Raw genomic sequence first — 288,358 nt, 5'->3', positions numbered from 1 at the left:
CGGTTAATGAATTACTTTTGCTAATTTTTCTTTAGGTCCGGACTGGGAACATGGTTTTGATAATATTTTACACATTTTTTGTTCTGCATCTGAAATTTAAACTTAGGCATTCATGTGGTAATTATAATTGTAATATAGTAGAGTCTTTTCATGACATATCATAACTAAAATAAAAGAGCGTATTCATTTGCCTTTAATTTATTTATTTATAAATCTCATTAAAGATATAAATTTCCTGCAGCTTAAATAGACCTAAGTTTTTTCATAATATTCCTCTACTGTGCACATGTCATAGCACACATGAATAATAAATTTAGCAGTTTTATTCAGAAAATAGATTTCGTATTCTAGATTTTTTTCTACTTTATCAAGTACCTCTCTGTAGCGAAATAAATTGTTGGTAGACAATATTATGATGCATACCCGAGCTGCATGGCCCCTGTTGACATCTTAATTAATCACCGCAGATTAAATGTAAAATACGACCGCCGATAGCAAGATACTTTTACTTTTTATAATTAAATGAATTATTTACCCTAGACATTTGTTTTGTTAAAGAAGCAATGTCATTGTTTTATATTGCGTTTGCAATGTGATTGTAGGAAAGCTTATATTAATCATGTTACTCTAATTTTTAATTTCCTGCATGTAATTTAAATCATAATAATATCTAGTATTAAATTTAACTTCATGTTTAAAAAATATTTTATATTTAAATCCATACTTAAGCACAGAATTCCTATTACATACCTAATCGAACCTAACAGAATTAAAGAGAATCCTTATAATAAGTCTCTTTCCAAACTAAGTGATTTTTAAACTAATATCATCTACCTATCTAAAAATCTCTATAAATTATGCAAAGAAAACAAAGTGTAACCTGGCTCGTATAGCCTAAAGGCTAAAACTCTTGGCCTGAAATATTAACAGACACAAGAAGTTCTAATGAGCAGCATCAATCATGAGCATACGGATGACGAGAGATTCATCCCCCGTGGCGTCCCGCTGCCAACTGAGGAGCATTCGGGTAGGCGGGGCGTATTTATACGTGGCCCCGCCCACACGAAGCCACGCCTCTGCTGGATGAAAAACCTGACAGGTGGGAGGAGCGTCCCTCTAAAGTATCGTCGCTATGGACACTTTATCAAGTAATTTGTTAACTTCAATGTCGATTAAAATTTATTCCAAACGTTAATTTCAGAAGGATGAATTATTTTAACGTTTAACTTTTATTTAATAAAATTAGGTAATGTGGTGTTTTGGAGAAGGTATTATAAAAAATAAATACGGGTAAAAAAAATGTTTTGAAAAGATTTAATCTTCATAATACTCACGTGAATGATTCTTAACATTTCGAGCGTTCATTATGAATACTGGCAAATGTATAAAAGATTGCTAAGAAATAAGTTTTATTTCGAATATAAAAAAGTTAAAATGGTCTTCACTATTCACACACCAAATATAAATGTTATTTAAAACATGCAACTCTTTTTGTACTCCTTTCTAAAGATGTTAAAAGTTTTATTGTTATCAAAGCAGTTCCCGACTGAGATGTTACAAGAATGTCTTTGAGCAAATCGCTGGCATAGTCGCGCCAAGCATACTTTACGTCAGGTATTTAACTCAAATAATTAAGGGTAAATCTTTACAATTAATTAATCCTGAGATTGTCAACGAGGGTACAGCATGCATAGGAATCCTTTGAAAATGAAGACGACGCTTGAGGAATTTATTAGCACAACGTTTTAAATCTTAAGGGGTTGCATTTTGTTTGTCTTACCTACGAAATAATTATAACAACATTTTAATTCACTTTTAAGAAATAAATTCCAAATTTTAAATTGTTTGTCTATTAGTATATTTCGAAGTGAATTAATAACTCACCTAGTTATTCCACTCGTACATGCCATAATAATACCTATATAAAACCTGATCCCCACATATTTGAAGAAAAAATTTTTTTTGGTTATGAAATGAAAACATGGAAAGTGAATTGTAATATTTTTTTAATTTCTTGAAAATTCATAAGGCACCTAAAGTAAGCAAAAAATCTTTATAATATAAAAGAGGGAAAACAAAGTCTCCAGGTTTACCATTTTTAAGTATTTAGTAAAAAAATAAATATAAACTAACGGACCCGACGGTTGCCTGGAAGAAATGGCTTATAGCCATAAGGCCGCCCTCTGTATGCCGATTGTATCTTTTATTTTGTGTCGTCTTAATCTTGTATTTCCTATACAGTGAAGCATAAATAAATATAAATAAATAAATAAACTTTCATATGTACCTATGTTTATAAATATTTTTAGGGTGCCGAGCCACAAATGAAAGAAAACTGAATCTTCATACTCACTCTGTTGATCACTTTAGAACACCTTGTTGTCCGTCTGTCTATCTGTCTGTCTGTCAAGACCCTTTTTCTCAGGAACACATTGAGGTGAAATGTATATCAAATACTCAGGTCCACAAAAATCAAACTTCCAACGCATTTAAACTTCAAAAGATACAGCAGTTTATACTGATTATTTTTCCGACCCAAATATCGACCAATAGAATTGCACCATTCGACGTCACGTGGTACAACCTACATGGTATTATACTGATAATTTTTTGAAAATTTTCTCTGGTCGTTGACGTCAAACTGACAGGTTGAATTCAATTGTGAAATTATTGACCGACATTTGGGACGGAAAAATAATCCCCCGAATACCACAAGAGCTTCAAAATTATCTGGCATTTCCGTCAAGGTTCCCTGCAAACAAATAAAGTCGTCAAGTTTTTCAAAACCAACACCCGTCAGTTTTTTTGAGTATCAAAACCAACTTTACTTTCCGTCAACACTCAACATAGAATCTTAAAAGATGCGAAGCAACGCTTTATATCTCAGATAAAGAAATAAATTCTGAAAAGCAGATCATATTTAAAGTATGCTTATATAATAAAAAACAAGTTTGTACAGAACCCTCGGTGCGCGATTCCGACATGCACTTGGCCGGTTTTATTTTATTTAAGGATCAATAGATCCTAGCCAAATTAAATAAAGATGTAAGAGTACTGATGTCGGATATTTACGTCGTCATAACAATGTCGAGAAAAAAAATTATAAACGAAAAAAACGCTCTTCCGCATATTACGGTGCAATTAGACCAAACGAAAGTTTAGAGCTAGAGCTAGAGCAAGAGCATTATTTCGTGATTTTTTAGTGTTAACGAAAACTATTAACGTATTAGCATATTGCATAGAATCTTTTCGAATGCAGTAAGAACAACGAAAAATGCTCAGCGCCTGTTTGTACACTAAAATAATTTGACATGGTGGGGTTTGAATGAGCATTCGCTCGTTTGATCTAAATGCACCGTTAGAAGTAGTAGGTAGGTACTTACCTATTGACTGAAAGTTTTTTTTTATTCTTTCATTTATGTATCCCAAACATACGAAATATTGCAGCACACAATTAAATGAACATTGACCACCCATCTCCTGAACTACTGAGAATTTTATCTCAAGAAATGGGGTATTTGCACCTATAGATATCTGTTTATTCTGTATTTTCTAGTTATAAGGAACCTACATACAATAAATAAAAGTAACCTTATTAAACTCTAAAAAAAAATTATGTTCTCTTCTCACATAATACAATTATTCTAGAACTTATTTCACATAAAAATACTCTCCAAGTCACTCAACACTGGTCATAATAGACCTACTAAGATGTTAGCTGCATCTGTTATCAGCTTAGTAAGCTAATTGTACGCTAATCAGTCGTTAATTATATCGTGCGAGTCGCGCGTGACGTCATTATGCGAATCCGTGCACAATCTGCACTGCACTGTCATGTCCCACTTAATGTAATTTGTCATGTCGTTGTAATTGTCGCATCTAGTTTGATCAGCCATTCGACTATTGTCTTGTTTCATCATCGATAACTAGAGAATTTGTAGCGCCGTGAGTAACATGCCGATTTACCATTGCAATATCGATCTTGGAATACTGACACTATTTCTAAATATGTAAATATTTGTACATATTATTGTACTACTTTATAATATTAAAGTATAGATAGATAGTATCCCCACGGTTTCACCCTTATTGCTCCACTCCTGTTGGTCTTAGCGTGATGATATTAATCGGAACAGTAGTTCCTGAGGTTAGCGCGTTCAAACAAACAAACTCTTCAGCTTTATAATATTAAAGTAGGTATAGATTAGGTGTATTGCTTTGTGTATATTGTAATAAATAATGTTAATGAAGGGGAAAATGTACCACCAGTTCACCACTAATGTTTTCAATATGCAACCCATTGAATCAACAAATATATCAAACTCTCACGCATCTCACCGAATAAAATCCTAAAAACTCCACCCATTGCTCGCTCAAACTAGTTTAATGTAACATAAAAGCTGAAAATCGAAATCAATTAGAAGACATCGAATTGAACTGACAATCGGATAGTGTTATGAGCACTAATTCATTAGCGGGCGTCATTCGGTAACCCGATAGCGCGTCATTTGTGAGCGCCGTCAATCGCGTGTGATTAGCGTGATGTGATCGCGCATTAATCGTTCAGTACTGCAAATCCGAACTGGGATTATAATATACCGATATATTTCCCCTTTACACATTTCCCGTCATTATCACTGGACTTTTATATACAGTTACAGATATATCTAGACTTTCCTGCTATTGTCACTTCGTAATAGGGTTGTTAAATTAATAATAGGTAGGTACATACCATTAAAATTGGTCGAGTATATTGGTAGCGTTGGTTGTATGCGTTGATAAGTTTGCTCTTTATAAATTAAAATACTTATTATATTGAAGTATGATAAGCGATACGATTACATTTTTACATTTTTTCATAACATATTTATTTTATCACAGGAAATTATGTATAGTATTAAAAATATTATATCCACCGTAATAAAAGCGTGTTTTATGTCACTCCATATCAAAACAGCTAATATTGTTCCTTTAGGTGTTTATACCAATCGAAAAGCCATTCTCCCTTAACCCTATCAAACTATGAACTATTGGGACCATAAAAAATCGTCATAAAGCCAGTAAGCGAAGCGCAACCTGCAAATAAACGCAGCGTTTGATCGTAAAACTGTCGGATTGAATTGTTTCAGGTGACCGGGCTACGGATCGGCTCCCTGTAAACGACGGCCATATCGTCGTCGAAAGGGATTTCGAGATTTAATTAATTCTACACTACTGTTTAATGAAACTGTGATACACTGTAAATGTGTAGGTACACGCATTAATTTTGCATTCACACATTTTTAGGAAATGTTCTAGAACTGACATAGTAAGAATCCTGTTTAAATATAATATTGCCAGAATATTGACGCCAAAAGTGAATTGAAAAATGTTCTTTTTTCAGTTGAAAAACAATTTTTTTTATTTTTTGGTTATAAACCAAGTAAAAATCGTACGCAGTTTTTCAGGAGCAGTTAAATGGGTAATCCTATTAAAAAAATTATGTGTTGTATTTAATTTACTGACCATAACCCGGTTTTATGCTTTATACATGCGGAAATTGCAAAACCATCTAAGAATAATTATTCTGTTCATACTCATATTGATATTCCCTCGGTTGTGAACGTGCTTGAAAATACCGATTTCTCCTCTGTCTTAGATTCTACTGATCCAGATGAGTCAGCAACCAACCTAGTTAACACCTTATCCTCTATAATTACTTCTCATAGCCGCACAATCCCTTGTAGAAAACGCATAATAAAACCCTGGATTACACCCGGTCTTCTGAAATGTATTCGCCACAGAGATAAACTTTATCGCAAATTTAAGAAACACCCAGAAAATATTCTCAACAAATTAATATTCATCCGTTACCGTACTTTCTGTAATAAGCTTTTAAAGAAAATTAAACGAGAATACGAACAAAGTAGGTTCCAGAAAATCAGAAAGAACCCCAGGGCTGCGTGGAATGTCATAAAGGAAATATCCGGACAAAAAAGGAAGGATTCTAATGCAAGTGATTTATTAAATTCGTGTAGTTGTCCCAGTCTATCCGTCAATTCAGTCAATAATTACTTTGCGAATGTGGGTAAGGATATGGCTCATAAAATTATTGAAAATTCTCGATCGGCTACTTCAAATAATTATAATAACCCAAACATCTTTCCACAAATCTCTTTAAATACTCCTGTAAATTCAATGGTACTTCTGAACATTGAAAACGAAGAAATCCTTACAATTATTAACAACCTTAAAGACAAATGTGCAGTTGGCTGGGATGGTATTCCCGCGTCCGTCATTAAATCTGCAAGACAAGTTCTCGCCCCTATTATCTGTTATGTCCTAAACCTCTGCATATCAAAAGGCGTGTTTCCAATTGTTTTCAAAAGAGCTGTTGTCCATCCGATTTATAAGAGTGGAAATAGAGATAGTGTCGCAAATTATCGTCCGATATCTGTGCTTACAGCTTTATCCAAAATCTTTGAAAAAGTCCTAAATAACAGACTTCTTGCATTTCTTAATTCTAATAATGTCTTTTCAAAAAACCAGTTTGGCTTTAGACGGGGCCTATCTACAGAAGATGCATTACTGTCATTAACTAATTGCATTATTAACAATTTTGAGCATCAACTGAAAACTGTAGCTCTCTTTCTGGACCTCTCTAAAGCATTCGACACTGTCTCTATTCCTATTCTTCTATCCAAATTGGAACGTTGTGGTATCAGAGGCTCTGTTCTGGATATATTTAGCAGTTACCTTTCTGACCGTACACAATGTGTCGTTATTAATAACATCAAGAGTGAGTATGTTTCAGTTTCATTCGGCGTTCCTCAAGGCAGTGTCTTAGGACCTACCCTGTTTTTACTCTACATTAATGATTTATGTGACCTCTCTCTCAATAATTGTAAAATAATTTCGTATGCTGACGATACTACTCTGATTCTTTATGCTCAGACATGGAATGAGGTACGTAGTGTTGCTGAAAACGCCTTAAAACTTGTCCAATATTGGCTGCAACAAAATCTTCTTACCCTCAATATTGCGAAAAGTAAATTTATAACTTTTGCGCCCAAAATTTCGTCCATGCCCCCACTAACATTCACCATTTGCGCCCATGACTGTCTCAAAACTGACCCTTTTGTTCAATGTAGTTGTACACATCTGGAGAGAGCCACTAGTTTAAAATATTTGGGAGTTTCAATAGATCCAACATTCTCGTGGAAGCAACAGATCGATACCGTTTGTTCTAAAGTCAGAAAATTAACATATGTTTTCAAATGCCTTAGAGGAGTGATAGACTTCCGTTATTTAAAAACGGTCTATTACGCACTGATTCAGTCTGTTACTTCTTACTGTCTAACCTCCTGGGGAGGTTGTGTTAAATCTCTGATGATTCGCTTGGAACGAGCCCAACGGGCTGTACTTAAGACAATCACCAACAAACCTCTCCGCTTTCCAACTAGCGAATTGTATGCCCTATGCCAAGTGCCGTCGGTACGTCAATTATATATTCTAAAAATTGTTATGAGAAAACACTTGGATACTTCTTATGACCCCAACCTTATAAATTCCAGGCGTAGATTTGACAGGGTGTGTACTATTGAACGTCGCAGAACCGCGGTAGCTGGTCGCCACTATCCATTTATTAGTTCCTTAATCTATAATAAAATCAATCAGGTTTTAAATATCTACCCACTCTGTAATTTTAAACTTAAAAATATAGTCCTTGATTGGCTTTTGTCCCGTTCGTATGAAGAAACTGAAGAAATTATTAAATTTACAGTCTAAAATTTGGAAAAACCCATACACACTGGCACATACTCACACACACACACACTCACATACTCACACACTCATATACTCATACACTCACGAATACACATCTTCAGTCTCACAAACACACCTGCTGTCTAGAATTTTGTACTACTTTTTTTCTATTTTTAACTGACTTAATTTGCATATTATTGTTAAACTTGTTACTTTATTAAGATGGAACATATTTTATGTATGGAGGTGGGCGTTGGCATCCGTGCCACAGCTCTTATGCTTTTACGGATGTCATCGTAATTTAAGTTTATGTACAATTTGTTATTATGTTCCAAATAAAGAATTTTGAATTTTGAATTGAATTGAATTTGTATCATATAAGTTCATAAAACATTAAGTGGTTGTATATACATGTTACACAGTTACAGGTTACAGGTTATTGGTTGGTACTTGTATATTCAATTACATAATTGTTTAGTTCTTTCAAAATTTTATTTACAATAAAACAAAATAATATTTTTAAACTATATAACGCATAAAACAACTTATCCACCAATTTTACGGCGATCGTTTAAACAGCGCATCAATTGCTAGCCCAAAAATAACATAAAACAAAGGGGCTTACGGCATATATGAATTCAGGTGCAGGTAGGGTTCATGTGGGCATTAATAATGATAAATTTGAGTCATTAATTCGTGAGGATTAGTCGCGCAAGCGAGTGCGCGCCGCCGATAACCAAATATTAACTCAATTACTAACGAGACGCCCGCTCGCCATTCAAATGTCTGCTAATCCCTTCGTTGTAAAGCCGCCTGGCATTAGCAATGGTCACTCCTCTTAGGGGATTCTATCTTTGTCTTTTTCTGCACATTTTTGCGTTCCATTTCGTTGTAAGACTTAAAAACTTTTTTGAAATGGTCTGAAATTTGTGTTTAACGACATAAAATTAACAAGAAGATATTTGAATGTAATAATGGATATATTATTTATGTATTTATTACTTGAAAATAAAATTAAGGAGAGGAATGTCATCTTAACATCTAAAAAACAAAAATTAATGATATGGCTCTACAAATAACTTTCTTCGATAAAATATCTTAGATATAAAATAGCATTTGTTTGTAAATTCTCATAATATTAAGAGACAAAATTAAAAGAGATAAAGCTTTCTATCTTATGTATCGCTGACTGTTAAATTAAGTAGGCGATATTAATCAAATCACGACGTAATATATTCTATTGAGCTGAATTATAAATGTTTAATTATGTATACTAATAATTTATTTGCAAGTGGCTTATCCATTAGCGATATCGATACACAATCAACCACAGTGGTACTCATATTATCCATTACTCGTAATATGTAATTGTTAATTAACTAATTCAATTAATTGCATCCAATCACAGGGACAAATGCTTTGTTAGCTGTGACAGATTAGTCTACGAATAACGATCTAATACTGGATAAGCATAATCTGATGTTATTACATGACAACATTTAAGTAAACAGTGCCTATTTTGTACAATAAAGAGATAAATCGCGATTATGTTAAACATTACAGAAGAAACATTTTTTTTTCTGCGATGATAGCATCTCTTTTGGTCGATGATTATTGTTAAATAGCAATAGATTCTTCACTTCAATAATTCGAATTCGCGCCTTTCGCTGTATCGCGATCGTAGCGACTCCGTAGTCCGTAGACCCTAAGCTACCCATGATCTAGAAAATTCGAATATAATTAAATAATAATACTTTCTAACTCTACTAATCTAATTCCTATGAATGTATGTATATTTAAAGCGCATATTAGTTTACTAAGTATGTAAAGGCCAAAAAAGATAAGTATTTTTGTAGGTACCTACACAAACTTCTTATGCTCTTGCGCACCCAGCTAGTGTTATTAGCGCTATTGTTAGTAATATTGTGTTTACTGGTTAGTATATTAATTTAGATAATCAGGAAATGCATATTTAGAGTTTCAAAACAAAACATAAAAATCTAGAAGTTGTATGACTTGAAAAATATAACATCTCTGCTACAATTAAATTGAAAATTTTTAAGCATAATTTAATAATGGGTGAGTTAAATGAAAACCGTGTGTTATTACATAAAGATGTGGTTTCCTAATGGTTTTTTATTGAATTTAAATGAGGGAACTTATTATTTTTTTATTATATAAAAGAATGAAGGATATTAAAATTTAACACTAATTATTCACTCTATTTTCTTATCCATACTAATATTATAAATGCGAAAGTAACTCTGTCTGTCTGTTACTCAATCACGCCTTAACTATTGAACCAATTTGCATGAAATTTGGTATAGAGATATTTTGATATCCGAGAGAGGACATAGGCTACTTTTTATCCCGGGAAATAGGATAGGTTTTATCCCGGAAATCCCACGGGAACGGGAACTATGCGGGTTTTTCTTTGACGGGTGGAAAGCTAGGTCCTTATAAAAACTGTGTCTTATTCATACACAATAAAAAGCAGCACTATCCATTAGGATAATTCATTACCAGTTACAGGTATTTGCAGCTGACAGCTGACGAGACAACCACTGTGCACTGTGACGGGCATCTATCATCGTAATTACCTATTGGATATTAATTACCGACGGAGTAATACGTATAACGGTTATCATTTTAGTTCGAATATATATTGTTATGGAATAGAGAATAAGATTAAAAGTAACTTTAAATTATAAGAGCAAAAAAAATAAAAGAGAAAATACTTATCAAAGAGTAAATACTTCTAATAACGTGTAGGTATCATGAAATATACGCAAACAAATAAAGTGATACTTCTTCATAACACGAATATATTTGAATGTCCCTTGATTCGTAAGCCTTTAACAATCGGCTAATTTCGCCTTTATTCATTAAACAAACGTACCCGACCGAAAGCAAACTTAATCCAATCCGCGAATGAAACGAAAGTAAGACGTTGACTCAAACAAATTATTTGACATAATGTCGTTAATTAGAAACCCTCCTTTGTAACCGAGGGTAGGGTAATTAGGTTCGGATGCTCTGAATGGGCCCTTTTTCTGCTCGTTACGGCTAAAACAAAGGAGCAAAGAAGTAAACAGACCTTATTCAGGCAAGAATTTGCATTGGAAGTTGATAATGAATGGAATTGAATGTATTCTAGTTGCTAAACAACTGAAACAGACTTTATGGTTGTAGTAAATTTTATATGTATGTATATGCTTCATATTATCTCCTTTAGCAGATGATGATATTAAAAATAGATCCTGTTTTCGTGAGATTTCTGAGTTCAAAAGCCTATGTTCATTGTTCATTGCTGCACCACCTATTGTTTTCACCTCTTTCTTATAATTAAAAATCCTACCCATAGGTTGCCTGGTAGAAATCGCTTAGTAGCGATAAGGCCGCCTTTTTAGCTTTATAACATATTGTCTGTTTCTTTTTTTTACGTGTATTTACTTGGTGCTGAATAAAGTGTATTTATTTATTATTATTTATTTATTTTATGTGTTATTCTGGGTCTTTAGTTACTTACATTCCCATTGTAATCGGTTCAGTATAGTACTTGCGTGAAAGAGTAACAAACATCCATACATACGCACAACCTTTCGCATTTATAATATTAGTATGATATTCCCCTTCGATTATAAGATGCAGTTTACAGGTATAAAGATTGTCATTTCGAAGTAAAAGTAATTTATCTTGCACAATTGATGATCTACTGCGATGTAATTCATCAAGAAACCATAATGAAACCTCAGAAATTAAAACATTTAATGTGGCGAAAATTTTTTCATTCAAGGAAAACCGACGTAATTGTAACGTCATGTTGATTCATATCTTTCCGAAGTTCAGTGAAGAAAAATATTGGCTCTTGGCGTCGGTTACGAGTCTCCCCTCTAGGTTTAATTGCACCACCATTGTTCTGCTTGATTTGATTGTGTATCTCTCTTTAGGGTACAATCATAATAACAAGCTTAAAGCCAAACTTGAATGTGCATTCGAAAGAACCAGGGAAATAATTGTAATTAAATTTTCAAAAGTTATTTTACAACGAATGAGATTCACGTGTTTTAGAAACCATTGAAATTAAACGTCCGTTTCAAATTACGTCAAACCTTGGTTATGAGCGTTTAAGCAATAATACAATGAATAAAAATTTAAGATCTTGTAATAATAACGTTGTTTACATTATATTATATGTATTACGTTTTACATACATATAAAATGTGATAACCAAAATTCTGAAGAAAACAAATTTTGCATCATTCAAAATTCGGTGACTATAAGCTGTGCTATATTAAGCTACTTTTCGATTTTGCGTAAAAAGCAAGCTTCCGAGTATCGGTAAACAATGATGCAGCTAAGTGTCACTTTGTTCCTAAAACTCAAATAAAATGTATTTTATTTTGGATATTTCTAGCAGTATATTATATATATATATAGGTAATCCATTAATACTTGCATCTAAAAATACATTGAAGATATTAATTAATATTGTATTGTAGACCCAAAACATACAAAACTTAGGCATATAGAGTGGCATGTCATGTACACTCTTTCCTTGACAATTTCAACAAACAACAACTTGCTCCTAATTGTGTTTGCGATTCCTTTAGAAATCTCTTTTGACTCGCCTACAATAATTGCGAAAACTCGTTTTGAAACGACGTTAAATACGACCGAATTTCAGATAATTAACTCAGATTACGGTCTCAGCGTATAATTCGCTTTTGTTGCAGAAAATTTGAAGAAAGACAATTTAACACAATATTCATGGAAATATACACGAGGCAATGTAAATACATTTGTCCCATTGTAAAATTATATTATAGAACGAGAGGTTTTTGTCATCAAAACATTCTATTAATTCCTCAAATTTTAAGTTCCTTTATATATATAATTGCGTAAGAATTCAAATCGTAGGTATGCACGTCATTGCAAATTGCATTAATTAATTTTTATTTTAAAACAGATACACAAAGTAAATTTCAATTTGTTTTCAGGATATTAAATGTTGTGAAAACAATAGTTCAACCACCGTGAAAAAATTCAATATCGGGTAACTTAAAGCCCATGCAAATTCAGAAAAATCTATTATAATCTGCATCGCACACTGCTGGACGCTCTTTTCATTCGATGCCTTTTGTTGGCGGATTCAATTAAGTTTACATCGGCGCCGAGGTCAGTTAATAAAAACCGAAGCCTACAAAAATTGGCGCGTAAATCAAATTCAATAAAGTGCGGCACACAATAGTGTGGGACAGAGCATCGGAAAATGACGCCGTCAAACAATGACTACCTGCCAAGCGAGCCTATCAACTTTATGTTGCGAACTACATGTTTATTTCATTTGAGAAAAATATTGTCGTGTATTTAATTATAGGAATTCTCTTTGTTCGAAATACGTGTAACATTTTGTTTCTCAACCAGTTATTTTTATATTATTTATAACATTACTGTTTCATCGTATGGAATATCAAACGAAAACGAACAGATCTATTTATCAAATCAGTACCACATCTTGAAGTCTATACGCATTAGCTATTTGCCATAACTACACTGATTGGAATGAGAGTCACCCTTTCACATTAAGAATTCCCGTCTACCTTTCCACGTTCCCGAATTAATCGCCCGAGAGCCTCTGTCTATTAAAGTTTCTTCGCAAGTTGTTTAAGAGGCTCAACTCCCTTAAAACTCTGCAGATAATGTTAAACATTCATTTAAGTGCGCAGGGTCCGCCCAACTTCCGAATCGTCGTATAAATCTTCTAATTCTTCAACCGTTTAATATTCATATCACCTTCGCGTCGTAGCTATACTGTATGATAAAGAAAACTTTCAGTGAACTCGCTAAAATTCCCCTTTGAATCTTTTATTGCTGTAGAGTTAAATGCCTTCATGATCGTCGCTTCGAAGGTAGAAATGTTCATCTTAATGTTACATAGTAGACGTGTACTATGTAATAGGTATCAGCTGTCCCCGCGACTTCAACTTCGACTTTAATTATTTAAAAAAGTTTCGTAAAATCTGTAAACATAAAATAGTCTCCTACAATTTAATCGTATGACGATTTTATTATAGTACGTACGTATAATAATTAATTGAAGTGTCGATAAACATGAGGCTACATAATATAGGTAAAGAACGAAAGTCTTTTTGTTTTTATAAGTCATTCACTTTTTTGTCTGTTCACAATATAGGTAACTTACCGAAAATTAGAGTTAAAAAATAAAATTATTCTTTACTTTACGATTTAGATCCTCTAAAAAAGAGTCGAAAATATTCGCTAAATGTTTTATGCATTTACCCAATTTCAAAACAGAAAAGACGTGGAGCCGGCATGTAGAATTGCGCCCGCCCAAGTCGTGTTCGCAGTCTTTTAAAATAAACGGCTCTTTTTACATTCTTAGCATATTTTTCAAACGGCGACGGCACTCAGAGCGTATTAATACGCGTCCTTAAACACCCCTACATGAATAATTAGATGTTTTAGGGATTCATCCTCCATCTTATCTGTAAAACACGCGTTTAAATTTGCAAACTCATTCTTTTTGCGTTATAGAGGATAATACGTCTTAGCTCGGTTACGATTCTGATTAATGTCTTCGGCTGGAGTCGCGGCAACTTTGTTAGAGATAGCGGTGAATAAAGAGAAGTGATTCGGCTAATTTGATTTTTATGCCAAGGTATAAAACAAGGATAGGACCTTTAGGATAACCTATCCTATGTCCTTTCTCGGGTATCAAAATATCTCTATACCAAATTTCATGCAAATTGGTTCAGTAGCTAAGGCGTGATTGAGTAACAGGCAGACAGACAGAGTTACTTTCGCATTTATAATATTAGTATGGATTACATATTACATAAATTAGGAAAGAAGTATTTAATGCAATTTTAAACGTAATTTTCTTAAAAACATTAAGGAGACAATTATATTCTTCTTTCAAAATATATGTTGACAGTTATCGTGTGCCAAAAAAGACATGGTGAATTTTCTGAATAAATTCTGATCCTGAATATAAATATGCGTAAAAGTTTGGTATTCTTATTGTCTGGTAAGATTAAGTTTCTCAATTCATGTCTTATTTTGTTATTACATAAATCACAGATGTGTTTTTAATTTTCAGCATTGTTGGTGCAAAATGTGGTTTCGGAAGGTGAAATTGAAATCAAACGAGGGACATATCCCTATATGGTAATATCACTAATGTCTTCTTGAAAATTAGAGGAAATTATTAAGCATGCCTATAATATGTCTATGTTATTCTAGGCGTTCATATACTATCCGGATGACTCCGTAGTAGACAAGAATGGAGATCGAATTACTCGTGCTGGTATCTTGGTGAAACCAGATTGGTTAATAACATCATCGTTGGAGACCGATGTTCCTCTAGCCTTTCCAAAGAAAACTCTTGTTGCTAGACTTGGAAGTGTGGCTATTGACAAACATTTCACTATTAACGAAGATGAGGATGAACAGGAGAGCGAAGTATTAACAAAAATATTTATACTACTACTGTTAAATTTTAATTGAATGCTATGCTAAACTCGACTTTATTTACAGGTAATACAGATCATCCGACCCTACAACTTTAGTGCCATTGAATGGTGGTATAGTGACATATCCTTATTAAAAACCCTAGTACCATTTAACATTACTACTTCAGTTGCAATAACGTCAATTTCACCGAAACGGACATTTTCTGAGAAAGAATGTGTTATACTTGTATATGCGGTAAAATCTATTTATTTGAAACAATATTTTATGATATTCAAATCATGTATTTAATATTTAAACTACTTTTTAGAGAAAGAATACAAATATAACGGAAGATAGGTTCCTTATCCAAATTCCTGTTGACATCGTTCCGCCGACATTAGAACATTGTGGAAGTCATTTTCGACAGAGTACGATGATTTGTGCTATGGACATTGACGATAAGAAGAATACGTCCTATGCAACGAATTTCTGTCGTGTAAGTTACATCTTATTGAAAAAAAAAAATAAGAAAAAAGGCATTTGGTTGCAAATTTAATCTATTTTCTCTTTAATTTTAGGGTAACAGTGGTGGACCACTTCTATGTGACAGTGATGTATATGGGTTGCAAACGTACAGTGATGGTTGTCAAGAGCCACATCTATATCAACTATTTTCTGGTTGGACTGATTTTATATCATGTGGTATACAAGACATTTGCGGAGAGAAACAATGCGCTAAAGTGTGCACAGTTATAAACAAGGATACTGAAAAATATGCGCAAAACATTGTATCTACTACTTCTGAAAAAGCTAAGTCAGAATCTACTACAGTGGTAGTGACTAGACCGTACGAAGCCGAAGACAATATTATTTTGTCGGAAGAAAGTAGTCCTGCCAGGCCCACAACAACAACAACAAAGGATGACGAGATAACTACTTCAACGCATTCTAGTACTAAAGATTTAACCGTTGAAAGCTCAACTACCTTATCGACATCTGCACCTGATAAGAGCAATGATGATGAAGACGCGAGACGGTCCAATGTGGAAGCTCAGCAAGAACCAGTAAAGAAAACTAAAAGTTCATCCACTACTATCATACCATTTTCAGTCTTTCACACTTTGCCGTTCATCTGGACGATAATGATGTTTATTTAAGTTTTCAATATCGATCAATTAATATAATTTTATTTTCAGGAAGTAATGTTTAACTTTTTGTTTGTGAAAGCACATGCATATGGAAAATAAACATATTTTATAATAAATCGATATTTTATTTCACAGGAAATTGTGATAACTATTTCATGGAACCTTAAATGAGTACAATATGTAGGAGTATTTTCTCAATACGGTCTGGAAACTTGATAATGCTATTAGAGCAAACTGCGGAGGCGTTAAGCCTGCAACCTTACTTAATTCTACTTATTCGCAAAACTTTGACGCTACAGCCAGACCGGAACATCTTGCTCCAAATATTACCGCTTGAATTTCCTTGTTCTTAGTTTATACATATTTTTTAATTGCGATCAATTTAAAAATATTTTTAACTAAAATAGCAATAATCGGAAAATTTCGAATTACATTATTGTAGGTGTCTATAATAACATTGTAACGAATATATAATTTATTTCGTTTTCTTGATTTTATTTTAGATAAATATTTAATAAGTACCTCATTAATTATGTCTTATAATTAGACTAGCGACCCGCCCCGGCTTCGCACGGGTGCAATGCTGATACTTAATATATGTACTACAGAAAAACTGTGAGCGTTGTATATAAAAACATAGCGGCCCGCTCCGGCTTCGCACGGGTATAATATATAGCCGGGCGGCCGGCCGGTACCGCCGCAAACGCTACGTCCCGCAATTTTTAAATCTGTAATATCTTCGAAAATATTCACTTAAATCATACGGTGTATAGGGCCATATAGATCTATATTAAATGAACAATGTATTCAAGGTATTTAATTCTATGATTTAATTGGTTAAGGATTAATGCTGTATTGGTTAAAATCGCTTTTAAAATTAGCCATTATTTTTCGTAAAAAGTAAATGACAAAAACAAATTATTGTGGGTTATCCATAAGAGATAGACATATACCATCACAGACTTTTCTGTAGAACTTTTCAATGTGTATAATACTTAGTACATTATTTTGATAAAACTCGTAGGGTTCAGCCTGCGTTTGCAATGTAAGCGGAAAACATGTAATTTTTTACGACATCACATTAGAAACCTCAAAAATAGCAGTACTTCCCTACTATTTAATTGATGTTATTATACATATAAACCTTCCCCTTGAATCACTATATCTATTAAAAAAAACCGCATCAAAATCCGTTGCGTAGTTTCAAAGATTTAAAGGCTTTGTCAGACAGGACGCGTACTTAGCGCGCGTCAGAGCGTTAAGTTGACGCCGCGATATGACGCTAAGATGTGTTCTACTACCATCGTAGAATACCGTCAAACAGAGCGCCGGCGCTAGCAGTACGCAACGCTCTGTCGCGGCGTTAGGACGCTTTAACGTCGGGTGTTGTATTTTTTTACAAATTTTATTTTAGCGTCGGCGTTAATAGGCGTAAAATAATAATGAAATACTGCATAATGACCGAAAATTTGATAGAATTGGTTAGAAAATATCCATGCTTATATAATACGAAGGATAGTTCATATAAACTATAAAGATATATCAATGAAGGCAAAATTGTGGGCACAAATCGGAGAAGAAATTAATGAAACTGGTAAGTAAAAAATTCTTCCGACTCCGGAGTTAATATCGCTGTACCTTGTTTTGTTCGTAAGTAATAATTATGTAAACAACATGCAGCTTTAATAATATCAATAAAATTATTGTGTCCTAACGCGCGCTAAAGCGTTCTGTTTGACGAAGCCTCGCGCGACGTTAAAACAGGACGCTGCAGCGCTACTACGCAGCGCTAAAATACGCGTCCTATCTGACAAAGCCTTTAAGCGTATAAAGGGACATAGGGACAGAGAAAGCGACTTTGTTTTATACTATGTAGTGATGATGCAGTGTATAGTGCTTATAAGTAGCTTTTTGTCCAAATTATAATGTACCAAAATCTCCAGATGTTTATATCCTATGGTTCTAACTTCTAACGCTGAATTCTTTCCGAAAACGAGTATTTTCTTATTGAAATTTTTAAAATGTTCCGTCGAAATGTATCTTAATACGATTCGATGCGTTTAAATTCCGAAAGAAGCTCGCATTGGGAACTGTTATGCATATTTTAAAGCCAAATTTACTTACGGCAAACTCAACGTACCGAATGAAAATTCAACTTGAATATTTCTGTAAGAACTTTCAAATGTTTTTATGTTCGACACAAGATAAAATTGATCAACGATATATTCTGAAATGAATATATTATGTGTTTTAGAACCAGGTATTTTAATGTTTCATGTTAAATCTAAATATAAAATATAAATATTTAGTTATCTCTAACCTACTTATTATCTAAAAACTGTTTTTATTATAACATCACATTTCGTACCCATATCATAAATTATAACTTGCAAATGCATTACATATAAACTTAGTGTATTAGCCACCCACAATAAAACATTACTCACACGAAAACTAAAGCGCCTGTTTTGCTTCCTGAGCAATTTTCTTTATACCATACTTTGTCCATAAATTTCTAAGCTGAACAAAATTTAAGCAATCTACTTAATGTAATGAGTTAACAAACAAAAGAAATTAATTCAACAATCTCATAAAAAGGAATAAGCAGTTCATAAAACTTTTAATAATTAAAACTCGAATAAAAATAAGAGATGCCGACCAGATAATACCATTTCCGCGAAGCTTTTGTACTCTTTCAGTTTCGCTGTATACGCAGAGGACGAAATGTGATTTCATTCTTTGTTAGGGGTCTTTTTTAATTGGTCACGACGCGGAACCATTTCCAAGGATAAATCCCTAACTGGAGGCAGGAGGGTGAATAACTGAAAACTGTCGTTAACTCATCTTGTCTGGACATTAACTGTAAATGCTAAACAAGATATTAAAATAATGATTGTGGCTCTTTTGGGAGTTCCCCAGTTTTTCTGTTTATGTATCTGTGCATATAATAATTACCTTTTAGCTTTGCCCAGTCGTTTGTGGCATGGACAGAACTACGGGCAAAAACTTTTATTAGGTACCTAGGTACTTATTTTAGCATAACAGTCAGACAAAGTATCACGTTTATAATAAATCGCATGGATTTACAAATGTTGTAAATGGAGAGACAAGAAATTGGTTAAGCTTACTGCGTAGAAGATGTTATGTTATAATAGATATATTATTATTTAGTGCACAAATATACACGTAAACAAAATCAATTTCATGTAATTGTCAAATTATAAATGGATTTTGCCATTGTACCGCTAAAACCACAAAAACTTTAAATAAGTAGTTATAAAGATGACTATCGACAGAAGAAATAGTAATAAGCTAATGATTTAACAGAGGTGAGTAGATTGTTGCATTATTTATAGCTCATATTAAGCTTCTTTAACATTTTGACATAAAATAGTAACTACAACAACGTTAAAACGTAACTCGTTTTGAAGAAATACTAGTGTTGATCATGACCCAGCAGATACAAACCAAGTACAAATCTCTCAGTATGATGTACCTACTTTTTAATTTTTTTACGAATTTATGTAAAAATTTGATACCAAAAATAAATAATACAGATATACTAAAATGACAAAGAGCATGTATATACATTAGATCACCGACTTTCCTAAGTCATCATCATATTTGACATCTCTCTACATAGATGATGATTACAAAAATATTTTACATGGTTATTTCTAGTAGTTTTAATGATTTTTATGTCAATTAGGGACAAAATTAATTGATTATTCATAAGTCTGAGGTAAAAGGTAAATTACTTTAATTAAGATTATTTCAAATTAAAAAGGCCGCAAACCAATCAGTATAAGTAGAGCGTTATATTAGAAATTGATTAGCTGTAGGTAATGTGCAGGAAAACTAGGCCATAATTATAGCAAAATACAACAATAAATTCGATCAAATAATAACGGAATCGTCAAATCTGTTGCGTCTATAGGCAATTTTCAATCTCTTTCCCATTTATGGCAGTAATAAAGCGACCGGGAAAAGTCAACAATCAATTTTGTATTTCAATTTATTCCCAACCATCTAAGTTGGTGCGGTGATAAGAAAAAGAAAAACGCGTTCATTGAAAACGGAAATTATTGCAAGAAGCCATCAGTGGTGTGCGCTCGGCTTCCTACGTTGTTTATTTGTATATTTCCACTTTTTGTGTCATAAGGTTTCAAATTTTTAATTGTGCCGTGTCGGCCCATACCATTTCCATGCACCTCATTGTACAGTTCATGGTTGAGGAAGCAGTGTTCGAGAAATTAGTCAAGCGTCTCGATTTTATTTGATTACTCATTCGACAACCCTTGGGCTTGGACTATACTTGGACGGCATTTAACGATCAAACGTGTCTTTGTATGTCATGTTATTTAATTTTTATATTTTAAAATGCAAAAATAATTGAACAAATTATATTTATAATTGATGAATACATATTATATTTTTGCCTTTAATAAATATTGTATTAGATAATGATTCAATTGGTCAATTGGAAAGGGCAATGATTAAGGCAAAAATAAATAACACATGAAAACAATTAAAATATGAAACATAAAATATAGATAGTAATAAAGCATGTATTTTACAGTTTCTCAGAAGTCAGAAGTGAAGAGCTTTTTCCAGTTACTATTGCTTTGTTTACCGTCGAAATTAAAGATGGTATCGATAACAATTCTATCAGAGTGCGTTAGGCCGACATAGAGGGCCGGGTGAAAGGAAATTGGGGTGATTTTTCTCTTCTTTTCACCTCACTCGTGGCCACCAATATTCACTGGTGAATATTCACTGTTATATATGTCGCAGTCATCTGGTTGAATTTGCTATTTGATTGAATGACTAGCGATTTCATTGAATTTTTCAGATGACGGCGAATATCTAATATTGATTATTTTAGATACAAATTAACTAAGATGGCTTCTTAATAGGATTGTGTTCAATGTAAAATTTAATAAGTATCCCACGAAGAATTACTTCAGTCACGAACACAAGGTTCTATTTGAGAAAGGTAAGGCAGCTTCTATAAAAATTCGGGAAAATACCTAATTTTCTTTGAAATTATCCTAATATTCTTATATACAAATGAAACAAAATTATAGTTTGAACAAAATTTTTATTCATCTACGTCTTTGGTCATATCATTGGTTAGGAGCCTGACATGTTCATTATTCACACAAGATAGTAACATCTCTTATTTAATTAGGAATGCATTATATTCACCTAATTAAATGCGGAAAATATCGCTAAGTAACTAATTTGAACTATTTAGAATAATTATGAATTTTAAATTTTATCAACATGTACCATTTTTCTATGATTTAATATTACATATTATACACCAATTCATTATTATAAATTACAATAATCTACTTAGCATAGGAATATTATTTACATAAATAATACAAACATTATAACAATGTTTAGTAAACTTAACAGTTAATATACAATTATAATTACAAAAAATAACAATGTTGCTAGCGGGTAAGGCATAAAATAAATTTTATAATATGGCCAGGCCAAAAATAAAAAAAATATAAACAATAAAAACAATTTCATGTTGATGGCATTAGGATAGGGAAAACTCTATTGCGGTCTTAGCGCAAAAAATTTGAAAATTCCTTCAATACTAGGATTTCTCTCTAGCCTGGGACAAGTTGAAACTGATGTTAACAATCCTGATACTTTAAAAACAGCAGGGAATAAAATGTATTACTAAAGCTAAGGTTTTCTGGTAAATTGTGCCATCGTAACTGTGTATTTGCACTATAAGTTAGTGCTTTAATAAACAACGATTTGATGGTGTGATTTGACCCTATAATGCGGTCTATAGAATATTAACATTTGAGGTATAAGGGCACCCTACTTACGAAAACCCAAGCTTAACAGCCTTATTAATTACAAATTTTATGGATTACTTTAGTAGAAAATTTACACATATAGTTTTAATAAGTAACATAGTCTTTCACCCGCTGTTCATCTACACTTTACATGTAACATTTATTTTATTCTAATACAATTGCCTTATGAGATCACCTTAATAAACAGACTAAATACATTTCAATATAACCAATAATCTATCTAATATAATATATTGGCGAATTAAAAATGAATATAAGTTTTGGCATTTTGCTCTTTGTTCTATAACACGAAAGTTTCGATAAGTGCGTAAAACGCGAGTATGTCACTACACAGAGTTTACAGCACGAAAGTTTTTTTAATATGCATTGCTGCTTCCAAAGTGAAATGCAGAATTACGGTTGATACTTGGCATACATGGGTAGGCCTCACACGCGATAATCTCAGCTGGACGCAGAGAGCCCCAGGGGCTTGAGGTGCGGGGGAGCGGCGAAGGGGGCCGGGGACGACCCCGACATGTTGTTGTTAAGATCACCAGATCGACTGGACCCGTTCATCAGTCCACTCATTGCACTGCTTGTCTGTTAAAAAATAAAAAAAAAATAACAATAAGTAAATATTGTATCAAAATCCAAATCATTCGGCGTTCTGCTCTCTCATAGCTAACGAAACGAAACAAAATTAAACGAAATAACTTTTCTTACACCGCAGTTGATTTGTGCTAAATATATTAGATGTTGCTTATAATAATAATAATATCTAAACAAGATATATTTATTATTTATCGATAAAAAATTCTGAATAAATACTTTTACAATTCATTTTACAGTCTGTAATGTATTCAATGCGAAAATGTTGTAAGTTAGATAAACAATATGCTTACCGGTGGTGGAGGCAAGTGTGTCGTCTGTCGCTTGAGATGCGCCAGCGGCGGCGGGTTATAGGCCATGTTTGCGAACACTAACCTCTCTTCATAGTCGTATTCGCAAAGGATCTTATTCTCGCAGAGGTAGAATCTGTCACCCACGCAAAATCTACGACAAAATAATTACTTGTTAGAAAAAGGCGTACTTATTACGTGGGTTTTCATATTGCAGTCTCTTATTAAACATTTATATGAACACTTTGAGCCCCGAACGGCCAGATCCGACCGCGACACAATAGATTTTCTATTGTCTGTGATTCCGGGGCCTGAGGGATTAAACCATATTTTTATCCACGGTTTTCCGAATACAAAATATGTACAACAATCCAATTTATTAATTCCAGAAATCTCTTTAACTGTTCGAATAAAACTCATTGAAATCCTTTCCAGGAATTCGAAACATATGAAACCTTTTTCGTAAAATTAGCATCAGAGTACATGCATAATTACAAACAGAATAACCAGTATGCTTTAATATAATTAAACAGTTAATGTGTTCATAAAAAACTGTAACTATGATACTAAATTTTATATTTAATATATTATGTTACGAGCTTTTCTCATATTTTTAAACATGAAAACGCTTCTTAATTAATTGTTCATTACGTATATTTTAATATAAGATAACTACTACGAAAAAAGATTACTGCACTATTTTACAAATATAGGTATCATACCCACTTTCTTTCAGGCATTGATTCAATATGGTACAATTTAACTATAGGGTAGGTATAAACGATACAACGACTAAGCTTGTAAAAACCATTAAGATGATATCGCGGGTTTATCATTGTTTTACGGGGTGCCAGAAACCCACCTAAACGTCTTGGAAATAAAATTTACCGTTACCGTAGGAAAGGTCAACGCGAAGGAGGTACGATAACGTCACGCGAGCGCATCCCTCAATGTGGCAAACAAAGGCATCCTTCGAGTCGGCAGTCGCCAGTGGCCGTCCGGAACCGCCGGTGATAACACCAAACCTTATCTCCCTTCCCACCCCTCCCCGCGTCTTTCCGCACCCCGCAGTGCCGACCACCCTGCCAACTCTTTTGTTTCACTTGTCACAAAAATTAAGCGCAATAGCTCGGCTACAAATGTCTCTTTTTTAAGGGGCCAATTTCCACCGCAACTCAGTCGATTTCGCCGCTCTTAATTAACTTTATTTCCTGTTCTCTCCGTTCCCGACTTTTGTTTTTGGGGGTTGTCCTTTTTATTTTGCTATTTTTTGTCTGCAGTCGCGTAATGGAAAAGATGTAGAACGAAATTTTAATGACTGGGCGCAAGTTAGGCTTTGTGTATCGCGCCATTGTGTCGCGGCAGCTTTGGTAATTGACGATTTATCTAATCGGACGTAACTTAAATTAAGTTAATTATTTTTCTGTTATGAACGCATCGAAGAACATAATCATGTTATTAAGTACAGTCCTACGTACCTACAATATTGTACAACACGAAATGATCAGACTTGTTAAATCTGAATTAGAAGAGTCCAAAGAAGATTACACAGCAAAGGTTACCCATTAATAATTTTAGAAACAAGAACTGTTAATCCTAAAAAAAGCTAACCCAAATCGTATGTAAACATTTGATTAAAATAAGCTAAAGTTGTGATATTGATAAACGTCACGTCCTCGTCAGAAGGATGCGACGCAGTAGCGGCAGCGGCGCGATAGCCGGGCTCCGGCCGCGGGCGCGCCGTCAGATTGCTACTAAATTATTTAACCGTTTAGCGATATTCGCCGTGATACCTGCCGGCCTCGCTGCAATCGGACAGCCCGCAAATTGGATTCAGATTTCTGTCGGCCGTGGAAATAGATTTGTATGTGATATTTAATACCCGTTGCTCCATATTGTTAGGTAAACACGTGCAGATATTAAAGTGTACGCGCGTATGTCTAAATTTTTCCAATAGTTTGAATGAAAGGCTTTTACAAAGAATTACGTTTTGACGAAATAAATGGGCACGTGCGTTTCATGTTTAATTTTCTATTCAAAATGGATTTGTGATTCTAGATAAAATGCAAATGAAATTTTTCAAATTTATTTATAGCCATAAACGTAATCCTAAATAATTTTATTTCTTTAATCTTCTAAACTGACCGACTCTCATTTCAATGTACAGCAAAAAATCAAAAGATACCTGGCAGAATTTTTAAAAAATTACAAAATTACATTATGTTAATAAGTTACTGAAAAAAATAATTATTAGAATTTATTGTTTGAATGATACTTTATATCCATAAGACTCTACATTACATATTCCCACTCATCTTTATCAAAAAGTTAGTACCTATAGTGTATTTCAAAGACAATAGACGTCTCCTAAAACATGCGCAATATTGTTTCGTACTAAAACCATTAAAATGCATATACAATTTGGGAAAGATGTCACTCGAGATCTACAAACACGGGAAAGGTCCACCAGTGACGTATAAACCATTCAGAGAAGCTCCAATCTTCGCGACCTTTCTATTATTTAAGCGAACAGACCGGCGAAGATTGCTCTTCTTCTAAAACCTTATTCAAAATTCAATCTTACACGTATTGCAAAGTAAAAGACAATGTACTGAAAGTTCTAGTTGTGTTGGATTATAATATTTCAGTAATTTTAATACAAGGTTAAAAAAAGATTTCATTACTACATTATTCATATAAAATACGTTAAATTAGTCCCCCCATTTCCAATTAGTCGGTATTGCAAATCAATAAAACTTTAATCTCTTTGCTTAATATTAATAACTGTAACTCTAACATATTTAATATCAAGCCATAGATACCGATTTATAATCTGTCATAGCTCCACAATATTACAGACTACCTATCATTTGATCTGTATCAATTACAGCTTATATCCATTAGACGTAGTCTAGTTTAATAAATGTGCATACGTTCCCAACAAACATTAGTATACCTGCAAGGGAATATTAAGCCGTCGTTTATTGCATCACACTAGACTCGTATCGATAACTTCATCAATAAGTTCGCTCTTTGAGCTAGACAGATCATCGCTCACCGTTTGATAACCGAGTTGAGAGCGCCGGGGAAATCAAAGAGTTTATCTTTGTTTACCAATACTGACTATAATTTCTGTTTTATATACCTAGCGACGGAATAACGGTGAATAAAACAATGTGTCTATCAAAGTAACTATATATCTACATTTAATCTTATTGCGACTATAGAACTGTATTATGAATCTGAAAAAGGATTTTAAATCTTTGCTTTGCTATAATCTAATATCTTTATTAACTCGTACATAAACTCTACCAACATAAAATTGTTTCCTCAACCAAAATGATTTACGCCGTGCACATAAACAATCGCAAGTCTTTAAAAAGCGTTTCTTTATTCCGTGTAGCTTTCTTATGTAGCGGAAAATTTAATCGCGCTCTTTGTTTGGTGTCCGTGAGTTGAATAAACCATACAAAGTTTTCGCTCAACAATATACCTGTCCCTTTCGTTCATCACATTATTCTGAATATTTTATCTCGCTTATAAAAGAAGTCTCATAGTGGACTTGTGTTCAATATAGAGTCCCCGTTCAATTTTCAGGAGCGCAATCGCTTTTGACAGGTGAGAAAATTAAGTGAGTGTGCTCCGTAAGGCTTCTGCTAGGACAATAGGCTTAGATGCTCCGATAGTTTTTAATAACGTGTCCCGTGGAAATTGTGAAGATATTGTCTTAGGTGGAGTCAATAGGCTACTTTATCCTAATATCATAATAATATGTGATGTTCCAATTTTAAAGAATAACATTGTATCTGATGGAACAGGACACAACGTGAACGTAGAATTAAGAATTCTCTTGGCTGTATTTATTATTATTACATATCTATATCTATACATCATATCTATACATATATCGGGCAAAAAATATTTTAATCATACATAATATAATTACCTGTGATTGCATTGTTGACAAGCAAAGCATTCCAGATGATAGACATTGCTGCGCGCACGCATCACCATCTCGAACGCTGGGATCACTTTATTGCAAGCCGCGCAATAACCCGTGTTGCCGAATAACCTGGTGACAAAAATGTTTATTAAAATAATTTGTTTATGTAATTAAGTAAAGTAGGAATTTAATATCTTCTAAATTACAACCCTATATGTGACGTAAACGTAAACGTAATGCTTAAATATATGTGAGATAGAGACTGACTGACAGAGTGTAAATCACAGATTTAGTAGTACATTCTAAAGTATCTAACAATAAAATAATTTTGCAAGAGCAAAATGTACACAGCCTTTTAAATAAACCGCCAAATCTGACAAAAAATATCAACTTTAATAATATTTTACACAATATAACAGAAATATTCTAAACGATTTACCTAATTCACTCCAAGATTGACAGTGTACATTTCTGACTTGACAATAGGTACATGTTTTGCGACAATTATCTCAAAATAAATCATAGTTTTGAAATAGTCAATTCCAAGTTGTAATATTCTTGACTACAACATTTAGCTCAAACCAAATACAGGTACGTAAAGCTGGCGATGAAAAATTAGCGAAATTAAAAAAAAACAACACCAGAATTTGTTGCTTATTTGTTGCTAATTAGTTGCTATAATGACGATTTTGTTGCTCAACCCGTTCGCTGAAAATCAGCAACAGTTCTAGCTTAACGTTAAGGTAGCGTGAAGAAATCGGAAAAAGGGATGGATCGTTGCAAAAATGCAGGTGAATTTGTTGCTAATTTGTTGCTGCATAAAAACAGTGAAAATTTTGAATTTTTTTCATTGGCGCCAAAAATAACACAGGCCAAGTCAACTTAATTGTCGATTTTCGGTAGTGAAACATAAAAAAAAATTTGTTGCTCCTCACATCATTCACTGGCACAGTGTACAGAGCCAGCAACAAAATAGAAACCGGAAGTAGAGTTAATTTTGAAACCGGTTTGCTAGAAAATCGTCCACGCCAGCTTAACTGTCGATTTTCGGTAGTGAAACCTAAAAAAAAAATTTGTTGCTCCTCACATCGTTCACTGGCACAGTGTACAGAGCCAGCAACAAATTAGAAACCGGAAGTAGAGTTAATTTTGAAACCGGTTTGCTAGAATATCGTCCACGCCAGCTTAACTGTCGATTTTCGGTAGTGAAACATAAAAAAAAAATTTGTTGCTCCTCACATCGTTCATTGGCACAGTGTACAGAGCCAGCAACAAAATAGAAACCGGAAGTAGAGTTAATTTTGAAACCGGTTTGCTAGAAAATCGTCCACGCCAGCTTAACTGTCGATTTTCGGTAGTGAAACATAAAAAAAAATTTGTTGCTCCTCACATCGTTCACTGGCACAGTGTACAGAGCCAGCAACAAAATAGAAACCGGAAGTAGAGTTAATTTTGAAATCGGTTTGCTAGAATATCGTCCACGCCAGCTTAACTGTCGATTTTCGGTAGTGAAACATAAAAAAAAATTGTTGCTCCTCACATCGTTCACTGGCACAGTGTACAGAGCCAACAACAAAATAGAAACCAGAAGTAGAGTTAATTTTGAAACCGGTTTGCTAGAAAATCGTCCACGCCAGCTTAACTGTCGATTTTCGGTAGTGAAACATAAAAAAAAAATTGTTGCTCCTCACATCGTTCACTGGCACAGTGTACAGAGCCAGCAAGAAAATAGAAACCGGAAGTAGACTTAATTTTGAAACCGGTTTGCTAGAAAATCATCCACGCCAGCTTAACTGTCGATTTTCGGTAGTGAAACTTAAAAAAAAAATTGTTGCTCCTCACATCGTTCACTGGCACAGTGTACAGAGCCAGAAACAAAATAAAAACCAGAAGTAGAGTTAATAAATTGACGAATTTCTAGCAAACCGGTTTCAAAATTAACTCTACTTCTGGTTTCTATTTTGTTGCTGGCTCTGTACACTGTGCCAGTGAACGATGTGAGGAGCATCAAATTTTTTTTTATGTTTCACTACCGAAAATCGACAGTTAAACTGGCGTGGACGATTTTCTAGCAAACCGGTTTCAAAATTAAGTCTACTTCCGGTTTCTATTTTGTTGCTGGCTCTGTACACTGTGCCAGTGAACGATGTGAGGAGCAACAATTTTTTTTTTATGTTTCACTACCGAAAATCGACAGTTAAGCTGGCGTGGACGATTTTCTAGCAAACCGGTTTCCAAATTAACTCTACTTCTGGTTTCTATTTTGTTGTTGGCTCTGTACACTGTGCCAGTGAACGATGTGAGGAGCAACATTTTTTTTTTTATGTTTCACTACCGAAAATCGACAGTTAAGCTGGCGTGGACGATATTCTAGCAAACCGATTTCAAAATTAACTCTACTTCCGGTTTCTATTATGTTGCTGGCTCTGTACACTGTGCCAGTGAACGATGTGAGGAGCAACAAATTTTTTTTTTATGTTTCACTACCGAAAATCGACAGTTAAGCTGTCGTGGACGATTTTCTAGCAAACCGGTTTCAAAATTAACTCTACTTCCAGTTTCTATTTTGTTGCTGGCTCTGTACACTGTGCCAATGAACGATGTGAGGAGCAACAAATTTTTTTTTTATGTTTCACTACCGAAAATCGACAGTTAAGCTGGCGTGGACGATATTCTAGCAAACCGGTTTCAAAATTAACTCTACTTCCGGTTTCTAATTTGTTGCTGGCTCTGTACACTGTGCCAGTGAACGATGTGAGGAGCAACAAATTTTTTTTTTATGTTTCACTACCGAAAATCGACAGTTAAGCTGGCGTGGACGATTTTCTAGCAAACCGGTTTCAAAATTAACTCTACTTCCGGTTTCTATTTTGTTGCTGGCTCTGTACACTGTGCCAGTGAATGATGTGAGGAGCAACAAATTTTTTTTTATGTTTCTCTACCGAAAATCGACAATTAAGTTGACTTGGCCTGTGTTATTTTTGGCGCCAATGAAAAAAATTCAAAATTTTCACTGTTTTTATGCAGCAACAAATTAGCAACAAATTCACCTGCATTTTTGCAACGATCCATCCCTTTTTCCGATTTCTTCACGCTACCTTAACGTTAAGCTAGAACTGTTGCTGATTTTCAGCGAACGGGTTGAGCAACAAAATCGTCATTATAGCAACTAATTAGCAACAAATAAGCAACAAATTCTGGTGTTGTTTTTTTTTAATTTCGCTAATTTTTCATCGCCAGCTTTACGTACCTACCAAATACAGCGATTTTGTTCGGTATCATAAAGTCAGTATGTCTTTCCATTCAATAATTTGCATATTATTTAAACCCTAAGCCAATTTTCGATTATCAACAAGAACAGTAGGTAAATAAGTATTTATTATCCTAATAAGTATTGACTTGTATCTGTGTTCTAATTTCTAGCCATGTTAAAGATACAAAATAACACAATATTTTAAAAAAAATATAAAAGAAAAATATCTTATCAATATTTCAATCCACCGCACAATTTAATTCAGTGTCAAAATCTGTCTCAAGCAGCAAATCATATTAAATTAATTGTAGGAAATAAGATTTACCTTAAATAATCCCGTTTGCACAAAATAAGGTTGGCACGAGTATACAGAGTGTGGCCGACTTCCCCAAGCCTACAGTCACAGCATCCACATTTCAGGCAATCCTCGTGCCACAGCTGATCCAGAGCCTTCAGCAGATATCTCTCTGTTATCACCTTACTGCATCCCGCACAGATCTATTTAAAAAAATAGATTAATTGAATATATTATACAAACCATAAATAAAGTAAGATATGAGATTTTACTGGAATTCTATTTTGAAGTTCAGAAGTGGTAATATTATATCTTTACATGCCTGAATTTATTTTATAAAGCTATATGCACATTAAACACACGTTCATAGTTCATACTCAAAGTCTAGCAGTCACGTTGAAACTAATTCAACCATCCTACTAATATTATAAATGCGAAAATTTGCAAGTGTGGATGTTTGTAACTCTTTCACGCAAAATCAACTGATCTTAGATATGAAATTTGGTACTCAAAGTCTCAAGCTGGTTTTGTATAAAGTTTACATATAAATTTTGTAATTTTTATTACCTGAGGCTGCGGTGGTTGAGCCGAAGCCCCGCTGCCCGACTGCGCGGTGGGCAGGGGCGACGCGCGGGCTTCCTTCGTCACGTCCATGGCGTATATCTGGTTGCCCAGCGATGGACTCCCGCCGCTCGACTGCTGCGGCGTCCGCCTTTCGGACTGTAAGAGAAATAGTAATTAAGACAAATGCTAAAATTGGTTTTAATTATTTAAAATATTTAAAGATTGGTCGTCCCAAATATACACGTTAGATTGAGGATGGAAATAATATTGATTGCTATTTTAAATAGTGTACATATAAATGTTGTATTTATAATTTATCATTTTCTCTTAATGTGAGTTATATTACAAAATGTATACAAAACATTTTGTGAATAGTATTAATATACATGATAAATGAGAGATCATAAATTATAATGTTATACCAAAGCAAATAATTCAATATTAATGTAACCAGTCAAGCGATTAATTATAACGCGAAACAAAAATCAACATTTTCGTGATAAATAAAATAGTTTAAAGGTATCGGATAAATGGCAAAAACTATAATTTAGAGCAGTCCAATGAAAAAACAGTCCCGTAGCAATAAAGTCAAGCACGGTTGCCGTCACGGTTAATTAACACTTTAAATACGAACATTTTTCAATTAAATTTCGGCGAACGACTGGACACAGGTGCAGTAAGTATTTATTTAATTATTACAACCCTTGCTATTTTGATTTCGTACATTTATATTCAAAATTGCTTATTACGCCCAAATAAGTGCCGTCAGCCAACATCATAAGCTTAAGTATAGTGTGTATTATTATGTGTTCGAATATAATAACCAATTACACTTTGGATAGATAAGACAACGATGAAGTTAATTATATGGGGCAAGGAATTTCTAACCTTTGCCAAAACATGTCTCTGAAACATTCGGTCACTTCCCGTTATTTCCATTAAATCGCTACGTAATAAATTAATCATCACTAATCATGACTCATATAGATAATAATTAATTAGATAATATCTTACATTTATTGTACATACATATTTTCAATAAAAGGCGTAATTACTATTTGTTTGCAATTTGTACAAGGCGATAGTAACAATTGCATTAATAATGCGCCCAAAATTGTCACAAATAACATTCGCTAATGATAGATTATTTAGAATTATTTTGTAATCGGCTTATGATTAAGTCATCAAACATAATAGCAATGGTAATCTAACATTTTAAACAATGGAATAGTTACGTAATTCTTGTTTCATTTCTAGTGCAGGCGGTAAGAACCCGCCAACACAATATGAAGCATTGTGTGTCCGTGACGAATGTTCGTAGCTTACCATTTTTGTATGTTTTTGAGAACGGATCGACGGGCGTAAATAATGGCCACGGATATTGGACGGAACCATGCCCGTTTACTTAAATCGTGTCAATGATTGTGTGATTGTTTCTCAGTACAGTTAATCGAGTGTATTGTGCATTGTTACTGCTAAATAGGATAAAGGGCTATTGACAATTTTATAAATTAAAGCGGAGTGTGTTAGAAAGTTCAGTTCGGTTGCTTTGTGTGTTATAATTTACCAGTACAATAACTGGATGGATTAAAAGTGATTTAAATTAAAACCCTTTGTAGTTGGTCGATTTTAAAACTATAATTTGCAAAAATTGTAATAACGTAAGCATAAAAAATATTAAACTTAATTATAACTTGATCACATTTTTATTTCCGTTCAACTGCACTCAAGTAACCTCGTGAAATGCAATGCAAGTAGTAGGTACACTAAATAAAACCATTAAAAAGTAGATAGACAAAAGAACAGTCGTGAATAATTACAAACAGTATAGTGACAGCGACATGCCATGGCACTTCGAAAACAACCCGTAGCTAACGCGGCCGGGCCAGATAAGGCACAAAAAAGCTCACGCCTTCCATTACCATTGACTTTCAAATGTCAATACGCACGAATTAGTATTTAACTCGCTGCCGTGAAAGAGAATAAAACTACTGCTTTGATTTCACATCACTGTCATTCGGCGAATTGAGTTAACTGAAATGTAGAAGCTTTTGACGATGCATTGAGCTGCGGCTAAATTGAAGGATGCTGCGCGGGCCACCGGGGAGCCGAGTGCCGGGAGCCCGAGCTCGTCCGCTCTAGTATTAATGATTAACACAGACGCGGTCCGAGACCAATTACGCGCCACCGCCACACTCCAAATTAGAAACTATTTTCGCCCATTACTGGCCAACTTCATAATCAATTATACGTTAAAATTTCACAACGCCGTTTTGGGAGCTCTCTGTTTGGATAATCGGAGTTTGTGGTCCCTCGGCGAGCTATTACGCGGCTGTACGGGTCATAAAGGTTTTTGTTTCGCTCTCGGAAAATTTTAATGCACGTTTCGAATGCAGTTAACTGCATTAAGGTAAAATGTTACGGTCTGATAAATAATACTTTCGAAATTACAATCGGGAGATATAAATATCGATGACAGGACGGGCGAGCTCGTAAATAGTAAAGGCTATAGAAGCGTTTTGTATATTTGTGAGACAAGACTAATAGGATTGAGTGCACTTCGCTAATCATAATTCATCAGCGAGATTAAAGAATAAGCGACGCGAGGAGGGGGAGTTCCGAGGGGCCCTCGGAAACAATATGATTGCCACACCTGCGGAAATAGCGAGAGTAACGAGACGAGCTAAATAATTCAAACAACTACCATTACCTTAAACTGTGCTCGACGTTATTTTTATGTTGCCCATAGTAATATCGCTAATGTCGTCCTTAGAAAAATACTAGGTCCTTTTTATTAATATTTTTTTTTTGTTTACCTCGGATATGGATAATGTTTTTGACACACGAAATTAAGTCATGTTCTTTAAATTTTTAGGATAATGTTTGTTTATCTAAGGCAGTCACATTTTTGTAATGAATACGAAAAGAACACCAAACTAACTAAAAAATGGTAATAACTCTTAAATTAACTTAAAAACAAAAATTATAAAAACATGTCTTCCAAATTGGTCTGGTACAATTCATAAGCCAACATAAAGTAATGAAGGACTGATTTGTTTTAAATGATATGAATAAAAAAAAATAACTCATTTCAAAAAGTACAGGTAGAGTATGCTTCAGTTGGAAATGGAGTAGAGTGGCACTTATTTAGCAGATTGCTTTCCTTTAAGTTGTTCTTTAATCTAGCGATGGGCCGAGCGTGTCGACCGAGGCTCCGTTTCGCACCCTCCGTCTCGACACAACATCCGCTCACTACTCTCCTACACATTATTGTTTGTTCGCCAACACGTGTATCAAAACATTACACATTACCATACAAATGAGGAATGACACTTCTTTTAATTTGAACACTTTCTACGAGCCATTGTCTTTCATATCTATTCTAAGTCATATGCATTTAATACGATCGGGAACGGCATTCGTTAATACCTTACCCCGCATATTGGATTACCGGCAGCGCCCGGCTAGCGTAGTAATATAACGAAATTCAAACATTAATAGGCTCAAACACAATCACGGATGGCCGCATAATCAAGTTAGCTGCTATTCGGTTAAACCCCTATCGCGTAATCTGCCCCATTGTCTGACAGTCGTTTCGCTGATCATGAGGGCCGATTATTGTGGCAATTTCGTGTTTATTGTTTTCAGGTGTCTCCTGTCACCCGGCGTCCTCAAGGAGTATACACTACAGTCTACACAATACCGGCCCGGCGAGCGCTATCTCTCAATAGAGACAATCCCGTAAAATCTTAGTGTAAACGTTTATTATTGTAAATTCAACTGAAACTACGCTGTTACTATTGTTTATATATCTCCAATCTTTACCTAGCCCTATAAAGTTGAAAACTGTAGAGTATTATAGTTTTGAAAATGCAATAAACAAAATCCCCTGACAACTAAAGTAAGTGATACTCACGGAGATAGTTCCAGAAGTTAGAACTTTCCACCTCGGTTAGATCCGAGTGAAGGAACAAATAAGTAGATAGAAGCAGTGTCAAAACTGCCAAAAACAAAACTATAAAGTTTGTTTTATAACTGGCGGATATCACTTTATCTATTGGATATGTCTTACTAACTCCGGATTTTAAAACTTTCCGTGTACATTATTTTAAACCAATAATAACTTTATTTCATTTCTTCATAAAAATAACACATAATTTATTTTTAATCTACAAAATAATCATTATGAGAAAGAATATTGAAGTATTCCATTTGCTTTAATTGTGTCCAATAAAAAAGGGCGAAATGACGGGGTATTAATTACTTGAGTGTATATTAGGTATCTATTAGTGTAATTGATACAACAAATAAATTGGTAACTTTATATTACATTTTTGTTTATGCTTTATGGCATATGGTACAAGCGAGAGAAATGTAAACTTTTATGATTAGGACTGGAAGATAAAACGCATGTTAACTTAATGTGCGCGTAACTGAAGGGATGCTTTAGCTATCAGATGTTCCCGATATTGCTGATATTTTATTACATTATAAAATGAACGTCTCAAATTAATTATGAAACTTACTACAGTCACCATCTCCATTGATCGTAAAGAATCTTTTGATGGCAGTTGTAAAATGTTCCAAATCGTCGTCATGATAATTTATGGAGCATGTTTATGGACGAATTTATGGAGATAAATAGGAACGCACATACAGTCTGAATGTAAGTAGGATCTGATGTACGGAGGATTACTCCCGACCGCTTCGATTAGCACGTTTTACAAGATGAGCACAAAGCCAAATTAGAAAACGAGTCGCGTGGCGAGGGGCAAAGTGAATTAAACCAACTCGGGGCCTATTACGTGAAGTGAGTTATAAAATAAAGCCGCGGCGAGTAAGTTCATACATTACAAGCCGATAACCAGACGAGACTTCTGAGACACAAACCAGTCCCTTTTAGTGAAATTGAAAACTTTTTCTGTTACTCATACCGCGACCACGACACCACTCCTTTTAAATCAATTGCCTTTTATAATTAACTTACTCCATTATTGGAGTGCACTCGCTCGTTACCTCAATTAAAATTCAATCGAGATGTAAATCTATCTATAATAGAACGAGTTTTTCTGGCAGAACTAATCTAATAAATTGTTTTCGAGATAAGTGCCACTAAGATTATAGCTTGGCTAAGGGATTCATTATGCCTATTTATAAATGCATCGTTAAGACGAGCTCGACGACTTCGATTTCAACTTTCTGTATACATAATTTCTAAATTAGATATGAAGCTATTTATTATTTTTCCATTAATCCACGTAATAAAGATAGAAGCTAGAATTTCATTAGGTATGTTTCCATTAAAGTGTATCGGTGTATTATTAGAGCCCTCGGCTCTGTCAATTCTGACATTATGCAGCCCTCACTAATACAATGAAGATCCCCACTTGCTATCCAGGGAGTGCCACTTTTACCTAATTCTTATTAAACATTTATTAGCTTAGACAATAGCTATCGGGAGGTATCGGATTCAATGTTTTATTTATGATCTCTTATGGGATTGCTATTTTCGCTGTATTCCAACAAATAATGTAACTAGTTTCTGGAAAGGCGAGATATATCCGAAGGTACGTGTTTGAACAAAAATATAGTTTGATTTATATTGAGAGTTGTAACTTTTAACACGAAGGTATCACATTGCTGATTAATCCGAAGTGTAGGCGTATTATTTAACGTAATTCAGGTTGCGAACGGATTAAGCGATCATATCAAAAATAGTTTAATCAAAGCTTCAGACTATCAATTAACTGATATTAACTGAGGGCTGGGCTGTAAGAAAATTGCTTTTATTTGTGGGAGTCATTCAATTACATTCATTCATTTGCGGCTCATCGAGTGACGTCTATTTCATTTAATTATAATTTACGCGCCTCTTTTAATGTGATAGCGTAGTAGTGCTTAAATTAATTAAAATTTTATTATTAACATTGCGGTTGGTGCCATACTGATGATAGCGCGATAGCTTTTCACTGTTTACTCAATGTTAATTTTTTTAAAGTCTATTGTCAGTTTAAACAAACGTTTATTTAAGTATGTTATGCCATTTTTGGGATCAAAGTTGACATTTAGTTGTGCCTTTTGTTGTGATTTACATGATTTTTTTTAATATCTCGATTTGTTTTCGTTATAAATGATCTCCTTTCTAATTCGTTTTATTATTTAATTAGGTATGTAAAATTTAACAATCAGTAAATTATAAAATGCCAGAAATTTATTGTAAAGAAATTTAAAAATAAGCAATATAAAATATCGCTTTCAATTATTGTAAGTAATTACAAACTTTTATTTATTTTACTGAATTTATTTTCTATCATAAAAACAAGCTTAATATTACATTTAGGTAATTTAAGAAATAAAAACTGATATTAGGATAAGAAAAATTAAGACATCTTACTTTTTACCAGCAACTTAACTTCAAAAAGATGACGTAGTATAAAAGCAACGTTGTATAGACGTATGACCAAATGACACAGCACTTTATTTAAATAATTAAAAACACGTGTTTACGATTCACGCTCCTTTTGAAAACTGAATGAAGTATGAATGAATGTGGACTATCGCCCGGTTTCCTGTGATAGCTTGTTTCCTTAATGAGCCCTCTGTACTTATTTGAAACTATAGTGACATTACATAAATTAATTATAATTACGTGTTTGTTAACTAAACAAGGATAATTATAATATTACGTTACTTGTTATGGATCTTTGATTGTGTAATTGTTTTATTTGTTGGGAATATCACAATAGCAATTATTATAAATTTTACAATATAATTCTATAAAAGCCCAGCAGGTTAAAATGCATTTTAAATTATTATTTAAAAAATATTTTGTACTTCGGTACAAAAGGCTTAATCATAGTAAAATCAATTATCCGTAAACATCCGAATATGACATAAGTTTTGAAAGGAAAAGAAAAATACTACCTATGCAAACGGTCAGCCCATTATGATGTGAATAGTGAAGGCGGCATTGTGAAGAAATGCATATTATCTTGCCGCATATAAATTATGATACACCATCAAATAGGCGTGGAAGGTGATAATCGATAGTGTAGTTGTTTCAAATTCTAATCCTGCGGCTGCCACGGCGGGAAAATGGCGGAAATTGAAAATAAACATTTCATCTGCGCCCCGGCACGCACTGCCCAAATTGACAATACAACCAATTTACCGCCGCGTACCGACCACCTTTGTATGGGAATTGAAAAATAATATTACTCTTTTTTCTACAACGTGCACGTGTGCAATCTCGAAAATAAACTACGATTCCTCTGCACTTCTCTTATGTAACAAATATTTTAATTCCGTTTTAGTAGTATTGGTAGAATCATTGCGATACATACTTCATATTTTTCGCTAAACATAAGCGTATGTCTACCTACCTTTATCAATATAAAAAAAAATCTTTACAATAAAACTTAAACGATTTTTTGTGAAATAGGGAAATAATTCTCGGTTCCTTAAAGTTATTATTAGGTTTTGTACCGGTATTTTACGATTGTAACCGAATCCATTATTATGTCAAAGAGACTAATTTATTACGGAGTACACATAAGATAACAATTAGTAAATATGTATAAACTAAACAATCATTCAATAATTGTTCACAATATTTAAATGTGTATTGTCACAGAATAATAACTAGAAACTTGGTATTGTGCAAGATATAAAATGCATATGTATACGTATCGAGTATCAAAATAATGCTTATTATTCATATTACATTATCGTCACCATTATTTGATGAATGTATTCATTAATTATGAGTAGTAATTAATATTACGTTATTTACAGAATAGAGCGTTTAAGATTTTAAAAAGAGCGTTACGTCTAGCTCGGTTATTATGTTTGGGAAAAAAGCGGAAATATCGCCAATTTAAACCAATCCTGTGATAAATTTAACCTCACGGAGGATACTGAAGCGCGAGAATCGGAGTTCACGAATCAAAGCGTATCAGTTAATTGCATGTAATCGTTGACAAGCGTGGTGCACGTTTTCAATTCAAGCCGCGACCTCTCGCGGCCGATCGCATAACTAATTCCAATTTATCTGTGTTCCAGACCGGTAATGACGAATCAGTTTGATACGCAAATTGGCATGTTTGATAGCGTACAATACTAAAAACTAATATCTGTAGTATCGCGCCAATTACTGCAGTAGTTTGGAAGGGTGAATCACTTTTTACAAGCATTTTGTTAAGTTTTAGCAAGTACGCTTTTGAAATGTATGACATGATTGTGCTCTCGTGCACATTGCCATATATTTTTCTGATTTCTCTATACAAACCAGGACAATTGACAGTTACAGAGTTCCTACCCAATGTCAGATCTATTTCTTGATCTCTCACCAGTTTTGTACAAGCACCTTGACCATATAAGTGATAAAGGAATAGGAGTTATGACAACGAAGAAGGCTAGTCTCCATAGAGATTACGGTAACATTCTGGCAATATGTTTAATTCGTACTTGTAAAATAACAGTCATGTACTTACAACTATTACCTTACACACGTCCATTTCCCACGCTCTTTGACACACGCTTATTACGTTAGAAGCTTAATTGCACCTCAAAGTATCCGTTGAGGACAGGAAACTAAAATATTAGCATATTTTATTATCCAATGTTTGCACGGAGCTTCCTTTGAAGATCGAGTCGGGACCGCTAGACGTATTACCGACGTAAAGAGTTATATCCGACTATTATCTTTAATCTATAGTCATCTATCATATTATCTGTTTACTTTTGACGCGTTATTGAATCTAGGAACGTATGGTCCTTGGATTTGTAAATGGGACACATGAGGTTTATTAAAAAATAACGTAGCTGTTGTCCAATAAAGACAAGGTATATAATTGCGATATAAACGTACTGATTAAAAAATATCGATAACCTGTAAGAAAAATATACTTCAATATTGAGAACTTGTTTCAAATCATAATTGTATTATTAAATCATTGTTAGTGGTAATTACATTATGTCATTGATGCATGTAAAACAAGTATAGGATTCATTGTAACATCATCGAAAGGAAAACAAATATAGGTACAAGTTTGCTGTGGTTTCCCCCTCATGCTTTCAATGTTATAAATATGATGATTCTGTATTACTAACCTTACCCTTTACAATTACGTACAAATACGTGACTTGAAGGAAAATTGATTCATAAGAAATTATTATTGTTTATAAAAAACGTTTTAAAGGTAAAACGTTTTACATAAATTTCGAGATATGATCAATCATCGAGTATTTAAAAGTGATTTATTTTCCAATAAATTATATTCTTAAATTTCATATAAACGATTAATTATGGCCAGTGATGAATTAAAGAGACATTTTTTCATGGAACGATAATTATTGGAAACAGTAGTTTTGTTCGTATACAAAATGTAGCTGGAAAATACAGGTTTGAAAAAATTAAACAGTTAAAAAAAAAAAGATTTGCTGGGCATAGAGGTATTCTAGAAACGCCAACTAACAAAGAGTTTTTGACGCAACGGAAATTTTATTAATAATAACATAAAAAAACTATTCTGCTGTAAGAATTATAATAAGGAACAAATATGTACTTTGAATTGGTATTGGAAAAGAAATAAGCAACAAAAATTAACATACAAGAAGCACGCCCTAGTTTTACGCTCTTAAGCCGGCCCTGTGCACACTTACTGCCTATAACATTATGCAACGCGCTATAATTTACTTGACATTCTATTTGAAAACGGATACCGATTATATGTCATTTTGTTTAAGCGGAAAACGGCATTCATTTTGTTTTCAAGCCAATAATCAGGCAATTTTGTCGACATTATCTTGACGTTTCTAAGTTGCATACATATTTAACATCCTCACAACACATGACGTCATTGTTAACCTTGTTTATTGCTACCTTATTAAATGATTTAACAAAGTTCAATCTAAAAATTACACGAAAGATATAAGCTCTATAACTATTCAGTAGGTAATTAAACGTTGCAATAATAAAATCCGTCTATATGCATACCCCAGCATAGATAGCAAATACCGGCGCGTTACAGGAATACCATTAGGACTGGCTCGCTTATTAACTCTCTCTTTAATTAAATTATTAGAAATCTCGAGCCATTAAAGAAGAATTTCAACATTTCGGTCCACCTATCGGGTATTAATTAAAATTGACAAAGCCGCGGGCGTACGAGAGCGCTCGCCAAATATCGCCTCTATTAATGAAATGATCACTTGAAACTAATTAAATTATGGAGGTAATGGTGCATGCATGTGATACCCGATGAGAGGGAATTTCAACTAGCACTATATGTAACACCTGCATCGCGGCCCGATATCATTATCCCTATTTTTACGTTTTTATTCTTCTCTTGTCAGATCACATTTACATTTTTAATTAAATTATAATAATTCATAAGCATTTTTGGGTGCTGTAAAATGTAAAAAAATATTTCTGAATTAGTTTCATTGCGAGATTAATTTGAGAAACAAAATAACTCTACCATGCTGACTCTCGGATTCAATTTTATTCACGGCTCACTTAGAATGAATTCTTTCCAAACAATAATTCCAAACAATTGTTGAATATCTTTATCAGTGTACTTACGAAAAGCATACATGGCCTATTAGATAAACTTTTGCCAGAAAACTTCCTTTGTCTTACAGAGTAACTGACAAAAAGCATGCTGCTGACGGGCTCACTCTCAAAATCAAAATATTTTAATATATGACTCTAATAACCATCATTACAGTAATTGTTAACATCGACAATACGACACGAGCAGAGGTGAAACAAAGTTTCAAATTAAAATGCTAAACGGCGCGCAGGAATTCAATTACTGAGCGCAGCATAGCCACGAAATTGTAGCCGACACACGACACGCGTTAGGCGCAGCTATATTAAAATGAGTAATTATAATAAAACTGATATGTCCTCATAATTAACTAAGCCTGATGAAGAGTGCTTTGAGGGAATGTACAACTTAACCGCTTGCAGCGCTTCAAACTGACTCTTGGATTTTTGTGCATAATAGATTTAATATGAACAGAGCGTGCTTATTTCAAAATTAGTAATTATTTTGTGGAGATTTTTTTTTAAGTTTTACATACACAGATGAATCACTCTTTAATATGGGTAATACCAAAATTTCAAGGTGTACCTATATAACAAGGATAAATAATTATTACGATATCGTTATTATAGCATGCCAACAAGTAATCTATTATCTTCTAAAGAGCTCTCGAAAGCGCTCAAAGCGCTTAAGGAGTATAAGGCAGCAGCACTAGCGCTAATTAGGCGGAGTGACAACCCACTCCTGCCATAAAGCGCTGCAGATTTATCGCCACAGATTATTTATATTATGTTTATTAGGCCCTGCCCTCCGCACCCTTCAAGCTTTCCAGCTAATTGAATTGCCGAGATTTTTATACGTTATAACACCTGAAAAGTTTATAACACGTATGGCGTATTGTGGAGGTATTTAATCATTTTATGCAGACGCATACATTTAATTAACGAATGCAATTTTGATTACGTAAACACAATCTTGTGATCTCTTTGAGTATGAGTCTGACTGTTGAGATATTTCTCCAACGACGATTAATTTTGGTACTTATACAGTAAATACATTATTTTATTTTAATTGCACGACAATCATTCAAATATGTCCGATCTTATACAGCTGTCTGCTACGGAGCATTGAAAGCACCAAAGATACACTCTCTCCGAAGTGGCAACCTTGAGCGTGACAAAGCTCATAAAGATTGTCAATTAGGCGTGACCTGAGCGACACCCAGTACATCGTAATTAACATACTAATATCATAAATCACACTAGAGCACGGGTTTTGGCAATCACTCCACTTATGATTAACGTCTCCCGCCCAGTACAATGATAAATTGACAACGAAAATAACCGTTATTTTATAAACGGCCCAATTTCAAGACATCGATGAGAACATACATCATACATATTGTTTCAAACGCCACGTGTCACGCAACGGCTAATTACTAATTAGTGCTCGCAAGTAAACAATGAACGCAAAGATAATTAAAGCGAATATTTTAATTTTACTTCTAATTTAATTAAACTCGTTGTAATATTATCCCATAAAAGTGCTTGAATGGTTTATTGCTTGCCCTATTAATTAGTATACCTAGTTGATAACTGTGAAATAAAAATAATACCAATTCTAATAAAATGAAACTTTTCATGGTTCCTTAGTACTTAGTCTTTGTCTATTTATAAACATAATACATCCATAATTTATAATTGAAATAATTATATTAAAACACTATACATCGTGAAAAAAACTGTACCTATATTATGTAAACATGTTTGATAAATTTATTTCTCATATCAAAATGTATTTTATTATGTATTAACCCACTCATAGAAACTTAATGATCAATACAACAAATGAGCAAATTGGAGCAAAAAGGTGTCTGAAATCCGGACCAATTGCGACTCTATTATAATTTATTTAGAATGATATTTATAACAATGCAACTCGTGTCCTTATCCACGGAGCCTTTATCCGAGGTTGTATCTTTCATCGATTTGTTGCTTTGCCCGTAGTGTTTTCTGAAGCTAATTAATTTTAATTGGATCGCAATGCATCTATTGTATGCACGACTTTTGACCCCTCGGGCTTTAGAATCGTAATTTTAGCTTGTTATGTTGTATTTAAATTAGTTTCATGCTAACAAATGCTAAGAGGCTACTTTTGTTTTAAACTATAAATTGCGTGAGATTTTAATAGGAGATAGTAGGTTATGCTATTTTACGGTTTCTAATATAAGAATTTATTTGCCGTTTCGAAATAAAAAATATTATACAATGAAAGAGCGAGGGACTTCTTTTTTTTAAATCATATAGGTATTTGTTGAAATCTCTATACTTAACAGCTGTCAGCTGTTAACGTAGGTATGTAGAGATTTTATTTTTATTTTCGTGATTTGCCTAATCTCAATAAAAAGCTCGACTTAGGGATTAGACGCCGCTACGTTGTGTCATAAACTTAAAATGCATTTATATTTTAACGTACTGTTATTCGATATTATACAAGACACAATATACCCAAAGGACGAATGTCACGAGCCACTTGACCTGAATGAAGTCAATATCACTTACGCGTGATAGAATATTATGCCCAGTTCTAATCCATGCATTATACCCCCGGGTTGCCACTCGCAATAAATTCAACACACTTGCAACAATCGTATTAATTTTACGCTCGTGCAACTCAGCTCCGAGTCACTCTTTCCATTTCAAATGCAAAGAAATCAATGTCAGATTATGACATAAAGATTATTCAATCAAATAAAGCCGCGTACACCAATCGAGTCGCCAGTGCTTTTTATGCCGCCGCCTTTCGACTTTAAGTTGCTTATTAATAAATCAAATTGGTTTCGTTTAAATCTCATATAATATGCACCATTTTAAAGAAAAACGTGTAAAGATAAGGAAATATTACTTTTCTGTAATAATAGATTACTGGATTAAACTAATCTAAAAAAATTGAAAAAATTGAATTTCTTTTACTCTATCTCGAAAAATGCTGTCATTCTACTACGCAGAGCTAAGAAGAGGGGCTATTATAGTCTACAATAAATATAAATCTTAAAGATTCTAGTATGTTATACAATACATAATATACAATATGATAAAATATGCATTACATACTATATTATGTTATATAATAAACTAAGGCTTTTTCCTAAAAACAATAAGCAAACATATAAAAGAACATTGCTATGCATTTACATTCAGTGCACCCATTTGCCAGCAATACGTTCCAACAAAATTCATCCAAGTATGAAAAATTGAGCAAATATTCAGTGCACTTATTTAATCTCATGAGTTGGCTAATTGTCCACGCAGTGACGATGACAGTCGCGAAGGGAGCACGTGACCCGTCACTCGCAGGGAAATTAAAACATACCGGTATTATTTTCAATTCACAGCCTACGTACCGCGGGCTATTGTGATTTGAATAATAACTTTTTGCTTCGTTACAAATATTGTTTGGGTAAGAATGTTTTATGGTCCTATCTTATAGGTATTATTATAAAACCGTGTTTTGAAAATGGATTAAATAAGAAAATTTGTAATTTATGAAATTAACCATTTTTTTTGGTACTGATATTTTTACTATTCTAAAATGCTAAATTATAATAGGTACTGAGTTAAAATTTTATTTCAAAAAATATTAACACATGGCTAAACGCCGCGCCGTATTTATTAATTTCTTATTTATGTCATGTTTGTGCTGTTTTGTTTATTATCTGTCCAATATGTGCAGTAGTAGTAATATCTAGATGGGCCCCACATCAAAGTAATATCGGCAACCGCCGCCGGCGTTGAAATTTTAATAATTAAAAATCACCCCAACCATGAAGGGCACACATTGTACCTTACGCGCTATCACTTTTAATTAAAATTTCTCATAGCAGCCTACATGGCTAAACGTCTTTTTGACTTTTTAATCAATTTCCTAAAACACATGTAGGTACATTCAAACATAGTCCGGTTGTATCTACATTGTACATGATATGAGAGTATTCCATTTCATTTAGCGGAATGTATAGGTAGATGAAACACACGGATATTGCAAAACCACATCACTTCATTAACATGTCCGCCAAGTTTATCCAATGCTTTGAACCGTTCCACTTATTACGTTAGCAATTTAATAAACGCATAGAAGCTTGCATTCAGTAAACAAACTATTTTTAATTTCCGCTTCATTTAAACGTGCGTTGAGGCAATATAGAAAAAATAGCAAACATTCATAGCGAATCCAATAGGCTAATCGTCAGTTATTAAACCCCTCGCGGGGACCCACCTGATCGCCTCCCGGCTATAATAGAAATACCAGGGACTTATTATTAAAATTGCTGCTAAATTGTTCCCCTCTCTCCCCTTAAATTTCGTAGGATGAAGGTGAATTATTGACGGCATATTGTACTAATGCAATAATATTAATCCGTCTCTATTGGCCTTTCATTTGATTGTATTACTGAATACATAGCCTCAATTATTCCTCTTTATTGATCTCAATAATCGAATGTAAAAAGACGTTGACGTGTATAATAATAATTAATGACGATGATCTTGGAAGTCATGGTTTGGTAAATTTGAACATAAATAATATGATACGATGCAACATGTTAATAATATAAATAGATCTATATTGTATAACGTTGCAGATGTTCACACCTCAATAATTCTATCATCGCGATAATCTTACGCGGTGTTCATTAGATCAGTTTGTTTGTGTGAGTAACTCAATCAGTGGCAGCCAGTGGTATTATAATAACAGCATTATTGTAGCCTTGGTTCTGGGACATTAATTAGGTAAGTACGTCGAACACGTCAGTCGGTGCGCTAATTAATTGAGCGTATTATTGGTGCAGTGCCTGACCGATGTGGTTTGATATAGCTGGATATTGTATATAGGTATATTCAGATACAGACTTTCATAGAATGTGATGATTGTATGGAAATATGGATAACGAAAATGTTTGTTGTCTTTTTTATTTCACAGTAAATAGAGTTTGTTTGATATTACTTGTTTAATGATAAAAAATATAAAATCGGTCCAAGAATACTCATTTAAATGCAGTTTGTATCTGATGGCTATGAGGCACTCTATATACAATTATAATTAAATATACTTTTCGATACTAGGAGAAGGAACACTATTTGGTATCAGTTGAAAGTTTATTAAACTTTCTTTAAATTAAAAACCTGCATTAAAAAATGTACAAATAGGTTTTCAACATGTGGTTAGAATGACATACTTCTGGCGAATTTAAATTTATTATGATGTAAACAAATACTGTAAACAAGCATTAACAAGAATAAAAATAGGAATAGGTATTACGATAACCACAAAGGAAAATGGTTTATTATTATTTTATACTCAATTTAAAAGTCTCTTGTAAAACCACAAACTATGAGTAATACAGGGTAAAAAATTAATAATATAGAACAGGATAACGATTCTTGGAAATAATGCGACTAAAATTCATTCATAAATTTACGCGACAACTATTTGTCATGAATCAACTTCATAATCTCAAATTAATTTTGAATACTGCAAATTAAAATACGCAAAAATATTTCCCACACTGAGATAGATTATTTAATTTAGTTAGTTTGGCAAACAACACGATAGAAATACAGTACAATTAAAACCAGATTATTATCTGTAGTTAATAAAATGTTCATAAAATACGAAAAAAACATTGTATAATTTGTATCAAGTGAATCTTTACCTTTTTATGTCACACGATCTTATAACTAGTTGATCCTGTTAAAGCGAAAGGGCTTCAAAGAAACCTAAAGAAATTTCTAGACTTACGCTAATCATTTTGTAATTTACAGCTCAAATAAAGGTTATATTCATTGTAATTATTTGTTTACATAATTAGGTATCTATACAATATAACCTCAAAAGGATAGTAGAATTTAATAAAACATTTAACTATCCTAATTTAAAAACTACCAAAAAAATGTAATAAAAAATCAGCCAACGTGCGTTCAAAAGTGCGTTTTCAACAACATCCATTTCTACATAGTCCGACAAAAATTTCGTAAAACTATTAAAAAATAGCGATTTCACAAAACGCATAGTAAATTGAGACCTAAATAAAGAGTTAACGCAAACGGGTGTATAATCACGTTTTCACATAATATTGCAATTAAACCACAATACACTTACAATATTGGACCACTGACGGACATTTGATTAAATCGATGCGTGCCACCGACCCATGAAGGTATGTAAACCGTTCTGATTCGATAGTGCCAATTAGTTACAAAATTAATTTGATTTCCTGTAATTAAAATTTAATTTCGCTGTGTATGTAATGTACATGAAGCCGGGAGCACTTAGCAGAATTATTTTACTATATTATGCAATAGCTGCATTGGTATTAATTTTATAATAAACGAGCTATCTGATTTTATTCCCATAAAATATCGTCGTTGGCCGATTCGTCTTTTGAAGACGATTCTTGTAGTAATATCTGAGCAATGTTTTTGTATTACAGTTCAATGCAAGAGCGGTAGGTATCCTCTTCCACAAGTTGGACAAAGAAAGTTGGCAGAAACATATTCTGAGAAGCCGATCACTTCATTTTAACTTTTATTTTAGCAAACAGTTTGAAGAATATTTGCATATTTATTTTTGGCCAAACAAGTTACATAAATAAATATATTAAATAATTGAATTTGTTCATTGATTGTGAAATCACGAATACATCAGCTACGATTTAAGAGGACAATACTATTAACAAATACCTCGACGCTTTAGATATGCCGTTGTGTGCTTCATTAAGAAGCATTCACACTGAGTCAACTTAATCAATCCACATTCAAGGCAACCCCCTAAGCGCCGATTCTGAACACTTCAATACGCGATCAGGATACGCGCAAAAAATCGCGAATATATTCTTAATTAAGTGTATTATATGTCTAATTTTCTTATTCATAAAGTTTATTAGTTATAAATAGCATTGAAATAACTAAATTCTCATAATACTTAGTTATTTCTACAAATCTGTCCAATAATAATTCAAGACCCTCCGATGAAAAACATTATATCATTTTATCAGTTACTAGCTTTCCGCCTGCGGCTTCGCCCGCGTTTTCAAAAAAAAACCCGCATAGTTCCCGTTCCCGTGGGATTTCCGGGATAAAACCTAGCCTATGTCACTCAGAAATGATGTAGCTTTCCAACAGTGAAAGAATTTTTCAAATCTGCCAAGTAGTTTCGGAGCCTATTCAATTCATACAAACAAACAAACAAACAAAAAATCAAACCTTTCCTCTTTATAATATTTGTATAGATGTATAGATTATTAAATTATAATAACATGTGTTTGTTAAAAGCTGATTAATAAATTTCAATCAAAATGTGGCATAAATATCATAAATTGAAATGAATCGTATGAGAGACGTAACAAAAGCCTGTAATAATTGAATAAGCAAAATAGTTCAGTTTGTCGAATTATTTTAATTAACTTATTAAGCTGATGTATCCGGCGGGTGAGAAGAATTGGTAAAATTTAATATAGCAGTTAGTTGGAATTATAAAATGTTCGAGTAAACGATCAATATTTGCGTGGATTTATATTGAGGAGTAATAATACTGAATTACTGAAATGTGTACGGTTTTAATGTGCCTATTCATTGTGACGTTAAAATAATTAGTATTTCCGTACATATTTACGGATTTCCTAATTGTATATCCCTTACAAAAGGCTCTTCGAAGCTGGGATTTCCTCTTAATCAGGGTCTCGAGCTGACGTATTGTTACCAACGTCACTTAAGCATATGAGCTCAGAGCGAAGTTGTGAAGTTGAGCATCTAGTTACAAAGCGGCCGCGTTCTTGGTAAGTGGATTAATTACGTGGATGATCTTCCATCTAAATTAGTTTCACAACCATATTCTATTACACACGGTGCTTCTGTAATTTGCGCCGGTAACTGCACGGATCAAATTTTAGTAATTAAAATATATTGTGCAGTTTTATTGGAGCAATTAACAGAACTGTGGTCCAAGCGTAAATTTAAATTTTCATAGTAATTTCCTAAGTTTTTACTAGTTCTTTTTTAATTGTGCTAGTTCAGAACGGTTTAGAGGGCGTGGTTTAATTGTTGTACTAAATCATTAACGACATTCACGACCCAGATATGTCTTTTAAGTCCCTGGGTTGCATATAGCAGATGCTCTTTTTCCCTTCTATTCCATTTTTCCACACATCAAATGGAAGTTATAACGACTTATTTTTAATGTTGAAAGTGGACGTGAATAAGTTTATAAAATCGATACAACGGGAGGGTATTATTAGCTCAGCTATTTTGTTAGACTACAACGCTTACTAGTTCAATAATTGTGATGCAGACCTGTCTAGTTGGCATTCATTTGTTTTGACGAAAAAATAAGTCTCCCTGTCTGACTTCCGTGCGATGTTTTGATATGGAACTAGTAAAAAGTTTATTTAAAAAATATTTCCATATTTAATATATATGTATTCTATTTTCTACTAATTTTAATAAAAAAAATCCCTTGTCTTTAAAATCACGTTAATTCTTTAATTATTCTCTACCTTTGAAACTTATTTTCTTGTGTAAAATAACACGATTACATAAATATATAACAAAACCATAAACTAATGAACTTAAATGTATGGATCGCTAGATATACAAGCAAATTTAGAATTGTGTAAACAATATTATTGAGTTGTGAGCGTTCACAAACAAATTAAACAAAACGCTATTCAATATATTCCTAAACAAATGACAGCTGTCTAAACATGGCGCGAACCAGCTGTATTTAAGTCCTAGTGAATATCAGTGGACCATATTCGTGGTCAATTAGGTGGAAATTGGTGAGAGACACAGAATCAATCCTATACTAATGCGTAAGAGTGAGTTTGTTTGATTGTTTAAATAAACAAGCTTAACTCAGGGGTAGAGTTGAAATGTTTGGGTTTTATAATCCAAAGAAAATGTTATGCACATTACTACCAATATATGCGCAGTGTCAAGAAAAATGAAAAAATAAGAAATAATATTATTTTGTGAGAACAGCATGGCATCTTGTTAGACGACCATCAGTCATAACTGTTCATAAATAAATTTTTCTACTATTCATTAATATATTTTTATTTTATTAATGAATCCTTTTACCACAATTGTTCTCAACACTATGTGTGATAATACCGTTTATTGCCACCCTTTGTACACTAATTTAAACCGCAACCGCATTGCTACCGTAATTCAATAACTAATTATGAATTTGAACGTACCAGCTAATAGTTTAGTACAAATTTAATGACACCCTACAAAACATTGGGAACGCCGTATTCTATTACCAAATCACAATAGCAACACGATCTAAATTGGCTACTAAATATTCAAAACCAATACTCCATACGAAACATACACGGGTAATTCCACAATGGAGGGCTAATTCAATTTGAATCACACACAATATTGTATTAATCGTGACGGACAGGTGTAATCAAGCACCGCGTTGTTATTGTCCTGCGCATGATGTCCCTGCGTTTGACGCGCGGCACCAACCGTGCACATTGGCTACATAGAATTCACATTTTTACTAGATATTATAAATAATTGTTACTAGCCTTAACAAATGGCCTTGCAAAAAAACTCGAAAATGTTTAAAACATCGCGTCATATAAATTAATGTAATTGACAGTCGTTCTAATTAATCACACAAATGTCGCTAATCGCTATGAAACAGAATCATTATATAACATTTCACTAATTAGGATATTTTAAACAATCGTTTATATAAAATACATCTACCTCAGCAACAGCTGTCACAAGCACCACTAATGAATAAATAATCCAAACAAACAGATAACAAGAGATGCCAATTAAACAATACACTAATTAATTCCAAACATTGGTGTTGTGGACTTAATTAGAGTAGGCATCATTATTAAACGGGAATGCACACAGGTACTGAACAATACGTAGGTAAGCGTATTGGATATTTCATACTTATTAAAAATATTTCGAGCGTATGCTGTTTATTTTTGAATAGGTTATTTGCGGTTAGTTAAAAGATATTTGTTTGGTTATTTATTTAAATTAATGTATAATTTATATGACACAATCCGCGAACTCTAGCAATTGTAGCACAGAAGCAATTCATCTACAACAATACTTGCCTGATTTGCTCAAATCTCAGTATAAAAACATGAATAGCTTCGAAACATAAATCTATTTACGGGCATCTCGTAAAGACGCCACACTGTATCGGCTGAGTCTTTTTAATATCAGAGGCGAGAGCCGCACTGTCCCACGAAACATTTTCCATTAATAAAACGCGAAAAAGGAATATTACATATGAAAAAGACATATATCCGTATCGCCGGACCCGCCGCTATCTCGTAGGAAGGTAATAACTTCTTTACAAGTCCAAAGTCCGAGGGATTGAAAAGCAATTTCAGCAGGACACCCCCGCCCTGCGCGGGGCCGGACTCACCATATTTCTTTTTCGCCGCCACTGTAATTCGCCTTTGATTTAATCTCGAGAAACAAATCTTAGAATGTGAAACAAGCGATAGGCATCAGTGAAACTAGTTTCGTTGATTGGATTCCATCCCGCTGCGGACCCGTCTGTTCCTACAATTTGAAACGGTCACTGCAGAAACTGAGCTATTTGTTTGATTTCGCTTTAAGATTGCATTTCTTATTTTCGAGCCGAGATTTTGTCTGATGCCGTGTATTACACGATTTAACCCTCAATCGACCGCTCCGTAAAACCTTAAACATTTTCGCTTGAATATATTATTTAAATAAATATTTAATATCTACATGCATAATTATCGGAACAGAACACTACATAGTGCACACTATTAATATCCTGACATCAGTATTTTATTGATGAACATTCAACTACGTGTAAAAGGGCTTATTGATCAATTATGCTTGTCATGTATAAATCCATAACCGCTGTAAAATATAAATAAACGAAAGTCCAGGGCGTACGGGCTTGATGATTTGATTAAAGCAAATATTCGAGAGTAATTAAATCACGGAGCCAATATCCGTATCGTGTGTCAACGGCTCCATTTGTAACGTATCAGTAAGCTGGATAGAAATGTAACTTTAACCCGTTTACCCGTGGGCGGCGACGCGTCTCCATATCGAGTTACCGCGATACCAAACCACAAACTATACTTTACATTTACCAAGAACTATCATGTCCACGGCTCCAATAACGCGACAACACAACCGTTTAAACAGGGACCTAAATTCCAGACATTGCTTTGTAATGAGAATATTATCAAATGAGACTTTCATTCGAGTTATCAAAATTTGAAAGGAGATAACAAATTATATGAATTCAGGCTACAATGTATGTAAAGCCCACTTAATATAAGTAGAAACGGTTTCATCCCGTCGTCCGTCCGCAGATTGCTATCGCCTAAACTCTTCCGCCCGCCTTATTTATGTAATATAACCATTTGTTAGGGACAAGCACCCTTTACGGTATTATTTCTTTTCTCAGTTACGAAAAATACATCTAGTTAGAGTAAAGTTTATTTTTAGGGATATGGATGGATTACTTATTACTACTTTGCGACATTCGGTTCGACTTATTCTTTTTCGCATTCAATCAGGAGTGAATAAATCCTATTTTTTACAGTGTTAAGTATGTTTTTGTTAACTTTCATTCTGCATCTGAATATCTGATCATCGCTTATTTATTTTCAGTTATTTTTCGTGCAATGGCTTTCATAAAACAAAAATCAAACTGGTATCCATGTTTTCGATATCACGGCCTTTTTTGTATATTAAATTAACTTTAACTCAATATCGAGGTTCCATCGGTTGCAAAATTGTAACAATTGTTTACCGATATAATTCGTAGGTCTGCGACGCGGGTCCCGTATGAAGCGCGCTCACGCGTCCCCCAACTATTTTCTGGCCGAACGAAACTCTATATTGAATACAACTGTAACAGAAACTTCATTCCACATTGCTTACGGGAAACAATAATACTTATAATTGAATTAGAATAAGAAGGACACTTATTTAATACCATTACTTATGGTTAATGTTGATGTCATGTTCTTTTAATGTTTATTTTTGTATACGGTTTTGCAATCATAATTTCTTGAAATAGAACAAATTGAATTATATTCTAAATTAAATTATTATTCAATAAAATCTAAACTGCGTATTACCGCTATGTTTGCATATAAGCATTTCGCAACTGCCCTACATATTCCAGCTATATCTGCGATACAATCATACGATTATAATTCGATATATTTACAAATGTACGTACGTTTCAATTATCCAAAACAGTGGGTTTTTATTAAACGGTAACCGTTGTGCCCTCTGCGAACCGCGGGCCATTTGGTACAGTTTTCAATTTGTCGTCGCAACCATACATCAGGAACGGCACGCAGCAGAAACTTTACGGACCCCAACTTTAATACACTTACGCTTGACATTTTTCCGCCCATTATGCATTCTCTTAAACCAATGCTTTCAATCAGTACTAGGAACTTGTAAAAGAAAAACAGACGTGCGTTCTTAGAAACGTATTGCACATTATATATATGAAGGTTAGTTTATATATTTGAAAAGGTTTAAGTAATTCTTAATACAAAATTTCTATTCTGTTCCCTACTTCCAAATACAAGTATAATTCTTGTATAATATTTTCAGCAAACTAGTGATATTTATGGGCGTTGTCACAAACCAGTTTTGTAGAGAAAAATCGTCGAATTAGGGGTCAGTACGCAATAGTTCTCAAACATTAGTCCTGGAAATAACAAGTCGACATCGTTTGTCAGCTTCGATGATAAATGCTCGCTTGTAATTGAATCGGGGAGTTTGCTCCGTTTCCATACGCGAAATTGCTACGGATTGACTTTTAATATTTTTATTTATGTTTTGCATTGAATGCGACGGCAGTACACTACTTTTCTATGTAAGCCTAAATCGATAAAACAGCAGTATATAATATTTGTTTTTTTTAAATGATGTTTAGTTATAATAAAAATTCTTGGAGATGTTTTAAGCCGCTTGAGAACTTTCGAGAAATGATGTTACTAAAGGTTCTGCATTACGTTAATACCTAGTATCTTGCGCTTGCACCCACGTATCATCTTATTTTATAGGAAAAATGAGATGTTACATTCAGCGAAATTAAAAACTGATTATCTGATCTATTTGTAACTTTCTTGGAAATTTCAATCATAATAAAATATTTATAAACATCAATGTATAAACAATGTTACTAATTTGTATCTACTTGAAACAACTGGGTGGCAAGCTTCCTATCGATGAGAGCAATACAGAAGTCTCAAATTAGTAGCTCTCGTCGCTCAGTTAAGCTGTTTAATTGGACCGTGAAGACTACATTTAGTGAATAAAACCTTAACGGCGGCAATTATAATTTATTGATTTTTTTATTTAAATTATGTTGGGAACGATTTTGACTATAAATTAATATTTATAATTCAAATCATATTTAAATACATATTTAGTTTGTGTAATGAATAAATTACGTTACATTTTGAACAGCAAACAAATACGACAAATATTAAGGAGTGAAAAAGAGAAACAACAAAACAGTTTGAATCTGATCTAATAATTGCTAGAGTCACTGTGACCGGATCAGCTTTCAATTTTGCGGAATTAATAACAACGCAAATATCACTCCTGTCGACCACACGCTAGCGTGAAACAGAGACATCATATTACAAATTGTGGTTGTAATATAAACTACGTATTTTCTTATTACAATACACATTCTCACTGTTATTTCTATAAGGTATAGGTTCAGCAAAATAAGTTTTTTATTCATTAATTAAACATACCAACGGGAATGTTGTGCTCTTATTTGCATACCCTCAGATAGCAATAGAGTCTATGATTTTTTATAAGGCATGCATTATTAATTATTTAATTACATTCGAATCACAATAGTCAGCAAAGCGTATGTGTAATTGTGAAGTATTCATCAGGCAGTGTGTATTACTAATTTCGAGGACTGTTGGTGCGCGCCGGGCCACTGAACGTTCAAATTGCCGTAGCGTTAGTCGCCATTGCCGTTCATTACGACCTGTGTTTGCTACTCCACGAATGAAGTACCAACAGAGGAAATGAGCGCTTTCTATCAAGAGGGTATTAACCCCATTGTGAATTTCATTGTTGATCGGTCAGTCGCGATCCGGAGGCGCAATTACTTCGATACTTGAAAATTTTGCCCCGTTATGAATTTCTCAAAGTATCAGGGTAAATTACGATTAAATTGATTAATTATTTACCACCATAATCATGTTATATTGAAAGAGAAATAAGAATCATGCGCATGCCTAACATAATTCTTACAGGCGCTTAAATTAACTTGGGCAGCAAATTAACTTGGCAGTTTTTCATGGAGGGCTATCAGAAAAAAGTATTTTTTTAACATTATGTTTCGACCAATTCTAAGAAAACTTTAAGGGCCGAAATATATAGGTACCTACTCACTTTGCTCTAGGTAGAGCAAAGTATTCAAAAACGAAAACAGTTTGTCCCCTACTTAATGAAAAGTTACAGAAATTTGCATAAAATCTGTCGAACAGAGGCATCGTTACAAACTTTGACTGTACTTTAAAAGCACTAAAATCGAAACGACCAATAAATGCCCGACCTCATTTTTAGTCTGACGCCTGTTTTCGTACCGTTTTGTACATAAAATTATTTCGTACAACTTATTAGGAAGGTTCAATCAAATCTTGTATTGCTACCTATATTATATAATGTTTCGAATATTTAAAAAATACTGACGTAGATATTTTTAATGACTAGTTTAAACAAAAAAAAGAAGACAAAATATGATATCTTTCATAAATTTTATTGAGTAATTACGTTATAAAATCATTTAACAGCACAACAAAGTTAATAAGCCTGCGTCAATTAATTAAATTCAATTACGAACGTCAAACCATAAAAGACTGACGTCTTTATGTTGTGATATGGATGATTATACAAAAATGGGGTAACTCGATGTCATCAGCCAATTTAAACAAAGTCTTATTATATTTTATTCAAATAACAATCTATTTTAAAACAATGAAGCGTCCTTTATTTGGTCACTCAATTTCACTTCTTTATTTAAAATACAAATGAATAAAAAAAATAAATTAATACCTCAAACGTCAGTACTTTGGCATGTCACAACTCCGAAAACCAACAATCAAGTGACTATCGTTTAAACATTATCATCGATTTAAGAAAACTTACTAATTCACTACAATCTTTGATGTACATAGTATTATATACTACAACTTTCATAACGCAATGTTTTCCATTTTATTTAAAAAATAAAATTAAACTTTGTCATCGTTTTCACTAGTCAGTCCGTTGTGTGTTTTTTAAATTTGAAATTCTCGCTAAATATCACCAAGTCGAGGTCAAATCCCTATCTAAGTATTAATGTTGGTAATGAAGTTACTTGTGCACCGCATATTTTGACGGCCGTCATAACTGTACCAGCGCTAGGGTTGTGTTTGTCCTCTAAAATCTTGCTGCGCCAGTCAACATTTCAGTCCTATGGTGAGTCGTTATTTTATTGTTAATCCGATTTTTATTTTCATTTATAAATGGTTAACTATGATTTGTAAAAATATAGTTTGTTGATATTAGAAATTAGGCAAAAAAACATAATTTGTGATTATAACCTCATATTAAGTCCCTTTTCATCAATCCGCTGGCATCAGTCCTTTGTCAGATATCGTGCCAGAGGACTGACGCGACCCCATGGTACTGATGATTCTGTCGTTTTTGAGAACTTTTATCTTGATTGCTATTGGTATAAGCATTTCTATTTCATATTTCAGTTTAAAACATCATGCGCCACGCTAAAAGAACCTGAATTTGACTAGGGAAGAAACATTTAAGAAAGAGTAGCAAAGAAAAGAGCTATTGAAACAAACTACTAATAATTTTATTAAAAAAGATCGTGTTTTATTTTAATTATTGATTTTGATGCTTTCAGGGCATAGCTTTTTATATTTATCAGATAAATACGTATACGTATATTACTGTGAAGTAAAATTACCTCAAAATAACATAAAAGTTAATTAATATACTTAATAACATTATAAAAATGTCAAGGGGCTCTTATGAAAACTCAGATGAGACTTTCATTCGAGACTTTGTTTTTTAATTTTACTATAATTAGTACTTTTAACATAAATATTGGTAGATTTTTAGGGCTCCGAACCTCAAAAGGAAAAAACAGAACCCTTATAGGATCACTTTGTTGTCCGTTTGTCTGTTAAGACGTTTTTTTTGGAACGCGTGGAGGTATCAATCTAAAATTTATATTGGATACTCAAGATTAAGAACCCTTGGGGCTGTATAAAAATCAAACTTATAACGCAACGCAATCAAAAGATACCTACATCCGTTAATACTGCAAATTTCCGCAAAATTCAATATTCGCAAGGGAATAAAAAAACACACAGGATGCTTGCCGTGTATACAGTCTACTATAAACTGCTATATAGTTTACTTCTACTTGGTAAATAGCAACGTCTTATAACACAGATAAGGAAAAATTGCTAAAAGTGTAAATTTTTAGTTACAAACATAATAAAAAATAGGTTTTTTAGGACTCCAACTCGCACTAGGCCGTTTTTTTGTTTCTGTTGTTTGTGAATTACTTGAAATATCAAGTAAAACTAAGTCAAAGTAGAAAAAGTTAAGTAAGAGGGTAAGAATATTCACGTAGCGTTAAATGTCAGAAGGCTGTTTTGAAACTTGAGACATTGTTTTTTCCCACTATCACATATTATTAATTATCATTTTTAAACGTAACTAAGTGATTTTAATACTTAAAAGACATGTGCCATTATTAAAACTGAGAGATTTGTAGTAATTTTCATTCAATTTCTTTAAGAATATTACAAAATTGTGTTTTTTATCAGTACCATGTTAGCCTCGTCAGTCCCCTGGAGGCCAATTCCAGAAAATTTAAAATATCTCACAATCTACTTAAAAAACTGGCTGGCCCGATTTGGAACAATATATTCATTAGATTAGCTATCATATACACCCTAATTTGTAACAATCTGATATAAAAAATATAGTAAACAAAATATCCTCAAAAGTTACCCCATTTTTGTATAATCACCCATATGTAAACTCCTAGTCCTAAGAATCCTTCAACTGATAATGGCATTAATGATGCTTCGACTTTTTCGACTTAATGAGGGTTATCTAAAGCGGGTCTCTAATAAAAAGCGATTGTTGCTGTCAACCGCTGTGATACGTTTCGTTCTTGACGTCAATAGTTCATTCTTAATTATAATAGATAACCCAAGGCGGGTCGCGACTTCCTACCATGTTGACAATGGTACTGTATTTCCGAACTTTTGTCGATTGTGTCACTTTTATATTAGTTTGTACATTTACTATAAACTCTTCACGTATTGTTAACCTATTACTGGATAACAAACAAATGCAGTCGACACATACTTTACGAGTAAGCTCATGCGAGACGAGAAAATGATTAAGTTAAGCCCATTAAAGAATAAACCAATATCCTACTACAGTTTCGCACTTCAAAGTCTTCTTTCATTAAAATAATTCTTGACAAAGAAAGTAATCCGATTATGCCACGCATAAGTATTAGAATGTATGCACAACGTCAATGTTTACATTGAAATGCACTAATTATGCTAGAATTAACTCAGTATTTTTAATTGGGCTATTTAGGTACATAGTCTTGATGTGAATAAATCTAATTGAGTTAATGAAGAGGAATTTCTTAATTAGTGGTGTTTGTACAAGCTATGGGCACACGTACTGTACCGAAACGGGTTAATTACGAACGATAACTCTTTAATTAACCTGCCTAATAACACAGTATTTGCATTCAAGTTGCTAACGTAGGAACACTAATTAGGGACTCGTCGGAAATAGAAAATAATGTATTTATGATAATTGTCGTCAATTTTAAAATTAAAATGAATTAATCTAAGTATACAATACTATATTAATTGTGAATAATACATGAATGGCTTTAATTTTAAACATATTTAAAATGTAATATGTAGGTATATTACATAACAATTTAATGAAGATCAGATCAATGATAATAAAATTTTAACGACACATAACATCGAGCAGCAAACAAAATTCATATAGGAAAAACAATATTGATGTTGATGCACGTAGGCAAAGACCCCTGTATACAAACAAACGTACTCGAACGCGCGTCATTAGTCACGCCACGAGAGGTTATCTGGTCAAACATAAACCAATGAGTGGTCTAAGACTTTCTAATTATGTATACGATGTTATTAAGATAACAGTTAACACACAGATAATATGTAAAACAATTGACTTCTGTGTACTTATAGAAACGTTTACCGAAGCGATAAGATACAAATTATTTTTAGAAATAACAACGCTTTCTCGCGTATCTGTTTTAATTAGATGATTTCAGCGTATCTTGAGTGATTTTGACTTAATTAGCTCTCCCAGATTTTACGTAGGTTGTTACAATATAATCCTCGATGGGAAACAATTACTTCCTTCCACGAGTAGGATTGTCGATAATTGCTTGTAAAATAAATAATCTTCTCGGGAAAAAGCTAACGAGTTTACCGATGATGGTATTTTTATATCATAAAAATGTAGAGTAAAAAACTTTGATGTAAACGTCTACAAAAACAAAGGTAGAATTATAACTAAAATTATTAAACGTATTCTGTCTTATGTCGTACAGTCTGTTCGACGAAGGCTTATTCAAGTAGGAGACAGCCGCCTGGTAATTAAATAAGTAACAAGAGGAAGCGCAACCGCCGCCACTGAAAAACAAGCCTCGACTACAACCTAATTACAAGTGACCTTCAGGGCTACCGATAACAATTAAAATTTACTTTTTATAGGGCACGGGCTATCTGGGTTAGTGACAACCGTTGCCCAGAAACATACGCAGTGTTAGTTATATATTTCCACTTGCCTTAAAATATAATATTAAGTAAATAGCATTCAAAAGCATTTCTGTAAATGTTAATGTCTCCTAAAAAATTAAAAAGACGAGTGGCTTTTCTTTCAAGCTGGATTGAAATGTTACTTGATATTTGATTTTGTTTCTATAATAGAAGCAATAGCTTCATTGTTAATATATAATTTTTCTTACAGATGTTTAAGGTATGAATCCGAAATTGAAATCATTTATGGTTTAATCTTACAATAAAAATGAAAAAATCTATTCCGAAATTTGTCCGATATTTCGCAATTTTGCCCAGCGATAACCCTAGTCAAGTGTTCCTCGTACTAATTTGTTTGCTATACAGGAAAGAGAAAACTGTGGAGCGGACCAATTAGCAAGCCCGGTGACCCCGTGTCACTGCAGGCAATCGCTAATGACAACCCTACCTTCGGCCGCGCGCCGCACATGTCACTTTCATTTATTAAAATATTATTAAATGAATGAATTAGGCTGTTTTTAAGGTTGAAATTCGAACAGCGAAGGCCTCCCACATTATCTAGTTAATAAACCTCTGCTTTCGCGAAGATGTTTTCCATATCGTCTTCTAGTCGTGAAAACAAATAGCATAAGTACACGTTTGATAAGTGTTTTGTAATAAATAATTATAATACGAGTATGTGATAATAAAACAAGTTATTTTAATTTCCAAGGCACGGTTGATAAAGGTGCCTACTGTGTCGTTAATTGTATAAATAGTATTACGTAATTAAATCATAAACATCATTTGAAATAAAATTATTGTTCAACGGCATAGTAACAAAATAAATAGGACGGTTAATAAGCGAAGAAGTGAACTTCAATTATTTTAGTAAAAATGGGTTTAAAATTACGGTCGCGTGATTAAGTTAATGTAACCTAAAGCTGGGTGAGGTCGAAACTCCAAGTGTTAAGTAAATTTTTTAATCAAACTGATTGAGAATTAGTTGAAATTAAATCCATTAAAACATATAAGCTCCGGTCGTACTCAACATGATTATTACGCGGTGGGGTTATTTTAGAAAATTACGGACAGATAGAAATGATATAATCCTATCTGTAATTAATATTAGAAACGCGGTCATTGTGAACGGACGAAGCACTGCTGATTAATTTATCCTAACAGCCTCGTTAATTAAAACGGGTTTATTAATTGGCTGAAATTAATTAATTTGCATGCACAAAATTTTATACAGGTAATGTAAAACTTTGTATTCAATAGACTAATTGGTAAACCGGGTTAGATATCTTTAACATCAATTACGTATATATTTTTACTGCAAATTTTTGTTATTCTTTGACTGTGTTTAGATTTAAATCACATCGTGGGAATTAGATCGGTAAGTAGGGTAAATTTATAATTTCCCTGGTATTACAATACTTGTAGAGATGCTATTGTATTGACTTAATAAATAAAAATGAAAGATTGCTCAATATTCAGATGTGAAAATTAAAAAAAGGACAAGCATATTTCTTATTTTTATAATTATTTAAATAACAAATGGAAATAAATTTTGTTATAGGTTTTAGAATCAGGCATACCTACCTACAATATTAATTAATAATTATACGTTAAAGCTTTATGGTGATCTTGCCCGCGAGACTCTGAATTAAATCAGATTTTATTATGCGCACCTGCGCACGAGCTTATGAACCACCGACCACGGGCTTTACATAGCGATCTTAACGAAGTTGGTTCTTGATTGTAGTACCTAAATAGTAAATGCGGGATAATTGTTTATATTAATTTGAAATAATATAGGTTTATAAAATCACATGGTATTTCTTTATGTTTATTTTCCCAGGAAAGTATTTTTGTTTTTGTTTTTTTTACATAAAGTACAAAAAAACGTGTAACTTTACATTTAAGAACGATCTACGTCTAAACTTATTCATAAATCACCAAAATAAAATACATGTGGAATCATAGTCATTATTTAAGAAGCGCAATAAAGCTTCCCTTAATTGTCATTAGTATTTATAAGAACCCAATGAGCAATGTTTATAATTAAAACGAATGAAGCATAGCACTCTCCTGGTCTAGTGATGTACCTCTAATGAGCCGCTTGCTAATTAGAGAATAAACAAGCAGGATACGCCATTCTAATTGGCTTTTGGTACAACCATGTCGCTTCGAGCTCAACGGAATTACACTTTTACAAAAATCTTCGTATATTTTTAACTTCAAACGCAATTCGTTATCTTTGTATTGTTATACAAAAATAGATAGAGTTAGAATTAGAACATTATATTTAGATTTTAGACAAAAGTGATAAGATTTTACTTTTAAGTGACAAAATATTATATTTATACCTGTGTCCTGTTTTGATTAATAGATCATACTCAGCTAGGTACCTATAGTAAGGTAGTTTTTAATAAATGATAAAAACTGCAGACTGCTCTCTTCAGTTAGTAGATATAACATTGAACTTCTTTTTATCATCAGTTATATCAATATTGATTGCTCCAATCAATTTATTTCTCGTCATTAATGTAAGTTTAAAAAATAATTGGTCCATATATTTAAAGATGCTTAATCGACCGCAACGCTTACAAACATCCGACTTGAGTAAATAAAAGAAATATTCTAAACGTAGGTATATCTACAAACAAATTAACAGGAAACATTATCTGTGAGAGCTCATTAGGGGAATAAAGAATTGCTACTGTACGCTTAATTGGCAATTTTAATAATGCTATTTTCAAAGGCGTTTTATTTATTCTTATTAGCTTATTAGTTTTTCATGGAACTCGGTGTATTTGTTGTGAGAAATACTCAGTTTACAGTTATGGGCTTCATTTTATAATATTTTGCGTAGTTATTTATTTTGTTTTATAAGAATAAATTGATTGAACAAATAGCTTTTAATAAAATATCCCAAAATAGTTAATCATGATTTTTTTTCTTGTGAAACATTTTATATATATGTTATAAACCTTCTTTGCCTAAAATTTATGTAAGTATTAAATAAATAATAAAATTATTTATTTTCCATGTTTATACTGCTAGTGATGTAACTTGCTGTAATATTATAAACAGTTTTCCGGATAATTTATTAGAATATTATTTATGTCGTACGTCACTTGCACAATTTGTACAAATAGACAGTTCTCAGAAAGAGAATTTACTGCCTATGATTCAGGAGCTTACTGACAACTTTAGCGGCAATATATTCACTCGTTACGTTCGCGTTTTCAACTCCAATTAGAATGCAAAAATAAACAATATATTTTACCCTGTAATTACTTGATTTTGAAAATAAAATAAAAACTCGCGAAAATTTTTTATTTTATTTTGTGTTAGAGAGGCTTTTTCATAATTAGGAAATGTTATAAATAAAGAGTTATATAAATTACTTTTGTTTTAAAGCTATTAAAATTACGAATGATAAATTCACTACATACAAAACTTTATAAACTTTTCACGATAAAGTTTGTAAATAGTTGACACCTCCTTATCACATAAAAGCAATTTAAAATACGTGTACCGGTATTGTTAAAAGCACCTCTTTATCGGTTAAAATAGTTAATTAACTGCAAGAAAGAATACAGGGAAGGGTGACGGCCTAAGGCTCAGTATTAATTATTCTGAAACCAGACACAATTCGTTATACACTATTTTCATTAGTTTTTCAAAGGCTACACAAGCAACCATGGAGATCATTAAGCGGACTCTTCAAAGCTGTCGCCGCATTACACTAATTGACGCAATTAGAGGGATTGCTGAACGGAAATAAAAGTCGGCTCACCTTCATGAAACGCCGGCCCCGCCAATTAGCCTAGCTCTTAATTAGCCTCTTCAGAACACTCCAGCCGCCGATCAGTCTCTTTTCACTTAGTTAAATTCACAGCACGAGAGAATCTTGTTCATATTCGAGTGCTTACAAGGATCGTTCGACACTGCACTGAAAAGTTTTTTCGCGATCGTCTTAGTACAATTCGCTCGAGTCGCGAAACGTGCGCTCGCTGCCACCGGCGGGAAGCGAATGAATGAGCCAACTATAGTACCCCAAAGCGGGGATGTGCCCTTTCCTTTTTCTGAACGCAAGCTCTACTGCAATAGAGCTTTTCGCTCGAAGCCGGCTACGCACTTACGACCTTCTACCCCTGAAACGACGCTTAGCACCGTAAGTGGGCAGATTGTGCGGTATTGCATTTAGGCCTAAATAAAAACGATACTGAATCAAATTACGATCGGACGATAGCTTTTAACTATTTTACGGTCTATACTCTACATTACTTGTCATTTAGAAACTGCAATTCAATATGGAGGTAACGAACACGTTGTTACGCGATAATATATTCAAATCTATTTTCAGCAATTAATGGTGTATTAATTTTCTTTTACAAAATTAAAACAGCCTTAATTGTTCATTAAAATGATAAAGTCCCGCATAATTCGTTTTCTATTAATTTAATGGACAATTAGTCTGTACTAATGCTTCACCATTTTTTTTTTGAAGTTTATTTTCCTATATTAGATAGGCGAGTACCGATAATGACGGATCATTAAAAGCAATGTAACTAGGTCCATTACAAAGTAAACAACATAATTATAACTATTTTAAGCTAGTTTTAGATGAATCTATGCGACTTTGAGGAGATTTAGCAATTTATTATTTTACCAGTTCGGGAATTAAAGAACGGCATTGTTTAAATATAATTTTTACATATTTATTTCAACAATTAGGTATAAAAATACTTGATAAAATTCATTTCTCTTAATAGTAAAGTTACATAGTATAAATTAAAAATAATTTTCATCATTTATACCTTATTCAAATGTTAAATGCAGTTACTAAAGATATAAGTGGTGCTCGTTGAAGACACCATCAATAAAACAGGTTGGCACCACGCCGCAAGTTACCGACACAGAAACAACCCTTACCCTTATTTATACCTACTAAACTATAATTTATTCTAGTGTGGTCGGGTCATTGACCCTTTATTCTATTATTAGATTCTTTTATTTAGTTAAAAAAAACAATCATAAATTATCGTCAAAATTTCTCTTCAGAATATGATATTAAATAATCTTTTATGTGGAAAAGGGATAAAGATGATAACATTATGAAACCATTGGCAAAGGCTGTCCGTCGGCGTCCACATTCTAAGGCAAATCATATATAAAATTTTAATTAATAATTTCAGTAGGCTTATGAGACCATTCTGACATGGTAGAAAATACATTATTATTAAAAAACAGGTCACTCGCGAGTTACTCACAAAAATTATATAATTTGACAATTTAGCCAAGTAAGTTTCCTTTTGAATAAATTTTATAATAAAAATTAGATAAATAAATTTTGTATCATTATCAACTAAATACTGATTGTAGAAATATTAAAAACCTATATTTATATGAAATTTTCATTAAATATGCTTATTTCAACAAAAATAATTTATATTTTATATTTAAAACAAATTCTTGCATCGTAACAACATATTTTGTTCCTATATTATACATGTTCCTTATGCTTCTTTACAATGCAACGATATTCAATCCCCGTAGATGTATATTACAAAATTGAATATGAATAAGAATGGATTACCTTTTGTCCGTCTTGTTATCCATCTTTCTTACAGCTCTACTCTGTATTAAATCAATTAAGCCGTACATGAGGGTTGTCATAAAATGATTTATTACTCCTTTATACTATTATATTATTATAACGAGTATTAGTGATACGTAATGTAAGTGATAACCGACGCTACAAAATTTTATAACAAGAAGATTAATTATTTTATTAGATATGAGTTTTATTAACCAATATCTTTCAAAAAGCTATTCAAAAATATTAGTCTATAAATATGTAAAACAATTCAAATTAGATTGTAACCACTTTTTTGTTTTTCTTTGTAAGATATCTTATTTGAGTTGATATGACTATTGCAACACAATAAATAGGTATCAAAATGGTAGAGCTGTTTTGAAGTGATATAATTAAACGACCACTTTTCATCTATTCAATATTCATACGTCTGTATAAGTAATAAGACAAAATTATATGAAACCCGTGTACAAAACGCTTATTAACATAGATATGACTCGAATATTGAATACCCAAAAACCTAAATAAATCGACACGAACGCCTTGCGTTCTGTATCAATTTGCGATCCATTCATAAACAGCCCCACTGCTAGGGATGTCATTGTTTACATGACATTATCGATAGATTACAAATCGATATTATTCAACACACTGTCCAAAGTCAAGTCGATGGAACATTTGTTGAAAGCTTTATTTCTCACATTATGGTGACTCAAAATGTTGAATTACTGTATAAGTTATATTTTTCTTTATTTGTATATTTATCTTGTATAATCAGGTAAACAAGAGAATGTTAAAAATATTCAAGCAAAATTCAAAAAATGTGAATGAAAATGTGTGTTTAATGAAACATAGAGCTCTAAGAGCAACTCATAATACTGAATGGGATATAATCAAGATGATTTTTAATAGATAAATCGATAAACATGCGCACATCACTAGAGACACGTCAACCCGGTTTACATTGACGCGTTTATTTCTTATACCCGCTAAATTTATTGCCGGGTAACTCGAAGCATGTAACCCAACTAATCATGACAACTTTTAACAATTTTCATCGCCTTTTTGTCAGTCAGACAGCTTTAGAAGGGTTCCGATACCCTAGAGGTTACAAGATGTAGCATATATTATATAAAATATATTTTTAAACATAACTTGTATGAACTAGATACTTACTTCAAATTGAACCTATTTAGTTTTTGGACAACAGAACGTCACATACGGGTTAATAATAGACAGGTAGGTTACGTATTAATGTAATAATGAAACAAAAACATCATCTTTAACAATAGATTTTCAAGAAAAAATTGCCTACGTTAAGCAAATTTTTCAACAAGATAAATAAGAAATGATATATTACAACGAATCTGAAATAAACGGAACAGATTAAAACTTATCCTTTACGTAAAAAATCGGCTCAGCGTTGCCGCTTTCATTGAAATCGACTTAAACCAATTAATCACTCTTATCTGCTTGTTTCCTTGAGTTTTTCGGAATGAGGGATAGACGGCTGACCATTGAGCCGGTGTTGTGGGGTAAACTGCCACTATTGTGTGCCGTTTTGGCCTATTGTGAATGGCCATTGTGTTGGAAACTGATGGTGTCGCCGACCGCGTAGTGTAAGCTCACGATTAGTCTTCGGATACGCTCAAGAAATACAATTATACGCCCGATAAAAAGGTTGCCTTCATTGACGTTTCGATTTACGAAAACGTTAGCTGATTTATGTGATATGCGACAAAAATTCTAAGCGCACATTGGCAACTAAAATCTGATAAATGACAATGAATAACATAAACTTTTCTTTATATTATTATATTCATTTAAAATGAATACTTGCCATTAAATATAACATACTTGCTATGAGGTAGGTACTATTCGTAGTTCTGAAAAGTGAAATCTCTTATTTATTTCAAGTTTAAAAATGTTTACTATCATAAAGACATTACATTCATACAATTGAATAAATCAAAACATTCGAATAATTCGCAAAGCGCTAATGAATTATACCTACTTGCAAATATTGATCACCAATGTGTTAAGTGAAGTCTGTGCATAATCCTCAAGTCGTTGTTAACGCGTCCCTTATTAAGTTCTAGCAAAGAAAACGAAATAGAAATTTACATAAATTAAACCTTTCGTCAGTTTACAAAGTGTGCTAATGACGGAGACGGCTTAAGGGCTCTCACGCGAACTGATATCGCGTGACGCTTTCTTACTACTTATTGTAATTTAAAGAAACATTTCGCGTAAAATATGAATTTATGATTTCTTTTTAAATTGAGTGACCAACAAGCACTGTTTAGTATTGAAGTATTTACTTTTGTTAAAACCGTTCAATGAAAATCTCGAATGATTACATTATTGATACAGAGTACGTAACTGTCATAAATTAAATAATATGTATATGTATTGCAGGATATTATGTAAATTGTACCTAATAATAAAAAAAATACATTTTTTCTGTTTCATTATTATTTTTTGCTAGTTGTATGTTTGTCTATGTCTACTATAATTCTACTTTAATGTCTATTTTAATATTAACAATTGTTAGTCAAAAAAAATCAAATAGTTACCAGTAAAATTATATTCTAAAAATATTTTAAAGTGGAATAATTTTGTATGCGCCGCCGCTAGTACGTAGCTTCACTGTTTTAGTAACGAAATAAACGTTATCAAGATTAGACGTGCGTTTTACTTAACCAAGTTTAACCAAGCAAAAGTGAACCTTATTGCCTGAACATATGGTCCATCGCCGGATAATTGACTGATATAATTGAATGATAATTACATCGAGAAACCGGTTTCTACGGAAGGATTCTAAGAGTGACAAGTTACAGATTATTGTTATTTACTTTACACGTTTATTCGTTACTCGTACAATATTGATAAAAGACTAAACATGAGTGGTGTCGAGCAGTTACTCGCCTTATTGGAGGATACGGCTTTATTATTACAAAAGGCGCAAACTAATTTAAAAAAGTGTCCAAAACAACGACTGACGAAGGGGTACGTGGAAGCCCGCTTACAAAGTATTGAGGAGTATTGGAACACTTTTAAAGAGGCTCACAATAGTTTAGTGAGAACAGTGCCTAAAGATAAGAAATGTGAAATATCATATTTTGTGAACGAAGATTTTTTTGTATTTGAAGATCTTTATTTATGCATCAAAGCCGATTTGAAAGATCTTTTAATAAACGCTAATAAGAGTCCCGCCTATGGAACAAGTTTGGAAGTTGCAAATAACGCGAACGAGCAGTTAAAGCTGCCTAAAATATTGCTACCGACGTTTTCGGGTTCATATGAAGATTGGCCCTCGTATAGAGATATGTTTCAGTCATTGGTGCATAATAACTCCGCGCTTGGGGATGTACAAAAATTATATTATTTAAAGAGTAGCTTAACTGGTGAAGCTGAAAATATATTAAAACATGTTCAAATAACACAAGCTAATTATGAGCAATCCTGGAATTTATTAAATAAACGATTTGGAAATAAAAAAATGATGGTTAATTCAATATTAAAAAGATTATTTAATCAAAAGAAAATGAGCTCACAAAATTATAAATTAATAAAAAACTTACTGGACACTACCACAGAGTGCCTTAATAGTTTAAAAAACATAAACATAATCACAGACTCTTGGGATCCTTTAATTATATTTCTGGTTGTACAGAAATTGGACCCAGAGTCACATAAGGATTGGGAAGAGTATGTCCAGACTGATACAGACAAATTACCAAGTTGGGAACAATTACAACAGTTTTTACAATTAAAATTTCGTACTTTGGAGTTATTAACGCCATCGACATCTAAAGAAAGGTCATTCCATATAGCGACGCCCGCAGTGCAATTTAAACCCTGTCCAAAATGTCAACTAGAACATGCTTTATGTCACTGTAAAGAATTTATATCACTTACACCACAACAAAAGAATGAGTTTGTGCGTTCCAATAATATTTGCTTTAATTGTTTGTGCAGTGGGCATATGGTGAGCAAATGTCGTTTGCGGGTTTCTTGTAAGGTATGTCAACGGCGTCATCATTCTTTGTTGCATCAGTCAATGGCCGTGGTCAAACCCAGCAACATAGAATCGCACTTTAATCAGGTGGAGGATGAGATAGACGAAGAACAGCAGGAGCAACACTTGGAGGAACAGGTTAACACTATCTCTTCTTTCGTAGCAACTAAACAAGGTTCTGCTCTGCTAGCTACCGCTCTTGTCCCTGTTACAGATGGCGCCGGCAGAGTAACTGTACTCCGCACGCTAATAGATCAAGGCTCACAAGCGAACTTTGTAAGTGAACGAGCTGCTCAACTGCTTAAAGTTAAACGTAAACCATTGGCTATAGATGTAAGTATTACGGGAATAGGATCTACACAAACTAAGGTAAAACACACGGTGGGATTAGAGCTTTTATCAAGATATGACGACAAGTTCCAACTGTTCATTGATGCATATGTCATTTCTACTACTCGTTTAACAAATGTGTTACCATCCAAACATTTGATAGACAGTGAAAATTCATGGTCACATCTTCAAGGTCTCGTATTAGCCGACCCTACATACAATATACCTGGACGGATTGATATGCTGCTGGGCGTAACCACATATGCACAAATAATCAAAGAACCTTTGATCAAGGGTCCTCCTGGTTCACCATGCGCCCAAGAAACAAGCTTGGGATGGATATTATTCGGTTCCGTGTTAGACAATACGGAAATTAAGTCTAATAATGAAATGCTAGTTATGCACCATCGTATAGACATGGATGAAATGTTACAAAGGTTGTGGGAGCTGGATCCTGAAACAAACAAAAAATTAAGCATAGAAGAAGAAACATGTGAACGAACATATAAAGATACATATACAAGAACAGCGGAAGGAAGATATGTTGTAAAATTACCTGTAAGACATGAACCCCCACGAGCAACACAAGGTGATACCCGTGATATTTCAATTCTCAGATTTAAACAATTAGAATCCAAATTTGTCAAATCCCCGGATTTAAAGAGAGAGTATATAAATGTGATTAATGAATATATAAAGTTAAACCACATGGAAGAAGTTCCAGAAAGCGAAATTAATAACCCATCAATTTACTTACCGCATCATGCAGTTATTAGAGAAGCAAGTGATACCACCAAGGTTAGAGTAGTTTTCAACGCGTCTGCAACAGGCAAAAATAATATATCGCTCAATGATGACTTACTTGTTGGTCCACTGCTGCAAGAAGATATGAGGTCCTTGATTATGAGATGGCGACTTCGGAAAATTGCCTTTGTCGCAGACATAGAAAAAATGTATAGGCAAATATTAATCACAACAGAGGACGCTGATTATCAAAGAATTGTATGGAGGAATAGCATTGATGAGCCTATAAAGGATTATCGTTTATTGACAGTTACTTTCGGCACAGCATCGGCACCTTATCTTGCTGTAAAAACTCTTCACCAAATTGCTAACGATGAAGGAGGAGGCTATCCTGCGGCTGCTAATGTAATAAAAAATGATTTTTTTATGGATGATTTACTATCCGGTCAGGATACGGTAGAGGAGGCTACAAAAATAGCGAAACAAATTTCAAATATACTAAGAAGAGGAGGAATGAAATTACAAAAATGGTCATCAAATAATAAGGATTTTTTGAAAACCTTTTCTTCCGGTGAACTAAGCTCTCGCCTGAGTATAGAATTTAAGTTTGAAGGAACAGTAAAGACGTTAGGGCTATCGTGGAATGTGGTCGATGATACTTTACATTATTATGCTGACTTACCTGCGTCACCGGCAACCATAACCAAAAGAACCATACTCTCGGAAATTCAACGCTTGTTTGATCCTCTCGGTTGGTTAACTCCGGTACTCCTGCCTGCAAAAATAATAATTCAAAAATTGTGGTTGATGAGAATTTCTTGGGATGAAGAAGTAGTACCTGAAATAAAAGAAGATTGGTTAAAGATTAAAGAAAGTTTAAGAAATATAAAAGATATAAAAATAAATAGATGGTTATACAGTCATACTCAAAATATGTCTGATGTTACAGTGCATGGATTTTGTGATGCTTCTTCCAAGGCATATGGCGCAGTAGCTTACCTGAGAGTCAAAGTAGAAAATAATTCATATGTTACAGGCATCATAGCTGCGAAGAGTCGCGTTGCACCGGTTAAACCTGTATCCCTGCCCCGTTTAGAACTATGTGGTGCAGTTTTACTTGCCAAATTATTAAAACAAATAAGTGACGCTACACATATACCAACCGATCGGATATATGGTTGGACAGATTCAACCGTAGTTTTATCCTGGCTTCAGGGAGATCTTTCTCGATGGCAAACTTTTGTACGGAATCGGGTTGCAACTATCTTAGAAACTATAGGAAATAAATGGTACCACGTACCTTCTGTAGAAAATCCTGCCGATGTTGCTTCACGTGGAATGTTATTACCTGAGCTTAAAAATTGTAAATTATGGTGGGAAGGTCCAAAATGGCTACGAGATGAACAGCTTTCTTTGAACAATTTAGTTTACGACACCAACCTAGAAAAAAGAAAAAAGATTATATCAAATACAAAAATAGTAGATGAGGCACATTGGTCAAATAAATTTAAAAATTTTAATAACTTATATGAATTACTGAGAGCAATAGTCTATTGCACGCGGTTTCTAAATGTAAGGAAAATTAAAGAAGTTAAGGCTATAACTACAAATGAGCTACACGACAGTTTAAACAAATGTGTAAGATTAGACCAAAGGGAAACTTTTACAGAAGAAATAGAAGATTTAAAACAAAAGAAAGAAATAAAAGGCAACAGTTGTATTAAAAATCTTAATCCTTACCTGGACGCTGAAAATATTCTCAGGGTGGGCGGCAGACTCAGGCATGCCCATCTTGTAGAAACGGAGAAACATCCCATGATTTTAAGCAATAAGAGCTGTTTAACTACTTTAATAATAGCTGATGCACACAAAAAGACGCTACACGGTGGTACACAATTGACTATAAATTATATAAGAAGCCGTTTTTGGATTATTAAAATTAAATCACTTGTTTCATCATATATAAATAAATGTTTTGTATGTGCGAGACTTAAAGCAAAACCCAGATTACAAATTATGGGAGACTTACCTGAGGTGAGGGTGACTCCGTCACGGCCATTTTTACACTCCGGTGTAGATTTCGCTGGTCCACTGCAAATTTTAACTTCAAGGGGTAGAGGGTCCAAAACCAATAAGGCATACATCTGCATATTTGTATGTATGTCTACCAAAGCAGTCCATTTGGAATTAGTTGGGGATTTAAGCACTGATTCTTTCTTAGGCGCGTTAAAACGTTTTGTAGCTCGAAGGGGAAGATGTAGCCACATTTGGAGCGATCAAGGCACTAATTTTGTAGGTGCCAACAAGGAATTGTTGGAGCTGTTCCAACAAGCTAATTTACAAATACCAGGCCATCTACCGGCTACTTTAGCAGAAGATGGCATACAATGGCACTTCAATCCACCTTACAGTCCAAATTTTGGAGGCTTATGGGAAGCGGGGGTGAAATCCATCAAATATCACTTAAGAAGAATTTTAGATAAGCATCTGACTTTCGAAGAGATGACAACATTGCTGTGCCAGATAGAAGCATGCTTAAATTCCAGACCATTGTGTCCAATCGACAATACAGATACCGATAATTTGAATATTCTTACACCTGGTCACTTTCTCATCGGTGAAGCCCCAATCAATATACCCGAACCAGATTTGAGAGACATAAACCTTAACAGACTTTCACGATGGCAGTATGCACAAAGGTTACTACAAGACTTTTGGAAGAGATGGCAAACAGAATATTTGTCACGTCTACAGCAACGACCCAAATGGCTAAAACGACAAGATGAATTCAAAGTGGGAGATGTGGTCCTGGTCGTGGAAGAACATTTACCTCCTGGTAAATGGGCTTTGGGTCGTATTCTAGAAAAACATTCGGGAGCGGACGGGATATGTCGTGTGTATTCTTTAAAATGCCGTGGAAAAGTAATGAAGCGATCAATTTCCAAATTATGCCCATTACCTATAAATAATGACTTGGATCTTTAAATATTAGTTGCCATATTTATTTAAATTATGTAAAAAAAATGTTAAATTACATAATTAATCTAAATGTACAATGTTTAGATAATAACAGTGACTGATTATTGATTTGTATAACTTCATTATAGAATAATTTTGTTTTTGTTTATTTGAAGAATGCATGTTTAAGTTAGATTCGATAGTATATTATGTAATGCAAAAAGTTTAACGAAAATGTTAATTAAGATAAAACCTACTTACCTATAGGTTTTGGTGGGCGGTATGTATGCGCCGCCGCTAGTACGTAGCTTCACTGTTTTAGTAACGAAATAAACGTTATCAAGATTAGACGTGCGTTTTACTTAACCAAGTTTAACCAAGCAAAAGTGAACCTTATTGCCTGAACAAATTTTAAACGTTCATCAACTGCTACAGAGGGTGTAATAATAAGCAAATGATGGCATGTAAAGCAGTCTGTGTAGCCAAGTTTGTTTTACTCATTTGAATTTTGTTTACTCCACTTGTTTTAATAACAGTCCTCCCGGCTGAGAATTAAGCTGGTTTTAATTCGCTGAATAAATTTACTTAAAAACTAAGCAATTTGCAAGCAACACCTCAAATTATTATAAGATTTCCAAATACTTGGACAGATTTAATAAGAATAACGCTTTTTCCATGCAATACGTAACCAAAAACAAAAAGTTTTAAGTAAAAAATAAGGTCAAAATAAAAAGAACAGAAATAACCTTAAGGTGATAATTCGGTCAGATTAATCGCAAAATGAATCTAATTTAAAATTGCGTTAGAAACAAAAAGTTGACTATAAATAGATTCTTCATTATTTAATTGTATAAAAAACTGGATTTCTTTTATATAAAAATAATTTATAGTTTGCAGTTTCTATCTGTGGCTAAATAGATTGTAATATAACTTCTGATTGATTTATAACTTTAGTTGATTATTTTTTGTTATTCCAACTGCATTATAAAGAATATACGATATCAAAATTTTTTCATTTCATTGTAAATTTGTACTCTGAAATAAAATTGTCAAGGTAGTATAGGTACGCGTATATTGCCAAAATCTTTAAAAAACCAGTCAATGAAAGTTATATTGAAAGCAGTTGCGTAAAAAATAACCGGATTACGCACATTTCGTTCTTTTTTCATCATTTCATAATATCGGACAATTTTACGCTACAATAGTTTACGCTGGCCTTGCTTTTTCTAACAATTGTGTAATTATTCGATATCAATGGAATATTAGTACTCTGATGTTTTCCTTAATACCTAGATAGCTATAGTTATCGATACTTAGACTTAAAATATAAGCATGCACATAGTTATTAGTAGTAATAATAAGGAATTAAACGTTTCCATTTATAATAATATGGTAAAAAACGTTTCAATTCACTATATATTGACCAATCGGTAATAGTCTTACATTCTATTTTAAATGTAGTTTCCATTAAAATAATTGTCTATTTACAATTATATATCACTAAACTTTGTTTGATCAATTACCCAGATAGTTGTAATCAATTAGTCCAAAATACATTTCGACTTAACTTTTACATTTCGTGCAAATCAAATTCGTCAAAACGTGACAAATCGCAATATTATCTACGGGGATTAAATTAATGAGATCAGTACCCTACCGTCGAACTGTGCTGCCATGGGAAAAGTAAATACAGGGGAAACCAGGATATTATGTTTATTCTGATCCATAATTAGCTAGCAAACATATGCACGTAAAAAGTATAATAAAAATCACTAACGGGGACATCGTTGAGGGAAATCTTATAATTAAAATAAGCTGGTCGAATGAGTTAAGTCGATTATGTAAATTTTATGTAAGTAATTTTATTTCAGAGAAACAATCAAGTTCATTAGCTAAATTATAAAATTATAATATAGCGCAGTCGATATAAAAACTTTCCCAATAATACTTATTTTCTCAAATCAAAGAATAACAAACTCATCTACAGATTACCACACTCTTATAAAACTATAAAAGCAAACAAACAACGAATTAATACAAAAAAAGAAAGCCCTCCGTCACCGTGGTCCAATCGGCCATTCAGCACGCGGCGAGGCCATAAAATTAAATAAACCCGTTATTTTTCAGGCTGAGGAATGTGCGGTCGGACGGACGGTCAATAGGGCGGTACGATAACGGCGCACATTTGTAAAGATTTTGCCCGGCCGACCAAGAATCTACCGTGGCCATACGTTTGCATAGAGCTACGAATGCTACGAGTGTAAAACTAAATAGAACTTTTAACGTATATTTTCATTCGTTCGTTCAAATACGTAAATTTCATGAGTACAGTCCCTACTCGTGGTATAAAAAAATTTCATGAATTATTTTCATCGAATTATTGTGCTGTTTCTTTATCACAACAATGTTATAGATGCATCAAACAGTTACGTTTAATAATAATATCAAATAACAAATAAATTGGTTCAGAAGAAACAATGAATATTTAAATAAAAAATGAAACTTTCAGAAAAGTAGTAGGCGAAATTGGCTAGCACCTTGACAATAATAATTTAGCTATTGAAAAGTAAACCATCCAAAGAGACACGCAACACCACCTATCGAGAGTTGCGCGAATAATTTAGATACCAGTAAACTACACACTAAGTATTTTTATTCTAAGATTTTTATCGATGAAGAGAATTCTGCCTATGAGCTTCGCTGTACCCAATCTTATTTTTTTAAATCATATATTAAAATCCAATATCATCACAATTATGATTGTATCAATGGTAGAGTTGGATTATGTATTTAAATAGCTCATTTATTTCTTTTGTTTTAATTTTGTAGGGTCTTGTTATATGCGGGTGTAATAAAAGATGAATAACTAACTAACACAAAGGTTATATTTCAATAACTACATATATTTATTCGTTGTCGTCGCTACAATTTCATCGAATAGAACTGTCTGCTCTATTTTTTTCATAACCACTGACGGTTTATTTCGGATAATCTGCGAATAAATGAAAATTGATTTTAAGATTGTGCCGCCCTGAGCCAGAACGTTGACAAATAATACGGCTCTATCCACCAACGTCCGTTCCACACCCTTATTATGTTTGTATTCTTTGTTCATTTGCAGTAAACGATACTTTATCCAGTTTACTTAAACCACAGATTTATTATTATATTGTTTCATGTAACAATTTATATATATGTATCTACCTGTCATATATCTAAAATTCATGAAACGAGCAAAATATAACTTAAAAATCGAACCTAAAATAGACAGCTAGCCTGTTACAAAAATTTGTTCACTAGAAAATAAAAAGTATAGAAAAATCAAGGGGGTGTAGGGTGTCAATTAGGCGCGGGGAGGCTACACGTGACGTTACTCATCTACATCACGAGTATCGCTGATGCATATTTAAATACAGTTTAAAATCTACTTTTTTGTAACGCTCAATTTTTTCGTAGCGGTCGCGGCTGGCAGATGTTTACTGTATATAATTATTAACTAACTACGCAAGATAAAACTAAAAAATAAATATTATACTTACCTATATTAAGTACTTTTATAAAGAAATCATGCGAAATTTATGCACACTTGTTCCATAGCACAGAATACCTATTTTGAAAACTGGAAACAATATCTTTTCTTGTTCCAAATTATATAGCCCTGAAATATATTTTAACAATTCTGAACTTTCTTTGTGCATGCATAAATCGTGAGCGGAATCGTTAATTATATTGAAGAGATAAATTAAATGCACATTACCCTTTGTAATGCGAACACCGCACCGTCGCATAAAGGCACATTATTCAATTATAAAAATTGAATGATAGAACTTAAAGCTCGCTGAATGGCGTAGGAATTATGCAGCGTGAACGAATAACTTCACGAAACTAATTGTGAAAATAAAAAGGATCCATAAAAAAAAGATTGAATTCGTGGGAATTTAACGGTGTTTAATGAGTTGTATAAAAAATATTTCAACTACACAATAATGTAAGAGGGACGTGATTAAGTTTGGGGCTTAATATCCGGCGGGAAGGCGCAAGACATAAAATACAGTTTGGCTTGTAAAATAGGGATGCCACTGCTAGGGTAACAGTTCATGACTTTAAGTCGGTATAAGAAAAACATCAAATGGTCAGATTATTTTAGGGACTTTTGGATTTAGTGTATTAATTAATTAATTATTGGTCAGACTTTTTATTTTATAAAATTCGCATACATGAAAATGTCTTTAAAAAACAAACGACCATAACATATTTTCTCATTAATCTTTTCTAGGAAAATATTTACAGGGAAACTTTAATGCAGTTATTGTTAATGAAGGTCCATTTTTCAGGTCAATTTTAAAAACTTGTGCGTGTCAACCCTACTAATTTGTCGCAACCAGTGGCTAGTAGCGTAGAGGACAACGTACAAGGGGCGCATCGTACGTATAGAAACACTATAAAATTACCGCACGCAAACCATTTTGCACCTTATATCTATACAAATCTCAGCACTCATGGAGGGAATTAAATCTTCTGTTTGTAAGGGGACGTGTGTATGACGTTATAAAATAAAATTGAAGCCGCAAGGGCGCACGGATCTAATTAAATGATAAGTATGATATAAGATTAATGTCCTGTACTAAAGAGATCACAGACTAGAATGCTTAATGTTTTGCGTTTACGATTTTGTAGAATTCATTACGATATGAATATGAACTGATTCTTTCAGTGAGGCAATACATCTAAATTCTATTTATTCTTTAAAAAAATACTTAAATGATATCTCATAAGCATACATACAGAAATTACAATTACCTAGTATAATGTTCAAGTTGAATTTATTTTATTTTTTTAATGTTATGTAATGACACTGCAGTTATTATCAGATTTATTTTAGTTTATACATCATAACAATATAATTACCATAATCCAGAGTTTATTCGACCGACTCTTTCTCACGACACTTATAATAATCTTTATTTATTTTGCGGTTCAATAGCAAAGCCAAAACTAATGGAGTGTAATCCCGATTGCGTATTAACACCAGAATAAAATTATAGGGGACAATAGAAGAATCAAATCGTAATGTGGTTACTGCAGATTGTGTGCGACATAGTAGGTATTTGATTATACAAAAGTATGTACCTACCTGATTAAACAATTAAGATTAAGGCTATACTATGTACACAACATATTTTGGAAAAATGTAGAGATAGAGAAATGTATAGGTAGATATAAAACTTACTGTCCGTTCTTTATTATCGATTTATTGATATAATGCGCAAATTGTTTTAAAATCACAACTTTTCTTGAGTTTATATATATAGATATGATATACTCCAGTATATCATATCTATAATAATAGCAATTCGTAGATATGACAATGTACGTGTTTATTTTTTTTTTTTGGTCTTTTCCTGAACGAAAGCAACACCGTAGAGGTAGCTAGATTACGAGCTTTATATATCTTAAATATCGTGATATTGCAACGTTTACCCAATAACAATATCACTGGTGTTCAGGATATCAAAACCATAAGTAACGAATGATTCCGGATTATACACATTAGAGGGTTGGCGAGTGGTGATTGTGACCGATCGTCGAGTGAGCTGACACGTGCTAATGAATCTCGTTCAATATTCGCGAGCACATCACTACCCCACGCGATGTTGTGGGCTTATGTGTACTGGATGAGACACTTTATTTAAATTAGTTGGTGATTTCTTAAATTTGGTGAGAAAGTTTAAATGCCCTGTAGATAGAGCTTTCACTAGAAATTCTCAAGTTGATATTAAAAAATACAGACAGATAAGGTTTTTATTGATTTAAAACAAAATTAAAACACTCTGATATTAAAGAAAAATTAAAAAGAAAAACAAAGTGTATAAAATAAGACTATTTTTCATCTCTACATTAACATAAATTTCTTTTAACTCTTTAAGATACCTACTTACTCACAAACAAATACACAATTACATAGAGAGTGCAAATCCTCATTTTTATCATCGATAAAGTTTGTATAAAAGGAGTATCGTGTACTCCATGCACTAACATTTTACAGACCGGTAGTCGAAATGCGCGCACGCGCCGCGCACACTCCTGCCCTTTATCTCATAGATCGCGAATGCAAGTGACGCAGCATTCAGGGATCTCTCTCATCGCGATATTTATGACTGTGCTCTTATTGTGAGAAACCGCAGGCCCATATGTAATGCCGTTTGCGTAGTGGGGTAATGGCCCGCAAGTTTTTAGGTTTTCAATATTGAAAAATAGCCCAACACTGTTCAACTCTTACATAGGTACCATGATTTACTTTTAATATAATTGTGTATAACGTCTGGAAATCGTTTTCATGCTCAAATACATATTGAACTTATAAAAACATTCATAAAAATGTTACTCTTAAATTTAACTTGGACGAAGTTTCGCTACTATGTTATTTACTGGAACAAAATAAGGAAATCACATTTACTTCGCGAGAAACCGTCCATAATGAAGAAACGGAAATAGTGCAGCAGACTAAACATTATTATATGCATCATATTACAGGCAGTTTCTGTAAAATTGGATGTTATGCTACCGCTAATTATTACGGGGATTTAATTACAGCGTACTCGCTTGCAACGGTAGCAATGCAGTTATTATCAATAATTACCCTAAATTGAATACTCCTTAATTTAAACTATGAAAAACGTTAGAGTAGGTATATTTTAATGTTCACACACGAGCGAACTTAATGTTTTATAGAAGTAAGCGCCTAATGGCTAACACTTAAAGTGTATAGGAAAATAGAAAAATATGTTTATGGAGCATTTTCTTTTAATCGAGATATAACAAGGAATAACTTCATATTTTCAGCTAGTAGAGAAATATTTTTCCAGGTTACGAATTACGATAGTCGATACTTATGTGCCTATATTATGTAAGAAACATATTTATAATATTTATAAAAAACAACAAAAAAGAAAAGAAAAAACATTTTAAAGTAGGTTCGTATCGAGGTAGGTAATTAATCTCTATAAACGCTGTTTGTTGAAATTCAAACTTAGCTTATTTACATCTACACGAACTCAAAATACCACTCCTTTTTGAAGACAAAACACTGGTCACAATAAGAATAAGAATGCATAATACAAAATAGGTTATAGAACCAACTCATAAGAATTATGATTTAAATACAATGTAATCTTTGACTGTGTCTTTGACTCACTACTAAGGCTTATCTAACAATTGCTTCACTTAGCAACCACATTCTATTTCTACCGAAGTATAACATGTATAATCTTATGATTATAGTAGATACGCAATGTATAACCGTTATAAATTAAGGGCAATTAGCGACGACTATAAATCGACATCAGACCAAAGGAGCCACTGTTGGTCAGCTCCCAGGGGTGTCATCGAAAACTAATTTATTGCTTTCTTACGAATTGATCTATGTATGTACTATCTACAGCTAAGTTTGCTTTCCAAGTATCACATATTTTCTTTAATCGTGTAACAATCATAATTCTTAGATCCTTATAATACTACGGAAAATTCCCGACTACTGGCAACAAAAACTAATTCGCTGAGTATTAGATATTTATTGTTAGATTACAGAGCCATAAATCTTTATATGGATTTCAAATATGTCAAAGAATACCGTGAAAACTTTTCAACACATGTTCGCTGCAAAAGAAAGTTTTAAGTACAGGAACGAGCGATCAATCACCAACAATGCTGGCGAGGTGCACCCTTGAGGAAAAAACTTGAACGGGTGTTACTGATTTATTGGCGTAGTTAGAATTATCGCCATTTGCAATTCTTGCCGTGGCGGGTTTAGCAAACAACTTATCCAGATAACGACTTGTGTGCGGGCGAGACGCTTTGAAACTCGCATTCTTTCGTAACTCCCGGGAATGCTACAATTGCCAGACGTTTGATTTCATTGTGTACGTTAGCTGCGATGGTGTATTGATGTATTTCATTTGTACATTGTAAATATAAACAATGTAAATGTACGTTGATTATTAATTTACCTACTAACTTTTTAAAAGTACCATCGCTTAAGATGCAAATACAACTAAGAAAACATTTTCGTTCCGCATTAACCATATATCGATTATCTTAGATATTATAATTAAATCACACACAACAAACACCTAATTGAAGGTTACATTACAGTCACAATCACAACATTGTACACCGAAACGGCCCCAAGACACTCGTCTAGTAAATGATCTTACCGACTCGTAATCACCCTTTACGAGTGTGAACACCAGAAGTTGGAACGGCGGTCGTCAAGACCTCAAGACATTAAAGTGGATGTAATGTCGCCGCGGACTCCTACTGGAGCCCGATTATCTTAAAGTTAACCCTGTCGTTACCAACCTTATTTGCGGTCGCGTTGCGCTCTACGTTTACGGTAAAACGCGTTCACACTGGTGACTGGGTACATTGTAAAACCATTAGGCTATACTTGTATGGGTAGCTAACTGTTATTGAAAAGTCTATTCGTAATCTCGTTATAATATTTTATCTTAACTACTATAATTATAAAAATTTTAAAAATATATCGCCCTTTCAGCTATGTCCATGATAATAATCTGAATATTTAATTTACTTGCGCTCATTACCTTTCCGAGAATTTTCTCCTATCCTTAAAAGCTAGGTATATAATATTATTAAAAGCATCTCGTAGACAATTGATCGGAAAAGCAATGTGATCACATCCCTTTATTGGATTAGTAGTGACCGAAGCATCGCAAAGGTAGTTACATAGTTTTCTGAATGGGAAGAGACTCCGATGGCCGCTTTGTGCCGCTACCGTGCTATTTGTTCGATATTGGTCGTTTATGTTCCACACACGTCAGCTTCAATTACTTCCAACATTGTTCTAAAGTGCTACGTATTTGTTTGTTTTTCAAGGGGCTTTAATTTAAAGATACATTAGGGTTTAAAAATATATTTAAAATACGAATATCGGTGCACATTTTAAATTCTGTAAAATATTACAAAACTGAGAAAAATACTTGATAAATATCTTAGTTTTTAACCTCTGCTATTACTCGAGCATATTCTTCCCCTCGAGCAACATCTTTGTTTATGTCCGTGACAGCGTTCCCAAGTATATGTTTTTCATACTCAGTCATATTAAAATTGGAATTGCACGTTTCAACGATACCGTAACAGCCGACTCTTGTCGGGCCAGAGAAAAATCTGGTTCCGTAGTGAGGGTTTGATGTATAGCTGTTTACTACAACGTAATCTCCATACATCGCCTGAAGAATATTATCGACGAATTCATTAATAGACCACGCCATAGCTAAAGTTGCTGAATCTATACCGAGTTTGTGGTTTATAACTTCCATACCGGCTTTTTTTACAAGCCTCGTTAATGTATCAGCTTGACATGGATCCACTTTATAATGGGAAGGAGTAATGTTTGAAAACAATGGTATAATGGTTTGATCAGAATGACCTCCGATAACTGGTATATGCAAATGCCGCGGGTTTACGTTCAATGCTTTAGAAGCAAAGGCTCTAGCTCTACATGTATCTATGTGAGTGATACCAAATATTTTGGCCGCATCGTAAGCACTGTATCTAAATAACAATGAACTTGCAAGTGGTATAATTGAATTAATAGGATTAGTTGAAATAGCTAAAAATGCATTTGGGTTTATATCAGCCATTGTTCTGCATAGTTTTTGAACGGAAGGTGCATTAACTTCCAGCATTTGATCCCTTGTATATCCGGGTCTTCTTGGTACTCTAGATACCATTATAATAAGGTGGGAGAAGCGAATCGAAGCAGGAAGAAAACTATTCCCGCTATAACTTGTTATTACAGGCCCTTTCGGGATTTCACTTAGTTCAGCACCAATACGTAATACCTTCTCATCATCATCGTATAGATTTAGTCGGGTTATATATCTGTTCTGTTTCAAAAGTAAGGCCAAATTTGAGCCAATTTCATTAGCTGCTCCGACAATGGACACTTGAGCATTTCTTTTCTGCTCCATATTTATAAAACATCTCTTCGATAAGAGACTCTTCAACGCAGCAGAACCACGACACCACATTGTAAAAATATATGCGTATAAAAAATATTTCACAGAATTTAATTTCTTACCGACATTGTTATTCTGTCAGGTGGTTCAACAAAAAGCATTATCAGTTTAGAATTTAACATAGAATAAAAATACCAGCAATAATAAGAAATGTTCTAACTTTTGTAATTTATGAAGTGTTCTACAATTAAAATGGTATTTTTATTATTATCTATGGCTTTCAAATAAACCTGTGAAATAAACACAATCCTGCCAATTCAAAGTCAAATTCATAGTTTTCCATCTAAATAATATCAAGAAATAAAAATAATACACGCAATGGCTCTAACCAAGCGGTTATTTAAATTAATAGCGAACAGAACATTGACTCGGAATTATCACGTTACAGTAGTAGGTGGTGCTAGTGATGTTGGACAAACTATTGGTCTACTTCTAAGAACTAATCCAAACATAAGAAAATTAGTTGTTCATGATACACTTGATAAAACGTCCGGAGTTGTTTTAGATCTCTCGCATGTACCAGTTCATTCAGCATTACAAGGTTACACGGGCGAGGATACCTTAGACAATGCCTTGAAAAATACAGACATTGTAATCGCAGCCAGTGGGTCCCCCGAGAAACATGGCATAACTGAAAAAGAGAGATTCAATCGAAATGCTGAATTTATCAGAAGATTGTGTCTGAAAATAGCTAAATTACGACCAATGCCATTCGTAGGAATAACAACTGAACCATTAAATACTCTCGTGCCTATGGCGTCCGAATTATTGAGAAACCACGGAGATTACAACCCGAAGAAACTATTCGGAATAACAGCCGTGGGTGCAATGCGAGCGCAAGCTTTATACGCTTCGGAAAACAATTTCAATCCAGATGAGTGTATTGTCCCAGTCATTGGTGGGCATTCTGAAAAAACGCTCCTGCCTTTAATCTCTCAATCAAAACCCCAATGTGAAATGGATGAAAAGAAAGTTCGGGAATTTGTCAATAAAGTTCGCAAAGTTGGTGAATTTAGCACGAACTCGAAGAAGGGTTGGTCACCTACACTTTCCGTCGCATACGGAGCTATGTTGTTCACGCAAGGAGTTCTAGATGCTTTAGATGGCAGATTGGCCAAAGTAAACGCGCTTGTTGAAAACAATGATTTTGGTACTTCTTTTTTCTCTGGTCTGGTCAACATCGATCAAAACGGATTTTGCGAAATGAAAAGATACACTAGTATCACGCAACTTGAATGTAACTTATTAGAACAAAGTATTATCGAATTAAGAAAAGACGTAACAAGGGGCAAAAAAATATTAGAACTTGCATAAATTTTCAATTTAGAAGTGTATCCAAATAAATAAAAATACAATATACCAACGTATACGTTTTATTGACGTAAAACCCTGGATTCACAAAAAGTAACATTAAAGGAAAACTTAATCATATCACAGAGAATTAATTACATTCATTAATTACCAAATCATTCACATTTTGTACTACACATAAGTCTACAAAGATATACAATAATAATACTTATTTCTAATTAGTTAAGAAATACTTGAACACTTTTTATACTTATTTAATTTTGGTTTATAATGTATTCTACCCTTAAATGTGATCCAAAAATAACATTCTGTATTGGATTTATGGAATAATTTGATTAACTAAAAATAAAGCCATTCTTAAGAAATTGGACATTTGTTCATTTGACCCTTTTGAATTTTTCTATAATATCATTTGAGAATATCCTATCATTTGATTTAACCAAAACAACATTATTTAATCACGATCCCAAGAACTATAAAAAAACAATATTCGAGACGATATGTTGCAATAAAATCAACTATAATACAAATTGGTTTATCAAAATAAGTACATATAAGTATAATAAACTGCTACACTCCATAACAAGACAATGACAAATCAACAACATTTAACACATCTTAAATTATATGTATACTGGCTAACTTTATTACCTGAAATAAATAGAAAAAAGAAGGATTATTATTTATTATTCACAATAATATAAATAAACACTCCAATTTTCGTCTTTAGTCTGCTCACGAGCACATATTCATTATTATTTTTATTGTGAGAAACATTATTATCAGCTATTTATGAAAATAATCCTTATAGCATTAGGACATCGTTTCGCGCAAAGTTTATTATCAGTACTAAAGTACCTTGTCGCTAGCATACGCGTCATGAAATAACTTGGAATAGAAATAATTAACGTAGAGGAACAAATAAATATTATTTAACTTACTTGAATAGAACTCAAGGCCAAATCTACTTAAATATAAATGTACCTAATTATATTTAGATTGTATATAAAATCCAAAAATCTACATAAAAACACCCACCTAAAAATCATTCTTCATTGCTTTTACTAACTTCACTCCCAGATTCGCTGGCGCTCGTTGAATGAACACTGATTGAGGTTTCCTTGAACTGGCTGATAAAGTCAAGAAGCTTCTGGAGGTTTCTTTGCGTTTTTATTTGGTCCGCCAACAGTTGCCGCTTCTCAGCATTGTGTTCGTCGAGATTCTCTTTCAAAGTTGCCGCTCGCGCTTCCAGCTTCCGTAACTCCACGCACAGTTCTATGTTTTTCTCTTGTAGTCGTTTACGCTCCGCTAATTTATCTGAAAAGATAATAGAGGATTCAAATAGGATATAATATAAAAAATACAAAAGTCGTTAAAATGACGCGCGTTAGGTCCTGCGTTTGTCAACAGCACGAGCGGCGCATACGTGACAAACTGGTTAGTTGACACACGGTGTATGCTTGTAGTAATGTAACGCGATCGGCGCGTAAGCTTTGCCTGTGTTGTTTTCTTTTATCTTGTGGTAGAGGTGCCCGTGAAGGATGTATAGTTCAACCGGCGTGCGCTCCTGCGCTCTACATCTATCTACTCTTATCAGTAAGTATAACAGTACGGATGGCGAATATGCAGCAGCACTGCAGCTACACGCTCTACACACCGCGCACTCCGCGCACGGCCCAGCGGCGCGGCACATACCAGTGTACAGGTGCGCGCTGGGTGCGGGCGCGGCGGCGCACGCGGGCTCGGGCAGCGGCGCGCGGCACGCGGCGCAGCGCCCCTCCGCGCCGCAGCCCGTGTGCTGCCACACCGCGCACTCCGCGCACGGCCCAGCGGCGCGGCACATACCAGTGTACAGGTGCGCGCTGGGTGCGGGCGCGGCGGCGCACGCGGGCTCGGGCAGCGGCGCGCGGCACGCGGCGCAGCGCCCCTCCGCGCCGCAGCCCGTGTGCTGCCACACCGCGCACTCCGCGCACGGCCCAGCGGCGCGGCACATACCAGTGTACAGGTGCGCGCTGGGTGCGGGCGCGGCGGCGCACGCGGGCTCGGGCAGCGGCGCGCGGCACGCGGCGCAGCGCCCCTCCGCGCCGCAGCCCGTGTGCTGCCACACCGCGCACTCCGCGCACGGCCCAGCGGCGCGGCACATACCAGTGTACAGGTGCGCGCTGGGTGCGGGCGCGGCGGCGCACGCGGGCTCGGGCAGCGGCGCGCGGCACGCGGCGCAGCGCCCCTCCGCGCCGCAGCCCGTGTGCTGCCACACCGCGCACTCCGCGCACGGCACCAGAAGCGAAGGCACGTCTGCAATACCAATAAACATATTAATGCCGTTGACAATAGCATATTATGTGTTCCGTTTGACGTCCGTAGTCCATTACGAGAGTACATCGCCTTTTTCCCCGTGAAGTCGCTAGATGGTGCTAGTTTTAAGCCCGTCACGTGGTACCGCCGCCAGCGCCGCGAGTGGTGGGGGCAAAACTCACCACAGTCCCAGCAAGCCACCAGAAATATTCTCATTGTTGCGTCGTTTTTCAAACCGTACGCAAGTCGTTAGATTATATGTAATTTTAAAATACTTTATTTTAAATTACATATATACATAATTTAAATTTAAATAATAATTTTATACGAACCTTCGAGATTGAAGTAGAAAGTTCAGTTTTTTCTTTTTAAATAGTTTTTATTTAAGTCCGTTACGTTTCATAGTGAAATGAATATTCAAGTGTTACCTGCGTTATCGTTATTTCAAACGAATAACGAAAATCGGATTTATTTGAAGTATAAATCTGCAACCACGAGCGTGGCATCGCGACCATAAGTCTATAGCGCAGGCCAAGGGCCTACCGAATCGTGTCGAGCGTCATAACAGCGCGTTTTCTACGTGTTCCGAGCTGAGTTCTTTTTGTTCGGGGTCCAGCGACGACGAGGAGCCGCCGCAGCGTGTATGGCGCCGCCAGCGCGCGTTCAGCCGCTCGTGTGCAGGTTTGAGATTTTGTCTCAACACGGTGAGTCATGTTATTAATACATTATACGTGATTTACGATGATTTCAATACAAATCTTTCAACGTTAATGGTTATTACTGGATGTTACGCCTTAGATAACCTATTTTCACAAATATCGGTTTTAAGATAGTTAGTATATTAATTGCCGAAAGCAGATTCGAAAAGTGTTTCGAACTTTTGATTTTATTCCTCCTTGAATCGTATTCGCTACGCGAACATTCTAAATGTATGTGAATTGTGCCTTCCTTTTCCGAATTGAGGGTAGATATCAAAAACGAATTCTTAATCTCGTTAGATTAGAAAATTCATCCGATACGAGTCGAATCAAGTAGAATGTATTTGCCTATATCTTGTAAGCACAATAGAAATAGGTAAATTATTACGAATTCTTACAAATATATTAATAATTTTTGCCTGACGCATTAAATTAGTCCGCGACTCTGTGCCTAATTACTGCTAAATTTAAATGCGACTTCTATTCTCTATACAAATAAAGTTAAGAATTAATAGAGATGCTTTGAAGGGGATTATTGATAAGTTTAAATTCATATAAAATTCCTCCCGCTGGGGAAAGAATTTTTAACTTTCCTACTAACATGATTAGTAGCATATGCAGATAGGCGGATTTGATAAGTTGGTTTAAAACTCGTCACAATCAGTTTTTACCAGTACATGCAATAACCGTTAAGATCGACTTTTTAAGTCGTTTCAAATCATTTCATGAATACTAAAGTTAGAATCAGGAAACACCAAAAGAATAAAAAAGGGGGGGGGGGAGATTTTCAACAAATAAAAGCTCAAATTAATCTCGTCACCCTCGAATACCATGTAATTCGAAAACCAGCCATAGTTTTCACTTAAGAGGTAATAATACTTATTTATTCTTTAACTCTTGACATCATACTTTATGTCTTTGAAGATTCAAGTCACTATTGAAAATCAGGGGTTCGTCAAACGAACACCATGACTATTGTTAATCACCCCTTTTCATAATTAAGAAAAGCAAGTTCTGCAAATACAGAGTAATTTTCAATTTCACACCCACTGTTAACTGTGACATGACATACTCAACATAAGATCATAAATTTTTGTATTTGCGAGGCTATCGACTACCCGTACGTATCGACGCCTCCTATATCTTTGTATCACTATTGTATACCATATCGATATTATAATTATAAATACATCATAAACGAAGGTCAATTACTTAAGATAACGTATCAGCCCTTCGGGCTAGCGTCAGCTCAAAGAATGTTTGCAACAGTCACAAACTGGACTGCTGAAGAACCAAGGGACTGTGGCCTTTACTTGGTGATCTACATGGGCAATGATTTGCGTTCACCAGAACAGCATGCACACCACATTGAAATGAAATGAAATGAAAGGATTTATTTTGCAAGAAATGTGAAAAATTTACATATGTTATATTGTTTCATTATTCCGCACAAATCGTCAATTGATTGGCTTGCAGAGACTTTGGAATTACAATTCAACTCAATTCAATTCGAAATGAAAGTTCGTCTCTAACCTACTTTGGAATATCAATCCGATAGAATCTATTCTGACACCCGAGCGTTGCTAAGATTTTCTACGAATGGTTTGGAGCACGGAAGCAAATTTGAAATTGGCGATGGAAATTAAATTGAAAGTGTCAGTGCCTTAAAACAGGCTTAATAGCAGGCAGTTGGTCCCTCAAGCAGGCATACCACCTCTTAGGGTTTCTCAACTTTGCAACCTTCATCACCCTCCGGGGAAGGATGCACTGCCGCATGCTATAGCGCCAAGGGAACGCCTCTCGGGGCTTATTACCTTTGCAACCTTCATCACCCTCCGGGGAAGGATGCACTGGCGCACGCTGCAGCGCTACAGAAACGCCTCACAGGCTTATCACTTTTGCAACCTCTATCACCCTCCGGGTAAGGATGCACTAGAGCACGCTGCAGCGCTACACGAACGCCCCACGGGCTTATTATTATTTTTGCAACCTCCATCACCCTCCGGGGATGGATGCAGTGGCGCAGCACGCTGCAGCGGTACAGGAACGCCTCTCAGGCCTTTTATTTGAAACCTTCATCACCCTCCGGGGATGGAAGCACTTACGCACGCTGCAGCGCCACAGGAACGCCTATCAAGGTTTGTCATCGTTGCAAATTTTATTACCCTCCGGGGAAGGATGTACTGACACACGCCATAGCGCTACAGGAACGCCTCTTAGGGCTAATCAACTTTGAAACCCTCCGGGGAAGAATGAACTGCCGCTCTTGTTAAAGATCTAGTTCAAAAACATCTTTTAAAAGCAAGTAAGTGAAAAAACAAGTATAATATCTACCAGCCGTATCCAATTCACAGGATAGTCTTGGCAGTGAAGGAAAGGACCTTGGACCCAGTGTCATTGAAATGTTTGCAGTAATAGCTTTCCTAATCTTGACTGTCGAGGTAGTAAGAAAAAATTTCAAAGGCAGAACGAAATCTCTTTGACAAGAGTTATTAGTTTGAACACTTCACAACCTTCTAGGGCTGTACAGCTAGGAAGCCGAATTCTCGCGCAATGGCACCGGCTCCTAATACAACGTGCTCGAACAGTCGACACAAACATTTCCATTCAGAGGGGAATTCTACAAATAAATTTTGATCACAGCTCAAACAGCTTACGTTATTTCAAGTAAGACAGTCTTAAACAACCGGCTCTATTGCCTCGAGTTCATTATAATAGTACCCAAGTGGAAGAAACCCTCTTTGCACCTAGACCGCAAGAGGCGTGCTACTATCAGGATAAGTCCTCTCAATCGTTCACTGACAAACACGCACAGGTTCAGCTCCAACGCAAATACAGAACCTACAGCTGAAAGTCTGGCTCATTTTGAATAGGTCAACCTGTTGTACACCTTGATGGACAGCTTAAAAAAAAAAAAAAACATACATAGACTGCTGGTGACCACTGACCAGGCTATAAAAGGATGCTAAATACTTAGCTAAATTATGTATAACTGACGGTTTAGTACACTATTCTTATACATAAAATCAGTCAGTTTGTATTAAAATAAAATTATATTAAAATTTCATTTGATCATTTAAGCAAATATTAATTACCTTAGGGTATTTCCTTAGCTAGAACAAATCTTTCAAAATTACAAATCCGGAAGGCAAGGAAGGTTATTCAAAAACTCTTATCGAGATATTTTTAAAATAAATCAGCATAATAAAAATAATTATTTGACTATGTGATTTATAAAATTAATAAAAAATTGTTTGCATTTATTAACGCGCAGCTACTATACTGTGATTACTGTTATTAGCTTTTGGACGTGTTCTCTATTTATTCCTGTTTACATTGCAATTCAAAACAATGGGTCGAGAGTGAAGACGCGTTTACCTCGCATTCCGCAAGTTAGCTAAATTATTGTCACATATTATGTAAATATGAATCCAGTTTCAAGCGCATTTTCCAATCCATAAGGCGCTGACTCCACGAGCGAGAGAATCGCGACGAGTCCGCCCTTATATCGTCGGATAATCTCCACGAACGAGCGATAATTCCGCCGCGTATCGTCGCGAGTTGTAACGGAATCGCAGCGTTTCCGCGGCGACTCTTAACGGTATAGTCACGTTTCCTTGAAGAGAACTACGAGAAGTTGAAGAATGACGCTGCGTTAGACAGCGCGCCCGCTGCGCGCTCGTCGCGAGTGCGAGGCGTGCCCGCTGCTGGTCGCGGCGGGCAAGCGACGATGTAATGACGTTTCGCGCGCTCATTGCCACTCGTCGCATCGCGGCGATAATATCGCCGTGTGGAGACGGTTCCATAGAGAGTGTATAGAAATACGTGGCACGACGATAATATCGCCGCGATTTTCTCGCTCGTGGAGTCAGCGCCTTAGAGGTTCTCTGACTAATCTGTTTATTACTACACAGCATCCGGTGAGACCAGCTACAGCGGCTATCATTGGTGGCAGGGTAAAGTGAGCTCTTTTAGAGTCGAGTTTGAAATCTGGGTAATGTTACATAGTTATATGTAGTAGCATCATCAATCTATTTGGAGAAATATCTAGTTATATCTAGCTATGTTTATAAACATTATTATTTACGTACATATTTTTAAAGAATATAATAAATTCGATCACAAGGTGGCATTCGAACCCCCGTCTTTCCGCCACATGGTGGAATTATTATTATATTATTGTCGTAGTGTATCTAATACTAATCAAAATAGAAGTCATTAGTAATCACTAGACATCGGATTATATGCATTTGCATATTTGCATATGCAAATGCATAAAACTCTCCAATTACGGCGTTAGTGCATATTTTAGCCTTTTTCCCCAATCGCGCATATTTCGTTAAGTAGCGGGAGTTTTGATTGGTCGACTAACCTTAATTAACCAATCAGAACGCTCAGCGAGTAAAAAAACCCTATTTTGGCATGGTAAAATAGCAAAAAATTACAAAATGGGCTCCATTTTAAGTAAATTATGAGCCATTCAAAATAGGGCTAGATTACCCTTTTGGGGCTAAAAACTTAAAACACGGGTTGAATTCCAAAAAAGGGCTAGATTTAGCCCGGAAAAGTCTAAAGTGGCAACACTGGGCTCGCGGGTGATAAACGTCACAAATTTGCGCTCGAAAATTTGGTAAAAATGCTTAATTGTATATTGGCACAAAAACTATGCTTAATTTCAAGAAAATTTCACTGTTTTTGTACAATCTTTGATTAAATATATAAAAATAATAAAGGTTTTTTGATTTTGTATTGTGCATATTTTAGGCATATCGGTCGTTTTTAGTGCATATTTCGGCCTTTTTTAGTGCATATTTGCATGCATATTTTGCCATTTTGTTAGTGCATATAATCCGATGTCTAGTAATCACAATCGAGATTTTTCAGCCTACTAAGGTTTAAGTGCATATTATACTGATTAAAATGTTGACAAGATATACTTGAAGTATATTTATGGATGTATTTTATGCATGGTATTGAGACAAATTTTCAATAATTATCAAAGTCATGATTTTATACATTATATACTTTGTTTATAGGATGTATATAAGCTTTTTGGGGCATTACTCTATCACATTGTTGCATCTTATTTATCAAGCCACCAGGAGATATCAAACAACTCTCTCATAATGGACTACGGACGTCAAACGGAACACATAATATATAAATTTTACCTTAAAATAAAATTTGTATTATGTTTCCTAAGACGTCCGTAGTCCAGATAAGGTCTTCCTGGTGTTATTTTTGCACCATTCATTCCGTATCATTTATGAGACGAACAATGAGAATATTTCTGGTGGCTTGCTGGGACTGTGGTGAGTTTTGCCCCCACCACTCGCGGCGCTGGCGGCGGTACCACGTGACGGGCTTAAAACTAGCACCATCTAGCGACTTCACGGGGAAAAAGGCGATGTACTCTCGTAATGGACTACGGACGTCTTAGGAAACATAATACAAATTTTATTTTAAGGTAAAATTTATATATTAAAAGCGCATCAAAAAATGTCCAAGCGTCGTTGAAAAGATTCATTCAAATTTATACCCTATTTTGTTGCAGTAATGCTCAAAATCGATTGCATGCGTTCCTTAGAAAAGTCTGCCTCATATGCTCATAGGCAGAGTTTTGCTGCCGACAGCCTAGATGTTTATTGTACGTTACGTCGTGTACATGATTTAGGCACAAATTATTCAGATTCTGTTCCAAATTGAAAATATTTTCTCGACGGAACTATGTGATTGAATTAATAATTTTTAAAATATATTATTACTGTATCCTTCTTCTGTTTACTAAACTTGAATAAAACTACAAAAATATAAAAAATATTCCATTTCAATTTTTTACGCACCGATATCTATCCTACTATTTAATTTTTAGTGCAAACTTTTTGATGTAAATTAAAATCTTACCATTTCTTCCGCAGCCATGACAAACTTTTTTAGTTGGTGAATAAACTGGCTCAACTGACAGACCAGCTGGTAGAGTTGCCATCCAGGCTGGTTTGTTTCCCCAACCTAGAATTAAAAAAAATAATAATTTAATCTGCTATTGTCAAAAATTATGCAATCAAGACATGAAAAAGTTATAGTGTACTTCTCAAAGTATAATACACAAATATTCCTAAAAATTTCACAACTCAAACAAAAAATATCAGTAATATGTAAGAAAAAATTATTATTTACCTTTATTATCTGTTGATGACCCTGATGGAGATCCTTCACGGGATGACTTATTCTGATTCTGTGAAACAATGTACGGACAATTTTACTAGCACAATAAAGTGGCCCATCATTATTATTTTACATTAAATGCAACAAATTTTAATTCAAAGTATGTATATTTTAATGATAACAAAATAACTTAATAAAGTAATCTCCAGTATACCTGCTTGCGAAGTTTGGCTGATCGCGTTTGTGGTGGATCACTATGGTTCTGTAGATATGGGTATTGGTTTAACTTCTTCCGTTTCTGAAATAGCACAAAAAATAATTATGCACTTTTTTTATCAAAATATCTACATATTATAATAAAACAAAAATATATTATATTTGGTATTAAAATTTGTGCTGAATCATTATTAGATATTCATCAAGTTAGGTTGAGAAAAAAAAATATTTTTCTTACAGGAACCATTTCATAATTGCCATAAACAAATTCATTTCTATTTGCGCCAGCAGCCCTTTTGCGGTTTTCGTTTATTCTTTTCTCCATTATTTCTTTTTGGATTGGTGTCACCAATCCAATAAGCCTGGAAATAAAAAACCCTTCAGTTAGATAATATTTAAAACTTCATAATGAATTGGTTCATTGAGAAAATGTAATAATAATCAATGATTATTAAATTTTTTATGCATGTTGTGAACAGAATACATCAATGCAATAATATAAAAATTAATGTCCCCCATATATGCGTGTAATATACTATGTAGTTTAATCTATAAATTACTCAATGTACAGACTATGTATAATATATGTTAAAGCGTGGTTGTATTACGTAATTAAATACTGATACAATATTTCTTAGACATCTTCACTCGAACAAAGTCGGTACGAGAATGACTCGCAGCAGCAAGGGTCTTCACACACGCGGCCTCCGTTAGGAGGCTGCGTGGGGGATGCTGTTCAGGACGATTCGTCCTCTGCAGCAGGTGTATGGCGCCGCCCGCTAATACGGGCGGGTTACTGGGAGGACGAATCGCCCTGTTTGGGAATAAAAGTGTTAGTTATTTGGGGCACAGTATAGGAGACTGTGCCCGACTTTGAAACCTTTAATCTTTTCGCATTTTGCGATGACTCAACCGACCTGTGTTTAGTTTTTCGAGCCCGGCTTAAACTTGTGTTTAAGCCAGGGACGGACAGGGAACCCGGGAGCGACACAAAACCGATGGGAGCGGTAGGAGGCGCCAATTGCGCGTGGGAGTGGACGGTGGAGTGGCTGGGTACGTTGTGTACCGACTGTGTAGGAGTTATGCAGGGTGAGGCGACAGACGGCGCGATAGAGAGCGCCGTCGCAGGCGGGGCTTGCGTGGGTGGGGGCGTTGTTAGGGATTGCGCTATTTGCGCGTGGGAATAGGTTTGGTAGGAGGGAATAGTAAGGGGCGCACAGAGTGCGTGGGCGGTAGGTGGCGCTGGAAGCGCGGTATGGGGCGCCGGCATTGTTTGCAATGCCGGTGGTGAGGACGGCGTGTTCGCCTTAGGAGAGGGGGGTGGTAGTAGGTCGCGCGGATTTGGACGACGCGACCCGGGAATGGCGCGGTGCGGAGCAATCTCTCGGAGATGATCATGAGAGGAAGCGTCCGCCCGCGAGAACATATTTTGGGAGAGACGAAGGATAAACTCATCCAGTGTTTCTACACCGAGATCGCTACGTATTAGCTCGTTTCTCACATACCTCGGCGCACCGACGATAGCGCGTAATGCGAGTGACTGCCGCGCGCGCATTCTGCGGCGCAGGCTTTCACACACATACACATACCAGGCGGGCGCGGCGTACGTGAGGAGCGGCCGTAGGTAGGTTTTATAAACGCTTACCTTTATACGCAGCGGGAGTTCGGAGTATAACACCGGACGGAGTATTGCGTGGGCGGCCTTGCACTTGTTGATTACCTGCTTCACGTGGCTGTTAAAGCGAAGCCGGCAATCAATAGTTACACCTAGGTAAAGGACGGTATCGGACCATGGGATCTGCTCACCAGCCAGAGTGAGTTGGTGGGAGGGAGTCAAACCACCGAACCGAATCACCTGTGTCTTTCGCGCGTTAACAGATATCCGCCAACGATCGAAATACGCAGGCAACTCATCAAGCCAGCGTTGCGCCTTAACCATCGCATGCGTTGTATTCAACGATGCGGCGATTAAAGCTACATCGTCGGCGTATAGCGCGAGGATTTGATTAGAATTTGGCGCGGGGGAGGGGAAGTCATCTGTGTAGGCGGAGTATAGCGCGGGCGATAAACAGCTGCCCTGCGGGACACCCGCCTGCACAGAGTGGTTTCGGGAAATGGCGGGGGACACGGAAACGTGAAAGGAGCGGTCCGTGAGGAAGGAGTGCAATATCCTCACGAGCCGCGCGGGGCATTGGGTAGTGGTAAGGATCTTATATATAAGACCCTCGTGCCAGACGCGGTCGAAAGCCTTTTCGATATCTAGGAATATTGCGACCGCTCTCTCATTCCTGTTCAAGGCGGAGCTAACATGGTGCAATACTCTAGATACCTGAAGGGTGGTACTGTGTGCCGGGCGAAAGCCGAATTGCTCAGCGCGCGGCGACACGTACGGACGCAGCATAGGCAGCAGTAGTGACTCGAACACCTTGGAGACTGTGCTCAACAAGGTGATGGGTCGATAACTGCCCGCTAAGGAGGCATTCTTGCCGGGTTTCGGGATCATTATTACGCGACCGGTTTTCCACACTGAAGGGAAATGACCGGCGCGTAATATACCGTTAAACAGCCGCGACAAAGCCGCGACTGTTTTACGGGGGAGGTGGCGAAGGGATTCGTTCGTCACGCCGTCCTCACCGGGCGCTTTGCGCAACTTTGTACGCGAAATCGCACGGCGGACGGCGGACGGGGAGGTGAAGAATACTTCCTCAGCGGGCGGTATCGGTGATGCTAGAAAACCTGATAGGTGTTCGTTCACCACTGCTGCGTGGGCGGCGCTCGACGGCGTCAGGGGGTTCGGCTGAAAAACTTGTGCCAAATGTTCGGCGAACAAGTCAGCGCGACCCTGAGGGGCGTATATACAGGGTGTAATCGTTAAGTGTGCACAAGCGATTATTCCGTAACTATTGCAGATATCAAAAAACTTTAAACTGATATCGAAGGTACTTAACCTAATGAGTAAAATGGCCATAATAAATTTTTAAAAATAAAACGAGAAATAACCAAAAATGTTACATTAAACGCTCCCATACAATTTATTTCCCATACATTTTGTATTCATAGTAGATTTTCGAAGTGACGTCCTTATTGTGCAATACAATGAGGAGGTCTATTTACAGTTTCTAAATGAACTTCCCTCCAAATTTGCGAAGTAATTAAAGCAGAAAACCAAAAAAAACAAAAAAAAAGCTAAAATCTTTCATATTAAATGTATAGGTTGATCCAAAAGTAATGATAATTGGGTATTTCCTGTGCACATAAAAATATAATATAAATGTTTTATGCTTGCTCATGTAATCACTAAGTTATCACAAAAAAATTATATCTACAGGCCACGTTTCCAAGTATTAACATTAATTTTAATGTGAACAGTGCGAGCCAGAATGTTTCCCGACGAAAAGAATAAACAACGATTCGACATTTAGAGGGTGAATTTCTAAATTTTTAATGAGATCAGGATAATTTTTTGTCACGATTTGTGACCATGGGCGTTACCTGGGTTCACCATGTTTATGCTGAAACCAAGAAACAATCAATGGCCTGGATGCGAGCTTCCAAAGTGACGGTGAAGATTTTCAAAGTGAAAATTAGTGGGATAGATTAAAGCCGTAGTTTTTTGGGACGCTGAAGAAATGTGGAATATTTTAAGAAGGTAGCCACTACTACACAGGGCTCTTACTACACAGACCAAATTAAAAGATTGCGGGTAGGTTAGTAAGAAAAAGAGACATGGCAAACTTTGGTCTTGAATGTTGGTTCACCAAGACAACGCACCAGATCACAAAGCGTCAGTTGCGATGGCTGCCAATCAAAAATCGGCATTGAAAATGCTTGAACACCCACCCTGTTTGTAAGATCTAGCTCCTAGTTAATTCTATCTCTTACCTTGGCACAAGAAACACCGTCGATACAAGAAATTTTAAGACGACAGCGAAGTGATGGCCGATTTTGAGGGGTTTTTGTAGATGAAGTCAAAGTTTTTTTTTCTAAGTTAAGGAAAAAAAATATCGAAGTATATTATCTAGTTAGAAGACTATCTAGAGAAATACATAATTATTTTAACTGTAATGTTAACCTTGTTTAATATTGATTATCATTACTTTTGGATCAACCCATGTACATGGGATATTCATATCTCATACTAAATGTATGGGAGGGTTTAAAGTTAATTTTTTAGATATTTCTCGTATTATTTTTTAAAATTTATTATGGCCATTTTACTCATTAGGTTAAGTACTTTCGATATCAGTTTAAAGTTTTTTGATATCTGTAATAGTTACGGAATAATCGCCTGTGCACACTTAACGATTACACCCTGTATAATTACCCGCGGAATCGGTGAGTGGGCGCGCGGGGGCGGTTGAGGATTTAAGCCTGCGACAGAGGTTGTGGAGCGAGGGCCAGTCCTCGGCGGCCGAGTCGATCGCACGGTGCCAGCCCTCGATCCTGTTCGCCTCAAGCGCATCGCTAACTTGCTCACGCAAACGAGCAAGTTGCCGCTTGAGGGTGGGACAGCGCGAATGCTGCCACTGCCGTCGCAGAGCTCGCTTCCTCTGGATAAGGGCTTTAATGTGAGAAGGAATAGGGGGGAGTATGGACGTGGACGGTTTGAGTGTCGTGGCCTGGGAAAGAGCGGACTTGAGTGCTTCATGCAAGTCATTTGCGAATATCTCCACGTCCTCGGCGCTTGAAACCGCGCGTGAGGGCGTGGAGCGCTCAAGCGTATTCGCAAATAACTCCCAATTAACACAGCGGCGGGAGTAGGATGGGGCAAGCGCGGAACTGTTTGCGGTGATCTCGACCAATACCGGCAGGTGGTCTGAGCCGAGATCATCCACAATAACAGTTTGCGTCATCGACTGGCGAATCACATTGTGAATCGTGAAGTCGATGACGTCCGCTTGGTGGGAGTCTGTACGAGGATAATGAGTAGGTTCGTTCTTAGACATCTTCACTCGAACAAAGTCGGTACGAGAATGACTCGCAACTGCATATGACCGTTATTTATAGGACGACTATTCGAGTGGCGTGACTGTGTGAGTCAGCGCAGGTGTTATTTGTGTTGTTTTGATCGTTATTTTGAATATGACATGTAATATTATTATTATTTGATAATTAAATGATTATTAATACTTTTATCCATTTGATTATTATAAAAATAATTAATTAAGTTCATCAATTGATTTACTTGTAAAATATAATTTTATCGTTAAATTAAACGCGCTAACATATATGCTACCACTAATGTAGTCACCAAACCAAATTATATTACCTCATGAAACCTTCTTTGGATATTGGCTCTCCCGGTTCAGGCAGAAGGGGTGGTGATGGAGCCGGTGATATCTCTGTATTTGGCGATGAATCTGAATCCGATCTATCTGGCCAATCATTGTCATCAAACTTTGTTCCCCTAAAAAAATAAATGAATGGTATGAACAAAAACAAATAAACATCACATTCCATAATGATGTTCAACATAATTAAAATTGTTGTTTTCTTTAAGAGCGAGCGCGCACGAGCAACTTTGTCTCCGCAACAATTTTGTCTCCGCAACTATTTTGTCTCTCCAGCCATGGGCTAGTATGAAAGTGCGCGTACGTAGCGACGCAACTCCCGGGAGACTTTTTTGTCCGCGGGTTCGGAGACAAGCCCGCGACGCAACTGTCGCCCTATCTATTGGTTTCAATGCAAGTGCGCGCACGGCGACAAAAATGTTGCCGGACGGAGGCCGCCGGCCAGTTGCCGCGTAACCGGCGTAGCGATAGTACGTATTTATGTCATCGTATTTATTCTCGTACTCGGTAGTTTTTAACCGACTTCAAAACAAAGGAGGAGGTTATCAATTCTGCCGGTATATTTTTTTATGTATGTACACCGATTACTCGGAGGTTTTTGAACCGGTTTACGTGATTCTTTTTTAGTTTGATGCGGAATGGTGTGGAATTGGTCCCATAAATTTTATTCGGATAAACCCAGTAGTTTTTATTATGTGAGCATTTTTGTCTGGTCTCGATGACTTAATTGAAATGTTGCAAGTAACTTTGATTCATTTCCAGGTAACCGATTGAGCTGAAATTTTGTATACGTATGTAAATTGGATAGCGATGAAACATTATTATGACATAGCGCTGATTTGATGATGGAAGCGGAAGGTGGCCATAGGAACTTAGTAATATATTGACTCAACTTTATCGAGTTTGGGCTCGTTTGATTCGTGTTGAAAAATAAACTAAAAAGTATTAAATAAAAATAACTTCGTTAAAAACAACCTACTTCAAAAACGGAAAAGTAAAAAATAAAAAAGTTTTGATATTATTCATTACTATGTACATATTATTTAGATGTGTTATTTACTATTTAGATGTGTTATTTGATGTCGGTGCACGGGCTTAATACTAAGTGCTTAGTGCTTGGCACCAACTTCAAACCTATTTAATAAATAGCACATCTAAATAATATTGTTTTTAATGAAGCTATTTTTATTATTAGTAGTTTTTCTGTCTATAGTAGAGCCATTTTAATAGGCATCATAGACAGTTCAACAAAATTCAGCAACATAATCTAGTAACTAGTAACGACGCCATAGAAAAATATGTTATTTCGTTTTACTTAACTTTTTTCAATTACGATTACATATCTATACTAATCTATACAAATATTATAAAGAGGAAAGGTTTGATTTTTTGTTTGTTTGTTTGTTTGTATGAATTGAATAGGCTCCGAAACTACTTGGCAGATTTGAAAAATTCTTTCACTGTTGGAAAGCTACATCATTTCTGAGTGACATAGGCTAGGTTTTATTATATAAAGAGGAAATGTATGTATGGTTTTCAGTTTTCACGCATAAACTACTGAACCGATTACAATGAAATTTAGCATACATATAGAGGGTAACTTGGATTAACACATAGGATAGGTTTTATCCCGGAAATCCCACGGGAATGGGAACTATGCGGGACAAGAGCACAGACCACAACCGTCTCTTCGAAATCCATGTTGATAAATGCAGAAAATTTTAAAGAAAAAGTTGCGTTGCTGTCGCTTTCGTGTGTGCATCGTTCAAAACTTTGCGAGGAGACAGCGACAGAGACAAAATAGTTGCCGGGCAACTAAGTTGCTCGTGCGCGCTCGCTCTAAATTTTACCTCTCTGTAGTTCTATGAATACATACTTTGTTAAATAAATACTTATATACTTACAAAAATACTTCCTTAACCTTGTTGAGAGCATTTTCAAAGTTACTCCTGTCGTTGTGTATTAAATTTTCCAACTGAGGAAAATTTCTTACAAAACTTTCTTTGTGTCTCTCATTTTCATTATTAGTTTCTTTTTCATGTGGTATAATATCATTTTCTATATCAGACTCATTATTCACATCATCTGTTAAATTCTCGGTTTTTATTTGGATTTCGTTTAACACTGAAGGTTTTAGTAGTGATGTGGTACGATTCCTATTGCGATATTGTAATTCATGGTCTCTTAATTGTTGAGCAATATAGTGATTGTCATTTTCAATACTGACTTGCTTATTTTTAGCTCTTAAGCGTTGTTGATACAATTCCAACTCTTTCCTCAGTCTATCAACCACCAATTTCTGAACAATAAAATATAAAAAAATATATATAATAGTTATGGTACAAATAACAATAATACTTAATAATAACAACTTACTTGAGCACGTCCAATGGCAACAATTTCTTTTTCAGCTTCACTAACTTTATTTTTCAGATGTATATTCTGAAAAGAAAAATGTATTACAATAAATAAGTGGTCTTCATATATTATTATATAGGTATATCTAAAATGAGCTTACGGTTTCATCTCCTTGGAGGCGTGCAACCCAAATCTAAAAATAAAAATATTCTATAAGTATGTATATAAGAGAAACCACAATAATTAAAAATTCACATTAATCTGACTGTTATTATTTTTTTCCTATATAAACCCACTTTATATACTGATAATTATTATGTAAACAATAACTTAGTTTACTACAAACAAACAACATTTATTCAAACACGTAAATAATATAATATTGATTCATCATGCAAAATATACAGTAAAAGTAATTATGTACTTGAATTTTGCTTGCTAAACAACCATTTTTACTTTCCGAAGTGTACTCACAACAAGTAGCTACGTACATAAAAATAAGATATTTAATATGAAAGGAAACTTGAAAGTACAACAGCTAAAACTTTAAATACCTGATGCACCCGTATAGCATTTTTTAAATCAGTTTGTGTTTTCCGAATATCTTCTTTTATTTCATTAGAAACTTCCATTGCATTCACCGAAGGTAATACAATTTGAAATGTCACTCCATAGCCACAATATAAATAATTCTTTACAAAAAAATTACAAGTTACAACCTTTGGTTTAACAAATTTTCAGTCACTAATTATATTATAGCGAATTAATACTCTGAAAGAATTAATTTTAACAAAGAAAGTTATCAAAAGTAGCAACCTTGTTATGAATTTAATTTCATGAGTGTCTATTATTTTTCTTAAACTTAATTAAACAAAATATATTTTCCCCATTTAGGTTGCGCACTCAATAGTATCGCACTAATTTAATTTGCAAAGGAGACATCAAGAAATTGAAGCAATATCAACAGCATTATTGTACAATTTTAGAAAATATTATTAGCATCTTTTGATATTACTTGCTCTGTGATCTTTTGTAATTTATCGCAACTCGAAAGTCGAAACTCGAAGTATTCGGAATAGCTATCGGCCAAGTTCGTCAAATTACGATTTCGGATTTCCTCGCGGATTTCCGCGATTTCCGACAAAACAAAAACCACAAACTATAAATGCGTACCACGAAAGAAGTCCCATACAGTCGTCGCCCCTGTCCCTGTCCGCGACGCTAAGGCCGCGTTTCCATCTGCAAGAATAGTTCCGCAAGAAATGTCCGACCAAGAAGCTTATATCTAAAGCGTCGTATTCACGGTCCATCTTGACGTACGTCCCGCCAAGGTCATACACGATGCTCGACGCAAAACGACAGTGAATAGTGTTGACGTACGTCAATAATTATTATTATTATCTTGCTGGATGTGCACGACCAATTTTTCATCCAGCGAGCACCCTCACCACCGCGAACGTCGTGCAGATGGACAGTGAATAGCGCGGACGTACAGCAGATCAGTGTTGCCAACAGAAATTAATGTAAATATGTACTTGGAAACGTGGCCTATTGATATGATTTTTTTGTGATAACCTAGTGAGTACCTACAAGAGCAAGCAAGAAACAGTTATTTTATATTTTTATGTACACAGGAAATACCCAATAACCAATTATCATTACTTTTGGATCAACCTAGTACACATGGACAGTTTATATTCAGAAGTTATTATTTTAAAAGAACTCCAAGGCGAATTGTTGAATAACACAGATTTTATGCAAAAGTCCACTGCAGAAAAATGGCAATTTATTAAAAAAAAATATCTTGACGAATTTGTTTGTTTAAAAAAAATGATAAGCTATACAGGGTGTAATCGTTAAGTGTGCACAGGCGATTATTCCGTAACTATTACAGATATCAAAAAACTTTAAACTGATATCGAAAGTACTTAACCTAATGAGTAAAATGGCCATAATAAATTTTTGAAAATAATACGAGAAATATCTAAAAAATTAACTTTAAACCCTCCCATACATTTAGTATGAGATATGAATATCCCATGTACATGGGTTGATCCAAAAGTAATATCAATAATCAATATTAAACAAGGTCATTACAGTTAAAATAATTATGTATTTCTCTAGATAGTCTTCTAACTAGATAATATACTTCGATATTTTTTTTCCTTAACTTAGAAAAAAAAAAACTTTGACTTCATCTACAAAAACCCCTCAAAATCGGCCATCACTTCGCTGTCGTCTTAAAATTTCTTGTATCGACGGTATTTCTTGTGCCGAGGTAAGAGATAGAATTAACTAGGAGCTACAAACAGGGTGGGTGTTTAAGCATTTTCAATGCCGATTTTTGATTGGCAGCCATCGCAACTGACGCTTTGTGATCTGGTGCGTTGTCTTGGTGAACCAACATTCAAGACTGAAGTTTGCCATGTCTCTTTTTCTTACTAACCTACCCGCAATCTTTGAATTTGGTCTGTGTAGTAAGAGCCCTGTGTAGTAGTGGCTACCTTCTTAAAATATTCCACATTTCTTCAGCGTCCCAAAAAACTACGGCTTTAATCTATCCCACTAATTTTCACTTTGAAAATCTTCACCGTCACTTTGGAAGCTCGCATCCAGGCCATTGATTGTTTCTTGGTCTCAGCATAAACATGGTGAACCCAGGTAACGCCCATGGTCACAAATCGTGACAAAAAATTTTCCTGATCTCATTAAAAATTTAGAAATTCACCCTCTAAATGTCGAATCGTTGTTTCTTCTTTTCGTCGGGAAACATTCTGGCTCGCACTGTTCACATTAAAATTAATGTTAATACTTGGAAACGTGGCCTGTAGATATAATTTTTTTGTGATAACTTAGTGATTACATGAGCAAGCATAAAACATTTATTTTATATTTTTATGTGCACAGGAAATACCCAATTATCATTACTTTTGGATCAACCTATACATTTAATATGAAAGATTTTAGCTTTTTTTTTTTGTTTTTTTGGTTTTCTGCTTTAATTACTTCGCAAATTTGGAGGGAAGTTCATTTAGAAACTGTAAATAGACCTCCTCATTGTATTGCACAATAAGGACGTCACTTCGAAAATCTACTATGAATACAAAATGTATGGGAAATAAATTGTATGGGAGCGTTTAATGTAACATTTTTGGTTATTTCTCGTTTTATTTTTAAAAATTTATTATGGCCATTTTACTCATTAGGTTAAGTACTTTCGATATCAGTTTAAAGTTTTTTGATATCTGCAATAGTTACGGAATAATCGCTTGTGCACACTTAACGATTACACCCTGTATACTCTCTGTTCCCGCCACTTCAGCATTTACTGAAAGAGTCTTTTCGGTCGTGAATGTGAAGTGGCGGGAAGAGAGAAACCGAGCTTCATTAAAAATTAATTAAAAATGAGCTCTTGAAATATATAAATTTAGATTTGGAATGTTTGGATTCATATAATTCATTTAAAAATAATGAAAAATTCTTAGTTACTGCAAAAAGTACAAAAAAATACATTTTTAAAAATATTTATTTACTCTTTATTTACCTGTTTTTAAAATCAGATATACTCTGTTTCTTCAAATAAAAGTTGGCAACCCTAGCCATGCTTGATGCGCGCACGATCGTCAGTAGGATACATCCAGCACCGCGGCCTTGAGCCGACGTACGTCGGGGATGGACCGTGAATAAGACGCTTGATACACTGGAGATTTCAGTATAAACATTAACTTTTAACAAGAAAATATGACCTTGAATGACGCCTGTATGTTTTTTTATCCCTTTCACACCTAACTAACTACCTAGGTGTGAAAGGGATAAAAAACATACAGGCGTCATTCAAGGTCATATTTTCTTGTTACAAGTTAATGTTCATACTGAAATCTCCAGTGTATTAGACTTAGATGTATTAGATATAAGCTTCTTGTGTCCGACAGTCTGCCTGACAGCAGCTTGCAAGTCTACTTGCAGGTGAAAACGGACGTGGACAGGACGGACGTAGACAGGCGGCCACGACCGCACGACGCCACGTCACAGAGCAAAGAGAATATACAAATACTACTAACATCTAGCGCGCACAAGCGACTTTTGTCTCTGCAACTATTTTGTCTCTCACATCAAATCTATGGGGCTATTTTTGCGCCGCCGTCTTCGTGTGGTTTCTAAGGACATTAGAGTAAGAGCGTATACGCACTATGCGGGTAGCCGCATTGTGGGTAGCCGTCCGGCTGACCGCAAGCACAATTATGTACGTAATATTCATTTCTATGCGCACTGTGCGGTCTGCGGTAGCCGCATCGCAGTGCGCATAGAAATGAATATTACGTACATAATTGTGCTTGCGGTCAGCCGGACGGCTACCCGCATAGTGCGTATACGCTCTAATACACCATAACCATCTCTTCGAAATCCATATTGATAAGTGTGGAAATATTTGAAAAAATGTTGCGTTGCTGTCGCTCTGCCGCGTTTCCATCTGCAAGAAAACTTCCGCAAGAAATGTCCGACAATATGTCTGACAGCAACTTGAAAGTCTAATTCCGCGTTTCCACCTGCAAGTAGACTTGCAAGCTTGCAAGCTTGACGGACTGTCGGACATTTCTTGCGAAAGTTTTCTTGCAGATGGATAGGCGCCCTAATGCTAGGCGTCCATTAGAGACGGATCGGGGCGGGTCGCATCGCAACGGGCCGTCTCTAATGGACGCGCTGTTTGCTCCTGCGTCCACCTGTACGGGGCGCGGCGGACCGCCTAGGCGGATTTTATCTAACAGACGCTCGCCGCTCACATCCGCTTGCCTGCGTCCACTAGACGGGTCGGGGCGGGCCGGGCCGCAGCGCACCGCCGGCAGAAATCCGTCAATGCGTTGCGGCCCGCCCCGACCCGATCCGTCGCTAATGGACGATGTTTCATACAAAACATAGGCCGGCGTATTTTTGCGTTGCGATGCGGCCCGGCCCGATCCGCCTAGTGGACGCCTAGCATAAGACGGTGTGAAAGTGTAAAATAATTGTGTTTAGTCTGTTGAAATTTATTATTCCATTATGTTTTTCTATGTTAACCTGTCATATCACGACTTATGTCACTATATAGTGTGGAAAATGTGCAACCAGTAAATATCGATAATCGAAATACAAATTTTTATTTAACTCAAGTTTTTTACTTCAAATAATTTTGGCAGTCGTTTAAATTGTATTTGCAAATATATTTAAAGATATGTATCTTAAAATGTACAACATTGCTAATTTATAAAACACATTTGTGTCACGCAGTCTGATATAAGCTATTCTCGTATCTCTCATTTGATTATTTGGCTGAAATCTATTGAAAAATGTCAGTAAAAAGAGCAGCAACTACAGAACTTAATCATGATAATTGGGATCAGGAAGATTCTAATGAACCCGAAGACACCGAGGGATTTAAAATGGCACCAAAAGAAGTTTTGGAGAAACGCGTAATACGAACTGCTAAGCGGCGATCGAATATTGGAAATAATGAAGTAAATGTCAATACCTTTATAATAATTATTACACAATTAAAAAAGTATTTTTATCACAGCAACAGTTGGAAATTAACAAATTCACATAATATACATTCTTAAAAACTTATGATATTATGCTTGAGCTGAAAACATTACACATTACATAGACATTTGTTTATTTTTTTTATATTTTCAGGGTCAAAAAAGTGTATTTAGTGGATTTGGTGGCTTCAATAAAACTCAAAAGACTTCATTTGATTTTTTGGCCAACTTAACAAATGGAAATAAAGCCAATACATCTTTATCAAGTCCAAGTGTTACTGAAGGATCTTCTTCACTGTTTTCATCTAAACCTTTCACAACCAGTGCCAGCTCTTCGGGATTTACTGCTTTAGGATCTTCAGCACCAGTGACATCATCAACAAATCAGTCATCTCTATTTGGCAAATCAACAACAACCAGTCCCACAGGAATTAAATTCCCCCTAACCGATACTAAATTGGATTCTAAAGAAGGCCAAAGTGAAAGTCCCTTTAAAATTCAAACTACCTCAACTCCTCTTAGCACTTTCAGTTTTGCTTCAAAAAGCAGCCCCACTCCTGCTCCAAAAAGCAGCCCCACTCCTGCTCCAAAAAGCAGTCCTTCTGCTCCTAAGTCAAATGTATCCAGTAATGTATTCACTTCTTCATCTTCATCACCATTTAAAATGTCTTCAACAAACTTTAATATGCCAATAGCTAAAAAGGATCAACCAATTGAAAACAAAATTTCACCAGAGAAGAAAGATTCACGAGAAACAAAAGAATCAGGTGGGGATAAAGATGAAATTGATGAAAGAAAATTAAATTATTATAAAAATATTCAAGGACTGAATGTATCAGTATCAGAATGGATTGAAAAACATGTTAAAGAAACTCCTTTATGTATTCTGTCACCAATTTTTAAGGATTATGAAAAGCATTTGAAAGATATTCAAGATGAATACTTTAATAATAAAGAATCAAAGTCTGGTGGTGAAAAGGGTGATTTTAAACAAAATGTTAATAGTGAAATAAAATCTACTCCTACTGGATCAAGCTTATTTTCAAACACATCAACTACTAATAGAAATACATTAGTAACAGAAAAAACAAGTAGCATATTTGGAACTCCTACATCAAATAATAAACAAGAAACAACTACAGGAACCACTGGTTTCTCTTTTGGGATTGCTTCAAAAACTCCAACAGCAACAACTACAAGTGGCTTCTCTTTGGGAAATGTTTCAACAACAACAAGTGGTTTCTCTTTGGGAAATGTTTCAACAACTACAAGTGGCTTCTCTTTTGGAAATGTTTCAAAAACTCCAACAACAACAACTACAAGTGGCTTCTCTTTTGGAAATGTTTCAAAAACTCCAACAACAACAACAACTACAAGTGGTTTCTCTTTGGGAAATGTTTCAAAAACTCCAACAACAACTTCTACTTCCAACACAGACCAAACTCCCAAAAAAAGTACTGGCTTTTCATTTGGAACTAACTCGACAACAACTTCTACCCCTGGTCTGCCTGCAATAACTACAACTAAAACTGGCTTTAGTTTTGGAATGAATTCAACATCCCAATCATCTAGTTTGTTTTCGGGAACTTCTACAGGAACAATTACCAATGGTAATTCAACATTTTCTTTTGGTGCTGGAAAACCGTTCAGTTTTAATTCAAACATTCAAAAGAAAGAAGAAGAAACTACTCAAAGCAACAACAATGAAGATGAAGATCAACCACCCAAAGTAGAATTTACTCCCTTGGTTGAAGAGAACAGTGTCTTTGACAAGAAATGTAAAGTATTTTTTAAGAAAGATGGCAACTTTGTTGATAAAGGTGTATGCACACTGTACATAAAGAAAATAGAAGAAAGTGGGAAACATCAACTGTTAGTGAGAGCAAACACAACCTTGGGGACAGTTCTGCTGAATATGATACTAAGTGCATCAATTCCTACTCAGCGTATGGGTAAAAATAATGTTATGCTTGTTTGCATACCAACCCCTGATGCAAAACCACCTCCAACCCCAGTCCTTATTAGAGTTAAGACATCTGAAGAAGCTGATGATTTATTGGAAATATTAAATAAATATAAAATGTGAAATTACATTTATTGTATCTCTATAACAGTTTAAATTTCAGTTTTGTTGAAATTTTTTTTTACATTCCACCATGTAAGCAATAGTTTTACTATACCATGCCAGTCATGTTAATTTTTTAATATTTTTGGATATACATGAATATATCATTATGAATCATTGTCATAAAAATTACAGTGATTAAAAAAATTAAATCCATTATGTTCTAAAATTTTAGAACATTTGAGGTATCTATTGATTAAAAAATGATGAAAATAAAATAAAAATTTTGTTGATTTGTTAGTGTTTTATTTAAACATTTCGTTAATATTTTTTTAGTTATTACAAATTATACATTTACATTTTTATATTACATATTTGTTTAAATAAATTGTATAATATCCCAATTATTACAATAAAAGAGAAAATTTTATATCCTGTGCCTATCACTCTTCTACTTATTTTAAACTTGTAAGTCACAACTATGTCCCAACAATTAAAGTACTTGTTGATATTTGCCCTAATCCCATCTGAATCCTTTGCATATGAGGTTCAACACTATTTTGAAATATCCTTCGATATTTTGGTTCTAATTTCATTTTTATTTGTTCCATAGTGCCTTGTAATACACTTAGTTCATAAGCATTCTGATCAGAATTGGACAGGCTTTTTACTTGTAACATAAGAGCTGTTAAATCTGTGATAAGATCTAGTACATTAGAATCTTTAACACAGTTATTATTGTTATTGGCTACAAGTTCAGATGCTTCTTCTCTACACTTTTCTCGTAGATGAGACGGAGCTAACATAGCTGCCAGGCTCGGCCCAGGGGCAATTTGTTGACAATAAACCTGTATTTCATTTATATATTCCTGTAAATCCATATTCATTCTTTCCAGGTCAATCACAATTGCAGCATACTTTCTCTCAAAATCTTCCGGTGTTTTTTGATCAAATGATTTTCGTTTTTCAGCTTCAGAATTCATTTCTTTTAATTTATTAATTTTACTTCTTTTCACTTGCAATACTTTAGTCAATTTAGCAATAAGTTCCAAAAATGCATAAGGGTAAGAACCAAGGTTTTTTTCAATGGCATTAGTTATATCATTACAACCTATCATTGGATCCCCTTGACTAATATTCTTTGGTATTGGTGTATGATAAAGATGATATAAATCATTGGCAGTGCGTGGGCGAAACCTCTGGGTTATACTAGACAGAAATAGGGAATCTGGTGGTTCATTTGATAAAACTTCATAATCTGGAACTGAGTGTGTACCTAATTTTGGCCTTTCAAATGTTATTCTATAAGTATTATTAGAAGTATCTACAGCGTCTATAACACCAGTAAAAAGGCCATCTTGTGGCTTACGCAGCCTAGCGGTCACTTTTGTTCCAACAACTAGCTGCATTGGAATTTCATTTGGTAAATCTTTAACACATACATCTGCAGTTTTTCTTTGTTGAATATATCTTATTAATTTCCTTTTTCTATCTAATTCTCTCCTTTCCTCTTCAAAAAATGCTTGGGAACATCTACGTGGTTTACCCATCATTTGTCTAATTTTTGCCCACTGAACTTTTGTAAGCTTTTTATTCGCTAACTGTGGAAATGACTCCTTCAGACAGATCATAAAATCATTTTCACCATCAAACAATGCCTTATCTATGTTACTGTAAAAATATTCAAAGCACACCCATTTATGGGCTTTAGGAAGTTTCAGAAGATTTCTTAACCTCATTCCTATTCTTTGACCACTCTTACGGTCCGGCGATTGACTCTCTGTCTTCTCTTCAATATTCCTCTGCAGTTTAGCAGGTGACTTTGTTGGTGATTTCTGCTTTTTAGCACTTGATTGCTTTACAGGTGTTTTTAAAATTTTAGGTATACGTTTAGGTGATTGCCTAGGAGGTGATGTATTGACAAAGTCATCAACAAATATAAATCTGTTCTTTTTTCGAATTCGAGCTGGCATACCTCTAGCATTAAGCTTTTGCATGGGTTCACTTGGTGTAGGTTTTGGTGGCAATACTGTACCAACTCGATGCAGTCCAAGGGCAGCAGGACCGAAAGCGGGTGGTATATCATCTTCTTCAGGTAAATCCAGATCCATTGGTTCATCTTTAACTCTTAATTGCATTCTCGTCGATGACTTTTCATCGCCTAAAAAGTATAAGAATACTTTATTTAATTCTAAGCATCTAATAACTTGGATACATAAAACACTGCTTTGTCAAGCTTTTCAATTTATATTATTTGCATTATTCAACAGGTGTTAAGTTGAAAGAGTTAATTTAAAACGTATAATAGCTGACAATTCCTCGGAAAATTTGAATTTTTTCAAATTTTGAACCTCAATAACGAATACGGAAATGGATAAAACTGGAATATGGTAATGGATAAAATTATTTGAATTTTTGTAAAAGGAACTTTTTTAAATAGTTTTTAGGGAGATCGTTAACTGTTTTTAATTGATATAAAAATATAAACAAACTTACTTTCCCACTTATCCGCCATGTTGATGTCGTAAATTTGATTTTGAAGACGAGAGCGCCACCGCCAGGCGCCAACTTTAAATTGCCAAAAAGTTCTATCTACACTATGGTATATGGTACTTTAGATAATAATATATTTTTTATTTATTGAATTTAACAAATTGTAAATTGTAATATAATAAATAATTTTTTTTTTGAGTAAAGCATTTAAAAAATTATTTTTAATTCACTTCAAATTATTTTTAATGTACTTACAACGAATTGAAAAGAAGCTATTCACACCAAGACATTCACATAATCAAATGGCATATGACATTATAATTAATTAGTCCTTTCCACCGATGATTTCTGTGACACATCGATTTTTGACACGTGTAGAGATGTCGGTTACTGAAATCGTATCAATTGTTTCCGATAATCGATAATATTCTATATGGAAATGAAATCGATTTGAATAAAGTACCAAAATTAGTTTTTTCGGCATTTCGCCAACAATTAACTAAGGAAACTTAGCAAACAACAGCAACAAAAAGTCAACAATAACAGAATACCACGTAAAGTATCAATATAAAAATGCAACTTGTATACAAGGCTGACGCACTCGTACAGACGATTGACTCGATTGACAAACGATCACAAGATGGGCGCCGATTAAATGATTTTCCAACTCTATGATTTTTCAACGATCCATTTCATGTACACGAATTGCGTAGGTATTATATTTTTGTGTTATTTTATTTTATTTTTCATTATATTAAACTAAACAATACTGTTTTTGATTTTTAAGCTTAAGATGTTTCATTTTTATATTTTTGGTAATAATGCCGCCATAAAATAAAAATATTATGCACTAAAATTATTTTGACTTTTTAAACATAAAATTCGTAATTCGGAACACGATGAAGTGTCACAGGAATCATCATAGGTGAAAAGGACTATAATTAATTAATTATTATTAATAATTATTATCATTCATTGAGATATAATTATCATTAATTATTCTTGTTTGCGTTATAATTTAAAAAAGTTCTCTACAATATTATTTATTAACACTGAAACCAAAGTTCATGGCTTTTATAAGTAAACTCCAATAAAAGAGCAGTACGCAAAATGGTACGCAATGAGCGTGTGAATTCACTTATATTACTTGTAGACTACAAGCCCGCATAGGAAAAAAATATGGCTCAAATGAACCACCAGGGGAAATATCTAGAACGATAGAAGAGCAAAAAATAATAAGATTCATCACTATGCCGTCACTTGTAAGCTGTCCAACCGAGTGCAGATGAGAATTGAAAAGTACAGGTAGACTCGGTAAATTTTGGTCATATATTTTTGTACGGCATTCTTAACCATCGATAGATCCATTAAAAATAATAAGAAACCGCTCAGTGCCGTACAAAAATGGTGGTCCACCAAGTCGGAATTTTTATTTAATTTCCGAGAGTTACCGGGGGTAAATTTGGTCATTTGACCATGTACGGCATCTGTGTCATACTATTGCTATACTGCTTTTAATCCATTATTCCGCAACGCCGTACAAAAATCATGGGGACAAGGGGAAAAAATCGAGAGTTGTAATCTCCCACTCCGGAGGTCATTTGACACAACACGAAATAAATTTATTTTTAAAATATTTTATGCATAGATAATATTTTTTCATGTGCCGTACATTTTCGTTGGTTCAAAGGGGAAAAATCTGAAAAAGAAAAAAATCTATATAACGAAATGTTTGCTTTATATTTTGATAATAAAATATAAATATACATTAATATTAAGAAGCTCGAGGTGGTTAATTATCACCTTGGAAAGTCGGAGTCAGGTGGAATGGACTCCGTTAAATTGATGAACTAATAAAAAAGCTATGAACGAAAAGATGTGAATTATATGCAATCAGCCCATGAATACAGGTAAAGTCACAAGCAAATGCTAGTAATATATACATATTCAAAATTTACAAGTAAAGCGCTTTCAAATGATACCAAACACGGCATATTTATCTTAACTTTATTTTTTTACTCTGTATATGTTTTGTCCGCTAGAGGGCGCCACATTAGATTTTGTGAAACCCCATATAGTCTTTAGCTAGCTGGTCGCTGGTTATCCAGTGAACAATTCAGACGCTTCTAATATGTCATTTGTCGAATTCTGATAAGTAGTTTAGAAGTTACGAGGGAATAGATGAACATACATACATGACCTGTCAAAACCATAACCCTCCTTTTGCTTTGCCGTAGTTGGGTAAAAATATGTTAATGCCGTACTGTATCAAATGACCATAAAGCACCCTTAAAATTGTAGCTTTCGTCGCTTTCATCAGCCTAAAAGATGTGGTCTGCACAAAAATGTACGGCATCGTTTTTTCCTAATTTATCTATGTTAATATGTACTATTTAAAACAACGAATAAAGTGTAGAAAACTATTATATTTCATTAATCTACGATGTTTAAACTTTAACAAAATTTCAGTTTTTGCATTTCTCTATAACTTTTTTTAGAACGGTTTCTTTTGAACGGCAATACAATTGAATTTTACAATATCATGTTAAAAAAAAAGTTCCCGTACAGGGTCAAATGACCTTACAGCTCTTTATATCAAGAATTCGATGAAATTAAGATGATTATTGGTATACATTTAAAAGAACAATTATTTTTTGACGGCATTGCTTTTAATAGTACTTTTGAGTGCTAGATAATGTTTTGGAACCGAAGCCGTACTTAGTCAAATGACCCCCTGGAGTGGGAAAAGAGAGGGGATTGCAACTCTCGATTTTTTCCCCTTGTCCCCATGATTTTTGTACGGCGTTGCGGAATAATGGATTAAAAGCAGTATAGCAATAGTATGACACAGATGCCGTACATGGTCAAATGACCAAATTTACCCCCGGTAACTCTCGGAAATTAAATAAAAATTCCGACTTGGTGGACCACCATTTTTGTACGGCACTGAGCGGTTTCTTATTATTTTTAATGGATCTATCGATGGTTAAGAATGCCGTACAAAAATATATGACCAAAATTTACCGAGTCTACCTGTACTTTTCAATTCTCATCTGCACTCAGTTGGACAGCTTACAAGTGACGGCATAGTGATGAATCTTATTATTTTATGCTCTTCTATCGTTCTAGATAATATGTCCCCTGGTGGTTCATTTGACCCATATTTTTTTCCTATGCGGGCTTGTAGTCTATTGCTCTGTCATGTGGTTCGAATTGAGCAATGAGCCTTTCGGAATTTTAAAAGTATGTATGATTTAAATAGATTCACAACTACAGTTTTTATTGCTTAGTCGTAATGGTTAGAAATAATTATTATAAAATGAGAGTAAAATCTTAGTGATTTTTTGAACTTTAAAAAAATCATGTCTATTTATTGGACTCATTTGGCCTCTATACCAAAATATTTTTTTTTATTTGAGGGAATGAGAACTAATAATTATAGCTAAAACGAGTAGGTAATAATATGTGAAAGTGCTGCACATCCCATTAGCGTATCTAGGTACTGCTTACAGATCGTGATAAAATAATCATTAATAATTGATAGAAATATAAATACTTTTTTTTTTCAAATTCGTAGTTTATAATAATATATACCTGCAATACACTTATATCATTATTTTTCTTATTATTCGTCATAACAATCTAGGCTTTTAATGAAGAAGAACCTCTTAAAACTATTGATTCACGCGATTTACTTTACATCCTATCTTACTAATATCCTATCCTATCCTTCTAATATTATAAATGCGAAAATTTGTGAGGATGTCTGTGTGTTTGTTACTCTTTTACGCAAATACTACTGAACCGATTACAATGAAATTTAGCACACATATGGAGGGTAACTGGGATTAACACATAGGATAGGTTTTATCCCGGAAATCCCACGGGAACGGGAACTACCTAAACGGGTTTTTCTTTGAAAACGCGGGCGACGCCGCGGGTGGAAAGCTAGTATTCCATAAAAGAGAAGAAGGTAGGTACGGGAGTTTCATAGATGGTGAAAGACAACAAAGCTTTAAAATTAAAGTTGTTACGATGTCAAGGCTTCTTAATCGAGGTATGAATGATCTCTAATAATTATTAAATGCAATACATATATATTTTAGGACATTTTTGAGCATTATATTGCCTCTGGTTTCTTATCCTATCCTACTAATATTATAAATGCGAAAGTTTATGAGGATGTGTATGTGTGTGTTTGTTATTCTTTCACGCAAATACTACTGAACCGATAACAATTAAATTTAGCACACTTAAGTATAGAGGGTAACTTAAATTAACACAAAGATTAGGTTTTATTTCGTAAATCCCACGGGAACGGGAACTATGCGGGTTTTTCTTTGAAAACGCGGGCGGAAAGCTAGTTGATAATAAGTGTTAGGAAAATAATTAATACCATTAATTATTTTCCTATTTTCATAAAACTTTTAATATAATATATCCTGATTACCATGTACTAAGTATAGCAGTTTTCATTCTACTGTGGGGAAAAATGACAGAAATTATATTATGTTAGTCTAAGGTTCTAGTATGCTAAACGTTTTTATTTCAGAATTATTCCGGTGTTAATTTATTTAGCTTTTGTTATAAACCTGATTCTTGTTTGTACTGGAATTTTCATCGCTTGGCATCGAAGAAATTCATTTCAAGATCCTTTAAAAATATCAATAATTGACTTCGAAGTGCTTCGAAGTTTTAAAAATACACCTGCCACCCTGCCACCCTGCCACTAAAAACATAGAAATATATTTTGTTTTATAGCATTTTGTACTAAATAATTAATATTATTTTGCGTTAGAATATGTACTACGCATTCTCTGCTTTATAAACATTTGGTTTTTAGTTGATTGTGATAATCAATAACTCGTTTTTTTATCTAATCAGTTACGGTCCGCGTTATCAAATTAATTATTATGTTATGATAAATTGTTAAAATATGTTAGATTATGTGTCTATGTAAATCATTAATTTTGTATCTGTCAACAGAAGCGGACAGCTGACAGCTGAGTGCTGACAGTCAGTTTGTCAGCTGTGCTTGATGGTTACGTGTTGATTGGAAAATAGAAATACATGTTGAATTGTAAATAGAAAATGTTTAATTATTATAGTTAACAACATAATATAACAGTCATTTGAGATGAGTAATATATCGTTAGTGTTATGGTGTATTGTGGGCTTGCTCGTTTTCGAAGGAGTTAATTGTAAGTTTTCATATTTTACCATTATGCTATAACACGGATATATTTTCAAGGTAAAAAGAGAGTTGGAGTGTACAACAAAACGAAAATGAAATGTTTACTCGCGTAACTGAGTCACTAGAAACTCGTATATTGTATAGAGTTGATAATATTGATGTGATTATTATATTTTTGTATATATTATGTTAGTGCTGGCTGATTGAACCAGTTAATACAAACTTTCTAATATTTTTTGTGTAATTAATTTTAGGTTTAAATAAGCGATGTATAAGATGTAGATCGAGAGGCGAGCTCGGTTCGTGCGGTGATCCTTTCCCGACAAATGTCACAGAGCCAGAAACTCAAATTGGAATACACATAGTAGCTTGTCCATCAGGATGGTGTGGAAAGATGATTGAGGGTACTACAGGCGCTTTCAGAACTGATGGTAATTTATTGTTTTGCCATAAATTATTTGTAGATTTTTATTATGAAAAGAAATTGCTTATTTATTGAAAATAATGTATTTGCAAAAAACAAGGTTGAATTGGAAATAAATAGGAAATATGTACTTTATATAGTTTATTTAAAATATGAAATAATAAGTATTATCCTTAATAACTTTATGATTACCATCATTAACCCATTGACCACTGAGCGGCCCGATCGGGCTGAGACACAATAGATTTTCTATTGTGTCTGTGATCCGAGGACTGACGGATTAATATTTGTAATTTGTAATGTATGGGAATAAAGTGAAAGAAACAATAGCGTTATAGGTTACATAATTAATAATTATATTCATATTATACTTTTCAAACAAAGTTATTTTCATTCTGAGTTCATTCAAGTTTTACTATACAAACAAAACTATTATGAAGAATTGAAACAATTTTTTGCACAGACTATATTAACATATCATATCTTTAAATATTTTAAAGTACATATATATTTTTATATTTTCAGATTATGGTGCTGCAACACAAAGAATGTGTCTACAGAGGTCACCTAGTGATGATGAGGAAAGGTGTGCCTACACTATGTGGAATCACAGGAAAGTGTACATGTGCTTCTGTAATGGAGATCTATGTAATTCAGCTGTTAAAGTAACTTCAGTACACTATACTTTATTAATAAGCTCTCTTGTTTGTGCCTTTTCATATTTTTATACAGGCATGTAGTTAGTTTTTGAAGAATATACATGAATCTCATATTATTGATCCGTCTCAAGAGATACTCAACAACAACATTTCTTGCTTGTTGTTTAATGAATTCATTATGATATTCAACAGTTATAAGGATATAATATGAACAAACTTTTGCATTAAGTGTATTGCAGCTCAAATAAGAATTGTGATATTTTATACAATTATTGTATGTACTTAATTACTATTTAAGATGTTGATATTGATGCAAGTTACAAATTGAATATTAATGAATCATCTTGATTATACAATATAGGTATTATTAAAATCTCATTATATTTTTGATAAGATTTATTGAATTTGTACTTAAGATGTGAAATTTTAAAATAACATTCCAATTTTCATTTTTCACTATTCCGTCCTAAATATGTGATGAAATAAATTGTAAATTAAAAAATTTATGTACATAACTCTTTATGAAAATTTTCTTATTAAGTTCTAGATATATAAGTTTTTATATCTGTTACCACTGCCCTTTATACTATGTTTAGCTGTATGTATAAAATATAAATGATTTAAGTATCTATGTGTAAAGTTGTTTCAATTACAATCTATGTGTCCAATATAATATTTATCTGCTCTCTTTTTCTGAGGTAAAGTGGGAAAATATCTATTGAATAATTGCCAGTTTTAATTGATTTGAAATGCATAAGCATAAACTATAATTTCAAAACAAACATTCAAGTTACCTACTAATCAGTAGAAATTTTAAATGTAGACTCACCATAAAGTCAGGATAATGAAAGGATATAAATGAAAGATATCTTAGACTGAGGTATTTATTTTATTTTTAATTTTGATAACCTTAAAACGAATCGACGTGAGTATTAATTCAAAAGATATACAAAATCCTAACATTTATTTATTACAACATTCTACACCCTATTGTATGGCCAGCTTTGTCGTATGCTTCCAATCCTGTTAGGTTTTAGGTTGTTTTTTATACGTAGTTCTTGATTCGCCAAAAGCGATGTTATATGAGGAATGTCGTGAAAATATAATTTTCCATGCAATCTTGCTTTCTCCACTGCCGCTAATGCCTCCGAACCTTGTAGAAAATATTGATCATTGTAATTGGTTTCTGAAATATAGTAAAAAGGATGTTATTAGAAAATGTTCTCTTTTAATGAATTATTTAGTAATTATGCTATAGTTTAGAGTCTGTAGTAATATATTAGTTAATTTATTCCATGTTATTTAATTTTTTTCGTAATTAAGATATCCATTTAACTATTAATAAATGATTAGTTTAACAATCGAAAACACGATTTTACCTGGAGAAATTGACTCCAAACCAATAAAAGAAATTAAACATGAGGCTAAACTAATCATTATCAGTTTTGTTTCCCACCGGGCTCAAATAACTGAGAAATAAATGGTAGCATAATATTTGCTTAGTCATTTGATCTATGTTCATTTGCCTAATTTCATGTGACATAAGAAGTAGGTAGGTACCTAGTGAAGTAAGAGAGAGCGCGCACGAGCAACTTTGTCTCCGCAACTTTTTTGTCTCCGCAACTATTTTGTCTCTTCCACCCATGGGCTAGTATGAGAGCGAGCGCCCACGAGCAACTTTGTCTCCGCAACTATTTTGTCTCTCCAGCCATGGGCTAGTATGAAAGTGCGCGTACGTAGCGACGCAACTCCCGGGAGACTTTTTTGTCCGCGGGTTCGGAGACAAGCCCGCGACGCAACTGTCGCCCTATCTATTGGTTTCAATGCAAGTGCGCGCACGGCGACAAAAATGTTGCCAGGCGACGGCCGCCGGCCAGTTGCCGCGTAACCGGCGTAGCGATAATACCTATTTATGTCAACGTATTTATTCTCGTACACTGTAGTTTTAACCGACTTAAAAAAAAGGAGGAGGTTATCAATTCGGCCGGTATATTTTTTTATGTATGGACACCGATTACTCCGAGGTTTCTGAACCGGTTTACGTGATTCTTTTTTTTTTTGATGCGGAATGGTGTGGAATTGGTCCCATAAATTTTATTCGGATAAGCCCAGTAGTTTTTATTTTATGAGCATTTTCGTCTGGTCTCGATGACTTAATTGAAATGTAGCAAGTAACTTTGATTCATTTCCAGGTAACCGATTGAGCTGAAATTTTGTATACGTATGTAAATTGGATAGCGATGAAACATTATTATGACATAGCGCTGATTTGATGATGGAATCGGAAGGTGGCCATAGGAACTTAGTAATATATTGACTCAACTTTATCGAGTTTGGGCTCGTTTGATTCGTGTTGAAAAATAAACTAAAAAGTATTAAATAAAAATAACTTCGTTAAAAACAACCTACTTACTTCAAAAACGGAAAAGTAAAAAATAAAAAAGGTTTGATATTAATCATTACTACATATTATTTAGATGTGTTATTTACTAATAAGGTTTAATGTCGGTGCACGGGCTTAATACTAAGTGCTTAGTGCTTGGCACCAACTTCAAACCTATTTAATAAATAACACATCTAAATAATATTGTTTTTAATGAAGTTATTTTTATTATTAGTAGTTTTTCTGTCTATAGTAGAGCCATTTTAATAGGCATCATAGACAGTTCAACAAAATTCAGCAACGTAATCTAGTAACGACGCCATAGAAAAATATGTTATTTCGTTTTACTTAACTTTTTTCAATTACGATTACATATCTATACTAATATTATATGTATAAAGAGGAAATGTATGTATGGTTTTCAGTTTTCACGCATAAACTACTGAATCGATTACAATGAAATTTAGCACACATATAGAGGGTAACTTGGATTAGCACATAAGATAGGTTTTATCCCGGAAATCCCACGGGAATGGGAACTATGCGGGACAAGAGCACAGACCACAACCGTCTCTTCGAAATTCATGTTGATAAATGCAGAAAATTTTAAAGAAAAAGTTGCGTTGCTGTCGCTTTCGTGTGCGCATCGTTCAAAACTTTGCGAGGAGACAGCGACAGAGACAAAATAGTTGCCGGGCAACTAAGTTGCTCGTGGGCGCTCGCTCTGAAAGTGCGCGCACGTAGCGACGCAACTCCCCATACAAATTGATGGGAGAGACAAAATAGTTGCGGAGACAAAGTTGCTCGTGCGCGCTAGCTCTAAGGCTTTTTAAAAATTTGTAGTTTAAAGTTACTTAGTGACCGTTACCTAATACATCTAGATTTAACTAAATAAAATAATATAGTTAAAAAAACGGCTAAGTGCGAGTCGGACTCGCGAAACTAAGGGTTCCATACTAATTGGAGTCGTTTACGTACAAACATACAGGTGATTATAGTGAAGTCCCATGTCCCCTAGTGGGGTAAGGGGCAGATGCATTATACATCTGTTTCACTGATCGATTTTCTTTAGGGACAAGTAGGTGATCAGCCTTCTGTGTCCTGCCAGACCGAGACATTTTTTTTTCTTCGTCTCCACCGGGAATCGAACCCAGGACCTCTCGGTATTACGCTGACGCGTCAACCACTGTACCACGGAGGCGGGACTTGAACTTATTATAGCGGGTTATAAAGATGCGCTCTTGCGCATTCCTCTTTTTTCACGCTCTATGTTTATAGAATAAATCGGTAAATGCCTTTCCATAATACCTTCTCCATTAAGACCAGGGTTTAAGTTGTCAGTACTCGATCGTCGGTTTATATCGAAGCTAGGCGGTTTCAAGGGTGGTAGGAAAAGACCTACGGGCCAAAGAGACTCTGGGTCGGGAGAATCTACTTTATACGGCGATGGTGGCAGCACGGGAATTGTCTCTGTAATTATAAATTGCTATTAATTGGTGTTCCTAACTTTAGATACTTAGGTACAGGTATTCATATACAATTAAAATATCGCTCTAGATCTAGAAATTTTATTTTTTGGGTGGTATTAAATGTTCCTAACTATAAAATTTAATCGTAACTACCTAATTAAGTAGTTACTAATATCGTATTATAATATTATTAGTCTGTGCTAATATTATAAACGCGAAAGTTTGTAAGTTCAATGGATTTTTGTTATTCTTTCACGTAAAAACTACTGAACCGATTACAATAAAATTTGGTATGTAGGTAGCTCAAGACCCAGAATTGGACATGACTACTTAGGTATTTAATCCCGGAAATCCCACAGGAGCGGTAAATATGCGTGTTTTCAATATAAAACATTATAAGTGTAACATATTTACTGAAGATAATACAAGGATAATTACTTAGAGCATTTTAATGCTCTAAGGATAATACATACCTGCATTATCTAACGCATGCTGCCATGGTGAAATTTTGGCGCGTGGCTCTTCTGCATTGAAAGGTATCAACGGTTTGAGCCTTGGATAGCCACCGTTCTGCGCTTGTGTTGCTTGTGACGCTAAACATGGAAAGAAAATATTAAATTAGATAAAATCAAGACAATCGCCTAAATTCAGACGAATAATAAAGATTCCTTTGTTTAATGTCTATTGCTGAACTAGATTTCCGCCCGCGGCTTCGTCCGCATTTTGAAAGAAAAACCAGCATAGTTCCCGTTCCTGTGGATCCCGGATAAAAAGTAGCCTATATATATATATATATATATATATATATATATATATATATATATATATATATATTTTCTGGGTCTTTAGCTACCTACATACCAAATTTCATTGTAATCGGTTCAACAGTTTTTACGTGAAAGAATAACAAACATAAATCCATCCTCACAAACTTTCGCGTTTATATTATTATTAACACAGATAATTATAATACTATACTAAATGAAAGGATATTTTATTATAGGTACTATTAAATAAATAACAGATATGGGAGATCACAAGTTCGTTCTCTTCATCCTGAGCTGTCTCATTCCGATGATTATCGCCAAGTTATTTATGGAATAGGTTGTTAGATTGATACATACCTATATAACAAACTTCGCAATTAAGACTTCAGAGATTTTCCTTCCAATAGACTCCTAAAACTGTGCTAAAACACCTACATAAACTGGCGCATTTAAGAACTGTCCTAGTTGCCCGATACAAAAAAAAATCATAGGTACCAACTTCTCAAATCCCGTATAGGTGGTCGACGAGAATGCAAGCTTCTCTCCAGAACTGGTAAGGGATCACCGACGCCATGTGCATAGCTATGTGCTGGTGTGGTCACTCGCACGTGGGATACGAACTGGGTGCCTGTGACCACTTCCCATGAGAGGTGGAAGAGTAGCACAGTTGTAATAGCTCCTGATCTCTGTGAATAGGTTTTATAGTCTTGATACATTAAAAATTGGTTGATGTAAAGGCAAAGAATAGTGTAGGTATAGGAATAAAAAGACCAGCCCCCCTAGACAAGTGGCTTTCTATTAGCGTAAAGTTCAATAGAATAGATTATGAATGTATGGGATTGACGTTTGATTACGACGACGACGACGATTGATTACGTCAATCCCATACATTCATAATCTATTCTATTGAACTTTACGCTAATAGAAAGCCACTTGTCTAGGGGGGCAGCTCTGTATTCTCAGTGTACTTTTGAACAAAGTTAAGAAAATTGTTCCGAATTATTTTAAGGAATTGATCGCCCTTTATGGCCATATGTAAATACTTATTCAGTTACAACCTGAGAGACAAAAAGGAAGTGCTAGTAGGTAGCTAGTTACCTATACTCCTATTATCCAACGACGACACGTCGATACTATTATCCTGACTAATAACATTGATTCTCATGGGTTACCTAAATAGAATTCCGCCTTCAAACCCGGCTAAAGTATTGATTTTATTATAGACTAGCAATGCCCTGCGGTTTCACCCGCATAGATAGCGATATCGTTACAGTGAAAAGTCTACTATAGGTCGGACTATAGGTTTAATTTTTAATCACATGAAAATCACCTTTACCCCGTCCCGTGGGGCCGTGGGTTATGTCGGATTCCTACCGACCAAAGCCCCACTGTGTTCCGTCAAGACGCATATTGGTAGAATTCCTCCGTGACCCCCGCACTACGGCCTGCTCGAACAGTATACCTACTATTTTCTGTAGATTGACACTTTTAAAAATTCGTTATATCTTTTGAATGGAATATCCAATTCTTTTCATTTAAAAAGTATTTTGCTGGTATTGAAACAGTCTATAATAAAACATCATTTAATGGGATAAGGATTAATATATGTGTATGGATAACATGGTTTGATTACTGTCGGCACTTTTATTTACTTTGAAAACGTAAAAAAGTTGTTGTAGTAACATAACTACTGAAGATGGACATAATATGGTATCGCGGACTTTCTTGTAGATATTGATCCATTCTATAATACCGTAGAACATTTTTTTGTTCTATCTTCAATAGATTCCGCAGCGCACGCGATGACAGAAGTTTTATTGAGGATTTTTTTACACCTTGGGTTACATTATTGCATTTTTGGTAAGGATCTCTAATTTTTTTGAAAATGCAATATAGCCTATGTTGCTCAGTAAAGATGCAGCTTTCTAATGGTGAAAGAATTTTTGAAATCGGTCCAGTAGTTTTTGCGTGAAAACCATACATACATACATACTTACAAACTTTTCCTCTTTATAATATTAGTATAGATTGAATTACCGCATCACAAGAAATCAACTTACTATATCGATTGATTAAACCGCAATAGACTAAATTGTGGTGCTCTAGATTTTCAGTTCACTTTCGTAAACTCGGTGGGTATTTACTTATTAATAAATAAATATTATAGGACATTATTACACAAATCGACCTAGTCCCACAGTAAGCTCAATTAAGGCTTGTGTTGTGGGTACTAGGCGACGATAAATATAATATTATAAATACATATTACATATATAGATAATAACACCCAGACCCAAGAACAAATAATTGAGTTCATCACACAAATATTTGCCCTGACCGGGGATCGAATCCGGGACCGTCGGCTCAGTAGGCTGCAGTTACTTTACCACTGCGCCAACCGCGTCGTCAAAATTGAGTGAGACTTTAGTTTTAGAGAAGGTTTATAACTTTCAAGCTCGATATTAATACTTAGATACACAAAATGAAAGGTGGTTCATAATGTAATTTATCAAGTAATTTTGCGTCATCCAGGAGTAAAAATTAAAATGATAAGGTAAGTATACAATATATAAAATAAAGTACCTATGTACCTAAACCTGAAACCATATCTTTAAATGGTGTTTGTCGTCATTATCTTTTTGGTTCATCATTTATAATAGTCATGTCCCATCTTGAATCTTGCTTACGTGAATTCCATATAAGTATAGAATTTTAAATGTAACAAATGATTTATTGCAGTTTATGGTATGATAAATGGAATATAATATGGAGGTCGTTGCGTTTTTATGTTCTGTTTATAGTAGGTAGCAATTTATGAAGAGGTCAATGACCGAAGGGGAGATAAAGTATAAACATAGAGATTTTGTAGAATTTTCTCAGTAAAATGTACATAGAAATGTCTGTCTGTCCATCCACAGATAATATGACCAGGCTGATTTCAAGAATCGTGATAGAAAGACTAATGGAATTTTCGACAAAATTATTTCAAAAATGATTATAATGCTAGGTTAGCTAATTCCGGAAGTATTAAGTTATTGCAACATTTTTCTTAAAAGTTTCGTGGTAGTTTTCGTTATGCTGCTTCAAAGTGCTGGAATAACTCCTGCTTTACGGAATCTTTCTTCAGTGCCATGTGTTAAAAACCTGAGGTTTATATTGCTGCAGCATCTGAAGCAATTACCGACTACCAAGGAGTTCGGCCACACCAACCACCAATGTTTCAAATATGTGTGGCGAGTGGCGACAGCCACATATTTGAAACATTTATCATTTTAAGCGATTTCTTTCGTGTATCTTTATAATATCGACTACTCATACACTGTATGTTCGCAAAATAAAGGTAAGGTGTACATATTTATTCCCTATATATGCTACAAAAACACACACATATCATTTTATTATATACATATTATTTATTACTGAATCATTGCATCTGTACAGTCACAGTGGTCTCCTCTGAAAATCAGTGCAGTAATACATTTTAATTCATGTTTGCTGCTTTGCTGACTGGGAGTCCTTTTGCCATTTTTGTTATTTTTTTCTGTTCTTCTTTTTCTTTACATGGTGTCAAATAAAAAGTTTTCAATATCTACTTCTACTTCTATTTTAACAGGTGGAGTTTCCAATACCGGTTGTTTAAGGTCCATCAAAGCTATTTTTTGAGCTCTATAATCACGATTACATTGTGCTGGTGTTTTTACTAAAAATGATGGAGAATTTTGTTGACATCCCTCTGCTTCAGCAATGATTGATGTAAAGTCTAGTGAGTCTTGAACAGTAGCATTTTTAAGAGCTCTTTTTCGAGCTCGATAATCACGACTACATTGTGCTGGTGTTTTTGGTAAAAATCTTGGAGCTGATGAGTTTTGATCAGAAGCAATTTTAAGTGCTCTTTTTCGAGCTCGATATTCACGACTACGTTGTGCTGGTGTTTTTGCTAAAAATGATGGAGAATTTTCTTGATGTACCCCTGCTTGAACAATAGTCGATGTAGAGTCCAGTGAATTGTGATTAGTAGCATTTCTGAGTGCTTTTTGTCGAGCTCTATATTCACGACTACATTGTGCTGGTGTTTTTGGTACAAATGGTGGAGAATTGTGTGCATTTTTTAAAGCCTTTTTTCGAGCTCTATATTCACGATTACGTTCCGTTGAACTTTTAGGTGGACTTTTCACTTTACATTTTTTATTTATATTAGCGCTTTCCGGAACTCTTATTTGAGGCATCTTGAAATCTAAAAAATAAATAAAAATAAAATTCCTTCTCCAACAAACAATTATTTTAAAATTACGATGAGATTTAGCATAATGTAGTGTAATTGATATATAAATATTGATACAAATTTATTGTAAAATAATCTAATAACTGAAATATAAAATTGAATAAAAGCTTATAAATCTACTTTGAACTCAGTAATATAAAGTGAAGTCCCGCCAGAAGGCTGTGTCCTGCCAGACCTGCGACATGTCAACCACTTGCACAATTTATGGATTTTAAATTTTTAATTACAATGAGAATGCATACAAAAAGAATATGTATATAAAATATGACTAACTTGGATATCAATTTTGTGAATAATAAATAGTTTATTATAATTATAACAATAAATATAAATTGTCGAAATATTGAAGATCCTGATCAAAATAGAACATTGATAATTGATAACTAATTAAATCAATGTAATAAATAATCCATACTAATATAAATTATAAATGCGAAAGTAACTCTGTCTGTCTGTCTGTTACTCAATCACGCCTAAACTACTGAACCAATTTTCATGAAATTTGGTATGGAGATATTTTGATACCCGAGAAAGGACATAGGCTACTTTTTATCCCGGGTAAATGACGCAATCCCGGAAATCCCACGGGAACGGGAACTATGCGGGTTTTTCTTTAACTGCGCGGGCGAAGCCGCGGGCGGAAACCTAGTAATATATAAAAGAAAGTCAGGTTTGTTGCAACACATAATAAATTACTCTCTGACCTCGATCTGATCTGATCTCGATATGCTGGACCAATTTTCATGGTATTTTATTTGTTGGGTTTGTATCCGCCCCGAATAGCAGAATACATCTTAAAAACTATGAAAACTCGACGAATAAATAATTTTGAAAGATGAATCATGAAGAATCATTTTCCCTAAATTTTCTTCTTCAATCAAATCTTTATTTCGTACCTGTCAATTCAGTTTTTTTTGATGAATTGCAGTACTGCATTGCCACAATTTAGCCAATATCACGTTGTAGAAATTTTTATACCTCAAAGATTTATAAGAAAATCAAATGTTCAAATCAAGCGTAGATATCTATAAACAAAAAACACGTCCGTAAACGTAAACGTCATACATTAGTTGTACGCTGTCAATTGTCAAATACTTCAAAGTTCAAGTAATGATTGACATTTATGCATGCGTTCAGAAATATGTTTTGTGTAAACTATTTAAAAAGGATGAATAAACTATTGTCTACATGTAATCCGAAATGAATGGAAATAATTCAATTGCAGCTTCCCGGACAAACATCAAATAATCGAAATCAACGCTCGACTTTTCAAGCAAAAAATCCGGTCATTGATGAATTACATTGTTAAACAACTCGCCTTTGGGATTACTCAAGTCTCGAAGCTGGATGTATTCAATCGAATGGCAAAAACGAGGCTTGCCGTATCACGTATGCACACATTCTAATAATTTGGTTAGCTGTTGATCAAATAGATAACATCCTATGTGCGTAGATACCTGATCCTGAAACCGATCCAGACTTACATGATGTTGTAATTACGTATTTAATATGATTCAAGGACCGTTTCATCAAAAAAACTATGAACGAAGTAAGTAATCCTGCGGTGGGATCACAGAACATATAAAAGAGATAGCTCTTTTATGTGTTCGTTAGTGAATTTAGCTCGGTTACAAATACAGACAAATAGACAAACATCCTAAAAACTATTTTTGGCAGTTGGCTTCGATATCGATTGTAGACACATTGTAGATAACGCCGCAAGTATTCTTTAAAAAAATGGTTGTCTGTAAAGTCGGTTTACTGACGAAACGTGACAACTTCCGATTGTGCTTCTTTGTCGCTCGTTCCGCGCTCTCGCTTGCACTTCAAGCACATGGAACGCCTCAGAGCGAGGTAACGCCGCATGAGTCATGTTTTTTCGTGCGTGCAGCCGGCTGTATCAAATTATAAGACGTTGTCACGTCAAAAATATATTAAATATCTTATTTGATTTTCCTTCAATCTTCTCTTATATATAAAATTCTCGTGTCACAATGTTAGTCTGCATACTCCTCCGACCGTGGACCGATTCTCATGAAATTTTCTGTGCATATCGGGTAAGTCTGAGAATCGGCCAACATCTATTTTTCATATGTACCACGGGCGAAGCCGGGGCGCACCGCTAGTTATATTATAATAATTGTATTTACTTAGTTACATGCATTCGATATTGTTACTTAAAATATATCACAATTAAATTCATAACAAAATATATTTAACAAACCGCGATAAGATGCCTCATGCCTTCATGCGGTCGGTATTTGCCACAACTTGCGACACAATAGAAGTGCATTTATTTCAAGTGGACCTGCCGAATGACGAAATAAAATTTTCCCGTGTTAATTATATTTTGCATTATTTTTAATTTTAAAGACCGGGTACCGTCCTTCTGGTGGTACCTACCCGAGTATTATGGAAATGAGAAAAATGAGAAATATAAAACATTACAGTAAAAAAATTGCGTCTTTTAAGCATCGGCTTGAAATTCTATAAATATACTTATCTCTAACAAATTGAAAATTTTCCTTCTTTGTCATTTTAAAAATAATGTATAGGTAAAAGTATCATAAAAAACAAGCTATAGGTTATAATCAATAGTTACTTAGACGTGAAATATAGCCCAGAGTTCATTTAATTTATCCTTCGATTTTATGGTTGAATGTTGAAACACGTATCCCAGCCTTCAAGCGGTCATAATAAATTGGTCTCTTGAATCATGACAATAAAAATTGATCTACCTACTAATGGGAGCGCATACAAGATCCATTAATACAAGGTAAAAAGTTATACCTAACTTTGCATCTTGATAATTGATATATATTGGTCCATGATTTTCATCTAATATACACTTTGTAGTCCGCCTTTTAAGAATTTTCAAATTAGCCAATGTAGAGTTGACTATAAATAACGAATAATATTGCGATTCGATTAAGTACTAATTATAGAAGTAGCCGCTTAGTCTAAATAAAAGGTTTTTGAACTTTGAAAATTAAAAATGACTTGCATGAAATTTTAAACCCTCAAACCTTTTGAGGACTGACCGATTTGATATACATACCTAGTTATACTTACATGTTTAAATTTTTGAATCTTAAGAAATCTCTATGCGGATTACGGATGTACCACATACCTACATATTAAAATAATATAAATAGAATCAGCATCTATTCTGATTAATTACGATATCATCAAAAGTCAGAATTGAATTAATGGGATTGCGCGTGATCGTTTATTAAAGACGATGAGCGAATGATTAAAGACGATGAGATGACGAAGAAGATGAGCTTTTGAAATTAGCGCGTGTTGTTTTAATTGGAGTATTTGCCATTTAACCTTGGTCGTGACTGTACAATGATATAATATTCATATAAAATATATTAATCAAGACATTATAATTAATCAACCTTCGTATTAGGCAAATGTTTAATTACTTCTGAAAAATTAAATAAATCATCCGTCTAAAAATGAATTAACTAGTCTAGGATATAGGTGACTAGCTGTGCACTGCGGTTTCACCCGCATTGCTCCGCTCCTGTTGGTTTTAGGGTGATGTTATATAGCCTACAACCTTCCTCGATAAATGGGCTATCTAACACCGAAAGAATTTTTCAAATCGGACCAGTAGTTCCTGAGATTAGCGCGTTCAAACAAACAAACAAACTCTTCAGCTTTATAATATTAGTATAGATAAGATTTATTATTTGTTCACAATAAAAAAATTATGAATTGAGCACTTTTGAAATTCCTATTATAATTCCTATAACTAATTGAGAAGCTCTTATCAAGCTATCTAACATGTATGTGATACAAATTGTTAACAAATAGCAACAACTGCAACATGGCTTCCAAACGTGACTGCATGCAAAGCTTCTAATTATCGATGCTACGGTTTAGCGATAATTTATTATTTCGCAATATTGCTCTCAATAGCAGTGCATTCGCTGAAACCTCTTTGATATTGGTGCAACTGAGGCATATTGAGAAGAGAATTTAGCACGAGTTCTCTTTGTCATGTCTTATATATTGTCACGAAAATAAATCACGCTGAAGGACTTAACGTTTTGTTTGAGTATTCAATTGTGGGTAGATAAACGTCCAACGACGGTGACTTTTTGTATCGATCGAACGTTTGAATGCCTCCCGCCTACTTTCGACATCCATTCTTTAAAATCTTGGGCCAAGGATGCAACAAAATTGAAATAAAGTTGTAAACACTTATTTTTTTACAATAATTTTGTTTTCATAAATATAAGGCAATCATGTAGAGTTTCAAGCCGAGTAAACAATTATATTGTAATTCTTCTCTTTCGGTCTCGGTTTCTGCCAATTATATAGGTACCTAACTACCTAATTAAATAAGTAAATATGTATTTGAAATTATTTATGTCAATATTTTAAGTTGTTTTAATTTTTTAGGCTTATATAATATTCATGTGTATTCTTCCTATCTTGACTTATGGTGCGCAAACTTGGTCGTTGAAATGGAGTTGGGCAGGGCACATAAGTCGCATGCCGGACGAACTGTGGGCCAAGATAACCACTTTGTGGAGCCCAGGAACAGATAGAAGACGTCGCGGCAGGCCGAAGAAGAGATGGCGAGATGAACTTCACCAATTTAAAAATGACTGGTTTTCATTAGGACAAGACCGCGATTCGTGGAAGCGACTTGGAGAGGCCTTTGCTCAGCATTGGGACACGACAGGCTGATACAATACAATGCAATATAATATCTAAGCTACGGTCGATAGGGAATTCTATTAATTTACACGAAAAACGTATGTTTTTTTAGGGTTCCGTAGCCAAAATGGCAAAAACGGAACCCTTATAGTTTCGTCATGTCCGTCTGTCCGTCTGTCCGTCTGTCCGTCTGTCACAGCCGATTTACTCGGAAACTATAAGTACTACAGTGATGAAATTTGATGGGAATATGTGTTGTATGAACCGCTACAAAAATATGACACTAAATAGTAAAAAAAAGAATTGGGGGTGGGGCCCCCCATACATGTAACTGAGGGATGAAATTTTTTTTTTCGATGTACATACCCGTGTGGGGTATCAATGGAAAGGTCTTTTAAAATGATATAAAGTTTTCTAAAAAACATTTTTCTTAAAGTGAACGGTTTTTGAGATATCAGCTCTCAAAGTCGTAAAAAGTATGTCCCCCCCCCTCTATTTTTATAACTACGGGGTATAAAATTCTAAAAAAAATAGAGGTGATGCATGCTAATTAACTCTTTCAACGATTTTTGGTTTGATCAAAGTATCTCTTATAGTTTTTGAGATAGGTTGATTTAACTGTAATTTATTATATTTGCTGCTACGGAACCCTTTGTGCGCGAGCCCGACTCGCACTTGGCCGGTTTTTATTTGTAGAGAATATTGACTAGATTTTCATTCTTGCTTATAAAAAAATCCTTTATAAAAACGGGCATATTTTGTCAATTATTATTTTCATTGGTCACGCTTAGTTAGCTAAATTGAGAAGGTAGGCTAAAATTATTAAAGATAAACATTAATCACTGATGAACTGATCACCTTTCAAGTTTCGTGTATTCACGGTTTACACAATAATTATTGTAAGATTTGGTTCGTCGTAGTTGGAATCCGTAGAGACAGGCAGGTGTGATGTGGTGATTTAAAAATATTTATAAAAGATATTATCCCCACGATATCCCAAAGAAAAGTTTTTTGTTTTTGTATACTACCTATTTGAAAATGAAATTCAAGGTGTTCCAAAAGGAGTCATCCGATGTTAATTGACTCTAATTTTTTTTTCTAAATAAAAAAGTTCGATTCTGTTTTTTTATTACTTACCTTTAGAATTTTATTATTCAAGTCGAGAAGATGATATCGTCTAAATGCGTGCTAAACAATCCTTTGACCAGATTTTAAATGTCTATTTTGAAAAAGCATGCGCCTTATATCTAACTTTATGCTAAAGTCAAGTTATTTCTTAAAGAAATAAAACATAAAACAAATACACTGTATAAAAATGAATAATAAATAATCAAGATTCAACATTTTGACATTATAAAAAGTTATCAGATGATTTTTTACATTATAACTACCTACATATATTTTTTTTTAAATATGTTATCATAATAAAACGCAAATCTCTAAGACTTACGGTGATTCTTATTGTTATTCTACTGAGTCAAAACCTTTTTATGACATCATTGTCGACAAGCTCATCTTCAAGAGGCAATAGACAGGGTCACTTACCATCTAACTCGGGTCGTAAACAAAATATACTTCAAAACCGCAATCGCATTATATATCCAAATTTGTGGTTAGAATTACTTGTTCTACGTAAAGTTATACCGAGTGGTTAATAGAGATGAATTTATTAGCAAAGATTCAAATCCGTCCCTTCACATGCCAAGTGGAGCATATTGAAACTCAATAGTCAATACTTATTAAACACTTGACCGTAATTTGAAGCTTACTTCATTGAGAAGGTACCTAGCTTTTTCCGCCTATTTTTCCCTCTCTTTCCGTTGTATGTATGCTATCTCTCTCGCACACCTCTCCACCAGGTGGCGGGGCGCACGATAATGTCGGGCGCTGGATGTTTTTCATTGGCGTCTAGCTTCCGCCGCGAGAAGGTTGTCTACAAGACTACAACCTTGGTGCTATTAAGTATTAAGTATTGCTTAAAGCAAGTGCTAAAAGTGTTAAAAAGTGTATCCCGTCGGATCGGTACAGTGAGTTATTTTTACATCTATTCTAATAATATTTTACTTAAAAATGAGTAAAAATCTTTAAAGTCAACGGTGTAATCGTTGGACTTTATTTAAAATGCTGAGGTTTTTAATGAATCCTTCAGCAATAGTTTATTTTTCAATATGCTTAAATACTTAATAGCATGATTAAAGATATTTAAAATTAACGATACAACCGTTACATTTTACTTGAAATAGTAACTTTTCTTTTGAAATATTTCATTATGCAATATGTACTAATTAATATTTGAATTTTTAATACTGTGAGTAAAGCTATTTTAACGGTGTTACCGTTCGGCTTTACTCGAATCGTTAATATTACTTTTGTGATTATTTGATATTACTAGATATATCAAATACCCTCTCTTGTATATAGATATTTTTAATATTTTATTTCATTTTTAATAATGTGTTTTTATTACAAGGGTACAAGTGAATTTTTCGTGGAAAAATTACAATTAATACTTAGTATGGATATGAGCCAACTCAAAGCTTTACAGGCATACAATCCATTGCTACGACTTTATTACATTGTCGTTATCGCTAGGAACGGTTCGGAATTCCTATCATAGTTTATTACTAAAAATTATCGAACGAGATGAGTCAGCTCCAAGAAGTCACGACATGTCAGAACATGTTGTGATATTATTTTATAAATCGTACGGGAGTTACCGCTCAACTGAATAATGATGGAATTCGCTTATGTATAGTAGATACGTACCATGAATGTTCCACACATTCAAAACTATCCGTAGTCTATACGTGTCCTTTTATGAGTATTATTCTGATCCGTTTTTATGTGAAAATAGACATATTACACACGGCTAATTTGATTGAAAATTACGTTTCCTATGTTCAAATGATGCAACTTTTTTGTTAAAACGAGTAAGTACCAAAAATTTTACAATTAAATTCTTTGGTTTACTGAACTTGTGCTGAAAGGGTTATCGTATAATAATTATCGAGATATCTTAATATAAATTAGATTTAGATAAACTTATTTCAAATGATTTACAATTCACTTCTAACGTTTTAGAATAATATTATAAACTTGTACACCTTGACAAAAAGTAAAAAATTGCGGGTGAGTGGAGATTATTTTGTGCAATTAAATATAACGTCCTACGACGGTATGGTTGCGTTCGTAAGGAATGTTAACGGATATAAAGCAACTAAATGTTACATCGATTGCATGAACAAAAATAAATATGAATCGAAGTTCATTTTAAAATTTAGTGAATTGATTTGAATTATGAATTTATTAAATGTCGCTAACATTGGAAAATAAGTTAAAGGACCTTGTTAATTGCTATATTATTTAAATGATTATTTACTGCTATTTTTATATTAGCACTAAGGTGTATTCTTGCTCGAAGCAGAATACATAAATGTGGCCACTACTCCTCGCAGGGGTTAGCCAGGTCAAATTCACCCTCGCAGGGTGTCTCTTAAGCATTTTTTGGCAGGCCCTACTTATTTCTAGTTACAAACATCCCTCGCGCAGCTGTCGCTCGCAGGGAAATGGTGCAAATATATATCGGCCCTCGCGGGGCTTTGATTACAATCGTCCCTCACGGAAAAGATGGTGCGAATATATATCAGCCCTCGCGGGGCTTTGATTACAGCCGTCCCTCATGGAGAAATGGTGCAAATATATATCAGCCCTCGCGGGGCTTTGATTACAACAGTACCTCACGGAGACATGGTGCAAATATATATCAGCCTTCGCGGGGCTTTGATAACAACCGTCCCCACGGGGAAATGGTGCAAATATATATCAGCCCTCGCGGGGCTTTAATGGCGATTGGTGCAAATATACAAAGGATTGATCATTAAAATGATCATAGATATTTGCTTTTGTCAACGAGGACCCACGAAAGAAGTTTTGGATATGACCGTATCGGATCTTCACTCTTCTAAGGTAGGTAGAAAAAGGTTTTGAAATCTACTTCACAGTGGGCAGTATAGTAAATGACCTAATAAATACAATAAAGGTTAGATACGTCAAATAATGGGCGCATGAAATTGATACTTCGTATCCTAAAAGTTTACGCTTCAGGAATCAGGAAACCACCATTGGTTTACCAATTATGGAAATTGGAATTGAACAAATTGTATTTACCAATGCAAAGCCTAATCACAACAAAGGAAGGCGAGTCGGATCAAATATCATCTCGCAGATGATTTGTGGCGGTGGTTTCGAGGATTGTCACCAAGCCTTGTGTCAACGGTATGTTTGGTATCGTAATTAAATGGCACTAGCCGACCAATTTTCATATACAAACATCGGAAGAGATTTTTTAATCGCAAAGCGATTGAATGTAACAAATGACGATTGATTACGTATAGTTGACCTCTCATAGGCCTATTTTAGTTGCCCGGTCTTGTAGGCAATTTATTTGACTCGTTTTTCAACCCATTTGACCTCATTATTGCACCCATGAGATTTTTCTTCGGGGCTCAAACAATAAATCGCTGAGGGATTAGGATAATCGTTTGTTAGACAAGTTTTTTGTCATCCCACCAGGATTATTATATTGTATAATAAAGTTATATACAACTATTAACGTAAAACGTTTAAGTACTCAACGAATGCTGAGAATACTGACTGTTGAGTTACATAGGATAGAGGATAAATAACGGAAAGTCAATCTTTCCAAACAAAAGCCTCTTATTATTAGATATTACTTGGAACCCCTACCCTTAACGAGAAAGCTCTGCCAAATGACTTCTCATTTCTTTGCTTTGAGGGGGGGGGGGGGCAATAAATGAAATGTACAGGCTATACGGCTTTTAAAATATAAGTCTGGTAAGCGAACTAAACTTTGCTGGTTTAGTTCTTGCTATATCGCTATCCGTGCCTGCTTCTCGTGTTTACGGGTGAATTAAGTTTATCAATAGTCATAAATGCAATGCTATTCAGAGGATATACTGCATTTAAAACATGACAAAGTCTGGTAAGCGAACTAAACTTTGCTAGTTTAGTTCTTGCTATATCGCTGTCCGTGGCTGCCTCGCGTGTTTACGGATGAATAAAGTAATGTCCTGTCTTCGCATCCACAGCTAACTGTCCTATACTGTCATAATCTTAACACAGATTCATTCGACATAGCTCCCCACGAGCTCAGTTCTTCATTTTTGCACTCGCACAACTGTGGACAACACAAGAGCAATGCCTCCATTGGTAGCAGTTACAATCAAGGGATAACTAACCTTAGGCTAGCCATATTACGGATGTTGGAACAACCGACTATATTCAGGGCAATTTTCTTTGTTCAGTGTAACGTTTAGACTGTCGTAGCATTCCTACGGAACAAAGATGGGATCAGATCTGCATCCTTAATGCAGTTAATCGAAAGGAGATACTTTCAGACGACGATAGTATTCAAAACCCACCATATTCCTTAACATAATAATGCATAGTTAAGCTTATAATCTCTCTTGCCATTATCCTGCAGCAGAATTCCTTGGCGATAATTTATCCTCGTTAGAACGAGCGAGGGTTGTTACGATAATATGAGAAATCCTAGTCAGTTAGAGACCTGAACGACGCGATAGAGTACCGCTATTTCAGTAGTAGTAACACCTAGAAGGGTGAAGGTATTCTGGAAAGCGGAACTGAAGGCCCGGTCAGCAGCATCAGCCACCTAATAGACAGTGTTCAGTGCTGCACCACTATAATCTGCAAAATGACTCTGACGGTATGAAAATGTGGAGTACATTTTCAAAATATCAAATGATATAGTTGGAATAAAAATCCTATTTGCCTCCGTCTATCCAAAAGACATACGGAGTAGCTAGTAGTAGTTGGTTGAATTAGAATAAAGTAACTATAGTTAAAATCCTTTGTTACTGACTGGATAAATTTGGCTCTTTTCCTATCTGACGTTCATATAGCTGTTGACTGCCTAGTGTTGTGCACAAACACTATTATTATAAACTAGCGGTCCGCCCCGGCTTCGCTCGTGGTACTTACGTTTTCTCTACATAAAAACCATCCTCGTACTTCAAGGAATATAATAAAAGAATTATCGAAATCGGTTCAGCCGTTCTCGAGTTATGCGCTTACCAACACATTTTGCGATTCATTTTTATATATAAGAAGATAAGTCACGTTATGTAGTCCCGAGGCTTTCGGTATATAAGTTCTGATGTAAATCATAATTATATCTTAAAACCGAATTGATTAAAAGTAACGTACTTGGCTGTAGTAATTGCAGTTTTGGGACACAGATAAGCTCCTTATCATTTTAGTCTCTTAAGTTCAGTATATTTGTTTCCAGTACAGAGTTTATGACCTATAATACATGCATTGTACTGAAAGTACTAGCCATGTTTAGATTATGATTGGTGGCGTTGGCTCTAAACATTAATAGCGCACGGTTTGGTTGGATGTTAAAAATCTGTATTATAATTAAAACCGTTTACCTGTTTTGATATTTTATTGCCTTATTCAAGGGGTGACCTTTTAAATTTATTTCTGACCCCAAAAGTAAGGACCAAGTTCTCTTCTTGTCCGCTTGTAGCAGGTTAGGTTAAAACTGTGTGAGTTGAGACAGTTGGTAATTCTATGTTAAGATGATTCAATTGTGCTTCTACAGAGTTCTAATTGAATAAATAAAGGTTTGAGTTTGAGGTATTTTTGCCTCGTCGGGATCAGCTGTTGCTTCATTTTGTAAGTAACATCTAAATGCGTAATTGAAAGTCGTTACTGGCGCTTTCGCAGATTTACGCTAAAGATAGTGAAAATTGTAGTAACTTTAACTTTTCAAGCCCAAAAGGTTAACTAAGGTACGCTTGAACCAATCTCATAAGTTCTAATACTTTTAATCATTATGATTAACTTTTTGGTTCTTATTTGATTAACTTTTCATCTGGGATTGTTAATATATTATATAATATAAAAATTTGTGTGATTTATTGGTAGGTATACTATCTGCACACCTTACTCTTTCAAATAAAGAAATAAGTAATTACTTATGTATTCAAATTCACATTGGCGTCCATATATTGTACACCAGGTGGGTAACAAACAGGTCTCAATGAAGTAAGCTTCAAATTACGGTCAAGTGTTTAATAGCTGTGTTTTACCTGAAAATAAAACACATATTAAATACTTACCTATATTTGAAGCTTACACTTAACGTCCACCTGTTGTGGATTTCGACTCAATGAAAAACATCCAGCGCCCGACATTATCGTGCGCCCCGCCACCTGGTGGAGAGGTGTGCGAGAGAGATAGCATACATACAACGGAAAGAGAGGGAAAAATAGGCGGAAAAAGCTAGGTACCTTCTCAATGAAGTAAGCTTCAAATATAGGTAAGTATTTAATATGTGTTTTATTTTCAGGTAAAACACAGCTATTTTAGATATGACATCATTTTATCGTTTATTCAATTTGCGACTTTCAAATTTACTATTACTGCATATTTTATTTAAATTATATCAATTAAGCAATAATTATACAGGAAGTGTGATCATCTGTTATCTTGCAATTTATATAAATGCATACCTACTTTTCTATTAACATTTTTCAATAATAATTTACCTAGATAAAAATTCAGAGGACAAGTATAATATCAGCTACCTGTTTAAATAATTGATTTCAAAATTACATAATTAATTAAAGAACGCGACGGTGAAATCTTAAAAGTAGATGCGTTCCTACAAACCTCCTTTATAGGTAATTAGCTAGATACCCACTACGCATGCAAAGCATTATTTCTCCAATTTAAATCGTTCATAGCATAGGTAATTACTAATTAGTAATTACTAATTACGATTGTTTAATCATCACTTGATTAAGTATGTTGTATAGTCCAAAATACTGTATAGTCTAAACTATACACAGGCATGTTTGTAATTTTCTTGCATATAGGTACCTACCTAGTTTTACTACACTAGGAATTCTTTTTCTTAGCAGATAAAAGTGGAACTCCATTTTTTTTGTATACATAACTAAATTTCTTTTAAAAATACTTCCAATTTCACAATGCTTCCTAAGGGCTTGCCTGACCCAAGTTATAAGTAAGCCATCGAGCACATGACTTGGCGATAATGTCTGCAAGTGCATCCGGACTGTCCACGATTCGCTCCTACACTTTCACCCGGAAAACTCGAGAACAAAGGTTGAAACAATTTCCTATACAGTACAGATCATGCTCCAGCTTCTCCGATTGTTTAATTTTATTCGTCTTTAATTTAGGACAATACCCTAATTGTAAAAGTACATAAATATCAATTAGTTAGGTAAAGGTATAAAGATTTTAGGCTCGTTTTTCATAGATATATTAAGACCACAAATTGTTACATTAATTAATTTCAAAACAGATAAAAAATAAATTGTTGGTCGATCCATTGATCGATTATGTTGGTCATGTCAACAGTCAGTCAGTCACATGACTATAGCTTTTACGTAGTTATGTACTTGTTTACATTTATTAGGAAACTCTAATGAGACAGAAAAAAAATGACATTAATTAAAAGCAGGATTACTCATAAACAAATATTAAGGAAAGCTATTATAATAACATTTGATCGGTAAACAGTAGCTATTTAAGTACAACTTTCCAATGCATATGTTAATATGCTGAGTATCACGTAACTAATCGCTTAGTCATCCTATAACACTTTATATTAAATGTTTGTCTTACTAATTTGCATATGATTAATATTTGATACATATTCTGCTGACGTTACGCTATACAATAAATCTTTGTATTTTATGTTCAGGCAATGAAACACAACTTATTTATAACTCTACGAGAAGGTAGGTACTCTAGATATTAATATATATATCTATTCTTCATTCTAAAAAAAACTATTTGAAAACCATTAGGTACTACTGTATCATCATGTAATCAGTATATTACAAAACAATACATAGTTATTACTAAAATGTTTTTAAATTTTTATTTTATGTGCTTCATAGCCGCGGCAAGATATTCTTCTACTTTCTGCCCTCTTCTCTTTACCCGCCTTCAAATTTGTAAAGGTAGCCTTGTTCTTAATTAAAAATAATCAATAATAGGTATTAGTTATATGGTACCTATAGGTAGTAAAACCACATAATATAATACTTGTAGTAAGAAAAAACCTCATTGCAAGCAGATCATCTATTATCCTCCCACCTTTGACCATTTTGAAATTTATCTGTTAGTACCCGAATGTGCCGAAACTATGTACGTCGCCAACTATTGAAACTATTAATGTCGATGTTAATATTTCTCTATCCAGCGGAGAACCCATTCGCATTGCACCATTAGTTGATGATAAAATTGCGAAACTTTTTTAATTAAACTTGAGGCCAATAACTTTAGTTTTCGGTAGAATAATAAGAGCACGATCGTGTCGTGATGCACGGACTGCAAAACAAAGAGTTGTTACAGTTTCATAGAACAGTTTGACGCGTCAAGTTCAAATCTTTGTAGTTAGCTCATTCGGGCTTTGTTAACCTTCGATGTCGTTTCTTGATCCGTTTAAGGTTTAATAAAAAAACTCTTCGTTGTTACAATAAAATATGGTATTGTATCAAGTCTTCGTTAAATCAGTGCTAGGTAAACATTAAGGAGATGAAAAACTAACATTTTATAAAAATATTTTTCCGAGAAAAAAGAAGATTGAAGAGATTAATTAGAACAAATGCAGGTGTGATCATGAAGAAAAATAGAAATAGCATCCAACAATACAGTTTATAACAAGGTTAATCTGTGATTGATCGAGATTTATAAATTATTGTCAAGGATACTCACGTTATACGTGATTTAGAAATTCGGCAATTATTTGATGTGGGAGTAATTAGTATACGTTTATGATGTAGTCTCACGGCCAAAGGTTATCAGATGATCAATGAGATTGGTATATAAAAACGCTCAATTACATTTGTAATGAACAATCACGTGAACCTTTTAGCTTTATTTGAAGTCTGTCCAATTAAAAAAATCTATACAAGTGGATTGACCATTGATCCACTAAGTACTAACTTTTCACGTGTAGAAATATCCTGTGGAAATTAAAATGATTGTCGATTAAAAATGCGTCTAATGGATGTTGAATAAGTCAAATTGATAAAATGTCCATATACTAGTAATATTTAAATATTTTGGGAAGAATTCTTTCTATATCTTGAATAGAGTCGAGGTCATGTTTCTTTATTAATTAATTAATGGAAAACGCATGTTGTCTTTGTAATCAAATACTACGTGCAGTACGCATATTTGCATATCTGATAAATCTGTGATTTTACAAAACGATTCTCATAAATATTTGGTAGATCTTACGTTTTTTTTGGCATATTGGATTTTAGCCTTTTCGGTGGCCAACTGTAATCATAGTGGAAGGGACCCAAGAATCGCGGAAAATGGAACGCACCAGAGCCAGAGATTTACAGCATTCTTTTTTATAGACATAGGTACAGTATGTGAAAAAAAAATATATTTACAATACACAACTAAATATAATCCATACTTCACTATCATCACTACATAGTATAAAACAAAGTCGCTTTCCCTGTCCCTATGTCCCTTTGTACGCTTAAATCTTTGAAACTACCCAACGGATTTTGATGCGGTTTTTTTTAATAGATAGAGTGATTCAAGAGGAAGGTTTATATGTATAATAACATCCATTAAATAGTGGAGAAGTACTGTTATTTTTGAGGTTTCTAATGTGATGTCGTAAAAAATTACATTGTTTCCGCTTATATTGCAAACGCAGGCTGAACCCTACGAGTTTTATCAAAATAATGTACTAAGTATTATACACATTGAAAAGGTCTACAGAAAAGTCCGCGATGGTATATGTCTATCTCTTATGGATAACCCACAATAACATTTTTTTGTCATTTACTTTTTACGACAAATAATAGCTAATTTTCGAAGCGATTTTCACCAATACAGCATTAATCCTTAACCAATTAAATACCTTGAATACATTGTTCATTTAATATAGATCTATATGGCACTTTACACCGTATGATTTAAGTGATTATTTTCGAAGTTATTACAGATTTAAAAATTGCGGGACGTAGCGTTTGCGGCGGTACCGGCCGGCCGGGCCGCTATGTTTTTATATTATACAACGTTCACAGTTTTTCTGTAGTGTATTTAGTATCAGCATTGCACCCGTGCGAAGCCGGGGCGGGTCGCTAGTAATATTATAAATGCGAAAGTAACTCTGTCTGTCTGTCTGTTACTCAATCACGCCTAAACTACTGAACCAATTTGCATGAAATTTGGTATGGAGATATTTTGATATCCGAGATAGGACATAGGCTACCTTTTATTGCGAAATATGTACCACGGGCGAAGCCGGGGCGGACCACTAGTAAGGAATAAATTGGCATAACAAGAATACTATTAAACTAAACTGCTGGGTAAAATAAAGAATTATTTTCCCAATTTCATTAATTTATTGGTGCAATAAAAATTCATAGAAAAAAAATAAGCTGCCCAACTCCCAATTACATAATATTATACATATTTCTTATCTGAAAGACCGATAATTAATTGGTCCCTCAGAGCAAGTAGATATAATCCATCGGTCTTTTTACACAATTTATTCTTAGGTAGTTTTATACAATGTATTCCAAGTATTCTATTCGATGCGTAGGTACAAATAAACAGATAATATAGTCAGATAATATAATATTACAAACTTAGATTAAGGATTGGTCTCCGCGCGCGCGCTACGACTAGATACCGCCCCACCTAAAAACAATAGCTCTGTGAGTGCGGCAACCATAGAAATCTAAATAACAAGACACATAGAAGGGCTATAATGTCATAATTCGTATGAAAACCGCTGTCGCCAAAATCAACACATTCAAACCGAAAGCTAAACAGTACACACAAGTAAACTATGCCTTTTATTGGACAGCTTGATTTTAGTGAAAACTAACTTATCTATTAAATTAAGCTTTTGAATATGTATCCTAACGCACGAATTTACGGTTTATTTTAGAATAACATCCCTAAGTATATGAGACTTTTTGCTCCAATACGAACAAACGTGATAATAAGAATGGTCGACTGTGTCATTCATTGTTATTTCGATTACTATGGTGACACTCGTAATACTTGTAAATATTCTATAATTTTAAGGAAAAACGGCATTATTTCTAAAAAAAAATATTTTCCGATGAAATATTATTCCTTTATAAGTATAACTACAACTTGTGGAAGAATTTCCGCAATGGGAATTGCTGAAACACACCATGTATACACTCATACGTCTCCAGAGCAACTGAACAGTGACGAATGCACTGGTGATGTGCAAATCACCTGAGTGGCGACAAGGTCACGCACGCTTACGACTTCTAGGGCCTTAGACAAAGTAACAATTACAAAACGATAACGAAGTTAGAAATCGCAAAAATGTATGGGATTGACATTAGATAGACCACGTGATCTAACGCGGCGTATGTCAATCCCATACATTTTTGCGATTTCTAACTTCGTTATCGTTTTGTAATTGTTACTTTGTCTACTGGGCCTAGTGTCTTGTTATTTAGATTTCTATGGCGGCAACTCATTTCTGTAGTGTGTTTTAGGCAATTTGTAAAGATGCTAGTGTGTGTGAAGAATTGGGCTGCCAGCTACATAAATTTTACCTCATAAATGGGAAATCTGGCATCTTGGAAAGAAGTTTGAAAAATATTTTTTTCATCCTGACCTGGCCGGGAATCGAATCCATGAACATGTGACTCAAATCCACTTGCGACGCTACTATACTATAGTCACAAAGGTTGTTTAAAAGTAAAAAAGCGGAAATTAAAAAAAAAACATATTATATGAGTCAGTTTAACATGGTTAAACAGAAATAAATTATTGTATTATACTTTTTTATACATGTGTTAGTAATAGTATTGAAAAAAAAAAGTTCAAATTATTGCTAAAATATTTCCTCAACCACGTGTATTTTTTTGGATATGCAATACGGCAACACTGAATGGCGTCGTATTTTCGTAGAAAAATTTTTCGAAGTAAAGGAGAAATTTCGAATAATACGATACTTAGTGATGGTACGTGATCCCAGTGTCTTTCTTATTTTTTGTTGTATTATTTTTAAATAGTTTTATGACACAAATAGGCATTTTACTTCAGATTTTGTTCAAAATCTTTATAAATTATCGGTTCACCCTCTCCACACAATGCTTGTGACACGACTGGCTTGGGTACGCCGAATTCGGCGTACTATAAGTTGCCGCATTTTTCAAGTACGCCGGCGGTATCTAGTCGTAGCGCGCGCGCGGAGACCAATCCATAATCTAAGATTACAAACCAGAGTCAGAACTATAACGAGGTTAAGCTTAAAATTTAATTGGTATACGAAAACTTAGTGTTTTTTTTAAAACATACTTTACTTATAGACTCTACAATACATATTTTATCGTCTGTTTTTTTAAAGGAAATTTTGCCTATTTTTAGCGGATTCAGATTTAAATTTTAATATATTTTTTTTATTTTTTTTTATTTTTTGTTAATATCTCGTCTGAATGGATTATGGCGCGAAAATTTTAAGTCTTCAAATTCTGTTCAAAAGATCTCTATACTGTTTCAAGTTTCAAACATGAAAATGGTTCACGAGGGAATGTGAGGAGATTTACCTAGTGAAATTAATATTAAATGATTTTTAAATATTTAGTTGCTTAAGTATTTAATAATAAATATTAAATATTATATTCAGGAAAAGATACTATATTCAAACAAAATATTTTAAAATAGCTCTATCTGTGGCTCTATCATTATTCCCGGAAAAAAATCGATATGTGTAGATAAAACAGAATAAACCTCAGATCAATATGTTTTGTGCAGGGGTGGTCTTTTTTCCAATATTAGTTATTTAAAACATTAATTTTTGAAGCAAGGAAAATAATACTTTGGTAAGTAATTCTTTATTTTTTGTCATATGATTTAAATTAGCAAAAATATCAAAAATGAAAAACAGGAAGAATTATTTTTTAAAGTAGGAAATTATTTTGGGATTACATCAGAAACGATACAGTTTTATCATAGTACTTATAAAATATAAAGATAGGTTTAACAAATTCAATGAAAATATTTTTAAATTCTCTTAGATTATTTTATGACCTATTTATTTCATGTTCACTTAGCGACATAAGTACTTCTTAGAAAAGCATTAATAATTTTTTGTTCAAAAAACTTACCATATTCGAAGTAAAAATCACATAAGAAAAATAAAATTATCCAGATCACAAACAAAATATGTAGTCAATTAAAAACATAAATCGCAATGTTCGTTGTTTTCCCGCCAAAAAATTATAAGCACAATTCGATATTTGGAACGTATGCGCACACTCCCGTGTTATTTGTCATCTGACGAGCGTGTGGCCTATGGACTATGGAGTATGGAGCCAACCATACAAGCACTACCGCTCACCATCGCGAACGCTTCTTTCTCTTACGCCAAAAGCACGTGATGCATTGAAAGTACAAGTTGCATAGCCGTGGGAGGACGCAAAACTTTTGCATCTTCCTATTGTATAAATTATTGTAATTTGTTTAACATGTTGCAGGGTCTTATTTTTTTAATTTTACCAAGTTTATATATAAGTATTTTAATTACGTACCAAAAACACTTCTTCATGCTTCTTTGACCTTTTAAAGTCATTTTCCATATTTGTCTACCTAATATTATAACAAGACTTTTATTGTTTTTCCATTTTATATACATCATCAATCATCATAGTCATCACCATCAGCCCATATTTTTTTTCACACTTTAGGAAGGGTTTATAAAAATATTGTGAGTTGTGACACTGTAAAATACGTACATATTTAAATAATTGCGTATCGGATTAGTATACCTAATAAAGGTATAGTTTGTCTATTTAAATGCCTATTTTAGTTCAGCCGATAAAATAAAAAATAGAGTATACCACGAGTTCCCACGATTATACTTTTAATTTAAATTCATGATGCATTATGCAAACGATTTTAATTTACCTACATCAATAATTATAATTTGCTTTTTTTCAAGACTCAATTAATGACGTTGTCTTTTTACCAATTTTTATTTGAAACAGTTTACGTTATGAAAAAGATATTTATTTAATTTAAATGTTCGATTTTATGGAAAATATACGATATGTACTTTTAGAAGAATTTATTGATATACTTGATTTTATATCATTAGGCAGTTTAAGTTTATATGATAAAATAATAGACAATTTGACAACAGTTCTTCGGATGCATTTGAGAAAAACTAGAAGTGATGATAAATTTTTAGTATGAAATAGTCGCTTGAAATATAAAATCTTTCTATAAGTAAGTATCTTTTAAAATTACATGTGGTAAAATATGGAAGAGGAAAATCTTGTGAGTGAGGAACAGACCGCAAAAGATTCGGAAGGTGGCGAGCAAGGTGATGAAGTTACAAATAACGATGGTGAGGAAACCGGAAGTAAAACAGACGTCACGACAGAGGACCAAGAAGCAGTCAACGGAGAAGAAACGGAAAAACTTGAAGGGGAGGAAATTGCTGGTGAACATGTGGATCATGAAGAAATTGATGGAGAGCAGAAAGAGGTTGTTATGGGCGAAGGTGAAGAGATGATGGGTGAAGAATTAGAGGGCGAACATGTGGAAGGAGAGCAAGAAGAAAAAAAAGAAGAACAGCCTCCAGCAGATGAAGAACAAGTTGAAGAAGAAGAGGGATATGTAGAAGAACCACCTCCTGACCCAGCTGCACCCTTTGATTTAACTGATTCCAAAGAAGCACTCAAACCACCATTTGAGTTACGTCCTGATCAATTAGCTGAAGTTGAACAACTTTGGGAATACTTTCAAAACTATACTCCGGCGTATACGGATTTGGATGGCTATATAACGGAAAAAGAGCTCGTGTACATGCTAAAATCTCTTCTCTTAATGACATATACACCTGAACAATTACAAGAATTAATAGCTTACTGTGTAAGACCACCACACCCTCAGGGACACATTAATTTTGATCAATTTGTAAAAATGGTAACTTTAAGACAAAGGGATTTTCCTGTCGAAGACGAGCTACGATCGGCTTTACAAGTTTTAGACCCAGGCCGAACCGGAACAATGGATAGAGAATACATGAAAGAAGTCCTATCTAAACTTGGTCACAAAATGCCACAAAAACAATTGGATAATCTTATTAAGGAAGTGGATATGAGTAACGATGGCACAATTGGAATCGAAGATGTCGTAGGTACTATGTGCATAGATTTGAATAAAGAAGATTTATTAATGCTCATGGCTTCCTTACAACCTCCAGAAGACCAGCCGCCACCCGAAGAGCCCTAATTTACTCTATAACTAATGTTAAAGATAAATATGCACAAAAAGAAAGCCATAATAGTATAATAAATGGACACAGTAAAAATTCAAATAAATTTAAGTAAATGAAATGCTTACTATGTTTAAATAAACCTTAATTCTTAAACTTGTTTAAATTAGCGAGTAAATAAAAAAAAATCCAACAGGCTTTTAGTAGTAATATTTCGATACAAAGAGAATAATAGTATTAAACAATAATTTATTGTATTACATTATTTAAATTAGAGTGAGATTACAAAATATTATTAGGTTACACAAGGGTTTAAACCCTTGTGTAATATTTTGTATCACTAAAATTGGAGAATAACTAAAATATTAATGGATTATCATGGCTAAATAAAATTACTAGGACCCATGGCAAATACAAATATCTTTTTGCTCTAACAGAAAAAAAAATATAGGACTCTCATAGTAGGTGATGTTTGCTCGCTAGAGAAAGTACTGCACCTGTTGCACCGAAAATGATAATATCATTATTTACTTCGTGGCTGTTTTATTCTTAGAGCATTATAGTTTAGAGTTTAGACCTTGGTTTAGACGTGGTTTAGACCAAAGCTCTAAGTTTTAAATAAGACCGAGTATATAAAAGTATGCTGGCCACACAGGTATGAGACGTCGTCGAGACGTCTCAATGTCGGTCATGACATTTTACATTATGACAGTTAACGATTAACGAACGACCAAACCATTTTTATTTACATTTTACGAACCGCTTGTTTTAAAATTAAAATCTTTAATATTGTGTTCAAAACAGATCAATAACAATACTTAAAAATGAAAAGGATTTGTATGTTACTTGCTTTTGCGTCTTGCATCATCGAAAGTAAGTTTATAAAATCCCATTAATAATAATTATTAAGAATATCAGGGTGTGGCGTTTATAACTTTAAGCTTATTACTTACTTTTGAGTTCATATTGTCATGTGAGTTATATTTTATTAACAAGATCCTCATTTCGATTTATAAACATAATGTTCGAACAGCAAAACATTACCTGAATACAGAATTTCAAAAATCATGTTAGGTTAAAAATTAGTTTTTGCAAACACAAAGCATATATAGCTGCAAGAATTTCTTTGGTTTAATGAAAACAAAATCCGTCCAAACAATATATAAATATCACATAGAATATCTTCAAGCAATGGTAGCTTGAAGGTATGTACTATAAATATCATCACATAACTAATATGATATTTATGTTTGACCTGTGAAAATGTGCTTGTTACAACCAATATGAGTCTAAGTTTGGTTCTGTTTCTAATAATGTCATGATTAGTTTCAGCGATATGGTGCTATCAATGTACATCTGCAATACCGGGATGTCATGAGCCATTTAACTGGAGAGGTGTGGGCTACTTGGGCAAACCATGCCCAGACAATGAAGATATTTGTGTCAAACTTATTGAGAGAAAAGGAGGTATATTATTATTAACATTTTTTTAAATATATACTTTGTAGCATACCCAAGATACAGGCAACAGCCTAGTTTGGGTCTCCTGTAATGATGAAATGTTTAAATTTTTTTGGTAAATAAAGATTTTATTTTTTATTTTTTTTTATTTACAATCACTTATGAGACAGCTGATTTCTTTAAAGTTTTTGGCTTACATATATTCCATTGTCTTGGTTGCTCACAAAAATACTAAATTTAGATAAGATTTTGGCCAATAAAAAGACATATTCAACAAATAAAGGAACAAATAAGTTGAATATAAAAGCATTTGAATGTTATAAAACTAAATTGGTAATTATTACTTTCTAGCGCAAAGGGTGATAACAAGAGACTGTCTAAGTAACTTCAAAGCATTCAGAACAGATATTCCAGCAGATACATATGAAGGCTGCAGAGCCGCAGCAAAGGATGAGAATCTTGCTCACTATGTGAACAATACTATTAAGGAACTTGATATTAAAAGGTATAAATTTTACTTTATTTTAGTTATTTATTGAGTATATGCATGTATGCATATGCTGTAGGTACATTTGTTTGGTATATTTCATGTATGACAGAAAATTATGCAAAAATTGGGTTCAATTTTTTTTGTTTGAATTACACGATGAAATGTGTAGAATTTCATGAAATCTTTTATTGTTTTTAACAATGTCATGATATGGATAATATTTAGTAGATGTTTTTATAACAAATAGTTATGCTACGAACATAATACTAACACTGTTAGTGAAGTCCCGTGTCCCCTAGAGGGGTAAGGGGCAGATGCATTATTCATACATCTGTTTCACTGATCGATTTTCTTTAGGGACAAGTAGGTGATCAGCCTTCTGTGTCCTGCCAGACCGAGACATTTTTTTTTCTTCGTCTCCACCGGGAATCGAACCCAGGACCCCTCGGTTCTACGCTCACGCGTCAACCACTGTACCAAGGAGGCGGTCAACTGACACTGTAGTACACTATAAAAAACATAATATTAATTTATTTCAGAAACTGGTATGATGAAACAACATGGTGCTTCTGTTTCCTTGACCACAGGTGTAACAATGCTACATTCAATTCAAATTCGGTGCTTTTATTAACAATATCTTTATTTTTCTTATTTATAAGTAAAATGTTTTGATATTCAACACACTACAGAGTACAGAATAATTATTCATAATAATTATTAAATAGACAATTTTGCACAGTGATCAGTGATTCAGACAATTAAGAGCCTTGTGCATTTATTCCAAAATATTTTAGAACTAGACTTAATTAGATCTATATAATTGTTGAAGAATCTCTTTTATACAAATAGTTTTAAGAAACTAATACAAATACAAGCACAGTAAATAAGTAATTTTCTATAATTATTGTTATGTAAATACCTACATAGGTAGTTTAACCAATCTATTTTAAATATCTTTGGTTAATGAAAGGGAAATTAACAAAATTTACTTTTTTTTCAATTACACATTGTAAAAGTTGAAATATATAACTATTATTTCAATTAAGAAGTTGCAGTTGGCAGTAGAAAAAATAATAATTCAATGAAATTTTACAATCTTTTGACTTGAATATTTTTAATTGTATTCTTTTTTTATACTTACTTCAAATTTATTACATTGATAACATGATAGTTAAAATTTTATACTGTGCATTTATTAAATAAAGCAGTAATAATTGCTTATACATTGATGTATAAAAATAGCGTAGTTAGTAGACTTTGTAGTAGGTAACAGTGATAAAAGACATATTTTATAATGTTCCGTCCAATATGTGTCCGTACCTAAGCATAATTAGTTATTTAAGTGTGACCTGATATTTTAATTTTATACTTGAAATAAAATTGTTTCAATAGACATGCTTATTTTTTTCTCTTCCTGTGCAATGTTTTTTGTTAAAAAATGAATAGGTACTTTGATCACTTCTAATGTTTTTTATAATTTTTTTTTATAGAAAAGCAAATTGCAGTAAAGCTACAGCTAATGTAGTGATTATATTCAACATTTTCAACATAGCTGATGCGTTCATATCCCACATGTTATAAACAGAGAACCGTGGTGGCTGATTTTCAATCATTTTCAACATGGTCTTTGCTTTTGTTCGTAGAGGTCCTGTAAATGGAATTTTAATTTTTATGTATAATTTTAACTATTACAAAAACCAGTAAAAGCATAAAGTTTATTATACAGGCTGTCCCAAAAAGTAGTGATGAACGGAAGCTGGGAGGTGGAGAACCTAAAGGGCCGAAATACGAAAAATCGCATAACATACATGGGGGTGATTCGGATAGCCCTCTAGGTCCTCTATGTCCCAGCTTCCGTTCATCACTACTTTTTGGGACACCCTGTATAACTAGTACTAAATACTAATCCTTTAATATGAATACTGCTATGGCGAAAGGAAATTAAAATTTATTCGAATTATTAGAATTTTCGTTAATAATATTATTATATGCTTACCCTCAAAGTTTTGTGATAAAATAGTAATGCATAAGCGCTTTGTCTGCTGCACTTCTCTAAAGAAGAATTCACATCGAGCACAAATTACTGTACCCAAGATTAGGCATACACCTATTGCTGAGGGTAAGGTTACTAGCTCCAGCCATTGCATTGCCTGAAAAAATGTAAATATTTCGTTTAATTAATAAAGAGCAGTCAAGTGCAAACACGTATTTTTTTATTACTTGAAGTTAAATTTATGCTTTTAGCAATTAGGTATTCTTCTACCTGTGCTGCCAGACGTTGCTTTAAACCGTATATTTACCTATGATTTACTGTAATTTCAACATTATGTGTTCACGGTAGGTACCGGTATGTTTTGATTCCTGTGCGATTTTATGAATTTACAGCAAAAATGATTGTAATCTTCTTTTTGCGTTGGCTAGAAGTTTATTTCTTTCACAGCTTCAAGGGATAGTATAGATTTAAGTAGGTATATGGTATAAATTTCATCTTGAAACCACGTGTTTATGAGTTTAGATCATGGAGTTGACATACAGACAGACGGCCAACAAAGTGATATTCCGTTTTTTACTTTTGTGGTTCAAATCAGAACCTTCAAAAGATTAATCTTTACGTACAGAATAACATTTATATTAGGTATATTATAAGCGCGATTTTTTATTTGAGTTCATACTTAAATAAAAACATCTATACTCATATCTTAATGTTACTCACGTGAAAACCACTGAACGGATTTGTATGATACTATTTGGTATTGATCGTATCGTATTTTGTCACTCCTGTTAATTTTAACTGAGCAATATGTTAACTTTTAGTTTATCTTCTGGTTAAATCTAGCATTTAGTTTAGCTTCTCTCAATTAAATTTTTAAATATAATACATATATCGTTTTAACTAGGTATTCTGTTAACTCACATTATTCTGTAGAGCCATGATGCTAAATTCAATAATTAACATTGACTGCAAAAAGAAATTGGTGAAGAATAAGAGCATCTGAAACACAATAAAAAATTATAATTTAGTCAATATTTAAGTATGCAGTTAAGTAGGTATCTAATATTAGTTCAATAAATTATTGACAAAAAAATAGTCAGAAATTGAACATAAATGTACGTAATTCTGTCTGTTTGTTCGTCATAATCTCTGGAATCAGGTAATACCGATTTTGATTGGAACTTTTCTGACTGCTAATGTACCCAATGAGAAGTTAACTGTGTCCAAGGCTACTTTTTTTTAATAGATAGATAGGTAAGTACCTACTTAAATTTGGTATTTTTTTTCCTCATGACTCATAAGTAATCCATACTAATATTATAAATGCGAAAGTAACTATGTCTGTCTGTCTGTTACTCAATCACGCCTAAACTACTGAACCAATTTGCATGAAATTTGGTATGCAGATATTTTGATACCCGAGAAAGGACATAGGCTACCTTTTATTGCGAAATATGTACCACGGGCGAAGCCGGGGCGGACCTCTAGTAATATTATAATTATACATATGCATACAGTTTACAGGTAATCATGTTATACCCAAGTATAAACAAACGAAAAACAAAAACTTACTTGCCATCGGCAATGATGTTGAAATGCCAAATATCCATCAAATAATGCTTTCAGGTACACATGGGTCTTACTGGTTTTAAAATGATGTGTTTCTAATGCTAACCGACGCATACAAATAAAAGCCATATGAAAATTAAAGGTATTTTTTGATTTCTTTAATTTAGTGTTGCCTTCAATGTGATTTATAATGATAGCATTTATAAAGCGCAAACGTAAAAAGAAATAAACAAGTAAATCTGCGCAGCATAACCACTCTATAATACAACATAACATGCTATATAACATTCCTGAGAATCCCAAAATCAAAATAAAATTTTCATAAATAGCTACAAAGAATAGGGCTGCTAAGAAAACAGTAGAAGAAATTATAGTGCCTAAATTATTAAGAAATAATAAATGATAAATTTTATCAGTCTGGTCTATTTTCATGATGCGATCAATTTCCTGGAGCAATAAATAAAATTTTTGATTCGCATCAGCATTTACAAACCTTACGTGAATTATATTGCAAAGGAAAATAATATAGTATGCGGATGTAGAGCACGTAGTTAAGAAGCAAATAGCAGGATACTTGTTAAATTTGTTGTAAGTGTAATTATGTATAATGTAAATGTATAACAATAGAGTTATGATTAACGAAAAAGCAGCTATAATTTTTTGTCTCCTTGATAGAGGACTCACAAATCGGTCTCGAATATCTACACGAGACGATCCCAATATCGTTTGCACCACATGGAAGGGTGAAAAAGACTTGATGAAGTTTTCCTCTAATATATCACTTGATAGATATTCAGCTCTAGGTTTCTTTAGGTTTTCCATTTCAAAAGATAATATCTAGTTAAAATTTTCAAGTCCTACAAATTATAGTAACGGGAATTCTAAAACTATATTACGTGTTTTGCCTTTACAAAATCCACTGATGAAAGTAACAAAAATAGGACGTGTTAATTTGGTAACCATTTCATTAATATTAAAAGCAATTTTATACAAACGTAATGGTGAATCATGAATGTTATGTATCTCGTAGACGTTTTTGTTTTGTAAAGGGTTCAGTAGGTAACGGTGAGTTATATAAATTTTATTATTATTGTCTAGGTAATAAACATTAAAATAAATACGGATGTTTTGTAAGTTGGCTAAGGGTGCTAGGCGAGCATCGCGATAAATCCTCACGACTATTGAGATTAAGGCGTTACCCGGCAATTTCGACTATGTTCAACCTCTATAAAGTCTGGTACAACATAAAGCACAATACCGAAAAAAATATATAAAATAGGATGGTCTTTGATCTTTAATTGCTCGCGAGGAATTTTTTCCAAAGTTAATAGATTTCTAGAAAAAAAATGTGCCGTGGTCATCGATTTTTCCGCAAATACTCTATAAACTTCGTAACCTGCTGACTTAGAGCTCTGAAAATTTTATGTTTAATAAATTATCAGTTACACAAAAGTCCCTGACGAGGATTTTTTGTTTCACTGATTGGTATCTTTTTAAATACAAAATGCGAGGAAAAAAGAAGGTGCAGCGGGAGAGGTTTGAGATCCGTCAAGTATGGTCAAGGTTATTAGCGCATGTATAAGCCTTAAAAGTGTATTAGGATTTAGGACATCTTCACTTATTTTGTTCATCATTTAACTCCTAACTATTGTTAAGTAATTTATTTATTTATACATTAACTGACCACAGCACTATTTTTGGCTTTAATAACTACTTGAGCATAGTGTAGGGATTTAAAATTTTTTTCAAAAGTGAGACATATGCATTTTATAGGTAGGTATAAAAGTACGTAATAAGATAGTGGTAAAAATATAATAATTTCATGTTTTTACTTCATATAGAATAAAGATATCATCAATTAGATATAAAATGTCATAATACATCAAAAAAGCCTCGTAAATAATAATATAAATTATTTGGTTATTTGGTAAATGACTTTAGTAATAAAAAGCATTTTATTTGTTTGAGCCCTTAGAAATAGAAATGTCACTAATTTCGTTAGAAACCATTAAAATAATTAATGCATTTCATAAACGAGCAATGAATGACTGGTCATCAAGATTATATTGTTATCACATTATATAACTGTATACCTAACGCATTAGATTATATTTATAGTGTTTTCCTTAATTATTTAATCGATTGCAAAAAATAGAAGAATAACATTTCCATAAAATTATTTATGTAGGTACTAGCACAGACTAATAATAATATACTACGTATACAAGTACTAGGTACAAATCAAAGTCACTGAGTATAAATTTTACCAAACATATATTTTTAAAAATTCTATAAATCTACCGTGTAACATTCAATCACTTACGAACCATTAAGACATTAACACAATAGTCTCATCGCGTCTCACAACCAATATTAATATGCATAAACAAGTTGTAAAACAACGATTCAAAAAATTACGTACATAACATTGTCACCTTTATCGGACCTCGATAAGTCAACACGATACAAATAATATGTTCGTACAATAAAACATTTATACAACAATAATAATTATTTAATAAATAAAAAAATATAATTCCATTTTAAAACAATGGAGGTAGTTGATATTATTTTAAATCTACGTTTTCTCTTAGTAGGCGAAACGCAAGTCTTTATGGTAATTCAATTTATCGAGCGCTGGATTGCAAGCGTGGTTGATCATCGGCGGTGGGCCACACATTAGTACAATGACGTCATCGGCGGGCGGGAACAAATGGTCGCGGACCATTTCGTCGTTTATGAAACCTGAGCTATAGGTCCAACCTGTAGTATATGAAATAAACATAATATTAGAATGGAGAGAATTTCAATGTTGTAGAATCTATAAAATATAGCAAGCGTAATTCGTATTTATTTCTACTTTTTACAATACTTATATTGAAAAAAATTACCTATACCATTTCGTTTATAAAAAACGAAATATTTTACATAATTATTTCAACTTAAACTTGAGATAACAACACAGTTTTGGTGCTATTTTTCGATTAATTAATTTTTTTCCCGTTTGAGCCAGAAGACAGATCACCTATATTATTTTTAGTGTATTTGTGCACTAAAAATAATACTCACGCTCAATCAATTTCAGCGGATGGATTATCTCAATCTCGAATGTAATAAATAGGTTTTTTCCCCCATTATGTATTTTTATGAAACTTATCAGCCGTTGATAAATCTTAAACGGCTTTATAAACTCTTAGCAAAGTACAGGATTAGATAAAAACGTTACTTGTATATTCACTACTGGCTTCGCCTGAGTAGATACATATTTTCACTAAGTTTTAAACAATCAGAAGATACGTGAAATCAAGAAAACAAAATCAGTTTAGCCTTTCATAAGCTTAAATTAACCTAACTTTAATATAATCATTATCAGCCCATATTTGTCCACTGCTGGACATAGGTCATAGACTTTTATTTACTTACTAAAAAATATATGAGAAAATTGATAATACTAACTCTCTGTAGGCCTGTCAATCGTGTACCACAAACTGAATTGTTCAGGATGCTCCCTTTGATATTGTTCCAATTCGTTCCTCAGTAAGATATCATCTTCAGTCTGGTTTGCGAACAGGAGTTTTATTTCCGTGTTATCTTCAGGGTCTTGGCAAATGTGTCTGATAAGTTGCAACATAGGTGCAATGCCCGTTCCACCTGTAAAACAATTATTTGTGTAATAATACCGGTTTTTTTTAAATTCAGCCACACATTGGGTAATACGGCCATTTTATACATGAGTGACTATCATCATTTAGTTCAAATACCTACTTAATTCAAGTTTATTCAAATTTAAAACAAGTTTTTTAAATCTAATATTTTAATGTATTTTAATCCTCTATTAGCTTAATGTTTTGAAATACAATTGTTGTTTTATATTAATGTTCTTCCAATTTCCGTAGACTTCACATCTTTATGTATAACATTAGGAAACACATCTGTTTATAATTAAACTGTAATACATAATATCTTTATCAGTTTAAAAGAATGACCCCTTTTAACATTAAACGTTTTCACATTTAAAAAATTGAGATAAAAATTTGAGAATACAACAGTTCATTAGATATTGATTGTTTAAACTGGAGAGTTACAAATTCAAATAATTGCTAAAGGAATAAGATTATATGTATGGGGTTCATTGATATAATATAGATAATAATAAGTGTACTATTGACTCATTGAAGGCTTTTTGCACAAGCATTTCCTATTAAACTATTTTTAATTCAGATAAAGATTGGATAAGATATACTTTGTTTCAGTGATAAAAACGTATTCATTTTCTCTGTAGAATAACCATGAGTAAGGGTGCTTTTCTACCAATAATGAGCAAGGAATGTGTTTGTAAATAACCAATCATATTGATTGCTTCACATCCTCGCACATTATTGGTGGAAAACAAGAAGCTTATATCTAATACACTGGAGATTGCACTATGACCATTAACTTGTAACAAGAAAATATGACCTTGAATGACGCCTGTATGTTTTTTAATCCCTTTCACACCAACTTGCCAAGTTAGGTGTGAAAGGGATAAAAAACATACAGGCGTCATTCAACGTTATATTTTCTTGTTACAAGTTAATGTTCATACTGAAATCTCCAGTGCATTAGATATAAGCTTCTTGGTGGGAAAGTACCCTAAACATTGTACCTTTACCTGCGTTTTATTATTACCAGACAACATGTTATCAATTCTCAATATCTTTCCTACTAAATCCTGAATTGATATGTTATCAAGTCAATAGCTACATGATATAATATGACTATACAATTCAGAATTTTATCTACAAACTACGCACATATTATATCACTGAAATAATTATACCAATATTAATTTTGTTTTGTATATTTAATCAAACATAACAGTGTATGAGGTAATTGTAATATATTTTAGAGATGTGGTTAGATAAAAAGATTATTGAATTTAGGTATGATAAATTTTATAATCTCACTCTCACTTACTCACCCATACAATCTCACACCCCCACAAATACATAATATAATATGGGTGCCAATGTTCAATAAGTTGTGTATGTTTAAATGTTCCAAATAAATAATTTGAATTTAGTTAAATGGTTAGGGAGCCAGAAGCAGATTTTATGACCAAGTTCCTCTCAAGCGGTAATTAGTAAAATGCATCAGAGTATAGTATTATAAAGCCTCGTGAACGTCAGCTGGAGCTCGGTTGGGGGGATGAGCGGCTGTAGCCTCCCACGCACGTAGGAAAAAAAAATACATTCATTCATTTCCTCTCAGCTAAAAATTTGTCAAATTGTAGCTAACCCAATATCTCAACGAAAAAAAATAATCAGCTGGTTACAGCATGGTGTATTATACGTCAGCTGGTGGCTCGAACATGAAAAAAAAAATATTATTTTCCGTGATTTCCTCTCAAACAAAAATTTACCTGATGATAGCTTATATGTAACTGTGGATAAATATATAAGTCAGCTGGCTGTATCTTGGTGGAAAAACCGTCAGCTGATACTTTGAAACTTATTACATAGGAGTATCTATTGCCAATTTATATGCATCAGCTGACTAGATTTTCCTCAACTTATTGCTAGCTGATTCTTTTATTTATCGCATCAATATATTTTTAACACTCTCACTCACAAATTTTCATCTGAGAGGAAATGACGATATCTTTATGGAGTTTCTTGCCGGTTCTTCTCCATAGATACTGCTTTCCGAATCTTAGTGATATAGATATTATAGATCTCTTAGTGAGTCCCTAGCACGTAAATTATAATATATAGAGCGTATGGCTCTTTTCTGTAATATAAATATAGTTTCTATATCTGCAGCCCTGCCCCATAGCAGAATTCCATAGGACATAATGCTATGAAAGTAGCTAAAATAAACCAATCTAGCCGTGTCTTCATCGGTGAGATGCCTTATTCTTCGAACTGCATATGCAGCTGAACTAAGCTTAGCAGCTGCGGTGGTGGCAACATGGGCCCCCCATTGTAGCTTCTCATCTAGTGTCAAACCAATCACAAGAAAAACAGTGGAATCCACAGGGTATAATACCTCCCCGTTTAAAATAATATCCCTTTTCACCTTTTTTACATTTGGAAGGATAAATTCTACACAATTTGTTTTTTTTTTTGCATTTAATAATAAATTATTAGCAGTGAACCAATTGGATATGCGTAAAAGAGCAGAGTTTATTATATTGTTTTTTTTTATCGAGTAACTAGTTCATTTATTGCTAATTGATTATTTAATTATTTAAATATATAAAATTATTTGATTACATACTTATTCGTTTCAAAAATATTGATACTGAATGTTTATTTCAACTCAACTCTTATATTGAAGCGTAATGTCGAATAATTAAAGATATCGTCATTTCCTCTCAGATGAAAATTTGTGAGTGAGAGTGTTAAAAATATATTGATGCGATAAATAAAAGAATCAGCTAGCAATAAGTTGAGGAAAATCTAGTCAGCTGATGCATATAAATTGGCAATAGATGCTTCTGTCTAACTCCTATGTAATAAGTTTCAAAGTATCAGCTGACGGTTTTTCCACCAAGATACAGCCAGCTGACTTATATATTTATCCACAGTTACATATAAGCTATCATCAGGTAAATTTTTGTTTGAGAGGAAATCACGGAAAATAATATTTTTTTTTTCATGTTCGAGCCACCAGCTGACGTATAATACACCATGCTGTAACCAGCTGATTATTTTTTTTCGTTAAGATATTGGGTTAGCTACAATTTGACAAATTTTTAGCTGAGAGGAAATGAATGAATGTATTTTTTTTTCCTACGTGCGTGGGAGGCTACAACCGCTCACCCCCCCAACCGAGCGCCAGCTGACGTTCACGAGGCTTTATAATACTATACTCTGATGCTTCTGACGAATTATCTCTTGAGAGGAAATAATGAACCCAATTTGCACCTGGCTCCCTAACTAAAAATTATTGTGATATTTCATGCTAATAAAACAATTTGTAGTTTTTATAATTATTCAAAATATTATTATTTATTTTAACTAAATTGTGTTTGAAATTAAAGGAAAAACTAGTTTGTTTTTATGCCAGTCTATTGACAGGTTTTTAATAACAAGAGTAGTACATATAAACATTTCAAGTTCTATAAAAAATGGAGACTATGTATTTATTTAATTAACCTTACAAAGGTCAGGAAAGGTTTGTCATTGTGAGATATCAGTTTGCTAAGGTATTAGATTGGCATTTCAGTCTTTATTCATATCTCAAGAAACTGATAACAGTTTTGTTATTTATTGTATTAAGTATAGAATTGTGTTGCTCTTTAAATAATTTAAAATATATAAGTGCTTTAATAAATTATAAAATTGACAATTTTTTTTTTGCAAGACAAAAAAATAATAAAATCAATGTCATATAAGAAAAATGTTTCATACATGTGTCTTCTGTTAGTTAACGCTTGGTCAGTATTAGGGATTTTGTCCATAGGAGGCTACATATAACCCAATTATAATAAGTAATGAAATATTTAACTCACCAGCAATCATATTGATTTTCTTCACACTAACTGGAGTTGGCGGACCTTTTACTTGCTTCTTGATGTGGAAAGTGCCATTATTCATATATACCAATCTTCCTGATGGACCTCTAACGTCAATTGTGTCACCAATTTTCATACTTTCCAAATGCTGTGACATTTTACCACCATCAGGGAACTTTGGGTGGACATTTTTGAAGTAAACCTGTATGAGGAAAATGTTTCTATGTAATTGCTTTTCCTTATTTGCTCATGGTTATAAAAGCAAACAGTTAGATAGCTTATCTATTCAATTTTTTAAATAAATCTATGTATACAGGTACTAAGTCAGCCAAACATTAATTCAGTGAACCCAAGGCTCAAATCTATTGAATAATTTATGGAATTTTTCCCCACTGCTTCTTCTAATAGTTCCACAAGATGATATATAAAATATATTTTTGTGGCAATTTCATTTTAGAAATGTATGTTTAGCCATATATTTTATAGCATACACTATTTTAATAATTTAATATACTACTTATATGAAAAAGTATTTTCATAACTTTTTAAGCCTTAATACAACTTAATATGTACTTATTAAGAGAACAAAATGAATATTCAGTTGTGTATGATTTTAGTTATGTTATCCCGAGTTTGGTTTTTCTTAAATGAGTTTTCCCATTCTTTTTCTACAATATTAAGCTTCCTACATCATTTTTATCAATCAAGTTATAGTGGTAAGAGATGAATTTTTCTTATGAAATTTATATTATAAATATGCATAATAAAGAAATAAACTTTACCTTAATAACCAGATCAACATAGCCCTTCTCTTTATCACTGGAGACAGGAGTATAAGCTCTTACAACCAGTTCATCGTTGATTCTAACCGAAAGGTGAATATGCTGACCAATAGGCAATCCTAAAAATTGAAATTTAAATAATATATTTGATAATCACTTAGTTTTAATACAATATTTAAACCAAGAGCCTTGAAGTCTTAGGTACAAAATTATAAGTCAACACGGCTATTATGTAAATTATTTCCAATTTGCTTTGTTGATGTGAATATTTCATGCTGTTTTTTATTAAAATTAGTACAAAATATTGATTTGCTATTATAACTTACCTAGAACATGATCAGAAGTGGGTAATCCAAATCGGAACCTCCTTGTGTCATGACTTAATTCTTGCCGCTCTATTAGAGGCAAGGGATATTTGACACTGTTGTCTACTAAAGTAATGGGATTTTTCTTCTGGGATGAAGCATTTGTCTTCTTTCCCCATACACAGTTTGCAACAACTGTTATGGCAACTACACCTGCACCCACACCAGCTATAATCGGCAAAACCTAAAAATTATAAATTCAAATTTATCAATTCAATGTAACTATTTTATTTAGAAGGATAGACATGGTAAATAGACACATGAAATTGTAGTGAACATTCAGATTTATAATGCTAAAGTAATGTGATATGAGTCTTTGAAAAAATAGAAGTTTCTAAGCAGATAAGGTAAGTACATAAGTATTATATTACTATGTAGACAGATAAAGAATATTTAGATGAACACACTTAAATACATACAGGAATATTCTCAAATATGTCGTGGAAAGCAGCTTCCAAATTACTCATTGTATCTCACACTTCAGACGACACTACGGCCGCGCGTTACTTAAGTTAATGATACTCAATGACATGAAATATAACCTTAGCTTTGCACTCTAATACAAATGTTGGGTTGACTTTAGAAACGTGCGGCACGAATTTCGGCGCGATTTTAATTTTTATCGATCGATAATGATGCCCCGAAACATACATTAGCGGCTTTTCGTGAGGAAACGTGTAATTACAGAGAAATCTTTTTTTTTTAATTTTCGAGATTATGTTCAAAATTGTTTGAGTTACATTGACAAAACTACAAGAATTGTGTTTGAAAGAGATAACAAATGTCTTAATGTACATATTAAAAACCATAGTTCATTCAAAAGCATGTTGCTGAGTGGACAACAATTCATATGGATTATTGGCGAGCATATGATTGTTTGGGGATATGGATATGTTCATAAAAAAGTTAATCACTCAGACCCAGACAACCCATTTGTTGCCCCTGACCCATTTGAGTCCCAGTGGCATGATGTAAAAAGATTTTTTAAAAAAGATAACTATAACCACCCAGCAAACTTCGGTGATAATATTATAGAATATGTGGAGACGCTCGGTGGAAAAAATAAAATGGATCCATTCATTGCCATTGTAAATTGTATCAAACATGTATACAAGATTTGAATAAATAATTATTTAAAAAAATGTTTTTATTGTATGTATATTGCACACAAATTGTTAATCACAGAACCGAATCTGTCCACCCCGATTCCACGTGGTACTTGTCTGTCATACACTAGAGTGTATTTAAAAAGTCGGAGGCGCGGAGGAGCGTGGCGCCCACGTGTGCTGAGGAGCAGGCAGAGTCAAGCGAGCCGAAGTGGCTGAGGCTGGTCGCCAAAGGCGACCAAAATGCCAAAGCTACGAAGGCGAGTGAAGACTCCTGCCTGCAACGAGGTACACGGGGGCAAGCGCCACGTTCTGCAGCGCCGGAGCAGTCAAGAAAGCCCATAATCTTCGATATATTTCTAACTACATCACTACATACATGGTATAAAACAAAGTCGCTTTCTCTGTCCCTATGTCCCTATGTATGCTTAAATCTTTAAAACTATGCAACGGATTTTGATGCGGTTTTTTTTAATAGATAGAGTGATTCAAGAGGAAGGTTTTAGTATATAATTTATTATGTTTTAGACGAAGCGGGTGAAGCCGCGGGCGGAAAGCTAGTATAAATATAATCTCAAAAAAAAAAAAAAAAAAATAGAAGGGGGGGTTTCCGCACCCCCCCATTTTATAGGGGGTCTCCCCTTACTTCCCCCCTCCCTTTCCCTCCCCTCCCCCCCCTTAATTCGTGCCGCAAATTTCTAAAGAAATACCCAAATGTTCACTGAGGAGGAACCTTGAACCCTGCTATCTAGGAGTGATTGATTATATGAATTTAACACTGATTACCTACGCGTAAACAATATAAACACGACGCTTATGCAGGGAATACAGTGGAGCAGTGGAGGGACTAGTGTTTACATGGGCGTAGCTAGCCATGGGCACAGGGTGGGGCAAAAAAAACCGGCCAAGTGCGAGTCGGAGTCGTGCACCGAGAGCTCCGAACAAACCTATTTTTTATTATGTTGTAACTCTAAAATGTATGTTTTAGCAATTTTTCCGTTATCTGTGCTATAAGGCGCGGGTCAAACACAAGCGGCGCGGGCGCGGGCGTGCCATAAGCGCACCTCTTGAATCTGTTTTGCACCACGTCCTTCTTATACATTTTGTATGAAAGAATTTTGGAAAGGCGACGAGGCGGCACGCCACGGTTGCGCCGCGGGCGTACCGCAGGCGTACCGCAGGCGCGCTTCCCCCATCGCATCCAAATAGAGGTCAATTCACGGTCATACACAATCAAAAACAAATCGGGTGGTAGTAGACCGGGAGATACTGACACAAAATTTCGAGTCATTTGTCTGTTACAATTTTTACAAAAAAAAAATTTGCAGATTTTCGGCGGTATGGCGACCATTTGGAATCGTCCGAAAAGTATGGCATGGCGATTTTCGTAAATGGCTGCACGACGATGGTTACCTGTGCAAAAGTTAGCCTGGTACAAATGGTTGAATTGTTTTTTTTAAATCAACACATTCGCGTCGGTATGGCGGGCTGTAAGTCACACCGGAAAAGTATGGCATGACACTACCGCCTACTTCTTTTTTATGGGCTATCGGTAAATTCTAAATTTTTTGTGTTACAAATCGTTTGACTTCGCTATTTTTCCGACGAGTTCGACTAACGCCCACGCGACTAAGCCGACGGTACCAGCGTTCACACCATCGTTTTTCTTTTTGTCATTGCGTACTAAGACCCCTGTAGAACCGCCATCCTGTTACAAATGACTCGAAATTTTGTGTCAGTATCTCCCGGTCTATAGGAGACGGTAGCCTGTCAGTCAAAAATGTGTTCTCTCTGTGTGGAATTATATAGAGCTGCTATTACATACCCTTCTTCGTTTTGTTTTTAAAGGTGAATTGAATTAATCGATGAAATGATTTACACAGGTGATGGCAGTAGGGAAAGTGAAAATGAAGAAGAGCATAATGAAAGTTCCCATGTATTTACAATGTCAGAAATAAAGATAATCCTGATTTTGATTGTGTTTTTTATTTATTTGTAATTGTAATAATATTGTGGAATGATCAGTACTGTAAATACTTTTGAACTGAGATTTTAATGATAAGATTTATATGGTTTAAATGTAAACCTGTGTTTGAAAACCATATTTTATCTATACTAATATTATTAGGTTTGTATGTATGTATGTATGTATGTATGTATGTATGTATGGTTTTCACGCATAAACTAGGTACTGGACCGATTTTGATGAAATTTGGCACAGATAATCTTTAGACCCTGAGAAAGAACATAGGCTACCTTTTATTGCGAAATATGTACCACGGGCGAAGCCGGGGCGGACCGCTAGTACAATATAAATTTTGTGTTATTTTAACCTTCTTTTCTTCCATCATTACACCAGTACTACTTTAAAATTACTTTAAAAGTACTATAAAATTTTCCAAGTAAATTCCAACATTTCCAACAAAGATATATTTGCAATCGTGGGGTTATCCTCGCTATTTACTTACAAGGAATTATCAAAACAAAATCGTTACTTTCAAATTAACGTTACTTTCAAATCTCTTTTAGCACAAAAAACATAATTTTACTAAATTATGCATGAAGAAAATGCATTTAACCACTCTATATAAATATCATTTTCGGACGCCAACAGCGCGCCCGCGGTGCGCCCGATGCGCGCCGCGCCGCTTGTATATGTCCCGCGCCTAAGACATTGCTTTTAACCAAATTTCAAGTCTCTGTGTTCACGGGAAGTATACAATGTAGGTTTTGATTCCCTTGCGAATGTCGAAATTTGCGATAATTTACAGCATAAAATGGCTGTATCTTTTGATTGCGTTGGCTTATAAGTTTGATTTTTTCACAGCTTTAAGAGACCGTAGACTTGAGTATTCGATATAAATTTCAGCTTGATAACTCTACGCGTTCCTGAGAAAAAGTGTGTTGACAGACAAACCGACAGGCAGACTTTGTTGTGCGTGTGTCTGTCTAAAATACCTTAGCTGAAATAATAATGAATGAATCAAAACAAACAAAAGATACCTACAGCCATTTATGTTGCAAATTTCATCCCTATATTATACAGGATGTAATCGTTAAGTGTGCACAATGCACATGTTTAGGATATTACTTACATGTTTAGGATAGTCATATCTCATACTAAATGTATGGGAGTATTTGGTGTAACTTTTTTGGATATTTCCTGTTATATTTTTAAAAAGTTATTATTGTCATTTTACTCATTAGGTAAAGGGCTTTCGATATCAGTTTAAAGTTTTTTGATATCTGCAATAGTTACGGAATAATCGCCTGTGCACACTTAACGATTACACCCTGTATAGTTTATCTGTCTAATACAATAATATGATTCCTTTCTACCATAAAATATAGGTCTATGTAAATAGAAAAATAAACCATTTTAAATAACTCAGTAAATAAAGCAAAACCTTGCACTTCCGATTTCATGTTTGTTTTAGGTTAATGGTCACTTATTGACCATAAAAACACAAAATGCAGAGAGTTCCAGGTGGAGCTTTGCTCGCAATCTTATAGTTTTTGACCGATATCTAGAAAACTATCCACTTTAGGGCAAAAGTTGTTAAGACTTTTTTGTAGAAAGTAAAATTTCGCAAATTTTATACCATGTGAATTTTTTTGTAAAACTTACCAGTTTATGGCCTATTTGATGAACCGGTTGATCGTTAAATATTGGATTAATGAATAAAATGCATGTCTGTACATAGTTTTTAGGTCACTTTATTCTCTACAAGTTTTGTTTTAAAATTTTTTTTCTAGTGCCCATATTTTTTGAGTTGTTCCACGTATAATGTAGAAATGCCGCCGCTCGGCGGGTGACGTGGCAGGCCAAAAGCTTTTTTACGGATGTAATAAAAACGAAGAAGAAATTTCCAATGCAAGTGGATTTTCACCGTTTCCGAAACGACAAAATTTTTGATTTTTTTTAATTATAGAAAATTTTTAATACATTTTTTAAAATATTTTCCTTTATTTTATTCTTGCATGCGAATATAAAATAACTAATCAATATTATTTAGTTGTACGAAACATATACGAAACATACATAGGCCTAAACATACCTTAAAATTTACTATTTATCGCCAAACGTTAAATGACTCAAAAAGCATTAGAAAAAAAAGTTTCAAATAAAGTAATCTGAATAAATGGATAATGCATATGTATAATATATTAATGCCTATGCATTTCATTGATTAATCCAATATTTAAAGAGTTACTTGCCAAAGATGATTAACCGGCTCATTAAATAGGCCATAAATCGTAAACGGAAAGTTTTACAAAAAGTTGACAAGGTATAAAAGATGTAAAATTTTACTACCTACAAAAAATTCCCAATATTTTTTGCCTTAAAATGGATAGTTTCCGAGATATCGGCCAAAAACTTTTATATAAGATTGCGAGCGTAGCTCCACCTGGATCTGTCAGCATTTTGTGCTTTTATGGTCAGTTACTTATCCTAAAACAAAAGTGAAATTGGATGGGAAATTTTGTGCAAATTTGACTAAATAAAAACAGGGGTAATGCACTGCACAATAACAGAATGGGGTAACAGTACTACCCTCCTTTGCTGGCACCAAAAGTGGTTTAAATCATGTAACATAGAAGCTTTTTGTTTAGATTGCATTTTTTTGTGTCGACTGTCGACTGACAACTTTCGAGTGAGAATTTTTTTACGGATATTTAGTTTTGTAGTCAGTACCTAGATAATTACGTTTTTTAGATTTGGTTAGGTACCTCCCTGGTCAGAGCCAGGGTGGGGCAAGTGCCCCACCCTGCCCCACCGTGGCTACGCCCATGAGTGTTTACGAGGTGAATAATTGCAGTGTTGCAAAATTTTGATTTGTACATACCATTTTTTTTATTTCAGTTTCAACTTTCAGCACAAACGCATTTCAAGTAAAAAGGATTTCTAAGCACTGGACTCACCTTTAAATTTGATTTTATCGAAAGATAGTATTTAATGGAGATAAGTAAAACCAATCACCAGACTCTGGTTATCTATACTGTATTAACAAGAAATAACTTACGCTTTTGGAGCTAAAATTCACATCGAACACCATTTTTGTGAAATATGATGAAACCTCTCATGCGTTTACAATAAAGATTTAACCTCAAATTAAACAACACAGGGGATACCGGACAATATTATCTATAATACTTATTGGTTATGCAATCGACCACAACATGTAAGAGAATGTGAGTAAATGTTTGAGATAATTGGTTTTAGTGCTGATAAAAATATTTTTGATCGTTTTGGCGCGGCAACCTGCAGGTATACGTTTTGGACGTTTTCCTTTTAGAAGGCGTTAATTTTCTTGTGCATATGGATAATCTGAAAAAATGTTAACTTACCTTTTAATGGATTTACATGTATATATTTTAGTTGTAGGCAATTTAAATTATACATTTTTCAGCAAATAACATTTTATACTAAATACATCCGAGAAATACATAAATACATAGCTAACTAATAATTATTTGACAATGGCACAGATAAAAGATACATATTAAGGAAAAATCTGTGGGAAAAATCTTAGAAAATTGTAATTTAAAAATCATAGGTATAATAAAAACCACATAAACTTAGCTACTCGACCGGGACTATTTGATTGAGTTAGTATTTTCAGCAAAAACCTTATTTTCATAGAGATATTTTTTAAGTGGGTGATGGTGATAATAAGACATAAGAAGGTGTGCTTTTCTCTTGCCGTAGTTCGTATTGAGGGTAGAGCTTAAAGTCCGCCCTTTGGATGGAGGTAGGTATTCATCTAAATTTCGTTAAAAAAATAATCCATACTTATACTTAAAATATACTTATACTTATATACTTATTATACTTATATACTTATTTTACTTATATACTTATTTTACTTATTATCCATACTAATATTATAAATGTGAAAGTATCTCTGTCTGTCTGTCTGTTACTCAATCACGCCTAAACTACTGAACCAAATTGCATGAAATTTGGTATGGAGATATTTTGATACCCGAGAAAGGACATAGGATATCTTTTATTGCGAAATATGTACCACGGGCGAAGCCGGGGCGGACCTCTAGTAATACATAAACATATATTCCTACTTGTTAGAAAATCAATTTTATGTTGGTTTGTTGTTCTTCAGGTAAGTACCTACCAAAAATATGAACATTCATACACAAAATTCTTCAATGAAACGATTAGAAAGTTATGTTTTTACATTATTCATTTTGGCGCCCCTCATCTTGGCTCCTCGCCACCGCTCTACCTTCCTATCCCAGCATAGCACCTATTCAACCATAGTAGTTCAGACTATCTTCAATCTTCAGTGTGTTGATACACCAATCAGATCATGAATAAGTAATTAATTTAGATTAATATTACATTACAAATAGTAATTAATAATTATATTAGTAAAATAAAAAAAAACCTACCTACTTAGGTGTACCTTCCTAATTAATAATATAAAATGTTATTATTTTATGTGTTAGGTATATAGAAGATATTGCTTATTTATATTTGTATGGCCTTATTTAAAATACGTGTAAGTCACAGGTGTAAGTACTTATGTAAATTTCTGGGAAAACCATTTCAGGTTTCTCTTTTCATTTTAATTAGAAACCAATTTCCATTAGCTTGTAACCAGGGTTAAATGCTGGTGTAAAACTATGTTAAATATCAAAAGTGCATCTAGAAGAAATATAATTGAATAGGTACATAAAAATCTTCGAGTTTGATATTATAATGGATGTGATTTCTAGTATGTATTATTGCTTTTTTAACTTTTCTATTACAATACAGATTGCCACCCTTTCATCGTATTGTGTCATACAGATTAACTACGATTACATACCTATGTAAGTATGTGAATCACTTAGGCACTTTTGTGTAATACCTACCTACCTATTTATTTAGGTACATAATACGTTTAACAGGACAACGCTTGAGAAAAAACACAGAGATCAGTTTTAGTATAATTTTATTTTTTGTCCTATTTATAATGGTATTAAAATAAATTCATTAATTATTTACATATTGTTCTCGTCAGTCAATACTTCAATAAACCTATATTACATAATACTAATTTAATGTATTTCACTTGTTTTAATGATTTCTCTTACACTTTGCAATACTCCTGTTACTAAAACAAAAAATCCGAATATGATCAAAAACAAATTCTTATATACTACATAATTGTACTTTCCGAGGCCTCTTTCCCATCTGAAGATGAGGTCAATAATTGAAGGTGCGATTAATCCAAGGAATGAGTAGAAAAATGCTCCTTCCAGTCCGATTACTTGCTCCAATCGAGGTAATGTTGCTGCAGCTGCCACTATAACGAAAGAATCAAATCAATAGTTAGGCTTACGTACATTAGTAGGTACATAAGTAGTTGTTGACGAAAGATTTTGAAACAAACGTACGTTTTTGACGACGAAGTGGGAACTATAATTACTGACCAAGTGATCAGGCCACGCACCGCTTTTGAATAAATAGGTTTATTTTATGATGATAGCATCATGATCAATTTAACAAGCAAGTGCGAATTAATTTTTGGCAAACAAGACGAATAAAATTAAAATGACTTTGACAATTTTTTAGTTTGATTTTGATTATGATCTTTTGTATAAAAATATGATAAGTCATGAAAATTCATGGAGTCGTTTAGTAAAAACGCGAATTGCACTTTATTTGCGTTTAGCCAGTTATGGATCAGTTCGTGTTTGCACATATTTTATTTTATAATATTTCATCTTACCAAAAATGATGGCGTAATATTTTTACAATAAATCACGCCAAAATGTTGTTAACAATTATTTACATGTCTATCAAAAATTCTTAATGTCATGTGTTGTCGTTGTTAACGAAAAAACAAAAAATGTAACTGTATATTGTGATAATACGTAGGTATGCAGTAGAAGTGGGTTTGGGTAATTACCACTTACCAGTAAGTATCGCAAATATCGCTCGCATTACAGCTTGTGCATGATTGTGGTACTTTTGCGTTACACGTTGTTTAACATTTCTCCACACGATCTCCATGGGAACGTAGAATTGCAGGATGTAAGTGAAGAATATAGCTAATGTGATGAACACTTTAGCCATCAACGCAGGGCTGAAAATATAATTAGAATTTTTTTTATTGGATAATTGAAAAATATAAAAAAGGATGTATTAGATAACTATTTAAAGCCCAACGCCTAGTATACGGAATTTTTTTTGAGTGTAGGTATTTAACTCCTGCGAAACGGATGGACCGATTCTCATGAAATGTAGGCCGATTGGGTATTACTGAGAATCTGCCAAAATCTATTTTTCATACCTCTCAATGATAAGAGTAAGGCAGAACAACGTTTAGGCGGGTCAGCTAGTTCATATGTTATAAACAACTATTGGAAATTACAAGCATCATATTATGTTTCGACCATCCTATCTTTAACTACTAAAATTGTAAAGAGGCAACATTTTGAATTGTAAATAGTATTCTATTGTTTTATTTTAAGCCAGTAGACATTAATTTAATTAAAAAAAGACGGGTTGCACTCCGGGAGTGCCGGCAGAAGTGAAAACTTGATTATTAACGTTGAGCATGTTTGATATCTCTTACGCTTTTTCGATCAGGTCAGCGTGTCCTGACGCGAGTTTAAGATTTTATACCCAACGCCGCTAAAGAAGTTTTCACTTCAAAAATTATTTATTTACTCAGGTAAAAACTAAAAATATGCGTACATGCATCAATAGTTAATCGATTCAGTGATCATAATAACCCTAATATTACCTAATCCCATAAAATCATACTTTATTAACAGAATACTTACATTTCTTCAGTGGGAAGATTTAACGTGATACTGCCAGCAGCAGCTTCTCCATATTTTAAGTATCCCAATATTCCCATAATCATGTATAGAAGAACAACAATTGACATCGTGATGTTTAAAACGCCCGGGCAACCCAGAAAATGCTGAGGCTTGGCCATTGTATTCTCAACTGGTAAAACAACACCGATTCCTTCCATGGCGAAAATAACGGTTCTGAAAGTATGATTTTAAATTTCATTGCGTCCCATGCAATTTGTAAAAGTACCTATTCGTTAGCCTGATGACTTGTATATCCGCTAAATATAAATAATAGTTCAGGTTCACCTACTTACATTAAAATTACAGAAAAAGCTGGTAATTTTATTTTACATTTTCCTTAAACATTTCAGTCAGAACTTAAAAACTCACGTCAGTCTCCTTAAACTCACGTGATCATAATCAAGACATTCAAATGCAATGCAAACAATATAATTTACAAGATACATATTATTTTAATAATTATGCTTACCCAACAAATAATGGCAGTCGTCCAATATCAACGGCTTTCGGTTTAGAATCAAATTCAGGGAATTCATCACAAATATAGTAAAGACATATCAGAAAAGTTAACACCAATAGTATATTGGCGAAACCTGAAAATGGCGCTATGTACTTCAGGTTTTTGATTTGTGTAAATAATAAGACAGGCACCAGAAACATAAGGCAGTACATTGTTTTGTTTATAGTATTATCCACATAATAGAAGTCGACTATCTGAAAGAACAAGACATTTCCATATTAGTTTTTATTATATAGAAGACATAGTTTCAGATGTTGGCAGCATTCAATTCTATCCTGGATGGTAACATTTCAGTTTTCTGTCAGTATTTTTACGTTTTCTTTGCTATTAGTTACCTACTTATATTATTAGACTTCACTTAACTGTACAGAGAGCAGTGAGAAGGATTTGTCAGGGGACAGATACTGAGATTACTAGTGAGTAATAAGCAATGAGTATAGGTATCCTTTTTCAATTTAACTGAGTATAGAGCAGAAATTGCATTGTATGCATGTACATTGGTGATTATAATGCTACCTACCGAGACTATCCTATTAAACTTTTGCAAGTTTTATTAATTTATTGCTTAGTTATTTTTGCCAAATAATCTCCCTGCAATTTCTACGAATAAACATGTATAATTTCGGTCACATAAAGGTTGACAACGACATAATGCGGGAATAACAGCTATAAGATAATATTATGTGCAATAAAATAATATTTCTATAAGCTTTTATTGCGCATATGCTGGCTATAAATTACTATTGTGTTTGTGTTTAATTCACTTATTATTATTGCTATGAGGTTGCAATAATTTTATATTGTTTATTCGTTATATATTACATTGTCTATCATCCAAAATACCTACCTGTTGTACAGAATCGACGAGTAAGATGACATACACTGCACAAGCGCCAAGAATTGTTAGAGCCATCGCCCAGTCTATAAATATCCTGAAACATTAGTGAAAAATATTTAATACCTACTTCATAACTTGTCACTTGTCAGCAGAATATTGGCGTATCTGAATAAGAGATCAAAAATAAAGAATATAAGTATATTATATCTATACCATCTATATTCTATACTAATATTATAAAGAGGAAAGGTTTGTAATTATGTATGTATGTATATGGTTTTCACGCATAAACTAATGGACCGATTTTGATGAAATTTGGCACAGATAATCTTTAGACCCTGAGAAAGAACATAGGCTACCTTTTATTGCAAAATATGTACCACGGGCGAAGCCGGGGCGCCCGCTAGTTGTCTATAATATTGTTCATACGTCTTGTCTAGTTAGGTCCGATACAAATTTTGTTTATAAGGTAATATTTTTAGGGATCCACACTAAAAGAGGACAGGGAAACTGTAACATTACTTTTTTATAGGTCCATCAGGAAAAATTAACACCATGTATAGACTAAGAGATACCATTTACAAACTATTCATGATTGCTCTAAAAACAAAGGTATTAGGAAGGTATTACCTACATACTGATGATGATTAAGTCTTTAAGATTTTATTGGCATTCTGTATCAAAAATGTGTAAAATTTTCCTTATTGACATTGTTATTCTAAACATTGGTATATTCAATGCTTTTCTATTCTATGAATCCTTGAATAGATGATAAAATTATTACGATAAAATATGCCCTACAATATAAATTATGCTGTATATAATATATAATAATATTATAAACATCACGCTAATACTACAAGTACTTATGATTTTTTTAAACGTGTTCCATATTAACGTTTTTATTAATTCGGCATTGGACTTGTATAATATGTGTCACGACAATTAGAAGTCGATCAAATACATTTGGAGAAACTTATTCTTATTGATATCAAAATTTGTACTTTTTATGTCTGGAACATTTTGTCTCTTGAATGCTTTTTACATAAAAAGCACATTAAATATTCTCTTATATATTTTTACACAATTATTTATACCTACAAATAGAACCTATTACTATTTAGTATTTATTTACTATTGTCGCATCGGTAATGCAAATTAGGCCTTTACACAGATTGATGTTGACAGTTTCTGTTCTTTAGCTACTATTGTGGTTCTGGTATACGTAATTGTAGCACAGTATCAAGTCATACTGGTTTTTGGCGAGCAAGTAAAACGAAATCTTGATTTACTGTTAAATTTTGGGCCACTTGATTCTTTAGTTTTTTGGTTGCAATTGCCAAATGCCAACCACTAAGGTATTAAAACCGAGACTGGAATGTAAAAAGTTATTTCTTATAAAATAACATGTTATTGAGATTGGTGCGATTTATTTTTATTCATATTTTCGCCTAGTGGTTTAAAAATAGAAAATTGTATTGCGTTTTACAATGTTTATATTGTTATTTACGTAAGTACTTCTATATGTCACGTGTGTTTTAATATTATTAAAAAACCCGTCTTAAAAGCTAATATGAGCTCTTAAGATATAAGTAGATACCTGCTAGCAGTAGCAATTTTGCGCAACCGCCTCGGTCCAGTAGCAAATACTGCTTCAACTGTTTCTGCATATCCAAGTGACGGTACTTTTGATACTCTGGAAACATCTTGTGATGTTTTAACCTGCGTACAATATTTACGATAAACAAAAAGACATATTTTGGTTAGTACAACTTTATTAAGTTGGTGGCCTCAATAACAGAAATGTAAACAACTTAAATATGTGTTCTATAAGTATAATCCTGAACTTACCAATAAATAAACGCAATGTGTGCAAATGTACCCTAATATTATTGTTCCAAATATACCAACAATTGATCCTGCATTCTTAAAAGCAGCAGGCATTGCTAATATACCAGATCCTAGTGAGGATTTCAGGAGATTAGCGAATGATCTTATATCTCTGGAAAGAAATGAATATGCAATAGATTAGATTCGGGCAACTGAAGCTGTATGGAAAACTTTAATGAAGTTACTACATTGCCTTGTAGTTTCTTGTTAAGGAAAATCCTTGTACTTATTAATAGTAAGATAAACAAGACATAAGTAACTTTTGCATCGTGTATAGTCACAATATCTATACCATGTCTACACCTAACTAGTTAAGATATAATTAAAATATCGTACCATCTATAAACTTTATATGGTTTAATGGTTGTATTTTAAATAGTAATAGACTTACGAGTTCGGATGTTCCAATTTCCTGTTTTTAAATGGATCGTAGGAATTTTCTTCAATGTCATTTTCTTTACATTTTGTATTGATTGTGTTTACAGAAAATGTGGATGGAAATACTCCATTTTCTGTTATTACCGCCCTGGAATAAATATAAAAAATGCATATTAATACTAATAATTACGTCATACTTGAGTCATGACTTGGAGGCTCTTTTTGGTACCGTGCTGAGAAACTGGTTTGGAAAACGGATACGTCGTGATCTTTTAACAGTTTTGGCACATCGAATAGCTCTAGTACCTATTACATTTATTTTTAATTTACAGTTTACTATCATTATACTTAGCCTAAAAAAGACGGTATCCAAATTAGGAGTACGATCTTTAAAATCTATTAAAACGTTCAACGGAAACAGTCTTTATTGCTTCAGTCATTAAGTAAATTAGCTCAAGATAATTTATATAAGTAGAAAACGATCGAATAATTGGACATGTTTCCATACGATATAATTAAGAAAGTAGCTAAAAGACCGCTCCATATTTTTATGTAAGTAATCATGGTTAGATTGAATCTTAGATCATTAAAAGTATTGAATAGAAGTAAAGTTGATTCTGCATAATATTGTAGTCTGATTTTGGACGAAATCGTGCCAGCAATTTACCGAAATTATAAAAAGCCTAGTTAGTAATCTTGACGCATATTAAATCTGTTGATTTAGTCAAAGTTATGTGTATTAATCATTAAACATTGCGGCACGTTTATTTTACGTGAGATATTCACAGAATATTTATCTTATCGCATGGTATAAGTGAGTATGTAAAATATCACAAATCACTACGGATTAAAAGGCTTTACAAATTAGATTACAGGAGAAGACCTGCAATCACGATACTCCTAGATAATATGCTTTATCATGTATAATTTCAATATTTAAAAATTGATGACTAGGTATGATGTTACTCAGGTCTAAAGACAGATTAACTTGTAGACTACAAGAAAATGCTGTTAAATATTTAAAAGAGGCAGGGCAAATTAGATATTATTTTCATTTTTTGCAATTTCATTAACATGGTTCACCTGTACGCTATATGTTTGTTTCTAACTGTCTAGACTTTATTCCTGTACAGTGATTTGCGGCCTACTTTAAATGGACAGATTTAATTGAAAGAGAGGATCGGTGACAACTGACAATACAATAATTCTATGATCCACCATTTTTGACCCACATATTTTAGAGTGTTTATTTTAGATAATTAAATCGTTTATCAATTGATCAAATATGTATAAATAATAAAAGGTCAGGCGAATCCAGCGATGAAGTCTTCATATTATATGAACAAAACCAGTTTGACTATGATCGGCACGATAATGAGTAATCATAATAATTTAATCAACAATCGTGCAATACATGTGCAATACGATTCAGGAAGATACCTATCTTAAGAATTGCGATTTAATTACAGCTTCTTACTATTTATAGAAAATTACCTTTAAAGGTTTCATTCTATACATATTTGCCTACGTATTATTTTATTTTATTTTCGTCAATTTCGTGTATCAATTATTTTTTTAAGTACTTAATTAATAAATCAAGATAAGTTTGTTCAGATCGATTTACGTCTACGAAATATACCTCCTTTCGTAAAATACAATACCTCTTTTGGTAAAATATCTGCCCAGCTAACAATTTCCTAGATGGGAAGATCATTTTATTATAATACATATTGTTATTACGTTTTAATTCATTCCGTTAGCCAATAGCCATATTAAAGGAAACTATGAATTTAATTATAAATTTTCACGTGCTTTACAGAAATCGAAACAATAATTGTAATTTTAAAACATTTTATCAAAATTAGTAACTCAATTACAGACGCCCCAGTACTAGATAAAGATAAATCACTCTTGACGGGTTTTTAATTATTGTACATGATGAGTTATCAGTTATCAATGAGTTGGCGCAAGTCATATGTTCACCGTGAAACGAAATTCGCCGCATTGCATAAATACGCCTACTAGAACTGAAAATAGTTTATGGTATCTGGGACGACTACTAAATAACGTAGTGTTAACGGGAAGATACTGGGCAATATAAAACGCGTTCATTTGTAACCGTTTTCCAATTATTGTCTGCTTGATTAAACATTGCTATTTTTCATTATAGATAAGTCATTTTTTAAAACGTCGGCCTTGTTTAGAATTTTATGAACGAATAGATAATATATTATAATATACCATTATAATATACTAATGAACAACTGATTGAATAAAAAAAAGGTTTTTGAGAATCGCGTCGCGTCGGTAAAAAATTTCCGCAGCAATTACTTTTTTTCATGCATTAATTAAGGACAAATAGTAATTATAAAAATCAATAAGTAGTTCAAAATAATTAAATAGTTCTTGTTATCTACACTAATATTATAAAGAGGAAAACTTTGTTTGTTTGTTTGTTTGTTTGATTGTAATGAATGGGCTCATAAACTACTGGACCGATTTTAAATATTCTTTCACCATTCGAAAGCTACATTATGCACGAGTAACATAGGCTAGGTTTTATCCCGGAAATCCCACGGGAACGGGAACTATGCGGGTTTTTCTTTGAAAACGCGGGCGAAGCCGCAGGCGGAGAGCTAGTGTTAAATATACAACAGTAATTTTTTAATGAGTTTCTAATAAGATACATGTATGTTGCCTTGATTGGTTAAGACTAGTTCCTGGTAGACAGATAATAAAAAGATCTGTGTTATTTTGCAAAAAAAAAAAATAGACACTCATGTGAAGAATCAGTGTTCTAATAATATAAAAACTCGGTATAAAAAGGACTATTATGGAAGACACAGGCTCCTGAAAAACAGTTCTTACTATCTTAGGAGCCTGGGTCACTTTGATTTGTAAAATTATTATGTGAAAATATATGATTTATTTATTTATTTTATTTATTATAGGGATAATCGGGTAGGTTGTTTCTCTTAAATTGTTTGTTTCATTGAATCTTTTATAAACTTGATGACGTTTTGGTTTTAACTGCATTGCATGAGATGACTGTTATGTATTATGATATTCATTGTTTATACTTTTGGTACATGTATTTGTTATCTAGATATTTTAATAACACTATATAATCATAATGAGCATTAAGAAAAGTGGATTATGAATAGGTACTTAAGCACAGTGTGCAAAATAAGTAAGCACCTGCAAATTGCAATACCTATACGTATAGCGAAAAGCTTTTTGAAGACATTTGACTTCGATATTCCTGTACACATAAATTATATGCAAATATTTTTTAAAATAAAGGGTAGGTACCTACAAACAGTATGTAAAAGTTGTTTATCAGTATAATAATTATAATATAAATTTAAGTAGCTATGTCGGAATTTTTAGGCGTGTATTCAACATTAACTAGAAAGATAAGTTCTAGAAGTAGGCAATAAAATACTTAGGTACCTAGTGAATTGTGAAAAATAATTTTCTTTCCTATTGCATATACTTAGAAACATTTGTAAACAGGGATTTACATTGTACGTGCAAAGCGTAACAAATTTTTATTAGTGTCCAAACAAACTGTTACAAAATTAACGATTGAAAACTGGAAAAAATTACTTACGTTGAACTAAATTCCTTCATATTATAACTATTCGTCATAATCACAGGTATTAATCACTCTATTTCACAATAATACTGTTTGGAAATTTAGTTAACTTTAAAATTAATTTAGTTGTATTTTATTTCTCGTGACATAGCGTGCGGCGTGTCTGTACACGGTAACCACGACAAGACGTCTCCGAAGTCACAGCAGACTCGCAATCATTATGTTTATAAATACAAGAAACTGATACGAAACTCGTAGACGCCGTTTGGCAAGATTCTTAATCGATCTAACGCTAGTGTTTAATAGATCTAATGCAGCTCTATAAATATTTACATTAAAGCTTCCCGCTGCTAGGTGACAATGGTTAATATTTAGACGGGAGATTATTTCATTCAGTAAAACGTTGGATCTGACCAAATCGGGTAATATTCAAGTTTTTATCACCGCGCATACCAATTTCATGGAATCAATTTATAAAGCGTATTAGTATGGATTATTAGATTAAATTAATTAATTTTATAATTAATTATTGAATCAAAGTAAGTATTAAATGTAAATTCATAAAAAAACTTAATGTTTATTAAATATGACTGAATTATAAATGTGAGCTTAAAATTTTGTATTAACTAACTAAAATAAAGCGGTAATTTGGCAAAATGAAAAGAACTGTTGATGTAAATAGAGAGTAGGTACAATAATAATATTGTAATACTGCGGTACAATTCTGTAAGTAGAGGAAGAAAGATGAAATGCTTCTCAATGCTGTAAAGAAAGACAAAAAGGTATTGTGTAAGTTCCCAGTTCCCACCTGGGAGAAGGGCGGTTATCTTCTGGTCTCATTTCTCATGTGATTCTGTTAGAAGCTTTATTAAACCAGGAAATTATTCACGTGATGTGACGAGAAGAGTAGGACACAACGACGATTTAAAATATAATTAACTCCATTATAAATTGTTTATAAATAACCATAGAGCATATAATTCGTAGATACAAATAGCAGTAAAACACGTGCTGGTTCCAATTTATAAAGATTCATAATTATTTACTACAATGTAAATAGTGTCAAGGGCCTTTAAGGATTACCTTGAGAGAGAGCAAAATTAGACTGTCGTTTCCACGTGGAAGGAAGGACGACATTGTAAAGTGATTTTTGGACAAATATTATATAATTTAAATGACTAAGTACATGAAAGAAATGCAACATTTTTGATAGTGCGTTTTGGCAAGTGTTGCAAGTTGGAACGATTATAAAATGGCCTGTAAATTATTTAAATTGAAGTCACTTAACCAGTTACCTACGATTAAACTAGTATATTTGCTTATTCAACTCAATTGGCGCCGCGTCGTCCGTAAACGAAGAGAAAATTAAAAAGTATAGAAAATCTAGAAAAAAACAATGAAGATCTGAAGCCAAAAATCTTTCCTCTTTATAATTTAATTGCTTTGGTGTAGGCATTGTTTAAGGAAAGTCATTAAGAAAATTTAAAATAGGGTACTTATTTCCAACTGACTAACTTAAATCAGTTTCGTTCATTTATGCATCTAAAATTCAAAATAAATCTCTAATCATGTGTAGACTACATTAGTTATGCTTTCACGGCTGGAGATTATGCAGCGCGTTCGCTAAGACTTGATTCTTTCTGCAAAATCAAGTTTAAAAATACATACACAAAATTCCAATAAAATTATTGCGGGATTATGTCATGTACGTCTGTGGTAGGATAATTATAAAGAATAAGAGGAGTGTCCAGTGCGTAGGTATTTTTGGATAGCCTCGAGTTTTAGGTACAATAAATGAGAATTTTATCACTGTCAACATTTTACGATTCGCTACGCACTTGGCTCATTCAGTCTATATTTTGGTAACAATATGAATGTTCTATTGATTTAAAAATTAACAGTACCTATAAAATGGCCGCGCGTGCGACTTACTTCCCAGTGAGGGTAATGATATCTAACATTTTACCATTTATATTATAGAATGCTTGTAACTAATTCAGGATCTTAATTCAGAATGCACAAAAATTTCATACAATTTCACTGTTCAACCTCAAAGTTCAAACATTTCATAACTAAAACTCATACATTTATTTATTCAACTAGACTTATAGTTTTGAAGCGCTTTTGAATCGTCAAAATACAGAAAAATTATAATTTACCACCGATTTGGAAATTTCAGATTTTTTTCAGATTCTCCTGAATTCAATACCGGATTTTGAATTAAGAACGCACATCTTTCTGTAGAGTGAACGTGGAGTGAACTCACAAAGTAATAACATTTAAATTAAGATTATGAATCGTCAATCAACTCTTCTAAATTTTTCTGAATTCAGGATTGTGATTCCAGCGTTATTTATCGAACCACCAGTTCGATGATTTTATATCAAAGTTTATGTTTTCAATCACTCGTATTATAATTATCATTATTATGACAGGGGCTACCTTTGAAACAAAGGTAAACAAATTAAAAACATTTTTGAACTACATATTAATTTATGATAAGTGAATTTGTTAATCTTTTTTTATTAATGTAAGTACAATAAAGATAAACGATTATATAAGGACCTTGACATAGCTTACATGTTTGAAAACACATTTAAAGTAAGCTGACTAAGAAAATTTAAGACCAGTCTGTTTATCCCTTTTTCTGTTCAATTTCTGATTATATCTTGTGTTCTACAACAGAATAGAAACAACTTATATTGGAGACATTGCTCTTGTATTTTGTAAAGGAGTAAGTTTTACAAAACAGTTCTACAAAATACAAAAGTTATGAGTAACATTTCATATTTTCTACGAATAACAACAAAAATCATAGAAATATTTTATTCCGTTGTATTCCTAAGTTTTTCTATAATATCTAGGACAGTGACAGTGCATCCAGAAACTGCACAAAATACACCGAATACGACAATCAGAACATTTTTCCATAAGATCCAGTTATATTTCCCAAGGTCTTCCCATCTGAATATAGTTTCTACTACTCCTGGTATAATAAGTCCTAGCGTTGAATAAAACAGAGCTCCTACTAGGTTAGTTATGTGTTCTAACATTGGTAACGCTACTCCGACTCCACCTGAAAACATAGAATTGTTGAATAAAGCTATAAACATGGTGATTGGTGTTTATTTATGTAGGTATACTAGATTTAAGGTGAAGAAGAAGTGATTTAATATTATCTCTTGGATTTTCCAGTTTATTAATTACTGGTGCGTCTAATTTCGTTCTCATGGAATGAAATAATTCTTTTATTTTCATAAAATAATAAATTGAGTAGTTTTAAAATTATTTCAATGAGGCAATATAACATGACATAAACTGGATTTTTTGAAATAACGGTAATTCTTACATAATATTTTAACTCCTTCGTGTAAACTTACCGCAAAAAAGCACGACAGCGGTTCTGCCAAATATTTGTGTTATATTTCTATATTCCTTTCGTATGTGGGGTTCAATAAATCTTGTTAGAACACCAACAACGACAAAGAAGTGCAATGGATAAGTAAGAAATATAGAGAGTGCTATAAAAATCTTCGCGAAAATTGCTGGCCTGAAAAATGTATATTATACAATTATTATTATTCATTATATAGATATGTATAATTTAGTTAAAAGTACGTGTATAATATATTTTCTAGTATAAAGGTAAATGAATCGAATTACCAGATATATTTGTACTCGTAAATCAAAAATCAACTAATAGAGCTTTAGAATTATCCTTTCTTAATTAATTAAAGTCCATAAAACTCCAACTTCTATAAAATTTGCATTGTTTATAAACCATTGAAGTATTTAACAGTTTCAATTTTCAAAATATTTTTTACACAATACATTAGCCTAAAATTCATGAAAAAAAAAAATCATACCAATCGTCAATAGGCAAGTTCAACGTGATCGAGCCCCTCAATTCATCGCCATATCTTAAATATCCGAACAGCCCAAGGATGGTATATAGAACCATGATGAACGTCATGGCTATCACCAGCACGCCTGGGCATCCAAGGAAATGCTGCGGCTTCTTCATGGCATTCTCTACCGGCATCACGACACCGATGCCTTCCATTGCGAAGATCACTGTACTAATTATTAATGTTATTAATGTGTATGTAGTGATTAAAAAATATAATGCTTTATGGTTCTAATGTTTGTAATTTGTGTACGTATGCATTAATGAAAAAACTCGTTAAACATTAGGTAAACTAGAAAAATATTAGAAAGAATATTCAATTTAAGTTCCTGTTTACAGATACATACAGTTTTGATCGTTTTATTAAAAGCATATTTGCCAAATAAAAGTGGACTAGTATTTGTTAAGTTATTAGGTTCATGAAACATTGAAAATATGTTTCCTATTTTTAGCTACCGAATTAATACGAAACATCGTACGTGTATAGGTATTGTATGTGTATGTTGTTATAGTATCTTGCAATTATCGTAATTTTAACTTCCACTCAAATTATACATACGTGTAAAACTATACTTACGAAAGAAAAGCCGGTAGTCGCGCTGCTGGGCCCACAACTTTCCTATCCGCAACAGATATTTCATCTTTAAAGATATAATATATGCATATTGCAAACGTGGCGACCAATAAAACGTTAGCAACCAACGAAAATGGGGCTAACCATTTCAAATATCTAATTTGGCACATCAAACAAAGTGGGATTAGTATGATTAAGCAATAATATTCGACTGGCAGAATAATTGTTGGCACATATCTATCGAAGAGCTGAAATGATAACGAAAATATATTTTGTAGTACATTTAATTTTTTTTTATTAAGACAAAGATTATAAATTTAAAAGTTGTAAGTATCTATTTACCGCTTCCTCTGCATACAGAAAAGTTCCATAAACACTATAAAACCATTGTATATTAGATATAGCCTATATTTTCAGTTTTTAATGCTGAATGTATAAAAAATAGAGATAAAGATATAGACCAAAATATTGTAGACGTGTTCTATGTTATTGAGTAAGTATATATAAAAATATTAACTACCTGTTTTATTGAATCGGCTATTAAAACTGTAAAAATACAACATACACCTAAGTAAGTGAGTAATTGTGCCACCTCCGCAAATATTCTGAAAAATATAAGATTAAGAATAAATTTGATTTTTCTTCAATTCTCCAATACAAACAAATTTGAAGACAATGCGAAAACATACGAGTTGGTTTTAACATCATGATAGTGATAGTAGGTTAGCATACCATTTCCATAATTATCCAGTATGACATTGGCATTCAGCCTTCAGTGAAAGTATGTACCAGTACCTACTATCATTATCATTTCGCATTCAAGGTTTTTATTCTGAAATTCAGTCGTAAGGCGTTCGGTTAAAATGTCTGCATCTTTAGATACTGACTGTCTTATTTAGTTTCATCTGATTATTATAATTTACGTAAACGGACTGAGATAACAGACATTATTATTTAAAACTAAAACAAAAACATACAGCTGATTACAAATAATGCTTGCATAGAAAATTTATTACTTACCGAGCAAATTTAGCAAATGGTTTAATTCTTTTATCCCCAATAGAGAATGCTGCTTCGCAAGTTTCAGCATAATTTAATAAAGGTTTCCTAAGAACTTTACAACATCCACGAGATACCTTAACCTGAAATGTTTCAAATTAATTACACAAACACGATTGTTCAATTTTTAAATATTTTTATTAAATATTGACACAAATATTTAGTTTTACAATCTTCATCATCACTACATAGTATAAAACAAAGTCACTTTCTCTGTCCCTATGTCCCTTTGTATGCTTAAATCTTTAAAATTACGCAACGGATTTTGATGCGGTTTTTTTTAATAGATAGAATGATTCAAGAGGAAGGTTTTAGTATACAATTTATTAGGTTTTAAACAAAGCGGGCGAAGCCGCGGGCGGTAAGCTAGTCAATAATAAAACGAACATACTTATTTGTTTGAGAACGGGTGCGAAGTAGGTACTCGATCTTAAAGACTATTTCATTTTAATTTATTTTGAGGTATGATAGAAAGCTTAAGCTACTTACAAATATGTGAACACAGTGACCACAAATAAATGCTACTATTATTGTGCCCACAATACCAAAGCCCCATCCAGCATTGGAAAAGGCAAGAGGCATAGCAAGGATCCCTGATCCTAGTGAAGCTTTCAATAAATTTGCTAAGGATCGTATATCTCTGAAATTAAGTTATAAGTACTCAAAATAACGTTTTCTTATAAATTTTGTATTTGTGTCATGCCATTTTACATTGAATTGCTCAATGTTATAAGGACTAAATAATAAACTAGAAACATAATAGAAGGCAATGCACAGCTTTGCAATAGTATTCGTATTTACAGTTATTTGTAGGTACAACTACCAACTAGGTTGTATAAATTGAAAAACGTCTGAATCTAAAAACATACTTTAATGTGACGCTTTAAAACAGACTTTCATATAATCAAAGATGAACTCGCTTGTTATTATTCGCAAGAACATCAAAGGTTCATTATGGAAAATGATCCTCATCAAATGTCAATTTTTTCACATCGATTTATATTATAGTGTTATAAAGGTTGCTTCAATTATAATAAATTGACTTACGAGTTAGGCTTTTTGACTTGTCGATGTTCATAAGGATTATATTCCTTCTCTTGCGTGTTTTCCGCATCATTAGGTACACTCATGTTATCACTTGAGAAAGGTATTAATTATCTTTCGTTCCACGTTTATAGAATGCGCGTGCTTTCATAAGAAAATCGCTCTTAAAATACAATAATATAGAAGCAAGAATTAATTCCGATTCGAGGTTGGTGAATGACAAGGTTTGTATAAACATAAGTGTTTTATAGTTATAATCTCAGTATTTAAATCGTAGATAACAATGAGATAAATACTGGAACCCTATAACGTATGCAGTATGAAATGTTTAAACTATCTTTACAAAATTTGAACAAGCATGAATTAGCAATGTTAGATACTCTTATATATTAAAAATGTTGTAAATAAGCAAATTCTTATTACACCTGCACCTGTATAAATGTTTTCTTTAAACTTTATATTAGGTATTTAAATTAAACTACATAGTATAAAATTTTCAATACTTTAATAAATTACAATAATTTCACGGATATGTATTGTCTAAGAAATAATATTAAATTAATAACTACATTTACTATTCCATTTTGCTATTTAATATGGCGATGATGTCAAGAACTGTGACTGTACATCCTGATATTAAACTTCCGAGACCGAATAAAACAATGAAGATATTCTTTACTAGGACCCATTTAAAGGTTCCAAGGTTGTTCCATCGGAACACAGTCTCGACTATTCCAGGGATTACAAGTCCTAGGATAGAGTAGAAACAGGCGCCAACGAGATTGATGATTTGTTCCAGTAAAGGCAATGCCACACCAATCCCAACTGAAAGAAATAATATTTCTGTAATAGATTTATATCATTAAATTGTAACATTGTAAATGTGGGATAACAATAACCTCGATGGTTATTTTTATTCAATCAATATGTAAATTTTTCATGATTGTAAACTCCACCTGTTGCCATTCTTTCCTTTGACTAGGTATGGTAGAGTTAAATTTATAATGTATGTTGACAGTAGAATAATTTTAATAGTTGAATATGAACTTACCACAAAAGCAAACTCCTAAAGTCCGTCCTCCAATATCAGCTATGTTCTTATAACGATCCCCAATATACGAATCGGTGTATCTCTTAAATATATCAAAGACTACGTAAAATTGTAAGGGATACGTGAAGAAGATAGACAAGGCGATGAAAACTTTAGCAAATATAGCGGCCCTGAAAGGAAAATTTCAAATAAGATTGAGTTTAATGTAAAGTTAAAGATATAAAAGAAAAGTGAACGGCATCTAATGTAAAGTGAAATTAATAATTAACTACGAATAAACTGATTGAACAAATATCAGCTCTTACAGGAATTTTAACTCAGTATTGCTTTCTATACGGTAGCCGTACTCTTTATAATTACATAATAACATATTTATTAAATCTATACAATATCATAATAACCCACTCAAAAAGCGATTACTGGGTACAGTATAGTAAAAACAAGCTTAACAATTTAAGTGTTTGATAGGTTATCGATATTAGCATTAAGCTCTTTTACAGCAGCGGTATCTTTAAAGTTACAATGAATACATAATTGGGATTAAAGTAAGAAAGTTATTGTTTAATAAATATTATTTTCTGTTAAAGTTGTTGTTTGGAATAATAGAAAGATATTTCAAAGCTCGTCTATTCAATAAATGTCTTCACTACATGAACTACATAAAACCAAATTTTATTAATTGGAAAAATATTTAATCGTTAGATAAATAGTTTATTTTCAGTTAATACATTTAGGATATAGTAATCATGGTTATATCATATATGTTTAGAATTTGATTATAATAGTTTAAAACAAACTAAAAGCATATTTACCAGTCGTCAATCGGGAGATTTAGCGTTATGGATCCTCTTGCAAGGTCCCCATAACGAAAGTAACCGAATAGACCCAATGTACTATAAAAGAATACGATAGCCGACATAGCTACCACTAGAACACTAGGACATCCAAGAAAGTGTTGTGGTTTCTTCATAGCATTCTCGACGGGCATGACCAAGCCGATGCCTTCCATTGCAAAAATTACGGTCCTGAAGAATTTATGTTTATTTAATAAAATGTCCTTTTTTAAATCTAGGTCGGATTTTACTATTAACGTAATAATATAGTGCTTTTTTATTTCATTCTTATAAATATTTAATAATTAATAATATGTTAATTGTAGTGGAGATTTATAAGAAAGGAGGTAACACATTCTTCTTGCTTTAACGAGAGAATTTAAAGTAGATGAATAATTTTGAAATTATCAATATTTAATGTATTAAAATTGATCGACCGTTATAATTGCAAAATCATGAACTGAGTCACCTTTCTCAACTTACGATATAAAAGCCGGAAACCGGGCCGGGTCACCGACAACTTTCTTATCTGAAAAGTTGATTTCATCCCCAAAAATATAATAAAGGCAAATAAGGTATGTTGCTACTAAGAAAAAGTTTGCTAGCATTGAGAAAATAGCGAGCCACTTCAAATATTTCACTTGGCATAACAGGCACAATGGTATTAAAATGATGAGACAGTAGTATTCCACAGATAAATTGACGCCGGGAACATATCTGTCTACGAGCTGAAAAAAAAAAAATTGTATTATACAATAACGTAAACAATACAATGTAATTTAAATGAAGTTACAATAAAAATTTGCAAACCTGTTTGATAGAATCCGATATCAAAACTGTATAAATACAACAAACACCGACGTATGTTGATAGTAGTGAAAATTCGGCGAAAATACTGAAATATAATAAATACTTTATTTATTGTTATACCTATATTATACATTAGTTGGCAATGAGAATGAGGAACTAAACAACATCGTAGAAAGTTATATTGAGGTGTTAAACTAACATAATGTGTCGTCGGCTATAGCTTTGTTATAATTTTTTTGGACATTATTTGATCAAGTTAATTTGTATCGTTTAATGTAATTCATCAATTTTATTATATGTAATCGAAATATAGATATTAGCCACAAGTACATTATTTTGTAGCACTATTGTGGTATGTTAAAGAAAACAATGAAGTCATAATATGAACGAAATTACAATTATTGCTTGATAACAAATTGTATTTTTTGGGCTTTATTAAAATATTTAATTGGTTCTGAGTGTTTAAATTGTGAATTGAATGAATAGGGACAGGAAATTGAAAGAAAGTAATATTATCTATAAGTAATCAATTCAATACCTCGCTGCTTTGGAGTATCTGTGAAGGCATTTAGGTCCATTATTGAATGCAGATTCACAAGTTTCAGCGTAATTTAGTTGAGGCTTCTTTTCGATTTTACAACAACCTCTAGACGTTTTCACCTAAAACAAATTATAAAATAGTCAGACATTTTCTTTTAGAATAATTTATAAAATGAAAAAACATGAACTACGCTAGGTTTTAAGTATCTACGAGACGATAAGTCACGGGCATCAACCATTAAAAATGAAATTATGTTATGATATTTATGATAATAATAAATGGGTACCTACTTAGTAAAACTAACATGTTGTTTGAGATAATCAATTTCAGGAATAGTTTTATTGACACTTATATAAAAATTAACTCACCAAAATATGAATACAATGTCCACAAATGACACCAACAATAATTGTTCCTATAATTCCGACACCCCATCCAGCATTCGAAAATGCCAGGGGACCAGCTAATAGTCCCGAACCTAACGAAGCTTTTATTATGTTTGCGGTAGCCCTTACGTCTCTGAAATTATTTGAGACATTTGTTCAACATAAAATAATTAAAAAGAAGAATATGATTAATGTGTAAGTATAAAGATTTTTATTACATTTTGTATGAAACGTTATGATAGATACATATCTACCTACATGAATGACGAATGTGTCATGGATAATAATGATAAATGTTTGTAAAACAGAATGAATTAATTTTAAAAACTTACGAACTAGGTTTTAACACTTTTCTATGTTCATACGGATTGTATTCACTTTCCTTACAGTCGATCTTCTCTATTGTCACACTCATAATGTAAAAATACACTTCACTTAACAATACAGTTTCACTTTTAATTAACAGGAACCATTTAATATAAAATTCAGGTATAATTCCATCCGTCGTATAGTTCAGTCATTAATTTAGAACACTTCAATTAACGTTAAATCTAAATAGTCTACAATTACAACCTTACCCTTGTTTGACACTCGAAGCCTACAGTGAGCAAACAATGCGGGTGTTTTATAGTTTAAGACTTAGATAAAAATGTTAAACCAATCACGGTTTGTCTAAATATTCAACGACATTCTTCATAAACATAGTTCATAAAATAAGGTGTCGGAAGCGCACAGGTTTGGTGATAAGTGATAACTGAATAATATCGTATGAAATCATGCAACAATAGATCTGTCGTGAAGGTAATGACGGTGTATGAAATGATGAAACGATAAAATTATGATTGTTTTATGAATTGTTCTGAACATGCATAGGATTTTATCCATTTTTAGTTGTTTATGGAAAAGTAGTTTTTAACCATTTGTAACTAATAATATTTTATGTTTGGTGTTCAACGAGGATAATATCAGAAGGAACGCAAACGTTATGAAAGATTGAATTAGAAATTGTGTAGTAGTTATAATTAATAATATCTACATTTAGAAATTCTCTCCAAGGTCGTACTTTATTGATTGTTAATAATTGCTTTTATAGACATCCAGATTTCGGATTTTATTATTAGAAACATACGGTTCAGACATGAAAGTACCTAGTCTAAAGTCTACTCTAGAATTAAAATTTACAACTATCAAGGGTACAATAAAACGCTTTATACTTAAATTCATTTATTTTTTAACATTTTTATAAATGATTTCAGATTGTTCACAACAAAATATTATGGTATATATTACTATAATCTTGTACTAGTCATACAATCTAATTTCATAAGAACACGCGGCAAAATAATTCGATTTTATATCGATTATTTTTCATTACATTTACATTTAAAAACATTTTCTCACGCTATACGACAATCATTCATTTGAGCTTTGCTTAAATATAATAGTGACATTTAACTATGCTAAAAAATATATGCATCGCATATTATGTTCTACGAATAAACAATTATTCTTCATTCATAATACACTCATTACTTAAATACTATGATTTTCAAACTACTGATTTCATTTGACATTTTGGGCAATAACTTTCAGATATTTTCATATGTAAATGAAAATGCTGAATTTCAATATTTTGTTAGCTCTCAAAAGTACAATTATTAGTATGGACTATAATTGTTTTTGGCGAACCACCAGGGCCTGTTTGAGCTTAGAAGTGGTTTAGGTGTAGGAAAAACGTATGACTGAGATGGTTGACTGGGGAACTGGTAGGAGAATTGTTGACGAGCGTTGTTAGTATAAGTCGGAAGAGATCTGAAAGCTGGGGAAATGCCTGTAAAAGTTTGAGGAGTTACAGAAGCAAGGTTTGCATCGTAAAGACTCAGTGAATTGTCGAAAGTTGGATTTTTAAACTGCGTGATTGCTTGAGATGGATCAGGTTCACAAACTGTTCCTTGTACCAGTGAGTCGAAATTAGCCGCATAAATTCTAAAATTGATATCGCTGTAATCAAGTTCTGATTCCAAAAAGACGGCCATACGATCTGAAATAACCCAAACATTCCTATCGTTATCAATTTTCACGTCACAAGGGAAAATAAGACCGACATCATCTTTATCAGCGATAGCAGTGTTTTGCGGTTTGAGTGGAAGGTTTGTGTTCCAACATCCAATAGCATTTTGATCGATTAAATTGTAAAGTTGGACACCCGTTTCATCCATAACTTTAGATGTCGTATGAGTATTAGGGCCACGAGATCCAACAACTTTGAAGTCATGGTATGAGCCTTCTACTTTAGATTCATCTCTTAAGATACGCGTAGACACGGCGAACTCCGTGTAACTTGACAAAGGACTGAAGTAAAGGGTTCTGAATCCATCAGGTCCCCTGGGTGAAGCAGAAATTCCGAATATTCCTTCAGCTCCCCATTGGAAGTTCAGACCTGCGATGTTGAAGTCACCGACCAATGGATCGGGGAAGAAGTAACTGTGACTAAAGCGCCATGATTTGTTTTGTTCCCACGAATAGGCGATTAATCCATATCCAAGCTCGTCTGAGAAGTATGCGAAGGTATCGTCACAGGAGTCACCTTCGTCTAAGGCTATGTTAGCGATGAAAGTTGTGGAGACAATATCTTCATTCCTGAATACATATCTTCTTAAACGTCTGTTGGTGTTTAGGTCGTATACGTTCAATGCGTAGGGACACACGTTGGTTACATTAGGATCTGAAAAAAATATATCAAAGTCAATATTCTACAAATCATGATTTATTAATATAGTTATTTATATCTGCTTATTGAACTCTTACCATATCCATAGGTACCGACATCTAAGACCCACAAACGATCGCATTTGTCTGCCTTGATTCTGTACACAGTAGTTAGACCTTCCTCACAATTTCCTAATTCATTTTCTCTAAAACTTGGATATGGTGTCAGTTTCGGAGACGGATCATAGGGAGCATCCATATCAATGTAATTTAATGTGGCAGGAATACCTGTGAAAATAATAAAAATTATTGATTACTTTATTATTTAACATTCCTAATATTGAGGTGGTTCAATTGTTTTAAGCAATTAAATTTAAGTTAAGGAAATACCTCGTGAAGGTTTCATGTCATGTCATACGTTCATATACATTTAAGTACATAAATTGACCATGATTCATTACCAAGAAAAATACATTACAGACATTCATTAGATAATTTTGACTTGAGTATAATAATTCAAATCGATTTAAGACAGCCGATAATAATCTACAGGCTTTGTACTAATTTTAACGTTAAAATATGAATAGTTGTTAAGCCCTTAGATACTGTTAACCCATATTGATAAATGTTGGTAGGCGAACTGAGTTCCGCCAACTCAATACATCAATCTTCATAGGTACAAATAAATGACCATACTTAATCAATTTACCTGTGTCCTGTTTGGCAAAAACGATAGTTACAGTACAGAAATTGTTAACTTTGCATAATTGATTGATGTATCATAATTTGGCCCAGCTCTAGTTAAATTAAATGGGAAAACTTAACCTTTAGTTTAGGTTAGGTCAGTAAAGTTGTTGCTTGTAAAGTGACGCATCTTGCTTTATCCAATGGTTCAAATTAAAACGAAAAGGTCTGTCTGTGTCCGTTAATTTTGTGTGTCAAATTTAACATCAACAACCGATTATAGCATCGTTTAATTTGTTAGAGAAATCAGGTTTGAGCCAGTTAGTGGATTGTTGGTAACTTAACAGTTGAGTGTTATCAGATGATGAGATAATATTTATGGATTAAAGATGTCCCAATAGGACAGACTGCTCGGTAAATATTTACTTATGTAATTCTGTTTGTGAAGGGAAAAAGGTTTTAAAAATGTATGTTGAATTGAACATTTTAATTGCTTATTTTCATTGCAGATAGTGTCATAATATTATAATTCGTGAAAATATATTTGTGCGAAGAGTGTGCCATTACAATTAGGGAAATATTATAGGATTTAGGTATACAATTTCTATATAAAATTAAGCTTCATAAGATTTTTAATTTTTTAAACCTTTAGTTTCTTTCAAATGATTCGAGATTAAATAGAAGATATGGTTTGGTAGCTCTATTTATGAAAAACTGTTTTCGTGTAGGAAATGAGTATACAAATTCAACATGGTTTCTATACAAGGGTCTGTCTAAAATTAGTTGCGTGTTCAATAAGGCGTTTTCGGTAATTAATTAATTATTACAAAGAGATACCTTCAGTTTCAATGAAACTTAATAAGCAACACTCGATCTTTATCTAATAACGTTATCTAATTAATCCCTAGATTATAATTAATAGCGCATACAAATATAATTGAAAGACGCAAATAGACAATAATAATATGAGAGAATTATACCGTAATAATTCCGGAACTATTATCCTTCAAATTAGTGATTACTTAATAAAAACTTACAAAGAGTTCTTTGAAATACATAATTACAAAATCGAGACTAAAATTAAATTTCTTTTCTATTTTTGTATTTAGGTTTTAAGGTCGTATAATGTGCTATACATCTATTTTTAGATTTTATGTTGTGAAACGTATCAACGCAGATGAAATTCTATTTTACTTAGCTATATCTTCACTCGGGCTACTAGTTATTATTCTGTGACTCGGGTTGACCCGGGACACCGAATAATAACTAGTAGCTAGCTCCCGCGATAAAAAATAGCCTAAATGAACCGGTAAAGTGATAAAAACAATTTTTTTTTAATTTTAATCTGGTTGTTTTTGGGTTAAATCGTAACAATCAAAACAAAAACATCATTCCTCTTCATAAATCATCCGTCAGCGTCATTGTCGTTGAAAAAAGTTAATTATATGTTGATTATTTTTAAATTTTCCGCGCATCTTATTTTTTTCTGGCATAGAAATCCTCATAATAATAAGCACAACAAAAAAGAATTAGGTAGTTGAAATTGGTACAAATAGTCACGTGTAAGTGAATATTTGCACCAATGCCGTGATTTAAGGAGATAAGGATGATATCATAATAAAAGTATAAAAAAATAATACTGTGCTAATATCATAAAGCTAAAGAGTTTGTTTGTTTGCTTGAACGCGCTTATCTCAGAACCACCGGTCCGATTTGAAAAATTATTTCTCTGTTTAGAGATAGTCTATTATTATTTCGAGGAAGGGGAGTATAGACTTTAATACATCATCACGCTAAGATCAATGATATTTTATGTATAGATACGTTATATACTCACAATATATCCAAAAAAAATGCTTCATATGCAGTGTCAGGCACACACAAATACAATTTTCATTTTACTTGATTTATTACATTGACAGACTGTATAAGAGAGATGGCTCTAATAAAATGATATAAACAAAAAAGACAAAGATAGTTTGTCACTTCCGCGCAGGTGTAAGCAAAAGTCATAAGAATTCGCCAATTAAATATAAATAAACAAATAGTTGCCATGGTAATTGGCATAGACTAACGACACAGAAGGTTCAATGTTATAGATATAGATGTTAGGTTTCCTGCACAAGTAAATAAATGTGACAATTTCATTTACTATTTTATGATTATTATGATGTCGTATTACAATGAAAAAAAAAAAATTTTTTTTGGAGATATAACAGCTGTATTAAGTATTTATTACTAGCTGTGGTGTTCGTTTTCGGTCATCATCATTTCACCCGATAAACACCCACTGCTGAGCATACTGCATAATCCTCCTTATAGAACTCCATAAGGACCGATCTTACGCTATTCGTTTCAAGGCAGTTCCCGAAACCCGTACAAGGTCATATCACTCCAACTTGTAGGATAATTATAATAATAGTGGTGCCTAGATGAAAAAAAGGATGAAATAAAAGAAAGGATGAAGTATAAGCCTTTTTTATCTAAAACACAAATAAAATTTATGTTCAATAGCTATTTACAGAAAAGCAAATAGCATTTTTCGTCAGTAGCGATAATCTTTTCTTTAATGTTTACGTATATTCAACACACAGATTCAACATCATTTTATTTTTATTTATCATTTTATTATTGCAAACAAACATTTTTGCCATCACGATTTCATTGTATATAATAAATAGCTATATTTGTTAATTATATGCACTGGATGTAAACTGTGGATTTAAATATAAAAATAATCAAGTATTTAATAACCGTTCTATTTTCAATAATCGTATCTACATGATAATCTTTGAACACAGTGTACGCTAGCTTTGTCACACTAGTGATTGAAGCAATGTTTTATCCCTTTCATTATTTCAATACACGTGTCAAGCAAGTGTCATTCATAAAGAATTGTAAATTGTTATTTTTACTCTTAAACTGTATAATTTAATATATTTTGCTGTGATATGATATTCCTTTATCTTTTTTTATTTTTTTGCACGAATACGTGCACTTTCTGAACACACAGGAAGGCATTTTCGACAACTTTAATGTACCTATCAGCATATACGCTCACTGGGACCGGTGACAATCTGACTGATTGCATTGGTCCCAAATAGGACCAATTCACGGAATCAGTTTTGGTGCGTTGATGACGTATCTACCTCTTGTTTCTATATATAATATCATTGGCTAAGATCGATAGGAGCTCAGAGGAGCAATGCTGATAAAACCGAGGGGCACAGCTAGTTTTTGTATAAATGTAATTATATTAAATTGAGGTATTTAAAAAAAATGGGTTATTTCGATGTTGCGGTTCAGCAGTTGTGCCGGCGTAACGCAAATCATAAACACCAGCGATTAAAAGGAAATGTTGCTAATCATCTTTTTGCACGCCCGGGCGTGGTTGCTTCTTGCATAATTACCTCATTTTATTTATTACATATCATAGCATTATTATGCACTTTTTTGTTACTCATTTCAATTACTCTTGTTTGTTATTCTATCTTATGAATTTATAGCCCGCGACCATTGTCTGTTTTTTCTGCTGTTTGAAGAATTTTAATTAATGGAGCCTGTGGATAATTTTCAATCTTGCATTATATGTATGTGAATGTAAACTAGGTCATTGTCGGATGAAATGCACTCATTTTAAAATTGAAATATGATCGGCATTTATATTATTATTCTATACTAGTCGTGGTATACAATAAAATAATTAAGTTTTTATTAGGGCTACACAAGAAGCTTATATCTAATACACTGGAGATTACACTGTGAAAGGGATAAAAAAACATACAGGCGTCATTCAACGTCATATTTTCTTGTTACAAGTTGGTCATAGTGCAATCTCCAGTGTATTAGATATAAGCTTCTTGGGGCTACATCAAAGATGTTAGGGCATTTTTGCTGTGTTGGATAAAATTATTTTTTTACTGCTTATAACTCGTGATACTCAATTCTTATTTTAAATTTAGTAGGTAACTTATTCTATTTTCGGGCCCCAAATATAAACATAATAAAATTTAGGTCAATTTAGTTTAAAAAATATATCCAAAACGAGCACATTATTATTTATGAAACATGTATTTCTGAACTTATTTTAAAGTTGTATTTTTATATCTTTTCAGACATTACTTGTACATCTAATGAAGTTATTTTTTGCGCTGTAATTATGTCAATGGAGATTGTAAAACTATTATCGTTCAAGCTGAGATTTATTTGAATAAGAAAATATAGTTATTACCCACACAGCTATTAGCTAATAACTTAAAAAACATGAAGGAAAAAGGAAAGATTTTTTTTGGTGGTTATGTGTTTGTTTGATATGGACATAGGAAAATTTAGTATAGGGTCGCTGACCAAAATAAACATGGTGCAATAGATAAAGTTAAAAAGAGCTACTGAATCTACAGCCGTGAGAAGTATAAAAAAATAATTTAAATTAATCAATTTTTTCTATTTAGGAAATGTATAGATTTCCTAGGATATGTGTATAAAATAATTTATTTCACACTATTCTGTGCGATTTTAGGAATTATATACAATGACGGATTACATAAATTTCCGGTAACATATATAATATTTTGAGTAGCTCATGTATTAATATAATAAATAAAAGCGTTGGTGTAATAAAGGCAACTATTGCAAACATCGGAGAATTTTAGCTACTCCCATAAACAACAAAAAATCGATATTATTAATATTTCTAAATTTAAGGCCTTTTATACATAGGTACGATGTTTAAATAGAGTATTTCCTTTCCTCGTTGTAGCATTTTTATCACGTATTCTTGCACTTTTCATCGTTACATACTTGAACATAGAACATATTTTATAGAAAGTAGGAAATTGCAATATTATGTTGATGTCGAGAAATATTAAGTCTAAATAAGCACTACTATTGCGTTTCTTATGATAACAAATGTAAAATGAACAGGATCAAGTGATAATTAAGTAAGTAAATTAAAATAATTTTGAAAGGAGAAAATTATTCCATCCTTCTTAATTTTATTCAAATTGAGCAAAAACTATCATTTTAATGGTATAATTATGATTAGTGAAATTAGAGACTTCATCTATTTTTAATTTTAGGCAATTTTGAAAAGTCATGCATATTATTAGTTTGTATTTATTATTACTAGTCTGAATTGAATTTTTTTTAAGTTCTTAAAATAAACTAGGTAATTGAAATATTTTTTTAGTCCACGTAGCTATGCTATCATATAATTTTCATTGGATGCAAAATTTGATTTTATGACTATCCGAGAATTTCATATAATTAAGATATTAAAAAAAAAGAAATCTGGAATATAAACACTAACCTGGGAACCATCTGGGAACGGAGACGAAAAGTTTGTTCCTCCATCTCTCAATGCCAACAGGCAGGGCATTCTTTGGGTTTAGAGCTCCGCTGTCAATATCCCTTTGCTTTGCAAAAGGATCTGGATAGTTCCAATCCAGAACATTCCAGGCGTAAAGTTCCCGAAGCTTCACCGTCGCAGAAGCAACGACTAAGATGTAACTGAATACGAGAAGACGTCCCACCATTTTTGTGTAACTGTGAATTCAAACGGACATGTTAAGATCCAATTGACGTCATTGTTTTTTTAAACTTGTATGTATTATGGGCACTCTTAATTTTCATTTTCACTATAGATGCTATAAATATTTAATTTTATCAAAGTTTAAAAAAGGTCTATTTTGCTAATAACTACATAAAGCTGCTGCGTTTAAAATCGATACAGTTTTTGATAAAACGTGTAAATAATATGATATATACATTACGTACAATCAGTTGTAAACAGCCCTACGATTGACTACAGCTGTTTGAATGAAACTAAAGTAATATGAGTAACCCCAGCCTTTTAAAACTTACCATATTCTCCTTCCAGTGCGTTAACGCTGAGGAAGTGATCACAGAGTTACTAAGAAATTGCATCATATTAAAATTTTGTGAATCTTAATTGCCACAACATATCGAAAAAATATTTTTAAATAATTTGTTTCACACGCACTCAATTTTTAATTAAATTAAAACATTAAATTCATTTTAAAATTATGCTAATTTTGCTGCAATTGCCTTTAAAATATGTTCAAATGGAAATGTATTATTCTTGTTTTAATGGACTGCAAAATATAAGGCTTTCGTAACAAAATAAACTTAAAAATGCAAACAATCCAAAAATAGAAAATGTTTTCATATAGGTACGTGTTGTAATGTTAGAATGATATAACATAAAATTGGTCTTTTTACTGACCAACGTTCCTTTTCTAGTAAGCTATATTTTATAATGAAATTGTACTTATAATCTCATATTACATATTTATTATATACTTATCACAAGAACTGGTATAAGGCTGTGTGTTATATCTCTGCTTGTTCTCTTTCTTATGTGTATAATGTAAAAGAAATAACATAATAACTTCCTAAGCATTATGTATATGGATTACACTCCACAATTACACTACCATTATTTACATACCTATCTACAAATGTCTACTGTTCAGAACGATGGGAAGGGATAAAAACCTTTTTCCAGGCACATCTTAATGCAGCAAAAACGTCATTATTTAATAATTTTACCTTTTTTAATGCAGAAATGTTTCATAGACACTCAAACTAAAACTTAACTCGAAAACCGTTATCAATAAAGATTTTTGTCGTGTATTGATTCATTATGTTAATCTACTTTTATATAGTTTAAAAAGCGAGGAAATAAAATACATTATTGCGCTGATATGTAAATCGGGTTTCATAGCTCTATGGCGATACATTTACCCACGTGCGGTAGAACACGATTATTTTATCGGTTCTCTCGTGACGGCGAGCTTGCGTGTGTAATATTGATGACATAATTATCAACTAAACTGGAAGCTTTTAGCTAAGAGAAAATTAAGCAAAATTCTTTGAACGACAATTTGCTCAGGAATTTGCCTTGTAATATGATATTGAGCCAGGATAACTTAAAACATGATGGAAGTTTAATTTTACTTAAATTGAGATAAATTCAGATTTTCAAAGTGATCGATTCGACACTAATTGGGTCAATGTAGTGGGTTGAAGTGAAAGGCTCGTAGAGCTATAACTCCAGTCCATATGAGTACCTACTCGTCTCATTTTACAATGAATTCCAGATCGTAGATTAGGTAGTTTAAATAATTGTTTTGCGCATGCGTTTGGTATCAACACATCTAGCGCGTGTCACGTGCTTCCAAACGGGTTATGTAGCTCCTGCGTTTATACAAGACACAAAATTCATAACAATTTTCCGCTTTTTTATTACTGCTACTTAATAGATAATTCTTCAACCTTCCTATTTAATATACGGTCCCAAAGCCCATGATGGATCTTGATTCTATTTTGTATAATGTTTGTACGTAACGCAATTGTAATCGGTTGGAATTGTGGAAGTAATTATTGATCAATAACTATAATATCGGTAACTATAAACCATTATAAAATATCAGTAGGTAACTATATCTATACTAATATTATAAAGAGGAAAGGTTTGTTTGTATGTATGTATGTATGGTTTTCACGAATAAACTACTGGACCGATTTTGATTAAATTTGGCACAGATAATCTTTAGACCCTGAGAAAGAATATAGGATACCTTTTATTGCGAAATATGTATCACGGGCGAAGCCGGGGCGGACCGCTAGTAACTTATAAATGCGATAATTTTTTCCAAGCAACTCAAGTATTTAAATTTTTCGCTTTAATAAGAAAAGCATTCAGGAAAATGAATTGAGATTTTTCATTGAAGAAAGAATGCTCCCTTACATAGATATAATATCATTGGTTATAAATAAATAGTGTTATTTGTTTTATCCTTCACTGTGTCTGTCCTACGACCTTGGGTATTATATTATAAGAAAAGTAGAGCGGAAACTGCTTAATCAAGCACAAAACTGATTTTATGCAATAACTACATACTTATTGTTTTCAGAATAACTTTATAATAATATGTAACACATTTCTGAATCGTGGAGTTCACTTTCAGTTTTATAAGGGAATGTGATAAGCCGGTTTAAATGACTCGATGTTTTTTACTTTTACTAAAAGGATTTAAGTGACGAATGCAATTTATTTTTGGTTTCTTGGTTTAAGAATATTCCGTTCATTACGACAAAATACCTAAATGTTTAATTTAACAACATTTTGAAACCTTTAATAGTGTCTAATCTTTTAAATTAATTCCTTTTTAAAACTAACATTTTATAATCAAATTAATGATTATACAAATATACAAACATACTATTAAGTTCATTACGTTGTTTCCTAAAGCCACAAATAAAAATATACGGAAATTGAATTTTGTATACATACGCTGAGTACGTAAAAATACTCATAAAATTCCAGACACATTTTTTTTTCAAATACTTAGATGAATTCTTAAAACTCTATGTGTAGAGTGTAGACAGACCCCTAACAAGCAACCCGCCCAACTTAGCCACCAGCACGTGAGCTTTCTTTTAAGATTATGTTTTCATTGATAAAATGCTCACATTAGCGAAGCGGTATATGCCGACTGCGCGAAGGTAGAGAAGAAAACATGGATTTTAAGGAAAAATTTAACAAAAAATTTTGACGTAATTTTTTGTTTAAGTATTTTTTACGTGATCAGTGTATGCAAAACTACAAGTCCCTTCACGCTTAGTATACCGATAGTGAGACACCCTGTATAAAACGTATTGATAAGCATTTTATTTTATACTGTAGCATGCTTGTTTTTACTCCAATAATAATAACATAATTGAATGTTCCTTTTGTATTCGAACCGAACAATAATTAATATTACATATTGAATATTAAATATAATAATATCAAATAAAATTATATATTGAACTTGCATATACTGCATTAGCACTAATAACTAGTTTATGAAATCAGTCTCTATCAGTACCTTACATATCATTGACCTAATTTACCAGAGGTACTTTGCGTACTGAGCCAAGTTAAGGAATGCTTGAATATTAAACTTTTAGAATAAACAAATTAATTTATACATTCAATGAATATATATTTTATTTGTAGCAGAGTTATCGAAAATGGGTTTAGTTGTCGTTTAGTATACACGTTCAATTTTCATTTTCCGACATAAAGTATATAATATATAGATTTAGTTAAATCAAAAAAGCAGTGCTTTGAATAAAAAATATTCCAGAAAAACGACACTTATGAAAAAGGTAGAACAGACTATAGGAAACTAAGAGATTTTAAGGAAATGATTTTGGAAAAAAAATTCTACACGAGACGAAGAGGCTTTTGAGGCATACGAGCTTCGAAGTTCTGCGTGAAATTACCACATTTTGAGAAGGATAAATTGTATTAGGTTTTTGAAAAGCAACTTAATCAACTTAGTTATAAAAATATTTTATGCGTAATAAATAAATTATTATGTATTAAAAAATCTTAAAGAAGCATTTTGGTTATATCGGTCGATAACTAGTTGCAAAAGGGCTTTCACATTGCCTTATTTGATGTAAAGTTTTAAATAATTTATAAAAAAGGTCACTGACTTTCTCAATTTAAAATAAAATTTAAGCATTCTATTTTTAAACTGCATTCACAATATTACATAAGAAGAGTTAAAAAAAGATTACAAATTACGAATATTTGTAAATAATATTGTCGTACTAAAGTCGAGTAAAGGAAGTGGTTGGCCTCTTTTAAATCGACGTTTTGTGTAAGGGCTTTTGTTTAAATTTAATTCATTATTTTTTTAATCAAGGTTAAACTTCTGAGCACATATCAAAATCCATATAAGTAGGTAAGTGTATAATCATTAAATGGATATCGAAGTAGTTTTTAATGTTGTTTGTTAATATAATATAAGTAAATAACAATGTACAAAAACTTTGGAAACTGTTTATACTTAATAAGGAGAAATTATATGATATTGGCGACATGCTGACAATAAATATAAATCTCGCAAATTACGTTAAAATAAGGCAAAGTTGCATTTTATTTATATACCTACTTCCTGTTTATATATCTGTCTGTGTTCTCATTAAATTTCTTCTACTTTTAGTTTAAAGATTATAGATTCGTTAGTTAAATGCTGACCGTGAATGTAGTGCGTAAAATAATGTATACTGCTATACTTACTTTATAGACTCCAATATTACTTGAGTCTGTTTACAAAATATTGTTTTTTTAACAATAATAAAATTTATCTGAATAACTATCTATATAATAACATCTATTATATTGTCATCATATATCAGAGAAATGTTACTCTCGTGAAGTTAGACGTTTAGGAGACGAGGCCTTAGGCCATAATAAACCCTGACCCACACAGTATATTCGCAGTTTGTTATATTATTATCTTTCATTGTTGTTAATAATTCTCATGTCACAGCTTTTGTAACTTAAAGCTCCCCCAAAAAGCTTGAGAGATTTTCTTGTAAAATGTTCTATAAGATACCAAATAGGCCACAGAATAGGTAGCTAATTAATTACTAGTCTACTCGAATAATTTTGTTATTTAGATTTATTTGATAATTAAACAACTTTACTAAACGGTGTTAAATGCATTCATTCAAAGTACCTTTTGAATTGGTTTCGGACAACACACCCACGTATGGAAGTAACTTGCATATTATAGTTATTAAGGTTATGGAACTTAAACAAAACCAGGTCATGGACATGGTATGCAATACCATAAGTGAATTTTCTGTGATAGTGTGACCACTGCTTGGAATATCGAGTTATGTGACGTGTATGTACACAAGAATAATTAAAGGAATTTAAAGGCCAAACTAAAAAATAATTATAATATTTGTATGACAGACTTTGTTTTTTTTTTATTTAACTAAAAACGTAAAATAGGTAGAATTTGTTAAATTATTGTGTTTATTGTAATTCAAAATTTTATATCATAACTGCAAATGCAAAAACAGGCGATATTAGAAATATTACTTATACTAAACGAGAGATTTAAATTAAAAAAAAAATATTGTTTGTCAATGGATTCAAATGATAAAAATGGTGTTAATAAAATGAGAAAAATCTTAAAATTTTCCTACTAAAATCTTTATGATAATTATGTTGTGTGCATTATGATAAGTGTCAAACGGGACAAGGATTTATTAAATTGTTAGTTTGTGGTTATTTTTACACATCTTAGGTGTGATTTTATTCATTGATATACTATTTTAATTTTTAACACATTCCTGGTCGTTACTGCGACCAAGAATGTTTTTAAAACAATCACATGGATTCTCTAGTTCGTACCCATCTTCGGACAATGTGTTACTTATAATTGGGTACACAATTATTTAAAAAAATAAACACTATGACTTTATCAATTTAAGTAAACTATTAGCAATATATTATTATAAACACATAAAATCATTCACTGTGCGATTGCCTCTCTAAAATTCGAGAATGTCTTTATCGATTTGTATTATTTGATTCAAAAATATCTGAGTAATATCGTAGTAACTATCATCAGTGGTAATAGCGTGAGAAACATAAATAATAAGTTCGAGAAAATATGTTTTACAAATATATGAATATTGTGTGTAGGTCATACGAAGTACACCAGGCCATCTAGTACCTATACTATATATTTCCCTAATTATATTGATTACTTACTTGTCTGCGATTATTTGCTACTGTATCATGTATGTTACCACCTACACCTATATTTAACATGGTTAATAGCCATTAAACAAACATACATATTATGCTATTAAACGTCCAATAGAGTATGCTTTCTAAAAATTTCCCAATGCTAAAAATTGTATGTTTCCGTTGCGTAACAAAAGTACCTACTTGAAGGTTCGTGGAAAATTTATTAGATCAATGGACCTTCAGCTATAAAAGCTCATTGTTTATTTATTGTACTTGTGTACCTACTTTATCAAATGGTATTAAAAAAGGTCAGGACTTTCATGATAACAATAATTTTATCACACTTCATCAACCCTACAATGGCTTGGCGTATTTTTCCAACCTATGGTAGGTAGGAAAAATACGCTCGATTGTCATTGTAGTATTTAGTATTAACTCTTAGTCTAGAGGCTCCCTCATATTATATTGCAGAGGTGATACACCTATCATTATATCAGTGATGTGGAATGGATATCAGTGGAAAACTCAGGGTTACAATAACGGAAAAGGTTAAGTAAGAGATAAAGCCTCCGGCTCCCACATACCGGATGATGACTGCTTTAGTTAGCTTGATGAGGAAATCCCTAATAGCCTGGATCGAATTGCATTGTAAACAATATAATTAAATGTAAACTGAAAAGGTCGCCGAATTTATTGGTAACTAATAATTACTAATTTAGACTGTACTTTTAAGTTACCTAATCTGTCGGTTACTATTTTTACCATACGTGTTTTGATATAAATATACACTCGTTAGTTTGCGTTCTTTTAGAAAGTTAATTGCTATTTTTAGATTTAGCAGTCAGTGTTATCCGCTGAATGTATTTCATATTGTGACAAAAACGTAACACGTATAGAACTTCCGCTAGCCAAAATATACATAAAAAAACTCGTGAGTGAAAAGTTATGTTAAATAGTCAACAACTTGATTTGGCTAGCAACAAAGTAATATTGTCGATCTCGTTCAATCATTTGGACATTTTTTTACATATTTTAACATCTCTTTGCTAGTACGGTAATATTTTACTACATAGGTAGTACGAAAGGGTCAAGGTCCGTGATGTAAGATGTGGAAAAGAAATAAAAATGCGGGAATCAGTTCATAGTGATAGTATCTGTAAAGTACACAAAAATACTATAAACCTATAAAAATTGTGATTTCATTTGCCACTTAGGTAATCCTTTTGAATTTTATCTTATCAGGTCGGTTCCGCTCATCGGAGCGTTTTTTCTAACTTTGATGCATGCTTTGATGTAAGACGGATGCCTAAAAATAAGATTTAATTAAATAATAAATGTGGTGAAATATACATAATTTGATTATTGCGTAAGTTTTCTCTTTTATCTGGTTACGTATTATATAAGGAGTGAGAATGTAGGAATGGAGTCTAAATCAAAATTGAGATATAACAAGCTAAATATAGCCGGATATTATATTAATCAGTCCTAATGTCCCGCTGACAAGTGTTTCTTAATATCTAGGTGCAAATTATCGCAAAGTAGGCCTAGTGAGAAGAAGCCTAGTTTTGCAATGTTTCACTACGCGATAAAACCATGGTCTCAGAATATACTATGAGGTCAATATAATGTGGGTGATGGTGTTTGTACTTAATGTACAATGTACATTGCATCCATAAATGTGGGCTTTGAAGTTACAAAATTCTCTGTGAATTTCAATAAAAAAATTAAGTAAATTAAATCGTAGTATCTTATCGTAGTCGAATTATTTGGATTAAAAGCTCAATTTTGGTAAGTAATAATTTGTACATGTGATAAAATAAAATTGTACACATTGTATTGGATCAAAAATAATATTCGGTATCTGTACACGAAATCATTATAAATTTTCACAACCATAAAAAGATGATAATCTATTGTAATGTGTACTTAATTAAAATAAATTTATAAAAAAATAAACGAAAATAAATGTGGAAAGAGGATTTCGTAATATTGAAAAGAAAAACTTATACTATGCTGGAGGAATATTATGCAAAATGCTCCTTTTGATTAGTGGAACATTGTTAATATTTTATGTGCACACTTTGTATTTATAACCGTTTTGTAACATTTTCTTCACTCCGATTTTCAACGGCTTCTAATATTTAAACACTACGCAACTCGTACAAAATGCCTATTAATATAGAATCTCATCTCAAGGCTCAAGATTATCAACTCTCGGTGAATGTAATGAAAATCTTTTGTAACTCTAAAATACCTCTAATGCGAAACGGATATGGTTCCTCCATTGGGTTCTTAATTTTTGTTATATGTATTACTTTTGAATTCCATTTCAAAATATGATTTCCCACGATATAATTACAGCCCACCATATTATTCGTTAAGAACGTAACCTGGCAGTTCAGGGGCAGGATATTCGACAAATAAACTAGTTTTTGGCATTCAGAAACATCGAATATTTTTTGAAAGTGCAATAATATAAATTCAATTTATAAAATATGTAGCAAGGTCGATATACATATAATTACACGTCCATAGGATGTAAAAAGTGACAAAATCACATTATTAACATTCTCATGGATTTTGAAATTGTGCATAAAATATGGGTTATTGGTGTTTTTGAAAAAGTTTACTTATTTGAATTTTTTTACACAAATTATGCAATATGTAATCAGGTTATGAATAAAATAAATAAATTAATTATTAAACATTTTATAGATAGGCTATTTTAAGCTTAGGCCATTATATAAGACAGTCTGTATAACACTTTTTTGTTTATGTTCAAACGGGCAACCAACCGATCTGGTAGTTCGCCTGATGGCGATTACCACCGCCCATGAACTAGCATTCGCATGCTTATATCTCACGCCGTACCTATTTCTGTGAGGGTGTGGTAATTTCCCCGGTGTGCACGGGCCCAATTTTTTTTGAAGCATGCTTGACTCACACATTGGAAATCCCTATAGTGTGGGTAATAAACAAAAATTGAAAAAAAAAATTGTGTTTAAATATTTTTTATTTAGAATTACTTAAAGTATATTTTTTGTATTATGAATTTAATTGAAATTATGTAAATGTAAAATTGTGGGTTTATGTTATCTGAATAAAAAAAAATTATAAGATGCAGACGCTCAGTTTAGGTTTGTATGAAAATATTTTGCTCTATGCAAGAGGAACGTAATTGGTATAAAAAAATAGTCGTGTTTGTCGTCCACGTCCACGTGAGTCCACTGTAGCTATTTATAAAATGCGTACAACATTACTAGCACTAAACATTACAATCAATCTATTTATGTAACAAATTTACAAACCGGTACATTTTTTGAATAATGACTTGATTCCTTTTTCATGGGCGTGGCGAAATTTGTTATTGTATACAGCTAGTTGAGGAGAAACCTGTTTTAATTCACTGCAATTGAACTGAGGCCGTATTTCCTAATACGTAGGTATATAATAATATGATAATGAGTAATCACGCACACCTTTGCTATGAAAAAATACTAACTCTATCAAGCAACAGACGCGCCCTGTTCCTGTTGTATGCATTATTTGCAAGAGTGTGATCCTTGATTAATGTTTTGTATCCTATCAGGTTTGTTTTATGTTTGCCGGCATTAAAACGGGTTCTAATGGTTTGATGGATTTTAATATTGTAAACATAAACAAGATGTAAATGTTTATTGATTGCAAACTGGCTGTAGTTTACTTATTCTGATTTCCATGCGATTTTTCGGAGAGAACATAATATTATTATCTCATTTTATCTTCAAAATAAGTCTATTTAAAATATATTTAGTTTTAGAGTTTACGAAAATTAGCCACGATAATATTTATGTTAATTATGGACAGGAACAAGATCCAAGTGCCAAGTTTTTTATTTCTTATCTTAATATTTTATATAGTATTTAAAAATTTTTAATTAAATTTATCCAAATAAAAACAACTGCGCTGTATTTTTATGAAGCGTATTATAAAATACATAGTAGAATATTATGTTTCTACCGTTTTTATACCATATAATTAATTATTTACATAAAGTTATTTTATATATTACCAAATTGTGTTGGTTTAAAATATTTCACGTTTTTTTTATTATTAACTGAAACTTATTACCCATGTTATAAATATAAATTCGTAAAATTACTAGTTAACTGAAACTTATAATAATTTTAATGTTGTAAGAGACAGTGGACGAAACCGAAAAATTAAAATTATGAATAAATTTATTTTTCTTAAGTGCATTTCTTTGTTTTAAAATCTATTTGCATAATATTATATATATTATAAAGGCGAAAGTTTGTAAGGATGTATGGATGTATGGATGTATGGATGTTTGTTACTCTTGCACGTAAAAACTACTGAACCGATTACAATGAAATTTAGCACACATATAGAGGGTAACTTGGATTAACACATAGGATAGTTTTTATCCCGGAAATCCCACGGGAACGGGAACTATGCGGGTTTTCCTTTGCAAACGCGGGCGAAGCCGCGGGCGGAAATCTAGTTTGCATAATAGTTTCGTATCGCAAGAAGAATCTAATCAAAAATGAGGAACTTTGATTAAATAATCAAAGGTGAGGAAATAGTTCTGTGGCTAGTGCTATTTTATCGCAGTCGAGAAAATAATAATAGGTAATTTTATACATTGTTGCTTCAATCCAAAGCCCTCCTATTGAACATTAAGAACTGTATTTTATTTATAACTACTAACTAGGTGACCCGGCGAATTTCCTACTAATGTAAATAATTAAATATGTACATAAGAACATATTATTTTCCAATATTGTATAGTTTATCAATAAAAAATAACCAGCCGGTTCTTACAAAACATTTACGGAATAAAAAATCTACGTAAATATAAATATTTCATCCATCCTGAAAAAGAGGATTTAAATTAGCATGAGTAATCAGAGTAATAGAATCATATATTTCCACACCGATGTGATTAAAACATTTTCCACATGGGCTCCTCATTAGCTCGCACATCTGCTCTAACAACGAGGACTCCAATGTTTTGTGTCATTTGATTTAATCTGCGATTAGAAACTTTGCTCTGAACAAAAACAAATGAAAATGCCCATTAATTCGAAGTCCCGAAATTATTGGACACCAATTAGTCGGTTATTTGCCGTGCACTCTATGCTCTGAGCCTCTGAGGACCCAATCACCGTATGATACGTTTACTTTAAAAGCTTATTTAAAATTGTAATATCGGTTACATGTCAGCAAAAAATAGCGCGTGCCGGCCAGTTTCATTGAGTATTGTTCTAAAGTTGCTAACTTGCAAGAAATAAATGTCCAATTAGAGACATCCTAAATCATGTCACAGTATAAAATGTGCACAAAAACAACATTCAATACTTTGTGTAATTTATATTTATAAGCAATAATGCGCTTTTGAAATTATTTATTTATAATCTATATGCGTAGTAGGTATGTAGTACTGGATGCTATTTATTTTATCAATAAAATTATATAAAGTAATACAATGTAAATAAAATGGGACAGTAAATAGAAAAGAAGAGATGTTATAATGTGTATCCTTGAATGCACAATAACTCCTCTGTTCCTCTGTAGACAAGGCTTTAAGAATTATTTAACCGTCAGTGTTCAATAAGAGGATCTTAGTATTCAATTCTACCATCTATGGATCCGCACCATTGTTTTTGGTTCACATAAAGTGTCCATAAATATGGCGCTAAAAACGCGAGCAAATTCCTACTTGTATGGCAGTGAGTGAAGGAGACAATGAGAAGTGTCAATAAATAACACTAGAGACCTTTTCACTAACTGACACCACGCTTTAAGTGATCGAATCGATTGAAATCGATGCAAATATTTCGATTGTACCCGCGTATTCACTTATTATTCCGATGCAAATGACGATTGATATTGACATTCCTTCTCGAATAACGTCAACATAATAAAATTGCCCGTCAAGTTTTAATATAAGGAGATACATGCGAATTTTTACGTTACGACGTGGTTGATTTCTTTAATTTTGTCAATAGGAACCGCTTTTCCAGGTAAACTGAATAAATATTACCTTATCCGTATTGCATATGTAAATTAAGGCTTTTATTTATTTATACTTTGTAAAAAGAAGCATCGATTTTTTGAGACAAAAAACTTTAAATTGGTCATGGTAATAAACCTCTGGAAAATAACACTGAAAAATGAATGTAAAAAATTCTTGCACCTTTGCTGCATACTCGGCGTGTAACATGGATCATGCTCGTATTTGCCAACAGAATCTGAAATTTAAGGTACTCACCTCAGGTTGTTGCTATAGCTCCTTCTATTTTGATATGTGATAAGCAAATAATATCTGGAAAGGATTTCACAATCTTGAATAGGATTTAGTTTTGTGATTTTTCTGAAAACAGGTGTTCAAGGATCTTAGTAGATGTGGACACCCTATGCCTAACTATTTTTCTATTCATAAAACAAACATCGACGCCTCAATTTAGTGAAGGCTTATTATCCAGAGCAATGATTTAAACATGAGTGTAAATAAGACCTGTGTGGATAATAGTTCTGATAATGATTTAATGCATGTTTGGACGACTGGCGCGCCTTTGAAGGAAACTTGTCGCCGAAAGAATGCTGTAGTCGCGTGCCCCGATATGTTGCCCACCCTTGCAATTTAATCCGGATTACTTGCATCATAAAACATATTAAAATTACCTGATTTAATGGATTTCTGAGTTCTGACTTACGAGTAAATATTAATGGGAGGCCTTGATTTTGTTTTACATACTAATCTAATCTTAATCCTTATTGAGGTGTATGAATGTAAGTTATTGATTATTTTTGCGTATATTTATTAATTTTTAGACTTAAATTATTCTTATGAAGGATAAGGTTAAAAAACACCTACCTAGAAAAAAGAATATTATCGCTATTAGATATTGTGTCTTTTTTTAATATACATAGATATTATTATAACGAGGTATGCAAGTTAAACAAACTAAGAAAGTTGTTTAATGCATATTTATTGACTATGAATAATGAAACAAAATAAAGAAAAAAATTTGTAAATATAATTTTTTACTCCTATCAAAGCAGTTAAGTTAAATAATTAGTATGTATACTTTGCTCAGTAAACGGAATAGGCGCCATAAATCAGAATGTTGGTATAACTAATAAATTCTTTAAATTTTTGAAATAATATGATAGAAGATTTATGGCTAATATGAAAAAAAAAAACAAAATATATAAAGATTATTATTTTTGACGTGATAACGTCTTATAATTAATTATTCGATGTAGCCAGCTGCACGCACGAAAAAACATGACTCAGGTGTATTAAATTAATTATTCCTTATAATATTTTTTATTTTATCAACAAACCTGGATTGTATTAGGTAAAGATAATATACATATAATATTATAAAAATTATACGTATTCAAAAAATAATACTTCTAAATAAATTATCTTATTTTGCCGTGCATAAATTTGCTACGAGTAAATTTGTTCTACGATACGTGCCGCGTTTTCGTTATTGTTGTATGTATTGTTAAAAATAAACATTTTATTCTATAAAAAGTCATCAAATAAATGTTTAAAAAGTCTTAATGATTTCCTGTAGGTACAAACAGAATGCTTAATTTACATTGTATGTCATACACTTATTTCACAGATATAAAACGGAATCCACAATCAGTAAGGGGATAAATAATACACAAATTTGTACCCATTAGTCTTGATCCGTCCTCTTAAATACATTATTATGGCCATCTTTAGTGCATATATGGAAATACAACATAAGACACAATAAAGTACCTACCTGCAACCCACATCAAGAACCGTGAAGTTCATCTTATCCCTGATATTGATCTGAGGATAAATTTATAGTGAGTACCATTTAACAGTCGCTATATATGGTTTATTTATTAATGAGGAGTACGTTTACGCATCACCCATTCCTGAATATTTTTAACTCCCACTGTTTCATGTCCTAAAAGAGCATATTTAACTAACTGACCGAGGTGTAATGAGCTACTCCATTAAAAGTCAAAGAATTTTAATGCCCAATGATAGTTTAAAATTGACGTATATAGAATGTGATGACATGGGTTACAATCGTAAAAATCCCTAGTAGTAATTTAAAGATGCTAATGTCAAGACGACCTTCACACGACAAAAATTGGCAGCCAAAGTTCGAGTAACTATGGTAAAACATTTCTCATTAAATAATAAATACCACTGTTTAACACCATTTTCTCCATTTCATCACCATAATGTTATGTGTTGCAATGCAATGATAATAATTTCGAAGGGTCTTCTTTTTGCAGGACTGAGGAATCTACGTCATCGTATCGTCGATACTTCTCTACTTTCTAGAGCATTCAAATGATAATATTGGAACAATGAGTTTTTAAGCACTAAGTTAAACACAAAGACACGAATCCTACTGACATTTCTCATGCTAATCTAAGGCAGATATAAAAGGGAAAGTTTGTGAAGATTGATGAATGGTTGTTTCATAAAAACACTTAATCGGATATACTTAATTTGGTGCGGAGATATTTTATTGCCCGAATTAGTATATACATATTATCTAGACTTACCCAATACCTAATACCTATACATATATTATAATAATTATAATACTATACTATACCCATAATAGAAAAACCGCGGTCTAAAATTTTAACAATATGATAAAAAATATTTTGTATACCTGCGTATTATAGAATATAAATGTGCCTTCGTGTTTGTTTATTTTTTTAATTATTGTATCTTGTTATTCTTTGTCTGGTATATATGTACAATAAAGTATAAATAAATAAATAAATAAAAGATTTTGCATCATCCACTATATTTCTGTGGCATCATCCTCATAGTGAAAAAGATAATAAGTATAATTAATAAGTTTCTTTATTTTTTGTTTTAATTTGCACATCATATTTATGATTTCTGATAATAATTACATCAAATAAAATCATTTTAAAATTATAATATTATCAGCTCAATGATAATGTTATGTTGTAAGGCAGCTCCTTACACGTCATTATTATAAAAAGTAATTTATTTTATTATTGTTTAATAAAAACACTAAATTTAAAGTTCAGAATTCTTAAAACATCTTATATTAAGGCTTTTAATGTTATTATAAGTTGTAAAACCACAGACAAGGCACTTTACACACAACTAACGTAACTGACTGATGAGTGATGACTCCGTCACAAGTAAATTTTTCATATAAAAAACAAACAAAAGAATAAGAAAAACACCGAAAGGAAACACCCGATCTTACGAATAACAAGTTTTGCAAACAAAAACCGTATCAATCAAGGAAAAATCGCAATTAGTGGTTAATAATGTGATTTCTCGACTTTTTCCCGTAGCGCGAAGAGTTCGGCTTAGAGGGTTGGCCACGTGCCCGCCGTGGACAGCAGATGTCCCGTGACACCTGCCCCTGCCACCTCACCCATCACCTTCTAATACCCAATAACGCCAATATAACTGTCCCTTTCGTGATGTGCTTATTTTTATATAATTTATACAAAGTGATGGTAACTAGAATGGACCTTGCGGCGGTTATAATGACCATGTCTACGTCAGTTCTATTAATTGCGCAAGTACATTCTACCTGTTCTAGCTTAAAGTTAGCCTTCGTGAGGGCAGGTTAGGCTCAACAATTCAATGTGTAACGTTTAGGAGTTAGGTTTGTCTTATTTCTATAAATTATATTGAAACATGTAGGTTTTAATATGAGAAACATTGGCCGTTTCTCTTTCTATTACTATCTCTCTCTCTCTTTGTATTATTTGTACTATCTGTGTAGCGCGGTTTCACCCATGGACAAACCCGCGGCAAAATAAAGTATTTTTCTAGCTCTATATGTTATTCTGATGTAAATGCTATATTGCCGTAAAGTTTAATTCAAATCTGACCAGTAGTTATTTCGTGAAGGAGTAACAACGTTTGTTGAAAGAGTAAAAAACATCCATTCTCACAAAGTTTCGCATTTATAATATAAGAAGGATTATTTTTTTGATATTCTACACATACACAAAATGTTAAAGATTCTTGTACAAAATTTCTAGCACACAATTAATATCGATAACATTAACATCCGTTTAGTCTTTACGACTCTATCAAGAAGTCGTCTGAATCGAGTAATATTATTTGGAATTTTTGAACCGGAAATCAACAAATGCCTTAGCTTCTAAACATAATTCAAAGTTCTGGTCTCTGGTTGTAGCTTTATTAAATGAAAACAAAACCTTTATTATTATTTATCCGAGGACATAACTGAAATTCCTAAAAGCCTTTTAATCGATTAATTGGCTAATTTAAGTAATTAGGTACTCGAGGTACACAGTTTTAAAGTGATAAGTTAACTTCGTCTTGACATTTGGCAATTCGAGTGCTTTCTTAAACGTAATTCCTGTCTGCGTTTAGAAGTAATCATTGTTTAATTAGAAATACTCGGTAGATTCCGCGGAGGCGAATACCAAGTGATCGACTGAGCGGCGGATCCGCGCAGGTGCAACTTTATTCCATTAAAATTTAATACAGTTGTCGCGTGTGCCGTCTTTTTACCTTAAGACGCTCCATTATAATTAAAGAATATTATTTTGTCGTAAAATTGTGGCATCGCGCGAGGCAGCGCGACATCCACACGCCTTTACTGCCATCGAAACCAACGGGACTTTCCAATGTTATGATTATTTCTTTATCCACCCTCGACATGGACTTACGATTAAAATGGGCAGCGAGGAATGTCCCTTAGTATATTGCCCGTTTAATCGGCGCGGCGCCAGTGATTACTTACGATATTAAAAGTTTTATTCACTCCAGTTCAATTAGTTCTCTCGATCATATCAGGTTATGAATAATTAAACAAATATTTCGCATTTAAAGGGTACCTACGTATAAAATACTTATAATAGCTAAACACGTTTTGTTTTCATTTGGTATTTGTTGTTTAAAAAGACAGATACATGTATATTTAAAGTTTAAGTCTATAAGTGTCATATTTTTATTATAGGATTGCATTTTCCCGCGGTGCGCAGGCGCCCCGGGCTCACCCCGCCTTCCATTGTGCCCCACAATGCCTCGTACTTCACACTAACGAGCGCTCCAAGCGAAGCAGACACATTTGTAAAAACTACAATAAGCCTTCCATTTCGGCATATTGTTTTGACATATAATAAATATTTGCGAGATTACACCGCGCCGAGATTGCGGGGCTGATTTCAAAATCGATCGCTCGTTTCCCCTTTGTTGTGGCTATTGTTTTGCGGTGCACGGTCTACCAATGTTTCCGACTGTATTACACACAGTTGCGTATCGCCGCCCTCGATAGCAGGTGACTGGGCTATATCAGCGAGATAATTTTATACTCGTTTTGTCGTCTTTGTGAATCTGCAATGCAAGAATGTTAAATAAAATTAAATGATCCTGAGGTTTCGTCGCTAAAATTAGACACTGTCAGGTATAATGAGATCGATGAAAGTTAAATGCGAAAGCAAAAAGAATAAAGCATTGTTAAATACAGTGCATATGAAATCAGTGTCTGAATTGTTTGCCGGCAGCGCGCTTTGGTGCTACAACACACGTTTCGCAAATTGTAGGTTGCGCCCCCAGTTAGCACCTCGTAGGTGTCAGGATTGCCATAATTTGCGTCTGACCGCTGGCCCGCAGCGGCTGTCGTCACGTGTTACTCACTAAATACATTTATTAAAAGAAATACATTCATAAATCGTAATAAAAAGAACGACAGGATATACTCAAAAACCGTCTGCGGATCTCGTTTAAATATTTTTTAAATAATGAACAACTATTAGGATCGTCATCGCGAGTACTAAATTCTAAGCTGTTCAGATACAACACTTATTATATTATTTGTAAAATTATAGCTCTTAGAGTATACATACTCGAACCTTACCTCAGCACTCAACAGAAGTTGAAATTGTTCCTATAAGTAAAAATAATAGTAATTTTGCTTTATTTACATAACGCCATGTCATTTCTATATATCTTGAAAGATTTCATAAAAACATGATTTATTAAAAAATTATAAGCATATACATATAATTAAGCAGGATGGACAATAGACGTACTATATATATTATATTATGCAGCCATCAAGAAATTCATTGAAGATATTTCTATTTGTGAGAGTCGAGATTAAATCTCATTCAACTGGAAACGTGCCTTGGGAACCAATGTCCGCAGTTACTCAGATTAAAGTCAATTTGGACGTGTCTACAATTGGGTAGAAACCTTAATACTCATTTATATTTAAAGTAGGGTTTTTAAAAGTCTGGAAAACGTTTGTGAATAGCGCCTTTTTTGGCCTACGTCAAAAACAAATAAATGAAAACAGTGGAACCCGCTCCTTTTTTAGTACAATGTGAAACTTTGTTTTGAATAAGCTGAAGGTAAGAATAGAGTAAAGAAGTTACGTCTATAAATTAAGTACTTGTATGTTGTCACTCTTTTGTTTTCTTGACCAATTCAATGGTAGGAATTATATTATAAATATCTTATAATTAGTTTTTCAAAGTCAGTACCATTCAGGAGTTCTGGAGCGGCGAGGTTTGACGTTAATCTCAAGTTTATTTAATATACTACATACATCTTTTTTTAATCAACATAATATACTTGATTATTGAAAAGCTATCGATATTAGTCCATCAAGCCTGCCTGAAAGAGATCACTCTTTAGTGATAAGGCCGCCCTCTATGCTAGTTTAGCTACAAGTTTTAGTTTTAAGTTATAATAGAAATATGTATACTAGCATAGTAAAGTGTAATAAATAAATAAAAATAAATAATTTAGAACGTAATCTGCCATAAACTCATGTCACATAGAGTCGAATTTTTCCTGGACATACTGGATTTCTCACGATGGTTTTCTTAATTGATTGGAACTGTTATAATATGGTTCAGATGCAGATACATTGAGAAATTAAATTTTACATCAACGTGTAATTTCACATTCACTATAATTTGATTAACCACTTCGTCAGCACTGATCATTTTTAATGTGAGAACGGAATTATGTTTTTTTTTATTGTCCTATATGTAACTCTGTTATCATTTGAAATCAAGTAGAGTTATGATTTATGTATAAATCATACACTTTTAAACGAAAGAAATACCCTTTACTTGTTATGAACATCTGAAGCTTAGCTTTGAAATAATTCAATTGTATTCTGAAGTTGAAATCCAAAGTATTTTGCTAACGATCATCACAGAGTACATAAAAATATGCTCCCAGTGAATGGATTCCTTGTGAGGTGCCTCTTCACACATTAATAAGCTATATTGACTTTGAAATTTCTCTAAGCTCCGACAATAAATTCTAAAAACATCAATATTGTATGACGGGATTAAAATGCCCATGTTCGGAGGACCATTAGGACTGTCTAATGTCATTGTGTTTTTCTTTAAACTTGGAGATCGACTCTAAAGCCGCTAAATTGACATCAAATCTTCAATGGGGAGGAATAAATAAACAATTTATTCGTAACCTTAAAACATTTCGAGAAAACTGGTAATTTAAACTGGAACAATGCTTTTGTGATGGAATGAGAAAATAAAAGACATTGCAAAGTTGACACGATGTCAAAAGTGCTGTCATTTGATTTTGTAAGAATGATTTGACTTAAAAAATAAAATGTAATTCGACACGTTTAATGGTACTATAATTTATACTTAATTTAATTTGTTACAATATGCTTAAAGATGCTTGTCAGAATTCAAATCATTAATCATTACATAAGTATGCATTTTCAATAGTCATTTGTAAATTTGACGTAGTTTATAGTTCTTCAGACGCTATTCCTCATGCTCAAAGTCGATTCAATTTCAGCGATCGCTTTCATATATCATTTTACATATCGTATCGTTGTCAAAATGTCCAGTATAAGGGACATGCCTATAGGTATGCTCGGTCATCCTTCATATTGCGTCCCATTCAAGGGCCAGAGTTCTGTCCAACGACACCATGTTTAGATTTATGTATTGCAATGTGGCTTCTGCGAATTTTTGCATTAGTTCCCACTGTTCCACTTCTATTCCTTGCGTCTTTCTGCATTATTTCTTCTACTCTTTAGCATAACCAGGCTTAATTAACTTTAGTTATTAATAATTGGAATTGATTATTTGGTTTTAGGTTTTCTATTATATTTTTAAATGTATATTTTCGAATACAGTTTAGGTGGTAAATTCCTCCATTAATGTTAAAAGCTCTTATTTACATAATACATATATTGAATTATAAAAATTATTCTGGTAAGCATTGTGGGAAAGTGTATAATGGCCGATAAACGAAACTATTAGATAAAGATTTCTATTACTTTAACTTGTAATTATTCAATGTGGATTCGATATACAGGTGGTGGGCATTAATAGTTAAACGTTTTAAGCTTATATCAAAATGTATGTTATCAGAACTAATTGAAATTAAAAGTTGATTAAAAAACGGTGAGGCCATAAAATTTACTCGTATTTGATATCGCGCTTTAATCGTTTTGAAGCGTTTAGTGGTTTTAATAGTTCGTTCGCTTTATAAAGCTAATGGGTAGCCACAGACGTCATTGCTCCCTTTATCACTAAATGAAATACGACGCCCGAAGAATTTTATTAAGTCATAATTTTCGGCGGAACGAAATTCAACCTCGATTTTTTATGTATGCTCAGCCCTACCGTTTCGTATAAATTTGTGATTTCCATAGATTAAATTTATATTTTTTGTAAGACGTTCAATGTGCATTTGACATTTTATTGGAAAGCAAAACCACCTCGGAGAACATATTAATATTCAATACTTGTAGGCTATACATTACCGTTTCGATTGCGAGTTATATGAACAAATAACGATTATAAATTGTTGGCAAGTTTGGTGATTCAACAATCGAGTCGTAAATAGTGATGAGGGACTAAGTTGAAGAATCAACCGCACCGCCTGCCCGCTGATAAATGCGGTTCCTTATAGACAAATAGCTCTTCGCTCCCTAACAAATTGCTAAGAATCTCCGCGCACTCCCCGAGGATGTCAGCGAACCATTTCTACTATAAGGTCGTATGTAAACAACCAGTTATACGTAATGAATATTAATAGGGGATGTACCCAAATATGTCGCGTAAAAAATGACTAGTTCTTATTATCTTATGTATCAGTTTTCTTAACATTCATTTTAATTAAACTTGAATTTAATAAGTGCCTTTTATGCGTAAAATGACAACAAATATACCGGACCAAGTGGTGGTCTGGCAACTGAGAGCAAAAGCCAGTTGCTTATTTTTATTTTTGCAGTATAATTGTTACTCGTGCAAATCAACTAAGGAGTGTGAATGGCGTGCTATTTATTTTGCAACCAAATTAAAGGAATAATAAAACCGGCCAAGTGCGAGTCGGGCTCGCGCACAAAGGGTTCCGTAGCAGCAAATATAATAAATTACAGTTAAATCAACCTATCTCAAAAACTATAAGAGATACTTTGATCAAACCAAAAATCGTTGAAAGAGTTAATTAGCATGCATCACCTCTATTTTTTTTAGAATTTTATACCCCGTAGTTATAAAAATAGAGGGGGGGGGACATACTTTTTACGACTTTGAGAGCTGATATCTCAAAAACCGTTCACTTTAAGAAAAATGTTTTTTAGAAAACTTTATATCATTTTAAAAGACCTTTCCATTGATACCCCACACGGGTATGTACATCGAAAAAAAAAATTTCATCCCTCAGTTACATGTATGGGGGGCCCCACCCCCAATTCTTTTTTTTACTATTTAGTGTCATATTTTTGTAGCGGTTCATACAACACATATTCCCATCAAATTTCATCACTGTAGTACTTATAGTTTCCGAGTAAATCGGCTGTGACAGACGGACAGACGGACAGACGGACAGACGGACATGACGAAACTATAAGGGTTCCGTTTTTGCCATTTTGGCTACGGAACCCTAAAAACGGTGTGAAATAAGTGCAATATGCCGAAGAGTGACGTTATGGGCCGGCGGCGTGACATTCACTTGAAGGTTTATTTAATCAAGGAGCGATACCTTAGCCCAAAACCCTGGGGCTTCTGAGCGTAATCCATTCCTGCCGTCTCAATCTTGGTTGCCGCCAAACAATTGCGAATTGTCCTCAGGTTATGGTAAATTAAATGGAATTTCTTCACGTTGACTCCTTATTATTTGTTGGCGCAGTACTCATTTTACTCAGTGAAATAACAAACTAAGCGCAATCTAAGGTACAGCCAGCACATTAACTGAAAATCATGTTTCATAACTAGGTACTCTCATTTGGTATGACCACACATATAATACCTATGTAATTTTGTCACAGAGGGACTAGTTGTAGGATTATAATTAGCTTTATATTTGCTTTAAAATTGGCAATTTAAGTCAATTATCCCATTACAAAAAAAAAATGTACTCAAAATTGTTCAGGAGAAATTTAATTTATGATTAAAATAAGTAGAGTAAGAGTGTTAAAGAAAATTTGCAAAAGGTGATTGTTTGGCAAAATCAGTGTTCCTTTATCCTTGAGTTTGCTGATATTTAGCTCAAAGGGTAGTATAAAATTTGTATAACAAATGAGGGGCGTGTCGGGAATCCGTCACAGTGGCGGGGAAGGACGCCGCGTGGGGCGCAATATGGGTGGCCCCCGTTTGAATATACTCTCATATACTCTTCTGATACCAACTCCCTGAAACTTCATATCAGTTGTGATTCTTAAGTCACTATCAACTAATTTTATTACAGCACCCCAATCATTATGTCGTGTTGTTAAGATTGTGATTTTATAGTTTACGTCAACTGCTTTTTTGTAGGTACTACCTAATAGAATAACATTGTTGGCTATGCTAGAAATTAAGAATACCGTCAATACGATAGGACCTTATATAACTTGCATGATTTCCTGTTTAAGTTACCTTTTAGTCCAATGAAATTTGGATCCTTGAACTTTCCCGAGATTGAAAACATAATCGACGAAATTAATATTAAACAAACGCTTGTTGTCGGTTGTTTGGAGCGTCTGGTTGTTAATAACACGCATTTTTAACCACCTTAAACTAAGTATTGAGCTGAGAAAGCAGCCACCTTAGCCGACGAAACGTAGAATTAAGCTATTATTTATCCTGCCAGCTCACTTGGTTTGGCAAACAAACATTTTGTAGCGCGAATAAAACGTACTGATACTTTCACATATTTAAAAATGTGTAGTTCGCTCTATATTTTTAAGAAAATTTTCGTGTAGATGAAGTATTTTGTATATTCCCTTGTTAAAGTAATTTCTGAAATAAGTAAAAATCATAACAACACTGTTATTATCATTATTTTGATTATTAAGTTGCAAAGGCTTTATAAGTATTCGTATTGGTGAGTTTGATATTATTAATTTTATCTTAATTACTATAAATTTCCCTGTGTTCCTGTGTATCAACAGCACTCTATCCATCTATATCTTTAAGAATCAACAAACCCCTGATCCAGATATGCAAATAACTGTTTGTTTTATAAGAGTACTAATTTAGCATCTGATATCTGAGAGATGATCCGAACTGAAATGGATACATCATTTACTATCCAAATAGCCTCAGGGGATAAACGTAAATAAAATTGCCGAGACTTCGTTATATTTATTCTTAATAGCATCCTTTATTACTAGTTATGAGAAGCTACACAAATGTTCTAAGTAAATAAAGGTAAATCTAACTTTTGCAGTTTAATCGTAAATATGATAAAGCTCGCTTTTAAAGCTTACAGCATTGAGATTATTACACGAAGATTACAAACATAAAAGGTTTTATTGAATATCTTATCAATACCCAAAGAAATGTTTTCATTAGGAATCGAATATGTATTTCATTTTCGATAACTAATTGACGCTCCACCGATGGGTAATTATAAAAATCAACGCATGAGTGCACAGGTATACCGAAAATTTGTCTCTCCAGATATCTTATTAAATTCGCATTTAAAATCATGTCATGAAAAGAATTTTACAATGCAGGAAACATTCCAAACGATATGTTTCATTAACTGTTTAATTAAAATGCCTATATATTACCTGATCGACATTTTAAAGCCATCGTCAATGGATGCTATTTAGCAAAAACTAACTTTGGCTCGAGCCATTGTTCGATTGTTCACTGTTTGTTACGATGCAGTGCCATTTCTTCGAAAGTTCGAATATAAAATACTTTTGTAGTTCAAGACCAAAATATCAATTATTTTACTGTATCATAATGTAAATAACATAGATTTGAGATGCTGTGATTTTTTTAACACACAGTCAATACTGAGTAAGTGAGAAGTGGTTTTTAAAATGAAATAATTAATAGCAATCTTTTTGTACGAGTAAATTTTCAATAAATTAATTCGTTAATCAAAAGTAAATTATTAATTCTTGCTATTTCAAGTATTCTTCATCATTACGTTTGTTAAAGTGGCTAATTAATGACATCCCATTATTCTTCCCCAATTTTGAGTTATGAAAAAACTACACGTGCAATATTTATGCATGCGGGTTGAAGTCTTATTCAGTTGTCGTAATTACTTACAGAGTTTTTTAATTTATTTGTTTCTTTAAAATAAACATAAGGAGCGATGTGGATATAGCGTGAAGGTGTTAATTACAGCATTGTTAACTGGCATGAAAACAACTGATTTGATTGCAGTTTAACACTTCAAGTAATTTTGGTTATTTATGGCTTTGCTTTGAAGAGGATGTGGGAAAATGTGTTTCCTGTAAAAATGTGTAGTTAACTCTTGTATTTTGAAACTCCGAGCAAAGTGTGGAATGTTTTAAGTTGATCACGCATGTGACTTCTGTATAATTATGTACATATTAGTTAGTCAGTAGCATGTGCTCTCGATGTATATTGTACAATACTAATCGTAGCAATATAATATATGATTTATTTATTTTTTCTCTGGATCTATCGACATTATTGGAAACAAAGATAAAATTAAATGACTATTTATTGTGTGGCTTACTTGTATAGCGAAAATATATTAATTATCTTAATAGCATATCTTAATTCTTAATTATTTGCTTCGAGATGGAGCTGCACTTTGGAATTTTCCTTTTGATATCCCTTTCATGTTCTCGGACATATTTATATTTATGATAAACAACGGGGTAAAGAAATTAACATTATATGTTTGGTATTTATTTGAACTCTGAATCGGCTTAGGTTCTATTCCAAAAAATAACGCCTTAATCTGGTAAAAGTCATAAATTGTCACGGTGAATATTTAAACGACTCTCCTACCGTTACAGTAGATTTTGAAAGTTATTCTTAATTATCATTTTTCATTACAACCACTGTAGTTATTTTTGTTAACGACATTTATAAATTGCCGGGCCACCCTGCAGGTAGCTCAATTTTATTTGGTGCCCATAAAATTTGAATTAATAACGCATTGCGGTCAATACATTTGTAGATATTACATATTAATGGGCATATGAATACTTTGAAATATCTTGATATTATTAAAGAATTTATTTCATTTTAATACATTCAATTTGGGGAACCCACCACCGAGAAAATTAATAAACGCCATTGTATTGTCGGTTTTATGTGTTAAATTTAATTTGGAGTTCTGAATATGGATCTTTTACATTCTACTTTGTGTTGAGGTAATTTTGTTACAAAGTATTTCTTCGATTCTTTTATATATTTACTTTAATTATGTATAATTTTGATTTTAAAGTATGTAGCAGCATGATGTATTAAACTGTAAGGCCCTTTAAAACACATATTTATAATAAGTATAGAAATTTGAAAAACGGTACCTTAAAAATTTATAGTGTCAGCGTCTTCGACCGTAGACCGTTGTAGCTTTAATTAGAAGTAAACAAATTACATGTTAATAGATGGTAATATATTCTAATACATAACATATGATAATTTGATATTCTTAAATTAAATACTCTTTAATCGTGTTGCATTTATCAAATAATAATTAAGTCATCTACCGAGTTCCTTCGAATTTCATAGCTATCGAGTGTTGCTTTAACTTTATGGGTATTTTTAATTGGAGTTAATTTCGCTTCGCGCGGTAGGGAGCGGATCGGATCGGGAAAATCGATACGCTAAAACACAAATTCAACACTCCGGTATTTTCAATTTAATTTATTATCTAATCACTGTATAACATTAAACGCTATTCTGATTCCGAGAATATTCAACTTTCTAATGCCAGTCGGGCGCGTGTTTAGGCTAAAAAAATGCGTATTAAAATTGGATTTGTAAGGGACATTACTATATTTACAATAGACCTTGGCGAGTAAAAAGCTAACATGTCAATAGAGGGTATAATGTTGCACAACAAAGCGTCGTTCTGAGGGCACTGTCATGCGTATAATCATATTAAATAGATGCCCCCGTGGAGGATTGATAGGTGGCACGCCGCGACTTACGCATTGTGCGCTTTTAAAGAGACCTTAATATAAAAGGTGCATTAACACTCAAATAAAAAAATCGTGATATGCTAAAGCAAAAAATTAAAATAATATTTGCGTGTTTATTTTATTTATAAGGCATTACTCAGCAACTAAGTTTGCGACACTTATTAAAGGATAGGCAACATCCGTTGTCAAAGTACATCCGGAAAGGTGGTAGCAGATAAAAGCGCAGCCATAATTCGTCATATTATTCATAAATAAAAATCAGTGCAAGATCGGCAGATGCGAAAGGATTGCACACATGCCGGCAAGGTGCGTAAATCTTCTACACTCGACGGCTTGTGCCAAAATATATGTACTCTACAAACAATATCAGATTTAGGTACTGATATATCTAGCCATAGAAGTTTCTTTGCTAACGATGGTAAAGATTACTATCGATAAACCTGTTTTTATTGGCATTGTAGTGTAACATTTGTCTCTCTCTCAAATAAAAGTATGCAAACATAATAATCCTAGAGACTCGCATAACTATGTCGTATTAAATATTTCTATGAATATTCACATTAACTCCTAAGATTCTCAACCCGGCGCTAGCAATTCGATTCACTCGAAGCAATAATCCTTTGCGCGGTGTCTTTTAAAACATGTTACAGTTCCAGTTTAGTAATTAAGCTTACAACTTTATCGATCAAAGACATATCCAGTACTCGAAGGACCACCAAGTCGATTATTTGCATGGATTGTATGCTTCGTGTATAAATATTAGCTACACATCGATCCAGTAATGGAACTGTCAGGCGATCGCTTCTCGTCTATAATCCACTGAATGAGTTTATTACGAGTGCACTGCCCACTTATATGCAGATTCGATCAGCATTAAGCTCTCATATGCGCCGAGGCCCACTAAATTTCTCTGCAAAATTGTAGTGTCAATTACATTATAGTTTTGCCGTAAAATTGCTGGTATTATGCTGTCTATGTGGAATTAATACGATTTCATTATGATTAACGTTTTAAGGTCAAGTTTGGTATTAATATAAATTTAATACATCCAATAAAAACATTTAAATGAGCAGGTGGATCGATAATAATTTAGAATTAATGTACTATTTCAATGTTTGAAAACCTAGCCAATTAAAATTCTGTCGACGTTCATGAGCATTTCTTAAATGTGCTTGAATATCAATGTTACAAAGGTTGTAATTATCGGTTATGGTTCTGGTTGCTCCTTTATATCGCTATTGTATACCGTAGATGTCTCTATTTGCGATTCTCTAAGGTGTGGGCTGGCTAAATGTTATTTGACGATAGTATTGTGAGCTATCCCGTCGCGCCATTGTACGCCTTTTTGTCCTGCATCTATCACTCCCACAATTTCATTATATTTTGCGAAATCACTTGCAGGAAGAAGCTGAAATGATGGATGGGATGAATTCATTCTTTTATAAATGGAACATATGAGAAGTTATACGACTCAAGGGAGACATTAAATTTCATAGTTTTATGATAGAAAATTCTAGTTGAACCCTAAAATATCGATTTAATGATGGCGAAAGCGAACTCTTACAAAATGACAGTTATGGTGTGGCAGGTGTTCTTATGGGTGTTTTAATTTGCTCTGACTTAATTTCGTCTCTGATATAATTAAGTGAATGAAAACATGTTAATTAATGTTGTCGTATTTAATATATTTTTCGTTCGTGATATTATTGCTTTTCCCAAAATTGGCTCTTACATAATATTTTGATTATGTACGCAATATATTGCCTATAATATGTGTGTTACTTAAATAAGAAACCTTATTATTTCTAGTGTTTGTAATCTTCCATGTAACTATAAAATACAAATTATTAAATGACTGTCTGTATTCCTACCTTACCTATACAATATTTCCGTTATAAACATAAATGTAAAAACAACATAGCACGTAAGTTTTACAGATAGAGCGCAATTAAAAACTATTAAAGGTAGTGATTTTCAATCTCAAGTCAGGTAGACCAGAGAGAATCAATGGGACAAAATTAAATATGAATTGCTTCTTAAAGGCGACACGAAGTCTATTAAAATCAAGTTTAGCGCCTCCGTCAATGGGATGATTGAAGGCTTCTAAACAATTCATTCTTCTCTGTGTCTCAATGGCCTGGCCCACATTCCTTGTGTAATCTTTTTAAGTACAATACAGGGAACAATAGTGGGCCCTTACCATTGAAGACCGTGTAAAATACTGGCTCTTAGTTCCAAATTAATGTAACCTTTTTCAGAAATACACTGAAGGCTCTGCCGCACAGCGAGAATCCAACCGTCAAGAGTATTTAAAAATATATTAATAAAGCTTTAAAAATATAACCCTTATATCCTAGTACATACAGTTTAACTTAAAACGATCTGACTGTTATTTTTAAATATTAGCTTTGGATATTGTTGTACAATAAAACATACTTTGTTTCATTCCACTTGACCGTAATAAATTAGACATGCACTATTATGCAAGTTGTTAAAGTTCAATGTACACTACACTTGTTATTCACGTTTCTAAAATACAACTTTTGTGAAATTGCACTATAAACATGGAATAAAGAAAATAATCTCACTTTATCGAAGTGAAGAATGTGTAGATAGACCTTTATATTAGGGATGAAATTAATTGAAGTTATTAAATATTTGTGTTTCCATCTCATATTAAGTCCGATCTCATATAAAAAAAAACTACACTTAATATTTTTTGTGTATCTAAAATTACACCAATATTACATCATTAAGAACTAGATGGCGCTATGAGGAGTGCACCTCTTAATTTAAACATTATGATGTGTTTGTGAAGAGGAAATATTAAAAATGCATATAGTAATTTATATTAGGTATACTTAAGATAGATAAAAGTTTACATATTAGATTAATTATATTTGTTTGTAATGATTTAGATCTTGAAAACTGGGTATAATTACTGGAAAATCTTTATCAGCATAAAATAGTCCACAATTTAATCGAAATGTAAGTTATGCATAATTTTTTCAATGTCATTTTGTTGTATTCTCAAGTACTGGTCAATATCATCAATAGGCACGCGTACATTTTCGAATATATTGGTTTGTTTTTTGCTCCTATTCCAGGTAAGTTCGGAAAAAAGGCATAGGGGTGGGAGTCTATTCATTTTTTTGGGAATGTCGATGCCATATAAAGAGCGGAGGAGCGGGTGCCTGGAACACTCATTCAACACTTCGTCTCTTAACGCGCTCTACATAAATTTTATCGTTACATAATATAATCATGCTTCAGAATAAGATCTCCAACATGCCTTACGTTTCTTACAAGACCGACTTGCCCAAATACGTTCCAATTGCACCGACTACTGAAGATTTGGATATGGATACAGTTCCGAGAAAATATAGCTACAAAAGCAACCCTTATACAGGCGCACAAGCCGCTTCGATCGCCAGAAGAAACGCTCGAGAAAGGAACCGTGTGAAGCAAGTGAACGATGGATTTAATGCTTTGCGAAAGAGGTTACCAGCCGCCGTCATAAACGCCTTATCTGGTGGAGCCCGCCGGGGAACCGGGAAGAAGCTTAGTAAAGTCGACACTTTACGTATGGTTGTGGAATATATTAGATATTTGGAAAATCTTATCGACGAGAGCGATGCAGAACTGGGTATCACAAAAGCCCCCATGGACACGACAGTCGCGAGTGACATCGATGAAGGAGTATACGGCGGAAGAAATTCACCGTACGCTGAATCAGTGCCTTCGCCAGTGAATTCAGAATGTTCTTCGGGTGTATCATCATCATATTCGATCAGTAACGAATATTATGCGCCACCAGTTACCTCATACCCTACTGAGTACACTTCAATGCATGATAACGAATTGTTAGATGCTATTTCTTGGTGGCAAGCGAAGTAAATCGATTCTGTTTGTTTGAGTAGTGATGTCTAGTCATTGTTATGTTTGTGGCAGTAAGTTTTGTAAATAATTTAAATTATTTAGCTTTAAGAATTATTGTGTATAAATAGTTTATGTATTGATGAGGCTGTGAACTTATTTATTATGAAATGTAATCATGACAGGATAACATGCATTCGTCCATTATAAGAAATAATAATAATATAAATAAACGTATTAAACATATTGAACTTTTTTCTTCAATACTACCTACCTAAAAATACTCATTTATCACCTGTTCAATATAAAAACATAAGATATTTTAATTAAAAGAACAAACACATTCATCAGAGAGATAATATTATTGATCTTAATAAAACACAATCTTACGTTATCTACATAGCAGGCTTACTTTAAGGCTTTAAATTAACATAGCCAGCGGTTCGATCTGAATGGATATCGAATTTTTGTCTCACATATGGTACGATACCGAATCTTATTTATTTGTATGCAAAAATCTGTAATCACACCTACTGGAGTTGATTTAGCCATCTCGGTCACACCGCGGATGCATTGTTATATAAGATTAATGGTGTCGAACGAGATAAGCGTTGGAAACTAAATGCATTTACATGTGTGAATAAAGCCTCAGATAAGCGACGAAGTTCGCATCGGGTGAGAACGTCTGATAATGTACTGTTACTTGATTACTACGAAATACGAGCGAGTTCAAGTTAAGTTTTAATTGTGAAAGATTATCTGAGAATCTTTAGTGCAGTGTGGTAAATGGGAATTTTATTTATAAAAATTCCGACTGGTTAATACTGTTCACTTATAGCACGAATTACGATTGGTATATTTAAGCGTATTTAAATAGCGCTGAGGAAGCTCATTGATTATTCCTTTTTCAATAGTATCGTACTATTCAATACTATAATATTTCATCTATTATTAGATACAAAAAAAATTGAACATGTTAGATACGAAACATGTTCAATTTTAACATAAATAAATTAGTAACAGGGTTTTTTCGCAAAATGTAAATGGGTCTATCAATCACAGTAGGTATTATTTTTATAGTCTGATTCAAGGAAAAAACAACGATATGTAAAGATATTTTCTTTATACCTAAATAAATTTATTATTCAGCTGCAAATACTAAAATTTCAATCATATATTCGCCGACAAACGTCTGTCACAAATCATATCTATCCTATCCTATTGCTATCCTATCCTACTATCGTTCCAACTAATGGGCTATCTAACACCGAAAGAATTTTGCAAATCGGACCAGTATATCCTGAGATTAGCGCGTTCAAACAAACAAACAAAAAACAAACTCTTCAGCTTTATGATATTAGTATAGATACGGACAAGAAAATTTTATAATTTTATTTTTCGTATATAATTTTTCAATAACATAACAATATTAAAAGTTTTGATCAAATTGCGAGGATGACTAATCTTAATAAATCTTCGACCTTTCATACAATCGCAGTATTGAAATAAAAGCTTACCTAACCTCAAATCCAAACACTTTTGATTTCTATAAAATCGTGTTCGTCTATAACACCCATAAGATTATTTCTATTAATATTGGATTTATTTCCCACTTCAATGCTTCCTGTTTGTCGGCACAAAAACGTGTAGTTTGGAAAATTCCGGAAACTGTTAAAACGTAGCGAATTTGATTTGCTTTGTGCGCGTAATCTTGTTTCATGGCGCACGTGAGCTTTGTTCCGTTCGTGATATTTGCGAAATGCTAACGATAAAGTTTTATACGTTTACTTCTTTGCTTAATAATTCTTGTAAAGTTTCTATGTGTGATTACTGCGTGAGTGGCTCTATCTTGGTTTTATGTGACATGTATTTGATTATTATTTACATTTAATTACAGTCACATTTATATACCTAGTCAAAACTTTTACATTAATAATGTAAATATTACACTCGATGTAAAAATTATTTATAAGATACTAGCTACTCCGCGCGGTTTCACCCCCGTGGCTCCACCCTTGTTGGTCGTAGCGTGATGATATTATAGCCTTCCTCGATAAATGGGCTATCTAACACCGAAAGAATTTTTCAATTCGGCCCAGTAGTTCCCGAGATTAGCGCGTTCAAACAAACAAACAAACAAACTCTTCAGCTTTATAATATTAGTATAGATTACTAATAACTATAACTCAAGCAATGGGTATCTTTTTACACCAGTGTTAACCCAGCTACGTGCTAAAATCTAATGAGCTTAAGTTATTACAACTATTCAATTAATTTTCTGGCGCTTACAAGTTAACAACCTTTCTTTTAATCTTAACACTTCTATTGTCTGGCGATTTCTCTTGACTGCTCTAATGCTATTGTTCATATAAACTGCTTTAATCCATCAGTCCTCGGAATCACAGACACAATAGAAAATCTATTGTGTCGCGCCCCGATCGGGGCTTACGGTGGTCAATGGGTTAATGCGCTCAATAGGATTATTCATTTGGTAAATTTTAATTAATATCTTACTTTCACTGTAGAACTACCGCGTCTTTAACAAAGAATAATTGGCCCAAGTGGAGATCAAGACAATGATGGGTCTTAACGATTTCTGTGTTTCTTTATACATATTTAAAATCAGACCATCTTTTGTTCTCTAAAATTGTAGATTCTGAACACTTATTAAAATATACCTAGTATTTAAACCATCATGTAAATGTAAGAATAATAAGTTTTATTTATACAATGGGTTATCAAGTATCAATATGTTATAGACGATGTAGATGAAATGAACACCGAAGTAACGTCTTAGTTCATTAAAGTATGATTAAAATTGCAATGTCGCCGTTGTTCGGAATAAAACGATACATGGGAACGGGGTTGTATGCAAATAGTTTATAGCCTCCTCTCAATTCTGTCGTAAGATTTACAGAGTTCGCCTTATTGGAACTTTGTTATTGGTATTGATGTTTTTTCTTCTTAAAACTATATTCATTACTTTATTATCAGAGAAGTAATGAAATGCTTAATTACTACACGCTTTCAGTATTTATTTGAGTATATTCTTAGCTGTACGTGAAGGTCAAATACACAGCCGTTCCCGTAAATATTGTACATTATCGCAGTATGGGACTTATACTTACGTTGTAGGTAATTATATTTTAGTAATCTGTGCTTATACCACGAGTAAATTAATACAGTAAATGAGTTTAAATTTATATTTTCCTTCTATTTTTATAGCCGTTGTAAATGTTTGTAAAATATATTGTTATGTATTTAACATCGCACTGCATTGATTGATTGGTCAAATTTATAATAAAACAACAGAATGAAGTGCAGAACAGAACTAACATGTTTTATTATTTGAAACATATATATATACCTATATCACCAAACCAGCCAGTACAGTAAGAAGTTCACATATAACATATTAGATATTATTTTTAACACCCCCACTATATCTAACAATGTTATATTGATAAGTGTACAATAACATAAATATGCTGAACCCCCAGTTGTAATTGTAATCTTCACATCGCCAGAACATAAAACTGACAACTTTTCACTGTTTGCAACGATAATTTCCTGTTTCTGATCATAAGACGCATTCATAACCCAACTTTCATTTGCCGTAAGGTGTACACTGGCTCCAGAGTCAATATACCATGCATTTTTATTGAAATTCCCGCTTAGGAACACAGCACTAAAAGCATTAGACTGCATTCGGGGTTTTTCTTTGGAGTTCGACGCGTTTTCGTTATTTGTACATTGATTTCGATAGTGTCCTTTTTGTTTACATCGGTAACATGTCACTGTCTTCACCTTGACGTTTGATTTTGACGGATCGACAATGTTACCAACATTGACATTTTTTCTTGACGCCATTTTATTTTTCATGTACTTCGAACGAGCTGCGAATGCTCCGCCAACTTCATCATGTTCCTCTATGGTTGACTCCATGTCTAACAATTTCGACTTTATAGAATCAGCCGTTATGTTAATGCCTGAATGCTCTATTGCCATGATCATCGGTGAAAACCGCTCTGGTAATCCTGCTAATAACAATGAGCCTGTCCACTGGTCATTTATTTCAAAACCTGTGCCACTTAATTTTTGAGCCGTGTCAATTATTTGAGTCACATAGGACGTCATTGAACTGCAGTTTTCCAGTCTTATCGAAATTAGATTCCGTAACAGATTTATCCTTCTTGAAAAACCGTTGTCATCGAATAACTGTTGTAATTTTTCCCAGAGTTCTTTTGATGTTCTTACACTTTTTACATGTACAAACAAAGACGGATCGATTGTCATAATCAGCTTTGCCCGGGTTTTTTCGTCATCTGCAGCTCCTACGCTCGCTCCTTCTGGCTTTACACAATGTTTCATGCCCTCAAGGATTAGGAAATTCTCTGCCGCGAAGCACCACTCGCTGTAATTTTCCCGTCCACGTAATTTAGGTACATTTATCAAGTAGTTGGCCGCCATCGTAATTCCAAATAAAAATTTTATTTCACGAATATCCAACAATACAATGAAAAAACGTGTTGAAAAAAGCTTTTTAACACTCGTACCAAAACGAAATTCTTGTTAAAAAATCTGCTTTTTTACTGATTCTCTGGGCCCATAACCTATAATAAAACAACAGAATGAAGTGCAGAACAGAACTAACATGTTTTATTATTTGAAACATATATATATACCTATATCACCAAACCAGCCAGTACAGTAAGAAGTTCACATATAACATATTAGATATTATTTTTCTACAAAATTTTTGCTGTAAAAGGTTCAAAAAATTCCATCTTTACTTTGATGGATTGACATAATTTTTACGTTTTAATAATTTATTATCTAGATGTACTTAGCTGTACAAACAATTGACGCAACAATGTCTTACAGCGGACCCGTGGAAACATAAATAATTGTCGGATATCGGCTTCCTTCGCCGGGAGCCTCGTAGATGTGGGTGAGTTCACGAGAGTTGCTTACTGCTATACAATTGTACTGACAAAACTGATTTTAATTTAATATAAATAAGTACATTGCTTTAATTGTATCTTTGTGTTATACAAAGTATGAATATAGACACGGATGCATATTTGCGATTAGTTTTTAAGTAAACTAATGCTTATAAATAAGTTTTTTGTGTCAGTAATATATCAATCGTATTTTAACGGTAGCGTAATCTTATAATATAGATGTTAAATTTCATCTGGTTTAAGCCTTTGAGTTTCTTAAGACTCATTATGACATTAGAAAGTAGGTTGTTATTTCTTATGTTTATGATAACCTCATTAGTAACAAATTCTATTAAAACGCGTCTAATTTAGTTATGTAATGGAATAGATTATGATGACAACGTGAAAATCTTGTATATATTAATAGTATTGATGGCGGGAAATTCAATAAATTTTGAGGTGTGTTCTCAAAATGATTCTCGTGTGAAAATATATAGTGTAACAAATAAAATATGTTCGTTGGTTTGTGGATTTTGTTATAAATATTAACATTTACACTTATATTTGAATACGTTCTTAATACATATTAAATTTCATATCCCATAGATCTCCTTAAAATAAGAGCGAAATGTAGGTACCCCTGTGCAGTGGCGCATTCTGTGAAGGAGCAATTTTCTGAACAATAATATTTCCGCATCTGCAGAATAAAGCAATCGCAAGAGCCAATTACCTGTTTTGATTAACAGCTACAAGCTACAGTACAGATGGGTTCACTTGACCGCGAATTCGTAAAGTATCGCCTTACGATAGCCCACCACATGAATGGTACATGATATTCGATATTCATTCGGAAGCAAGCTAGTTATGAAAATTAAAATCCATGAAATGCGCAATTCTCAAACCTTCCAAAAAACGTTAGCTCGCACGAAATCGGAAGGTACTTTTTGATGTGCAATTTGAGAATGATTTCCGCACGAACTACGTCAAATAGTTAACACTTATCTCAGTTTGCAACATTTTTTGTATTTCCTCTAATAGTTTTTTATACTGCGGTTATAAAATTGTCGGTGTATAGATATTTTAAGGACGTTTTGCCTTTCAAAGTTCCTTTTGACTAGTTTTAGATTAGAATTTACTTAAGTTAACCGCATGCGGGTAATACTTGAGATTTAATATTTATTAAATACCATGTTACTTTGATGTGTACCGACATTCGTTATTACTACTTTTTGAGATTAGTTTTATAGCTCTGATACAACGCGAGAATATACGAATGTTTATTTGCTGTTTATAGGTGCATCATTAGCTATCAATATTTATATTGCCTTTTGTATTGGCTATTAGATTTTATCTATATTATTGAGATAGTCATTTATGTAGATACTTATTTTATACTACCTAGTATTTGCTAATCGAGAGTTATTTTGATAACTTTTTCAGTAGAAGCTAAAGATAATATAATCGTAATCATAAAAAATATTCTAGTAGGTACTTTGTCTATGCATGTAGCATTCCAAAAAATTGCACCTTTAGTCTAATGTCCAATACAAATATTACGTACTTAAGAAATTAAAGATTTTTAAGTAGATTGTATAACTCCTAAAAAAGTTAATGCTAAAGAGACATTTGAGTGCGTGATCCCTAAAAAACGTCGGCGTGAATCTCATAAAAGGGATTATAGTTTAGAAGGGCTTAATACTCTAGGATTCAATTAGGTGAAATAAGCTTAAATGGCCAGTATCCGCTGTTATGACAGCAGTCAAATTATCAAAAGCTCGGCTTCCGTGACATTAGGCGCTTACGAGGGTGACAAAATCATTATTTTAAATCACATAATGATAAAATTGTTGGCCGCGCTCGGTTTCAATTTATCGGGGTATTTAGTCATGGGAAATGTTGCTGGGAGCTAAATTGTAATTTAGTGTTAATAATATATCGATCTAATTATAGATATTACAGAAGTATAAGACACTTCTTAAATTTGATACAGGTGTTATTTGCGAAACTATTGCAAAAAAAAAAACAAATAAGTTTACCATAGACAATTGTTTTTCATTAAAAATCTCACACCATAAAGATGTTTTATTTTTTCATACGATAAATAATTAAACTCTACAAATGACTCTAACTTTCGTTGATATTTATAGAAAACTGAATGTTTATTTCTTTTATTTTTAAAAATGTACAACAATGCATCCTGTATTGTTATTTACATGTACTATAAGATATAAGCTGTAGCTGTGAATACATTTAGAGTCAAGTGTAATTCAGATAACATTATCTATGCGGTGACGCGTGTCTGTATTGTAAGGTAGTATGCGGGCAAAACCAAGAAACGATAACATTCATACTCCTTATTCCAACGTGATAAGGTGCATTTTACTTGCTTGAATACACAACACTTATCGTTATCAGTGATATTCAGTACGTGACCGTTCCTTCGTGTGCAATCGAAGTCGCTTCCCTATAAACTTTAATTAAGATATTTCCAGTATTAACATTTTAAGGAATATGTGTACTCGAAGGAGATAAGCAAATGTATGATAAGAATCTGAATAAAGCTATACAATGCTTAAACTTCATGTCTGATACATTTTTACATGCTTTGCGCTAACTGTTTTAACGTTCATAAAATTCCGGATGTATTTTAAAGATACGTATGAATAGAATCATCTAAATTTCATAAATTATAAGTCATGTCACTTTTCATCCCTTTTTGGTTTTTTCGCACAAAAGTATCAAATGTAATTTAAATCAATTTTCTCACGAAATACGCGAATAGCTTCCGCATCAGGTGCGCCGCTCGCCGAAAGGGTTCGTAAATAATTCTCCATTCTCAAAGGGTTCCCATTATTATTTTTATTTCGATCGTGAATCGCTCTCAAGTGTCAGTCTTTTTTCTGCCAGATATAAAACTAATATTGGAAGGTCCCATCCTCTTCCGTTTGTTTTTTGCTCATCATCGCAAGTACATTTTTCAAAAAAGCTACTCTATTTGAACTGCTTTTAGTATTTAATAACATAGTTATCAATTTCTTAATGTACCTTTAGATCCATTATAAATTTGTGAGTTTAAGGTTGAATTGAATATTCATTTTCGATAAAAATTCAAACTCAGTTAAAGGATGAAAGCTTAAGTTAACTCCGATTAATTCAATTATCATATTATCTTACATGGATTTACAATTAAAATCGAACCGACAAAGTAATGCTCACATTAGTGTCGAAAATAAATAGTAAGACAGAAAGGGTTGAATTTTTAAGTGAACTTTATTTACTGTGTTGTTGATAAAAAGTTTATGTCGCCGAGGAGATGAATGGTTGATCATTGATTTAAGGGGGTGTCATTTGAATAAGACCACAGGACAGATTTTATAAATCTTTCAACTTGAAATATAAGTTGTACTAAAACGAATTACTTTATAGCCCGGGGTGTCATCGAAATTGGATCATAAACCTTACAAAAACCGATCAATTAGGGTGCAAAAAATGGGTATAAAATTGAGACACAATCTGATCTTGTAAGACAAATCGCTTCAAACTTTGTCAACCCCTGAGCGCTCGAAGCGAATGCAGAGCCTATTCACGTGTTTTTTAAGGGTTACAATTAAGTATGACAGCGGTCAGGTTGCACGTAAAAAACCCATAGAAACGAAGCTTAGGTATATTTTTATGATATGAAATGTAGGTTTGTCATTTTTTAGTAGAGGTTTTATGAATGTACGTTGAATTTATTGCATTTAGCATTTTGGTCATATCTATATTTTTATTAGAACGCTTCGAAACGCTCTAAGCGGCATTTAAAAGTGAAGATTTACATCGGCCGCTTTTGTGTTTTGTGTGGGTGATCTCATTTGACAAAAGTGTTAACATTTACGACCATAAAATATTTTGACTACTCTTTTAGTGGACTTAGAAGATGGGTTGTTTGTATTTTTATTATACAATTTTTTTTAATCTGAAAACTTAAATTTACTTAGGCACTTTAAACAAAATTTAATTATATATTGATAGACCAATAAAATAGTCTTAAATATCTAACTTACTCCGTTGGATGAAAAAATACTTTTATCCTTTACCTATTTCTTACATGAGCAGTAATTATACCATCCCTTAAGCGGACTGAAATTGCTTAATTGCTGGTTGTCTAGTATTAATAAAAACTTATTCATTATGAACCATTAGAATATTTCAAATGGTGGATTTATATTTAACCCTGAAGAGCGTCACGTCACAAGCCTTAATTTAGTTAAAAGTATGATTACAGGTTTTCTGATCCATTAAAAATTAATTACATACTGCCTTAAGGAATTCAATATAGTCTAATTCCTTCATATTTCATATTTTAAGCACGTTACTGTATATAAATAAAAATAATCCACAAAAAGAGAACAAAACCCTCTATTCTACTATCACTGTTATGAATTCACAATATGACAAATAAAGATAGCATCGAAGCATTGAACGCTGTCAAAAGTTATATTTATTTTCTTTAGAAATTCATAGAATCCATGCGAATTGAATATCGAGATGTTTGCGGGTTATTCGCATTATGCGCGGTCGCATCGTTTGTGCGAACACAAAGCGTCCAACCCTTTGGCGACACAATGTGCGTCACTAATCTAGATCACTGCACTATTGTGTGACATTGTTATCGGCGATTCCTTCCCCCCCTTCCCCTCCTCTCCCCCTCCGCCGCTCGCCCAGCGGGAAAACAGTACTGGCTGTCTCACTCAATGTCGATTTATAAGAAATTACCGCGCAGCGGGGTCCAGGTAGTTCTCCCACGGATGTATGCGTTTTGCAAAAACTCTCTCTAAAATTTCACTCACCAAACAGGATATGAAAATATTATTTCTTTACTTCCTAGCGCATCACAATAGATACAATACGATGTTTCATTTGTAAACAGCTTCCGATATTGCTAATATTTTTATGCCTTCAAAAAGTACGGCATAATATTAACTATACAAAGGTTGTCATTATGCGCATTCGTTTTCAATTATGCTAAAATACTGGTGTCCATTTGGATACATTATTATGTAGCTCGCGGCATCGACTAACGGTGAAATTGTGAATAATCAGACAAAATTATATAACATGTACTTACTGCTATTATTAAAGATCTCAACGGGAACAATAGCTTCTTTGTAATCATTGGATATGAGGCTTTTTTTATAGGTTTATCATAACAGACGCCTTGAGTCGTAATAAGATTCTTCATTCAAAACTATAATATTATATTAAACACAAATTAAACTTATTTGTACGTTTATAATAACCATCATTTGATATACAAATTTTAATTCGGCTGTCCGACGCACGTTCAGATTTACATATATTTGTGTGCCCAAAGGACATTCGGTGTGTCAACGAAGCCTAAATTAATTGCAATGAATAATTTTTAACCTCTTCATAACTACCGGTTTTAATAACAGTAAATCGTTTTACATGATAATACTTTTAATGAAGACGCTGCTGTATTAATTTGTAATATCTTTTAATGTAAAATAAGCCGAATAAAATTCAGCTGTTCCATTACGAACGCAGAAAGAGTTGTAAAAAGTGCAGCAGGAACTTCATATTGTATCGTTGATTTTATCGTGAAAACAATTTAACACCTCGTGTATAGAGCATGAATGGTGGAACATAAAAACGTATGCTCGTATTGTACTCGCGATGGTGCTTAGCTTATCAGGCTTTATCAGTGTTTCTACAAATATTTGATGTTTGGAAGCTTTTAGTATTATATTCATTGTATTGTGACGTGCAGAGCTTAAAATTGTATAAATTATAAAAGTACAACGAATACTTATTTGTATCAATTAATTACAATTGGTGTGGACCACAAATTATGTAGAGTGCACTTTTATAAATTGAAAATAATGAGATAAATTAATTAATAACAATAATCTACTTGTATTAAGAGATCTTTGTTTTCATCATTTTCATCAAGATACAAGATAATTTTAAAAATGTTTTCGGGTATCTATGTAATTGTAACGTCTAACCTTTGCTAAATAGAACTAAGTATAAATTAAATAATAAACAGAGTCTCATGAGCAATAGTGTTCCATAAAGTGGCCCATGGGTCAATAGATTTGTGATAGTGTTCGATCGATTGTATCAGACGATGTAAGACAAATTGCTTCCACCTTTGCCTCGCTCGCTGAACATTGACCATCAGTTCCAACAGATTTATAACTAACCAATCTTTGTTAATTGGGAACATGTGTAAAAAATTACACACTGTTTCTGTGGAATAAAAAATTAGTAACATGTTTTGGTGACCGAACGAATTGTTATTGATTGCAGAAGTCAAATGGTTAATAGAAAAGTTGGCATGAACTTTGGCCAAAAGATGAATACTGTTTTAAGTCATTTGTAATTTTTGAAACATTTAATTATGCAACAGCTTCTACATCGTTAATAAGATTGATTTCTTAATGCCACAGACATGGAAAATAAAACGAATGCATTTTTGAAATTTTTAATCAGTAATAATAAGCTTGTACGCGTCTACAATTAATGAGCTCCATTTGTGGAGGGTATAACAAATTGGTTGTTTACGATTTCGAGGCATCCGCACATTTTTCTGTGTGGTAAAGTACGGGAATATTCAGTGCGCCATAGCCGAGGGGCTAAAACGCTTCCTTTTTCTTTACCTTTGTTACGCTTGCCAGGGAATTTATTTCTTATTCGCGTTGAGTTGCGCTTCCTGGGCGGTTGGCGGCTGCGGTAGCCGACGGCGGTTCACGGCGATACATACTGACGGAAAAAAATAATAACATAATTAGAAATAGTCATGCAAACGTAATGATCATGCTTTCTAGGTGCCAATGCTTCTTGGAGAGGGTCGAAAATCCAGATTTTAACTAGCATTATTGAATTATTAGTAAACTTTAAGGAAGAATTTCATACAAGTAAGATTCAAATTCTAGGATAGCATCGAAAATAGAGCGCTTATATGAGTGTTGTCTTAAAAATTATCATTATGTAACAAACATCTAATTTACTTTAGTGACGTATGAAACTCCTAAGCTTTCGTTTTTAAATTAATGGTGAACAAAGGGATAGACAAAGGCAATATGGGATAATTCAATTTAATAAGGATATAAATTAGCACTGCGCGAACTTTTGGTCTGTATGTGACATGTCTCTTAAAATAAGAAACGATTGTTATTTTACGGATTGTTGTAAAATCTGGACAGTGAATTGTTTTTGTTTAACACTTAATACAATTACACGCGTTAAAAGCACCTTTTTTGTCATTTTCTTTTTTTTAAATCTCGTTCCTTTTTCTGAAATATTTCGGTTAATAGAAAACGATGCTAAACGAAATGGTGATAGGTAAATATATTTCACATTTTACGCATGTCTTTTTTAATTAAATCCTAAAATACCTATATAAAAAAAAAACATAATAGTTATTTTATTCATTGAAATAATGCAATAAGTTTTTCTCGCTTTACCACTAAAATCTTACTTAAGTTTATGGATTCATTCAAATTAATATTTATATGCATGTATATTTTTCATTAAATAAATGGATTTTAAAGTATCATCTATTTCATTAGTGACGATATGGTATATTAAGTATCAATTACTTATACATATAAGGTTTCGTAACTTTTAATGCATCTCTATTAATTTGCCAAGCATAAAGCTTTTAGAAGTTTCACTTAGTGGCTTTAGATATTATACATAATTAAAAATAAAAGCAGATTTTTCATTTCGTCGCTTTAATTTAGAATGATAGCGCTAATGCGTAATAATATATTATGAAAGGAATTTTATTAATGTAATATTCTCGTTTACATAAGTAATTGATTGAAACATATAACGTTTCATTATTTATACATCCAAACGGTGTCTTGAGAGTTTCTAATGCGTTTAATGATATGGAAATCTTCTTTGAATACTAACAAGTGTAGAGCAGAGGTTAAATGGATTCAAACAATAAATCACGGGAACGAGATCGTATGGATAGGATTTATTTTTCATAATGTATAGCAAAAAATATCTAAATATGGTCTAAACAGTGGCCCTCCGTGCACCGCCGCCGCGGGCTAGCGATTTTAGTCTTCATTCATTTTCTCTTATTCCCTTTCTATAATTGGCCTAATATTTCAAAGCTTAGGGTGAAATATGGATATTGAACAGCGTTCACATTTCTTACAGTCTTCATAACAGACCTCTTAATTAAAACGGACGTCTAAAAACGGCTATTTTCTGAGTTAATTGGCTGACGTCATAATATATCTTAATATTGCAATAATGCACATGAAATCTAAACATGGTCCAACATTCAAACAGCAAACGAACAAATTATTAGAAGTAAATCACGGAGGCCGTATATCTACCGGGATATATTCCTTCGTACATAATTACAAGTAGTGGTATAAATCTCGGGTTGTTATTAGTGATTTATATCCGAAGCGTACGGCCGCCGTAGGTTACGTATTCCCACGTTGTACTGCGTCGATTATTTTGCCTCCATCCGAGTTGAGATATAAAATTATTCAAATGACAATATTGAATAAGTTACGCGACCTCTTGGTATGTCTTTTATGTTCTTTTTTAATTGATATCATGTTGTTTGTATTAGGTAGTAGAATACAAATAAATCATAGACATAGTTTTAATATGATACTGTATTAAATTTCATTGGCCGTAATATAGATTTGGATACAGATAGCAAATATTACATGTACGGCTTTATACATTTTTAATAACAAAATTTAAGCGAACTTATTAGCAAATGACAAAAAGGACTTGCCATTAGCATGATGTTTAAGAATACAATTTTTTCTAAATTTTATATATCATGTTTGCACATTAACTAGACTGCGATTTGAATATCTCCATCTACATATTGGTCAATGTGAATTTCGAGGGTGGTCTTAGCTAAAACCCTATACTCAAACCATTAATTAACGGAAGAACCAATGGATTTTTTTGCATAACGCATCCCGTTCTATAGGGATGCCCTACGGCTATACTTGATAAAGATGTCGAGACGTTATCAAAGGGTAAGCTCTTTCAAGAATTGGCGCCATGGAGATTAAGATATCTTACCTTTATGTGTTAATTAAAAAAATAACTTTTCTTACAGACGTTATCGGCCACTTAAGACGAGAGCGATACCTAGTATTCTTTATCGCAATTTTTACACTTCGGAATCATTAAAATAATTTTTTAAATCAATCCCAAAGTCTCTAGCGCCTTTTATTGTTTGTTATCGAATCAGGATAGAGCTCGGATATTAATGAAATATCGTTTTAAGTATACATTTCTAAAGTTATAGATGAAATCTGTCCTGACTCAAATTTATTAATGAACTAGCTTTCCGCCCGCGGCTTCGCCCGCGTTTTCAACGAAAAACCCGCATAGTTCCCGTTCCCGTGGGAAATCCGGGATAAAACCTATCCTATGTGTTAATCCAAGTTACCCTCTATATGTGTGCTTAATTTCATTGTAATCGGTTCAGTAGTTTTTACGTGAAAGAGTAACAAACATCCACACACAAAATAAACCAATAAAACAACAACAACTGATACTCCTAGCTGTACATCTCTAATTGAGAAAATATATTAGTTTAAAATTTTGCAAGCCGACGAGACGGCGGAAGTTTTTTGTCCAAAGTCTTCTAAACAGAGAAACAACATTAACGTATTAACCACAAAAGATAACATTTACCTCTATAGATAACAGTTAGAACTAAAACACAATGAATTCTAATTTATCTACTTAGAAATCATTAACAGAATCTTTCGAAACCTATTTGAGAATTTTATATTTTAAAGTATCATAAACTCCAGATTTTTATATATTATTCATATTGAAATGTCTTTCTAACTGCTGCTAAAGATTTATGTCTGAGCACAAAAGTTTTATAGAGGCAGCCCTCGTTAACACCAATGTAAATGTCTCGAACTAAAATATTTTCCACTTCTGTTCATTCTCTTTATTGTTATTTAAATTTTACTCAATATACGTTTTATATTATCATATTTCTTCGGCGATATTCTAAATATAACGTTTATTAGGGAAATAGTATGAAAAAAGCATCATCTATCATTAAAATTTTATATTCAAAAAGATGCAAGATGTATTACTAATACACCTGGGTTAGCATGTGCCGACGATACTTGTGCAAATTGTATCGAAAGTTTAGGGTTGCACAAAAGGAAAGGGTATTGCAAATAGAAAGTTTTTGCGCAAATCCTTTAGCTAGCAAATCCGTTTGACCGTGAAGCACCCGTCCGATTTGATTATTGCATTTTATATTTCGACGAATGTCTGCAGCTTTTGATAACTGTTATGCAAAGGTTGCGTTGTCATCTGCTTTCTGCACGCGTTTATTGTATTTGAGATTTTACACCTTTCAGTGATATGAATATATACCCAATTGGGGTAGTAGTAACATAGAAATCATTCATAGTGAAGTGTATGTTAGCAATGGGCATGAAATATCACCCGGTTGGTATAAAAGACTTCAACGTGGCTCGAGCTCTCCATTCCTTTATGTTAAATCATATCTTAATTCAAAATTAACTTTTTATTATCCCGACATAACATTTTGCTTTTTAGTAATTTTAATTTGTAAATATAATACATTCATAACCAGGGTACAATGTGTTCACTGTAAAATTATATTACCTTAATGCAATTAAAACGTAACAGATATGCAAATGATATAAAATTGATGGCATGTTGCCAAAAAATAATTACCAAAAACATTCGGAATTTAATCGATGGTTCATTCTGGCCCACTTCTTCAAACCATCGTACTTACGGGACTTAAAAAATTCTTGCAGGAAGGACACTGAAGCGCAGTTGGTGTAGTGATTAATTAATTGTATTTAATTTTATTACGCTATACAATGTTAAATTATTACGTATATGAAGGAAGGAATGTCAATATTTTTTGCTTAATAAGATGAATAAATCTTTACATATTGAATGTTACTTGTAATTTGTTTGGGAATCTCGTGAATAAATGCTATAAATGTTAGTTATTTTAAAATTAAATATTAAAAACCCTATTATTATGTTACTATTAACAATAATTTTATTAATTCCTGAATCTTCACTAATTCTGGAGAATTATTGAGAGTTTCGTGGTAGCGAATTTCTTATAACTAGGTATTGTTTTGTAAAGAATTACTTTAATATAATATCTAGTAATTGAATTTAATTAAAATTGTTTAGTACTTGAAAAATACTATTACTAAAAGCAGAAGTAATATCGAGTTTTATTAAATACAATTAATCTAGAACATATATGTACATAACTCCTCCAAAGTCGTTCATCAAATCGAACCAAAAAAAATGTTTTAAATGTGTTTTCTTATTTCTTCTCGCGTCTGTACATTGGGGACATTTTGATGGCTTGTGCCGCGGCCCGGCACCTGAGCTGCGACACCTTGCTTGCCCGAAATCATTTAACATCTGCCCGATACTAAAGGATTTTTATCAAACATTACACTTACAAATTGAAAATATGAAATGATTCGACGGGAAGTGCGCTGCAGATTGATAGCCACATCGAAAATGTACCTCGTTTGCGCGGTAATGCTAATGTGAGAAGCGTAATATTTTTGGCAGATATTTAACTTAATTGGTTACGCTGGGATTTTGTAATTTAAGGAAAAATGCTTGCGATCGACCCTGTAAAACGTGTCGTTGAAATGTAAATACGTACATTCTCTCGAAAGACATAACATTTTTGGTGTCTTTCTAAAAAGATGGTATCGCGTACACGTTACAAATTCTGACTAATACATTCAAATCGAAATTCAAATAGTACAAGTTAATAGTTAGTATTCAGTGAATATTTAAATAATAACATCGTGTTAAAGTTGTTGTTGCTTTAGATAAGGATCAGCCACCATGTAATTTCTCACACCGTTCCCAATGGATATCCAAGAATCAATTTCACAGTACAAAGTATTATTTAAAGTAATTCTTTTAGAATGACATGTTTTGTAAACATCGACGAAGTAATGGGTATTGAATGCAAACAATTTGTCTACTGAGGCCTGAGTTTTGATCTTATCACTGCTCTATTGTAAGTTTGGTAACAAATTCAACACTGGTGGCTTAGTTTGTGCGATGTGGTTAAATAATGTCAATTTTTTTACTATTTATATACTATTTCTTTAGTTAGAAAGTCGTAGTCGTGAGAAATCAGTATGTTTTAAAATAAGGAAATTGTAAAATAATTGTTTAAACGTATGAAATATTGCACGTCAAATAACTTCATATTTTAGAAATCGTATTTAGTGGGCATTCTAGATATTATATGCCTACTGACTAATCATTTTTCTACTTCTTTTTTCTTCTGAAGATTTCCATTAAATTCCAAGGACAAAGAGGTTTATTTATTTTAAACCTTTTGCTGATTATATATTATTTAATTAGGTAAACTTACTTCTTCACCATAAAGTCACCAGAACAATAAACATATTGAAATTGTTTATCAGAGTCAGTTCAATTTATTTAAATTACAAAGCATAGAAAAAACCAACAATGTAAAACTATTTATTATCTTTTAAATTTCGAAGAAACCGTGCGAATCGATGATCGAAAATTTCGCTGATACGCATTATGCGCGGGCGCAGCTCTTGTATACAACACAAAAGAGTAACCCTTTGGCGACACAATACGCGTCACTAATCTAGATCTTATTGTTGTTCGACCACAATACTTCGGCCAAGATATCTCATTCGATGTCGATTTATAAGAAGCTGCATAGTTTCGTAAAGTTCCTCCTTTGTCGTGCTTAATGGTTCTTATGTTTTATGAATGAACCGTATTGAAGGACTCGTTGTCTGCGTAGCAAATTTTTTGTTCCTTAAAGTCTTTTTATTTATGAAGAGGTGCATGATTATGTTAACTATGTTTTTCTTATCTCACTACACAAGCGGTTGTGATAAATATAAACAAGGAGGTCTCATTACGTCCTTCAGTGACCGGTCGAAACACGCTTCCGCGGTTAGAGCTTAGCGGAGCATTGTCGACAGTCGTTATCCTAAACGTGCATAATTATAATCAGGGCATATAGTCCGCGCCTCGGGCGAGCGGCGTCCATTCCTTTGAATATGGTCATACATCACGGCTCCTAAGTAGACAGTATATCAACCGATATCCAGAGTAATTAGCCCCATGGCGACGGACCTCCTGGATTTATTGTAGTAGGGCGTTAATGCGGCCGACAGCCGTGTTGCCGGCTTTTGTTCTCGCAACCCGAATTCAATTGGAATATTACCGCGCACCCTGGACGCCTCCGCACTATTAAATTTACTCGCTACGAACGTGCATTATTTTTAAATCAATTACCCATAATTACCGACGCCTAAATTGATGCAGGCGATGAAATCGATAATCTGTAATACTTCCAGTCTCCACATATTTTCGACAAACGATAACGCATTCTCGTATCGAATAGATAAAATTAGTGACAAAAGTGGTTGGAAGTCACAAAAAAGAGTAATCAACACTGCTACCGCGATCCGTCAATTAATTCACTTTTGAGATATCGAAGGCGACAAAGGGACAGCCAATGAGAAAATGCTACTAGCATTTCGCTAAATACATTTGTGCACAGGAATTTAGATTTTGCCGCCTAACGTATATGGGTGATTTTGCTGGAAGCGTATTTCAATGTGGACCAGCTACCGTAGGCGACAGCTAGTGATAACACAGCGAGGCTACGTCGTTAAACATCATTAGCAAGATAAACTTCCTAAATGCAGTCTCCACTAGTTCAGAAAGGCTTCAGACGCGATTACGCGCGTGATTGATGTCAAGTAGCGATCGTGGTTCAGCAACAAAATGTTATCGAGATCGTTTTATTGTATAAAATGCGGCCCATTTGATTTGGCAACTAAATTTTTCAAAAAACAGTTATTATACAATTAAGAAGAATATAATAACAAAACAGTAATTTTCCATCGATCTGCTAAACAAACAGCCGTGTTATAAACGGTGACCAAAACCGCGCGTTAGAAAAAAGAATAAAACAAGCAAACAAAAGAATGCTAGGAAACTTAATTTTACACCCGAATCAAAACTTCAACCCGTATTGTGTTGGTTTGGTGTTAACCAATTTCTCTTTTGTTGTGACCCCGCCTACACTTATTATCAGATACCTCTATGCCGTGTCATTTTTTATCAAAACAATAACGTTTTTGTAGAAAAGATTCGGTCACACGCAACCCAAAGTTACAAATTAATTTCTCATGACGTGTCATAACAATGCAATTATTAATGCATAGACATTAATTTAATTAAATACATATTATCATGTTTTTACCTATATATTTTATTTTAAGGATATAAAAGTATCTACATATTCGAATATAGGAATTGTAATATTTCTTGAACAAATAGCATAATTATTTTTGTATTAAAAATACCCCTTATTATAATTTTAGGAGCAATTAATATAAACTATTCGTGAACAATCACTCAACATATCAAACACAAATAGTTCAAATTTCTCTCGTGTCTTCATTAGTTCATACGCTTTACGATCTATTGTTTATTTACCTCATAGTTTTTCAAAGACCTTAATAAAAATGTCATAAAAATTATAGTTATTTGTTGCTTTATATTCTGCGACTCATAAAAAAATAATATCAGTTTATCCACCCACATTGGATATAAATTAATAGAACGTGCCCTCATCTGTATGTCGTATAATGATAGTTGATTGGTTTCGTGTGAGGTATTTTTGCACGCCTCATAAGCGAAGCGTTGAGGTGGGTACTACTGTCACTTCGCGCAAAACATCTGATTTTTCAAACTTAAAATGTCTTTATGTATCATACATTGCACTTGTAAGATAATACATACACACACATATTAAGAAAAAACACTATTTTTAACGTTCATGATATTTTTGATGTCATTTTTGTTATTTATACTAGTTAAAAAACAGTTTAAAAAAGTTCTGTCTTGGACGTCCGTGTGTCTGTATGTGCGGATCCTTTTTCTTGTTAACACGATAGCGACCGAAATACTTTACTAATCGAGTCTTTTTTTTTCTCTTACGCTTGAGTATGCTCAGGAATAGAACCCTTTCATTTTTCAGGGTCTGATTCGATGTGGTTTAATTGTTATTAAATAAACAAAAATAATAAATATTTATTAAAAAAAAATTATGAGGCGTGCACTTTTGGATTTTCCAAATTATTTTTATTTTGACTGAATTTCTTAGAGATATCATCTAGCTCTGCTAATTCTATCCATGTGGGCTATGATTTATTACTAGAAAGGGTAAAGGAACACGCTTTTACGCAGAATGCTTATAAAAATGTTGTAGGGTGTAGTTTACGGTTGTGTGTTTGATGCATTTGCCTTGTGTGCAAATATGTATTGAATTATATAATGTAATGTATAATAATGATATCATGAGGATGACATTTTTATTACCGCATGAGAAGCTCATTTTTCATGTCTCGTAGTACTGGAAGTAATGGATCCTTCAATTGATACTATTATTGTTAATATTTAAACCGAAAACATAAGGACGTAATGAAAAAAGGACTAAAATTTGTGTAGGTATGATTGTGTTTGTACGTAGGTAAAAAAGCCAGGAGTAATTAGAAATTTCAGGATTGTCTTCAATGTTCTTTTTTCCTACAGTTATAGTTATTTTTAATGTATTTAAATAAAAATTACAAGTTATTAAAGATAGAACATGTTTAATACAAGGGCTTTTCTATACATAATCACTACATAGTATAAAACAAAGTCGCTTTATCTGTTCCTATATCCCTTTGTTCGCTTAAATCTTTAAAACTACGCAACGGATTTTGATGCGGTTTTTCTTAAATAGTTACGAGTAATTCTCATGGAAGGTTTTAGTATATAATTGATTAGGTTATAGATAAAGCGAGCGAACCGGAACCGCGGGTGGAGAGTAATATGTATTTGTAGTGTGTTTTTTATTTCAAACTATTAATATTAATTGTTAGGTCTAAAATATTTCGTAGGTTGGTTAGTATGTGTCTAAGCTTATTGTTCCTACGAGTTTTTGCATTATTAATAAAAAGTTAGTTTAATTTTATTGTAAGACTTGTTGTTTTAGTAATACATATTTGTATACAGGTAATGAGTAATATTGTTAATGTATATCTCTAAGTTTGATATAACGCTGTATAAATGGACTTTGAATATAAGAATCAAGGAAAAATATACGCTTCATAAGTCATAACATCAATATATTTTTAAACGACTTTTAAAAACATATTTATCAATAAGAAGAAGAACAAGAAGACTTATAATAATACATCGACGATGATTATCTAAGCTATAAAAATAAAACTAAGTATATTTTGTTCCTTTTATTTACACTGAAAACGTTTCGTATCTTTTTAATTTGTATCAAGTTAAAAATAATTAAAATTTTATTTTCACGTCTGTACCGTTCAAAATATAAGGATATTAAAGAAAAAAACGTCCATTCGAATTTTTATTTTTAAATTTTGATAAATTAAAGAATATTTTAAAGTTCTTTTTATCATAGAGTAAATGTGGTTTTTATTATCAATTTTATATTTAAAATAACAAAAGCCATAAAGCATTTTTTATTTGAGGTTCTATTTAAATATTTTATATTATAGAGGTACATTAAAAAGATAATTTTTTACGTAAATTTAAATAAAAACTGTGTTTGTATGGAGTAATATAAATCTTAATAGAAAATGAGATGGATTCTAATAAGATAATCTAATGGGGTAAAAATCAAGTAAGAAAAGTCAAATATTCAATAAATAATTTAATGTTACCTTAAACTAATATTTACATTTGGCTCCATAACAATTATTTTAAAGGCCTCAAGCTCGTCCATCATACGGTAACAAAACATATCTTATAGCTCTCACATAGGTCCTTTCCTGGTCCATACAGTTCATACTATTTTCTACTAATTAAACATATTAAGGCACTAATATTTGACTAGATATATTAAGAGTCTTTTCGTCTTCACTACAACCGCAAAATTGATTGAGTGTGTCGGAGGGATTCGTCCAAACTCGAATCATTGAGTACCTGTTAACAAAGGAAATATAAATTAGTATTTTTATATTACAATAATAACATAAAAAGTAAAAACATTCATAAAAAATTAAATAAAGTTAAATTGAATATTTTTTTACATTTTACAGAACATTTTGTAAATAAATTTTGAAAACTGTCAATAGGGAAGTGTAAATAAAAATACATACGTTTTGTTATTTTTGCTGCCACCAGGAAATAACATCCAGGAGTTCATCTTCATCCATAGGGCCGAGCTGCTGCTGCGTCGACACTTCGTATCGATCTACCGCAGAGTATGCTGATGACACTCCTGAAGAACAATCCGAAGGTGCAGGTGAATCGGCCTTCTCAGAACAAGGGGAGCCGCTACTATAGAAAAAACTGTCATCCATATCTGACACTGATGACATCGATTGCGTATTGGGAATATTTTCTCTATTTTCTTGATCGCGAGTTATTCCCATAGCTGCGTCACTCTCATCTAATAACTGTTGAAGGTATCTTATGTATTCTACGACCATTCTCAATGTGTCCACTTTGCTCAGTTTCTTCCCCGACCCCCGTCTAGCGCCACCTGATAGTGCGGCTACTACAGAAGCGGGCAAGTGACGGCGAAGGGCGTTGAAGCCGTCATTTACTTGTTTTACACGATTACGTTCCCTTGCATTTCGTCTCGCAATCGACGCAGCTTGCGGTCCTGTGTATGGGTTTGTTCTAAAGTGCACTTTCTTCCTGTATTGTAGGTTTGGGGGAGTATCGTGTGTGACATAATTCTTTTCAGGAGCCGGTGCGATCGGCACGACCCTTTTCTCCATATTCGTTTTAGTTACGGTCGCTGAGGGGTAGCCAGACGAGACGACGACGTAGTTTGTTTGACCTTGAACGAGTTGTATTTCTTGCAACATATTACGTGTTTACGCGGGTCACTGCGGATAGTACACAACCGATCCGCGCGACGCTCGGAAAAGCACTGGCTGGCGCGAGTGTGGGAGGCTTTGTGGGAGCTTTCGTAGCGAGCGGCGGCAACGGAGCTTCACGCACAAGTGAGCCGGCGGCGCACGCGCACGCGTTATATCACCTGCGCCGGCTGCAAAAAATATAAATTTTAAAATTCTCTTCCCCTATTATTTTCCATCATCCCTTCCCTTCACGTATGGGTCCGTACCTGGCGAGGTGGATAGGGGAGCGTGGCGGACAGGGCAAGGCTAACGCGTGCCCAGTTTTTTATTGATGACCACTGAATAACACTGTGGAAATATAAACCGTAATTTACGATTAGTTTACCCAAATTTTTACAATATCGTCATCTTTATATTTTCATTTTTCCTATGGTATACCTACCGACAATATAATAAACTTGAAATATACGATAGGAATTTGGTGAAGAGACCGCTACGGGATTTTTTGTAAAAGACCCAAGCGTCAGTATCGCATAACAATCTATCCAAATTCGGTAGTATTTAAATAAATCAATCGATATAAGCACTTTATCGACACAGTCGCATCTTAATACGAGACATTTAAAATATTTCTTAATAAAGAATATCATATCTGGAGGATGAGAGTTAAATGATATTTATCTTTGAGACGGTACGCAGTCACAAATGTATGATTATGTCCAATGATAAATTAAATAAATTAATAATAATTATCATTACATTTTTACAGATAAATTAGAATATAATCTTATATCACTTCATAAAAATAAATATATCATTAAGGAACACGGTTAAGTTACATGGAGCTTTTTCTGTATATGCGTAGATTGGGATTTAATTACATGTAAGTAACAAAAATATTAAGATTTAGTTTAAGCTTATAATACACTTAAACGATTAATCACAAGGAAACTGTAAGCTGTTGATATAGGTATTAATTAATAATTAATCAGATTGCCTTATACCGCGCTTCGGCCATTTAAAATCTTTCACACACTGATAAAATGCGTTGTAAATTTATTACTTTTGAATTTAAATAAGCTACTAATTTAAAGTTGTAAAGTTTGTTTAGGAATACTAAACATTCATGTCATTACGTGTAAACATAGCGGGGTCTTGGAGTGTTGAAATTCTTTCCCTAAAATAAATGTGATACTATAGTAATCTTATGTACATTATGCGTGATTGTTAATTATTATCATCCACAAAGTAATTACTGCTTTGCATTATAATCTATATATATAAAACTCAAAGGTGACTGATATAGTGATCTATCAACGCACAGCCCAAACCACTGGACGTATGGGACTGAAATTTGGCATGCAGGTAGATGTTAGGACGTAGGCATCCGCTAAGAAAGGATTTCCCGAAATTCTTGCGGGAACGGGGAAAAACGGGGATGCACGTACAAAGTCGTGGGCGGAAGCTAGTTGTATATATAATTATAATTACTATCACTTACGTATTTGAGTATTAAATAAAGTCTGTACGTTTTGAATATTGCCTGAAATTCTAGATTCCATTGTACGTTATAATGACTTGATTGAAATTTGAATATTAGTTTACTTTTTCTTAGACTTTAAACCGTTTTTATATTAAACATTCCAAATGTTATTGATGAGTAATACAATGCGATTTTTACATTGTTTTAAAATTGATTAAACGCACGATATCTTACAAATTATTGGCTTTATTAAATGTAATAATCATTGTTTAAATCTCTTTTTAAGAAGATAAAATCTTACATACAGTAATGCACGCTACTCTTACTTTTATAATGAAAAACATAATGATTATTTTCCCCTAAAGTAATAGACCCCGTAATGTTTACCGGATATGACCTGTGGGAAGGCGTTAATAGGTTCCGCATTTTTTGTTCGATTACAGTGTTTATTAGTCTGGTACATATATGAATGTCTAAAAAACTAAAATAAATGTATTGACATAATTTAACAGAAAATTATAATATGTCCTTAATAATTATTTTACAGGTAAAAAATAACAATGGATAAGTTAGCTTTGCGTTTTCATTGGTAATAATTAAATTTTATACAAATAGGCTTTCATGAAATTTCTTATCATCCAACATTCGCTATATATGTAGCATAACGTAGATTGATGCTTAATGCTTTATAATAGATTTATATAAATTGCAGAGAAGCAATTAATAGTTGAGATCTGCAATTAACCGCTACGAATATAGGGTTTGTTGTTGTCATTAAAAAGCATTTGCAATAATCCACTTATGGTAAGGAACTTAATAAAAAAATATCCCTGTTCCTACTATGTATTAGTGATATCTCTATAGCCTGTGCAGTGTACAGTCAGGTATTAAATTGTATGTATTTGTATAACTACAACCCTATATTTACTAGGCACATGTTAATGTTGTGATGCGACATTCCCATATTAAACAATTACGGGTTGTAGCAAATAAAACAATTATTTCATACAAATTACGAGATGACGTGGGACTAGGGTGATGATTATGGGAACTGCATCATCTGCTGGTTACGCATCAACGATGTGGGACTCAAACAAATAAACTTAATTGTTTGGAAAAACGTTATTTTATATGTAAATAACGTTTAATAGAGCCTGTATAATCAAAATGATTGAGTGTGCAAAAGCAATGTGTATAATAAATTGTGCACTAGATCTCCGATTCTTCAGGCGAAGTATCATGAATATGTCGTTATTTTGGAGCATAAAAAAAGTTCGATGATCAATGCTCAATCGCACTACATTTAATGAGATTTGAATATAAAATGCAAACTCCTAAAATGCATGTACATATAACAAGTGTCGTTGCTAAGAATACCGCAGTATTTTTAGCGTTTGAATTCCTATACACAATTAGCGTATCTGTTTACAGTCGCTTATATTTTTAAGTAATAATTACATTTGTCGAGCCGGTTGCATTCTTTTTCTTTGCGAAGTTCAGACAAAACTGGAAATGTCTGCTACAGTCTTTAAATTACATTAATGTGCTGATAGTAGGTCTAGTAAACTTATAAGTGTCTATAAATTCTGTTAATTGCTTAGCAATTATTGTTGTAACTATATACTGAAATGATTTGCTTGGAATCCGTTTTTTTCCATTATTTCGCAATATCTATTTATTTACGAGTTGAAAACATTTAATTAACTTCGAGATAATGATTGTTTCAATTTATGACACTTTGTATTGTACCTGCAAATAACAGTTTTTCAAAAACGTTAAACGTCATAAAAATCCTTGAAATTACAGCAGTAACATTGAACCGTGTGGAAATTTTTCTTTCGAATGTTTGTTGATACCACAGAATTTGGTTGAAAAGATCGGTAGCGACGTGACTCTATGTAATTCATTGAGGAGTCAACCTCCCATTAATTTCATATTTAAAAATTATGCACATCTATAAATCACACGTAAAAGCTCGCCGACATCATACAAAAGAACTACCTGATTCCTATCCAATATAGTTTGATTAACGACTTGTTGAGTGACTCCTATTGATCGCAACGTCAAAGGGTGATATTAAGCATTAATAAGGAATGTTTTACATTTCCCCTCAAGCGTGCTCGCGTTCGATACAAAGCCTAGCTTTATCAAACATGTAAATACGCAGCATGATTTGCGTTTTAACACATGTCCGAAACGCGGTTTTAATTGATTGATCAAAGGCATTGTTGTGGTTCGAAGACGTATCGTTTTATATAAAATATTAAACGATAAATTACTTTATAAAATGTCCAACTATTTATTCTACCCAAATATAACGCAATTTCGAAACCTTGAAATGAACATAAATATATATTCTATAAAAATTTCCGATCCTCTTTGTTTACCTTTTCGCAATTTTATACATATGAATTAGCACATAGAGCGTAGAGACCGTAGAGACCCTTCGATATTGTTGCGCCGAGTGGAGGCTTCACACGCTGTACGTCACAGGCATGCAAATGTTGTTGCAGTGACAGGGAAATATCGGGGAATCGTATCGGTTTGGACAATTCGATCGCAGAGAGGACGGTGGGACGTGTCGGGACAATGCGGCGTCAACCGGCCCGTGACTTGTTGACACTCCGACAATGATTTTGCCCGAGATAATACCACCGATTTTGTATCAATTCACACATAGAATCGACAATCGAATACAAATATATCCACCGTCTTTGTTAAGGTTCATTCACATCGTCTGTGGAAACGACGTAAAACGAACGTTTAAAATATCCTACCTACTCTTATATAGCTGAAGTATCGAACCTCGCTTAGAATTTTCTATGAAAGCCATAAATAAGGCTTGTTTAAAAAAATGATACCAGCCGACAAACAGCCCCGTATATACCGTTTATAGGTTTACGATACCTTGTTAGCCCCGGCGATAAGATAGGCCTAAATAGATAATTAGCTTTGTTCGACTCGTATATAACCGTCACATTTTCAACGTAAGTTTTATAATGCAATGTCGATCGACGGCTCCAATTTTGAACAGGTGAAAAACTGGCAGCATAAATAAAACGTCGAACGCTGATTGCCAATAAACAAACTCGATATTTTGTGTCATATAATCTTGATATGATATGCGAGAAACGAGTAAGAAAAATTCTTGTTAAACGCTGCAGCGAGGCGCGTGGCTGGCGCACGACCGCTCACCGAAGACGGGTTTGCTCGTTTTAAACCATACCTTAATTACGTCGAGGCGTTATCGAGTAAGAATGTGCACACGCGACATTGGTATTAATTTTAATGAAAGAAGTGTGCGCTCGGCGGCACCTGCCCGAGCCGTCGCGTCGCCTGAAACCCGCGAGTACACTCGTAAAGTTGTTAAAGTTTAACGTGCTCTTGTTGCATATCATATTAATTACCTAGGGAACCTGGCGTATCGGTTTAACTTAGGGTTTTGTTTTTATGATGTATGGAACATAAAACTGCCCCGTATTTATTTTAATCGCATATAATACGCACATACAATATTTACTGCATCATTCATCCGAGTATGCGACATTAGTATAATAATATTTTCCACTACAGACATATAAGGCTGTTGAGATAAGTACTGAATAGTTATGAAATACTAAGTTCTTAAATAACTTTAATCGGTACAAAGCATAACCGTTGTAGAATTTATTCCACGAGCCGGCTTGTTCAGCGCTCACGTATCGCGAGACTACTAAATTGCAATGTCTACAACGTTTTACCTTCGCATCATTTATGTCTATCTCTTAAAAAATCTTTCGACTTAACAGCATTTTTCTATTAATAGTTTTAATGTACGTTTTTGTTTGGTTACTATTGCAATATTTCTATTAGTGTAGGAGGAACCTATTATATTTTCTGTATATTATATTTTCCTGTAATTAAAGAATTTCATGTGAATATTGGCCTTAACCATAACTGTTAGGTACATATGGGTTTCAAGAAGTGGAAATTACAAAAATCCTGTATAATATATCTGACTACGCTAAACATCATGTATCCCTGATTTTAAACAGTATGTAAATATGATCAATTTCGTATTTGACGCACGCACGTCGCGTACTCGATTTCGTATTTAATTTACGTTTATAGTTTAATATTTTGTAATTATAGCCGAAGAGACACCTGCTTGTTGCTACTAATATTCGATTCACATCTGATCACAGTATGACAACATAGTTGTGCTAATGAAGGTACTTTCTACCTTAATTAATACATAGATTATGGGTTTTGTTACATAAACGGTTGGCACATTTGTTCATAGGTAGTATTCAAAATCGAATCGTAAATTTATCTATTATTGGATTTGTATGCTTGATTAGATATAAACTATATTAATTATTCATAAAAATAGCTACTGGAAAGAGAGGTGAATATAGTTATGCTAAGGAGTAAAAAAGATAAAGTATTAAAGGGCAGGTGTCAGTGTACATCTGCCCTTGCTGCGAACTTTGTGCCCCCCTTCTCAGAGCCCCCTTTAATTGAAATCGAAGTAGTATATAAGGTAAGATCTTTGTCTTTAGTCATCCATTTGAAAGGATTATAAAGTTAAATTTGATCGAGGATTATATCTAATTATGGTAAGAGTAATGAGCGTCCATACAAAATAGGTCAGTGAAGTCCAAGGATGTAAAGGAATTCACATAATCATTAAAGTAAACATGGCGTTTGCCAGCGAAACAGGTGCTTAGTATAACTGTAGAGTGAAAAGGGTTGCAAAATGTATAAATTGTTACAAACATGTAATACTCCTGTATAATTAATACATAAAAATTACCATCGACATCTGAAAATTGCACCGATTCATTTGAGGCATGCTTACTTGCGGGTGCCTTAAGTGCATGCGACAGGTTAATTTCAAAAATAAATTGACGCTCGTCCACCGTCGGCTTTTATGGGACGTGTTTATGCGAGAGGGACGATAATAGAGGCTTAGTGAATCCTGTGAGGACACAGCTGCCTCTGGGCGGGCACAACGGTTTGCGAGTACGCACATGAATTTTGAGTACACATTAATTACATCAAAATTAGAGTCATTTTTGATTCGACATGCCAATATTTTTAATAAGGTAATGGGGTATTAAGTGCACCCATTAAGTTTTAGCATAAATAACCGTTTAATTGTAATTCCCTCGGCGAGTTAAAAGCGAATGTTGTGTTCAAAAAATTTTGAAGTTTCTTGTTATTTTACCTATAATTCTTTCCAAGAGGATATATACCATACTAGAAAAAATATTTGTTTTGAATATTTTTAATAATCCTATTCTATAATTAATATGTGTTTTAATACAAAGACATAATTAACATAATAAAGCACCGATGTACCAAGGTAGGTATGTTATTTCACATATAATCAGCACTCAGTGAGAAAAAAAATTAATATGTGGCTAGTGGCTACTAAAAGTAACGATTAACATAAATATGTTGAGGACGCAAATGTATAGAGTACGATTACCGTAAAACCGAGCGGCAGATTCAATTCTGATAATACGACAAAAGCTTCAACAAGTGCGAATGCCAACTTATACAATCGGTTATTCAAAAGTTATATATAAATTCTACCTTTAGTCCTAAGAAAATAAGGTTGAATATTGCGTTAACGTTGAGAGTTATTAAATTTTGTATGGTTGTTATGTGTGAGTAGTAGATTTGATAGAGATCTGGGCTCACGCGGTTAAATGCAAACATAACTGAACAAGGTTGGGACTACTGCCTGAATTAATTGCTTTAGTACCACTGTCACTTTATTTTATGCTTAGAATACCTTTTATTTTATTTAACATAATTTGCTCGAGTAAGTTCATAATTTACTATAAATAAAACGTATAATAGTGTGATTTTAAGCTGTGATTATGTATCGGATGATATTAAAAGTAAATTACAAAATAATTGAACACAATTATATCACACCTAGGATTATAATGAACAGATGTTTTAAAAATATTTAAAGCAGTTAATATTTAAATGATAATGTATGAATAAATAGATGGATTAGGAAAGAGCCCTTGAATTTTATATTAATAATTAGTTATTATTGATTGTCTTTAGGGAATACTTTAAATAAAATCTTTAAAATACGGCTTTAATAAAAATCTGTTATACAGTTAAGCATATAAATGCCTTTGTATGGACACGGAATCTTGTAAATCTATTAATTCTTAAGATCAGCGCGTGCGCCAATTCTGTCGCACATCGATGAATGCGTGATTTTTTCCACTTTTATTAGTAACCTACAAATGTAATCGTTTACATAAATGCAGCTGCCGATTCCAAGGTTTTCTTTTTGTGTACATTTTGATTGATTGATACATATATTAGCCCGTAAATCGCGAGAAGGCGTCAAATAAAAATAACATGAACGTGTGTACTAAGCATATAAAATATAAATGAATGAATAATCTTAAGGTACCAGTAAAAATACACTTTTATTACATGTATGTTCGTTTGTAAGATCGATCCCATAAGGCATTGTTGAGAGGCGTTGAAACCCTAAGTTTAATCTAGATTTACGTCGTAAAATTGAATGGCTCGACCCATGCTTGAGGCTTATATAAATATTGTGATGTCTTAATCCCTTAGCGAATCTGAAGTTAAGATAAAACGCAATCAATAAAGGAGAATATATTGTAAGTTATTATAGAAATAACTAAGCTTTAGCGCAAAATCTGCAATTCTAAAGAAATAATTAAAACAAGCTGATTTTTAACTGTTCACAAATTACAAGTACTGTTATAATATGCTACTATATAATATAATGATTTGAAGAGATGGTTAAAACTGTATTTTAGATAGAATATTTAATTAACTATCAAACGAAAAAGGCAATGGAACATTCATGCTTCATTAAGCATTAAACAACATTCATATATATTTAAAAATAAACAAAACGATAAAGGAATTTATTATCGTTGTTTAAAATTAATTAAACCAATCAAATTATTAAATTAATCTCCACAGCAGAAAACAATGAAGCCATATTCTTAACACATGCTATCTAGTAAACGCTTATGGACCTGATAAATCTAGGGGCAATAAAATATAAATCAGGGCAGATTTCATCGGCGTAGCCTCGTGAGCTTTATGCAACGGATATAGCAATTTGTAAGGTTCAAATAAAACAATTAGCTTAGCTGCTCTTACCATTACGTAGATCGCTGATAGCTATGTTACCTGAGAAAGTGTAAATAGATGCGGGAATGGCCAATAAAGCAGTGCATTATTTAAATCGTTAGAGCTGTAATTTCCAGAGACACATGTATTTTTAAATCATGAATATTTCAGCTACGCCGTGATGCCATAGCTGCACTTGATAGTATCAAAATTATGTAAATGTAGGTGCTGAATGTACGTGTAAACATACCGTAGTCCGTACTAAACTTTAATGGGAATTTCGTTTTAAATGTATAGTAAATACATGGTTTTTATGTGATTTCGAGGTCGATACACACGCATTTTATTCGGGGCGATGTTTTCGTATTATAATGAGATGGCGGGCATATTTAAAAGTATTTAGTCACTTAGTGGGTGTTTAAATTTAATGGGTAGTTAATGTTTATTGAAGTTCATGAACGTTAAATGATCCGTCGAAAAGTTGCCTTAAAGGGAGATTGGTATAAAACAAATGAATTGAATCGTGGGACCAAATCGCGTATTTTGATATCTCAATCTGAGTCGGGTCAGAGACGCCGCAGTCACGACACCCTTCGGTGGTCACGAGCGAATGTGAGCGCTTATTAATTGTTATCAGAGAAACAAATTAACTATTTATTAACTTGTATGTATAGGGAACGTATGGAAGTTTTTAATTATTTACTAAGAATTAGATATTTTTGTTTGTTAATTAATGACTAGATATTTTTCATTTCAGTAAATTTTAATTGCAAATTGAACATACATTCCTAGCTTTGCTGCATTGATTATTAATACAATTAAGATTAATCTAAATCTCTTTATTGAAAATGTAATGAAATAGTAATATCTAGTAATTACAATAATTCTTGCAAAGATAGACATTGTCGGGTACAGCTAGCTAGCTAGCTAGGATCCATTTTATTGGTGGAAATAAAAAGCACACGACATCAGTTACGTAAGCCATATCGAGACCCAATAAAATAGTTAATTTTATTTATTACGACAATCATAAAACTTTATCTTAGTTAACTCTGAAGGTTGTAAAACGACGCTTTCTATGAACTTTAAGCAGGTCGCTTTATTTCGTTTACAAAACTAAACCATTATTTATTTTCCAATATATCGCAAACTTAATTAAATAATAAGGCAATTATTGCAAATCACAACAAGCAATTAATTATTTATAAACGTTTAAAAATACATAATTTTAATATGGTAATTTTGTACAATGTGAAAAATGTGTAAATTAAGAATTACAACATTGAAACCTTCAAATAATCGTAAGCACGTTAACGCTATAGATACAAAACTTATAATAAAAGTAGAATAGAGCCTTCTAAACCCGACAAAATATATTTATCATTTATATCAACCAATTGGTATTTGGTACAGCTCATAGCGGTATTGACTTTCCTACACGTAGGGTCCATCCCCCTTAATGGAATACACATAAGCTGCAGGAATAACTAATATTTTACATAAAGTAACAGTGACAATTTTAAAACAAACTTTGTACCATAATCGAAGCTTATTAATAAACAGATTGTAATAAACTATACATACAGCATCCGACACGCACAGGGCAAAGGTCCCGCCGAAATTAAATACAGGACACACTTGCTTAAGGCTCGGATGCAATAAATTCAGGCCCTAAGTGATTTTTGATTTATTTTATTAGCCTCAATGTATTCTGTATGTATTGATGTACAAGTGTGTATCCATATAAATAAGAGAAAATTATGATTTGGTTGTGAACTTGATATTGTATTTATCAGGAAATTTTTATAGAATTGGAATTGGATTACCTATACAATCTTATAACGCTCGCATGAAATAGAAAAGATATAGATATACATATATGGTGCAAATTTATGATAACGAGACTAAATTATGTACCTGACATAGTTTGACTATGAGAACATGATGATAAATGCTGGATTTTTTTATATTTTTCATTTACCTATACTTCCTATAACCTCGATACATTTGTTTAGGTCGAAAAAATTACTGTTCATAATTCACACACATCAAAATACAAAAGCAGAAAAAGGAAGTGTCTCATGTTGTTATGAGTGAGAAACTTATGTTTTAGCACATCCGATGACCTCTCTGCCTTCTTGTCTCATAAAAAGCATTTTACTTTAAAAATTCCCATGCACACCTCTATATAGCGGTCACCTTAATTTATATTTATTTTATTCAAATGTTTGAGTAGAGTTTAAAAAAATATTCAAATTGTTATAAAATAAATACAATTAAAGTGATAATAATTAAAAATGCAAATTAATTAGATAAGCACGTGCTCGAATTCCACTGTGTGTTACGATTTGTCATTAACGTGACAAAGATTGATTATGATTAGTACAAAATGTCGTCTTTATATGCGCTTGTACTGCTCTAACTAGTTTGTACCAGTTTCTAACAACTGCATTAATGTCTGAATCTTAAAATAACATCAAAACGAGTGTACGCATGCCTTCGTTTATAGTCGTTTCGATTTAAAATACATACCTTAATTAAATAGTTACTGTTTGATGAAGAAGGTAAAAAGACATCTGAAATAATATTTTAGTATTTTTTTATGAATTTTTTAGTTATAGTGTTGAATTCTAAGAATCACTTCGGGAATTCAGCGCAATAGTTACGAGTAAGGTTTGATGATTTTTGGAGGACTAAAAATTACAGGCATTTTTAGGCAAGAGTATGTTCCATCTGCGTCTCCCAATATAAATAATCATAGTTCCAAATTAAGAAGTAAATGAGTATGTAATTTCGTGAGGCTCGGAGGGTGGTTCGCGGCCGGCGGTCGACCCTTACCTGGAAGGGTTAGGGGGTTATTTTGATCATCATTAACTTAGTACCGGCATCAATCAAAGGTAAATATCATTAGTTTGTGATTCAATTATTTAAATTATTATGCATTTTGTGAAGGTAGTTCACGATACAAAATTTTTATATGTATATATGTATGTTCCGCATTGCATTATGAAGAATCTTATACTTAATTAATATAAATTTGGCAATATCTAGAGCAATTTATAGAGAATGATTTAACTTTTAATGTATGCAAAATTTTCTAGACGTAGCTATGCAAGCATAGCTATACTTATAGCAAAAAGTCATTGTTTTTTTGGAAAATATCCATAAAATTATAGTAAGTAGTTATGCATTGTTATGAACAAAATTTTAACCTACAACCCTAATGCCTTATATGCCAATAATACATCTCACATTTTATACATAACATTCACCCCCTTTGGCTTTATATTTTATATAAGTAAATGATGATTCAGCATTGCGTGATTCATAGACACCCTTCTTAGAACCCCTATAAAGATAAATTAGAATGGTGTATAGCCACTACAATTAATATTTTTCATACAATGATTTATTAAGTATGCATTTCTGATAAGTATAGAACAACTGCACGTTTTGATATATTGTTGTAAGAAAAATGTAAAAAATTGTCATATGATGACAACAAAAATGGCTATAACGGGCAGGAAGTTATTGAAAATATAAGGAATTACCATATCCGTAATATATCGCGCAATTACTGCTTTACTTAATGCTTTATGTAAGTTAAAATAAAGTTAACATTTCATCTAAATATTTTTTTGTTTAAAGAAAAAAAATGGGAATACCCGTGTGAAATGGCCCTTAGTTTTCCACCAATTAATCTTCAAATTTGAATTCATAATTATGTTAATGAGCCGCAATGTCTGTCATTGTTAGATCTTGTACTTAACGATAAACATCGTGCCTCTGCGACAAGCTGTCTGCTGGTTTGACAGTCACTATTTTCTTCTTCTATGTAGAAATCGTTTGAAACGTTGTTGTTAACTGTTTCTTATAATAAATGTTATAATGTGTTAAGAGATTGGTTTTTTGACATTGACTACATTATGTTAACGAAATGTAATATATAACTTAATCGCTGCTTTAAAATAAATTGCACAGCAACAAACTGCAGTCTGTAGAATAGTTTTAAGTGATCATAACCTACTAAAAATAAAATTTTTGATCAGAGAAACAATAAATAACGAAAAACTAAATCCATGCAAACAGTAACTAATGCAATTAAATGTTTGGTTCCACGCTATTACTAGAAATAGACAAACATATAGACATAATTTGAAAATAAAATAGGAACATAATGGTACGGTAACTTCATTGAACAGCAAACAGCACTACTGTTGAAATGTTAACTATAGAAGAGCAAATACGGAAGTTTTAGTCGTGTGCCACTTCAGTGCAGGGGTGAGCAACAATGGGATGCATTGAAGCCGTTCATTGCCAACACCGTCGCGTGCCGTCCACCCACGCAAACTGAGATAACAAGTTGAATACATCTGCTTGTTTGATATCGGTAAGTAGCAAGTTTGATGGAATTTTCTAGATAACATTTTAAATGTACCGCCGTATTATGTCACGACGGAGACTCGACGGATTTGGATCACATGGGCGACCTATTACGAGATATGTATGATCCGTGTATCTATCGTCGATCTGGTATCTCTCTTGATGACATCATTATTAAAATGTAATGTGTGACACCAAAGTGACAAAAATGGAGAACGGAATCTGATTGTTTTATCAGATCGTAATACACTTCAATGAATGTTCTCTGTTTTTTAAGAGGTACTTAGGTTTCTATTATACCATGTACCAGATAATAGAACGGCTCAATGAATAAATTAAAATTTGATCTACCAAATTTTTGTCGTAACTGCCTACTTTAAATTAATTTAAGAAACTCAACATTATCGATAATATGTTCTCATAAATAAACATTATAATTTGACAAAGGGTTCCGGTGTCATTACAGGAACTCACAGCTCGCGGGCAATTTGTGAGAAAAGATTCAATTTACTTTATTATCTATTTACTCATGATAAATCTTCAAATGATGAACGATTGGACAGGGAAAAGAATGGAGCTATCATTTGTATAAAAATAATTTTAAAACTCTACCTTAACAACATTGTTTTATTACTCTTAGCTCAAACAGTTCTGTTTTCTTCCTTTGGTTTACAAAGAAAGGAAAAAAAACAGCCTAACGACCTAGCAAGGCTTTTGTGTCTAAATGATTAGGTATTAGTTTTTGCATAAGTTCATTGATATGTTAGACGTGGTTTTTTACTTACATAACCCAATGTGTTAAAATTCAAATTTATTAAGGCCATAAAAAGTGATAAGTTGCAAACTGGTATGAGAATTTTGTGTGAAAAGTACAGCTTACAAAAAAATCTAAGCAAAATTGTGTATAGAAAAATTTGTCAAAATCATTTGTTATAGCACATTTAAAAACACCAATAACTCATTAAAGAACAGTTAACAGTTTATAATTATTTATTGCATAGTTGATATTTCTTAGTACTGAAATAAAATATTTTATATGCATGTAAAATACGGTTATCACTTCTTCACAACCACTAAAGGAGTTTTATGTTCTCCATTTAACAAACATTACGGGTCTAGCCCCAATCTACTATGATTAAAAGCATTATGTTTATAGCTCCGAAACGTTCTCGTATTAAGTGGACATAATAGGCGACGTTTATCTTAATTTTAGACTCCACAAAACGTTTGACGGTCGTTACGATACTTACCTACGTTTAACTTAAAACAACAAAAAATTGTGTCATAAAAATAAATTCAACACCAATTTTATGGCTTTACTTTTCAATCTACCGCGGCAATAAAAGTGGACCAAGATTGAAATAGTGTAAACAAAATAGTTCGCTGATGCGTTTTATGCACACCGTACCTTCCGCTGTGAAATTATGGAGTGTGTTATTGAATTTCGAAAAAAAGTACTCCAAAACAAACAAAATGTAATAAATAGCCTGCACATTTTCATATTTCTTCTAAATTAAATTTGGGCGTGATGAACTCACTTGAGGCGTTTTCTCTGTTCATCAATCAAAATGTAGTCGCGAAGAGAAGCGCCATTTACTTCCTAACAGGCATCCCTTTTATACTCAGCTATTTTAAATAAGCTGGAAAGAGAGGGATTATCCTGGCACTCGATTAGACAATATACAATTACGATTTTCAGGGTTCACACTGATACCCTCTCGGCTGACTTCAGAAGCAGTAATCAATTTTATACACAAACGGTGGTTATTAATTGATTTTTTTTCCAGTCTAATGACCAAAAACAACATCTGCCAAATGTAGGGATGGTCGTTAGCGATCGTGGCGAAGTTAACTTTTTGGTTATACAACATTTTTGCGCACTCTTCATGATATTGCGTCGAACACGTGCCATTCTGTTAACATGAAGGTTGCCTTTTTATTATTATATTCATTACCGAAAATACGCTATAACTTGACGCTATAAATAACATTTTGAATGACTGATACATATTAATAAGTTATAAAATAAATCCTTAAATCTACCAAAGATTTTTATGTAGAATACCTATACACATTTTTATATGTAGGCATATTTACTAAAGAATATTTAATTAAGCACATATATTCGCTGTATTTAATGAAACTTACTGTTCAAAGGCATAAAGCAGCATAAATCAAGATGTTATGACTGCGATATGGAATCGATAACTGTTAATTTATTTCAGGCTGGCCTATAAATAAAAGTCAAGTAACAAACGAATTTGCATCGCTAGATAGATCTCACTGAGAGCTCAGTGGGACACTGCCCTTGTTGGTATTAGGGCTCTATAAATTTTATTCGTTAGGTTTGGACTCCCCGTGCAGTCTATTTATTTATGAACCGCGGACCTTCCTAATAATATGATGTATTACAAAGGGTCTATGGGTAAAATTAGATTAGTTACAATTACTTAGCGGCATTAAAACACATGGTGTTATTTATTGCTCTCTAATACAAATGTAGATTAATGTGAACGATATACTAATAAAGTTTATATCGTAAACGTATAAGTAATAGTTCTGATAGCTAAAGTTTTGTTTACATAAAGTCAATAAAAATCGATTAATCGTTTAATCATCGAAATAGAGCAAAATGATATGAAATCTGAAAAAAAGGGTTAAGCATACCGGCAGACATAAAAGGGAATTCTGACAATAGTTCGTTTTGCATTCATGTTTACATTTAGATTTGATAAAATTCCTTCAATCTAGATTGACCAAAACAATTGAGATGATTTGATGATAAAGAAAATGTCCAGCTAAACGTCTACTATACTTCTGTGGGCTTGAAACGTTTCCGTAAATCAAATTGAGGTCCGGAGGGCAGCCCGTTTGCATCCGTGCGTACATCAAGATTGCTATCTTAGATAGATTTACAAGAGCTGTCGTTGAGAACGTTCCCTCTCCAATTGATGTAAACGAATTATTTGTTTATTTCGACTGTGTTAAGACCGGTTTTACAGCGCTTGTAAACTTACTACGTCGTAAGTAATAGACGTCGGTTAACCCGCGATGTCGTTTTATTTTAAAGTAATCAACGGCCAATTAATAATTTGTTGCTATAGCTCAGTTTCAAGGATGTGTTTATTTTAATTTACATACTTGACGTTTTATTGATAACAAATGAAGTTTGTTAGGGGATAATTCTTCCTTCAAATATATGAAAATTATGTTGATGACCCCACTCTGGGTTAAAGGATGTGAAAAATTCAAGGCGGTATAACAAGGCAACTAAACAAATAACACATTTAGTTGATTTACTGTATTCCAATGCAGTTTATTTGGCTGTCCTCACCTATGGGTGGGCGCCAAACCCCCGCTACGATTTAGATCAAAACTATTCCCGTGGGCCAGTGGCGTGTGATAACTTTTAAAATTAGAGTAAGAAATATAAGCACTTAATACCATAAATCGTTTCAAGCTTTTAATTATGTTAATTAGTCATTTAATGTACGGTTAATTATGCGAATGGACTTCCTCATTCAATAAAATTATAATAAAAACACTATAAACACGTGTACTTTGCGTAAAATTTTTAGCAATGTTTGATTAATTATTATCGAATTTGAATTTTTAAGGCGATTTCAAACTGAGAAAAAAATTTAAAGCGTCTATTTGTACCGTAATTTTCATTTTATAATAATGCCATAAATTATCGTTAGTATAAAAAAAAATACGTTGAACTTAAATAACCAATACGTCTTTCTCGTTGTACGCACAGAACATAAAAATTGAATATGCAACAAAGGCTAACTAACCATGGATTTACATACAGCGGCACTGAGTTCCGAATCACCCTTTCGCGACATCAAACATAACAAAGAGGTTTCCGGGTTGCGAATACATCTCAATCAATTGCACAGGAAACTGGAATGCTTCATTAGCCGCGCATAATGTACCCGTAGTGTATGCAAAGCCTTTACTGCACCGACAATGACCAGGGTTGAAATATACTTTCCGCTTTTATGAAATGCTGACAAGCATATCAATGTATGTATGCTTGGATTTGAAAGCGTGTCTATGAGATTTGTGGTGTGTCGAGATTATACGTATTTCTGGTTGGTTTATAATCTTTGAACGATGTGAAAAATTAAAATATTCGTAGTACATACACAGCTATTATTTAATTTATGTATATGGATTAATTGATATGTACAATCAATTTAAATTAAGCATACTTATGTTAAGTTTGTACATAATAATTATAATAATGTATGTAACTTTCCATTTTTCTTCTCTAATATACCTAGGTGTAATGCTTAGAACATGTTAATGGTTAAAACATATCCTTCAAAAGGTTTCCATTGCTTTCCATGAATAAGTACAAGCCATCGAGTAACTGCAGTTTATTTATTCAACTTTTACGATCTGAGTGACATCGTTAATTAACAGTGGAGACTAAATCGTTCATATACTGGGATGTGCTTCACTTTTTGTATGTTGACAAAATTATGTCTTTATACAGACTGGAGTATCAACGACCACCATCTTGACTGACGCAAGCCCGATCACTAATTTGTACCTGCGACAATGAAGCGGTCTTGATTGTTTATTTATAATGCAATTTTGTTGGGACTCTACGTTGTTATGTTATGTTTTTGATTGTAGTAATTTTATATTACATAGAGTTATGTTATGTTTTTGATTGCAGTATTTCTCTGGTGTACAGTGCGGTTATTTTCGTCGTTCGTTTTCTTTATTAAAATAAAATATAATGCTTGGTTTTGCCAATTGTCTGTATAAAACTAGACCTTGGAAGCATGGTCTAATAACGTTTTTTTGTGCAATTTAGAAGTGACGTTGATATTTTATTCAGAAAAAAGTATTTTATCACGATAAAGGTAATGTACCTTTTTCATTGGGAACTGTGATATTCATTTCATGATGTTTGAATGTTCAGAAATCCGATTAAGAATTTACGATAATTTCACCGCCAGGCTCCTGGCAAATAAGGATTTGTGAATTGTAATAAAACATGTTCTTATTGATTCACCCTCCTCCGAATTCACACATGTTGTATATTTTTATTAGTATTTTTTTCTTTTAGAAATTATCATTACAGGGAGTAATGTTATTATTCCCAAATCCCAAAATACCGCATCAAAAAATAATATTCACATAAATCTCTGTTACTTTTGTTATAAATTAAAATACCGTACATTTAAATCGCTATTTACGCTTAGCAGTAACCAAAAAAGTCTATTTGAAAAGTACCCACTTTCAATAACTTTGGCAATGTTAGTCAAACTCAAACAGATATCAAGTTACAGGCGCCAGTGGGCAAACCGCAATATTTGCTTAGGCTTTGCAGTCTAAATTATTATTTTTAATTTCGTACTACGGTGGTCAGTAGATTTAAGTATGTTTTAAAATAGCGGCTAGTTTTGGAACATGAAATTAATATCGTTACTATACGATTTGGTAGCAAAATATACCAAAATGTTTGCATTCATACAAATAAGTTTAACGACAGCTTTAAAAGGCAAATACATAACAATATTATTCAATGACTGGAATACAACACTGAAAACACACGTAAGTAAATCACTAAAATAAATATAGATGACAATTTGATAGCTTATTCTGTAATTTTACGACTTCAAACATGCTTCTGCTGCTGCTTCTTCTTGCAAATTATTCAGGTTAGCACACCACAGATGTAATATTCGATAGACCACCATCAATCACCATCTCCATAGGAGGCTAATGTTCGCACACGTGCTGAAATCCAGAAGGGTTTTTGCTGAGTGTTCGGTTACGATTGACCGTGAAGTGCCCTTATGAATTGCATCGGTATGCACTCAACCCTTTTATTCAGACATTGTGCAACCGATACGTCATCTGTCGACGCATTCGATTCCTTTGATTATTCGCCGACAAATCGATCTGTGCCATTTCTACTCAATTGTGAACAGATGTTCTTAAGCCAGCAATGAATTTAGGATAGTGTACTGTTAAGTACCGTAACAACAACAAATAATTAAACTAAATGCATGTAAGAATGTTCTTCATGAATCAAAGCGGACACTCATAACCAAGAAAATAATAAATGACTGAGATGAGATAGTTGAATATTCATAAAAGACCACACATATTAATATTGTCTTGATATAAGAATCCATTACATTATTGAGGAAAAGGATTTAATATCCTTACTTGCAATATCTTAATTAAAAATAAACAGAAAACATTCTTGAAAGATTATCTTTTTGTTGTAAAATGGAAATAAAATAAAGATACTAAAGTCCATAATGATACTGTTTTATCCTCGTAACGCCCAGGCTATTTTTACCAAACATTGGCTTGCAGCCCAAGTACCTTTTAAAAGGTTCACATGGTGCGGACCCGGAGGTGATGAAATCTAAAAAAAGTGCCTTATTATTTCCGTATGAGCGTGGGATTTTTTCTGCATGTAAATGTATGTCAGTGGAAGGTTTTGAGACACTAAATAACCCCAAATTCGTTATTCTTTATTTAGGCATATGGGCTTTAATGTATTACAAAACCCGATTTCGCAAAATTCGTATTTTTTAAATTATTGATTAGCGGTAGACAATATAGGGTTTATTTTATATTACAAAAAACAATGAACACAAATATTTGGATTAATACATGTCTTCCAAAATTTTAATGACCAAAAAGATATCTCTCACTAACAATCTGAGAAAAAAATATCAATTTTTGAACAATATGATCATTATTTTCTGTACTTATTATTTTTAAAGGCTAGTTTATCAAGTGTTTTAGGATTTCTATCAGAAGAAATCCACTTCCAACAGATGACAGAAGCAAAAATTAGCAAGTTTCTAAATTGGACCCAAAAACACTATATAATAGCAACCCATATACCTTTTAAAATCAGAATGATAGTAGGTAAATTGATATATTTCTATAGAAGTTTTAAATAATTTCGCAAATAAGAGTTGGTTTTTAATAAAAAAATATTATTTTCAGATTCTTCAGAACTGGAAGAGCTTTCTTGGTTTTGGTTTATACATATGTTGTAATCCTCATCTCCAAATAGTTCATACTCTTCTATATCTGACTGATTTAATACTTCTAAAGCTTCTTCGATTTGCTCATCTCTCATTGGGTTACCTGAAAAGGATAGGTACTAAAATATTCTGTAACAGACTAAATAATTTACTTTATATTATGAAGGAGAAAACGGTCTAAATCATAAGTTGCAAAGGCAAATCAAATTGATTAGTGGTGTATTCCCTTATACCTTTTAAAATCCAATAATATGTTAATACTCTTATACCTTCTAAAAGGTATCCAGATTTTACGAGGTTATTTTACACGCATATTCTTTATTTTCGCGTAAATCTAAATGTAATTATAATATTTACTTATTTGTCAACAAGCAGAGTAAGATACTCTCAGTTAAAAACCTAAGATTGCATCAATAATCATGGATTGAACTTACCACGTCCTCTAGTCAGTCAATATGGCCAGACTTTTCGCCGGAAATTACATATATTTTCTTTTTCTATTGGCACTATTGCTTAACCATAGACAAACACATACTTTCCAGTAGCCGGATAAAAAACAGTAATTAGATTTGGCGCGTAATTTAAAATGTTACGGCGTTTTCAAATCAGATACTGTCAGATACCTTTAAAAAGGTACCGTGGGCGTTTATGTCATAAAGTTGGATAACAGCTTGGGCCCGTACCACTATCGAGCTGCATGCCTTTTAATAGGTATCTGGGCGTTACGAGGCTAAAGTTGTATCTTAATACGCCTTAGTATTTAAATATCCTGGCTAGTATCTATGATATTTCCATCAATAGAGTTATTATTACAGCTACAATGTCTTACCACTAAAAGCTTCTGTAGGTAATTAGCAAAAGCAATGCATTTGTAAAAATTGCGAATAATCGTACTATCCATAAAATATATACAAATGTCAAGCAGTAAAGTCCTTGATTACTTGCGCATACTTTGCTACTTGGAGATTAAATAAGTGGTATTGGTTTAAAAATATGTTAATTCTCCTTCAGTAACCAAGCCATTATCATCAATACAGAAATATTAAATGGAATGAAAAAAATGCTTAAAATATTTCAGGTTCTGTAATAGTTGCACATTTGGTTTTGTTTGCTATTTGATAACTTTTATGCTCTTATTTTTATAAATCCAATTTTATTAATGATTACTAAATGATCTTATTTATCCTAATCTTAATGTTATGATGATATTTAGCATCTTTTCATATGGTTTATTTGTCACAGAACACGATTTAAACTTATAGTTACAATTTTAATTTAAAAGTACTCGCCCCAAAACGCAATACGCAAATAATAGATATTAATAAAAGCAGTTACAGAAAGATGCGTATCGTAAATCGTAACTTATTATTGTAATGATTTCTGCGCATGCTCCTATAGAAAGTACACCTTGCTGTATCGACGATCTATTGAATACCCAGCAATTATCTAAATATCCACAATACCCTTTGGCATCTGCCGATACAACACTGCACCACGAAATCATCTTTACCATTAAAATATAGGACAAGGTGTTTGATGAGTTATCAAGGAACGTGCCAAAATAATTCACCTGGAGTTACCTTTTAAATGGAACAAAGATTGCATTTCGTACCCATTTCTATGAATGAATGTGAGGTCTTTGCATCACCTTGCTGTGTCACAATTGTTTGAAAGAGGATTATATTACATTATCTTTACGTGCACCATAATTAAGCACCCACATCTATAAGTTCAATATTGAGAAAAAACGCTTCGCCCCAGCAGATGCGGTCTTATTGCAAACAGTCCTAAAATCTGAATCAATTTTAAAAGTAATTCAATAACATAATGTAGATCACGGTAAAATGTATTGCTTCCTTCCACCTTGAAGCCAATACATGACCCTCGCGTCTCGGAAGCGTTTACGTGATACAGTTATGTTGAAAAACTGTAACACTTGAAAGATTCATTGTTTGTCATAACGGCACCGCTACACCCTTACATTCGAATCGATACAAAAACTATTGGTACCGTTTTATAAAGATTTTTATTCTAAGCCTTACACATAAAAAACGCGTAAGGTGTTCCCACCACGTTACGGGCCGTTATATCAATAGAGATTAAAGGCACGCGTTGGCTCAAGTAAAGCTGAGATCCGGGCGCATTGTCGGTGTTCGTATTTGATGTGGCTGAAAAAGACGCCTGGACAATACTTTAAGACTTTTAAGCTTGAGGTAATCAGGTGTGAACCGGACCCGTTCACGGTGATACCTACTTTCGACTGCAAAAGCTTTTCGGGTTATATAAATCTTCATTACGGAGTTTATCGACTCCGTTTTAGTTAGAAGGCACTAAACAAATAAGATAACTAATTAGTTGGGAGCGGAACGAAATTGATATCATCCATCAGTATGGGAACTTCTTGATCCCTGCTCCAATTACGTTCATCTTCTTAATTGCATTTGAGATTCTCATAAAGAAGATACCAATTAAAATAAGTATGTTCGATTAAAGTGTCGACAATGTTACTTAACAAGTGACTGATAAACGTTCGTTAAATTAATGTAGTCGATAATCCGAACACTTCTTGTATTCCGGCCGATCTCGTAAAACGTTAAAATAAACACAGACATTATCACGTGTATAGAGTAACATCGATACTTAAGATTTTAAAACTTACATAAATAACATTTCATCAGTAATAAGAACGTAACTGGAGTATTAATGTATTTCAGAAAAGAATAAATAAAATAGTTGAACTTTCCCAAGGAGAGGAATCTTATCGCTCGGCTTTTTCAATAGCAATCATTCATATAATTAAATTCGATAAGTATGACACCTCTATACTGATACAGGAGCCGATGCTTTTAGTCCGTATCGCATAGTTTAATTTATCCAGCCTTCAATGTGATGAAAAATTGACTGTCTCATATTATATGAATTATTATGTACTTTTGATGCGATATGCTATGCTATATCTATTTAAAGGATTCTTAGATAAAACCAAAACTTGTTCACCTTCTTTAAATTTCATTCTTTTATTTTAGCGACTTCCTAGAAATAAATCCATGGTCATGTTAATTGTAAATCTAAAAAAGAACAACCCTGTTATTTACAAAACGATAAGTATCAGAAGGCAATGATCCAATTTGATGTTCGATCTTTTCCCTAATTTTTAGAAATAGTTTAAAATAAAAAAAGAAACTAAATTGGTCCGTTATATTTCACACGAGAGTGTGTTTGCGGTCAGCCTTGTTTTTGTATCCGCGTCCAAATCTGATAGCAATCGTTATTCGAAGATATTATAAGTTTTAACCATACAAATACCTACATATTATAAAATATGTTAATAGATATTTATAAATTTTCTATATATAATTTGATGTTAATATGTTTTCTTGGCAACAACGTTGGTTTATGACACGCAATAAATTATGAAAGAAAGATTAATATTTAATTCCTTACTAATTGATTACACTTTCGTAAAACTTTTACGACAGGTACCTATATCTATAAACTATATCTATAAACTTTTACATAGAAATCAAGCAAAGAAATAGTTATAAATCGCTCTATATTTAATAAGCTTAATACGTGAGTCTCGGCACTAAACCGACCGAGGAACACAATTGAATAACGCTAAAGAAAACAAACAAAAACAGGATTTCGGCGTAATCTTCTATTCTCCTCGACTTAGGCGTCGCCGAAAACGCTTCGTACGTTTCATATTTGTTTAAAATAAGTGCAGCGTTTAAAAGATACAACAAAAATACTCGAAAACTTCCGGTCGAATACGCTTTCAATAATTGGAATGGCATTTATTTCCTTACCCAGAATGTGGTAGAATTGTGTTAATTTCTATGGTCGGATAAAAATTTATGTGCCGTATTGTATTAGGGTATAAATCTTCGAAATGGCACGAGCGTTCTATTATGAAATAGGCGTGATGCAGTGTAAACGCAAGATATTGTAAAGTGACATATGTCACCAATTATTTGGTCAATGACTGCGTTGGAGTACCCTGAAGATAAGAATAACGTGTTAAAATGAATACAATCTGATTTATATGTCATAATGAACGCCCCTTACTTCCACTTAAATGTTTTGAACTACAACGGAAGTTGCAACATTCATATGCAACTTTGTATAACAGAGATTTTTAATATTTTTTTGCACTCACAAAATATTCTATTTTCGACTAATGAAAAGAGCAGGCGTGATAACGATCTTTTGTTGGAAACAGCTTGCTACAAAAGGCCGCTATCAAAAGTCCATTGTGTTAATTTCACACTGTTTTGTTCTCAAATTATCTGCAAATCATAATACGGATGCTGTTTATGATGTTGCAAATAAATAACCACGTCCTCTTTAGTTTAATTAATTTCTTTTAGAACGATATAATATATTTTTATCCACTTTTCGCTTGTATGATGGAAGGATAATGGCTATTTATCTAATTTAGAAAATATAATTTGTCGGTGGTTATTTTCAAAGATTTTCTTTTATACAACATTACATAAATCCCTAATGATTATCATTTAAGTTTTATACAATGCAACTAAGCCCTACGGAAGCTTTTGTAAGCATCGTTTCCTCTAATTATTTATTTTCTTGTCGTAGAGCTTACAAGTTTGAGTTAAATTGAAATACACAATTGCACAAGTTGAATTTGGAAGGTTTAATTTAATCCTTAGCTTATCTTGTTCAATCCTTTCCGAAAACCACATAATTTAGAGAACCAATAACGGTTGTGGCTGCGTAAAGGGGAATCGTGAAAAAATATCAACAAAAACTAACCGTGCTCTATTGACCGTGACGCAACAATTGTTTAGCAGTTTGCCGAAAACCCTTAAGTCCATCTTGTTGACTTCGACGCACATCGAAATTAAACATGCAAAAAAAATCAAAGGTCCTTAAGAAGATTGACCGACGGCTCCCATTGTGAACATTGTGTAATGTACCGAGACGACACAGGTATCCTACATCACGCAAGTTTCGACGTAACATAGTGTAGCGATGGACAACAAAAAACCTATTGGGACCTTCGTATGCACCATCAGGTAAACCCCTTTGCACAATTCATAATAGAAAATGAAAATAAGTCTGTTGTTGTCGCCACACTTGTATCACAAACTTGCCCAATTTCACGACTGGTTGAGATTTGAAAACATGCAATTAATTTTGTCTGCCAATACATTTAGGGCATGAAATATAGTGTGCAATTTCATGAATGTTAAGAAAATTGCCGTGAAATAGGCGAGAGTAGTTACACATTTCCAGCTCCTGTTATTATTTTTATGATTAGGCACTTTTGAACAAGGAGTACTAAAGAGACTTGAAAAATGGTGTGAATCTTATTTAAAATTATTACCCACTCATCAAATTATGCTAATCTGTTTATTAAATTATCCAGCACACATTATTGACGAGAGCAATAAAATGTAGAGGTGGATGAATGTAAATAAACGAAAGTTAAAGGTAAGTCTAAGAATTTTATACTAGTTAAGTATTTATTGTAAAATATTCATCACGTTGTTATAAAAGACATGAAGATTTATGATGTCAATATAGTTAATATAGCTCAATTGTTCGACATCAAAAGATCTATTCGGTATCGGAGCAAAACTAATCGAATTACAATGATCCTAAATTATGACGATAATGGACTTAAATAGTCTTATTATTATGTAAGCTTTTGTGAGAATCATATTACACGACACAAAATATTATAATTTTAATTTTAAGACTTGTTTTATTTTACTTCTCATTTTATTTGATCGATCACCCACCACATCTCCAGCTTAAGCCCATTAAACATTGTATTAAACACATTTTACATGTGAGTTATTTAAATAACATTGAGATGGCATTCAGAAAATCCAAAATAAGTAAAGAAATGTTATCGAAAGAGACAATTTTTACAGTGCAAATATTGATATTTTGTATTATAAACTTTTTGCTTCTCGATTCCAGTTTTTTGTTAATACGATAAAATGAATGAAAGTTCAACAGAAGTCAGAAATCAATGCAAAAAATAAAAAATTGCTTTCACACGATCGAAATGTTGTTTCCGATCATCCAATTTCGGTTTATCGGTTGCGGCCACAAATCATTGAAAAAATTGAGTTTGAAATATTTTGGAACGAGCAAAAAGTCGGTTCGTTTTAAGGAGAGGCGTGGTGGACACCCGCTCCTGGGAATTACGGCAATTTTGACACCTAAAGTGTGCTAAGTTTGCTGGTACCCCTGTAATTTGCTCGACGTGTCGATACTTCTGAGGGCAACTATGTTCTAGCAACTCCAGCAAGAGAACTCTCACGTATAATATTCGTGATCTGCGGAGTCATCCCATTTTAATGAGGATTCATATCGTAGATTCTACTGATCTAGCGCTCTGTAATTTTGATAAAAATATGTTATTTCGATTACCGAATAATAAGCGAGAATACGGCAGCGAAAGACACAAAATATTTTATTAATTTTAAGGGCTCCGATTTGTGAGATGAATTTAAGTATGGAAAGGTAAAATTTAATGATACTAAAATATATTACATTGTAGACACTTATGTTTAAAAAACTTATATCATAGTATTATTTAGATTTAATTATTTTGATAAATTCTAGCACGTATTCCTGTAATGTTTTATTGTGTCATATGCGTGCGTATATTGCGTAACAAGGATAAATTAGCAAGATACAAGTATCTATCGAGACAAAGGACCTAGTATGTTTTACTATCCATAAATTACAAGATTAAAACTTGGCATAACCACGTGGCAATAAGCCGGTTACCTTTCGTTGATTTTTGACCATATTTTGTGGGTTGAGTTTTATTTTTTATTGCCACAAAAAACAGTAGCAAATATAAAGAATTGCCGATTGCTCAGGAGCTATTACCGTACTATGTAATTTAGAAGTAAGCCTATGATTAAAGAAGTGCTGCCTACCTTTTAAATTAAATTAGGATTTTTAAGGGTGGCGCTCGGAACATTCCTCGATCAGCCTTTACAGGGAAAAAAATAAAAAAGTATAAAAAGAACATTAATTTACGAACTCGGTATTAAAAGGCACACGTGTTAATGGTTTTTGTTATTGCTCCTTTTTTCTTACGCCAGGATTCATTAACGTTAGTATTCAAGAAGGTGTTTCAATGTGTATTTTACACTATGCTCTGATAGTGATAAAGCTGGGATATCTCGAACACAAATTCGATATGTAGCGGGTTTTGTAATTAAAATACTTAAATCAGTCACGTTGAAATGTGTATGCGATAGCAATTTCTTCTTAAGTCTATCTTTTGCTTGAATATTTAAGATTAATGCACAAGGAAGGTTCGCACCTCGGGAAGATTGTATTTTTAAGTCTTAATGGTAATTAAAACATTAAAAAAACATGAGATTGAAACAAATGCAAGACGATTTTAATTGTTTTTATCTAAAGCTTTTGCATCAAAGCGACTTTTTTAAGTCTTGATAATAGATAACATAACCTTAGTAATTGCTTATAATAAACAGAGATTCAAAGAGATTCGCGTCTAATTCGCATACGTAGTTATATAATTGGCACGTATAGATTATCTGTAAGTGAAACCGGTCCTCTCAGGAAAGACTACTAGGACCCTGGAGCAATGGATACATCGCAAGCGCAATCTGTGCGCGTTGTAATCTCGCAAATATTTATCGTGTGTCAATACAATATGCCAAATGGGTATGCTTATTATGCTTTATACAAATGTGCGTGTGCTGCGGGCTTTTGTGTGCCGTAAGTGATGAGCGGTTTACTGTTTTTAATTTTTAGAGGTTATATTGAAGGTACGTTATTGAAAGCAGTCAATGAGAAAATTACATAGATGCCTCTTTGTTCGTTAATAAAATACTATTCGTGCTTCTTCAGAGCTTTTGGAGTTGATCTCCCTTTTGTTTAATAGTTTTATTTACGGAAACAATGTATATTTTGTAAAATATAGTGTAACCACAGATAAGATAAGCTTACGAAGATACGCTTACGCTTTCAAGAAGACTATTTCATAAATGTAGAGTCATCTTTATAATTTCTGCGATTAGTTCTAAAAGTTATAACAGTCTATATAATTTTAAGCTATCTAAAAATTGCATATAATTCACTGCCAATTTCAATGTTCACTAGAGTTCTAGTTTTAACAATTATAATTGTCTCGAATATTTAACCATTGCAACCGCGCTTTACTCATAAGTGGGGCCATCATTAAGTCTTGTTTGTAAGGAGTTACAGCGTATTGTTCGCTACAATGGAAGGAGGAGCTATGCTCCCGGCGCGGCCCCGTACTGCTATTTTGTATCACTCTAAATGTTTTGCATTGTCTTTGAACGTTTTATTGTCTCCCAAAATTTGGGGAGTTTCTTATGACAAATAATAAATAATGATATTGTTATACGTAATATGGGAGAAGGTATCTTATTTGGAAGAATATTATAAGATGTTATCGTATAAATGACAATAATTATAGAGCGAATTTACATTTTATGGCAATCATACTTTGTGTTAATAAATAAGCTGTAGAAGAGAAGCCAACATAAATATATATTACATTTTTTAATGCGCATACTATGCTATACTCTTTTTAATGTTTACAGAAAAATGTAGCGTAAAGACTTAAAATTTCCTCCGCTCTCAAAAATACAAATTGATTAAAAAATAACGATGAAACCTTGAGTCGTACTTTCACGCCATCCCTGTAACTGATACGCCGGTGTATTTACAAATCTCGTGATCTGCAATTTATCGACGCATCTCCAGAGCATCACGCGAACTGAATCTTTGAATTACCGCCTTATCTGTTATCGTGCGGATCATTTTTGAAATCAGTTTCTCAATGCTTTAGTTTATTGAGAACGAAAGTTAAGATCTATAAGAGAAGAGATACTTTCTGGAATCTGTTCATTTGTATTTTTTTTTAATTTGTCAAATTATTAGGATTGCCATACCGGGTCCCCTTAATAATTGCTATATTGTATTATATCCAAATTCTGAAGATGAAAGAAGGCGGCGTACGTATGATTAAAAGGCGTATCAACTTACAATAATGAATAGCTGCATGAATGTACAAATTGCAAAATACATATTAAGTTTTATGTTAGCACTTCCAACAATATTCTACGGTATTTGATATAGTAAGAAGCTAGCGTCTAAATTACGAAGAAAAACCATATCAAAGTGCCGGCATCGATAGAACATTGGATTACCGTAGATGGAGTGACAGCCAGTCGAGACGACTCGTCATATGCTTTAACCATCCGTTTAAATGGTCATAATTGGTCACTCGGTTCCGAACTCCGCTAACGCAATAACCACGTAGATTTAAAGCGGCATCATTAAGTATATAGAATAATCATTTTCCAGTTACGAACGTTCTTAATGATTTGTTGTAAATATTGTTTATATTTAGCGCTCCTTGTTCGCAGGAGTAAAATAAAAATGCAAACAACCTGTCTCTACACGGAGCCCGTTGAAAGGCGTGCGTGACTGTATATTCAAAACTTATAACTCTGGTCCCTAGATGTTTAAGTACTCCTGGTGTCAGAGGCGATGAAGTGATAAAGATGTTTATTGATGATCTTCGGCTACATTAATTGCCAACGGCGGCGCTTGTGACTCGGCGAGGCACAGTCAACTCGAGCGCGAATGACAAAGATTCAAGTTTCGATATGCAGCGCGACGAGCGGTCGCCTTTGATCTCCCGTATTGACGAGCCGTCCACCAATCAAAATATCGGTGGGAATGTATTTTTTCTTACGTGTGAAATTATACTCAATTCGCATTCCTTCAGGCAACATTTACTTACCACATTGTCCACAAAAATGGATAGGCATAATACCTACCGAGCTTGTTTATCGCTGCTGCTAGATATGACGTCTATGCGAAAAATTTTAAGACGTGCAAACGTATACGATAAACAAAGAACCACAAACGAGTTTATTGATACCCGCTAATAATAGCCATCGACGTTTTTTCGTTGTCGTCATAAATGTTGACACTGCAATATATGGCGGGGAATTCGGTAGCCACTCTAGGATTTTTATTTTAATAAAACGTCTCGAATACCAATAAGTATCGTGCCTTAAATGGAGTCGCGACTCGTGCTGAAGTGCGTTCGTTCGGTATTAATCTTGGCATTTCGATCAAGGTCAAGTTCGCTCGAAAAAGGATGCAATACAGATAGGAGCTTAATGAAGTGGGTTTTGCGATTCATAAATTAAAAAAATAAATATGTTGACGGGGCGCCTTATTGGTCGTAGTAATTAACATGGCGCACGAGTGCCGCGGCGGCGCGGGCGCTACATGAGGCGCGCGCGCTGCCGAGTGCCGAGTGCCGTTCACTTGCGTCGTGACTCGTGACAGGTCACTCACAAGTCACACCCAGCGCGCGCTGGACACGCGGCCTTCGCGAAGGACGTCGCTTTGATACATTGCACCGGCCTTATCATCATAATTAGCATAATTAAAAATACTACATTGTTTTTATAGGGGCATGATCATGACCACGTACCTAATTGATATTAATATCAATTTAAAAACATACGTTTATAATGATATATTTTGCTGAATATAAATGCAAGACAAGAAAATTATTTTGTATTATTTATGGCTCATATTAAGTATGTACACATTTTGCTTTTATTTTGTTTGATAATTAATTTTTACTCCTTTTAAAGTCAAGGAAAATAATATATAATCTAGGAAAAAAACAATCAGCGAAGTTAGGATTTGAACACGTTATAAAACTGTTATGCCCTAATAAAAACTCACTGTCCTACCTCACAAGTCACATCATAAGCAAAGAAAATTTCCTCTTGCTATTTATTTCTCTTAACAGGGGCTCATTAAAAAAATCGTCTATTTATCAATCTTTACATTTTTTTATATATCCAATAAAATTATAACAAACATTTAAAGTACAAATAGTCTTACAAACAAAATAGTATAAATAAACTTTGAATAAAACATAAATATCTCTTATACAGAAAATCATTGAACTCAGTATTAATAATTAATCCTTGTGAAATGTTTAAAAATCTTTTTAATTTAGTGCATAATGAATTTGAAAAAATATTTAAAGTTAAATCTTTAAATATTACCAAGGATTTACCATTTAGTAAATGGGCGACACCTAGCATACATAGGTGTAGGATCGTTCTTTATGAGTTATATGGTATGAAGCAATATAATAAAGACCCATCTTTTCTTAATTATGTTAGAAATTACTCAAAAACTTTTAAAATTGTTTGTTTTACTGCGAAGCGTTTGTATATCAGAGATAAAATACGCGACTCGGATAATAAAGTTAAAACAGTTTGGTCTATTATTAATGGTGAAATGGGTAAAAGCAAATCAAGTAATACCATAAAACTTGTTAATAATGGCATGGTTATTGACAAAAATGTTGATGTTGCGCTTGCATTTGAAGATTTCTTTAGTAGTGTCCCTGCTAGCATTACTAATAATTTAAATTCGTCTTCAGCACTTGCAGAGACCTTTTTGAGGGACCATGTTGCGGGGTGCAGCACATTATTTGAATTGCGACACGTAACTGCTAATGATATTGTTATTTAAAAAATACTTGTGATCTTTGGGGCATGTCCGTAAATTTAGTTAATAATATAATAGAAAATATTGCGAAAAATTTAGCTTTCATATTTAATAAGTGTTGTGACTATGGTACATTTCCTAATTTACTAAAGCTTAGTAAAGTTATACCTCTATTTAAGAAGGGCGATCAAGAAGACTGTAACAATTATAGACCTATCTCTATTTTACCAACATTAAGTAAGGTATTCGAGAAGTTAATATTAAACCAATTGAGTAGTCATTTTGCATCTAATAATTTACTGCACACCAAACAGTTTGGTTTCACAAAGGGACGCTCAACCACAGATGCTGGAGTTGCACTTCTAACACATATATATAAGGCATGGGAAAACTCAAAAAATGCTCTAGGGATATTTTGTGACCTCTCCAAGGCATTTGACTGCGTTGAACATTGTACTTTGTTACGTAAACTTAATCACTATGGAATTAAAGGAAAAGCCCAGAACCTCATAGCGTCATACCTGCATGATAGGATACAGACTGTAGTTGTTAATGGAGAACGTTCTAGCGGTGCGTCAATTAACATTGGTGTTCCACAGGGGTCAATTTTAGGTCCCTTCCTGTTCTTGGTATATATCAATGATCTTCCCTATTATTTGCAGGATAGGTGTGAAATAGTTCTGTTTGCAGATGATACCTCATTAATTTTTAATGTGGATAGGCATGACCCAAATGTTGACGAAGTGAACAGTGCTCTTTTACACATAATTATCTGAATGGTTTACTGCCAATAATTTATTATTAAATGCCAAAAAAACCACTTGTGTTGAATTTTTACTTCCTAATGTAAAAAAGTTGAACAGAGGTATTACCTTGAACGGGGAGGTATTGCATCCTACTGAGTCTACTGTATTTCTAGGGTTAACATTGGACGAGAAACTACAGTGGGGAGCCCATGTCAACACCGCTGCAGGTAAGCTCAGTTCTGCTGCATATGCAGTCCGAAAAATAAGGCATCTCACCGATGAAGATACGGCTAGATTGGTTTATTTCAGCTACTTTCATAGCATTATGTCCTATGGAATTCTACTGTGGGGCAGGGCTGCAGATATAGAAACTATATTTATCTTACAGAAAAGAGCCGTTCGCTCTATATATAATTTACGTGCTCGGGACTCACTAAGAGATCATTTTAAGAATACTGGTATCCTTACTGTACCATCACAGTATATATTTAATAATATTTTGCATGTACACAAAAGCTCTGACTTACACACAAGAGTAGGAGATAGACACGATTATGGCACAAGGAACAGGAATAGAATTGAAATGCCATTTTTCCGATTAGCTAAAGTTAAAAATTCATTTATGGCTCAAGGTATACGCTTATACAATAGAATTCCTCACAATATTAAAGAGTTTAGTAGTTCTAAATTTAAAACTTACATAAAAAATGTACTAGTTCAGAGAGCGTACTACAGTATTCAGGAATATATGGATGATAAAGACCCATGGAGGGTTGTCGCGTAAAAACCACAGGACAGTTCTTTGGCATATTATGTAGTTAGATATAAGTTACATATTATGTAAATTTATTGACATTATTTTAAAAGAGCAACTATGGAGTTTCTTGCCGATTCTTCTCCATAGATACTGCATTCCGAATCGGTGGTAAATGTTAAAAATACTATGTAATGACGATTCGAAAGTGCTACTAAATAGTAGTCTAATTGAATAAATGAATGTTTGAGTTTGAGTTTGAGTTTGTAATGTATGGGTTTATTTTAATATCAATTACGTGGTTTACAGATAATCCTATAAACCACCCTCTAATTAGTGCTTAGCCTCACCAGGTGCGATTTTTTACGGTGTAAAGTTATATCTATTGCATACATTCGTCATGCCACTGCGCAATAAAATGTATTGAAAAATAGCATTGCCTTATTATAGCCAGCTAATGGTACTTTATGCATTTAGATATTAGTTAACATGTCCTCACAACAAACAGATGCAGAATATTCTCGTCTCCGCGTATTTATTTTAATTATGTACATTATAATTAACTATATACCAAATACTTAGAAAAAGAAACTTGTATTTCAAGTAAATCGATTGCTGTCATTATTCTGTCTTCATACATACGAGCCATATTTTAATATGAGCCATCGGTGAAAATAATAAAAGTATGAAAAACAATTTGTATGTAGATGACGTGGAGCCGAGTAATAGATGTCTAAGCGTCACCTGCGTGGTGTCTAGAGCTGGTCGTTTTTGCATATGTCCAACCACAGACCACTAATAGCCGATTCAAATGTTTTAGATCTATGACAGGAAATCTAATAGAGACGTTATTTCTATAAATTCGCATAATAAATTGACTGGCGTAACTATGGGTTGTGTTCTTCTGCTAGATGCAGACAGAGTTGCGCTCGCTAGAGTAAAAGCTCTTTGGCACAGATTCTGAATAGGTGCATATTCTTGGCACAGATTCTGAATAGGGTACATTCATACAGTGTTATTTGGTTTGATTAAAAGCTATACAGTATAGGTACAGATAAACAAATATATACAAGCAGTTATTACTTCATAGACATTTGTTTAAGGTCCAATTATACTTTTCTCAGTAAGAGCAAGGAAGCTGCCATTACTTATTGTAAAAAATAGCGTTATTATACTTATCTAATAGAATAAATATTCCTCCGCTAATTATATACAAACTCCATATGTGTCGTTAGTCCGGTAAAACTAGATCCTAACATTATACAGCGTCTATTTTTTATAGCTCAAATGGGAATACGGGCAACGGGTCTGTAGGTGAGGCTAGTTGCATGCAGTCCTAATGCATGCAGGTAGTTAAAGAAACCCAGGATCGCCCGCATTCTTTGCTATCAATAGCTTAGGAGCTGATCAATTTTGTTTCGTGGCTTATGAAGTATGTTAGATGATATTTTTGAATTAGATGCGAATTTATGTGTGTGTGTTGTTTTTTTTCTTATTGTGTGTCTCGTGTGAGGTTTATATTTGACTGAATTGGTAAATACATATTTAATTATTTTAAGCACTTTCGTTATTTTTGATTCAGATAGAAATTGTCAAGTAGTAGATATTTTATTTTCTGTATTATGAATTAAATCTAATGATATCTATTATTATGTTATGAATATACCTAAAATACAAATTTCAATATAAACAAAAGCAAATTTTAAATATGTATAGTATAAACTATTAACTGTCGTTAGCTCTTATACTTTCTGAACTTAATTTCGCCATAAACTGAATTAGAAACTGGTATTTTTAACCGTCTCAAACGTAGGTTAGACGCTCACAAAACGACAAAACAAAAGTAGGTTTATTAGTATTTAATTAAATCCAGTTTTTTGTTTTATTTGCATATTTATTAGATGGAAAAAATATCGATTTTCTAATATACGAAAAATTTCCTAACAACGAGGCCCTTTCCCTTTAGAATATGCATGAGAACAAAATATCCCATAATTCCATATGACAATCTGTGTTTTGTAAAACATTTCACATTACGTAAGTAGTCGGTCATTTAATCAATAACTTAAAAGTTATGTTAATTGTTATTTAACAATTCTTATCTTTCGATTTAATGTGGATCTAATACAGTCGAAGATTACACAGTTCTTAATCGTTTATTTTGTGAACTTTTTAGTTCCAATATGTAAGCATTTTGTTGAACTTTTATCATATAAACTTATATACAAATAACATTTATGCTTATATTAACCATAAATTAATTGTATCACTTGATACATGTCAAAGCTGCAAGTATGTTCGTCGTATGACTTGTTTTGCATTTATTTCTATCGTCAGTGAAGACATGAAAGTTAGAGGTAATGAACTGCCAGAGCACATGAACACCTGTGGGACATGTCTCTCAAATCTATTTGCATATGCATGCTAAATAAAACAACTCGATTACGTAAGTATACATGATTGATATGATCTTTAATGCGATTAATGGATTATCCATTTCAAGTGAATTGGAACAAATGAAATTACATTTTTCAGCAAATAGACGTACGAGTTAATTGTGTTTTGCAAATTGATGTTACTTGTACTTGATGTATATTGCTGTTGTTCTTTACCTTAGTTTAGGTATATTATGAAGAAAATGAATAACATGTTTTAAGACATTAATTATCCTAAAAAATCTCACGAAAATCAATCTTGATAAACGTCAACAGAGTGCTTCCCCAGAAGAAAAAGTGT

The 288,358-nt window shown here is 33.2% G+C and overlaps 19 protein-coding genes and 1 long non-coding RNA gene across 25 annotated transcripts; 7 read left to right on the top strand and 13 right to left on the bottom strand.

Annotated features, from left to right (window-relative positions):
- Nucleotides 1-14,766: 14,766 nt before the first annotated feature.
- LOC149482171 (granzyme D-like) lies at nt 14,767-16,379 on the top strand. The gene is made up of 6 exons (XM_089704487.1): nt 14,767-14,797; nt 14,870-14,937; nt 15,013-15,231; nt 15,307-15,477; nt 15,551-15,718; nt 15,801-16,379. The coding sequence occupies exons 1-6, from the start codon at nt 14,767-14,769 to the stop codon at nt 16,377-16,379; spliced, it is 1,236 nt and encodes a 411-aa protein (XP_089560613.1).
- A 5,072-nt stretch (nt 16,380-21,451) lies between these two features.
- Bx (LIM domain-containing protein Beadex) lies at nt 21,452-64,656 on the bottom strand. Of its 2 annotated transcripts, none has more exons than XM_089704513.1 (6): nt 64,412-64,656; nt 31,153-31,305; nt 30,616-30,788; nt 27,041-27,166; nt 23,098-23,248; nt 21,452-22,795 (listed from the first exon to the last, which is right to left on the bottom strand). In XM_089704513.1, the coding sequence occupies exons 1-6, from the start codon at nt 64,415-64,417 to the stop codon at nt 22,658-22,660; spliced, it is 747 nt and encodes a 248-aa protein (XP_089560639.1). In that variant the 5' UTR covers nt 64,418-64,656; the 3' UTR covers nt 21,452-22,657. The 2 variants fall into 2 exon arrangements, with proteins under 2 accessions (XP_089560639.1, XP_089560640.1); XM_089704514.1 differs by lacking the exon at nt 64,412-64,656 and adding an exon at nt 37,544-37,688.
- A 4,360-nt stretch (nt 64,657-69,016) lies between these two features.
- On the top strand, nt 69,017-74,294 carry LOC149482169 (uncharacterized). The gene has a single exon (XM_089704099.1). It carries the CDS (start codon nt 69,117-69,119, stop codon nt 74,292-74,294), a length of 5,178 nt encoding a protein of 1,725 aa, XP_089560225.1. The 5' UTR covers nt 69,017-69,116.
- An 11,370-nt stretch (nt 74,295-85,664) lies between these two features.
- LOC149482168 (uncharacterized) lies at nt 85,665-103,797 on the bottom strand. The gene is made up of 12 exons (XM_089704195.1): nt 103,196-103,797; nt 102,802-102,834; nt 102,660-102,725; nt 102,188-102,582; nt 100,262-100,399; nt 95,231-95,354; nt 94,991-95,074; nt 94,789-94,846; nt 94,516-94,620; nt 87,764-87,913; nt 86,657-86,935; nt 85,665-86,269 (listed from the first exon to the last, which is right to left on the bottom strand). Exons 1-11 carry the CDS (start codon nt 103,271-103,273, stop codon nt 86,664-86,666), a joined length of 1,503 nt encoding a protein of 500 aa, XP_089560321.1. The 5' UTR covers nt 103,274-103,797; the 3' UTR covers nt 85,665-86,269; nt 86,657-86,663.
- Nucleotides 103,798-107,677: 3,880 nt separating this feature from the next.
- On the top strand, nt 107,678-110,517 carry Nup50 (nuclear pore complex protein Nup50). The gene is made up of 2 exons (XM_089704444.1): nt 107,678-108,133; nt 108,312-110,517. The coding sequence occupies exons 1-2, from the start codon at nt 107,966-107,968 to the stop codon at nt 110,241-110,243; spliced, it is 2,100 nt and encodes a 699-aa protein (XP_089560570.1). The 5' UTR covers nt 107,678-107,965; the 3' UTR covers nt 110,244-110,517.
- Nucleotides 110,507-112,792, bottom strand: mip130 (Myb-interacting protein 130). Its single transcript, XM_089704445.1, has 2 exons — nt 112,719-112,792; nt 110,507-112,383 (listed from the first exon to the last, which is right to left on the bottom strand). Exons 1-2 carry the CDS (start codon nt 112,735-112,737, stop codon nt 110,702-110,704), a joined length of 1,701 nt encoding a protein of 566 aa, XP_089560571.1. The 5' UTR covers nt 112,738-112,792; the 3' UTR covers nt 110,507-110,701.
- A 4,938-nt stretch (nt 112,793-117,730) lies between these two features.
- Nucleotides 117,731-119,625, top strand: rtv (QVR superfamily protein rtv). The gene is made up of 3 exons (XM_089704191.1): nt 117,731-117,916; nt 118,164-118,340; nt 118,859-119,625. The coding sequence occupies exons 1-3, from the start codon at nt 117,853-117,855 to the stop codon at nt 119,071-119,073; spliced, it is 456 nt and encodes a 151-aa protein (XP_089560317.1). The 5' UTR covers nt 117,731-117,852; the 3' UTR covers nt 119,074-119,625.
- Nucleotides 119,626-119,862: 237 nt separating this feature from the next.
- Nucleotides 119,863-147,001, bottom strand: LOC149482163 (uncharacterized). Of its 2 annotated transcripts, XM_089704185.1 has the most exons (5): nt 146,784-146,992; nt 124,111-124,297; nt 123,318-123,437; nt 122,684-122,845; nt 119,863-120,178 (listed from the first exon to the last, which is right to left on the bottom strand). In XM_089704185.1, the coding sequence occupies exons 1-5, from the start codon at nt 146,784-146,786 to the stop codon at nt 119,973-119,975; spliced, it is 678 nt and encodes a 225-aa protein (XP_089560311.1). In that variant the 5' UTR covers nt 146,787-146,992; the 3' UTR covers nt 119,863-119,972. The 2 variants fall into 2 exon arrangements, with proteins under 2 accessions (XP_089560311.1, XP_089560312.1); XM_089704186.1 differs by lacking the exon at nt 123,318-123,437 and having other exon boundaries at nt 146,784-147,001.
- LOC149482164 (uncharacterized) lies at nt 127,002-128,973 on the bottom strand. 3 transcript variants are annotated; one of them, XM_089704182.1, is made up of 2 exons: nt 128,790-128,973; nt 127,002-127,845 (listed from the first exon to the last, which is right to left on the bottom strand). In XM_089704182.1, the coding sequence occupies exons 1-2, from the start codon at nt 128,827-128,829 to the stop codon at nt 127,169-127,171; spliced, it is 717 nt and encodes a 238-aa protein (XP_089560308.1). In that variant the 5' UTR covers nt 128,830-128,973; the 3' UTR covers nt 127,002-127,168. The 3 variants fall into 3 exon arrangements, with proteins under 3 accessions (XP_089560308.1, XP_089560307.1, XP_089560309.1); XM_089704181.1 differs by having other exon boundaries at nt 128,590-128,966; XM_089704183.1 differs by having other exon boundaries at nt 128,598-128,966.
- A 420-nt stretch (nt 147,002-147,421) lies between the features above and the next one.
- Nucleotides 147,422-149,165, top strand: LOC149482162 (uncharacterized). The gene has a single exon (XM_089704415.1). The coding sequence runs from the start codon at nt 147,937-147,939 to the stop codon at nt 148,912-148,914; it is 978 nt and encodes a 325-aa protein (XP_089560541.1). The 5' UTR covers nt 147,422-147,936; the 3' UTR covers nt 148,915-149,165.
- A 417-nt stretch (nt 149,166-149,582) lies between these two features.
- Nucleotides 149,583-152,241, top strand: crim (QVR superfamily protein crim). The gene is made up of 4 exons (XM_089704188.1): nt 149,583-149,770; nt 150,224-150,364; nt 150,710-150,863; nt 151,388-152,241. The coding sequence occupies exons 1-4, from the start codon at nt 149,722-149,724 to the stop codon at nt 151,518-151,520; spliced, it is 477 nt and encodes a 158-aa protein (XP_089560314.1). The 5' UTR covers nt 149,583-149,721; the 3' UTR covers nt 151,521-152,241.
- Nucleotides 152,242-152,302: 61 nt separating this feature from the next.
- On the bottom strand, nt 152,303-155,249 carry LOC149482160 (uncharacterized). Its single transcript, XM_089704098.1, has 4 exons — nt 154,414-155,249; nt 153,763-153,840; nt 152,845-152,998; nt 152,303-152,496 (listed from the first exon to the last, which is right to left on the bottom strand). Exons 1-4 carry the CDS (start codon nt 155,230-155,232, stop codon nt 152,333-152,335), a joined length of 1,215 nt encoding a protein of 404 aa, XP_089560224.1. The 5' UTR covers nt 155,233-155,249; the 3' UTR covers nt 152,303-152,332.
- Nucleotides 155,250-156,667: 1,418 nt separating this feature from the next.
- On the bottom strand, nt 156,668-169,436 carry LOC149482159 (NADH-cytochrome b5 reductase 2). Of its 2 annotated transcripts, XM_089704172.1 has the most exons (7): nt 164,881-165,014; nt 163,475-163,625; nt 163,017-163,239; nt 162,691-162,809; nt 161,906-162,110; nt 157,867-158,061; nt 156,668-157,173 (listed from the first exon to the last, which is right to left on the bottom strand). In XM_089704172.1, the coding sequence occupies exons 2-7, from the start codon at nt 163,520-163,522 to the stop codon at nt 157,001-157,003; spliced, it is 963 nt and encodes a 320-aa protein (XP_089560298.1). In that variant the 5' UTR covers nt 163,523-163,625; nt 164,881-165,014; the 3' UTR covers nt 156,668-157,000. The 2 variants fall into 2 exon arrangements, with proteins under 2 accessions (XP_089560298.1, XP_089560299.1); XM_089704173.1 differs by lacking the exons at nt 163,475-163,625; nt 164,881-165,014 and adding an exon at nt 169,186-169,436.
- Nucleotides 169,437-171,100: 1,664 nt separating this feature from the next.
- On the bottom strand, nt 171,101-180,441 carry LOC149482158 (proton-coupled amino acid transporter-like protein pathetic). Its single transcript, XM_089704152.1, has 9 exons — nt 180,236-180,441; nt 176,636-176,770; nt 176,206-176,356; nt 175,955-176,076; nt 174,364-174,448; nt 173,466-173,710; nt 172,958-173,170; nt 172,085-172,254; nt 171,101-171,471 (listed from the first exon to the last, which is right to left on the bottom strand). The coding sequence occupies exons 1-9, from the start codon at nt 180,271-180,273 to the stop codon at nt 171,224-171,226; spliced, it is 1,407 nt and encodes a 468-aa protein (XP_089560278.1). The 5' UTR covers nt 180,274-180,441; the 3' UTR covers nt 171,101-171,223.
- Nucleotides 180,442-182,837: 2,396 nt separating this feature from the next.
- Nucleotides 182,838-187,104, bottom strand: LOC149482157 (proton-coupled amino acid transporter-like protein pathetic). Its single transcript, XM_089703965.1, has 8 exons — nt 186,808-187,104; nt 186,250-186,400; nt 185,722-185,843; nt 185,222-185,306; nt 184,705-184,949; nt 184,087-184,299; nt 183,601-183,770; nt 182,838-183,296 (listed from the first exon to the last, which is right to left on the bottom strand). Exons 1-8 carry the CDS (start codon nt 186,888-186,890, stop codon nt 183,046-183,048), a joined length of 1,320 nt encoding a protein of 439 aa, XP_089560091.1. The 5' UTR covers nt 186,891-187,104; the 3' UTR covers nt 182,838-183,045.
- A 194-nt stretch (nt 187,105-187,298) lies between these two features.
- On the bottom strand, nt 187,299-191,221 carry LOC149482156 (proton-coupled amino acid transporter-like protein pathetic). Its single transcript, XM_089703964.1, has 8 exons — nt 190,758-191,221; nt 190,408-190,558; nt 190,037-190,158; nt 189,499-189,583; nt 189,172-189,416; nt 188,668-188,880; nt 187,856-188,025; nt 187,299-187,629 (listed from the first exon to the last, which is right to left on the bottom strand). Exons 1-8 carry the CDS (start codon nt 190,838-190,840, stop codon nt 187,379-187,381), a joined length of 1,320 nt encoding a protein of 439 aa, XP_089560090.1. The 5' UTR covers nt 190,841-191,221; the 3' UTR covers nt 187,299-187,378.
- A 411-nt stretch (nt 191,222-191,632) lies between these two features.
- Nucleotides 191,633-199,666, bottom strand: y (L-dopachrome tautomerase yellow). Its single transcript, XM_089703963.1, has 4 exons — nt 199,594-199,666; nt 199,127-199,362; nt 193,234-193,422; nt 191,633-193,150 (listed from the first exon to the last, which is right to left on the bottom strand). Exons 2-4 carry the CDS (start codon nt 199,350-199,352, stop codon nt 192,084-192,086), a joined length of 1,482 nt encoding a protein of 493 aa, XP_089560089.1. The 5' UTR covers nt 199,353-199,362; nt 199,594-199,666; the 3' UTR covers nt 191,633-192,083.
- Nucleotides 199,667-229,143: 29,477 nt separating this feature from the next.
- LOC149482154 (achaete-scute complex protein T3-like) lies at nt 229,144-229,805 on the top strand. Its single transcript, XM_089704475.1, has one exon. It carries the CDS (start codon nt 229,144-229,146, stop codon nt 229,678-229,680), a length of 537 nt encoding a protein of 178 aa, XP_089560601.1. The 3' UTR covers nt 229,681-229,805.
- Nucleotides 229,806-251,378: 21,573 nt separating this feature from the next.
- LOC149482153 (achaete-scute complex protein T3-like) lies at nt 251,379-252,717 on the bottom strand. The gene is made up of 2 exons (XM_089703978.1): nt 251,840-252,717; nt 251,379-251,663 (listed from the first exon to the last, which is right to left on the bottom strand). Exon 1 carries the CDS (start codon nt 252,554-252,556, stop codon nt 251,846-251,848), a length of 711 nt encoding a protein of 236 aa, XP_089560104.1. The 5' UTR covers nt 252,557-252,717; the 3' UTR covers nt 251,379-251,663; nt 251,840-251,845.
- Nucleotides 252,718-272,500: 19,783 nt separating this feature from the next.
- Nucleotides 272,501-273,310, bottom strand: LOC149482152 (uncharacterized). Its single transcript, XR_016316717.1, has 2 exons — nt 273,013-273,310; nt 272,501-272,681 (listed from the first exon to the last, which is right to left on the bottom strand). It is a non-coding gene; the product is annotated as an uncharacterized LOC149482152 (long non-coding RNA).
- Nucleotides 273,311-288,358: the final 15,048 nt, after the last annotated feature.

The sequence above is a fragment of the Colias philodice genome, chromosome 15 (assembly GCF_061535455.1).
Source record: "Colias philodice isolate Cphi_HAF_F1 chromosome 15, ilColPhil1 Martin Lab GWU primary, whole genome shotgun sequence".
Lineage (NCBI taxonomy): Eukaryota > Metazoa > Arthropoda > Insecta > Lepidoptera > Pieridae > Colias > Colias philodice.
Note: the sequence above shows the minus strand (reverse complement) of the source record. Positions and strands in the feature narration are given on the sequence as shown.

Excerpts from the sequence above, each read along its gene's own strand:
- LOC149482171 (XM_089704487.1), top strand. The coding sequence starts at position 14,767 with ATGCGTAAAAGTTTGGTATTCTTATTGTCTG. Across the intron at positions 15,232-15,306 it reads AGGATGAACAGGAGAGCGAA|GTAATACAGATCATCCGACC; the intron begins GTATTAACAAAA and ends CTTTATTTACAG. Across the intron at positions 15,478-15,550 it reads GTGTTATACTTGTATATGCG|AGAAAGAATACAAATATAAC; the intron begins GTAAAATCTATT and ends ACTACTTTTTAG.
- Bx (XM_089704513.1), bottom strand. Across the intron at positions 27,167-30,615 it reads TGCAAACGGGATTATTTAAG|GTTATTCGGCAACACGGGTT; the intron begins GTAAATCTTATT and ends TTTTGTCACCAG. Across the intron at positions 22,796-23,097 it reads CACACTTGCCTCCACCACCG|ACAAGCAGTGCAATGAGTGG; the intron begins GTAAGCATATTG and ends ATTTTTTAACAG.
- LOC149482169 (XM_089704099.1), top strand. The coding sequence starts at position 69,117 with ATGAGTGGTGTCGAGCAGTTACTCGCCTTATTGGAGGATACGGCTTTA.
- LOC149482168 (XM_089704195.1), bottom strand. The coding sequence starts at position 103,273 with ATGGAAGTTTCTAATGAAATAAAAGAAGATATTCGGAAAACACAAACT. Across the intron at positions 100,400-102,187 it reads AAGGTTAAGGAAGTATTTTT|GGGAACAAAGTTTGATGACA; the intron begins GTAAGTATATAA and ends TTATTTTTTTAG. Across the intron at positions 87,914-94,515 it reads TCATGGCTGCGGAAGAAATG|ACGTGCCTTCGCTTCTGGTG; the intron begins GTAAGATTTTAA and ends TTGGTATTGCAG.
- Nup50 (XM_089704444.1), top strand. The coding sequence starts at position 107,966 with ATGTCAGTAAAAAGAGCAGCAACTACAGAACTTAATCATGATAATTGG. Across the intron at positions 108,134-108,311 it reads CGAATATTGGAAATAATGAA|GGTCAAAAAAGTGTATTTAG; the intron begins GTAAATGTCAAT and ends TTATATTTTCAG.
- rtv (XM_089704191.1), top strand. The coding sequence starts at position 117,853 with ATGAGTAATATATCGTTAGTGTTATGGTGTATTGTGGGCTTGCTCGTT. Across the intron at positions 117,917-118,163 it reads CGTTTTCGAAGGAGTTAATT|GTTTAAATAAGCGATGTATA; the intron begins GTAAGTTTTCAT and ends AATTAATTTTAG. Across the intron at positions 118,341-118,858 it reads AGGCGCTTTCAGAACTGATG|ATTATGGTGCTGCAACACAA; the intron begins GTAATTTATTGT and ends TTATATTTTCAG.
- LOC149482164 (XM_089704181.1), bottom strand. The coding sequence starts at position 128,638 with ATGAAAATTGGTCCAGCATATCGAGATCAGATCAGATCGAGGTCAGAG. Across the intron at positions 127,846-128,589 it reads GATCAGATCGAGGTCAGAGA|ATTTCAAGATGCCTCAAATA; the intron begins GTAATTTATTAT and ends TTTATTTTTTAG.
- LOC149482163 (XM_089704185.1), bottom strand. Across the intron at positions 122,846-123,317 it reads GCATGCGTTAGATAATGCAG|AGACAATTCCCGTGCTGCCA; the intron begins GTATGTATTATC and ends TTATAATTACAG. Across the intron at positions 120,179-122,683 it reads CCCTGGTCTTAATGGAGAAG|AAACCAATTACAATGATCAA; the intron begins GTATTATGGAAA and ends ACTATATTTCAG.
- LOC149482162 (XM_089704415.1), top strand. The coding sequence starts at position 147,937 with ATGGAAGAGGAAAATCTTGTGAGTGAGGAACAGACCGCAAAAGATTCG.
- crim (XM_089704188.1), top strand. The coding sequence starts at position 149,722 with ATGAAAAGGATTTGTATGTTACTTGCTTTTGCGTCTTGCATCATCGAA. Across the intron at positions 149,771-150,223 it reads TGCGTCTTGCATCATCGAAA|TTTCAGCGATATGGTGCTAT; the intron begins GTAAGTTTATAA and ends TGTCATGATTAG. Across the intron at positions 150,365-150,709 it reads ACTTATTGAGAGAAAAGGAG|CGCAAAGGGTGATAACAAGA; the intron begins GTATATTATTAT and ends ATTACTTTCTAG.
- LOC149482160 (XM_089704098.1), bottom strand. The coding sequence starts at position 155,232 with ATGGAAAACCTAAAGAAACCTAGAGCTGAATATCTATCAAGTGATATA. Across the intron at positions 153,841-154,413 it reads AACATCATTGCCGATGGCAA|ATGCTCTTATTCTTCACCAA; the intron begins GTAAGTTTTTGT and ends ATTGTGTTTCAG. Across the intron at positions 152,497-152,844 it reads TTTATCACAAAACTTTGAGG|GACCTCTACGAACAAAAGCA; the intron begins GTAAGCATATAA and ends TTCCATTTACAG.
- LOC149482159 (XM_089704172.1), bottom strand. The coding sequence starts at position 163,522 with ATGAGTAATTTGGAAGCTGCTTTCCACGACATATTTGAGAATATTCCT. Across the intron at positions 158,062-161,905 it reads GAAAATCAATATGATTGCTG|GTGGAACGGGCATTGCACCT; the intron begins GTGAGTTAAATA and ends ATTGTTTTACAG. Across the intron at positions 157,174-157,866 it reads GATTGACAGGCCTACAGAGA|GTTGGACCTATAGCTCAGGT; the intron begins GTTAGTATTATC and ends CATATACTACAG.
- LOC149482158 (XM_089704152.1), bottom strand. The coding sequence starts at position 180,273 with ATGACGAATAGTTATAATATGAAGGAATTTAGTTCAAC. Across the intron at positions 174,449-175,954 it reads AAAATTGCTACTGCTAGCAG|GATATTTATAGACTGGGCGA; the intron begins GTATCTACTTAT and ends CTAATGTTTCAG. Across the intron at positions 173,711-174,363 it reads TCGTCGATTCTGTACAACAG|ATAGTCGACTTCTATTATGT; the intron begins GTAGGTATTTTG and ends TTGTTCTTTCAG.
- LOC149482157 (XM_089703965.1), bottom strand. The coding sequence starts at position 186,890 with ATGAGTGTACCTAATGATGCGGAAAACACGCAAGAGAAGGAATATAAT. Across the intron at positions 185,844-186,249 it reads GTCACTGTGTTCACATATTT|GTTAAGGTATCTCGTGGATG; the intron begins GTAAGTAGCTTA and ends GAAACATTTCAG. Across the intron at positions 185,307-185,721 it reads CCATTTGCTAAATTTGCTCG|AATATTTGCGGAGGTGGCAC; the intron begins GTAAGTAATAAA and ends TATATTTTTCAG.
- LOC149482156 (XM_089703964.1), bottom strand. The coding sequence starts at position 190,840 with ATGAGTGTGACAATAGAGAAGATCGACTGTAAGGAAAGTGAATACAAT. Across the intron at positions 190,559-190,757 it reads AAAGTGTTAAAACCTAGTTC|AGACGTAAGGGCTACCGCAA; the intron begins GTAAGTTTTTAA and ends AAATAATTTCAG. Across the intron at positions 188,026-188,667 it reads AATCTCCCGATTGACGACTG|GGCCGCTATATTTGCTAAAG; the intron begins GTAAATATGCTT and ends TTTTCCTTTCAG.
- y (XM_089703963.1), bottom strand. The coding sequence starts at position 199,352 with ATGGTGGGACGTCTTCTCGTATTCAGTTACATCTTAGTCGTTGCTTCT. Across the intron at positions 193,423-199,126 it reads CGTTCCCAGATGGTTCCCAG|GTATTCCTGCCACATTAAAT; the intron begins GTTAGTGTTTAT and ends TTATTTTCACAG. Across the intron at positions 193,151-193,233 it reads TGTCGGTACCTATGGATATG|ATCCTAATGTAACCAACGTG; the intron begins GTAAGAGTTCAA and ends TATTTTTTTCAG.
- LOC149482154 (XM_089704475.1), top strand. The coding sequence starts at position 229,144 with ATGGATACAGTTCCGAGAAAATATAGCTACAAAAGCAACCCTTATACA.
- LOC149482153 (XM_089703978.1), bottom strand. The coding sequence starts at position 252,556 with ATGTTGCAAGAAATACAACTCGTTCAAGGTCAAACAAACTACGTCGTC.